Here is a 288,358-nt window from a genome sequence, read left to right as displayed (position 1 = left end):
TTCAAGACTGGTGTTTGGCTCTGTTTATCTTTCCTGAAAGGTGTGAGGCCTCTATGCCCTGCTTCATTGTTGTTACTGCTCCACTAAAAGAAGCTGACAGGAAGGTCTTTCAATATTCCCTTCCATTATCATGCACTCCAGAATGTTCAGGTTGTTTTCATTGTGATAGAAACGACATCACATTTGACCTGAGTTGTTCTCCCTATGGATCAATGAAAAACTACAAGCCCTAGACTGCTTCTTGTTCTCCTGGGTTGTACTTAATCACCATTAGGCTTATTAACTTATTAGAGGCCCAATGCACGAAATTCGAGTAAGAGTAGGCCTTCCTTCCCCCTGCTGCTGGCACCGGCTTCCCTCTGGCACCTGGACCTGGGCTTTCCTTGAAGCCCCGGTTTCATCCGGAAGGTCCGCGGAAGGACTACAGGTCTAATTAGCATATTACACTTTTATTATTATAGATTTTTAGGTCAGTAGTAAGCAACATGGCATAGAACAACCAACCCCATACCCTAAATATTTTTTGTTTTCAGGGAAAATCTTGAATTTTAAAAGATATTCAGTGGATTAAAAGAGGGAAAGAATTAAATCAAGCAAGAGAGGAAGGAAGGAAGGAAGGAAGGAAGGAAGGAAGGAAGGAAGGAAGGAAGGAAGGAAGGAAGGAAGGAAGGGAAGAGAAAGGAGAAGAGAGAAGAAAAGAAAGGAAGACAAAAACTCTAAGATTTTGATTTAAAAGCAATGTGTATTATAATTCCTCTTGATGAATTAGTTTTGTTTTTGTTTTGATCTTAAATATGTGATTAACAGAAGGTGACTTTAATAAATTTAGAAAAAAAATCCTATCCTTGACAAGTTTTTTTCTATGAATTCAGTTTCTTTCTTTCTTAATTATACAAGAAATACATGATCTATATAAAATGTTCAATATTCACACAAGTACCAAAACATGAAACTAATCTGCCACCTCCATCTCTCCTACTGTCAACAGTCCTTTCCCCTTGTTCTAATATAAACATATGACACGAATACATGGCAATGCGTGAATGATTAGACATTGCAGTCAAGTAGGCGTGGGTCCTGGCTCTTCCACCTGCCAGCTGTGTAATCTTGTGTGTATTAGAAAGCATTCATGACCTTAGTTTCCTCATCTGTGAAAAGAGATAATAATGATACCTTCTTGCAGGGTTACCAAAATAATTTAATTATCTAAGCCATTCAAATTCATGCAATAAATTAAGCTATTATTCTTTCCATTTTCTTCATTTTTTAAAATGTTCTTGATTTTTTACAATGAAATAATGCAATTAGTTAATATTTTCTATTTTTCATTTTAGTATTTATTTACTTAATTTTTAGTAGACTATTTTTTGGAGCAATTTTAAGTTCACAGCAAAATTGAGAGGAAGATCCAGAGATTTCCCATTTACCCTCACTCTTATCCATTATCAACATTGTCCACCTGAATGTTACATTTGTTATAATTGATGAACCTGCATTGACACATTATCATCACTCAAAGACCATAGTTTACATTAGGGGTCACTCTTGGTATTGTATATTTTATGGTTTGGACAAATTTATAATGGCAAGTATATACCATTTTATACATAGTGGTTTCACTATTTAAAAAATTTTGCTGCATACTAATATTCTAGAAATACATTTTATGTAAAAATAATATTTCTTGCTTATATTTACATTAATGCCAGCTGCAAAATTTTATGATATTCTGTTTTTTATTTACCAGTGTGTTTTGCTGACATAGGCCAACCTTCCTGTATATAAAGATATGGTCACTCTGCTAGAGTGTTCCAGTCCCAATATAGGCATATCAATCACACTCTTCTCATGAAAGAAATAGGGGAACATTACATAGAGTTGTGACAAAGTCTAACCATGGGACAAAAAAATGAGTACAAATAAATGTCAACAAAATATGCTCAATGCATATATTATAAATGGGCTGTAGAGACAGACCAAGTTGTTTCTGAATCCTAGCTTTGTCATTTTCACTGTAACTTTAGGCTATCATAACTATCTGCCTCAGTTTCCTTAACTATAAAATAAGATTTTAATACAAATCATTTTGGTTATTGAAACGGTAGGTGATGATATAGCATAAGCTCCTAATACAGTCTGTATATAGTAATTATAAATGTCTACTAGATTAATAGAGGAAATGTAGACAGAGGATATAAATACATATAATATTGCAGAGTGAGAAAGGTAACAGGAATACCTATGACACTAGAATAGTCTTCTCTTGGAATAGATTGCAACAAGATAGCCTTAATCATTTACATAATCTCTGACCTGGTGTGGATGAGGGCAATGAGAAGCTCATGGTCAAAATCATCCCTTTGGCTGCCTACCAAAATGCCTCATATGTCACCATTAGAATTATTATATTCATGTTCTTACTAAAATGCAATGCTCATGGAAGGGGATATATCATAAGTTATTGTCAGTCTGCCTTTAAGAAAAATGATTAAAGATAGTTTAGAGCATGGCGCTGTTGGTAAGGAAAATAGAAGGTGAGGGAACATGTGGTAGGGGAAATTATGTGAGTGTATGAGGGAGAGTGGAACTAAAAAGACTGATGAGGGAAATAATTATATCCAAGACTAAAGTGCAAACAGTACAAAAGGCAAATTCCCTCTCTTTTATTTAAGAAAACAACATACAGGCCCAGCTGGCATGGTTCAGTGGTTGAGCATCAACCTATGAACCAGGAGGTCACAGTTCAAGTCTGGTCAGGTCACATGCCCAGGTTGCAGACTCAATTCCCAGTGGAAGGCATGCAGGAGGCAGCCAATCAATGATTCTCTCTCATCATTGATGTTTTTATCTCTCTCTCTCCCTCTCCCTTCCTCTCTGAAATCAATAAAAATAGATTTCAAAAAAATAAAGAAGGGCCAACTATATACCTATTTCTAAAAAAAAAAAAAAAATTATATAAAGCCACCGTTATAAATACGCTATCCAGAACAGAATTATAACAACATCCATCACCCCATCATCAATGGTAAAAGGGGAAAAAAATCTTAGAGACTACAGAGTGAGGTAACCTTGCAAATACAGTGGTCCCCTCTCATCTGCAGTTTTGTTTTCTGTGGTTTCAGTTACCCACGGTCAACAGCAGTTAGAAAACATTAAATGAAAAGTTCCAGATATTTTGAGAGAGAGATATCACATTCATGTAACTTTTACTATAGTATCTATACTAATAAAAGCCTAGGTGGCCCTTGCACCCTCATGTCATCACAGATGGCTGCCCCATGTCATCACAAGATGGTCGCCCTATGTCATCACAAGATGGCCACCACAAGATGGCCAGTAGGGGAGGGCAGTTGGGGGCCATTAGGCCAGCAGGGGAGGGCAGTTGGGGGTGATCAGTCTGGCAGAGGAGCAGTTAGGGGGTGATCAGGCAGGCATGCAGAGGCGGTTAGGGGCAATCAGGCAGGCAAGCAGGCGAGTGGTTAGGAGCCAGCAGTCCCGGATTGTGAGAGGAATGTCTGACTGCCGGTTTAGGCCCGATCCCATATCAGGCCTAAACAGGCAGTCAGACATTCCCTGAGGTGTCCCAGATTGGAGAGGGTACAGGCTGGGCTGAGGGACACCCCCCCCCCCCAGTGCACGAATTTCGTGCACCGGGCCTCTAGTGTTCTTATAATTGTTCTTTTTTATTATTAGTTACTAGGGGCCCAATGCATGAAATTCATGCAAGGGGCTTGGCCCTCACAGCCCCAGCTTCCTCCGGACGGTCGTTCTGCTGTTCGGTCTAATTAGCATGTTAGCTCTTTATTATGTGGGATTGTTGTTCAACCCTTACTATGCCTAATTTATAAATTAAACTTCATCATAGGTATTTTTGTATAGAAAACAAACAAACAGTGTGTGTATAGGGCTCAGTACTATCCCCAGTTTCTAGCACTGGGAGTTTTGGAACATATCCACCATGGCTAAGGAAGGACTACTTATTGCCACAGCCACAGGCTCTCTGATTTATGGCAATGTAAAGAATTGGGGCTGTTTCCATTCTGAAGCACTGCAACATGCTATAAAAGTACACTCTGAATCACAGGACATAAAACAGCATGTTGAGGGAGAGATATTCCAAGTCAAAAATAGTGGCAATAAATCAGTGAATGTGACTATGTGGTTTTATTTTGTTAACTAAGTCTTGGCTACACTTTAGTGCACTCTGTGGAAACAAGAGCTGTGACAGTTATACGCAACTACATGGATTTCCCTTTCCAATAAGTATTTTCAAGGATAATACACTATGTTGCACTCCAATATTAGAGAAGCAAGTGAATATTTTTAAGGGATATATACATATTTCTGTGATAAACTAATAAGAATTCATTCTTTTTTTAAGTTACCTGTAGTTTACCTGCAAATATATTAAGATATAAATAAGCCCTATTTTAATCATTAATGCTTAGTGGGTCCTGTAAGTTTGTGTGTGTCTGTTTTAATTTTGAATCCTCAAAAAGAAAAGCACAAATGTATTACAGAAAGTTCAGGGTTCATTTAGTCATCAAATCAATTAGATATGAATGCTGCTGCTTTCCTGAAAGAACATTCTGTAATGTCTTTTTTTTTTTTTTTTTAATGCTCACCTGAGGATATTTTTTCTATTGATTTCCAGAGAGCGTGGAAGGAAAAGGGAGGAGGGGGAGAGAGAGAGAAACAGACATGAGAGAGGCACAACAATTGTGTGTTGTCTTCCACACGTGCCACCGCTGGGGCTGGGGAACCTGCAACCAAGGTACGTGCCCTTGACCGAGAATCGAACCCGTAACCCTTCGGTCTATGGGCCGATGCTCTAACCACTTAGCAAAGCCAGTCAGGGCACATTCTGTATATCTTGATTAGAACTCAATCTCAAAATTAAATAAAATATTTTGTATTTCAGAATAGTTCAATAGGTTCAGTCTTAAACTATAAAGTTTAAGAAATATTTTTAAATGAGGATTTAACTCTACAACTTACTATAAACAACAATTACTATAAACAATTATATACCTTTTCAAGATATTTTTAAACAACATTTGTTAAACAAAAATTCCTGGTTCAATGTGCTGAATTAAAACAATTTTTCTCCATGTAGTTAGTAAATACCTTGCTTTTCTTTCTATTCTATCTTAAAAAATTGACATTTCCCATCCTTTTAAGATAATAAAGGAAGAAAAACAAGATACATAACCAATGGACACAGACACCAGGGGAGTGAAGGCATGAGCAGGGGGAAGGGGACAATAGGAGGATAAGGACACATATGTATACCTTAATCAATTAAAAAAAAAAAACAAGATACAGATCACGCTTGCATGAACTCTCCATGATACAGGTCCATCAACATGAATCAATCAGGAATCAATAGGAGGTGATAGAGCAGCCGTGAGAGTCATGCACTTCGCTAAGTACTAGAATATGGAGCCATTCTAAGAATTAAGTCCAGAGATAAGCTAAAACTGTGTATTGTACATCCTAATCTGTATGCAGAATAACCTTTTAATACTAAATCAAAAGGAGGCTCTGAACTGAAAATACACCGACTAAGTAAGCGTTTGTTCTATATACTGTAAAAGAATATTAAGTAGACCTCTGCTAGTCAGATTGAAAAACAAAGATTACTAAAATGAGCAAGGTTTCAATGTCCTCTCTCCAATGACTCAAGGTGACATAAATTATTGCACAAGTACAAAAGCTTCTTTGATCACATTACTGTGACATATTATTTTGAAACCATTATAAGCAAGCAATTCATTAGTTTTTCAAAGCATGCCTTAGACTTTGAAGTTATATCTTAAATCCTTAATTACAATTTGTTAGTATGGTCCTACTATTCAACATGTTATTTATAATATTTTATTTCAATCTTTTATCTTATGCTGGTAATAAGACATCAGTTCAATAAGATAGGTTTATAAGTTAATAATTGGTTATTGTTGAAAATTACTTTACTAATAGCCTAACTCCTTAAAAGCATCAGTGATGGCCTAGGTACAATAACACTGGAATCATCACAAGGCAAATGAAAAAGAACAACTGGCTTAGGAAAACTATAAGATTTAAATTTATTTAAAACTATAAGATTTAAATTCTGAAACTTATTAGGAAGAGTGAATAGAGTAAATGAATTACTTATCAGTAACAATTGGGGGAGGTCAGTCCTAATTGAATTTGCAAGAATAAAAAATAAAGGTGCAAGAATTTTGTATATTGTTTGAAAGAAACTATGTAAGAGCATTTGGATATTCTTAGTAAAGTTTTATTACAAAAGATAAATTTTAATTGTGTAAAGTTAAGTCTTGACTTGAATTCTTGACTTAATATATGGCCACATGGAAGTAGGCTGCAGGACCTGTATTTCCCCCCTGAAATATAATTAGATTGTATTGTCAGTTAAAATATCAAAGTTTTGTTAATATGAAGAAGATAAGCTTGAATAATCACTTTTAATAGAAGTTATCAAATGTCATCTCTACCTATGAAAAACCAAAATATGGGTTATGTAACATTTGAACCCTTACTATCTTTCTTCCCCGACACAAAGAAGATAATGTCCATTCCCCCAGCCAAGACTGAGCTTTTCACAAGTGCCTATGTGTATTATTCTCTCCTACCTTCTGTAGGACTATCTTCATCAATTATTCTTTTCATTTCTGCATAATCCTTTCTTTTGTTTTTTACTGCCTCTACTCATTTGAATTAGAAAATTCAACATGTTCTAGTTTCTCCAATGTAATTTAAATTTTTTTTTCTATTTGCCCTCACCAGCTTGGCTTGGTTAGAGCATCAGCCTGAGGACTGAAGGGTCTCCGGTTCAATTCTGGTCAAGGACACATACCTTGGTTACAGGCTCCTCCCCAGCCCAGGCCCTGGTTGGGTTGTAGGCAGGAGGCAACCAATCAATGTGTTTCTCTCACATCAGTATTTCTCTCCCTCTCTCCCTCTTAAAAAAAAAAAAGAGAGAGAGAGAAAAAAAAGAAAAAAAGGAAAAATATCCTTGGGTGGGGATTAAAAAAAATTTTTCCCCTTCAGTTACAGTACCTTTTCACTCTCTTCTTTTTGTAGGCAGGTTTGAGTTTGGTGTTGAAAAAAAAAAAAATAAGGAACACATCCATCTAAAGATTTCTATTTTATTTATGAGTTCAGGAAGGAATGTCAGATTTTGAAAACAGTTGATAAGCTTGGAATAATCATCATAAAGACAAAAGATGAGCTTACTAGAGATACATATTGAGGTTCTCAAGCTATTAGAGGAACCATAGCTGATATCAACCTTCTCATTCTAAGTATATATGTTGAGAACTAGATGTCTTTGGTAAAGAAAAAAAATAAGATAAATGAAAACATTTCACTTAATAAAATTGTTAAATTTGACTATGAAAACTAACTCTTGAGCTTGTGATTTCAATAATTACCTTGAACCTGTTTTAATGTGTGCTTCCACATTGGAACATATTTAAATATAAACCAAACTTCTTTATCCAATCATCTATCAAAGGACACTATGAATGTTTCCTAATCTTGGCCACTATGAATAATGCTGCAATGAAACATAGAGATATATTTATCTTTACAAATAAATGTTTCCAAATTTGGGGGGTACATACTCAAAATAGGGGTTGCTGTGTTACATATATCCAATGAAATACTATTCAGCCATAAGAAAAGATGCAATAGTGCCATTGGCGACAACATGAATGCATCTTGAGAATGTCACGCTAAACAAAATAAGTCAGACAGAAAATGTCAAGAATCATATGATTTTACTCATATGTGGGATACAAAACTAAAAACAACAGATGAACAAACAAGAGAAACAAAAACTCATAGACACAGACAACAGTACTAGTATGGTGGTTGCCAGAGAGCAAGGGTGGTGGTGGTGTGGTAGTAAAGGGTAAAGGGGGTCAAGTATATGGTGATGGAAGGAGATTTGGCTTTGGGTGGTAAGCACAGATGATGTCTCATAGAATTGTACACCTGAAATCTATATAACTTTATTAATCAATGCCACCCCAACAAAGTCAACCAATTGGTCATTACTGATAAGCTTTTGAATTTCTGAATTTTAGTTCCATGTGAACATTTTAAATGTAAATTTTACTCTTGTGTAATTATGCATTTTAAATGTGTGACTTTATATTCAAAAAACAACAATACATTTTCTGGGTTGAGATGTGGTCTCACTTAAAGAGTGTTCATGGAAAAAAAACACACAAAGAACGCAACAGTGGTAGACTGAGATTCAATGTAGAGGTACGAGAAAGATACAGAATGATTTGTTGAATCTACATTGAACTACAATTCCCGATTTGGGTCTATTCCTAATATGAATTCAAGCCTTTATTTAGAGCCCATAAAATTCTTACAGAATGCCTCATTTTTAGATAAGCTTACTGACATTTTTCCAGTTGGTTATAGTGCAAAATTTCCAGCTAAATCATCTGCAGAGACAAGATTTTCAGAGGAGTTGTTTCTGTAAGCCATCTCTACTTACTCACTTCCCATCACTCAAAGGACTACAGTCTACCTTCCACCTATACTATTTAAGCAACGTAAAGACCAAATGGAGCATCTTTTACTTTACTCCATCAGTGATTCAAAATCATGTCACATTTTTTCAGTTTCCTTCATTAATGGACCCTAATACTCTTGCATAGGCTTGTGTTTTACTTGGACTTGCTCCTCACACTGGGCTTTCTTCTGTCCCTAAAACTTGCCAATGTTTCTTTCTGAGGTTCCTCATTTACCCCCATGGACATAGAAGCACACAGGCACTGTTGTCTTGCTCTGGTCAATACCCGTTCACCCTAAAGTTCCCAATTTTAATGTCACTTCTACAGGGAGACCTTCTCTTACTCCACCGACATAAATCAAGTGTCCTTGTTTTATTCTCAGAGCACGCGATACTTCTTTATAGAAATGATCACAATTTACAGTTGTGCTATAATTGTTTAATATCTATCTGAAATCCTACCCATCAACATCCTTTAGAAAACTGTAGACCCCTGCAGATAGATGGTATATCCATTTTATTTAACACTACCATGTATACTCTGTGCTTTTCCCATAGTTCATGCCTAATAAATGGCAATACTTCCTGTCTACTTAAAAAATAGATTGGTGTTTATTGAGCCAAGGTTTTTTTAATATTCATATGACTCTTTGGTTACTGGTATAAGGTAAGTATTCTGGGGCTATTATTTCTTTCAAATGTGTAATTCCCAAAGCCTGAATGAGAAACAGTTTTCTTCTTGTGTGTCAATGTTCACTAACTAATGCTGGCTCTCTATAATGCTGTCTTGAGACAGACTCTGCAGCTAAATTCAGCAGGAAAGAGTAATTCGACAGATAAATTATCTCTGCTAGAGACAAAGGAGAAGTTGGTAGAGTATAACTCTTGATTTTCACGTTTGATGTCCTTAGCCTACAAAAATTATATCACCCAGGGTATTAACTACATACCTAAGCTGAGTAATTATCTTATTTGAATTACTGTTCAGACTGAGTTCTAAGATCATCTAATTATTTTACTAGATTGAAAGAAAAATAGGCATAAAATTTAACTAACAAGTTAGTCCAAACTCTTTTGTAGCCTGAATCCATTCAAAATGTCTCTTTGAAGAAATCAGTGGATGGACCCTACTTTGAATATCATATTACTAAATCAAGGCTCAGAAGATTTTAATGCCCTTTCTGGCTCTAGCTCTTAAGTATCCTAAACTCACAAGTTTAATTTGTCCATATGGAAAATGAAGATTATTCAACTTTACATAAGTAACTATTAAATGAAACTATATAATATTTTAAAAGTTATACTTATTCAGATTTTTGTGAAAACAAATATTTATTTCTTAACAATGGCTTTCATCTTGGTGTGATGAAATAGTGAGTGGCAAAACATCAAAAGATGGTAACTTAGGTCAATTTCTAAAAATAACTACTTTGATGTAAAGCAGTAATGCATGTCAGGAACAAAAAAAGGATCCAACTTTGGATATAATTCCAGAAAAAAAAAATGTAATAGTCTTATTTAGAATTAATACCACTTGACTCTTAGGAATTAGAACTCAGCAATTCAGGTTTCATTATGTAAACACCTTTGGCATTTCATTTACTTTCTGAGCACAAACAGCTGGCAAGACAACAGAAGTACAAGATTATTTGAAAATTAGTTCTTGAGTTAATTCTTGAAATGGCTCTAGGACAGAGCAAATGTTCCAATTCATTGTGTGTTACTTGAAATTAGTATTTTTCTTCCTCATAAAAAAATATAACAATTTTTAAGGTAAAATCTGTTTGGAGCCCAGTAAATAAACAACATCAAGAAAAACAAACACAAATATTATAGTTCATCTTACTCCCAGGTTATAATGCAGATGTTGTCATTAATAATATTTATGTCCCTTCCTTAATCTTACCTTCAATCAAGCATCCCACTTTCTGTTTCTAAGACTCTTTAATACTACAATTTCAATGACATTTTAAAATACCCTCTGTGACCTACAATAAATTGATTATACAAGTTTCCATCACTCCCATTGCATTCATTATCCAGATTACATTCCATGCTTCTTCATTAAAATCCCTTGTATAAACTTAAAGGCTTTTATTGTACCAAGCTAAATCTCAATTCTGGTCAAGTTCAGTTTACTGTCTACTCCATGCAGCGATGTGACCCTTAAATTTATGACCACAAACCTCAGGTGAGCCCTAGTGCAGTAATGAATGTATTACTACTTCCTATTTTCTCTTCTCAAACCTCTCCTACCTCTTCCATAATCCTCACTTCAGATCATGCCTTGCTTCCAGTTTTACTGAAACACACAAGCAACAAGAAGGGCCTACCTAAGCATTAACCATTCCTTATTGATGCAAGAGCTGCATCTCTCTGCTTATACTCACTTCTCATTGCAAGAACCATTTGTGCTCCTATCCTAAAACTAACCTACTATGCACTCGATCACATCCCTTTTGCCAGAGGAATGCCATCTCATTGCTTTTGGCAACTTTCCTCATTTTTCCCCAACATTTCTTTTTCGACTACATTTTTCTTATTCACAAACATTATGCTTAGCATCTTAAAACAAAAGCAAAACAAAAATGCTTGACCCCCATATTCTTATCTAACTACAGCCCTTTATCTCTGCGCACTTTTACGGCAAAACTTCTTAAAATATTTAACCGTCTTTGCTGCCTTCTTCAATTCTCTCTTGAATTTACTCCAATCAAGCTTTCACCTTACCACTCTACCAACAGCAATCTTCACAATGTCACCAAAGACTCATGCTGCTGAATTCAATAATCAATTTTCAGTCCTCTTATTACTTGATATATCAGCAAAACTTGATATAACTGATGTCAGTAGCTACACTTCAGTCTTCTCTGCTGGCCCTCTCCAGCTCCCTAACATCTAAGCACTGGAGTATGTATGAACTCAAGCCTATAAATCCACTCCCTACCTAATCTAGCATTGCATTTTTTAAAATATATTTTTATTAATTTCAGAGAGGAAGGGAAAGGGAGAGAGAGATAGAAACATCAATGATGAGAGAGATTGGCTGCCTCCTGCACGGCCCCCACTGGGGATGGAGCCTGCAATCCAGGCATGTGCTCTTGACTGGAATCAAACCTAAGACCCTTGAGCCAAATCAGCTAGGGCTAGCATTGCATTTTTAAATTCCATCTCTAAATTAATTTTTGAATGTTTAACTTCATTAGATAGCTCTACCTTGAACCCTAGACCTGTAGTTACAATTATCTGTTTGAAGATCTAATAAGCATCTCAAATTTTATAGGTCCAAAACCAAATTCCCAGTATTCTCCCCAAAATTTGCTTCTCCTAACATTCTTCTACTTTTCTGTAGTAGCAACTCCAGTCATCTGGTTGGTCAGAACAAAAACCTAGAATCATGTTTGAATCATTTTTTTCTTTCACATCAAATCAATCTATTAACTAATCCTACTAGATTTTCATTTAAAACACCCCTTAATCTGCACACTTCTCATGACCTCCACTCCTGCCATGGTCAAGGCATTACCACCTCTGGCCTAAGCTAGTGGAAAAGCCATCAATATTGTTTCTCTGTCTTCTGTTACTATCCCCTTGCTCACTGTGCTCCAGACACACTAGCTTCCTTTAAGACGTTGAAACAGGACAGCCATGCTCCTGCTCAGTCTTTGCCCTTGCTGTTCCCTCTGCCCAGATTGTTCTTCCTCCAATTATCCATTTGCCTCATTTCTACTTACTCCTTCATATATTTTTTCAAATACCCCTTTTTGGTAAGGCCTTCCTTACTTAATACTATATCCCATCCCATCTCACTACATATCTTTAGTAGAAACTATATAATAATGACACATATGATATATATTTGATATATGAATTACTGTATTCTATATGGTAGGTCAGAGGTAAGCATTGTTTTTTAAAGTAGGATACATTAACTATTCAAAGCATCAGTCATTAATATAGTTCATTACACTCCTTTGGCATCCTTTAATTTTCTTGTTGACCTGACAACCTAACTACATAGAAAAAAAATTTCTACTTTGTAAATATAATGAATATATTAATATATGATTAATAGAAAGATTGCATTAGCTTTAGAAGAAAAACAATAGGCCTAAGATGATTATAAAATCTGTTAATTTCCTTAAGTGTTTAATCACAGTCTAATTCACGTCACTCATCTTAAAATGAATATAAGCTTTAAAAGGAAAGCAATGATTTGTTTCTAAAATTTCTTATAATGGTGCATTATTTTGAGCAAATTAATATGAAATTTGTACCAAGTTAAAGGTCTTAGTAGCAACAACACTATTTTTCAAAATGCCAGTGATGATTTCTAAAAGCAAATAAAAAAAATCATTAAATGTACAAAAAATGCAAGGGTTCACTTGATTGAAGCCTTTAAGGCAACATTTGCAAGCCTAATCAGTAGTCTAAACTGGTACTCTCCAATTTTATCATTCATTACAACTACCTGAAGGGCTGGCTAAAGTGTAGATCTGAATCTCATCCCCAAGCTTTCGACTTAGTAAATCTGGGATGAGGCCTGATGATTTGCATTTTTATCAATTCTCCAAGTGATGTTAATTTAGAAAACACACTTTAAAAACAATTGGATTAAACTGTCATGCAGATTTACTGAAAGATAAACTCTTTTCAGATAAAATTGCCACTCTTTCTCCAGGCTTCAAGAAGGGAGAGGGTATTCATTTTTGTTGTTGGTTGATGTTAGAATTTCCTTTTGTCCAGTATGGGATTCAGATCACCCTTCACTCCACCAAAACACCACCACCAAAACAAAGCAATTTCGGGGCCACATGGCTTTAGACCATCCTATATAATAAAGAGGTAACATGCAAATTGACCATCACGCCCTCACACAAGATGGCCACCCCCATGTGGTCACAAGATGGCCGGCAGGGGAGGGCAGTTGGGGACAACCAGGCCTGCAAGGGAGGGCAGTTGGGGGCAACCAGGCCTGCAGGGGAGGGCAGTTAGGGGGGACCAGGCCTGCAGGGGAGGGCAGTTGGGGGCGAACAGGCCTGCAAGGGAGGGCAGTTGGGAGTGACCAGGCTGGCAGGGAAGGGCAGTTGGGGTGACTGGGCCGGCAGGGGAGGGCAGTTGGGGGCTACCGGGCCAGCAGGGAAAGGCAGTTGGGGGCGATTGGGCTGGCAGGGGAGGGCAGTTGGAGGCAATCAGGCCAGCAGGGGAGCAGTTAGGCATCGATCAGGCTGGCAGGGGAGTGGTTAGGGGGTGATCAGGCTGGCAGGCAGAAGCAGTTAAGGGCAATCAGGCAGGCAGGCAGGCAAGCAGTTGGGAGCCAGCAGTCCCAGATTATGAGAGGGATGTCCAACTGCCAGTTTAGGCCCAATCCCCCGAGGGGTCCCAGATTGGAGAGTGTGCCAGCTGGATACACGAGAGGCCCAGTGCACAAAATTTGTTCACTGGACACCCCTCCCCCCCAGTGCACAAATTTCATGCACTGGGCCTCTCATGTATCCAATAATATTGTGATGCATGAAGCTACAGCTATATTCTATGGTCTTATATATATGACTCTCTACTATGTTATTTTGGGAAAAGGAAATCCAGAATAAAATGGACAGTGGTCCCTAACCTTTCAGACCTCATGGACCACCAGTTGGCAACCTCTGCTCTAGAGTATCACAGATGATTATGTCAGAACCAAAGCAATAGCACTTCAGAGAACACGATTCTGTGGTTTTATTCTTGACTAGAGGCCTGGTACATGAAATTCATGCACTCAGGGCAGCTGGGGGGTCCCTCAGCCTGAGCCCTCTTGCAGTCTGGGACCCCTTGGGAGATGTCCACCTGCTGGTAGGTGGACATCCCTCTCACAGTTCGGGGCTCTCACAGTCCAGAACCACTCGCTCCTTACTGCCCTGCCCGCCTGCAGTGGAGGCGGGAGAGGCCCCCACCATTGCCACTGCACTCGCCAGCTGTGAGCCCAGCCTCTGGCTGAGCTGCGCTCCCCCTGTGGGAGTGCACTGACCACCAGGGGCAGCTCCTGTGTTGAGCACCTGCCCCTTGGTGGCCAGTGGTCATTCTGCCATTTGGTCAATTTGCATATTAGGGTTTTATTATATAGGATTTACTAAGTAGATATGCAGATGAATCTTAAAATACAATTGCCAACAGAAAGAAAAAAAAACCTTAACTTTTCACCATCACCTATAATTTTCATTGACATGTTGCTATTAAAATATCTTCTGATTTAATATAGATCATTGTAAAACCATCTTTTCTCTTCAAACCTTTTTCAAGATTAAAGGGTTATGGCCCTAGCTGGTGTGGCTCAGTGGTTGAGCATTGACCTATGAACCAGGAGGTCACAGTTTGATTCCTGATCAGGGCACATGCCCAGATTGCGGGCTCGGTCCCCGGAGGGGATGTGCAGGAGGCAGTGGATTAATGATTCTCTCTCATCATTGATGTTCCTATCTCTCTCTCCCTCTCATTTCCTCTCTGAAATCAATAAAAATATATTTAAAAAAAAAGATTAAAGGGCTATGAACTGAAATTTCATTTTAATTAGACTATGATGTATACTTTTGGCTGGAAAGCAGTTAATATGTTTGGTTCACTGTAAAGTACGGCCTGATTGAGAAAAATGAGATTCTGGCACACCCAAGGTTTCTCTCTTTCTTTTATTTACTGTCCTTGATAAGCAGGTAACTGAGAAGACAACCCCTCACATGAGCACAGTACATCACAGATAGTTATCATGACCAAGCCTGCTGAAAAGGCAACATTTGTTTCCTCTATTGCTCTTAAGACTCCTAGTTTCAGCCGCTTCCTTTGCAGAGCTCCCATTCCCTTCAGTCTGTTAGTAGGTAATGCAACACGCACTAGTATTTCATTCCGCTACATTTGAATTTTAAAGGGAATGAACTCTAAGGCATTTTTATTTAAAATACTGATATCACTCATCTATAAATTTCACACACTAAAGTACCTTGCACAAACATGTACATATTAAGGTTTTCGAAAATATGCAGTACTTTTTCATTGAAAATGTTGACACCAAATAGGAATATTAAAGCCACTGCAATACAGGCCCCTGAGATAGAGTGGCACACAATTATAAAGATGAAAGCCTTCATCTGGGCTCACAAAATTTTGGCAGATATATGTCTTCTATAATGGTTTAATTAATGAATTTAATTCTGAATCTATTTTTTTAATTAATGTCTTGGAGTGTTGTAGATTTTAGTGATTAAAGTCAAACTAAAAAAAATATAATAAAAGCTCAGAACCAGAATTTGCGTGGAAATAAAAGACTGGATGCAGTCTAAGTTTTTTCTAACCATACAGAATTGCTTAGCATAGGATGTGCCAGAAGAACATCTACAGTTTTAAAAACTCAAAAGCTACCATGACTTTTCGTTATAAAAGAAAGGCTAACCTATATGAAAAAATTAAAAGTATTGATTTAACAACGCTGCCAAGGTAATCATGAGTTTGGCACACTTTATGTCTCTATGGCATGACATTAGAAATAAAATCCAAGGACCTAAATGAAGCATTTCAATGTGTGAAAGGTAATGAAAATTAAGATACTGAAATAGAGAATAAAATTGTATTTGATTTATATGAAAAGAAAAAGCTCTTGATCATTAGTTACTATCTAATAGTCTTCTCAGTTCCTCACTAATAAGTGAAAAATTAATTGCCCTAGGCAGTGTGCTCAATGGTTAGAACATCGGCCTGGGCAAGGAAGGGTCTCAGGTTCCATTCCTAGTCAAGGGCTCATACCTGGGTTCTGGGTTTCCTCCCTGCTCTCGGTAGGGGCATGTGCAGGAGGCCATCAGTCTATGTGTCTCTTTCACATCAATGTTTCTCTCTTCCTCTCTCTCTCCCTCCCTCCCTTCCACTCGCTGAGAAAAATATCCGCAGGTGAGGATTCACAAACAAACAAAAAAGTAAAAAAATCTATGAACCTTGTGATAAATACCAATAATAAAATATGAGATGATTTAAAATAAAAACAGACTAGGATTCTAATTGTATTTCATTTCTTTCACTGTTAAGGAATGAAATACAATTTCAAAAAATAAAAACCCTCTTTTTCTCACAAGAAGAAAATAGTTTACCTATCAGTGATTTCCCATTAATACTAGAAACTAAAATCTCTGCCATAATCTAATTGTACTTGTAAGACCCAACATGGCTGCTAATGAGATTCAGCAGCAGAAAGCAATAAGTCAAATGATTACTGGGGCTTCATTTATCCCTTTGTATTTGTACCTTTTTCATATTCTACTTTATTTTTTAAATTATTAACGATACTTTCATAATTATAGTATAACAAGATAACAGATGAGAAAATAAATACAATGATAAGTAAAGATCAGAAATAACATGAAGTAGGATTAAATATGTAGGTATAGATGATGATATAGATCAGCAACTTTTAACTGTTGTACCACAAGAGGCACACTGGTGTACCACAAAATTTTTTTTTAAAACATGGAATACCTGACTATTTCATCAGGGGCACTGACCTCTTTCCCCTTATACTGTCAGATAAAAAAATGACAACAGCCAACACAACAATAACCATCTGATGTGAATGAAGCAAAATTATACCTATTTTTTTTGTCAGATTATCAGAAAATATAATACATTTTTGGTGTCCTGCAGAATTGTAGTAATTAATTTATGTGTGCCATGAGATGAAAAAAGTTAAAAATTACTGATATAGATAATGGTAGATATCCTATATAATAGAAGGGTAATATGCAAATAGACCAAACGGCAGAACTTAACAACCAAAGTGTAATATGCTAATGATATGCAAAGGCTGCTCAACCGCTCGCTATGATGTGCACTGACCACCTGGGGGCAGACAGTCAACTAGTCAACCAGTCGCTATGATGTGCACTGACCACCAGGGGGCAGATGCTCCAACCAGTAGGTTAGCTTGCTGCTGGGGTCCAGCTGATCGGGACTGAGCAAGATGGGCTGGACACTCCCTGGAGCCCTCCTGCAGTCCCTCCCTCACCCGCTCGTGCACCAGTAGGGTCCCTTAGCCTGGCCTGTGCCTTCTCACAATCCGGGACCCCTCGGGGGATGTTGAAGAGTTGGTTTCAGCTCGATCCCACAGGCCACTCCCTTTGGGAGGGCATCAGATGCAGGGCAGCAAGCCTCTCCCAATCAGGACTGATGGAGCGTGAGCCCGTGGCAGGCACAGTGGGGCTGGGATGAGTGGGAGCGGCAGGTAGGAGCTGCAGGCAGCATTGGACTGTGGGTTTTGGCCCAATCCCTGTAGGCCACCCAGAGGGACCCCACCTGTGCATGAATTCATGCACCAGGCCTCTAGTATAGATATAATAGAGATACAAATATAGATATTGATTATATATACCATAAACTTCTATGGTTACTATAAATTTGCCTCCAGGCTTAAATTTTTTAACTCAGGAAAGTCATATTTTCTAAAATTTTTAATCTTATAAAACCAATAATTATCAAATGTAAATTAAGATAGTTGAATTATAATAATTTCTCATTTGTTTCTAATATTCTTCATATTTCTCTATAGTCCTCCCCTAAAAAATTTCTAGACTTTATATTTTGCAACTGGAAAACAAAGACTGAATTTTAACTCCTCTTATGTGCTATTAACATTGATTTGCATGGTAAAAATTACTTATATTTGACATATATAAAGAATTCTAATACATTATTTTCTGCATTTCTCTTATATCATCACCATTCATCTGCATTTCAAGTTATCATTACTCCTGTGAGGAAATCACACACACACAAAAACTCTCCGTTTTGCATTATTAATAAGAACAATAAGCGTAAGATTAAGCATTTGCTGCTAATGGGGTCAGGAGTCATTGACTAGCAGAATAGCACTACTGCCTTTTCAGCTTTTATCTAAAGTACATGCTGGGCGCCTTTAACCAACCATTTAATCGCTTAAACTTTTAAATCTCATTTCTTCTTTTAAATCCTCTTTTCTTGTTTTGTTTGGTCGCCTAACCCTTGAAGTTCTCTTAGATAAGCTCTAAATTCAGTAGAAATAATCCCTATTGATTCTTGTGTGTCTCATAAAACTTAAGAGCAAGAAAACATTCTCAGATCAAAAGCTGAAATAAATGTCACTGAACTAATAAAAACAATGAATGCATTTAATATTTAAGCCAACAGTAGATATTTAAGGCAGAAAGCATACATTCAATAATAGCAAACACTTCACACACTTTCTAAATACTCAGTTATTCCTTATTTAGCCCTACATGGTGATTGCTGTTATTATTCCCATTTTACAGGAATAATAACATTATTATTATAATAATAATAATAATAATAATAATAATGAGGGAACTCACGAGATGCACATTAAATAGTGTGTCCAAAGTCACACAGCTAGTGAGAAATGGAGGTGCCATTCTAACTCTAGCAGTCTGCTTCACTTTGTGCTTGAACCTGTAAATTGCATAACCTTTTGCTCACACCCTTTCCTAGCAATTTAACATTACAAATAAAGTATAATCTAGTTTAACTTGTCCTTCCAATGTGTAGTATATATTTAATACATCATTCTATTTCTTGTATTTATAAAGAAAAGCCAAAAGAGAGAAATAGCAGATGAGTTATTTAACAGAGATGGCCCAGCCAGAGTGTGGTTCAGTGGTTGAGCATTGACCTATGAATCAGGAAGTCAGAGTTCAATTCCTAGTCAGGGTACATGCCTGGGTTGTGGGCTGGATCCCCCATGGGGGGCATACAGGAGGCAGCCAATCAATGATTCTCTCTCATCATTGATGTTTCTATCTTTCTCTCCCTCTCCCTTCCTCTTTGAAATCAATAAAAATATATTTAAAAACAGAGATGATTAACCCCTAAATCAGTGATGGGGAACCTATGACACGCGTGTCAGCACTGACACGCGTAGCCATTTCTGATGACACGCGGCCGCATGCCGAGGATGAAACATTTGCTGCTCCTGAGGATGAAACATTTGCGACTAGAGTCTTGGAGTTAGTTTTTTCCTCAAAGTGACACACTACCCAAGTTACGCTCAGTTTTTTGGTGAAGTTTGACACACCAAGCTCAAAAGGTTGCCCATCACTGCCCTAAATAGATACACTCTTAAATCCCCAAGCTAGTTTGATAATCACCTGTTTGTGTAATTTTCTAGGTTCCCAAATATTTGTGACTTTTAGACATTTTGAAAATCAAGCTGTTAAATTTACCTTAACATCTAATAAATGTTGGCTAAATATTCTAATATACCTAAATGTCAAATCATAAATTTCAGTGCACTTGACAAGAATACTATCTATTGCTTATTGCTTCTATGATTATGACTCAAATGATGGACAAAATGCATAGTGAATACTTTCAAACTGTAATAGTGCAAAGAAACAATGGGTTAGAATAAATAAAAAGTATAAAGTTGTTTCTATTCTTTCAATTTTGCCTATGAATAGGTGAGGATCCTGAGTTTGCATTTCTGGGTTCAGGCCAATACAATAAACTTTTATTGAGCACCTATTGTCTTTAAAACTCTGAGCTAGGTCCTGGGGAACAGGGAACCATCTGCTTTCATGAAATTTAAAATCAACTAGAATGAATCAAATATGTACAGAATACAATGCAAACTGCTAAGAAAAGAAAAGAATAAAATGCTATTAAAATTTACATACATATAAAAATTGAGTTTAAACTTTATTCAGAACTGGGTCCTGATAATTAAATAGGGTTTTTTTTACTGTTGTTGTTTGTTTTTCATTTATTTCAGAGAGGAAGGGAGAGGGAGAGAGACATAGAAACATCAATGATGAGAGAGAGTCATTGATGGCTGCCTCCTGCACATCCCACACTGGGGATCGAGACCATAACCTGAGCATGTGCCCTGACCAGGAATCAAACAGTGACCTCTTGATTCATAGGTCAATGCTCAACCACTGAGCCATGCCAGCTGGGCTGATAATTAAATAGATTTTATAGGTAGAAATGGGAGGAAGATTACTACTAATGGAAAAAAAAAACATTAAGAGCAAGGACAAAGTGCCATAGAAGATCAATGCAAGCTCTGAGAGTAGCAGCTACTGAGCAGTATGCAATGGCCCAAGAAGTAGAAGTGAAATAGCCACTTGGATTCAGATGATGTGTAGCCAAGATGGCCGCCCACATGAACCTCATCCCAGTAGCAAGTGCAGGGGTTTGTGTTCAGAGCATTTGGGTAAGGTCCCACAGCACAGGGGTGGAGGGAGGGGTCCCAGGTCTTTTGCAATATCATGCGATGGGCTAATAGTCCTATCTAATAAAAGAGTGTTATGCAAATTAACCATCACTCCACTACACCCACCAGCCAATCAGAAGCAAGTATGCAAATTAACCCAACCAAGATGGCTGCGGCCACGGAGAGAGCAGGAGGGAGGCTTGGGTTTCCCCAGCGATGGAGGAAGCCAAGCTTTCTGCACACCCTGGCTGGCCCAGGCCTCTGCTTAAGGCTACAAAGTTTCAATTATAGAAGATAAATAAATCCCAACAAAAGTGGCTGCCACCATGGAGCGAGCAGAAGGCTTAGCTCCACTCCAGGCTACAAAGTTTCAATTGTAGAAGATAAATAAATCTCAGATACCAGGGCCTCCGCTTGGGTAGCTGGGGGGCGTGGTCAGCCTGCAAACCACCACAGGCCCCTCGCCCAGAGGAACACTCACCCTGATCTGGGACACCCTTCAGGGCAAACCAGCTGACCCCACCCATGCACCAGGCTTCTATGCTATCTAATAAAAGAGTATATGCAGATTGAGCATCACTCCAACACACAAGATGGCTGCCCCCATGTGGTCAAAGATCCTCCCCCCATGTGGACACAAGATGGTCACCACAAGAGGGCCAGCAGGGGAGGGTAGTTGGGAGGGACCAGGCCTGCAAGGGAGGGCAGTTGGGGGCGATCAAGCCTGCAGGGGGGGGCAGTTAGGCATGACCAGGCTGGCAGAGGAGGGAAGTTGGGGGCAAACAGGCTGGCAGGGGAGCAGTTAGACATCAATCAGGCTGGCAGGGGAGTGGTTAGGGGGTGATCAGGCTGGCAGGCAGAAGTGGTTAGGGGCAATCAGGAAAGCAGACAGGCAAGCAGTTGGGAGCCAGCAGTCCTGGATTGTGAGAGGGATGATTGGAGAGGGTACAGGCTGGGCTGAGGGACACCCCCCGTGCACGAATTTTGTGCACCAGGCCTCTAGTCCTACCTAATAAAAAGGAAGTATGCAAATAACCATCACTCCACTACGCCCACGAATGGGCTGGCGGCAGGCTGGGGCGGGACTTGGAGTGGCCAATTGGGCTGACAGGATGAACAGGGGGGCGTGGACTCATGAGTCCCCATCCCCGCCCCGTTCCTCCCGCAGGCCCCAATGGCCGGCACTGTGGGAGGACCAATGGAGCCGGTGGAAGGCGCCGGTGGTGGAACTTGGGGTGGCCAATTGCATGGCTGCCAGCACCAGTTTTCTGCCAGCAGCAGTTTTCCTCTGGCCACCGGCCGATCGGATTGCCTCCCGATCGGAGTTCCTCTCGGGGTGGCCGATCACGCTGGCGGGAGGCGCTCCGATCGGTGGGTGGCCAGAGGAAAACTGCTGCTGGCGGAAAACTGGTGCTGGCAGCCAGGTGAAGGAAGGTCTATTGCACGAAACTTCGTGCAACGGGCTTCTAGTAATATAATAAGATGGGATTTAAGAAACCTTCTTTTGCAGCAGTGAGCAAAACTGGAAGAGCTAAAGGCCAGAGACATGGGAAGGCCAATTAGGAAGTTATTGCACTTGTCCAAACTGTTGGAAATGAGGTTGTGGGTCCGGTCACTGATAATGTTTACAGAAAGGAGGAGATGGATGTAAGAGAAACTACAGAAGTAGCATAAACTTTTCTTGGCAATTTCTTAGACTTGGTTTCTGAGATAGAGAAAGGAAAACTAATTCTAAAATGCCATGTCTAGTCGAATATAAATATATATATATGAAGCCCCTATTAAACACAGCAAAAAATCATGGAGATGTTAAGACAAGTTTGATTGTAAGCATGATCAATGTGAGATAGTTGGGTAAAATCTATGTAACATACCTATCAAGCTTTTATTAATTTTGAGTATGGTATTCAACGGAGAGCTATTGAGGGGATAGATGTATATTTGAGAGTTGTCTGAATATAAATGATAGTGAAATTATGGCAATAAATGACATGGCAGAGAAAAAGAAAAATAATAATAATAATATAGAAGAGGAAACCTGAGAATAGATTCTTGGAGATTATATATTCAGAAATAATAGGAAAGGAGAGTTAGGAAGGAAATGTCAAAAGGTTAGCACAGAACAATTACACAGAAGCCAAAGAATAAATTTTCATAAAAAATGATAATACAGTAGAAAAGAGTGAGAAATGAGAAGAAGCTATTTGATTTTATAACTAGGTGACCTTTTCTATAGAAACGTGAGAAGAGTGATAGGGATAAAAGCTGTGTTTCCAGGTAGTGAACAGGCAGTGAGAAAGTGCAGATATGGAGTACAGATTTACAGAAGTAAAAGCACAGAGTAGGTTTTCAAGTTATTAAATGGCAACACATACTGTTGAATTTGTTATATTTTTTACTTTAATTTACTTTAATTACTTTGGTAGCCCAGCATGGGAACCCTAGCCTATGTTTGTGGATGTCCCATTGTATAAATTTTGATGTGTGACATTAAAAGCTAGAAAGACAAGACACTCCCTCAGCTACATCTATCAGCTGGAGCAAGAACACAGAACTAGGGCTTATCCCTGCACACACTTTTGTCCACACCTTTGATTCTGGAGCAATTTGATTCTGCACACACTTTTGTCCACACCTTTGATTCACAGAGACAAGTGGGGAGAATGGGCAATTTCTTTCAGGATCAGCACTAGAAACATCTTATTTCTAGAAGCAGCAGAACTAAGTGCCAGCAACACAGCTGTTGACGGCGGTGGTGATAATGGCACCTCTCAAGCCATATCTGAAATATGATTTTAGCTGTAGACCTGGCTTCACAATGCACCTTGGTTTTCTTCCATTGCTGAGCTTGTTTCTCGAGGCTTCCAGACAATATAGAGAGCTACTCAATATGCTTTAAATGCATGGTTCACCTGTTTAAATCAACTGGAATTAACTTCTGTTTGTTTGTTTTCTACAGCTAAGAATCCTGATTGACACAGGGGTATGACAAGAGATCAAGCTAACTAGAATTTTAGGCCTCTGGCTTGACAATATTTGAAATGTCTGACCACGGTAAGAAAGCAAGTGAAAAGAGTAAAGGGTTAATTTTATGGAGTAATGAAAGGTCAATGTGGACTTGAAAACTTGATGACAATAAAGAATGGGTTCATAGGAACAAGAGTGAGAGAGGTTACAGGAGCATTTAACAGTTCAATATAGCAGAAGTCAACAGGTGATATGGCTCCATGCTTTCCAGACAACTACATGGAATCAATTTGATCTTGCTACTAACTACACACTCTTAAGGAGTGGCTGCCATACTAACAGGAAACAGAGAGTCCATATTTGGGCATTAATTGATGCCACTGACTTTCATCTAAGTCTTCAAACAGTTTCCTTAGTCTCTTCATTCCAGCACATCCTGTGGTTCTCCCTGGCTGACTTGATATCACCTTATTTACTTTAAATTCCTTTTAAATATTTATATCCAAGTTATACTTGCATACGGTAAAAACTGAAAAGGAAAATAAAAGCATATAAAGAAAAACAACAGTTTCTGGCTCTAACTCTTCCCAGCTTAGTCTTGTTCCCCAGAGATAAAGAGTACAAAATGACTGGGAAGGGAAATCTTCAAAAATACATACAAAATAGAATTACTATAAGTTTATATAACTCTGGAAACTTCAGAAAGTGTCAAAACAGGACTCCTGTGTTGGATGTGCTTGTTTGTGTGTGCATGCGCATTTGCGTATTTGTCTACTTATTTTTTGCATTTATTTGGTTTGGGAGTTTGTCTCTTTGACATAGACTGAATTCCTGGGCTTAGAGATAGAGACTGAAGAGTGGAAATAGCGGTATTGTAAGTAATCAAGGTGAAGCACAAATCAAAGTGTACAGTTACTCATATTTTATTTGCCTAAGTATCTAAGTGTTTTTAATTATAAGTGATGGGTCAATTTAAAAAAAAAATAGTTATCTTCCCCAAAGAAAAACTTACGTTTAGTTGCAATGTATGCAAATTAAGACTGCATCTAAATAATACTTTAGAATTTGAAAACCACAAACCACACAGTATGGCTCAGTGGTTGAGCGTAGACCTATGAATCAGGAGGTCACAGTTTGACTCCTGGTCAAGGCACATGCCTGGATTGCAGGCTTGATCTCCAGTGTGGGGCGCGCACGAGGCAGCAGATCAATGATTCTCTCTCATCATTGATGTTTCTATCTCTCTTTCCCTCTCCCTTCCTCTCTGAAATCAATAAAAAACATATAATTTTTAAAATCACAAACCCAGCTAACTTTAACTACCTAGATTAGATAAAAATTTATTATCAGAATATTTGAAAATTTTAATAATGCATCTTAGGGTTAGGGCTGTAAAATACTATAAAAAATATCTAGTTTATCAACCTTCCCAATGGAGAAACTTCTTTGAAATATTTCTAATTCAGGGCATCTAAATATTGGAAAATTCTAATTATTAAAAAGATCTACCTTATTTTCAGCTGATTTTCTTTCATAATGTTTTCTCTTTTGTCAAAGTTATCTTGTCTGCAATAACACAGCTTAAATAGCCTTCATTTTCCAAAACCTTAAACTATTGAATAAAACAATTATTTCTCCTAGGTAATATTCTCAGAAACTTTAATTACTTTTCATCTGAAGCCCAAAAACTGTCAGTCTCTCTTAAAATGTGGTGACCTGAATTGAACACAATATTCCAGGCCGTATATCATTGGTACAAACAGCTCACAGGCTCAGAATGTTCCGTTTCTAGCAATGCAGCCTCAGAAGGAAGCAACTTTCTCTGACAAATGTAGTGTCATACTGACCCTGTGGTGTCCACCGTCCTAAGTGTTTTTCCTATGGACTGCTCTCAAGCTGGGTCTCCCTTTATACCACCCCATTTGCATGAATTCTGTATGTATGACTTAAAGCGGGAAGTGGTGTTTTCACTGAGCATTCCCATTTAACAATGTTTTCAGCCATCATTCACTTGCTCATGCACAGCACAATCCAACAAATTATTTCAAAAACCACAGAATATGTTATAGGCTTGCTTTAGGCTTGACATAATGAAGCTGCCAACAATTTTTCACTCAAGTGAAATAAATAGCTCTAACTAATAATTATGTATTTATTTAGTGTTATTATTCCTCAAGGCATTTTTCAATTATTGATTTACAACAGATCATGCGATACAGACAAAAAGAAGTTTTTGTTATGCTAGTACGTCCCACATGTGAAAATATACTAGCCTTACATTCATACAAAATCTTGAAAATCCTTCTAGGGAAAGCTGCTCCCCCCTGGGGAGCAGGCGCAGATAACTGCTTTTGTGGTAGTTCTCCAGTCTGAGTTCTTCATACTTCCTACATTTATCTTTTCATTCTAAATGTTTTATCAACAACAAAATTCTTTCTGCCAGGATCTTTCTTTGAATGGTCATCATTTCTCCTCATGCTTTCAGGATTTCCTTTGGGGAAATAACCAGGGCAGTTATAGGAATGACCGTTGGGTATAAGAAAATTTTAGCTTCTTTGACTTAGCTTCAAAAGACAAGGGAAACAAGATTATGCTGAGCAAAATAAGCCGGTCAGAGAAAGAGAAGTATCACATTATCTCGCTCATATGTGGAATTTAATGAACCAAATAACTAATGATCAAAAATAGTCCCAGAGACATACATAGAAACATGAACAGACTGTTGAGCCTCAGAGGGAAGGCAGGGGAGGGTGGGTGGGAAGAGATCAACCAATGAACTTGTATGCATATATGCATAGCCCATGGACAGACAGTGGGGTGGTGAGGGTCTGGGGGGCGGGGCACAGGAGCGGGCTGGAAGAGGTTAATGGAGGGGAAAAGGAGGACCTATGTAATACTTTCAACAATAAAGATTTAAAAAAAAAAAAAAGACAAGGGAAACAAATAATTATTGAGCCTCCTCCACTAGACTGAGATATTCCACACATATTGCATTTCAGTCTTTTAAGGTCTTATAAAAGCCATATTATTTTTGCTTTATAAATTTAAAAAATTAGCAGAAATGGAAAGCAGGGGTTAAGTATTATATTTAGTACAATATCTGAATGTAATTCAGCTAAGATTCAAAAGCAGATTTTTCTAATTCTATATTCATTCTCTCTCCTCTAAAAGAGTTTAGGTTAATGAGATTCATTATGCTTTTTAGGGAATTCAGAATTCTTTTAAGCACCCAAAAAATTTTGGCTCTCGACATAGAGAGATTCTGCAGGAACATTAGAACCCCAGTTCCATATATAGTAGAGCTTTAAATTCGAACACTATTTTAAGGAGCTTCTAGGTAAAGAAACAGACTGATTAGATTATTTCCTTGTCTATAGTAAAGTTGGACAATATTCACAAATTCAGTTCCATAGCCCACTAGTGAGAGTTTACGGACAATTGAGAGACCCCAGAAGACTTCACAGAATTCAGATGCAGTGGGATAGCGGAGTTGCATAAGGCATCTGCTGCACTGCCATCACTCGCTTATGAATGCGATTATCTCATTCCACCCACTTCTTCCAATTTCAAGATGAACATGTTACCCATCCTACTCATCCTTTCATCTCCCAACTGTTTGAATTCCTTTGCAAAGATGAAGTAATACGGTGATAAATTTTATGTTGTCTTTTGCCTTTCCTGGATTCAAAAACAGCTCAGTCTGTTCAAAATTTCCATATCTTGAAAGAATGCATAACAAGGCTTTTGTGCGTCAATGGTATTCTTTTTTACAGATGGCTGGCTTGCTTACCAGCTGTAGTTTGATAGTTATTGCAGTTAGTTTACTTAGAAAATGAAAGCTTCACTCTGTAGCACAAGAGTATTTGACACATAGCTTCCAAATCCAATGCCCTTCTAATTGCACTGGCATACTCGGACGACCGTGCCTGACCTTGCTCATAAATACCTGATTCAGAAGTGTAGGCACTAGCCTGGGTTTAAAATCCCCTTCAGAGCTCACGGTAATCAACAGACAAGTTAAGAATTCTACTTCTTCACAACTATAAGTGAGAGAGGGAGAGGACCATTTCATCATTGGAATGGAGATCAGAACACCAAACCCTGATCATTATCAGGAAGAGAAGAATATTTAATCTACCTTGTCGTTAATATACTTAGCTTGCATGCAAGGAGTACCAAGACCTTGGCTTCAAGAAGCCTCTAGTTACCAGGAACATGGTGAGAGGCAACTCGGTTGTTCTTTTATATTACATTGCTCAATTTTTGTTTCTGTCATTACTATGATAACAATAGAAATATGTATAATGTGTTGTCAGGACTGCTAATGACAGTGATGAAAAAAAATTGTCTAAAGTGAATGTTTGGAGGAATACCAAGAAAACCCCATGACTCAAAACCATTTTTCCAACCAGATGCTACACACTTAGAATGTCATTAATTTTGTGTTTCTTTCTTTGACCTGTATTTGTTTTCTTAGAATTAACCACGTTTAACATAAAGACTTTTCAGATTGCCTTTCTCTGAATAGGAGAAACCTAGAATGAACAATTTTATGTAATACTAACATGGAAATAAGTTTTTGTATAATTATTAAGTGAAAAAAGATAAGTTACATGTATATGTACATGTATGTATCTATATATTATGATCACAACTATTTAAGATAAAAAACATAGAAGAATACTAGAAAGAAATACAACAAAATAGTAACAATCAGTTTTACTAGGAGTGTGAATTCTTATACTAGTATTTACTGGTTTTGTATTTTCTAAATTTATATATATACTAGAAGCCTGATGCACAAAATCCGTGCAAGGGGCTCGGCCCTCGCAGCCCCAGCTTCATCTGGAAGGTCGTCCAGAAGGACATCCGGAAGGTTGTTTGGCTGTCTGGTCTAATTAGCATATTACACTTTTATTATTATAGATATGTGTGTGTGTGTGTGTGTGTGTGTGTGTGTGTGTGTGTGTGTGTAGTAGTAGTAGTATTAGTAGTAGTAGTAGTAGTAGTAGTAGTAATCCTCACCCAAGGATATTTTTTCAATCAATTTTCTCGAGAGAGAGTGGAAGGGAGGGAGGGAGAGGAGGGAAAAAGAGAGAGAGAAACATCCCTGTGAGAGAGAGACATCAATTGGTTGCCCTCTGCACACACCCCGACAGCCGGGATCAAACCTAGGTTTAGGTACACACCCTTGACCAGGAATTGAACCTGCCACCCTTCAGTTCCCAGGCCAACGCTCCAACCACTGAACACACTGGCCAGGGCTTATGTATATTTTTTAATTGATTTTTATTTTTTAAATATATTTTTATTAATTTCAGAGAGAAAGGAAGTGGGAGAGAGATAGAAACATCAATGATGAAAGAGAATCATCAACTGGCTGCCCACTGTATGCCCCATACTGGGGATTGAGCCTGCAACCCGGTCATGTGCCTTGACTGGGAAGTGAACCGTGACCTCCTGGTTCATAGGTTGATATTCAACCACTGAGCCACGCCAGCTGGGCTTAACTAGATTTTTTAAATGACAGTAAGCTCTGGAAAAAAAAGTTTAGTATGCATTTCACATTGCTCGAAAGGGTACAGAGAAAGACTGGCACTAAAAGCTGACTCCTCTGCACTCTCACTGCTCCTCCTCCTGTAAATTGCCTGTCTGCCTCTCCAGCAGTTGTTAGCATCTAGGATGCCCTTCCACTTCACTTACAATTTAGTCTTCGATGTGTCGCCCTGACCTTGGTCAGTTCTCATGCTCTACATTCAGAGTTGTTTAGGGACTTCTCTGTAACTATCCCTATGTCTGCAAGTGCTTACTTTCTACATATCACTTTCACATCCCTCCCTATTCAGTTTTTGTCCTATCTGTATCTCCCTTTAATTCCTTTAAGAAGTCGCCTTTGCCCAGAAAAGGTATTTGAAATATCTTTGCACATACATCAATGCACTCTTCTTTGAAAGATTTCTCTTCTGTGGGATGTTATGTTCCCCATCCTGGACATTGATTTGTTCCCAGGTGGGATAGATGGGCAAGCACCTTCCCACATCACTCACATCTTCCTGGGCATGTGTCTACATTACCTTTGTCCAGTCCCTTCCCACAGCGATCAGCAGGAACAGACTAGGAGAAGGTTAAATGCAGCTTTTTGACAAAGCTGTATAAATGGTCTGCTTATATTAATTAGTCTTCCCTTTTTTTCTTTCCTGTTAAATAATAGCCAGGTTATTACAATGGCATCAATATGATGGTGAGACTGGGGGAAGATGCAGCTGGAGGGAGAAAACTTGGTTCCTTACTGTCCTTTGGAAACATAAAAAAATCTTTTGAAAGCTTCTTACTTTTTTAAAAACATATATTTTTTTATTGATTTCAGAGAGAAGGGGAGAGAGAGAGAGATGGAAACACCAATGATGAGAGAGAATCATTGATCGACTGCCTCCTGCACGCTCCACACGGGGGATCAAGCCCACAACCTGGGCATGTGACGGGGAAACAAACCGTGACCTCCTGGTTCATAGGTCAATGCTCATCCACTGATCCGCGCCGGCTGAGCAAGCTTCTTACTTTTTGGGTCACAACTATAAAATTTCTTATGTTTCTGCTGGACAGTAGGCTCAGGCTTAATTCATGTTATCCAGGAATTTCAGTGAACCTGGGAGACATACATAACAGATGCCACCTGCTCTTTAACATTAATGTGATTTGGAGGTTTAAAAAAAAAACGGAAAGAGAGATAGACTCCATGTAGCTCCACACACTATTTACATATTAGGTGAATAGTGAAACCAGAGGAAAACTGTGGCGGTACAAGAAACACAAGGCTTTTCAGCAAGCTATGCTGAATTGGGTAGTTTAAAGCAGGAAAACTTCATATAACCAAAGGGGAAATAATATTAAAATACTTCCTTTATCTCCTTTAAAATGGAAGAGACAAAACAAATATCACACTTGTCTGTTCCTGAGAACAAGTACGATCTGTCAGGCTTCATGTATCAAAAGGAAATAATACAGAATCTACATTTAAGACAGGAGCCTCTTTCAAAGTACAACATGGTCATTTTGGTCTGTAATTTACATAAAGTAGTTTCATCTTGTAGTAGGTATATTTGTTAATGTTAAAGTCATACTTTCAAAATATTTTTAAACTTAACATTTTTATCCATGAATAGAAATTATTATAAAGTGGAAATGGAAGTAGTTTACTTCTGAAAGTCAGCAAAATAGTTCCAGCCATCGGTTACAATAAATATGACACTTAATAGTTCCTGAAATAGGTTAATGGACAGAGAAAGACATAAGAGAATAAAATGAAGTGGAGAATTATTCTGTTTTCTCTTAACTTTCCTATGTTCACTTGCAAATTCATCATTCAGCTTAGAAAGGCAATAACGTGATGTGAAAGCAGTGGATCGACTTTGCCCAGAAGAGTTAAAGGAGCTCTCAGCTTCCCTGAACCAGCATCCTCAATAAAGCAGAGTGCTGCATGGCGCGGCCCCAGCTAACCTCACTGTCCTGCTACATCTGAGACCAACACAAATCAGATGAGAAATTGAGATGCTGACCCCAAACTCCAGATGACAATGTCCGCTTTCAAATTCACAGTCTTTCTTAATACAACTCACCCTTGCTCTCCTAATTTTAATGAAATCTTAAAAGAAATATATATTATTCTGAAAATAAGATTTCTGGTTGCATTTGGCACTTTACACCCTTAAGGTTTCTGAAAATTGCTAAATAGATCAGCTGCTTTATGAGCTTTCAGGAGAGACGTGAGAAATCTTAAACCATGCCCAATATTTCTTTTGAATCATAACCATAGATTTTTCTTTCCTTTCTATTAACTCGAACTCTAGTAGTCCCTTGACTTAAACACCTGATTTAATGCCGAACAATGACTTCTTAAGAGGGCATGGTATCTGGAAATTTTATTGGTATTCTATCATTAACAGACTAATTTGATTCGTACTTTAAGGGTTTTAAGAAGTTTGTCTTACTTATAATATGACCTCACTTTAAAAATATTTATTTATATTGATGTATAAGTGATGTGCAATATTATATTATTTTCAAAATGTACAATATAATGATTTGACATTTGTATACATTGTGAAATAGTCACAATAGGTTCTCTTACTATCTGTCACTATACGAAGCTTGCACAATATTTTTGCCTATATTCCCCATGATTACATACCAATGAGTTATTTATTTTATAACTGGAGGTTTGTACGAACTTCTTAACCCTCCTCCCCCGCCCCCCCCCCCCAAACCCCTCCTCTCTGACAACTGCAAATCTGTTCACTGTATCTGAGTCTGGTTTTGTGTTGTTTTGCTTTTTTTTGTTGTTGTTGTTGTTAATCCTCATCAGAGGATATTTTTTATTTTTCATTGATTTTTAGGGAGAGTGGAAGAGAGAAACATTGATGTGAGAGGAACACATCAATTGGTTGCCTCCTTCACGAGTCCTGACAAACAGCAGTTCTCAGCCTGTGGGTGGTGACCCCCAAGTTGAGAACCACTAGCAGGGTCGCCTAAGACCATCGGAAAACACAGATATTTACATTACTATTCATTAACAGTAGCGAAATTACAGTTATGAAGTAGCAACAAAAATAATTTTATGGTTGGGGGTCACCACAACATGAGGAACTGTAATAAAGGGTCACGGCATTAGAAAGGTTGAGAACCACTGCTCTATCCACTGAGAAAAATGTCTGGCTGTTAGTTTTGCTTTTAAGATTCCACATGTAAGTGAAATCATACAATATTTGTCTTTCTATATCTGACTTATTTCACTCAGTATGATACTCTCAAGTTTCACCTATGTCATCACAAATGTCAAGATTTCATCTATCTCTATGTTTATATATATAAACATCTTTTGTATCCATTCATCCATCAATGGATACCTGGGTTGTTTCCATATATTATCAATTGCAAATAATGCAGCAGTGAACATGGGCATGTGCATATGTATTTTTGAATTAGTGTTTTCATTTTCCTTGGATAAATACCCAGAAGTAAAACTCCGGGATCATATGGTAATTTTTTAATTTCTAAGTAACCATCACACTGTTTTTCATAATGGCTGAACCAATTTACACTCCTACCAACAGTGTACACATGCTCCCTTTTCTCCACACCCTCACAGCACTTATTTTTGTCTTTTTGCTAGTAGTATTTTGACAGGTGTGAGATGATATGTCATGATGGTTTTGATTTGCATTTCCCTGATGATTAGTGATGTTAAGTGTCTTTTTATGTGCCTGCTGGCCATATGCCTTTCTTCCTTGAAGAAAAAGAAAAAAAAAAGTCTATTCAGATCCTCTGCCCGTTTTTTTAGTTGGATTTTTTGTTATTGAGTTGTACGCATTCCTTATAGATTTTGGATACTAACCTCTTGTCAGATGTACTAATATAATTTTCAAATATCTTTTCCCATTCCTTAGGCTGCCTGTCTATTCACTTTGCAGAAGCTGTTTAGTTTGATGTAGTCCCATTGGCTTTTGTTGACTTTGCTTTTGGAGTCATATCCCCCACAATTTTTCCAAGACCATGGAAGGAGCTTACTGCCAATGTTTCTTCTAGCAGTCTTATGGTTTCAGGCTTTACAATCAAGTCTTTAACAGATTTTGAATTAATTTTTTGTATATAGTGTAAAACTGTAGTCTGGTTTTATTTTTTTGCATGTTTCTGTTCAGTTTTCCCAATATCGACATTATTTATTGACAAGACTCTTTACCCCATTGTATGTTCTTTCCTTCTTTGTCAAATATTAATTGACTATAGAGGCATGGGTTTATTTCTGGGACTCTTGTTCAGGGAGCTGCATTCCCCTGTGTCCATGTGCCTCACGGCCATGTGGGCCTCCACAATGGACGAATGGACTTTAACTGCCTTGGAGGTTGAACCACACCCACTGCAACATGGAATGGAAGCTCTGGACCTCTGGACACTGGCCTTGCTTTTGGCTTTACTGGTACCCCAGCTGCACCTTTTTCAGGACTGGCTTAAGGGGTATGAGGCATTGGAACCCGAAGAATGTAACTTCCTGTAAATAAAGCCCTTTTCCACATTCTCCCATGGGGCATCTAAAAATTCTTATTTCAATGGTACCCCAAGGCCCTCAATCCCATTCCCACAAGCAAATTAGGAATTTGATTCTCTGGTAACAATACCATAAACACCCATATCCATGGTCAAGTAGGGGAAAATTGAAGGAAACAATATCAGGTGGGAAGGAAATGATTCACTAGACTTGCATTCTATACTTTCCCTACATGGGAGTGGGGCAGCAACCCCCAAAAAGAAGAAGGAAGTGAGCTTGCAGACTCCTTTGTTAAGTATGCTAATGATAGGTTTCTAGGCAAGTACTCTAGTGCTATTTCCTAGAAAGGCTTTATGGATAAAATGCTTGTAGCACCATGTACCTGTTCTGTCTAGGATTGCCTGTGGAAAAATACAATTAAACAACTAATTATTTAAAAAAAAAATAAAACCAGAGTCTATGAATCAAGAGAAATAACATGTAAGCTATGTAATTATCATCCTATATAATAAAAGGCCAGGACCATAAGCGTAACGACCAGAACATCTACTTGATCAGTCGCCATGAGGTGCATTGACCACCTCTAGGTCCCTCCCCTTGGCCCTGCAGGCTCTGAATGGGGAACCACAGCGAATGGGGGGTTGGTGATGGGTGGGACTGGGGACTGTTGAGCACAGCGGGTGGCGGGTGGCAAGTGGCAGTGAGCGTCCAGTGGCGAGCAGCAGCACACATCATGGGGCGGCGGCGGCAAACGTTGTGGAGCATCACGGGGCGGGGAGCATTGTGGGGCATAGCGGAGTGTTGGACATGGCCCTGATTGCAGGCTAGGCCTAGGGACCCTACTTGCGCACGATTTTATGCACTGGGCCTCTAGTTATATATAAAATAGAGAGGTGTTATGATTGGAACAGTACCATTTGTGTATGTGATTTAGTGACACACATCACTTTGAGAGGCCATATGTTAAATCATAACCAGAGCGTTTAATGAAAAAGGACCTGGGGAGTGACATTGGCTTTGTCAGACCTTACCAGGCTTCACTATTCCTTGAAATTGCTTGTATCCTTGCAGTTATGAGTAAAGCTGATATAAGGTAAAATCTTTGACTCTCCTAAGTGTGATTTAATAATCAGATCTGTGTGTTATCTCATCAAGGGAAATAAGTCATCGCTGCCCTTTTTTTTAATATATATCTATTGACTTCAGAGAGGAAGGGAGATAGAGAGAGAGTTAGAAACATCAGTAAGAGAGAATCACTGATCGGCTACCTCCAGCATGCCCCCTACTGGGGATTGAGCTTGCAACCAGGCATGTGCCAATGACCAGCATCAAACCCAGGACCCTTCAGTCTGCAGGCCAATGCTCTCTCCACTGAGCCAAACCAGCTAGGGTATGGCTGCCCTTTTGGTCCTAAGACATTTCTGATCCTCTGTTATACATGTGAGTTGTTGACATGTTATGATCCTCAACATTCATCCAAAAGCTCTGAGATATCTGGACTTCAGCAGACCTTCGGTACCCTATTTCAAAAATCAAAATTCCCAATATCTTAATCTTCATGAACTAAAGCCTGAAAACATATATCCTTGCACTTTAACATCAATCCTACATTTGTTGAGGATTCTGGTTAAGCCAAGTTATTAAATTATGTTTGTTTTAAGCAGATATTCTAATTCAATTACTATAATAAAGCTGGTAATAGGCATTCAAAACCTTTCTGCCTTTGTCAGTACCCTTCCAATGAAAGGACAGTTTTCTTCCCCTAGTATTTCTAACTTTATTTTAATATCAGACTTCTGTGCATTAATAACATTCTAACCGATAATTTCATATAATATTGTAAGCTTAGTAAATCGACATTAGTCATTTTGAATGTTACTAGTATACTGATACATGCAAATTTAGATAATTACTCATAAAGCATTTCTTTTATTCCTAGACACGGTACTATGCTAAAACCTAGAATAAATATAAAAATACAATCATGATTCTTTCTTGAGAGAGTGTCTAATATGCATAGAAAGTAAATCAGGTAACCAGATAATTAAAGTGAAATGTGACCAATGTTAGATTAAGTGTTGAGTGCTATGGAAACACAGAGAAAGAATTGATGAGCTGGAAGGAGGAGTCAATAGATTCCTCTGAATACGTGACTATTGGTCTGAGTCCTGAAGACTCCATAGGAAGCCAGGCCATTATGTGCAGGAGGATGGAAAGGATATTTTGCTTAGAGGAAAGAGCAGGCATGCCAGCAATGCATGAAGGATGATTGCTCAGAGACAGATAAGAGAGTGTATGGAATGACTGGAAGGCAAAAGATGTGCTGGCGTGCAATCAAACAGTCTCTGGTAAAATACCATTTTAGAAGCTATTGCTGTAGCTCTGACTTGAGATTTTGATGGGCTCAATTAAGCAGTGGCAAAGAATTTTATTAAAACATGATAAAAATAGGGGAGATTCAGTAGGTGTACTGAGTTGATATGAGTGAAAAATAAAGGGATAAAGAAGGAGGATTTGCAGGAGTAGGAGGCCTATGGGCCTTTGGGTTGAACCATTGGGGTGATGAGATTACAGGTGGAAAAGCAGGTGTGTTGAGAGGCAGGCAGAGACCATAATTTCAACCCACTGAACTACTCCCAATTATCTGAGCAAACTATAACTTATATTCCGAATAGTTCACAGAGGTGTAAGCACTTTACTGTTTATTTGTCTTTATTATATACCTTCCTCACATACCATCACCATTATTTCTTAGGCTTTCTTATTCCTCTAAGCTTTAAGGTCCTCCAGGGCAGAAGCAATGCTCATTCCTTTAAACCAGTGGTCAGCAAACTCATTAGTCAACAGAGCCAAATATCAACAGTACAACGATTGAAATTTCTTTTGAGAGCCAAATTTTTTAAACTTAAACTTCTTCTAATGCCATTTCTTCAAAATAGACTTGCCCAGGCCGTGGTATTTTGTGGAAAAGCCACACTCAAGGGGCCAAAGAGCCGCATGTGGTTCGCGAGCCAGTTTGCCGACCGCACCTTTAAACTATCACAAAATAAACATATGAGCATTAATATTTTCTGTTTTTAGTATTTTTATGCCTTTTATAAATATTAGTAGTACCAAATTTGATTACCATCAAATTAAGTTGAGTATCAATAGAAAAACCTGCATACATCTTAAGAATCAGATATAGGCATGGTTATTCACCATTGCCTGTAGACATTGTCAAATGTTTTCTTGTGTGTAAGCATACAGTTCAGTATACATGTGTGTACATTGAATAGCCAAGATGAGAAATAACAGCAGTAGTAGTAATCCTTTGGATGGTTCTTGGAGCACTCAAAACATTTGATAAGACAATTAGTTATCATTGTTGTTGGCAAATGATGTCTGATTTTTTATAATTCTCATCAGCCAGTGAGTCAAGAATCAATGAATTTGTAACTTTCTTCTAGTTGGTTGCTTTTTTGCTTTATTATTCCACCAGTGTAAAAATGTGTGTCCCTTTAGTTGGTTACCTTTCTTAGTTATCTCTCTAGGAGCATGCCCTTTTTCTTTACTAGGCAGTTTCTTTCAACTACTTTCCAAATTTCCCAATGAAGTATAAAAACCCCATAGTGTGAGAAGACTTTGCCATTTCCACTGAGTTCATTTCAATAAACTCAAATTTTAAGATCAGTACCAAGGCCCACATGATACATCTTTTAGAACAAACTAATAAGTCTAAAAAATATATCAACAGCTCACACATCACAAGCCTGGAGAATTATGAATGGGGCACTTTTCCTGAAATACTTATCCTTTGAATATGAGCTCTAATAACTGTGTTTGATTAATTTTCAACAGAAATGTCTACCGAAGCTGGAGTATTTTCCTACTACTATTTTCTCAGAAAGATTTCTGTGTTTTGAAACAATATACCCATTAACATTCATAGCTGCTGCTTCTTGTTGCTTTGTTTTTCTAGAAAAGAACTACTTTGGTGTTTGGTATTTAGACATTTTGTCAAAAGGATTATTCAGAAATTAAGTCAATGGATTCCGTATGCCGCTGCTCCCAACTCTCATCTGAGAGCTAACAGGGAGTCTGAGCAGGCTTCACTCACTCACAAGCGCCATTATTACTGGGTACATTAAACTATATCACCCTTTAAGTTCATTTTCAATCCAAAAAAAAACCAAACAAACCCTGGATTTTAATGTGTGGCATACACTTAATACCAGAGAATTTTCTGTTTTAAAAAATCACTCAAAACGTCAAAATTATAAATTGCTACAAGTTGCTTCATCCATGCTGTTTTGAAGCAACCAAGGACTCCAGGGCATACAAATGCTGGAAATTTCCATTATGAAGTCTGATGTGGTTTAAGCAGTTCCCCAGTGAAGCAGGATACTCAGGGTACTTAGAGGATTTTAATATGATGTGATTTCCTGAGGAACTTCCAGATAATTAGAATTAACCCCAAGCCAAATGCAAATTCCCCAAGGCAGTTCTGTTTCATGGTGGGTCTCCCAGATTTGGACCTATCCAATCAGGGTACCAGTCTGGATGGTTGAAGGCCAGTGCCCATCAAGGATATCACTGTGATAAAATCAGGCTTCCCTCATTAATGGGTGACTCAAGGATGCTCTGAGAATGGAAAATCATGTTCTTGAAAAGCCTCTGCTTTTCCTCCTAGCAATGCCAGTCAGTGAGCATTAACTCACGGTTAGATAAGAAACCAGTAAATGGACAGATGATTTTCCTTATCTAGGATTAAGAAGGAAAATAACATTTAAGAGCCTATAATATACTGGAAACCACGTAAAACACTTTATTCAATGTTTCCAAGAATCCTAAAAGGAAGTTACCATTATTTCTATTCTTCATAGGAGGATTCCTAATCATAAAAGACAATATCCTAAATATATTAGCTGCTTTATTTATATTTTTTTTCTAGTTTTGTGTTCATTTTTAAAATACTCTAAACAAAGAGAAATCCTTCAAAGGATTTGTTCATGTCACTCATCTACTTATGATAGTTCACTGGTTTTCATAAAAGGATGAAGACTACATCTTTAATATAATCATGAGGCTCTCTGTACCATCTCTCCAGTCTCTCAATGGGCCACATTCCTTTCTTCCCTCTAATGTTCCAGATAAACATCTTTTCTCTAATGTTCCTTCTGCTTCCAGTTTTCTCAATATGATGATCCCTTCCTACCCTAGGGAGCATATGCTGTCCTATCCATTCAAGGAGATTTCTCCAATCCTCTCCACTCTCAATTCATCAAGCTACCTTCTATTAATCCTATATAATAAAACCCTAATATGCAAATTGACAGAATGGCAGAATGACCTGTCGCTATGACACGCACTGACCACTAGGGGGAAGATGCTCAATGTAGGAGCTGCCCCTGGTGGTCAGTGTGCTCCCACAGGGGGAGTGCCACTTAGCCAGAAGCTGGGCTCATGACTGGCGAGCGCAGCGGCGGTGGTGGGAGCCTTTCCCACCTCCACTACAGGTGGGTGGTAAGGAGCAATGGGTCCCGGACTGCAAGAGTGTGCAAAACAGGCTGAGGGACTCCCCCAAGTGCACAAATTTTGTGCACTGGGCCTCTAATTCTTTAATAAATAGCATTTCCTTGGGGTAACTATATTCCTGTAAGACTACCGAAATATATATTTTGGTACTATGAGGGCACACATTAAATATTGTTATGTTATATACAAGGTACCCTCTTTATATTCCTTCAAAGTATCCTCTATTTAATCTCTAGAGTATGTATTACCATTTCAATTACTTAACTATTCTTAACCATCTACTTTTCATATCACCTATAAATGCAAGACCTAAAAGGCTATGAGGATACCCGCTTCTTTTACTGCTATACCCCCTTGACCTAGAACCGTACTTAACACATAGTAGGTGCTCCGTGAATTATTTGCTGAATGAATGAGCGAACCACTATTCTGCACAATGAGCTTCCTTATTTCACTTCAAAAAATCTTAGGTGAGTTTACTCTGAGTTAACATTTTCAAGGATTATTTTTTCAGTTTTATTCTTGCTCTTAAAAGTACATGGCTACCTTTCTATGAAATATGTGAATTCACAGGTTGTAACATGTTAAAACATCAAATAAGATAAATGACTGTTGTTTTCACTCTTGAAGCCAAGGACTACATTTGCATCTGTATAGTTTATTATTATGTGATTTAACCTACACTCAACAAAACAACATTTTGTTTCTTGACACTCTCATTTAAAGTACTTTTGTTGGTTCTGATAAATGTGTACTTTGGAGAGCTTTAAAGGAAATTTATAATTGAGTAAAAAGAAATCCATCTACCAAAAACATAGCCTGACATTCATTATACTACTAATACTTCATTAAATGTAAACACAAATGAAATAACACTTATTTGGCTATCTGTATAAAAGAAGAATAGTACGCGCTTAGTTTTGCAACTATCTTGTGTGACCCCTTTGCAGCCTGAAACACTGTTGACTGGTCCTTTCTTGAATTGCTCCTCTGGGTTTCTATGACACCAAGATTTTCCTTCTAATTGTCCTCCTTTCTCTCCTATTGTTCACCACCACTCCCTTTTCTAGTTTCTCTTGAACTATGTGTTCCCTAGATAAGTATCTATTGAAAGGTCACTGTGCTCTGGTGCTGACCTGCAATGATGCTGAAAACACAACGATAAGGAAGACAAATACCGTCTTTATCCTCAAGAGGCACAAACTTCCAGTTATAAGATAAACAAGTCATGAAGATGTAATGTACAGCATAAGTAATATAGATAATAATATTGTATCAACTTTGTATAGAACCGTGGTCAGCAAACTGCGGCTCGCGAGCCACATGCGGCTCTTTGGCCCCTCGAGTGTGGCTCTTCCACAAAATACCACGGCCTGGTCGAGTCTATTTTGAAAAAATGGCTTTAGAAGAAGCTTAAGTTTAAAAAATTTGGCTCTCAAAAGAAATTTCAATCATTGTACTGTTGATATTTGGCTTTGTTGGCTAATGAGTTTGCCGACCACTGGTATAGAAGTAAATGATAACTAGATTTACTGTGGTGATCATTTTGACATGCATATAAATGTCAAATCACTATGTTTTAGCCTGAAAAATCCTATATAATAAAACCCTAATATGCAAATCGACCAAACGAAGGAATGACCAGTTTCTATGATGCACACTGACCACCAGGGGGCAGATGCTCAATGCAGGAGCTGCCCCCTGGTGGTCAGGGGGAGTGTCGCTCAGCCAGAAGCTGGGCTCACGGCTGGCGAGCACAGAGGCGGTGGTTGGAGAGGGCCTAAGCCAGCAGGCGGACATCCCCTGAGGGATCCCGAGCTGTGAGAGGGCACATGCTGGGCTGAGGGATCCCCCCCCCCCCCCCAGTGCACAAATGTTGTGCACCGGGCCTATAGTAATATAATATTTGTCAATTCTACCACAATAACAAAACAAACTGTTTTATTATATAAATCCATACTAAGTCAACCTTACTATAGCACAGGATGGGGCAAAAGTAAGTTTATACTTATTCATGTGGAAAATAATAGAATAATTAAATAATAATACAAGAATAAACTCAGGTCCTCACAACTGTAAACCTCCTTTTGCCCCACCCTGTATAAAATCAAATCATTCTAATATAAATTCACAGTTTTAAAAATAATTATCAAAGGAAGTTACTATGCATTTAGGGAGGATCCAAGTTTTGTATAAATCTGATGAAATTTTACAACTTTAAATTGCCTGAGTTTATTAAGAAAACACTTGAAATCTTCTCTGTAATTCTGCTGTCATTTCTCCAGATCCCCTAAGAGCTGTCAGGTGCATCCTTGGAACTGTATTGCTTTTGTTTTCATCAGTTCACATATTCTTGACATTTCCCTATTGCTTGTCAAAATAATTAATATCTGGCATGGAAGAAATAGGTAGGCTGCATTTTAATATACACTTTTTGAGAGAAACATGGTTAAAGGAGTAGTCCATGAAAAGTGAGCTTTCTGTCTTTGACCTTCGTTGCATTGCAACACCTTTATGATCTGCTTTACAAATGATGGTCACAGCTGTCATCTCCAAACAGTTAACAGAGTTCATTTTCAAGAGAATATCTTGCCAAAGTTTTGAAAAAGTTTGGATATTAATCAATTTAGGGTCCACTTCACAGTCATTGAAATAAATATAACACATATATTCTATGGGATAAGGCTGAAAGCTTATGAGAACTTGAAGAGCCTACCACTTTGAGTACTGTATTTTCTGGCGTATAAGATGACTTTTTAACCCAGGAAAATCTTCTATACGCCCAGTCATCTTATACGCCGGAAAATACGGTATATAATTTTTGCCTGTATATCAATAAACATATGTAAGCCAAATGTATATTCTTGCCAGCTATGAATAAGCCATTGACCACATTTCTGTGTGACCCTGGAGTGAAAAGCCCTGGTAAGCTAGCAGATAGAATTCTTCTCACAATCTACTCTAAAATATGCTGACTCACTTCCACAGGGTCTGACCACTACCTGGCATCTTGCAGCCTCCCCTCTGGATGCAGAGCATGTTTAGTATTACATTATTCTCCACAGAACACACCGGGCGTTCTTTAGGCCCTACTGCCTTTGCTTTTAGTCCAGGGCAGTGATTTGCAATCTCTTTCCTCTTGTGGTACACATAAACTAATGACTAAAATTCCGTGGCACACCAAAAAAAATTTTTTTGCTGATCTGAAAGTAGGTATAATTTTGATTCTTTCACACCCAATGGCTATTGTTGTATTGGCTGTTATAATTTTTTTATTTGACAATCTCAGGGATAAGAGGTCAGTGCCCCTGACTAAATAGTCAGGTATTTCAGGTTTTAAAAATTCTTGTGACACACCAACTGATAATTACTGGTCTTATGGCTACAAACTTTTGTTCCTTAAGTCACTCTCTGGAGTTACTTAAATCAATGCGAAGTACACAGTCCCTTAAAGTGGGCAAATGTATCATTAATATACTAGAGGCCTGATGCACGAAGATTCGTGCAAGAACGGGCCTTCCTTCCCCTGGCTGCCGGCACCGCCTTCGCTCCAGCCGGAGCCACCTTTCCTCCGGCCCAGAGCTGCCTTTCCTCCTGCCTGGAGCTGTCTTTCTGCCTTCCCATGCTGCCCAGAGGCCCAGAGCTGCTGGGGTGGTGCAGAGTATGCAAATTAACCCACCATCTTTGTTGGGTTAATTTGCATACTCACTCCTGATTGGCTGGTGGGCATCACGAAGGTATGGTCAATTTGCATCTTTCTCTTTTATTAGTGTAGATTATTCCAGGAACCAGACTTCAAAAGTACTAATGAAATCACAAATATTTTGAAAAAAGAAAATATAGTTTTCCTCCCAATATGCTACTTTTCTTAAATTCAATTTTTTTTACAAACTGAAAGTAATTAATCAAAAGGGTTGCAAAAAATCACACATGTTCTTAGAGCATTTCATAACAAATACATTTCTCTATTGGAAGACTCAATGACATAAGGGCAATAAAGGTGTTTAATGGCTTTGAAAGGCTCCAAAATGTATGCAATCTATAAGACTTTTGCTTCAGAATTTCAGATAACCATAAAAAATGTATTTTTAAATACCTTGGTTTCCAAAATCCTTAAAAATATATTTTTTAAAAGAAGTAATTAGGTAGTACTCATGGCAGTCCAGATCTGTCTCATGCTTCAACAGTGTTTGGACGGAACAGGCCCAGGGACGCCCCTTCTTCCAGCCTCCGGCCACTCTCCTGCATCTTATCCAGTCACCGCCTTCAGAACCACCTCTGGGACCAGCCAACACACTGGTTGCTTTTCTGCCTTAATTTCTTATTGCTGAACAACCATGAGCTCCCAGATTCGTCAGAATTATTCCACCGAGGAGGAGGCTACGGTCAACAGCCTGGCCATCCTGCATTTGTGGGCCTCCCACACCTACCTCTCTCTGGGCTTCTATTCCACTGTGATGATGTGGCTCTCGAGGGCGTGGGCCACTGATTCCGTGAGTTAACGGAGAAGAAGCCGAGGGTGCTGAGAGTCTCTTAAACTTGCAAAACCAGCGAGGTGGCCTCATTCTCTCCAGGACATGCTGAAGCCTCCCCAAGAGGAGTGGGCAAAACTCAGGGCACCATGGAAGTCATCCTGGCCTTGGAGAGGAACCTGAACCAGGCCTTTGTGGAGCTGCAGGCCCTGAATTCTATCCACACAGACCCTCAGCTCTGGGACTTCCTGCAGAACCACTTCCAGGGTGAGGAGGTGAAACTCATCAAGAAGATGGGCGACACCTGACTCACCTCCACAGGCTGCAGGCCCCCAGGCTGGGCTGGATGAGGATCTCTTCAAAAGGCTCACCCTCAAGCGTGACTAGGAGCCTGTGGAGCCCAGAGGCCTTTGAGGGGCCCCTCTGCATCCCCCTGGTGCCTGGCTTTTGCCTGAACCTCTCCCTGAAACTACTGGCCATTCTTTTAACCACCCTGAAGCCCTCTCACATGCATTGGACCAAATGAAACAATAAAGCTTTTTGAAGAAAAAAAAAAAGAAAGAAAAGAAAAGAAGTAATTATTAGAGCTAAAAAATAAGTTTTGTGTAAGTGTCTATGAGAGTGTCTGGCACAGAGCAGGCTCAGGAAAATCAACATTCTCTTTCCTCATCCTTCTCTTACCAAAAGAATGTGGATAAAATTTTGTAATACACAAGCTTAGAGACTTTTCAGAGATGCTAAAATAGCCTCTTCTAACAGCAGTTTTCATATCCTGGATATTTATTTGATTTTATTTTTACTTATTACTGTTCTTTAAAATCCTTAATTGATATTATAAAAGCAATAGCATCAAAGCAGACAGTTTTATATGCTTTTATGAAAGTTTAAGGTAAACCAATGTAGAACTGAAATTACTTTTCTTTTGGAACTATTTGATTTCAAAATACTACACAATATCCCAAATAATAAACTTCCTCCCTGTTGATGCCTAAAAATCTTTTAACAGAAGGCAACTCTTTTATTCCACATTTATAGATTAGGCTTAAATATGCAAATGTAATTTGAAAAGAGTATTAATTTAACTTTAACTCACCTTGTTGTGTCGTAAATCAATGAGCGAGATACAAGACGCCTTAATGACCCAATTAATTAGGAGTCGTTTATTTATTTTATTTACTTTATTTTTATTTTATTTTTTTTAAAATATATTTTATTGATTTTTTACAGAGAGGAAGAGAGAGGGATAGAGAGTTAGAAACATCGATGAGAGAGAAACATCGATCAGCTGCCTCTTGCACACCCCCTACTGGGGATTTGCCCACAACCAAGGTACGTGCCCTTGACCGGAATCGAACCTGGGACCCTTGAGTCTGCAGGCCGACACTCTGTCCACTGAGCCAAACCGGTTTCCGGCAGGAGTCGTTTATTGCGCGTGGCCCAGAGGGAGGTGTCTCTTCCAAATCTCTGAGCCCCGTCACACAGGAAGTTTCTTATATTTATACCTTTTGAGCTTCTTTGCACATTTCACAAGGATCTCTGTGTGAATTATTGTTATAGACAGTTGTAACCTTGAATACATAATGAGTTAGTACTTGGCATAAGGATATGGGAATTATTATCAGTATTAGTCTATATTCATCTATTACATTGGATGGCTAGCTTGTAAGGTCAGACAGTCAAGTTTATCTTTTTCTATTATTTAAACTAAAAACAAAGTCACTTTATAGAATAAGAGACTGTTTTAAAGTGATAGTTTACAATGACAGAGTTTACAGGACTAGGGATTATCTAACAATAGCAGAGACTTTCAAACAGCAGTTTTTTATACAAGATGGAAGTTACTATGCTTCAACCTCAAAGTTAAAAAGGCTGATTTGTAAGCCCTTTTGCAAACCAGTTTTTGATGAAAGAAGAGAAAAGATTGCTAGTAATCCCACTTCTGAGAATATATCCTAAGAATCCAGAAACACTAATTTGAAAGAATATATGCACCCCCATGTTCACTGCAGCGTTATTTACAATAGCCAAGACCTGAAAACAGCCCAAGTGTCCATCAGGAGATGAGTGGATAAAAAAAAAAAACTGGGCTACATTTACACAATGGAATACTACCCAGGGTAAAAAGGTCACCTTTTGCTACAGCATGGCTGAACCTGGAGATCATTATGCTAAGTGAAATAAGCAGTCAGAGGAAAACAAATACCGTATGATCTCACTTATATTTGGAATCTAGTGAACAAAATAAACTGAGGAACAAAATGGAAGCAGAGGCATGGATTCATGGAACAGATTGACAGCTGTCAAAGGGTATGGGAGGAGGGGAGACCGGATGAAATAAGATGAAGGAATTAGCCAAAAAACATATGTACATAGTACCTAGATACAGACAAGTATGGTGATAGCCAGAGAAAAAGGAGGTGGGGTTGAGGGGGAGGTGGGCAAAGTGGGGCGGGGGGGTTGGAATAGAGAAAGAAAGAGACTTTGCTGCCATGGGCGCACAAGGCAGTGTGCAGATGGTGTTTTATTGAGTCATATACTACAGACCTGTATGGTTTTGCGAACCAATGTCTCCCCAATTAATTCGATTAAAATCTAAATAAATAATGAAGTAAATAAAACTAAAAACAAAGAGTGCTATAGGGTGAGGTGAGAAGGAAGGCGAGGAGCTGAAAGGGAAATGAAATATCAAGGGCAAACTTTGCCTTTTACCAGCAGACTCCTCTGCTGCCTTTGTTTTCCTGTTTCTTTCTTTCCCTCTGTCTGTGTCAAGCACTCCTTTCCTTGGGAGGGTGCCAGCTGTGTGCGTATTTCCAGGATGGTGAAGGTCGAGAGGAACCAAGCTAGACATGCCCCCATGCAATTTTTCTAGGTGTTCTTCATTCAAGAATTGATCTAGTGGTGGGACTTAAAAGGTTAAAAGAAAAAGATCCATTTTCATTTCCATTGTGTTGTTTTCCTAGCAGTAAAATGATAGAAAATGATTCCTCCCATCCTTTTTAAAAGAAGCCTTGCTACTATGGTAACATGTTAACATCTAGTCGTAATATATACAAGTCATGAAAAACTGAATTTATGGAGATTTTTCAGGGCTATAGTATACATTTTTTTTCAAACTTAAAAGTCAGTTGCTTTATATAATCCTCATTCACTCCCTTCCCCTTTAAAAGAAGACAAAAAAATTAAATCTATTTCTGTGATTTAGAAGGCATAGTTACTACTTTATTTTCTCTTTGAATTCTCTTGCCCTTCTAACCTTCTTGAGGTTTGCTGAAGGTCAAGCTATGTGGATATTTGCTTCCATTGATTAGAGTCCAATAACCAGTGGGTGGTAAAGCTGAGTGAAGTTCAGAAAATTGCAGGGCAGACACACAAGTCAGAGATGCAAGGTACAAGGGATTTGTGGAACAGCATGGGCCTGTGTAATTTAACATGACCTTTTTGGTTTTCTATGAGCGAGTGTACCATTCAGTGACAATTAGGGGAATTTAGTATGAACTGTGTGAGGTTTATTGAGTCTGAAATTTTATATTGAATGGCTTGGCCTGATTTCCTAGCAGCTACAAAGTTTGCTATCAAGAGATATTTGGATTTTTGTTCCTAAAAAAATTATCTAGAACCTAATCTCCTTCTCCTTTACTTTTTCTGCTCTTTTCCCCACTTCTAACACTTCTACCAGGGGAAGAGCCCACTTAAGAAATAATTTCCTGAAGATTAAAACTCCTTCAAAGACATCTTGGTATTTAACATTTATAATGAGAGAGTTCTTCCCTTTTGGTACAAGAAAGATCACAGCTAAAAATAACTAAATATCAAAGGCTGTTAGAAAAAAAGAAGAGAAATGCGTACACATTTAAATTTTTTTTCTTTTCTAAGAAGGTGGATCGTATATCTTGTTAATTTATGCCTGTAGGATGAAATTATTTATTATGAATCAAAATTTACCTTAACTATAATTAAAAGATCATTACCTTTTAGGGTTCTCTCTCTGTGAAGGGCCATTTTTCATTTGGCTAATGTCAACAGTCTTACTGTAGTTATTTTTTCTGTGTATATTCTCAAGCTCTTTGGTACTATAATTCTTGAGTTCAGGGGAAAATATCTTACCATTTGAACTTTGTGTATGCTCAAGCATTAATTGCCATCATTTCCTATACTTTTATTTTGAAAATAAATCAGGATTCCCTAGAGACTACTTATTCCTTTCCAAAAAGTGTAAGATTAGGTACACAGAGTAACTCAGAGAAGAAGTCATTTGGCCACATTTATCACAAATGTCTCTCTTTTCTATTGTGCAATCAGAAAAAGTATGAGGCCGTGGTGTTGAACCATTCAAAGAAATACTGTGTTTAATGTATTAAGAAGTTTTGAAAAGTGGGAAATCATTTTTCCTTTTATTGATGCTTTTGGAATTAAAACCAAGAGAACTACAGTTGTGATATAAATCATGTTGGAAATGAAATTCTGTAAAATAAATTAATCTTTCAAGGTGTTCAAATAATGTTATAATTTATTGACAGTATGAAGTTAGCATATGCTAAAGAATTAGATAGACTCTCCAGCAATAAATTAAATGAGAGTTTGAATTATAGATCAGGATTTCATTAATGTTAACTGATCTTTATTATATTTTTATTTCTTTTTTTAAAGTATATTTTATTGATTTTTTACAGAGAGGAAGGGAGAGGGAGAGAGAGAACATCAATGAGAGAGAAACATCAATCAGCTGCCTCCAACACACTCCCTACTGGGGATGTGCCCACAACCAAGGTACATGCCCTTGACCAGAATTGAACCTGGGACCCTTTAGTCTGCAGGCCGACCCTCTATCCACTGAGCCAAATGGTTTACACTATATTTTTATTTCTAATCCTACCTAATAAAAGGGAAGTATGCAAATAACCATCACTCTGCTACGCCCACAATTGGGCTGGTGGCAGGCTGGGGGCGGGACTCAGGGTGACCAATTGGGCTGGCAGGAGGAGCGGGGGGCGGGGAGTCCCCGCCCCCCCATTCCTCCCACCGGCCCCAACGGCCGGCACTGCGGGAGGACCGATGGAGCCGGCGGAAGGCGCCAGTGGCAGAACTCAGGGTGGCCGATTGCGTGGCTGCCAGCACCAGTTTTCCACCAGCAGCAGTTTTCCTCTGGCCACCCGCCGATCGGAGCGCCTCCCGATTGGAGTTCCTCTCAGGGTGGCCGATCACGCTGGTGGGAGGCACTCCGATCAGCGGGTGGCCAGAGGAAAACTGCTGCTGGCGGAAAACTGGTGCTGGCAGGCAGGTGAAGGAAGGTCAATTGCACAAAACTTCATGCAACGGGCTTCTAGTATTAAATAAAAGGATAGCAAAACACTTGGAATTCCAGTATTTTATTTTAGTTTAACCTTGCCATTAATAAATTAGGAACTAACCAGAATTTTGGATCTAGAAAAGTATAAAAAATTTTTCCCAGCAGAAACAAAAGTGTCCTTTTTCAAGGTCAAATTATTAGTATAGTCATTTCAATTGGTCACTCTAGTTACATTTTGTATGTTAAAATTTAAATGAAAAATATAATCTTGAGTTAGAAAACTCTAGTAATAATTTTACAGACTGTGTCTAAGTTTATACCTTTTTTAAAACCAATTTAAGTAAATCAAATGTAATTTTAAGTAACACAATGGAATACTACTCAGTTGTAAAAAATAAGGAAATCTTACCATTTGTGACACCATGGATGGACATGGAGAGTGTTAAGTGAAATAAGCCAGTCAGAGAAAGACAAATACCATATGATTTCACTCATATGTGGAAAAAGAAACTAACAAACAAAATAGAAACAGATTCACAGTTACAGAAAACAGACTGACAGCTGTCAGAGGGGAGTGGTAGGGGGCTGGGTAAAAAAGGTTAAGGGATTAAGCAAAAAAACAAACAAACAAAAAAAAACCACAAACAAAAAACAGCCTCATATGGTGATTACCAAAGGGAAAGGGGGATGGAGGTAGGTAGGAGATGGTAAAAGGAGGTGAATGGTGAGGAAGGAGACTTGACTCGGGGTGATGAGACTAATCAACGTGACTGGGCATTGCCTCCTACTTCATTCAGCTTCAGGAGGATGGAGGTGTCCATAGGGTACTACAGATATATGTAGACCATCCAGCTAATCCCAATAGTTAGAGGCAATGCATTTTAGCTTATAAAACGCCCAATCTGAGTCTAGAGAAATAGTAGAGGTAAGAAAAAGCAATGTTTTCAAAGGGAGGATGGAAACAGACAGAGACATTAAAAATACACAAAGGCAGCCCTAGCTGGCTTGGCTGGGTGGATAGAGCATCAGCCTGAGGACCGAAGGGACCCAGGTTCGATTCCAGCCGAGGGCACATGCCTGGGTTGCGGGCTTGATCCCCAGTGGGGGGTGTGCAGGAGGCAGCCCATCAATGATTCTCTCTCATCATTGATGTTTCTTTCGCTCTCTCCTTCTCCTTTCCTCTCTGAAATCAATAAAGAAATATATTTTTTAAAAAAATACACAAAGGCAGAAAGATGAGGAATGAGTTTTTAAGAAAGCACAGTAGTTTGATTTTGCTGAAATTTAAACGGTAAAGCATTGAATGGTAGCACATTCAGCTAGAAAGGGAGGCAGATCATGGAAAGCCTTTTAACAAAGTTTGGTTTTACCTTGTAGGCAATGAAAGGCTAATACATGGTTTTAAGCAAGGGAGTGAAAAAGTTTAGTTGTATAGTTTGGATACAATAAAATAAAACATATGTGAAGGTTTGAGGAAGGCATATGCAGAGTCAAGAAACCACAAAATGAATCATCTGAAGCAGTCCAGGCAAGAAAAAATGAGGGTCTGAACCACAGCAGTGAAAAGAGGCAAGAAATTAGAGATCAATTAAACAGATGCTTAGGAGGTAGAATTAGAAGAATTTAGCATGACAATCTAGTGGCTGTGGGAAACAAATATTGTAACTTTTGATTTTTTTATCTTATAACATAAGAAATAGGCTTTCCTTACATTTAATATGTGGATTGATAGTACATGTAAATAAAACCTAAATTACCCTTTCTGCCTTCACTTTCTCATCCCCAACTCATTCATTAATCCTCTATAGTCTACCTTATTCTCTCATCACTCTAATAAAATTACCATCGATAATGTCCTTTTCTCTGTTCACCTCATCCTGCTCAACTTCTCTGTGGTATTTGTATCTTCTCTCATTATAGACTCTCCTCTTGACTCATAATATGATTTCCTTTGGCTTTCCTCTTACTTACTAAGTTCTCTCAGTCCTATTTATTGCTTTATCTTTTAGCTAAAATATTGACCTCCCTGCCCTTCTCTCCCATTAATCCCTCCCCTACATACACCTCAATACAAACACTTTAAAGAGTTGATCACTGTCCTGAAGAATCCTATTAACCAGTTCATTGAACAATACTATACATAACACTGCCAACACATTTATAGAACTTGAAGTGACCAGATATAAATTACTATACAAAGCATTGTAGTACATCAAGAGTTTAAGAAAGCACATGATAGAAGATTCAGTTGTTAAGGTAATTCATTAAGGTAGAGCTATCAGAGGAGCTGTGTTGAAGCAGCTCTCTCTCTGATCTGTTAACTTGGAAAAGATGATCATTTTCTCTCATTCTCACAGTGCTAAAGAAAACAATTCAGCAAGCTGCTTCAGTAATCAATCCTGGGTGTTTAATGATCCTTCAGCTATTTTAATTCAGTCAACCATGAAATAATGAAAAATATATCTGGTTAAGTTCAAAGTCATAGGCTTTACCATCACTTTGTACATGATCCACATCATGACCAATTAAATAAAATTTGCTCAGCTTTTATCAAATGCTGGGGTAGATAGATTTGAAGATGGCTGAATATTCTTTTTATAAATGACTTCTTAATGTGCTCAAAAGTATCCTATGAGTGGTTTTGCTTCTTTGTCTTCTCCAGGCTCCACAGTCCTAGTGTCATAACCATCAAGAGTTGGTGTCACACAGAGTTGGTTCAAATCCCTACATGACCTTTGGTTAGCAGAGCAGCCTTCTGTTTATTACTTGATCTAAGACTTCATTTCCTCATAAGTATGTTACAAACAATTATATATACACACAATAATTAGGATATTGTTGTGAGAATCAATGAGATGATTCGTGTGAAAGAGCCCGACCTAAAGAGGGTACTCGCTAAATGTGACACCTTCCCTTTCTTTCATTTCCATTACAAATTGGGACTATTTTCTGTGTGTGTCTGTTTTACCTTTCATTTATACAGCAAATAAAAGTTAAAATCAGGTTGTTGTTTTTTATGTCCCCTGTTTTCCCCTCTTGCCCTACTCCACCCAGCCCTTGCCCTCACCTAGGCCTCCCACACTATTGTCTGTGTCCATGGATTATGCATATATGCATATAAATTCTTTGTCTAATCTCTTCCTGTCACTTTCACCCTCTTCCCTTCTGAGATCTGTCATTCTGTTCCATGCATCCATGCCTCTGGACCTATTTTGTCAGTTTATTTTGTTCATTAGATTCCACATATAAGTGATATCACATATTTGTCTTTCTCTAACTGGCTTCTTTCATTTAGCACAGTGGTCGGCAAACTGCGGCTCGCAAGCCACATGCGGCTCGCAAGCCGCGGTTTGCCGCTCTGTTGACTAATGAGTTTGCCGACCACTGACTTAGCATAATCTCCAGGTCCATCCATACTGTTGCAAAAGATAAGAGCTCTTACTTTTTTACAGCTAATAATATTCCACTGTGTAAATGTACTACCACTTTTTTTTTTTTTTTGCTTTTTTAAGAAAATATGTTTTTATTGATTTCAGAAAGAGGAAGGGAGAGGGAAAGGATAGAAACATCAATGATGAGAGAAAATCTTTGATCAACTGCCTCTTGCATGGCTGCCAGTGGGGATCCAGCCCACAATCCAGGCATGTGCCCTGACTGGGAATCGAATCATGATCTCTTGGTTCATGGGTTGACTCTCAATCACTGAGCCACCGGCCAGCCTACCAGGGCTTTTTTATCTACTCATCTATTGATGGGCACTTGAGCAGTTTCCAGATCTTAGCTATTGTAAATAATGCTGCTATAAACATAAGCGTGCATATAATCTTTCTGATTGGTGTTTCAAGATTCTTAGGATATAGTCCCAGAAGCGGAATCACTGGGTCAAATGGCAGTTTGATTTTTGATTTTTTGAGGAAACTCCATGCTGCTTTCCATAATGGTTGCACCAGTCTGCAGTCCCACCAGCAGTGTGCTAGGGGTCTCTTTTCTCCACATCCTCACCAGCACTTGTTGATATACTGATGCTAACCATTCTGGCAGGTATGAAGTGATATCTCATTGTAGTTTTAATTTGCATCTCTCTGATCACTAGTGACATTAAGCAGTTTTTCATAAATCTATTGGCCATCTGTATGTCCTCTTTGGAGAAATGTCTATACAGGTCCTTTGCCCATTTTTTATTGGATTTTCTTCCTGGTATTGAGTTGTATGAGTTCATTGTATATTTTGCAAATTAACCCCTCTTCAGATGTATCATTGGTGAATAAGTACTCCCATACAGTGGATTCCCTTTTCATTTTGTTGGTGGCTTCTTTTGCTGTGCAGAAGCTCTTTAGTTTGATATAGTCCAATTTGTTTATTTTTCTCCTTTGTTTCCCTTGCCCTAGGCAATATATTGGTGAAAATACTGTGTGAGATGTCTGAGATTTTACCGCCTATGTTTTCTTCTAGGATTTTTATTATTTCACGACTTACATTTAAATCTTTTATCCACTTTGAGTTTATTCTTGTGTATGGTGTAAGTTGGTGTACTTTCATTTTCTTTTTTTTTGCATGTACCTGTCCAATTTTCCCAGTACCAATTATTGAAGAGACTATCTTTACTCCATTGTATGCTCTGGCCTCCTTTGCCAAATATTAATTTATTATACTGGCATGCGTAGATTTCTGGGGTCTCTGTTTTGTTCCATTGGCCTATATGTCTGTTCTTATGCCAGTACCAGGCTGTTTTGATTATAATGACTTTGTATTATAGTTTGATATTTGGTATTGTGACCCCTCCAACTTCGTTCTTCTTTCTCGAGATTGCTGAGGGTATTTGGGGTCTTTTTTGGTTCCATATACATTTTTGGAATATTTGTTCTAGATCTGTGAAATATGCCATTGGCATTTTAATAGATTGTGTTGAATTTGTAGATTGCTTTTGTTAGTATGGATATGTTAATGATGTTAATACTTCCAATCCATGAACACAGTATATGCTTCCACTTATTTGTACCTTCCTCTATTTCCTTTTTCAATGTTCTATAGTTTTCTGAGAAAAGGTCTTTTACTTCCTTGGTTAAGGTTATTCCCTGCTATCTTTTTGTTCTTGTTGCAATGATAAATAGGATTTTTTAAATTTAATTTTTATTTTTTTAGTTTCTCTTCGTGAGAGTACATTAATGGTGTATAAAAATGCCATCATTTTCTGGATCTTAATTTTGTATCCTGCTACTTTGCCAAATTTATGTATTAAATCTAGCAGTTTTTGGTGGAGTCTTTAGGGTTTCTATGTACAATAGCATGTCATCTGCAAATAGTGACAGCTTTAATTTCTCCTTTCCAATTTGGATGCCTTTTATTTCTTCTTGTCTGATTGCTGTGGCAAGGACTTCCAGTACGATGTTGAATAAGACTGGTGAAAACAGCCCGGGCTGCTATGGCTCGTTTGGTTTCCTGCTGCTTATTCCCACATGCCTAAAGGTCGTTGGTTTGATTCCCATTCAGGGCACATGCCTGGGTTGCGGGCTCAATCCCCAGTAGAGTGTGTGCAGGAGGCAACCACTCAATGTTTTTCTTTCTCTCTCTCTCTCTCTCTCTCTCTCTCTCTCTCTCTCTCTCTTCCCGCTCTCTCTCTTTCTCTATATCTCTTCCTCTCTCTCTCAAATCAATAAAAACATATATTTTTTTAAAAAGAGTGGTGAAAGTGGACATCCCTGCCTTTTTCCTGGTCTTAAGAAAGACACTTTTAGTTATTCTCATTAAGTATGATGTTGGCTGTAGGTTTCTCATATATAGCCTTTATTATGTTGAGGTATGATCCCTCTATTCCCACTTTGCTGAGAATTTTTATCATAAATGGATGCTGTATTTTGTCAAATGCCTTTTCTGTGTCTATTGATATAATCATGTTATTTCTATCCTTTGTTTTGTTTATGTGATGTATCACATTTATTTATTTGAAAATATTGTGCCAGCCTTGCATCCCTGGAATAAATCCCATTTGGTCATGGTATATGATCTTTTTAATGTATTGCTGGATCCAATTTGCTAATATTATGTGGAGGATTCTAGCATATGTGTTCATGAGGAATATTGCCCTGTAATTTTCTTTCTTTGTAGTGTCTTTATCTGGTTTTGGAATTGTTTCCAAATTGTTGGCTTTATGAATGTACAGCAATATGCCTTACACCTCGCGTTAGCATACTGTGTTTGACATTCCCAAGAAAACTTAAATACATATATCTTCTGTTGAACACATTATATGCTATCACTTTAAGACTTATGATAGAAATAATTATAAAGCTATTGCCAATCTATCACTATGATGGCTCTGCACACTTTTCTGCTGCTTATTCTCTCCTATTTTATTTTTAAAGAATATTATATGGTTCTTTTTACTATAGAGAAGGTAAAGAAAATTAGAAATCCAGGTAGGAAAATGCACAAGAAAAATTATACAAATGGGAATTGGGTGGACATTAAAATTTGGGGGAGGGGGAAATGTTATGGCAGTCCACATAAAATATGGAAAAAACCTTCACAGATAAAATAGTTAAGTTACCAGAATATCTCTAACACCTAGTAAGAATAAGATGTTATGGGGAAGGCTTAAAATCAGTAGCCACTGAGGAGTTCTAAGGTAGACCAAGGTTAATTCAATGACAAAATATACTGCTTCTTGGGGAAATAAATTAATGTACTTTTTTGTTCACTAAAAAATGGCTATATAGAATTCACTACAGAAATGGAGATGTCCATTTTTCCTAGGAGGAGAGAAATAAATGGATTTGTAGGAGATCAATATTGCTTGAAGAGCAGAAGAAACATTAACTTATAAAACCTAGTTCACTTGGGATTCTTTCTAAAGGTGAAGAGAGTGGCAAATGTTAGGGGAAATCTCTATAGGCTATATTTCACATCTCCCTGTAAATTAGGATGGGACCTAATCTAAAAAAAATTATATTAAAAATTATATAAAAAAGAACTTTAAAAATCATAATGAAGATAGTGTTACTTTTATTTGCAGAGTCTTCCAGAAATGTGCTAGAATTTATTTTCCCTCTGACTCATTTTATCTCACAGTTTTCAGTTATTGGCTCTAACTGGTATGGCTCCTTCAGCAATTTCTAAATTTTTAAAGTTAGGATTGCTTTGCATTTAAGATGCTTTGGCAAGGATTGTAATGAGAATTTTAAATCCATGCGAAATATCTTGAAGTTTTAAACGAGGCCATCAAAGAGAACATACACCAGATGGAACCAGTGATTGATCCAAAGCCTGGAGTCTTGCTTTTAATTTTTTGTTTCCCAGTGAGGAGAAATTTTGCAAAATATCCTCTCTTCCTAAAGACTTAAAATAAAATGCATAGTTAAAAGAGAGGCGCTATACTTTAGGTATGTGACAGAATGGAAAGGAGAAACTCTTGTGCCACATCCTGATCAAGAAACAGGGAGGCCACTCTAAAGAGAATGTGGAGGTGTCCAGTTGGGGTTCCTGTTTTGCTCTAGTGCTAGGTTCATTTTTCACTACTATGTTTCAGCTCTACGCACTGATGACTAAAACCACATAAAAACACTGTTACAGATTGAATTGTGTGCCCCAAAAGTCATATGTTGAAGCCCATTTAATCTCCACGGTGATTATATCTGGAGACCAGTCCTTAAAGAAAGTAATTCAGGTTAAGTGAGTTCTTAATGTGGGGCCCTAATCCAATTGGACTTGTCTCCTGGTAAGAAGAGAAAGAGACACCAGAAGAGACACCAGAGATCACTCTCTCTTCACAGGCACCCAGAGGAAAGGCCAGGTGAGGACACAGTGAGAAGTCAGCTATCTGCAAGCCAGGAAGAGGGGCATCACAGCAAACAAGCCTGCTGGCACCCTCTTGGGCTTCCTGCTATGATGGTCTGAGCATACTCACACAGAGCCTTTCAGCCAAAACCACACAGCCAAGCCTTCCCCAAATTCTTGATCCACAAGGATTGTGACCCTCGTTTGAAGTAAATAAACTTGGTGTGATTTGTTACACAACAATAGATTATTAGGAACTGGCCTTGAGGCACTGTACCAGGGTGTATGCATAACTAATTATAAAACAAAGTGCTATATTGGTTATGTATCAAATTCTATGAGCTAGGAAGTAAGCAAAAGGAGGGCTGAAGGTTTTTGAACTGGAAATTTTAAAATATTAAGGAGCCCTCGCTGGTTTGGCTCATGGATAGAGTGTTGGCCCACAGACTGAAGGGTCCTGGGTTCAATTCTGGGCAAGGGCACATACCTTGTTTGCAGGCTCAATCGCCAGCTTTGGTCAGGGCCCTTCCAGGAGGCAACCAATTGATGTGTCTCTCTCACATCGATGCTTCTCTCTCTCTCTCTGTCTCTCCCCCTCCCTTCCTCTCTCTCTAAAAATCAATGAAAAAAGTATCCTCGGTGAGCAATAACCACCACAACAAAAAAATTTCAATAATTGACAAATGGACACCTAGACTGACAAAAGCCTAGATGGGTTCAAACTAGGAGAAATTTGTCCTCCAAATTTCACAGGTTGAAGCCCTGATCTCCCATGTGACTCTATTAGCGACAGAGCCATTAAAAACGTGAGTAAGGTTAAATGAGGTCATAAAGGTGGAGCCCTGATCCACTAGAACTGATGCCATTATAGGAAGTAGAAGAGAAACCAGAGCACTGTCTCTGCCGAGGGAGGAGATGCTGAGAAGGCATTTGTCTGCAGGCCAGGAAGAGGACCCTCCATAGCATCTGCCCAAGCTGGCACCCGATCTCAGACTTACAGCTTCCAGAACTGTGAGAAAATACATTTCTTTCCTTGAAACCACCCATTCTATGGCATTTTATTATGGCAAACTGAGCTTACTAATACAGGTGACTTCACACTTTTTCAGGACTTAATTAGAATGGTAGATGTGGAGAAAAACAAAATTTGTGCAATTGTCTGAGCCACACATTAGTGTATGAGCAACCTTGAGGCAGGAGTTCTGTTCACTGCAGATCCCCAGCACATGGACCATGGCCTTTTTCTAAGCCATACTAACTACTACAGGAAGAGTGAAAGGAAGGCAAGAGGGGTTAAAAAACTGAACATTTTCAGTGATATGAAAACTCATGCCCTCTAGTAGGATCTCTAAGAGAGCCCAGAGATAGGAACCTTCCAGAAAGAAAAGGTAGAAAAATGAGATTAAGTAATAAAATACTGCCAAAATGGAGAAAGCCTCTGTGAATTATGGAGTTAATCAAGTGTCAGTAGTATCCAAAAGGCCGGTTTGATTTTTTGCACGTGCTTTCGGCCACTCATTCTCAAACCTTCGTTCCTACTCAGTATTTCTTCCTAATTATTCAGTGCTGGTATTGCTTCCCAGTCTCCAACAGCTCTTTCTCTGCTGACTTCAGAGTTACTCCATAGGCTTCCCTGCAGTCACTGTTCAATTCCTAAATGTTAATCCACGTCTAGTCTTGGACACTTTGAATGCAAAGAGTGTAAATAAATGCACCTCACGGAAGTCATTTTAAGAGTTTAAAACTTTTTAAAGGCCAACCACCTCCAAAATAATCATTAATAAGAAAAAAGCCATTAATTGTACATCAAAGAATTCAAAAGGCAATGCAAAGCAGGACGTGAGGAATCCGGGTGAGGCTGGGTCCCAGGCCCGGGTGTGACCACGCGCCCCTTGGGTAAGGGTGAGGCCACGTGCCCCTTAGTCTGGGTGACGCCGTGCCCCTGGGTTCGGCCGAGACCAAACCAGAGGGAGTCGGACCTCCATACCACCATTTGTCCACATCCAGAGCTGAGGGGTCAGTACATTTTCCTTTGTCTTTGCAATTGTAAGCATTCATCTGTAATAAATGGATTCTTTGGTGAACTTACTATACACCCAGTTTTCACCTGGCCTTTTTACTGTGATCAAATACCAAGGTGGGGAGATAGGTCAGGCCAACTCTGATGCCCATGGCTCTGCTCCTCTAATGCTATAATTCTAGGCCAGATTTGGACTTGCTAGTTTGAGTCTATAGGGTTTTATCGGGGGATAGGGGGGAGGGAATTGAACTGAAACTTCAATTTCCTTACAACTGAATATTATTCTGTAGTGGTTTCCTATTTTAATCTTATGCATAACTTGAGCAGTCATATTCCACAGTTTCCCCCAAAGGGAATTCCTTTTTTATTGAGATGGGACTATATTTCCAATTTTACTTTTTATAAAATATTTCCTACTGGATCTGTTATTAGATCTCTGCAGCAGTGGAACCTCTTGGAATGTGGATTATGTGTGAGGGACGCATACTTACTTGCAATTATGACCCAATTTTAAATGTGTGGTAAGAATTGAGTTGAGCTCTGCTTGCAGAATAAACTGGCATATTGCAGTGTCTTAACCAGAAGCCACATAATGCTGTGGTAGAGACAAACCCTAAGAGAAACTAGGATTGAATCATGGGTAATGAGAGGTGAAGACATTATTTTCTAGCGAGAAGGCAAAATGCCTGTGTTAAGAGAGGTGACATCTATCTTACTGCCCTCCTTGACTACTTGTAGAGATAGGAGGACAGACCATCTGACAACTCATGCTCAAAACCAACGTCAAATACAACTGAACAGCCCAGGCTATAAATATTGACTGATTGGAATGAATGAAAGAGGTGTGTAATTGGATCAAGTGAAAAGATTTTTTTTCTTGCACAATTGGACTAGATGTACCTATCAAATAATTTTCCACAAATCACCCACTGAAATCAATACATTGCTTAGCAAGTTGCATGCTGTATCAACTGATTCAGATGTAGCATTTAGGGTTTTCTAATACAGAGAATGAAATACAGTATCACCTGATAGACGGAATGATGATCAATTCAACGTTTAGTCTCTGACAAATATTTAACATGGAACCTACTCATGTTCTTGGGGATTTTGAAAATAGAGTTGTCTTGAACTTTTGTTTACATCTCTAATGCAGCCATATTTTAGTTTCTGGAAGGAAATAGTTTCTAATGACTCCACATTGATTTAGTTTGTCTCTACAGTACTGACACGCTAATTTGACAGTGAGTGATTCCTTTGGGAGTTAACGGCCCCAGACTTTGGTTAGCCTGGCTTCAACTGGACTTCTTACATTGCATTCAGTGTGTAGGTAATTCCCGTATTTCTCTGCACCTGACAGGGCAATGCTGCTCACTCACACTACATCTTCACTCCTCATCCCCTATTCTCTGACAACCTGTGAATAATGAGTGAGTCTTCACTGGGTGATTGCTTTGTAAAGAGAAATGAATAATTTATCTGATAATCATGCTCATCTATCAGACTATGCATTTTTCCCTAATAAGTGATTTTGCTATGTTTGCTTAAACCTTATGCTGAATTTTTCATGAGTTGGATGAGTGCTTTCCAGCATCTGTTTATAAAGTCAACTAACTTTTTTTTTTTTCTTATGAAATGAAATCTTGGGAGATGAGTGCAGGATAACTGGGTTTTTAGAAAGATATGTTACCTTTCAGAATGGGGACTCTGCCTGAGTGATTTCACTGTTTTCAAATGTTTTGTGTAAATGATCACATGCTGTTCAACATATTGTGCATCATTTGCACACTTCTTGAAAAACCAATTTGTACTTAGTGCTTTGAAAGATGGGAATGTTGGGAGCTGAGTACTTATATTCAAGAGGGTACTCATTTAAAAAATCAAGTATTTTCAATGAGTAACATCTGAAGGTCTGAACACTAAAATCCCCTACTTAAAAGTCAAGCTTCAAACCTTAAGAAACAAGCTAATATGTCTGAGAATGTTAAAGGCATGAAAGCATATTTTATTCTCTGAGTGATCACTACTGAGGAAATGGACGATTAAATAGAAAATACAGGAGACAGAAATTTTAAATAATTATTTATAAAATAAGACACAACTTATACATTTCTAAGAAAGTATTAATATTGTAAAAAAATCATCTGCATAGTAATTTGCAGTGTCAAAATACCTTTAAATTATTATAATGTTTAATGTATTTTTAAATAATTGGAAGTTTATAATTTTAACCTATTTAAAAAACATATTCAACCTAAAGTACATTTAACTTTCAGAAACTTAGTAGAAACAAAAAAAGATAAATGCATTTAGTTCTACAGTTCATATGTAATTGAGAATTATATTTGGCAAATGTGTTTTGCTTTTGATGTATAATAATCATTTTGACTTCTTTCATTTAAAAAAATATAGGCTCTTTGGTACTCAAGTAATTTTATTACAATTGAGTTTTTGACTAAAATGTGAAGATATAAAGAGAAGAGATCATATCTTATTTAAGTTTATATCACCAGTGCCCAGCAAAGTGTTTGGCACATATTAGGCATGTAACTAACTGTTGTATGCATGTTTGTCAATGGAAAATACATAGAAATCTATTTTTCCACTACCAAGAAAATAGTAAAAATGCTCACTTAAGAACTAGGTTGTAGCAAGGCTTAGTCCAAAATAGATGGGATTTAAGGAAAATGTGGGTCAAACTTAATGCAAATATTAGTGGTCAGAACTTAAAATTAGACCCTTGCTCTTAGTAAAAACATTAGAGTTTAGCTTAGAAAATAATAACATATGAAATTTGTATAGTGTTGTATAATTTAGTAAACAAGTTCATAGTATCTTATTTGCCCCTCCTTCCCGGGATTTAGATATTAATATTTAATTTTATTTACTCTATTTAATTGAAGGATAGCAGAGATACAGGAAAGTGCATAAAGAACTCTCATCTTAAGTGTACAACATAATTTTTTACATATATATGGGCCTGAGTAAATCACACCAACATGAAGATATAAAACATTTCCATAATCCTATAAGCTTTCCACTATTCTTCATCTATTATCATATATCAGTTCTGCCTGTTATTGTACTTTATACAGCTAGAATCATAAAATAAATGTCTTTGTGTATGACTACTATGTGTCAGTATAACATCTATAAATTTCATCCATGTTATAACATGTACCAGAGTTGGCAATTTTGCAACACTGCATAGAGTCCATTACATAAATATACCAATGGAATATTTAGCTTTTCTCCTGTTGATGCTGTTTGCAGTTTTGTGTTATTTTTTATAAAACTGTGAAAATTTTGTATATATCTATTTGTTGACATATGAACTCATTTGTCTTTTATTGTAACTGGAAGTAACATTACTTGGCCATAGAAGATGCAAAACAGTTTTTTTAAGTGGTTATTCAATTTTATACTCCTATCAGCAACAACATGTTTCATATCCTCCAGATTCTTGCCACTCTTCATAATGTCCTTTTAAATTTTAACCATCAGGTGAATATATAGTAAAATTTTATTGTAGATTATTCTCATTTTTAAAATGAGAAAACTAAATTTAGAGCAATTACATGGCTTTCTCATAATTTCATATATAGTAGAAGTTATGACCCCTATCTTGGTCTCATGGGTCTATATTTATTTCTTTACTTTTTCTATTACACAATGCTAATGTTTTTCCTTTCTTCTCCCCTTTCCTTCTGTCTTTTCTTGTCTTTGTAATTTTGATTACAAACATGCAGAAAAGTAGAGAGGCATATAAGAAATATCCATATGGGGAGAGGAACCAAGATGGCGGCAAAGTTAAACAACTAATCTGCTGCCTTGCACAACAATTTCAAAAATACAACTAAAAGACAAAACGTCTACCACCCAGAACCACAGGAAAGCTGGCTGAGTGGTAGATTTACAACTAAGAAGAGAAGGGAGCACAAACGCTGAAAAGCTGAGGTACGGAGGCGCGCAAATCGGGCTGGCAGTGCGGCTTTTCTTCAACCCGCAGGGAGACAAGCTCCCGATCACTCTGAAATCCAGTTTCTGGGGACACGCGGGGGACCCAGACACCTACGGGGAGAAGCTGGACTCTCGGCCATTGGGTCGGAAAGTGAGAGTGACTTTTTTGCAGAGGTGCACCCAGCAATCATTGTTTTACTGCGCTGGAGTGCAGGGCGCAGGGACTTGGAAACGCGGAGAGGCAGGACGGCTGACGGCCGCCATCGCCGTTTGCCACGCCCTAGCCTAGTGATGCCCTGAGACCCCGCCCAGCCCTGAGGCTCCGCCCCGCACATTCTACAAACCCGCCCAGGCTCCACACAGAGGCTTTTGCATTTAAATGGCCTGTTCTGTGACAGCTTAACCAAATAAACTGCAGCTCCAGTCAGACTGCTCCAAAACCGCCCAAGCAAAGGAGGAGAAAACTAGTTCTTGCTGTAGCTCCTGCTGGGGGACACACAGTACACAAGGGTACACCAAGAGTGTCCACCTCAAGTAACTGGGAGGCTGACCCATTGAACCAATAGGACATCTAGTACACAAAGCTACCCTACCAACTCAGGGAAGCAGCAAAAATGAGGAGGCAAGGAAACAGATCACAAACCAAAGAAATGGAGGAGAATAAGCGACTGGACATAGAGTTCAAAACCACGGTTATAAGGTTTTTCAAGAATTTCATGGAAAAGGCCGATAAATTCAATGAGACCCTCGAGGATATGAAAAAGGATCAACTAGAAATTAAACATACACTGACTGAGATAAAAAAAAATATTATACAGAGACCCAACAGCAGACTAGAGGATCACAAGAATCAACTCAAAGATTTGGAATACAAAGAGGCCAAGGACACTCCTCCAGAGAAGCAAGAAGAGAAGAGAATTCAGAAAGTTGAAGATAGTGTAAGAAGCCTCTGGGACAACTTCAAGCGAACCAACATCAGAATTATGGGGGTACCAGAAGAAGAGAGAGAGCGAGATGCTGAAAACCTATTTGAAGAAATAATGAACGAAAACTTCCCCCACCTGATGAAAGAAATAGACTTACAAGTCCAGGAAGCACACAGAACCCCAAACAAAAGGAATCCAAAGAGGACCACACCAAGACACACCATAATTAAAATGCCAAGGGCAAAAGACAAAGAGAGAATCTTACAAGCAGCAAGAGAAAAACAGTTAGTTACCTACAAGGGAGCACCCATACGATTATCAGCTAATTTCTCAACAGAAACCATGCAGGCCAGACGGTAGTGGCAAGAAATATTCAAAGTGATGAATAGCAAGAACCTACAACCAAGACTACTCTACCCAGCAAAGTTATCATTCAGAATTGAAGGGCAGATAAAGAGCTTCATAGATAAGAAAAAGCTAAAGGAGTTCATCACCACCAAACCAGTATTATATGAAATGCTGAAAGGTATTCTTTAAAAAGAGGAAAAAGAAGAAGAAAGGTAAAAATTATGAACAACAAATACATATCTATCAACAAGTGAATCTAAAAGTCAAGTGAATTGAAAATCTGAGGAACAGAATAAACTGGTGAACTTAATAGAATCAGAGGCATAGAATGGGAGTGGATTGATAATTCTCAGGGGGAAAGGGGTGTCTGTGTGGGGAATACGGAAAGAGACGACAAAAATCATACACCTATGGATAAGGACAGTGTGGGGGAGGTAAGGACAGAGGGAGGGTGGGAACTGGGTGGTGGGGAGATATGGGGGGGAAAAGGAGAAACAATTGTAATCTGAACAATAAAGATTCATTAAAAATATATTTAAAAAAATAAATATCCATATGCCCATAATTTAGATTTAACAATTATTTACACTTTGCCATATTTATGTCGTTTTGCTAAAAATTTAAAAATATATTGTATTCACTATGACATTTCACCCTTAACTATTTCATTATGCACTTCTAAAATTGGTGCCAATTACATGCCATCATTAAACAAAAGAACCAGGAATACCTGTGTTTTTTTTTTAAAGTCTAAATATTATAGAACATGGCATAAACATTTCTTTATGTATGTATTTAACATTTATTAAAACTCTACAATGTGTTTAGACACTAGGTACAGTGCAAGATAGTGGATATACACCGAAATACCAAAAACGTTATCTTAAAAAATAAAAATACCCACAGAGGAAGTGCTCAACTAAGTGTGTGTGTGTGTGTGTGTGTGTGTGTGTGTGTGTATGAAAAATGCAAGTGATATTGAGGGGGGAAAGTAAATTAAAGAACGTGTCTTGGTCTTTGGATTACTATTAACTATACAGTCTTTTTCTCACATATAATTTCCATTCTCAGTAGAAATTGATTAACCTTTTATTTCTACTATGATTACTAATGGGTGGAACACCAGATGAAAGGAGTCTGCATTCATTCTGAGTAGAAAGTCAAATGAAGCACACACACTCAGAGTAAAACTGCATGAGATTGTTCTTGTTGCTCCAATTAATATTTGAGTTTGTTTAAATATTCATGACATGAGTAGAGCAAATATGTGCAATAGAAGTTTCTTTTGGGATGGGAATGGGGGGGGTTGATGACAAATATGTGATACCTTAATCAATAAAGTAATTTAAAAAAAAGTTTCTTGCATTTTCTTGGTATCTATTTCCCATAAAAGTTTGGGCCACTAAGTGTGTGGGCCCAGTACTACCAATATAGCACAGAGATGACAGCTGGTTTGAAATTGCTGCCATTTTTAAACCCCCATGAGTCTTGAAACTATTGACTACCACTTATTACTGCTCAATGACTTTTGGGTTATTTAGAGTCGCCCAATAATTACCTTAAAAAGGGAAATAAAATCCAAGATTCCTACCTGCTGGAAAGGTTTCTTCTGAACAGAAGAGGAGAATGAAAATGATTTCCTCTTGAGAAGGAATTGCTCATGGCCATTTGGACCTTCTCTTGATTACACATCTGCCAGCCAGCTCTGTAAAATATCACCATCTCACTTCCCTCAACATTTGCTCTAGAGGCTGTCCCAGGTGCAGAACAAGGTCCAGCTTGCCAACCAGAGGAAGTGAGCGCTCAGCGGAAGGCCATGAAGAGAGTGGGCCCTTATGTGAGTTCACGTAATGCCAGTCAGATCCATGTTGGAAATTATTTCCAGAGCTGGAGAAAAGTCCAGAAAGCAATCATTTTGCTTACAAGAGTCACTGATTGTCTTTTGTGTTCAGTATGTTGGTGAAAATTATGGCTCTCTTGTTGGATCGGTTGGGGGGCGGGGAGGGGAGAGAGGACAGGGTGTCAGAATATGATCTTCAGTGGAAATAAAAACAAACAAAAGTTTAGAAGTACAACTTCTACATCATAAGTAAAATCCAAACAGTTAAAACACACCACTTTAGTTTGGCTGGTGTGGCTCAGTGGTAGTAGAACAGACGGACTAAATCAACTTCCTCAAAAGCAGAACCTGAGATGAGGATTCCCGTGCAAATGATTCTTAGAAAAAGCTGTTAAAAAAAAAAAAAAAAAGCTGGAGAAGTAACAAGGGTGTGGTATCAGGCAAAGTGTAGATTACAGATAGCTTCAGTCTGATCACTTAAAAGTTAAAAGTTACCACACCTGCTCAGCCAGCATGGCTCAGTGGTTGAGCACCAACCTTTGAACCAGGAGGTCATGGTTCAATTCCTGGTCAGGGCACTTGCCCGGGTTGTGGGCTCCATCCCCAGTAGGGAGTGTGCAGGAGGCAGCCAATCAGTGATTCTCTCTCATCATTGATGTTTCTATCTCTATCTCCCTCTTCCTCTCTGAAATCAATAAAAATATATTTAAAAAATAAAATATAAATATAAAAGTTACCACACCTCACAAAATAGGACTAGAGGCATGGATACAAGGAACAGACTGATAGATCTCAGAGTGCAGGGTGATGGGGGGCGGGGGGGATTGGAAGAGATTAGCCAAAGAACATATATGCATATATGCATGACCCATGGACACAGACAACAATCTGGTGAAGGCAGGGAGAGGGGAGGGGGCACAACTATAATAGTGTCAACATTGCGGGGGGGGGGGGGAGATAAAAAGTTACCATACCTCCGAGTTCTCCTGACTTGAAAAAAGGTAGCAGAAGCTTAATAATCACAACATTTACCGGGAAGAAGAGAGAGGAAAGACACAATTTGTAGCTCTTCTGGCCCCCCACAGCCAATGGCCTCCAGTATCTAACAGCAGTCCTCTGAAAAAGAGCTGTGGGCACTTGCTGTTGGAAAAGAAAACCCACCAAATATGAGGGACTCTGAGTGGAACACTGACATTATTCACTTAAATCCACCTCTTGTACCATTCAGATTCACTTGCATCTCACATTAAATTTACTTCATCCTGTTATGGATTAAATTATTTGTGATCAACCACTTAGTAATTTCCATAGAGTAAGATAAAGAATTGTTATTATAATAGGGAATTAGGGTAGCAAAGGAATAGCTAGTAGAAAACAAATAAAATTCTAAGTAATATAAGAATGCCAAAAAGAAAGCAAAACCACTACCCTCAAGGCTGAGATAGAGCACCAAGGAAAAATCCTACTTAATGTAAATCCATGAGTATTTGGGAAAAGATAAGGGAGAATTAGACACATTTAGAAAATGTTAAAGTTATTGTTTTGTTAAATGAAATATAAGTATTAATTTTTAAATAGGTGAGAAAGTAGAAAAACAAACAGGAAGACAAATTAAAATATGAGATTTAAAAATTGCAAGCATAATAATTATAAATTTACATTGATTTAAAGTTGTAAAGCTCGGTTGTCAAACTGTATTTAAAAAATCTGGCTACATGCTCATCACAAAAAATACATTTAAAACATAGAATATGCAAAGCTTGAAAGTTAAGGGATGGAAAAGTGTATATCAAACCAAATGATGTTGCTCTGCTGACATCAGATAAAACACTTTAAGTCTAAAAACTTCATTAGAGTCTCTAAATAACTGTAAAATATTTAATTCATCAAGAAGAGATGAAACTATTCTAGACATACAAGCATAAAATAAAATAAAATGCTACCAAGATATACAAAGCAAAGCCCGGCCAGTGTGGCTCAGCCTATGAACCAGGAGGTCAAGGTTGGATTCCCCGTCAAGGCATATGCCCAGGTTGGGGCTTGATCCCCAGTGTGGGACATGCAGGAGGCAGCCAATCAGTGGTTCTCTCTCATCATTGATGTTTCTCTCTCTCTCTCCCTTCATCTCTGAAATCAATACAAATATATTTAAAATATATATATACAAAGCAAAATTAAATTATAGAAAGAAACTAACAAATCTAAGTGATTTCAATATCGGTCTAAATCACTGCTATGTCATCGAAGCTATATGAGGCAATTAAAAATAATTTATAAACTACTAACAAGCATAATTTTAGGTGTACCAGTTAATAATGCGGATTTTGTAATCAAAGAAAACATGATAATTTCAAGAGAAACATCAAAAGTGCTTTATTCAAAGTAACGTCCATCGCTAGCTACACATTTCCCCCATCTTTCAGGTAATCTGTAAATACCATCCCAATAGAACTTTTCTTGTTTTGAGACAAACCATTCAGAGACCCAATTTCCCACTTCTTCGTACATTTTGAAGTGCTGCTCAGAAAGTGCGTGTGCCATAGATCAGAACAAGTGGTCATCTGAAGGAGCAAGGTCTGGTGAATATGGCAGATGGGTTATTGCTTCCCAGGCAAGATCTTTTAATGTGCCTTTAACTGGTTTTGAAGTGTGTGATGGTGCATCATCATGAAGCAAAATTACTTTGCCGTGTCTTCTGGCTCATTCTGGTCATTTTATGATCAAAGCGTGGTTCAGATTGACCTGGATGTTCTTTGTCTTTCACATCAAAATCATCACTTTTAAAGCATTTAAACCAGCGTTCACAAGTATCTTGAGATGGAGCATGTTCACCATAAGCTTCCTGAAGTATACATTAACTTTCAGCAGCACTTTTCTTCAAAATAAAGTAATGAATTAAGACTTCCCGCAAATGCTCTTTTTTAGGCACGAAATTCGACATTTTTAAGCGTACAAATATCTATGATGTTAACACCTTCAGCAATTTTAACCTATGAAGTTTTGAAGCTTATTGTCAATACAACAAAATAGCATATATTTCAACATATGTGTAACTCCATCTATTGAAAGAAAATTCGCATTAGTAACCGGTACACAGTATACACAAACAATCGTGCAGATTACATTCCTTAATGACAATTGAAATGAAAGTTAATAACAAAAAAGATAATTTTTAAAAAATCTTCATATACTTTAAAGATTATAAACACTTTTAAAGAACTAAGTAATCAAACTATCATAAATGTAAACTTTAAAATCCATAGAAGTAGCCCAACTGGTTTGGTTCAGGGGACAGAGCATCAGCCTGTGGACTGAAGAGTAGCAGTTCAATCCCATCAAAGGCATTTACCTTGGTTGCAGGCTCGATCCCCAACCCGAGTCGGGCACTTGCGGGAGGCAACCAATTGATGTGTCTCTCTCACATAGATGTTTCTTTCTCACTGTCTCTCCTCAGGTGAAGATTACAAAAACAAACAAACAAACACACAAAAACATTTAAAAATAAATAAATACAAATCCATAGAGGTAAATGATAGTGAAATACTAACATAACAAATATTTAAAGATGCAGTGACAGCAGACCTGCAAGGAAAAATTTTAGCCATTTCATTTTAAATAAGATATTCTTAAAATTAATAAATTAAGTTCTTCACTTAGAGCTTAATAAAATAAAAATAGAATAAATTTGAATAAAAAAGGAAAGAAATAATACAGCTAAAAGCAATTTTTAAAGAATAAAGACACAATGGGGATAATCAACAAAGTCAAAATTCAGTTCTTTAGAAAGAGTAATATATACTAGACAACTTCTGGTAAATCTCATGAAAAAAGAGGAAAGAAGGCACAGACAAATAGTATTTGAATGCAAAAGAAGACATAACTATGGAAACAAGAAAAAAACTAACTTTATGCCAATATAATTAAATACTTAATAAAATGGATATATTTTTTCTTTTTTTAATATATTTTTTCATTGATTTTAAAGAGGAAGAGAGAGAGAGAGAAACATCAATGACGAGAGGGAATCATTACTTGCCCGCCTCCTGCACGTTGGACTGAGCCCGCAACCCAGGCATTTGCTCTTGACCGGAATCGAACCTGGGACCCTTTGGTCCGCAGGCCAATGCTCTAGCCACTGAGCCAGGGCAAAATAGATATATTTCTTAAAAATGTAACTTACCAACTTAGAAAAGAAATAATAGCCTAAAAAGTTCCATAAATGTTTTTTAAATTAAAAGTGTAGTTACAGTGGACTGACCAGTTGGATAAACTCCCACCCCCACCTCCCCAAAAAATTTAAAGTAAAATAGCAAAGAAAAAAAAAATCCAAACAAAGCTACAACTAAATGGCATGCTAACACCACAAACTCCAAAATAAAATAAGACATGTGATATCAGTGTGCCCAACAAGAAGCAAAGGTAAAGCAAAAGAACTTTGAGAAGCCCAGAAATTGAATTGTCAGCAGGCATTCACCCCTAAAGCAGAGTCCTACTCAGTAGGCCGATCTGAGATATCTGTGACAGAGCTCATGGGTAAGAGGGAGGGGGACACAACAGTCAGGTGTTGCTGGGGCAATATGGGCCATAGGAACTTTTGAAACTAGCCAACCAAAGCTCTCTTTCAGGAAAAAGCCCTACCAGAGAGGAGATTTTACACTGAATCTAAATTGAGCAAGACAAGGACAAAGTGGCTAAGAAAAGGGATGGTACAGATAAAAATTGGAAGGAAACTGCATTGCAGAAAGGTCATATTTTTGACACTTCCGAACATGCACAGAAGAGGGAGCCCTAGAGCCATGAAGCTAGAAGTTTCTCCAGCCCACACTTTGCTACTGAGTTCAAGAAAATCAATTGTACTTCTCCTTGAGTAACAGAAAAGGCAGTCCAATTCTGAACAAAGTTATCTAACAAAGCTATGTAAAATTCTCCTTTTGAAGACTAGAAAAATATTTATTGAACCAGGTATTTATTAAGTAGTAACAATTTATTGTAGTATAAGGTCAAATGACACATGACAAACTGAGATGACATGTTGTGTGGAGCTTATTAGTATCCACTGTTCTCAAGTCTTGGCAAAAATAAACACACACATATATATATAGATATGTACATATATATAAAATCTATAATACATATTATAGATTATATACATAGAGATTATATATATGTGTATATGCTACCATAATATACATAAAACTCAGAGATGTGGAATTTTTGCTTCGTGTTGTCTTATAGTTAAAATAAATTGCTGGGTTATTAAAATATCTTGAACCATTTAAGGACATTTTTAGTAATAGTAGAGAAGATCGAAGATGTTTGCACAGTGATGAATGACAACATAAACCCAGCTCTATTAAATTCAGGAGTTTGCTTCATTAATGTCAGTAATTATTTCAAGCATTGACTTCCCAGAGGAAAAGTGGTCTGTTTCACTACACTATAGTGTGGGTCAAGAACCAGCAGGACCAAAGTTTGTAAACATTTTTTTCAACCAGAGGAACATGAAGAGTTTGAGCAAGCTCTTTCTGAGTACAGATATAAGCTCAAACATAAAATAACAAGGACAAGAGAAATAGTGTTTTTTTTTCTAAACTTACATCACACTTTGCAGATTCACTGGCAGATAAGCTTCCCTAATTACTGACTTAGGGGCCAAGAACCTACACTAAATATGCTGCATCTACTCCTGTTCAAAATGGCCTCCTCGCACCTGATAACTTTCTACATCCTTGGCTAAATAGATCAGGAACTTAATCTAACCTTATCCTATCTGCATGCATATTTTAGTCTTCCTGCTAATCCTGAGCCCAACTGAAAAGCCCTTCTATTTGCACACTCCAGTGCCTTTTCTGATCCCCGTTACAATTTTCCAGTGCACAGTGGTTTTACATTCATTGAAGACAATCAAACTTGGGAATATTTTTTCAATGTACAAATGATTCTAAGTATCAAAAGGAAGAAAGTAGAATTAGGTTACATTTGCTAAAAATTATCATATAGGATAATGTTTAAAATACATAACTGTGATCAAATTTAAGTTCGCTGATGTGATTGCTACCCTAATGGCTCTCTTTAGATGTCCTAGCCTTCATCTACAGAATCAAGACTTCCTCGATAGTACACATATCTGCTACTTAATTGATATTGTTGTAAACCACCCGGGTTATTAATTATCAGGGAAGGAGCAAAGGGAAAGCAAATATTATAGGCAAGTCTGGGTGACACAGGAAAGGTATTTTGCTGTCAGTTACACCTGGGAACAGGACATTGCAAAGAGTAGGCATGACAGCGGCAAACCAGGAAGATTTGAGATACATAAGCGCCTAAACAAAGGAGTTCTCCCTCTAGGTTCTCGCTCCAGGCTGCAGGACTCTTACGCTCTGTATTCACCCACACGGCCCACAGCCATGTGGACTCCACACAACGGACTGATGGACTGGAACTAGCCTGATGCTGTGCTGGACCCAACTCCACCATGGCACGGAAACTCTGGACACTGGCTTTGCTTCTAGCTCTGCTGAACCCCTAGCTGCTTCCAGGACTGGTTTGAGGGAAATGGGACTTCAGAAATGCAGGGATGTCATTCCATGCAAATAAAGATCTCTCATCCTCCCATATGAATCTTAGAAAATTATTTTTCTCAAGATATTATGAGGAACCAACCCCTCAATACTCAGTGGGAAAAGGGATCCCCCACTTCCACCAGGGGATCCCCCACTTCCACCAATAGCAAAATGTTATCTATTACCATTTTGCTCGTTGGTAAAGATATCAATGAAGGATACAAAGAAACTTTAATTGTAATTACTAGACAATATGCTTAGATTCTCAATAGGAAATCTAATAAAACACTATGAAATTAAGAACATGCCCATCTGCACACATCAAAAATTATTAAAAAGAGGGACAGGAATGGGGAAACTCCAAGAAGCAAACAGGGTATTCAATACCGTCCATACTAATAAAGAGCTAACATGCTAATGGTCGATACGCCGTAACGGGTAATGACCAAGTCATTAGCATATTAGCTGGGGTGTTGCTCCAGAGACAGGGTGGAAGCGGGGAGGCGCCCGGAGGAGGTGGGACCATCCTGTGCTGGGGAGGGCAGGGGTGAGAGTCCCTCAGCCATCCTTTGCCACCCACCACTCGCACTCTGAGTGCCCCGCGGCCCACCTGCCAGGGGAAGGAGCACAGCGCAGCAGGCAGGAGGCTTCCACGCTCCCCTCCGGTGCCATGACGGGGCAGAGCTGCCGCGTTGCTCTGGAGACAGGGCAGAAGCGGGGAAGCGGGACCAGCCCAAGGTGACTGGAGTGACTGAGGGCGGGGCTTGAAGCGGCCAGAGAAGGCCAGAGGGTTTGGGGGTGGGGCCAGGCACCCTGGAGCTCTGTGTGGACAGGTTCGGGTGTCAAGGCAGGGCTGCAGGTGGGTGGGCGGGGCCACGCGATTTCGCGCATTGGGCTCCTAGTATACAATAATCAACAACCATATTATTTCAATCACTTAATGCAAATTGATTTCTTCCTCAGTTCACAGTCCAATGTGGGTTGGCAGGAGATTTTGCTCTTCACAAATTCAAGCATCCAGGCTCCAGGGGCACCAAGAAAGAGAAAACTCATAGAGAAAGCACACCTGCTATTTATGCTTTGGTTTGCTCATTAACACTGGTTAAGCTGATCAAACACCCTGCAGTATACTTAGCCCAGGAAGAGGAAACTGACCCGCGAACATCACCAATCTCTGCCATACCCATCATCCATTCCAATGAATACATTTTTCAAGTCAAAATAATTTCATGACATTAAACAAAATATTAATTTGAAATTTTTGCTTTGAGGGCAACTAAAAGAAAAATGTAGAGTTATGGACACAATATGAAGCATTTTGTTTTCCATTTTCTGGTGATTTCCAATAAAGCTATAGTTAATTATATTGGATGTTGTAAAAGAAAAGATTATATTTTAGAGGTGCTCTATAAGAAATGAATTTTAGCATTTTTAAAAAAGGTTAAATAAAAATGTGCTATTCAATAAAAAATAGCAGATATATATCCTGATAACAGCAGTTCAACATTTAAATCCTGGATTAGATGATCAAACTTGAACAGCCAACATTTTAATAACTGTCTCTCCCAATGTATCTCAAATGCACTCTATTAGCAAACACGACAGTTCAATTATTTCCATGGTGCTTAGCATTTCATGATGGCCTATTGCCAATAGAAGATTATGGGGTGGGAAACATGCCAAAGAAGTTAAATGATTTTAAAGGCTAAAATATTGCTAGTGCTGAAAATTTAGGTTTATATGAAGCTAACGACCTTGACCCTGTTTAAACTCATCAGATAAGTAAATATATTGGCACTGGCTTAAGTAATAACTCTCTTACTATCCTGCTAAAGAAAAGCAGATGTTAATTTTGCTACAAAGAACATTAGTAAAATTCTATGTCACATAAAAGGAAATATTAATTTATCACTTGAAAATAGAAAACAATTTAAAAATGCACTCATAGCCCATGGTACATCAATCTGGTCTACATCACTAAATCTAGAATATGAAAAATTAATCCATTAAAACAGAAAGAAAAATGGAGAAACTACAAAAATATGTCTAACATTGGATTGTTCAGGACTTTTATTTCTTTTCTGTCATATTTAACTAGTAAGGAAAACATGAGAAAAATATAATCTGTTACTCCCACAAAAATCTGAATGAGAGAATAGAACCATAGGTAACCAAGTGCCTTATCACAGTAGGAATTTAATTAAGGCATATTGAGTGACTAAACGAATAAATAAATAATACAGTTGAAAGAGGATTGAATTTAAAGGTTCCAGACCATGCTAACACCAACTAGCCACACAATGGCAAATAGGTATAATTGATTGAATGCTTAGAAGAGCAAATTAGAGCACCCCATAATTTAATTATCATAAATTCAAGTAGAATTCTGTTGGGAAGTTAACATGAATTTATAAGTCTTACTCTACCTTCCCATATTCTTTGGCATGAAAAGGCATAACTATAAAGATTAAATTTTTGAAAACAGATATTCCAAGTTTTACATATGTGCACTTAAATTTTCATAAATTTATATACATTGTATCATAAAAAAGTTTATTACAATTATGTACAATGTATGAGGTCCCTTCACAAATTAAAAATAAATTTGTCCTATATAAATTTATAATATAAATTAGACTTATCCTATATAATAAATAGGTAATATGCAAATTAAGCATCACACCATCACAAGATGGCTGCACTCACAGAGGCGGCAGGGATCCCGTAACACAAGATGGCTGTGCCCACAGCAGAGGCCGGGTTCCATAAGGAGCCTTAACGAGCAATCAGCAGAGACCTGAGGCTGCGTGATGCTGGGCCGGGGCAGGGGGCCTGAGGATGTGCCCCCTGCCCCGGCACCGGGCCAGGGGACCTCAGGCTATGCCCCCCCACCTGGTGGGGATTGATGGGGGACCTCAGGCCACACCCCCACCCAGTGGGGCTTGAAGGGGGACCTCAGGCTGCATCCCCTGCCCAGCAGGGCTTGACAGAGGACCTCAAGGTGCACTCCCCACCCTGGTGCTGGGCCTGGGGACCTCAGGCCACGCCCCCTGTCCCAGCGCTGGGCCAGGGGACCTCAGGCTGCGCCCCCCACCCCCGCCCGACTGGAGGGGCTTGACAGGGGACCTGAGGCTGTACCCCCACACACACACTTGGCAGGGCTTGACAGGGGACCTGAGGCTGCGCCCCCTGCCCGGCAGAGCTTGATGGGTCTGGATCTTGCCCAATGGGGGTGGAACCAGCCGGATCTGGGTCTTGTGCGATTTCGATGCATGCGCAGTTGGGCGGGGATTTGACTCTGGGTCCCACAGTGCACCTCAGACTCTGACAGGAGGAAGATTTTCATATACATTTTACTAATTTTCTTTCATCTCTGACACTTCTATTATAAAGGGCAAATAGCAATATTAAAATATTTCCTCTAATTAATTCCCTTTTAATGTGCATGAATTTTGTGCACCGGGCCACTAGTACTTTAAATAATTGAAAACAAAACTGAGAGGCAAGAGAGGACTATATTTATTTCTATTCTAAAGCATATTCTTAAAATAAAAATAGGTGCAAAAATAATTCACAGTGTTGGCAATACAATAGCTAACATGTTAATAGCATAGCTATCATTGGTATTTATTCACCAAATTGCTCATTGTTTATGTCACTGTTCATAAGATATTTATCAAATGAAAATCAAAGCTTTCTGGCTCCAGCTGAAGTCACTTTTCCAAAATGTAATTGTTATTATCTAGATCTTACTTCAGTTTCCAGTCAAAATCACCAATGTATATTACAAAATTAAGGTATAGTTTCTTCTCCACTCGCATTTCTAATTACCATGTAAGAAATTTTAAAAAGAAATAAAGCTGTAGGTTTCTTAGGACCAATAACAATACTCGGGAACAGAATGGAAGGGAATGGACCCATAAACTTGTATCACAGGTTCTGTGGAACAGCTTTTCAAAATTAAGTTTGAAGTACACTACTAGTAAGCTTGGTGTTTTGGGTCACCTAGGACTCTCTTACTTATATCAGCCAGAGATGAAGTGAGCAATATGTCAAATTAACTTGCTCAATGTTCTTTTCTCTACTTTTTCAATGCCCTTTAGGAACACCATTACTGAGAAGCTACTGTTGGCATTTACAACATAAGACCTGGTTTTGGAAGGTTGATATTGCAATAGCTTAAATACCACAAAATTGAAAACTGTACAGTACCAGATGTTTCAACATCCTAAAAGGAAATTGAGTTTGTGGGTGAGCCATTTTGGGTTGAAAAGGTGGGGGGGGGAGCTTCAGAATGGTTTTAATGGTTGACTTAAAAACTTGTTGAAATGGCTGACTGAAAAATTAACAATTTAATATTTTTATATATTATCTTTCATATATTAAATGTGACAGTTATAATGTAAGAAAATAGACCCTAACATATTATATTAATCTCATTGAAACAGAGACTTCTATTTAAATAAGACATATTGTTGATAATTTAAAATAATTTAGAAATCTATTCTCCTTAATGTTTTCAATTCAGTACAAATCAAATCTATCACCAAGGAAAATGCATAACTAATGAGAGTGAAATGCTTATCAGTATGAAATAACTAATCTATCTTTTAAATGAACCATGTAGAGACTCCATTTCATATGGAAAATTATAAATTGATATAGGTATCAAAAGCAATTCCTAGAAAAACAATTATGTCTGGAGATGACATTTTTCCTACAACTTGCCATGGTAAATATCATTTGTTCCTCCACATGTCAAATAAGCAGTTGTGGTTTTGTCTATTTTCCTTAAATGTGCAGACAAAAAAAATAATAAAGAAAACAATTGTCTTTTCCTTGACTCTCTGGACTCTTTCTGGCTAGTAAAGCAATCATTTACAATATTGCTGTTTCTTTCCAAACTCGTTAAGAAAATATTTTAAACATCTGGTGAAACAGGGTATGTAGGCAGGAAATACCTATGAAACATGAAGGGCCTTAGGTTAGCTAGATCTGATTCTATAACAACCATACAAAAAAGCAATCTTATAAAAATGAATTCATTTCATATCAAAAATTGAGCAAATGCCTACTGGAATACATTACTATATTAATAAACTCTCAGTATTGATTTATAATATGTATATTCACAAAGCATATGTTGTTATGAATACAGATAGGAAACAATAGTGTCCCTTCATTTCCTTTTAAAATAAATAAAACATAAAATTAAATTGTGTGTTTCATGATCTATGTGCTCTGCACTCTAATGTTCCGCATGTCTCTCAGCAACACTGGTCGGTAGTTTTGTTCCAAAATTTCCATGTACTCAAAGTAATCACTCACTCGAAACCCATGCAGTGCTTCTTCCTGTCAAAAAATGTAAAGGGAACAGTTCATTAGTTCAGATAAAGAGACACAATTCTGTTTATAAACTTTAAATAGTTGATGTATCACTTTTTTCAGCTACAAACAAGGAATTTCATGTTGTTAGTAAATGTGTACTGTTTTTTATTTAGTAGGCTGTATATGTATATGATAGCAAGAAATCATGTACCTATAAAATAACGTTGTCTGTTTTCAAACCAAAACATGCTATACAGCTAACAAAAAATAAAACAGACTCTTAGATAATGAAATCTTCCTAAGAGATAATGAAATCTTCCTAAGAAGACATACAAATGGCCAACAGATATATGGAAAGATGCTCGACTTCACTATTAGGAAAATGCAAATCAAAGCTACAATGAGATAACATCTCACAACTGTTAGAATGGCTATTATCAACAAGTCAAGTAATAGCAATTCAAGTGGTTGTGGAAAAAAAGAATTCTCATTCACTGCTGATGGGAATGTAAACTGGTACAGCCACTATGGAAAACAGTAAGGATCCTCCTCAAAAAATTAAGAATAGAGCTACCATATGACCCAGCCATCCTTCTTCCGGGTATCCATCAGAAAAACTTGAAAACATTTATCCACAAAGATATATGCACCCCTATGTTCATTGCAGCACTATTCAAAGTGGCCAAGACACGGAATTTACTCTACACTGAGATCACTTAACCAACGTGTCCTTCGATGGTTGAATGGATAAAGACGATGTGGTGCATACATACTATGGAATACTATTCAACCATAAGAAAAGATGAAATACTGCCATTTGTGACAACATGGATGGACCTTTAGAATTTTATGCTGAGCCAAATAAGTCAGTCAGAAAAAAGCTAAGAACCATATATCACTGATAAGTGGAATATAAAACTGAAACTCCTGGATACAGTATGGAGGTTACCAGAGGGAAGGGGAGGTGCGGTGTAGTAAAGAGTAAAGGGAGCCAAATACATGGTGATGGAAGATGATTTGACTTTGAGTGGTGGGCATACAATGCAATATACAGACCATGTATAATAGAAATATATACTTGAAACCTATATAATCTTATTAACCAATGTCACCACTAAAAAGAAAAAAAGTAAGGTAAGTCACTTTGAGTGGGTTAAATAGGAATAAAGAGTTGATTTTTAATCACCAGGAAGTGATATAAAAGTTTACCACAAAAGGTGTAGAATTGACTCTACACTGAGATCACTTAACAAAGAGTTTGCAATAATATCAAATTTCACATAAGAAGCAACAAATGATATAGTAACAGTCATGTAAGAGAAGGGGTTTTGTGAACACAGCTCTGCTCTTTACCCTTGGTAGACATGACTCTTTGTATGCTGTGTCTGACCTATAGTATGAAAAATAACCTTACCAGGTCAAAGGGGTAGAAACACAAACAACCTACAAGTTATGTTTCTTCTGGTGGGTCCCTCCTGGGATACTTGGTAAAATTAAAAATGCCTGGATATCAACCCAGCTGGTTTGGTTCAGTGGATAGAGCATCGGCCTGCGGACTGAAGGGTCCCGGGTTCAATTGCAGCCAAGGCCACATGCCAGAGTTATGGGCTCGATCTCCAGTGGGAGGCATGTGGGAGGCAGCCGATCAATGATTCTCTCTCTCATTGATGTTTCTATCTCTCTCTCCCTCTCCATTCCTCTCTGAAATCAATAAAAACATATTTCAAAAACAATGCCTGGATATCATATTTCAAAAAGTTTTGAATCCTGATTTTGGCATTCTGGATTCAAGCTCCAAAGTTGACATTTTTACAGTTTAAAAATTTCGAGCTACTTGAGAATTTGTACTGAAATCTAACAACTGAGGCCTCTTGTCATGAAAACTGTGTTTTAAAACGTCTGGGAGTGTCTAGATATCTGAGCTTTGATAAGCCCCCTAGTGATTCTTAGCATCAAGGAAGTTTAAATAGTGTGGTTTTGGATAGAATATGAGGTTCTTAAACATTTAGAATAGAGTATGTGGCTCTTAAAGATTTTTAATTCAGCTGAAAGGCATATGCAATGACTAGAGAGATGGTTCCATTTTGGCTGGGTACATGAAGAAACAGACCTTGATCAGATGCAATGTACATGAATGTTCCTGAGGTAGAACTGAAGTCTATGTCAATGCCAGGTATTGCTATGATATGTTATACTAAGACCTCTTGGGGCTAGAGGGAAGAAATGGGAACAAAAGTATATAGTCTAGCTTTTAACTCAGTAGAAACCCCAGTTTCTTTTGCTGTATTCTCTACACATCTCTTTCTTAAACGAGAACAAGAGAGGGATGGGAGAGGCATGGAACAGGAATGTAGAAACTCAAGTTATTTTTAAGAACCTGTAATGTGCCAGATAATGTTTAAAAGTACTTTTATACAGATATCATCTCATTTCATTCCTCAAAAACCTTATGTAATAGGTATTATTCCACATTCAATTATACAGATGAAGAAACTGAAGCATAGAAAAGTAAAGCAACATGCCCCGGGTTACACAGTTAGCAACAGAGCCAGAATTTTAATTCAGGTGACCTCAAGTGATATAAGGACGGTGCAGAAAACATCTGTAAACCACAGTTTACAAGATACTGAAGATGTTTTATCTATCCCCTCAGATAGTGAATGATTTGTAATATGTATACTTTTGTCTCTTAAAGCTTAGCCCTCCATTGGTTTTTCTCAGTCTGATCTCCCTATCTTAGCCTGCCAACATGTCCTAGAGCTACAGCTGCAATAGCAACACACAAAGAAAATCCCGCTTGACAACTAACTGATTGGAATGAAATTAATCTGATTTTTTCATAATTTTAAATTGATTTTGCCATAATATGCAAGATTTACTTGAAGCATTTTAATTAAGAATTTTGAGCCTTCACAGTCTAATATTCACTGCAAGGCAATCTTTTCTTGGCCTGGCATTTCAGTGACATTTGTCCCCAGGTTGAATTCACAAACTAAAATAAAAATCACTGCCAACCTACTGGCATGCTGAGAGGAATGCAATAAGGCCAGTCTGTATGTGTGTCTTCTGTGTGTGCATGTGTGAGAGAGAGAGACAGAGAGAGGGAGGTACTGCATTAACAACAACAACAACACAAACTTTAGATATTCAAGCTGGCTGAGGTATTTGAGAATACTTATTTTGTTGGAATGTATTTTTGTCTGGACTCTAGAATTTCTAAACCATCATCTGTCACAGATAAAAATGTTCAGGACCCCATGTCCAAGAACTACGTTCTTTTTTAAAAAATATATCTTCTATTAATTTCAGAGAGGGAGAGGGAGGAGGTTGGGAGACGAAGAGGGTGGGGGAGAGAGAGAGAGAGAGAGAGAGAAACATCAATGATGAGAGAGAATCATTGCTTGGCTGCCTCCTGCATGCCCCACACTGGGGATGGAGCCTGCAACCTGGGGATGTGCCCTGACCGGGAATCGAACCGTGACCTCCTGGTTCATAAGTCGATGCTCACCTGCTGAGCAACACCAGCCAGGCAGGGCTATGTTCTTTAGCATGCCTTCAGAAGCTGTCATGTAGCTCAGCATTGACCTATTAATCACCATAGTGTGGGAATAATGCACTTAGCTGATGTATTATCCAACCCACATTTTTGTTGTCTACAACAATATTGTGAAAAAGACAATACTTTCCTGATATCAATTTATATTCATGGTATTTATATAATCTAATATTTAGTGGTTTAATCAAAAGAGAAAAATAATTTTTTGTTTACTTTTTGCTGTTGTTTTATTTTTTAATAAACTTGGGCTGCCTATGAGTGTTCAGCAGCTTCTGGTATAAGAAATTCCAAGAAGTATTTGAAATATATTGACTGATCGTGAAGAACTATTCAGTAGGCTAGTAAATATGCAGGCATTGCATCTAGACTCTCGATTACCTGGTATAAAATCTTGAACTGAAACCCAAATTAACACAAATAGGTTGATGTTTTCTTTATACTTCTAACATGTCACTTTCTGTCTATACATGAAACTTAAACCAGGAAAAGAAATTGCATAATTTCAATCTTCTGGAACCATTTCATTATCTGAAAACTAGAGGCCCAGCGTGCTCGAAATCGTGCGCAAGTAGCTCGCTTCTGCTTGCCTCAGCTGGCCGCCCCACCCATTGCTGCTTGCAGCTCGCTGCCCCGCCCTCTGCCGCTCATAGCTCTCTGCCGCTAGTAGCTCGCACCCTGCCCCACTCGCCGCCCGCGAGAGCCGCTGCTCATTTGGTCGTTTCTCATTACAGCATCACGGCCACAGGCCTTTTATTAGTATAGATTATCAGAATAGCTGATAATAGTGAAAAACATGTTTGTGTTTGTCAATATTTTGGAAATTAATTCAATTGGGCCTGATTATTTGAACTTATTTACAACAGTCAGATATTTGTTTTATCTACTTCATTTAATGACTAGAGGCCTGATGCTCGAAATTCACGCAAGGGGCTCATCCCTTGCAGCCCCGGCTGCCTTGACTGGCCCTCGCAGCCCTGGCCGGCCCTCGCAGCCCCTCATAGCCTCAGCTGGCCCTCGCAGCCTCGGCTTCATCTGGAAGGTCATCCGGAGGGACATCCAGAAGGTTGATCGGCTGTTCGGTCTAATTAGCATATTAGCTCTTTATTACATAGGATTCCATTTCCTTTTAAAAATTAGTTTATTATAAAAGTAGTATTGAGAGGACAGGTGAGGGGTGGAGGAGGTCAATGGGAGGAAAATAGGGAGACATCTGTAATACTTTCAACAATAAAGGTTAATATAAAAAATTTTACAAGAAATGTATGAGCCCATTCTTTAAAAATAAAAAGTCCACGTAAATACATACAAATATATATATAACAAGTAAAAGTCTCCTATTATACTTCAGTTTCTTTCCTCTCAGAAGCAAGTATTACTAAATATGTAGAGTCAAAAAACAACATGTAATTTAAAAGAATATTAGCATGGCTATGACAAGTACTAATGGAGAATTGTTAAGGTTTTTTGTTTTTTCTCCCTTAGTAATAGGCTGAGATTTTAGATCAGAAAGTGTAAAGCATAATTTCCAAGGTTTAATCCCTATGACTATAGTTAAAGGAGGAATTTTTGAATCATATAGCTATTCCTGACTTAAGGGATCTCCCAAGGGATATATAAAAAAATCACTTCATTAATCAAAATTTCATTATTGGTTAATATGTCAGTAAGTGAAAAATGGTGTACATAAGTTTATGTACTTTGCAAACAAGAAGGCAGGACTTAAAAGAGTAGTTAAAGGGGTAGTAAATGCATATTTAAAGAAACTACACTGGGATTTATCTCACAAGAAAAATAACTGCCCACCAAAGAGATCAGTGAAGCTGAGACCTACCTGCTTGGAAAAAAAAAAAAAGTAAAATCAATATCCGACAGGCATTTTTTCTAATCCCTTAGATGACTGCAAACAGCAGGAGTAAGAAATAGGTTTGTTCCAGGACAAGTACTAACGATTAATTCTTTGCCAGTGTGTCCTTAATTTGGATTTAAACCAATTCAATTAAATTTTTTGTAATTTAAATATGACTTAGTTAGCAAAGATAATTTTCTCCTCTCATCTAAAAATTCTTTCATTTTAAATTGATAGCACTATGCGCAGAGAACAACAGAGTTTGGGGACTCATTTAATGAGGTCACCGTTTGCAAACTCTATTACAATTTTCCCGGCAGTAGTCAAGAAAGAGATAAAACTGCAATAATCACCATTAATCAGATTTAGAGATGATAAAATATAAAGACACACTTGTGGCAGGAAGGAAGATAAGTGACAATCCTTTGAAAAATTTAGTAATGTTTGTTATTCAATGTGACTAAAACTAAGTTCATTCATCTTTCCCTTTATATTTATTTATATTTTTGTTTATTCTATCAACAAGTATTTATTGAGCACCCACTATGTATTAGGTACTGTTCCAGACATTGAAAATACATTAGTAAACAATATAGACAAAATCAAAGTTCTTGTGGAGCTTACTCATTTTACTGGGGATTGACAAAAATATATATAAAATAATTTCAGCTAGTTACAAACACTGTAGAAAAAATTAAAGTAGGATAAGAGGATAGAAAATTAGGGAATATACAAATATGAGTTCGGGAAATTTTCACACTCTGAAGCCCCTATAACTGACTATGTAGCTGATGAAAATACTTCTTACTGAAAAGAAATTCACATTTGATCCTCATCATAATTTCCTTTTGTTTAACCACCCCTGTACTCCAATTACCTCTTGCAGGTCCTTTTTTTCATTTTCTACCTTAGTTTTCCTCCTATATGTACAACCATTGTCTTCGGATACTTTTTCATTAAGAATGTTTCTAAGATCATAATTCTAGTGATATATGATAATTTGAGACCTTTTTAATTTAGTACTTATGAAATAAACATACTTGATAGTTTGGCAATCGAATGATCAATGACAATTATTTACCGAAAATCATCATTAAATGGAAAAGAGCTCAGACAAATATGTAATGGTAAAGAATAAAAATAAAATTAATTTGCATAGACATTAGTCACTGACCTAGAAAAATCCTAGCAAATGATATATAGTGGTTTTGGAGTATGTATGTCAATGTGTGTCTGTGGGATGATAAAGGTAATAGATGGAGGGAAACATACTTTAAATTCAAGGAAAGATTTTAACTTAAAACAGAGTTGGACTGCCATCAAAAACTGCACACAGGAAATACATGATATTTACATATGTATTTCCTAAAGCCCAGAGCTTCAAAAGTCACATTATTGTGAATGAGAAAGTAAGCAACTATGTCTTATTCTAAAATATCAACTTATACATGAAAATGACTTTTTTAAAAAAATATATATTTTATTGATTTTTCATAGAGAAGAAGAGAGAGGGATAGAGAGTTAGAAACATCGATGATAAAGAAACATCGATCAGCTGCCTCTTGCACAACCCCTACTGGGGATGTGCCCGCAACCAAGGTACATGCCCTTGACCGGAATCGAACCTGGGACCTTTCAGTCGGCAGGCCAACGCTCTATCCACTGAGCCAAACCGGTTTCGGCGAAAATGACTTTTTAAAAGAGTGTTATAAAACCTTTTATAAAAAATAGCTGGAAGTTTAGAAAAATATAGAATATGAAGGTATAAGAAATTATATCAAATGTTTTTTAAATAAGCATTAAACCTCTGTATTAACAAAGCAACTTGAACTTGAATTGACTAAGATATAGAAATATAAAACCAACATGCATTTTGGCATAGCACACTAGTTATGAAAGCAACATTTTGGATCCAGACAGCTTAACTTCACATCCCAGGTCCATCACCACCTGTATAATTTGGGGCAATTTACTTAATTTGGTTCTTCAGTTTCCTCATTTCTAAAATGAGGATGATAACAGTACCTACCTCAAAAGGCTGTTTTTAGGATTATATGAGAGTCTAGAAAAGTATCTGACATTGAGCATCCCATAAAAATTAGCTATTAACTCTTAACTATTTGCCCTTCAGATAGAAAGCCACTTACTTTTAGGAAGACCTGCAGATCTTGAGTCTGAGTGTGCTGTAGAATGTCTTGTTGTAGATGTTTGAAGATAGCTATACAGATATACACTTGATAATCAGGACCCAGGAAAATACAAGTAGCAATATAATGGCAGATTTCTATCCAATCTAAATAATTCCAAAAACACTGAGTTATCCATTGCAGACAAATCTGGAAAAAAAGAAAGCAGCTCTTTAGAAAGTTTGTATGACCATATTTGACTTTCAAAAAGCAATAACCAATAACACACATAAAACCAATGAAGAGCTTAGCATTTAATCAAAATAGAAAGACATTCTGCACATAAGCCTACAAGTATGTTTCACCTATTCGCTCAGTGCATGAGAAAACTTTCATGGCCTTGGGACTCGGGACTTGGGGGCAACTGATGGTGTTCACACTGTACAAATGCCTATTGCTAAATGCCCTCTTTACTCATCTTGTCTCTTCTTATCCATAACACCAGTCTGCTCTCTACAGATAACAAATGCTGAGAGACTATATTAATTCAGAGGTGGAATTAATTTTTCAACCCTACCTATAATCACAGATGTATAATTATGCAGATAACAGATTGCTAAATGTTACATTAATGCAAATGGACTCTCGCTGAATCAGAAAACAATTTAAACCAAACAGAATTATATAACATAAAAACTGAAAGCTAATGAAGAGAATAATTAAAAAATGAGTCTTTCTAAAAAATCATTTCTCTTACTTTTTGAATAATATTTGTTCTGATTATAAAAGAGATACATGTTTGTTGTGGACAAACAGAAAAGTTTAAGAAAAAATAATCACACAGAGATCAACATTGCTAACGTTTTGGTACATTAATGTTATGGATGGAATTGTGTGTTCCCTTAAAAAGTATGTCAAAGTCCTAACCCCACTACCTGTGAATGTGACATTATTTGGAATCAGGGTCTTAAAGAAGTAATCAAGATAAAATGAGGTCATAGGGTAAACCCTATTTCAATGTGACTGGCAACCATATAAAAAAAGGGAAATTTGGACAAAGGGACATACACAGGGGGAAGACACTGGAAAGCCACACACAGAAAATGTCAGACTAGAAGACAAATGAATGAATGACGTATCTGGAAGCCAAGAAACATCTAAGGCGACCAGGAGCTAGGAAGGAAGCACCAAACAGTCTTCCCCTGGTGTGTGCGGAGGGAACACAGCCTTGCCAGGACTTTGATTGTGATTTCCAGTCTCCGGATCTCTGGGACAGTACATTCCTGTTGTTCTCAGCAGCCCAGTTTATAATACTTTGATACTGCAGTCTTGGGAAATTAAGACAACTGATTATTTTCCAATATTTTAGTTTTCCCAATGATCAACAAATTACCACTGAGGAAAGAACCCAACTTCTCCTATAGTTTTATGTCTTAGGGAGAAGGGAGGGAGAAATGGGAACAGATAGGGTGGCGTATCTCAATTTATCGTAGATACAAAAGATACAGAGACATAAATTTTCTTTTGCTCTATCACTTTGTCCCTTTAAAAATAGTTTCTAAAATTTGTTTTATACCTCTGATTCTAATTTTTGATACACTGATTCCGTCTTTAACTGCCCTTACCTGTTATAATAGTTTCCTAGGGCTGCCATGACAAAGTACCGGAGACTGGGTGATTTACACAACAGAAAATTATCTTCTTACAATTCTGGAGAAGTCCAAAATCAAGGTGTTGGCAGGGTTGGTCTCTTGAGGCCAATCTCTTTTGTTTTATAGATGGCAGCTTTCTTTCAGGTCTTCCCTCTGTACATGTCTGCATCCAAATCTGCTATTCCTTTAAGGACACCACTCATACTGGGTAAGGGTGTACCCTAATGACCTCATTATAGTGTAATTACCAGTTTTAAAGACCTTATCTCTAAATAGTCACATGCTAAGGTACTGCGGGTTAAAACTTCAACGTATGAATTTGGGGGGATACAATTCAGCCCATACCAGATGGTATCAATGAATTTTTGCTTTCCATACATTATTACTCATGTCAGCCATTAAACTCCAAATTTCAGCCATTATGGGCATATCTTTTCATCTCATCTTCTGGTCATATTTTCTATTTTGTTATTTATAATGCCAACTATATATGATCAAATATTTCTTTCTGTTTTTTATCGTAATTCTGTTCTCAGGTATAAAATTTTCCTTTATAAATATTAAGTTCCCTTCTATTATGCTCTAAAATCTTTTCATTGAGCTTACGAGTTAACTCAATATTGAATTAGAATATGTCTATAAATGTCTAATATTTGTCAATAGGCAGAATATAGTTAATTTTCTTTGGTCCCAACTTCACTGTCCACTTGACATTAATAGGATTCTTCTCCCAGACCTCGGCCAGGAGGGTAAGTTGGCATGCAGAGCTCATTACCAACTTTCACTGCCCACCAAATACCCACATAATGTGGCTCTACTGGACTGGGAAGAAAATACCTCCTGCTCCTACCTGACTACATAGGTTAAAGCATTCAATGATTCTTTGACTAGAAGAGATACTTTCAATTCATTTAAAGCACTGTTGCCAGGGTTCTCTCTGTGTTCTTTGCTACAGTTACTAATGCCAATCAACTTATGAGTAGGCTTTGTTAATAAAAATGAGAATCTCTGGATGAAGGAAGGAGAAATAGCTGAAGAGTGGAAATTAATACAATAATCCCTGTAGCCAGAGAAAGCAGGTCTCATTCAGCTGTAATTAAGTTTCAGGGATAACTTAACAAGGAGACAAAGACGAAAAAGGTCACAGGTTTTGTCCATCTTTCTAGTTGGCCTTACTCTTCTACAGGCTGAATGGTGTGAAACTGCTGATCACTAACTGTCTAACCTTTAAACCTACCAGCTTTATATGTTCCAACAATAGATCCGAAGTTAAAATGTATGTAGAGAGGTATTTATCCATCTTCCTTTATCCAAATTGGTTAAAAGAAAGTCACCCTAGAATCTGCAATTAGTTCTTTATTATATAGTTTCTAATGCCATTGCAATTTTCTGGCATTTACATACATTCAAGCATTGTTTTATAGTAAACCAATGTTCTTTACACCTAATTACACTTTAAACATTTAAATAGCTTTTAGGTTCATAAGGAAGAAAAATCACTTGCAAAATATGTATAGAAATGTACCATATTTGGACAGAAATGCACCATATTTGGACAGACATTCAAGGATAAGAACCTGACAAGTAAAGATGGGGCACAGGGAGCAAGTACCAGCATTAGCACATGAGGAGAGGCGAAGCCTGGAACACATTTTTAAGTAGGACTCTGAGCAAGGGGCATTCCCAGTCTTGACATTCTGCTTTTCATTTGTATAATTTTACATTTTTAAAAAGCACTGTCATGAAATATGAATTATAAAATAGTTTTCTATAATTCTTCTTTCATGGTGGTGGTGGTGGTGGCAGAGATCCAGCAAAAGAGAAAAACCCAGAGGTTTTTCTAGAGTGTATCCTGAGGATTATCCATGTTAGCCCACTTGCTGACACAGCACAGTGCAATAATCAGTGATACGCCAAGTGACGTTCCAAAGGAATTACAAGAGATAAATCACTAAATATATGTTCTACTTAAGCCAGGAAAGTTAAAAAAATTCAATGAGGACAGTTTTTAACAAAAGTAAAACTGGTCAAAAAGTTAATTAGAACATGTGATTTTCTGTTCATTTAAAAGGAAAGAATATATATTTTAATTTTTATTTCCTTTCCAACCTCAGTTACTTTTAAAAGAAACTCTTCAATAAATATATAATTCTAACTATATTTTTTATTCTAGTTGAGATTATTTTTACTCTACAGAACTATTATTTTATTTAGCAACCTACCTACAAATCTTTCATTAATCAAGCAATCCCAACCCATTAGTTGTCTATAAATTAACAACTTGAAAAAGCACTGCTTCTAGTTAGATCAAAATGAATAAGCTTTTAAATACAAAATTAATACCCAAATAATTACTTAACCACATACACCCACTTAGTTACTTAAAAGTAGTTTTCATGTTCTATATTAGCAATAAAATGGCAAATACTTCAATAAAACAATGGCATATACCTTAAACATAAACTTATTAAAGTGGCTCACAAAGGGAACCATTAAAAAGGCATTTTTAAATTAGATAACTTAAGAAACATAATATTACTGCTGAGAAATAAGGCTGTGGTTTGTATTAGATAAATCTGCTGGTTACATGTAAGCAGTTTCAAATTAATAAAAATGTATCAAATTGATAAAGAGATGTCAAATTGATAAACAGAATCCAAAATGACAGATACCAACCTGATACAGTGGGGCCTGAGGTATTGCAAATTTTTCCCACAGTCTTTGGTAGTCTATTTTTAAATTATAGGATATATGTTAGGAACCAGTGAATGATTGGAGGTATTAGACAATATGCATTGTATTAATCCAGATAAGCATGGCAAAAATAAATTCTCAAGAACCTGTTGCTCCCTGACTTGGATTTTTAGAAGAATTGAAAGAATTGATTATTGAGCTTATAGTAAATATTTAAGTAGCTACTTTCAACCAGAATTAAACATTTTGTGATTCAAAATTCGCACAAGTGTGTTAGGTACAGACACAGTTAAGAGCTAGAATTGGCAGAGGGAGAGTGTCGCTTTCCACTATATGCAATTCCTTGCTATATTTAGACTTCTCATTAATTTCAGGAAATTGAAAACTCAGCAGTTCTAGTAACCGGATAAAAGTAAATGTAAAAAAAATGACATAAGGGCTCTTCAAAATAAGTATAAAAGCACATGTCATTTTAAGAAGACTACCATCTAACTAAGAGGAAAGTGTTCCCAGTAGGACAAGTACAGGGGATGGAGGATAGTTTACTATTAAGAAATCTATCCAGTATGTCACATAAACAGGTCAAATAAGCTCCAAGATCAAGATATTCTTGCCCTAACCGGTTTGGCGCAGTGGATAGAACGTTGGCCTGAGGACTGAAGGGCCCCAGGTTGGATTCCGGTCAAGGGCATGTATCTTGGTTGCAGGCACATCCCCAGTAGGGGGTCTGCAGGAGGCAGCTGGTTGATGTTTCTAACTCTATCCCTCTCCCTTCCTCTCTATAAAAAAATCAATAAAATATATATATTTTAAAGATATTCTTAACCATAAACATCTGCGGCTACTGTCATGTGACCACATGTACAATTCCAGGCCCTAGAAAAGGCATTAAAACCTTTCTGATCCCAACAGCAGACACACAGCTCTAGGCTTTCTTGTTAGATAAGACACAATATCTCACATAACAGATACTCAGTGCTGATACCAATTATTGCCCTTAGTTACTTAATCCATAAATTAGCCTTCTGAAGAAGATATTGTTTCCATTAAAAAGCCTGCATGTCATAGACTTTCAGAATGCCTATACCTTTGAATAGCTGAACTTGAACTCGAATTCTGTGAATGGCTGGTACCTCCTATAAAGTAAACCTATCTGTTATAATAGGTCCAAGGAGAAAAAGCCAGTTTGGGGATTTCAACACAAAGGCATAAATACTTACAAAAATAGTTTTATCAATTTAAATATATTTCCTATATCTGATGAGAATGTAATTTTCTTTAAAGACACTGAAATCTAGGAATTGAAGAAATGCTACTCCCTTATGGATTACCTGTGATGGTGCAAAACCAGACATGTGAAAAGCTGAAAACACAAGTGGCACCTCTGTCTTCAGCAGCATTTCAATATAGTGAGTGCTGCAAAAATATATGGGATGGATGCCAGATTCTATAGTGTCAACAGGTAGGTACCTCTGCATAAAAAAAGAGAAATTGAGAATGAATGAGTATGCAGCCAATTTAAAATAATCAAACACCTAAATCTTTGCCTCTGAATTGCTACTTCAAAATTAATGTGGTAGCATAACAAATAATGCAAATATTATAGTTACATAAATTTAAAAGTCAGAATGTTAAACTCTGTAGAAAGCATAAATCTCAATAAAGACAATATGATATACTTTCTGAGACACAGGAATGAAGTTGACACTTTGTAATTTTGGCAACTTCAATCCTTTGTGGAATGATGAAGGCAAGTGTTGTATGAAAGAATAAATAAGTAATGAGTTCAGGAGTAATAAATGCTTTACTTTTTTAATACCTAGGATGTTTCAATATACTTACTCTCCTTGGCTTTGGCCAATGATTCCATAATGCTAAAAAGTTTTTGTTTGTCAGCTCTTAGAGGTATTTGCCTAATCCCCTTTTTCTAAGCTAATGTTAACCCAAATACAAACTTGTGTTACTAATAACTGAAATTGGGTACTCCATAAGAAATTTGTCTCTAAAACGGGGGGGTGGAGGAGAAATATATAATGCATTCACATCAAAGTTCTCAGAGCAAGTATTTTATAAATATGTTTTATACATATATTTATATGTATATTTGTATTTATTTATATGTCCATATACTATATATGTGTAGATACATAAACACAAATATTTACAAACTTGTATTTTTTAGCAATATCTTCATAAAGCTGGTTATTTTTTAAATTTAGCTGTTAGATACAATTTATTATCATGAATGTTCATAATGTTTTAATGTGTTAGTATAAATCCAACATTTAACCACAACATCTTCTTTTAAAAACAAAGAATAAACTTGAAGAAAAATTCTTAGACCAGCAATTATATCTTATAGACTTATAATAAAAATTGATACTCAAATTAGATCTGAAGAATACATAATTAAGAAAGTTTCAGAAAGACATTTTATGTTCTTGCCTTTACTATGCAACTCTTATTTTTAAACCTTTTTAATGAAAGAATGTTAATACTTTTAAATTAAAACGAACCAAACTCACATAAAACAATTACATAAGAAGTCAAATAATTTATTAGTGGTTTTCCAGTTTTATCATTCATCATCATAAATGGTGATTTACCATTTCACGTGCAGAAATATATATTTGTAGGAAAATATATTTTGTAGAAAAATATATTTTATGATAGGCTCTCAGGAAGATACCTCACAGTACACACACACACACACACACACACACAAAGAACATTAACTCTCTATACTGATGACAAGACATACATAGCATATTAAATGGACTTCTTGTAGTCAATTGCAGATTAATGTCAAAAACTAACCTTTCTATTGAGTAAATAAAAATCATATGAACTACACAATGTGTTTCACTAATGAGTATTTACAGAGTAAAATTAATGAATATAATAAACATATATAAAAGCAAAAGTCAACTTATACATACATAACATTTTAATTTTCAATACAAACTTAGATAATACTTTTCTGAATATATGTATAACGAATTCGTGCATGGGTGGGGTCCCTCTGGTGGCCTGCAGGGATCGGGCCGAAACCTGCAGTCCAACGCCACCTGCAGCTCCTACCTGCCACTCCCGCTCATTCCAGCCCCACTGTGCCTGCCACAGGCTCGCATCCAATCAGTCCACATTGTGAGAGGCTCACACTGCTACAGCAGTGCTTGCCAGCCATGAGCCCTGCATCTGGCGCACTCCCAAGGGGAGTGGCCTGTGCGACCGGGCTGAAACCGGCTCCCTGACATCGCCCGAGGGGTCCCAGATTGGGTCCCAGATTGTGAGAGGGCACAGGCCAGGCTGAGGGACCCCACCGGTGCACCATCAGGCAGGACACTGACCGTGAGAGGGCTCCAGGGCGTGTCTGGCCCATCTCGCTAGGTCCCAATCGGCAGGACCCCAGCAGCAAGCTAACCTACCGGTCAGAGCATCTGCCCCCTCGTGGCCAGTGCATGTCATAGCGAGCAGTTGAGCAACCTTAGCATATCATTAACATATTACACTTTGGTTGTTCAGTTGTTCTGATGTTTGGTCTATTTGCATATTACCCTTTTATTATATAGGATTATTATATAGGATTGGAAGAAATTATGCCATACTTTTGGGTAACCAAAACAAGCTCCTAGCACCAAACCTTGCATAGAGTAGCTTCGCAACAAATTATTGCTTGAATGACAAGAAAATATTCTAATAATTGCACACAATCACAATAACTTAACTTATATTAATTTTATTAATTGCTCTATTAATTTCCATTTCATAACTTTAATTTATAGTAAATGGTGTTCATAAACCCAGATCAATGACAGCTCTGAGCCACACGGATACAACAAAGAGTACTCTGAATCATCAAATTATAAATTATGTTTGTTATCATTTAGTGTTTTGATGTGTTTTGCTTAGTCACAATTCTAGTCTAGAAGGATGGTAACTTTTTTTTTCCTCCATTTTTTTATTAAGGTATTATATGTGTACATATAGACCATATGTTTGATTTCTTTGGATTGTTTTTATTGTAGTTGATTTCCAGTTTTATGCCACTGTGATCTGAGAAGATGCTTAATATGATTTCTACTATGTCCCAACATATGGTCTATCTTTGAAAATGACCCATGTGCACTTGAGAAGAATGTATATTCTGTGGCTTTGGGGTGAAATGTTCTGAAGATGTCAATTAATTCCATCTGGTCTAGTGAGTCATTTAGGATTGATGTTTCTTTGCTGATTTTTTGTTTAGAGGATTTGTCCAATGGTGATAGTGGGGTATTAAAGTCTCCTACTATGATTGTATTGCTATTAATCTCTCCCTTGATATCCTCCAGGAGTTTTTTTATGTGTTTGGGTGCTCTTGTATTGGGTGCGTATATGTTTACCAGAGTTATTTCTTCTTGTTGGATTGCTCCCTTTAGTATTATGAAGTGGCCTTCCTTATCTCTTGTTATGTCCTTCACTTTGAGATCTAATTTGTCAGATATAAGTATTGCTACCCCAGCTTTTTTTTTTTTTTTTTCATTTCCATTCTCCTGGAAAACCTTTTTTCATCCCTTCACCCTCAGTCTGTGTGCGTCTTTTTTTGAGGTGGGTTTCTTGTAGACAGCAGATATATGGGTCTTGTTTTCTTATCTAATTCGTTACCCTATGTCTTTTGATTGGGACATTTAATCCATTTACATTTAAAGTTATTATTGATAGGTACTTATTTGTCACCATTTTTATTCTTTACCCCTGTGTTCCTTCTTCGCTTCCTATTTCTTTTTGTTTTACAGCAGACCCTTTAGCATTTCTTGCATTGCTGGTTTGGTAGTAATAAATTCCCTTAGTCCTTTTTTGTCTGTGAAGCTCCTGATTTCACCTTCAATTTTGATTAATAGCCTTGCTGGGTACAGTATTCTTGGATTCAGACCCTTCCTTTGCATGACTTTGTATATTTCATTCCATTCCCTTCTGGCCTGATGAGTTTCTGTTGAGAAATCAGTTGCTAGCCTGATGGGGGTTCCTTTGTATGTAACTTTCTGTCTCTCTCTGGCTGCTTTTAAGATTCTTACTTTGTTGTTGGTGTTTGCCAATTTAATTATAATGTGCCTTGGCGTCGGTCTTTTGGGGTTCATTTTGCTTGGCACTCTGTGAGCTTCTTGGATTTGTGTGGGTTTTTTCTTCCCTATATCAGGGAAGTTCTCTGTCATTATTTCTTCAAACAGGTTTTCTATTCCTTGCTCAGTTTCCTCTCCTTCTGGAACCCCTATTATGCGGATATTGTTTTGTTTCGTGTTGTCCCAAAGTTCCCTTAGGCTCTCCTCCTGTTTTTTAACTTTTTTTCTAGAAGCTGCTCTACTTGGATATTTTTTCCCACCTTGTCTTCTAGCTCACTGATGCGGTCCTCTGCTTCTTCTAGTCTACTCTTGATGCTTTCTATTGAGTTCTTTACAGCAGCGATGTCATTTTTCATTTCTTCTTGGTTCTTCTTCATTTCCTCTAGATTCTTACTCATATTGTCAAATTTGTCTTCCATTCTTTTCAGCCACCTTATGACCATTTCTCTGAATTCTTTCTCTGATAGGTTGCTGGCCTCTAATTCGTTTACTTCCTTTTCTGGTGATGTCTGCTTTTCTTTCATATGCGGGCTCTTTCTTTGTCTCCCCATGGTCTCTCCGGATGTCTGGTTATGTAGTTCTCTCTCTCTAGTCTGATTCTAGTTTTTCTTCCTCCAGGCTGGCAGTTCTGTTTCCAAGGGATGCAAGCTTGGCAGAGGCGCAACACAATTTATCTGAATCATGGGAGGCCTCCTCTTCCCTGGGCCCACAGCCTCAGGTCAGCAGTCAGCGGGTCAGGTCCTCTGACCCTGCTCCTCCAGCACTCCCCTTTTCCCAGCCTGCCCCAGCAGGCTTTCAGCCTCAATCGACTTCTGCTGTTCTCTCTGAAGGATGGTAACTTTTATTAAAGGTAACTCAAAATAAAATCCAGAACGTCAGGTTAAGCAGAAGACATGTAGGATAACAATAGTATTTACTATATCATCTAAGCAACATATAAACTGACATACTCACTATGCTAAAATAGTGAAAAAATTATTGGTAAAACTTTTGGCTTGAAATATACTAGAAAGTGGCATAATAAGAAACAAGGACTTTATAAAATAATTAACAATCAATATTTTACTTTATTGATTAAATATAGAAGGTATGTGCTTAAAAACAAAAAAGAAACATAGTAAGCAGTTTCTTAGTTGTTTTTTTCTTCCAGTATAGGTAGCTCTGATGAGTCATTTTATTCCTGACACTAAAGAAAAATCTAGTTCTGCCTGACCCGTGACACATGAGAAAATGGAATCTTCAAATATAAATACTATTTACAGTTACATGTAAACAGGGAAGGTGCTTTGACATTGGTTTTCTTTCCTACAAATGATTGGTCACATGACTTACTATTGCTAATGACCTGCAAATGCGTTACAAGTATTCCATGACGTATAATTTGCTGTAAAATTTAAATCTAAATATATAGGGGACAAAAGCAACAAAACTTTGGAAACTGGAAAGCAGAAAGACTATAGGCCTGAAAAAGCTGAATCCTAAGTTAACAGTAGAGAAAGCTGAGAACCAACCCAATTTACCCTGGAGAATCCTCAAAAGCCTCAAAAAGGGATGGCCAGGAATCTCTGGAAGTGGGGATAAGGAGGAAGGGGCTAAAATGAGAAGGACTGGATGAACCTTTGAGCCATATGACCTCATGTTACCTGAACAGAAGTCTAAAATGTTATTTTCTGGAGAGGATAAAACAGACTGGCTATCTGGCTGAAAGGACACAAGACATGGTTAAGGACAGTGATACCATACCAAAAGGACAGGAATTGTACAAAAAAAAATTTAAAAACAATATATAAATGTGTATTTAAATTCTATTAGAATTTTTAACTCTAAACATCCTGTGTTGAATAAATATTATTTTGTGAGGAGTAACAGAGAACTGTGTGTGTGTGTGTGTGTGTGTGTATTACCATCCCTTGACCTTCCTGTTGAACAACACTAGTTCATTCGAGTATTACTTTAGCCTGATTTTTCATCAATGGAGTTTTGTGTTTATAGGAATATGAAATTCTTTAATTTATTATCCCTTTCATGTTTTTACTAGCAGAGAAGGCATATATGAATGTTACTTTTGTTATAATTATTATTTGGGATTAGGTATTCCTATAGAAAAAAACGAACTTCAACTTAATATTTTCTTATGCTGTAATTTCACTAAGAAATTCTTTCTCACAAAATAAAAAAAAAATTCATTCAATAGTTTTCTTTTTATATATAAAATTCTATAATTTACTGACAAGTTTAATATTTAACAATACATCTATTACCATTAATCATTTATTCAGATACCAGTAGGTAAGACACCAAATATTTAAGAAAATGTCAAATCTGTATCTTCAAAGAGAATCAGTCAAAAGCATTCACACAAAAAAATGAATATAAATTAATACAGAGTTCTCTACAAAGAAAATAAGATCCCAATTAATTTAAATAGGATTTGCCTTAAAATTTAAAATGCTTCTTTAAAAACAGGCTAAAAAGTCTTACAGAAACTTGCAGTCTTGGCAACCAAAGGAAAGCAGAGGTCAGAAGCCTGGAGAACTGCTGAAGAAACTGGAATGTTTTCTCTTTGTCCCCCAACATTATCATGAACAAAGACGATACAAACCAGTCATGGCCAGCATAACTCCCCTGCAGGCAGATTACAAAGCAGAGTTAAGGAACTGTTATAATAGTTTATGTTACAAAATGAAATATAACAACTCCATAAATACTCATTTCCAGGATCTCTATAAGGAAAGATATATTAATGATACTTAGTCCTCATTTTGTCTTGAATCAATTTATAAGATATTGATGTAAACTTAAATTTTATTAATAAAAATTACACATTAACTATTATAATGTACTCTTTTCTTTAATGTCCTATGGAGGCCAATGGCACTAGCAACTGGAAGAAAAACCTTCTGCTTTGTAGAAAGACACTTCTTGAAGTGATGAACACAAGAGTACCATCTTTCTCTAGTTCAGGTTGTCTGCTAAATTACTAGCACAATCAAGTATCTTTAAAATCACACATTTTTAGATTCAGACATGCAAATAGTTTGCATATATTTTTTCTTCAAGTCAAATCCTATTTCTGCAATAAAACCAATGCAAATAGAATATTATTTTTCTAGATTGCAATCTAATTTTAAATCTTTCTTATATATGTCTGAAAATTATTCAGTTGCAGATTCAATGATAAGAATGAACTTAATCACTATTCAATTTAATAAAATACACATCTAAAATACAGAATAAAATGCTATGAAGATATATCAGAACAAATAAATCACTAATATAGGTTAAAGTATTATTTTACTATAAAACATATCCCATCAAAAACTTAAGAAAAGTGTATGAATAAAGTTGAACTGTGAATCCACTCAAAAAGGATATGAAGAGAAGATTTCACATGAGCTTGCTGCTGTGTCAGGAATCTCTCACAGTTCTTTAACACCCACGTAAGATCACTTTCTGCACTATCTTTTAACAGGTTGAGGAACTTGCCATACCTACATTAAAAATCCACAAAACATACAAAAGGATAAAGGTCAGGCCCTGTATGGTAAATTCATTTATAGAAATCTATCAAAGTGGAGTCCTTTTAAAATCTTAAGGTTTTTTAAGTTTTCAAATTTCTACTTGTGGCATAGCTACTTAAGGAAAAAAATGACAATATACTAGTATGGTACCAATAATTATGATATATTTGGATTAGCAGTATTCATCTGGTAAATACTGGTAACTTTAAAGGAAAATAAAACAATAATGAGAGAAAACATACATACCATAGATTTACAAGTAGAATATCAGTACTTTTTACCTGAACTTAATCTAAAACACAGAATATTAACAGAGTCGAATGTTAAATCTAAGAAGCAATTTTTGAGTTCATCTGTTCCAATGATTTTAAATGGGAGTGGCACTTCTCAGGGGACCACTCTGGAAACTTATGGGGGCATTTTTTATTGTCATAGTGACTGGGGCACCAATGGTAGTCGGTGAGTGAGGGCCAGGAGGTTAGACATGGGACAGCATGAAAACAACGTGCAAATGCCCCGCCTGTTATTTTGCATGGATTAAAAAGATACTTATAATGCTCTGAAACTAATTGTTTTATATAAAATGTTTTCCTATATTTTTTACATATTCTGAATGTAACCGTGTGCAAATCAGGGAAAGCTAGTACTTTATTTGAAGCCTTTCTCAGCATTGTTCACCATTTTGGAGAGTCATTTTGCCAGTGGCAACTCTCTTGCAGGATTTGAAGCCCCAAAATAAAGCCTCTATTTGTAGCTGCCAGTCATGAAGATGAGTGAGTGCCAGCTATGTCTTATACTGTAGTTTTATACAAACATTTCATTATAAATCATTTTTCATTTATTTCTTACCAATAAGACGTTATAATAAATTTTAAAAATATGTGACTTATATTATCTATGGATTCCATTTCACAACAGAAATAGGGTATTTAAAATAAAAACAAGGTTGCAAAACTTAATCAATGTGTTATATGCCTTATGTAATAAAGGTGGGTGAGCTAGTATTAGTACCATAGTTTTCATTCTAAGGCTATGAATTTATAAAAAAAACACTCATTCTTTTTAACATCTTTCACGTGTATCTTTCTAAAACTTGATTGTGATTCTGATCCTTCTGAACTAGACTATCAAGATTCCCATTTAAAAGCAAGAATGAGGGTGAAGGTGGTCAAAGACTCAGCCCTTAACTCCCAGACTGCTGTTTAGCTTGTCCATCTCCTTTGAAAATTACAATTTGAGTACAAAACGTCAAACTACTCTAATTGGTTTATTCATTTTAACTTCTGCATCTATCCTTAAGATACTTTTGTACTCAGCACCATAGCTTGATAAGCTAATCATATTTTAGAAATGGTATAATTGTGCTGCCAGTGTTCTGATTTTTACGATGTTATTTCTGGAAAAAAAACCTGATAGTCATAGAGGCTTAAATACACTGAAATTAAACTCTGAAATAATAATGAATCATAACTGATTTACCTATAGAGGTAATTTCCAATATCCTAAGTGCCAATATCCTGAAAATAAAATTATCTTCTGAATGATAAATTCTTCATTTAAAATATACCAAAATAAAATATACTAAACAGTTGGTTGTTAAATTAAATACTATTGAACACATATCAGGTAGATAAAAAAATTCTAGATATACACAAGGGAAGTATATTTCCCTGTAATATACCTGACAGTCACTTTTAAAAATATCTTTATTGTTGAAAATATTATAGACTAGAGGCCCAGTAGATGATTGAATCATGCACGTGTAGGGTCCCCTACACGCTTTCACTTTCGATCGCGGGGGAGCTGGGTGCCTGTCCGCTGGTGCACAGGCCTTTCAGAAGCCTCCAGCGTGGCAGAGGCTTCTAAAAGGCCTAGTGCCTGAGCAGACAGGCACCCAGCTCCCCCGCTTTTGATGGTCCGCAGTTGGACGTGAGCTCGCTGCCCCAGAGGCCCCTTCTGTGCCGCAGCACAGCCATGAGCTCAGCGTCCCGCCGGCCCAATCGGCCACCCCGGCCACCCCGAGTCCCGCCCCCCCGCACCTCCTGGCCAATCGCGGGCATAGCGAAGGTACGGTCAATTTGCATATTTGTCTATTATTAGGTAGTATGTACCCTTTTTTCTCACATTGACCCTTCACAGCCCACCCCTGCCCCCCACCCCAGGCCTTCACCTCCCTAGTGTTTGTGTCCATGGGTTATGCAGACAGGCAAACAAGTTCTTTGGCTGATCTCTAACCACCCACCCACCTGACAGTCATTTTAATGCCAAGCTGCTGCACCAATGAAAGACTTTCGTTCTTCACATTTGCATCAGTAGCTAAAAACAATAGAAAATTGGGTTATAAAATTGTATAAAAGTATGCATAATAATCACATTTTAATTGAAAATTGATGAAAGCAATATTTTTACATATTTTACTGTGAATTTTGAAAACACTGATGAATTTGTTGTTTTAAGAACTGTTAATTATATTTTCAAAGGAATTAACAGGAAAATTTTTACAAATAACTTTTCTCCTATAAAAGCATTTTTAAAAGCATATTAAATACAAAACAATCATAGTTTTGAATCAATCTATTTTCACTTGGTTCTCAGAACACAAAAGCTATTAACCCCAAAACAGCCTAGAGTATTTCACTTTCATTAAGCAAACTATATATAACATTTTAAATTACAAATATATATATACACACATGTGTATATATGTATACATGTGTGTATATATATATGTGTGTATATATGTATATACATATACATGTGTATATATCCATTTACTTCTTAAATATTTAGGCATGAGTGTCAGGAAGGAATAATCAGTATTCTACTTATAATGTACAACAATGTATGAGGGTGGAGTGAACTAGTTTCTTCTTGCAGGCGAATTCTCTGTGAGGTAGGAATTGTGATCTTCTACCAAAAGTGAAGAAGGGGTTCCCTTTTCTCCACATTCTCACCAACACTTCTTGTTTCCTGATTTATGATGATAGGTGAAATAATCCAGTCAGAGAAAGACAAATACCATATGATTTCACTTATATGTGGAATGTAATTAACAAAATAAACTAACAAACAAAATAGAAACAGACTCATACAGAGAATAGACTGTCAGAGGGGAGGGAGGAGAGGAGCTGGGTGAAAAAGGTAAAGAGATTAAGAAAAAAACTCCACAAAACTCATAGATAACAGTATGGTGATTATCAGAGGAAAAGGGGGGTGGGGGTAGAAGAGGGTAAAATGGGGATAAATGGTGATGAAAGGAGACTTGACTTGGGTGGTGAACACACAATACAATATACAGATGTTGTATTATGAAACTGTATCCCTGAAACCTATGTAATTTTATTAATGTCACCCCAATAAATTCAATTAAAAAAGAAAAAAAAAGCACCTGGAAAGATTTACCTATTAATAAAAGTACAAAGACATTTTAAAACGTGAAGGAGGGGTTGTTCAGATGGAGAACCATAAGAGAGATTGAAAGTTTAGATTAGTCCTTGAGAACATTGGATGGCCAAGCTAACAATGAACACTAAAAAGCATCACTAGATAGCACTGAAGGTCTAGTTGAAACTTTCATTTTGGGCTGAAGAAATGGTAGTGTGCATATACACAAATATAAAAGATTAAGGAAATTGTCCAAAATCACATATTATCTAGTGGTAGAGCAGACCAAAGGCTACGTTTTCCAAATCTCATATCACAAATTTTCTTTCCCTCCCATTACATATTGGTGCATCGCATACTATCAATATAATCTGCTTAACTCATGGACTCATTCATTCCTTGTAATAGACCTTTCTGATAAAGTAGGTGTAGCACACCAGGCTAGAAGCTATGGAGGATAAAAGATAAATAATACATCATGTTCTAAAGGAACTTTCCATGTAGTGTCAGAGATAAAATTTGTATATAGATAGCTCTAATTTTTTAGTGCTAAGAGGAATAAGAGTGGTACAGATAAAATGTTATGTGAATTCAGAAGAGGGAGAGATTAGGAAGGCAAGGCATTTAAATTGAACCTTAAAATATGGGTAGACTTGAAATCTATAGAGATAGGGAAGAACAAATCAAGCATCACTGTTATCAAACATCTACTCTTTGTACCAGCAATAATTCATCTGTTAGCACTCTTAGAGTTAAGGTAACCTACTTCTCCTAGTTTACCTAGGACTTTTCATGGTTTTAACACTGAAAGTCTCATGCCCAGGAATTCCTCACAGGACCAGGCAAACTAAACTAGTTGGTCATCTATCTACCTAGAGTGTTTTTTTCTTTCTTTGTTTTTTTCATTTCTTTTTTTTTATTATTGTTTAAAGTATTACATATGTCTTCTTTTTCCCCCCGATTGACACCCCACCCCCCGCGCCACTCCCGCCCCCCAGGACAAGCCCCCACTGCCTCAGTGTCAGTGGCCATTAGTTATGCTAATATGTATGCATCCCAGTCCTTTGGTTGATCTCTTATCCCCTCACCCCCCATCTTCTCGCTGAGGTTGGATGGTCTGATCAGGGTTTCTAAGTCTCTGGATCTATTTTTGTTCATCAGTTTATGTTGTTCATTATATCCCACATATGAGTGAGGGCATGTGATATTTATCTTTCTCCGACTGATTTATTTCACTTAGCCTAATGCTCTCCAGGTCCATCCATGCTGTTGCAAATGGTAAAAGTTCCTTCTTTTTTATAGCAGTGTAGTATTCCATTGTATAGATGTACCACAGTTTTTTAATCCACTCATCTACTGATAGGCACTTAGGCTGTTTCCAAATCTTAGCTATTATAAATTGTGCTGCTATGAACATAGGGGTACATATGTTCTTTCTGAATGGTATTTCTGGTTTCTTGGGATATATTCCCAGAAGTGGGATTACTGGGTTGAATGGGAGTTCCATTTTTAACTTTTTTGCAGAATCTCCATACTGTTTTCCAAAGTGGCTGTACCAGTCTGCATTCCCATAGAGCAGGGGTCCTCAAACTTTTTAAACAGGGGGCCAGTTCACTGTCCCTCAGACGTTGGAGGGCCGGACTATAGTTTAAAAAAAAAAAAACTATGAACAAATTCCTATGCACACTGCTAAGTCGGCTGCTGAGCAGGACAGGCAGCGGCGGCAAAAACACCCGGCGGGCCAGATAAATATCCTTGGCAGGCCGCATGTGGCCCGCGGGCTGTAGTTTGAGGACCCCTGCCATAGAGTATTTTTTTTTCTTAAAGAATAGATAGATAGATAGATAGATAGATAGATAGATAGATAGACAGATAGATGATAGTCAATTTCTAGATAAACTACATTTAAATTTTACTTATTTAGATCTGAACACAATCTTAGCAATATTGATAAACCTTGCCTATAATGACAATAGTTAAGCTATATTGTATTTAGCTTAGAATTCCTTGCTATTTATAACTCTTACTGTGCTAACAGATGTACCTTCTATGTCTAGGGGAGAATGATACCAGTTTTTCACTTCTAGCAACAGGTTAAGCAAGGGAGACTACCCAATATCTTCTCTTCAGATCTTTCAGACTGGATTGAAGTAGGGATTTCTCTTCTTATTAATCACAGGGCTATGAGGTGCCCTGGGTCTCCGGTAAGGGGAATAAATGCAACATACAAGGAGAGGGAGAGACAGAGGAAGGAGAATGACTGCTGAGGACACCTTTACCTCATTTATAGGAAACAATAATTCTGCCTCATTTTCTGCTTAGACAAAAAAAGTTTGATTTTATTTTCCATCACTTGGTACCAAAACCATATATATCACAAATTATTTTCACTTTCACAAAATAAGGACCAATTTTTAAAACTATTAATCATTATTCATATGTTCACCATAATTTCAAATTCTTAGTCTTAACAACTGCATTTTTAAAATTCAGTGTAATTTAAACACAGCTTTTGCCAATGTCCACTACAATCCAATCAGGTGAAATTCATTTGGGTAATGATTAGGAAGTTCTTTTTGTTTCAGTACCTGAATCTGTTCCTGGTGATCCTATATTCTATAATTATATTTTAATTTCCCAAGTTTAAACAAATAAAACTTTAGTGCTATAGTGTTGGTGAAATCGACTGATTTTGAAAAATTTAAATAGTTTCAATAAGATACACATGCCAACTTTATATATTCCTATAGTCATGGTATATTCCTACCTCCTATCAACTATCATAATGTGATACAGTAATATTCATTTCTATAAACTATTGCCAATACAGTTTTAAGTTAAATTAGATAACAGAATTCTAATACATATAAAATTGTATTTTTAAGCATGAAAAATATTTATCTTGATTAATATGCAGATCTGTGTGCTTGTAATAATACTAATGCTGAGTAGATGAATGAATAAATGAATGAAGAGACATCCAGTAAACAACAAAATAAATGGTGTTTTATATATCTAACTAGAAGCAAGGTGGAGATAGAAATAGATGATTTAGACTTAAAAATATATTCTGCCCTAACCGGTTTGGCTCAGTGGATAGAGCGTCAGCCTGTGGACTGAAAGGTCCCAGGTTCGATTCCGGTCAAGGGCATGTACCTTGGTTGCGGTCACATCCCAAGTAGGAGGTGTTCAGGAGGCAGCTGATCAATGTTTCTCTCTCATTGATGTTTCTAACACTCTATCCCTCTCCCTTCCTCTCTGTAAAAAATCAACAAAATATATTTAAATATATATATATATATGTGTGTGTGTGTGTGTGTGTGTGTGTGTGTATGTGTGTGTGTGTGTGTGTGTATATATATATATATATATATATATATATATTCTGTATATTGAAATTAATTAACAAGTGGATAATATGACTCCCTAATCCCTGGAATCTATAAAAAGCTTAATGAAATAAGTTGTTGAAAAAATTCAACCAAAGAATGACACCTATAGTGCCCTACTTACCCTACTTAGCAATGTGTAATTCAATCTCAGCATTAATATTCAAGCAACTATTTGAAATAACCAGTCATTTTAATTATAAATATCATAGTCTCAGAACAAAAGGAGTTGAAAAAATTTTACTTAATATTCACTGATATCACTCACTCTGGCCATGCATTCTGTTCTATTTTTTGGTTTGCAGAGCCAGAACAAAGAGTAGTGGTAGAAGAAATCAAATCTATTTTGCCTGGCACTTGGCTAATGGTATGGAAAAAAATAAATTTCAGAAGAGTAAAGACTTTCTCGAAGATGAATTCATGGTTGAAGAAGCAGTGACTGCTTGACTGTTTACTGACTCTCCTGAAGCCCTGCTGTATCGGTTATAAAGTGAGAAACTCTCAATCACTCAAAGATATTAACCGGTCAGTATACTTCCTCCTAGATCCTTCCTTCCCCAAAGCAAGTCTGAAGATTCTGTTGCTTCTTTTTCAACATGTGGTTGTATCTATCTATTTTATTCAATTTGTAATGACTTAAAATCTAATTCCTGGTGACAAAGCTACTACTAATATAAGAGTCTGTCTCCTAACTGGCACTTCTCTTTCCATGTCTTTAATTATGCAATTACCTTGGCCCCATAAGTCTTCTCCTCTCCTATCTCTTTCATCTGTAATAGGAGTACTAGTGCCATCCATCCTGCTCTATTATCACATCCTCCTCTTATCTTCCAGTATAGTCAACAATGATCATCCTTTCCATTAAACACTATGGCACTCACAACAAAACCCTTAAATTTGAAACAAAGTAGCCAGCTAAAAAATGATCAGTTTTCCCTCATTTCTTCATTTTCTATCTTACCATATGCTTCCATTTACTTAATTCATCATTTTAGATGCATGCTCTATCTTCCTTCCTTGAGGAGAGGGATATTTATATTATATACCTACTTGCAATATTAGAGCATACAAACATGCTCCATAAATGTAATAGAAAAGAGCATATTTGTTGAATGCCCAAAGAAAGTATAAAGGTCTTTAACTATATATATTAAGTTTCAAAATATTTTAGTAGTCAAAAGACAGAACTGCAACTTTTTAAATACTTTTTCAGTCTTTTGATTAACAACATAAAGAGAAAAGTAGTAACATTAAAATATTTACTACCTTAAAAGGACTACTTAATTTATCATCTCAAAGAAGCAATTATAGTAGCAGAAAATCCCCAACTTGTTCCAGGGAACTGAGCCAGCAAAACGTTAATGTCTGTTAAGATTTGGAAAGATACCTGTATGGATTTACAACCTGCAAATGTGCAGAACTTTCTCTGTTTGTTCTTTCCTCTTTGTTCAAGGGGATAAACAGCCAAACTAATTTGATTTTTTTCAGATCTTCAAATTTTATAATAGATTGAAATCCCGAGGGAGCTAACAGATGGATGACTGTGTTATTCTAATTTCAGCTACCTTAGGGTTTAGCAAACTGTCATTTTTTAAAAGACAATCAATTTCTCATTTCCAGAAACACGAAAAAGCATTGAATATATCTATCCAGCATTTGCTTTGAAATATCCTTATATCAAAACAGTTTTTTTATTTAAAGTAAATAAAGTGAAATTTCATAATAGCAAACCATTGTTCCACCAGCCAAAAAACAAATGATAAAGGATGAGGATAGCTAAGGACATGGGAAGAAAACAATACTACCATCAAAATTATCATATCATAATAAACACTCAACAGTTAACCAATAGGAAGCCACTTTCTTTTTTACTGTACTCTAAAATTCCAGTGGATAGTTGTTCAACTGGAGCCTTTAAAGAAATTTAAATTCACATTCAGGGTTTGTCTGCCTAGATACTACATTAAAAAAAGACTACATGTGAGATCTCCCTCAGCATAATTTAGAAGTACAACAGAGGGCAGTAAATACATGTATACTGAGCAATCAGGATGAATATTTGGATAGCACATACAACATAATGTTAATTTTAGATAATAAAGAAAATATAATCCAAGAGAACAATGTGCCAAGTAAAGCTGTAAAAATTGGAGATTATTATGCTGCAGACTGGAGATCCCCACTCTTGACCATGCAAATCTCCATGATTACTACTGCTTACTGATTTCCTCTCTTACTCATAGACTTGGCCATTATTCCCTGTATTCTTGTCATGTACATTATTAGGTTCATTTATAAAGTTATAATTCTTTTCACAAATGCTTTTGTTCACAATTGTCTTCACAATTTCTGTTTTCTTTCCTATTTACCTCAATTTCCTGATTTTAAATGGAATGATTATGCCTACTTCATTCTTTTCTCAATATAGCAACCACAGTGATCTTTTAACAATGTAAATCAGAGCATGCCAATCCTATGTTTAAGACCCTGCAATAACTTTCAAAATCTCTCCTCTATGACTTCCACACAAACAATTCTTCCCTCTTATTTCTTTTTAGCCATACTAGTCCTCTGGTGTCACTTGCTGAAATTCTCTTTGCCTGAAAATACCCATATATCTTGCACCCACTTCTGCTGGTCTGAACACTATTTAATATTGTAATCCTCACCCTCAACTAGCACGCCCCAGCTCCCTGTCCTGCTGAAAAATTCTCATCTACCACCATACCATCTGACATACTGAATCTTTTACTTATTCATCATCTGTCTTCCTACCAGAAGGTCAATTCTATTAGGGCAAGATTTGTTTCTCTCTTTTGTTCAATGCTGTGTCTGAATGCTTAGAGAAGTTCTATCACATAGCAAAGGACAATATCTATTTGTTGAATAAATGAATGTGTGTGTGGTGAGGGAGAGAAGAGGAAGTTGGCAGCTTAGTATTCCTGAAAAATAAATGTGAGGCATGGAGAGAAAGAGATAATACTAGAGAGGAACAAAGGGAAAGCCTAATTTGAGGCCTCTGGTATCATGGTAAGAGTCTTATACTTTATGCAGTGGTCAATGGTGAGCTTCTATGGCAGAGAGAATGAGTGGATCAGATCTGGACTTCAAATATCATTCTGAAAGCAGCATAAAGAATACCTTTGAAAGAAAATCAGACTCCCAATTAGAGACCCCAGGTGAAGAGGCTGTTGTAATACCCTAAACAGAAGTAATAGTGGCCTAAACTAAGATAAAATATAAGAGTAGAAATCAATATAAGTAGATGGAGTGGTGAGGGCCTGGGAGGGGGTGGGAGAGGACGGGAGCAGGCTGGAAGGGGTTAATGGGGGAAAAAGGAGCACCTATGTAATAATTTCAACAATAACGATTTAAATGAGTGTGTGTGTGTGTGTGTGTGTGTGTGTGTGTGTGTGTGTGTGTAGATAAATTTGGGATAGATTAAGAACACAGATCTAAAATAGTTTGGTAATTGGGAGGAAAATATGGGCATAAGAGAGTTCATCATTCCTTGGTTTCTGGTTTAGATGGACAGTAGATGACTATAATACCAACCAAAATAGACAAGGTAAGAAGAGGATGTATATCAAAAGGTACGATGAGGCAAAGTCCCTTTTGGACATTTAGAATTTGAGGGTCTCTGTAGCACATCCAGGTTTACCTATTAAGCAGTTGGAAATATGAAAATAAAGCTTACAGTAGGTCTGTAATATATATATATATATTTTTTTAAGTTAGAAAGTTATAAGAAAACTCAGACATTTATACAGAAGAGATTAAAAGATATATAGAATGTATATGAGAGATTTTTAGGATGAGAAACCTTGTGCATATCTGTAATCTAATTACACATCTCTATGAAATATCTATTGGCACACTAAATACTTTTCAAAATTCAAAATGTTTAATATGTACCTGTATATACTACGGAGGGGAAATAGCATTCTGATGGGCTTTCAGAGAGATGAAGCACGAATTTTTCAAGTAATTCTACTAAAGCTGTAATAAACAAGAGAATAATTAGAATATTAAAGAACACGAATAATACATGATAATGCATCTTTAAATAACAGACTGGTACATAAAAGTCATCTGAACATCTTTAGTTACGCCCTTAAGGGGGTCCAATTCAAAACACACAGCATTTTAATATTCTTAACAATGCGTCTGATATAAATTAAATTTTAATAGCTTCACTGAGAACCTATGAATGTAAAACTGGAAAAGAATCATCTGTTATCTTTAGATCCTCTAAGGATTACTTCAGAATGCTAAATGATTTCAATACAGCAAGAAAATTATCACTAATTAGACTACAATATCTTATCGTAATTATTCACGCACACAGAAAAAAATTATGTGAAGTCCAAGTCCAAGATCAATGAATAGCTCACGTCCCTTTCAAAACCCGTGCATATTATTTGTTTTATATACTTTGCAACAGATGGTACATGTTCAAGGCAACCGAACCAAAAATAAGCTTGCCAGGGTAGGCAGCGCACAGGGTTTGTAGCGCAGTGAAGCTCTTCAATTCCCTGAGATTCAAGAAAATTAATTTATGTCATGAAACCCTTCTTAACTTTAAAAACAAACTAACTCTAGGATATTACTATCCAAAGCAGTATGTTATGTGCTGGTGAAAGTAAGTAAAACCAGGCAAAACCTGGGCAAAGATAAAACAGTGTTTAAGTTTTGCTTACCAAGACCTCTTAGACAGTTTTCTAAAAAAGTTTAGTAATCTCAGACTTTAATTTTAGTTCTCCAGGGTCACAAGTTTTCAGAAATCAATGGACTTCTGGAATTAGTATTATGTATTCTAGACAGGCTGGCACTAATCTTCAGGAAACAAAGCTTCTGTTAATATCATTTTCATACCAAAAAAACAACAAAAATAAAAAACAACAAAAATTAGTGCACTTACCACCTCCACTGATTATATCAGGTTTGGCCTTCATCATTTTGCAAAATTGTCTTCGGCAGTTTTCTATCCACTCAGTTTGTTTATCAGACATCTTGAAGTGTAATAAAATTTTGCCAAGATCATTGTCTAATAAGAAAGATAACATGTACTGGTATTATTATTATAAGACACGCTAGATACATTGAAAAATAAGTATTAATGTTAAGCATATAAAGATACAAATTCTATTTTTAAAACACAGAATATATATGGCTTTCAAAGGAAAACATTTTTCTGTAATCACATACTATCAATTACTATTTACATTTATTAAAAACTCATAAAATGGATTATTGATATATTCAAAGCTCATAAAATTGATTGACTTATAACCATAATTCCTGAATATTCTTAGTTTTTATACAACATGACACATTACTGAGTATTTGATTTAGTTAACAGTGTGGACCTTAAGATTTTACTAAACTGCCGAAACCGGTTTGGCTCAGTGGATAGAGCGTCGGCCTGCGGACTCAAGGGTCCCAGGTTCGATTCCGGTCAAGGGCATGTACCTTGGTTGCGGGCACAACCCCAGTAGGGGGTGTGCAGGAGGCAGCTGATCGATGTTTCTCTCTCATCGATGTTCCTAACTCTCTATCCCTCTCTCTTCCTCTCTGTAAAAAATCAATAAAATATATATTAAAAAAAAAATTTCACTAAACTGACATGAACATTATACTCAAACTATTAAATATAGAATTACCATATAATTCATTTATTCCACTTCTAGGCATATACCATACTCTAGATCAATGAAAACATGCAGAAACTTGTACAGGACTGTCTATAGCAGCACTATTTATAATAGCTAAAAGGTGGAAACAGCCCAATTGTCCATCAGTAGACCAATGTGTAAACAAATTATATGATAGCACAACAGAATATTATTTGACCAAAAAAGGCAAGTACTTATGCATGCTACAACATGGATGAACCTTGAAAACATTATGCCAAGGCAAATAAGCCAGTCACAAAGGATCACCTATTATATCATTCCATTCCTACAAAAGTCCAGACTAGAAAAATCTCTCGAGACAGAATGTAGATTAGTGGTTGCTCAGGGCTGGGTGAGGAAAGGAGGGAAAAGAGGGTACTGGGTTTCTTTTTGAGGTGATAAAATGTTTTAACATTGTCTGTGGTGATAGCTGCACCTATCTGTGGATATACCAAAAACCATAAAACTACACACTTTAAATTGGTGATGTGTATGGTATGTTAATTGTGTGTCAATAAAGCTGTTTTTAAAAAGTACAAATTAAGACCCACATGGTTGATACAGAATATGTAGGATAACTACTACAGAAACAGAAAAAACACGAGATGAAGTAAATGGCAAGGGAAGTGAAATAATGGGGAAGTAATACGTTTGTTTATATACGTGGCTCACATTAGCTGTCACTCTGTTTACTTCTTAGAAATCCCGAAGGAGGTAAACTTTCAAGAAGGGCCTCTGGAGGAATGTACGGGTGAAGAGTGACTCCTAAGGAGTTCTTAGCAGCATTAGGAGTTACTAATACGTTTGAGGCTTTCGATGAGCAGCCATTTGAATTTCTAAGATCAAAGAAAGGCAATCAACACCAAGCAGCCTGACCTCCAGAGACTGTGAGCCAGTGCTACGCTTCTGCTATTCTGCTGGGCCCGTTAAGAGTAATAGAAACATACAGGCAATGACACGCACGACATAAATTACTCTCCACTTTGAAGATAAAGCCCCAGCTGAGTAAATATAAATCCAAATGGTTTCTAGATACAGACAGTACCGTTGGCCCTCCGTCTCCACATATGTGGAGCTCACAGATATGAGAGCAGACTTGAGCATCTGCACATTTTGGTATCCCGGGGGTCACAGAACCACTTCCCCACAGATAACCAAAAACATCTGCGGTGAATTATAGAGGATACAGGGGTAACCTAAATTACAGATTATTTTATTTTATTTATTTTTTTATATTTTATTGATTTTTCAAACAGAGAGGAAGGGAGAGGGATAGAGAGCTAGAAACATCGATGAGAGAGAGACATCGACCAGCTGCCTCCTGCACAACCCCCCCCGGGGGATGTGCCCGCAACCAATGTACATGCCCTTGACCAGAATCGAACCTGGGACCTTCCAGTCCGCAGACCGACGCTCTATCCACTGAGCCAAACCGGTTTCGGCTACAGATTATTTTATAATTCAGCCTGCGTACACATTATAAAGGTAATAAATAAAGTGGATGTAGGATGACAGAAAGGGAAGTAAAACGGGCAAATGTCTCCTATTATTGAGATAAGTCACCAATAACCAGAGCATGCTATCCAACCCCTCGAGCCATTTTTATTTCTCAGGATGGAAGCCTTGGATTTCTCTTCCTCCTGAGAGAAAGAAATCCCCACCTGAACACATCCAAATGGAATGCAGTGGAGCAGACTCGCCGATTAGGGTAGGGGTGTAACAACTCCTAGGAGAGCTAAGTTTAGCTTAGGAACACAAAAATGAAACAAAAAAGACGGCTACCCATCTCACACTCTTCCTGTTTCAAAGAGGAAAGGCGTTATGAGCCAATCTTCAGTAGCTCACTTTAACACATGCTGACATGCCACCAATACTTGCTTAAACCATTGTACAACCCTCCTTTCTGCAGTCACCTTGCCTTTCTTCTGCACAGGTAACAATGTTACTGCACTAACACATTTCCTCTTATGTATCTAAACGCTCACTTAACAGAGAGATGGTACTCTGACAAGTTATTTCGACCATATGAAAAAAGAAATGTTTCATAGGTATAGGATGATTTTCATATGTTCACATGTTACATCATAGGCATATACATGTATATATACATGTGTGTAGTTACACATGCATACACATATATGTACAAGTGTACATACAAAATATTAATCAGTAGCTTTCAAAGGATTTTACATTTTAATGCGGTGACCCTAAAATGTACACAAAGAAAAATAACAACCAGATGATACCTCAAGATTCTTATTTACAGATGAAGATAAATCATCGAATAGCTAACACTGATGCCGATGAACTAACAAGAAGCAATTTAACAGATGAGGAGATGCTAACTGTAGGAAGGAGGGAAAATCTAGGAGCGGGGAGACAAATGAGAAAGATGTCACCAAAAATCACAACTGGAGTGATCTTTTTCCACAACAATGAAATGATATTGCAAATGACAACAAAAATAACACCTAACAGAATCAGTGAGTCATTAACTTCCAAATAAAAAAGCAAAATGAAATGTATATGAATACATGCCTTTAAAACAGCAATTTGTGTCTTAAAATACTACTAGCCTAACCGTAATTTTTTAAAGTACACAATGTTTAACTTACTGCACTGTATTTAACCAGAGACATTACTTTCAAATTAGTTTTATACCTGTTATAAATGCATTTGGCCCCACTTTTCTCATTTAGTTCATACAGACATCATCACTGTATTCTCTTAGGTACAATGAAAAGCCAGACATGATTCTGATTTCCTCTCCTTTTCTGCCATCCTACTATGAGTACAGGATCAGTGACACATCAGCAACATCAGAATGACATATGTTTTATTAATATTTAATTCAAAATGTTATATCTCTTCCTGAGGTGCCTCCTGGGTGGTCGACTGGGGCCTAGATCATTCTCTCCTGCTTAACAATAATCACAGTAGACGCAGGACCACTATTATTATGAGGAATTATTAGGTACTGCTGCTAAATTGAGGAGAAAAAAATGTCTCATGCAAACGTGTTTTAAGGACAAACAGAAAGACAATAGAAGTTACTGTCCAATACACTGGGGAAACATGGAATTAAAGAGGCTTCTAATTGACATAAAACAGAGCATATGACAGAAGAAAGTCACAAATTTGTTGACCATTATAGGCTACAGGGAAGCCATCGGAGGGTTTCAATTTGAGGAGCAACATGATCCAAAACACATCTCAACAGCATTACACTGGCTGCGGTGCTGAGAACACACTGAACACTTAGCAGGTTACTACAAGGGAGAGATGACTGGCAGAGGATGGGTGAAAGTGGCTTATTTCAGATGAGTAGAGTCAAGAGCAAATGCTGACAGATTAGACGTAAGGTCTGAAGGCAGAGAAGAGTCAAAGAATGCCTTCAGGTTTATGGCCTAAAGAACCTGAAACACAAAGGTGCCATTCTGAAATGAGCAAGCACACCAAAGGAATATAGCTGGAGGGAGCATCAGTTTATCCCAGACTTAAGTTTGCTATGCTTATTGATACCTAGCAGAGGTATCAAGGAGACAGTTAGATATGAGTACAAGGCTCAGGGTAGAGATAGGGGTTAGAAATACAAACCTGAGAGCAATCAGCATGGTGGACAGTATTTTAGTCATATGACTAGATGCGATCCTCCCAAGAGTAAAGTACTGCTTGAAAAAAAGACAACTGAGAAATGAGGCCTGGAGTACTCCGAAGTTTAGAGAGGTGAAAGTTTAGAGGTGAAAGATCCAACAAAGGAGGAAGCAGAATTTGCAAAAAATGCAGGAGGAAAATTACATAATGTATGTTCCTGAAAGCCAAGGAAAGAAAGTGTTTCAAAAAAGAGGGAGGCACCACAAGTGTTCAGTGACAATGCTAGGTCTAGTAGAACAAGGACTGAGGTCTGACCAGGAGATTTGATCATGGTGGAGTGATTGGCTGAGAGCCTGATTAGTTTTCAAGTGGCTTCAAGACAGAATGGAAAGAGAGTAGCTGGAGTACCAAGATTAGACAATTTCTGCAAGGAATTTTGCAGTAAAGGGACAGAAATGGGACTGTAGTGTGGGGGGAAATAGGTTCAAATTAAGATATTTGAAATATGGAAGCATTAACCCCATTCTTATTGGCTTATGAAGAAGCTACAGTGAAGATTCTCCCTGGCTCTCTAAAGAATAATAATAATAAAAAGAGAGAACTGATAGGCGCAGTATTTTTGAGAAGAGAAAGGAATGCAGTGCACACAGGGAGAAGCCGGCTTCTGTACATAACGTAAGGAGTACATGAATAGTAATAAAAACCAAAATGGGCACAGATGCCGCTGAGTTCATATGTATCAGGAGCATGTGGAAACTTTTTTTGACTGTTTCTTTTTCATCAGTAAAATAGCAAACAAAGTTATCATCTGACAGCACAGACGGGGAAGTGGTGAAGAAGGTTTGATGACAGATGTGAAATAGTCCTCCAGGAGACGAGGTGAGTAAATGGACCTGGGCACATGGCATGACTGCCTGGGTGAACAACCATTCTGCAGCTCTATTCTACCCCCGCCAGAGAAGTTGTTATTACTCCCTTTTCTAAATCACGTATAAGAGTTGAGCAGGGAGTAAAATTATACTCCTCTGAGCACTGATTTCCAGGAACTGATGACATGTTTTCCTATTCTAGGTAAGTGTCCATTTACTCTTGCTTTTTTATTTCTGTCTGGCTTGTTCAATTTAAAATAAGTCAATTATTTTTTTACCAAACTTTTGGGGAAAAAAATTATCAAATGTGGTAGTCACTCAATAAACCTAATCATGAATTTATTGTTAAAACAAAACTGATAAGTAACTATTTGTTCCCAAGAGAAACTTAGCAGAGATCACCATGTTATATCAGAATAAGGAAAAGAGATCAGGAGAGGAGTTGAGGCATTGAGAATGGACCAAGTCCCACACATCATCTTATCTTCAACGTCTAGGGAAGCATCTGATAATCAACGCTCCTAAAACATGTCAAATAAAAGGAGTGAGTGGAAGAATGACTGATGAAACCTAAAACAAGATGACAAAATATAAGGACTTATTAAAAAGACTAAAAGCAAGATTGAAAAACGAGAGTAACATTGAGAACAGTTTGGGTTCAGGAAAGATATGAGCCAAGTAGGAAAAGAGTTCAAATGATACTCTCTCAAGAGTCTCTTCTTGAAAAATACTTAATATCACTCCCACACCTCTGAAAGCAATAGATTAGGTCACACAAGAGGAAAACACAAGGACAAAATTTGTAAAGTGAGCTATAAAGACAAACATTAAAAACTTTGAAAGCTCCCTCATGTTCTTTCCCTAACCTCTAAGTAAATAGAAAAAAATAGAATTTTTGTTTCTATGTAATTGTGAAATATATAATGTATATCTCAAATTCTGGATAGAAATAAAAATAATGTATATTGATTTATGGCTTCTATTAATTCTTTTAAAGCAAATAAATGTAGGGAAAGGAAAATGGCATATAAAGTCTCACAAGGAAGAAAAAAATCCTTATTTTTCAACAATCACGCCATAGACTCTAACCTATGTGAAATCAATCTTATATTATTTCTTTCCAATGTACGTTTGATGGCATTATAAAGGAATTCATGTTATTTAAGATTAAACTTCTCAAATTGATGAACAGTTTGTATATGTTTATATTTTATCTTATAATTCTCTAGTCTAAAAACTGTCTGAATTTTCATTGCTCTTATGAAAAAGTCCAAGCACCTGAACTTGAGCTACACTGGCCTATGTCTGAGCTTAGCTTACCTGTCTCGTCTTATCTCTGGTGACTCTTACCCTCACATTACAAATCTCAGTAATTGACCTACTCCTAGTTCTTTGAATTTGCTCCTTTGAACCTCTCTGTCATTTTTTCTGTCAAAAATTATCTTCTATAAACCAGAAAACACATATTTATACTTTATTCCTTGCTTTAAACATAATTTTCTTATTGTCTATTTAACTCCCATCACACTATATTACCATCCAATTACCTGATTACTTGAATATAGTCTCTAAAAATTCATGAACTACTCTAAAGTGGTTATATGAGTTTTTATTTTATTACATTTATACAATTTATATACTTATATTTTAAGTCTTGATCACACAGATACTAAAAAATATTACTCTGTTGAATAAAGTTCTATATAAATAGAATGAATTAATAAAAAATCACTAGTTACTTTTTTTAACAAAAAAAATGTTCTGATAAAAATTATTTGGCATCATACAAATGTTAATTTCATAAGAAACTTGAAAAAATGAAAATGTACAAAGAAATAGGTATCTATATCCACATTCACAAACAGAAGGAAAATAGTTTTAATCTCCCTTCTCAATATTTTTCTTTTTTGAAATTATAACAAAAGCACTAAAATAACATGGCATTTGATAGCAAATATTTTACCTTGTTTTTGATCAGTATTTCTTGTACCTTCTGACAGATAGCAGTTTGGTAAAGGATATGATGAAAACATTGGCCAAGGATATGGATCATCACCCTAAAAATGAAGCAAGACAGATCACTTTCGAAAACAGTTTAAGATAGCATTGAATTTTAAGATTTTCTGAAATATTATTCATAGAAATTGGCTTTGTTTCATAAAAATTTTAGAGTTGTGGTCCAACTAATCAAAAGGTAATTGACATTACAATTCTATGCCCTAATGAATAATGACTAAAATGAAATATCATAGAAACAACAAGCAATGAAGACAAATATATGGTAACTTGTCCTAGCAAGCAGGACTGAGAATGATGGCTTCAGTATTTCTGTCATGAAAGGGAAATTATGGTCTTCAAAAGAAACCTGCATTTCCTGTGTTGCTCACAAAACTGTTTCTTTTGTACTGTCAATCGTTTCCACCTCATGTGTCCCAGAGTGAGAGCCAAAGTAAAATGTACTTAATTAACAATAACAATAAAAAATCCAGCCCTTGCCCTAGCCAGGTAGCTCAGATGGTTAGAGTGCCATCCCAGTATGCCAAGGTTGTAAATTTAATTCTGTTCAGGGCACATATAATAATCAACCAATGATTGCATAAATAAGTGGAACAACAAAAATTGATCCCTCCCTCCTCTTTCTCTCCCTCCTTCTTTCCCTCCCTCTCTTCCCCTCCCTCTCTCAAATAAATAAATGAAAATTTTTTAAAAACTTCAAGAGAAAACCAAACTATTAATATTGATAGAAAGAGAGGTACACATTATTGCCAATTAAATACAAAAGAATATAGACATTTAACAAAAATTAAGTGTTATGAAAGGGAAAGAAATCACAACTAAAAAATTCAAGACACAAAAGGAAGATGACAACTTTTTAATAGCATAATACCTTACTCTGCAACACAAACTAGTACTCTTGACTCTTTGCCATGAAAAGTAGTACTTTTGTTTTAAAGTATTGTCTTTCATCCTAAAGTTTTTCTAGTAATAAAAGTTCACCTCTGTGATGTAGACATTTGATAGTTGCTGTTTAGTGTCATCTTAGTTGTCCATGTTGCTTCAAAATATGTCATGTTGAAGCAAACATTTCCCCTTCCTCTTACCCACTCACCTTCTGTAGTATCCTCGGAGGCAAAATTCGTTCCATTGGCCCACCAATAAGGTTTATTCTAACAAGAACATGATTTCTCTCTACTGATAAGCCATCGATTATAAAATCTCTGAAAAATAAACATAGCAATTTTATAATCTAATGGAATATAATTTTGTTTTTCAATCAAGTCACTAGAATGTAAAGAAAAAAGGCAGATAAAATTCTATAGAAAAGTCTGAAAAATAGATTATTTTTACTTAGAAATAAAGATGGGCAAAAGTGGGTTATACTTGTGAGTACACAAAACACAGCTTATATTTGTATTATTATTTATTACTATATTATTTTCCATATGAACTGAAAAACTACTTTTGATCCACCCTATATATTCACTTTCTTTTTTTTTCTTCCTTTTTTTTCTGAGAATCATAGTTTGCTGTTTTTCACATTGATGGCAGCCATGATATCCTTTCTCAAGTTCTTCATCTGCCTTAGTAGTATTTGTCCTATTTTGACTGCCCTTGGCTGACCTTCAAAACTCATTTGTGGCTACAAATTTTGATGCTATGCTATCCTTACACTCCCACTCAATCCTTGAGGTTACTTCTAGGATGAGAAAGGGGAAATATTAACTTACACTACCATATTTAAACTAGAAGTCTAAGTATTGCTTTGTTTGGGTTCCATTTCACTGTATCTAGCAAAATAAACTAAGTCTGGAACATTTCTCCAAATTGATGACAGTAGATTTTCTTTGAATTTTATATGTATTTGGCTATTTTTGTCGGGTTCTGGGGAATGATATTGAATTGGTATTTTTGACTCTTAAAAGCATCCACCAAAATTTTTCTCTCTATTTATGAAAGCTATTAAGTAGCTAAAACATGCAACTGCACAAAAATTCAAAAATCATAAAAGATATACAGTGAGAAGTATGTTTTCTTCCAGTCTCTCAGATTCTCCAACCCCTACAGAGCTAACAATTCTTACAGTTTCTTTTTTGTCCTTGGAGGGTCTGTATAAAGACAAATATGTGTTTATGTATATATCCAAACATTTTTTTATATTTATTCAAATAAAACCACTGTATACAATGTTGGTGCCTTTCCTTTTTCACTTAACTTTATCTTGGAGATAATTCTTTATCAAAACATATATAGCTGCTCTGTTCTAGTATCTGCATAGTATACAACTGTCCAAATGTGCCCTAAACATTTAAACTCCCTGCTATGGATGGACATTAAAAAAATTTTTGTATGCTTTCATGACTATTCCAGAGTAAGTATCTTTGTACGTAGGCCATGTGCTTGTTTGAATATATCTCTAAGATTATCGATGTATCCCTTTAAAAAAGCTAAACTCACTCTTTATCTTCTAGCTTTCTCTGCTAGAAAGCAAAGAATTGAGGGGGATATAATTGATATCAGGAAAGAAATGAGATTAATAAAAGAAAATTTCCTTACAAATATTACTGCATTTAAAGAAATAGGATTAAAATATGTTATTTTCACAATGATTTTATTACATTTTTAGTCAAGGTTTCTGTAAGTTCTAGATCCAGGGCCTTAAATTCACAATCTGAATGTTGCTTTTAAGCAGCCTCCACACTTCCTGCAGCTGTCAATACTATCCTATGTCAAACCTAGAGTACCCAGGAATGTGCCTGGTCTTCTATAATTTTCTAAGAACTAGGTAGGATGGAGGCACACTTTTTTTGAAAATTACAGACCCAAAAATAATGCCAACTATTGAATGTGCATTCAATAAATGTCAGCTAAATTGAGGTAATGGCAAGTATGATATATTAATAGAAAAATATACCAAGGCTCTAGCTGGTTTGGCTCAGTGGACAGAGCATCGATTCCAGTCAAGAGCATGTACCTTGGTTACAGGCTCAAACGCTGGCTCTAGTCAGGGTGTGTGCAGGAGGCAACCAATAAATGTGCCTCTCTCACATCAATGTTTCTCTCCCCCTCCCTTCCACTCTCTCTAAAAATCAATGGAAAAATATCCTCGGGTGAGGATTAACAATAACAAAAAAAATCAGGATATGATCATAACCTCATTTTGTAATAATCAGTATTCATTGACTATGAACTAACATAACTAAGAGAATGGAGAAAAGAGTTCCTCTACAAGGGGCACAAAATAAAATGTCTTGTTGAATGGGTCATCTTCCACATGCAAATTGAATTTAAAAGTGATACAACTTCATGGAACCATTAAAAAAGTTAGCACTCATGGGGGGGGAGGGGCGGTGGTTAGAGAGCAACCAAAGGACGTGTATGCATGCATGTTAGCATAACCATGAATACGTGCCTCCACGTATTCATGGTTATGCTAATAACCATGGGGCAGTAGGGGCTTGCCCGAGGTGGGAATGGCTGTTTGGGGGCGGGGGGGGGGATGGGGGGGGGCGGGGGGCGGGAAGGGGGGTAAATCAGGGAAAAAGAAGACATATGTAAAACTTTAGACAATAAAAATAATAAAATAAAAGATTTGCAACAATAAAATGTTAGCACTTAACTAATTTACAAACAAAAACCTAAGTTAAATAAAAACTCAGAAAGTAGTACTCTGCAAGCCACCTCCAAGAATATCTATCCCAATCTTTCTAGCTGTGACATTTATGCTTTAATTGCTTTATTACTGTTATTTAAATCTGTTGAATTCAGATAGTCCAGAAACATTAAACAAACTATACAGAAAATCACTCTCATAACAGAGCATCTGTAAAGAAAACTGTTGTTATTATCATGTCATAACAGACTTTATTTCCTTTTATTTTACCTGTGGCTCTCAGAGGTCTCTGAGATATTTTCTTCTTGAGCATTTAGTAAGATTTCAGACACTTTATACTGAGCCTCTAATAGAAGAAGGGTGTCTAGATTACAGCATACCACACTTAATAACCTATGTAAAGAGAAACAATAAAAAGTAGATTTTATAAAATATATCCTAAAGATTTAGACTTTCTTGGTGTTTTAAATATCTACTCATAAAATTACAAATTTTAAGGATCAAATAGTTATTTCAGATATATTTTAATTAATTTGAATAGCAATTGACTTCAAAAGTTTTTCTTATGAAAGTATTATTTAAAAACCATAGCTGAAACCGGTTTGGCTCAGTGGATAGAGCGTCGGCCTGCAGACTCAAGGGTGCCAGGTTCGATTCCGGTCAAGGGCATGTACCTTGGTTGCGGGCACATCCCCAGTAGGGGGTGTGCAAGAGGCAGCTAATCAATGTTTCTCTCTCATCGATGTTTCTAACTCTCTATCCCTCTCTCTTCCTCTCTGTAAAAAATCAATAAAATATATTAAAAAAAATAAATAAATAAATAAAAATAAAAACCATGGGTAACTTCTTCTCAAGTTTTTTTAAAAATTTAAATCTGGAAATAGTAAGGTTTTTTTTTCTCAATTGCTAGTTAATTTAAAAGTTAATTAGCAAACATCAGCAAATTCATAAAAACAGCAAATTGCCACCACTTCTTTCCCCACAATTAGTTATAAAAGAAATAACAGAATCATTTTGCTACCAATCCCGGAACTGTTTATTAGGTGAAATGTCAATGGATAACTTTATAATTTTCAGGTCAATCTGAGAACACCTAAATACACTGCTCTACCTTAACATTAAATAAAAGAGAGGTAAACAGAAATCATGTGGCTCCTATTGCCATACAAGAAGATGCGCCGGCACCATCCATGAAATACTCTTGCCAAGAAAACTGAACCTGAAACTAATCAATCCTAGGAGGATACTCAGATGGAAAACCTACCCCTCTTTTGCACCAGTGGAAATACAGCACAGCAGCAGGCAGATCCCCAGTTCTACTATAGTTCTTAGTAGTAGAAGGAATAAGGCAGAACAAGTAGTTACAGACAAACCAATTATTAATTACTGGTTATTGGCTATAGAGACGATTATTAATAAATAAAATTGATTTCCTCCATGGTAAGGTCAGCGGGGACAAACACACACAAATAAACTTGGGGTATATTGAAAAATGTCAGCTAACCGATAACACCCTAACTTCTCTTCAACATGAAGGTTTAGGGAGAACCTAGCGACCTTTCTGTTTTCCTTTTTTTAAAAGATGTTTTTCCTTATTTCAGAGAGAGGAATGGAGAGGGAGAGAGGGATAGAAACAACAGCGATGAGAGAGAATCATTGATTGGCTGCCTTCTGCATGCCTCCTACTGGGGATCAAGCCCGCAATCCAGGCATGTGCCCTGAGACTAGGAATTGAAACATGACCTCCTGGTTCATGGGTCAATGCTCAACCACTGAGCCATGCCAGCTAGGTCCTTGCTCTTTTCTTTAGGCTACTAATTTAGTGAACATGTAATGAAAATGACCCGCAATGTCCTCTAGCTTACGATTTGAAAGAAGGCGTCTATAGGCAACAAGCATGTCAAATTAAAAGGCTAACATGGGCCAAATAAATGAGGCATGTGGCCCTCAGGCCACGAGTTTGACATGCTTGATCTAGAAGGACAATGAGATGATTCAAGATGATCTGGGAGAAATTCAGAAAGCAAAAAAATATCTGAGCTGAATTTTCCTCATTATAGAAGGAGTAAATCAAAACTTCAACAAATGATGTTAACACTTTTAAGATCTTACAAGTACTGGAAATAATGTAAAGCTTAGCAAATTTGATCCAGCAGTAAATTAAAAGAATAGCATATTGCAACCAAGTACAGTTCATTCCAGGAAGGAGAGAATAGTTTAATATGAAAACGTTTCTTAATGTAATTCATGGCATCAATATGTAATAGAAAAGAACCACATAGTCATCTGACCACAGATGCTTAAAAGCTACTTGATTTAAGATTCAACATCCACTCTCTAGTCTCTGTCCTCCAAAAAATCCTAAGTAAATTAAAGAAAGGTTACTTCTCTGATTTACAAATCCATCTCAAGGCAAGAGCTAAAAGCATAAACAGGAAAAGCATTCCCACTAAGGTCATGAAGAAGGCAAACTCGTCCATTATTACTTAACAGTGTGTTCTAAAAGTTTAAGCCAATGCAAAGAACATGAGAGAAAAACAATAGAAAGGCATGCTTTCTGAAAGGAGATAATGATATCCATTACTAGAGGATGATAAAACTGTTTATTTGGAAACTACTTTGTCCATGACATAAAATTAAATTTACTTAATTTTAAGAAATATTGGCTAAATACCTACTAAGTATCTACCACTGTTTTAAGTACATCACTGAACACACATGCACAAAAACCCAAGTCTGTATGGAATGCAAATACTAGAGGAGGGGCACAGACAATGAACAAAATAAAAAGTGAAAGCTAAAACAAAAACTAGAAAAGTGAATATAAAGTTCTAACAAGGGGGCAGTGTGGATGAATACCTGCATGCAGTTTTAAATAGGAGGGTTAGGAAAGTCCTCACCAAGGTGGCACTTCAGTGATGCCCTAAAGGGAATGAGGAAGCAAACCAGGAAGTGATCTGGGGAAAAAGAGTTCCAGGCACAGCAAGTAACCTGAGCAAAGGACCTAAGGGGAGAGTACATCTGGCATGTGTTAAGAACAGTAAGGGGGGCCACGTAGCTGAAGGGGAATAAATAACAAAGAAGTATGAGGAGGTGAGGCCAAAGTAATGTTAGGGGTCCAGATCACCCGGGACTCTGTAAGGCCACCGTCAAGCTTTTCTTTGATGGCGTGAGAAACAGTGGAGTATGGCTTTATTCTATGAAATGAGTACAGGATTGAGATGATCTGATTTGCATTTTACTAGGTTCACTCTGGCTGGGACAGAGGTAGAGAAACCAGTTTAAAACAAACAAACAAAAAGCGATAGCAATAATTTAGATGACATAGTGGTTTAACACCAGGTATTGTCAGTAGACGATCTGTTAATTAAAAGAATGGCTCTGTGGTGGAACCCCCACACTCCTGGTACTCATGCCCTTGTGAGGCTCCCTCCTCTTGAGAATATGCAGGACTTGTGACTTTCCTCTGGTCACAGTATGTTAAGGTGACAGGATGATGTGATCACACCTTCTGCTGGCTTTGAAGAAGCAAGCAGCCATGTTAAGAAAACGACACGGAAAGGACAACAGGTGGCTCCTAGGAGTTGAGGGCAGCCTTCGACTGACAACTGACAAGGACTTCTTAGCTCTGGGCAGCAAGAAAACGAGACCCTTAGTCCTAAATCCATGAGGAAGTAATTCCAACAATCTGTGAGTTTGGAATCAGATCCTTCCCTAATTATATATATGAATGAGAATTATGTAGGGTGACCAGTAACAAAAAATAATTTATTTATATCAGTAATAACCAATTAAAATATTACCATGGAGAAATATATTAAAACTAGAGGCCCGGTGCACGAAATTCATGCACGGGGGTGGGGGGGGTGTCCCTCAGCCCAGCCTGCACCCTCTCCAATCTGGGATCCCTCTCACAATCCAGGACTGCTGGCTCCAAATTGCTCACCTGCCTGCCTTCCTCATTGTCCCTAACTGCTTCTGCCTGCCAGCCTGATCACCCCCTAACCACTCCCCTGCCAGCCTGATTGATGTCTAACTGCTCCCCTGCCAGCCTGTTTGGCCCCAACTTCCCTCCTCTGCCGGCCTGGTCACCCCTAACTGCCCTTCCCTGCAGGGTTGATTGCCTCCAACGGCCCTCCCTTGCAGGCCTGGTCCCTCTCAACTGCCCTCCCTTGCAGGCCTGGTGCCTCCCAACTGCCGTCCTCTGCTGGCCATCTTGTGTCCACATAGGGACAGGATCTTTGACCACATGGGGGCAACCATATTGTGTGTTGGAGTGATGGTCAATCTGCATATTACTCTTTTATTAGATAAGATAGAGGCCTGGTGCACAGGTGGGGGCCAGCTGGTTTGCTCTGAAGGGTGTCCCGGATCAGGGTGGGGGTTCCCTTGGGGTGTGGGGTGGCCTGAGCAAGGGGCCTGTGGTGGTTTGCAGGCCAGCCACGCCCCCTGGTGACCCAAGCAGAGGCTCTGGTATCTGGAATTTATTTACCTTCTACAATTGAAACTTTGTAGCCTGGAGCAGAGCCAAGCCTCCTGCTCGCTCCGTGGCCGGCAGCCATTTCTTTAGGGGTTTATGTATCTTCTATAATTGAAACTTTGTAGCCTGGAGTGGAGGCCTGGGCTGGCCAGGGTGTGCAGAAAGCTTTGCTTCTTCAATTGCCAGGGGCAACCCTAGCCTCCTGCTCTTTCCAGCTCCGTGGATGCTGCCATTTCTGTTTGGATTTGTTTACCGTCTATAATTGAAACTTTGTAGCCTTGAGTGGAGGCTTAGGCCGGCAAGGGCAGGTGGAAAGCTTGGCTTCCTCCATTGCCTGGGAAACCCAAGCCTCCCTCCTGCTCTCTGTAGCTGTAGCCATCTTGGTTGGGTTTATTTGCATACTTGCTCTGATTGGCTAGTGGGCATGGCTGGTGGGCGTAGCTTGTGGGTGTAGCGGAGTGGTGGTTAATTTGCATATTACTCTTTTATTAGGTAGGATAGCAAAAAAGATAAAAGATAATAAGAAATTCACAGGACCTATATAAAGAGAGCTACAATTTATCATTGGAGAATGTAAAAAAATTCAATAGAAAGACAGCACCTACCAGGATGAGAATATTAAATATTATAAAGATATACATTATTTTCCAATTCAGTTATGAATTAAATGCACATTGTGTAATAACTTAAAAATGTAAGGTTTTTATAGAGATCAACAAAATACCTCCACTAATAACCTAAAATAAATCTTTAAAAGAGAATAATAAAATTAATAAAGATAGTGCCCTCCATGGTCCCGGATCTGTCTCTTGCTTCATCAGTATTTGGATGGAATAGAGACGATCCTTCTTCCAACCTCCAACTACCCTCCAGCGTCTTATTCAGTCACCACCTTCAGAACCACCTCCGGGACCAGCCAACACACCGTTGTTGTTTTTTCTACCTTAACTCCTTCTTGCTTAACAACCATGAGCTCCCAAATTCATCAATTATTCCACCGAGGTAGAGGCTGCAGTAAACCACCTGGCCAACCTGCATCTGCGGGCCTCCCACACCTGCCTCTCTCTGGGCTTCTATTTCCACCTCCACGATGTGGCTCTCAAGGGCATGGGCCACCTATTCCAAGAGTTGGCAGGGAAGCACTAGGGCTCTGAGCATCTCTTAAAGATGCAAAATATTTAGTCTCACAATAGCTCTGTGGGAAAGGTAGAGTCACACTCCATTTCATATATGAGAAAACAGAGGGCTGGAGAGGTTAAGAATCTTGCCTAACATCACTCTGGCAGTGTGGTTTCAGAATCCATGCTCTTAACCACTGGGTGATGCTGCCACATACAGTAGGTCCTCGGGTGATGTCAGAGACCCGTCCCTATGGCAAGACGTAACGCGATTTTCGCCGTAGTGGGAACCCACCTACATAAGCCCCTATGTCACTCACATGGAGCACAGACACAGCAGCAATGAAGTGAAACAGTAAAAAAAATTAAAAGAAAGATAACAACTCCTGACCTTTACTTGTGGTAAATAATAATAAAAAACAAAAGCACATCTGTACATACATCGAAATGATGGGACTTTTTTTATATATAAATAAATGGGAGATGGCGACGTAACCACTAAAGGACATATGTCGAGTCTGACATAACCCGAGGACTGCCTGTACTGGGGAATGTAACATACAGCTACAAAAGACATAAGACCTCTATGGAAAGAAAAACATTTTAATGGCAGTAATTAAAGAACACAACTTAAATGGAGACATTTGCCATGTTTACAGATTGGAAAGCTCAGTATTATAAAGATGTCAATTCATTCACTATTGTTATATAAATTCAATCCAAGTTAATTGAAATCCCAGTGGGCTAGTTTGTGTGAGAAGCTGATCCTAAAATTTATGTGGAAAGAAAAGGACTAAAAGTAGCCAAGATATTTTTGAAAACAAAGGGAAATAGAATTTCTCCCTCAGTTATTATAAATTATTACAGAGCTGTAGTAATTAAAATAATGTGATATTTATACAAGGATATATAGAAAACAGAATATTCAGATTTTTGTAACACACTAAAGAATCATATATGTATGTATGCAAAGAGATATGTAGCTAAGCTAATGTTCTATGTGTAGCAGAGTTGTTTATAATAGCCAAAACTGGCCCTAGTCGGTTTGGCTCAGTGGATAGAGCATTGGCCTCCAGACTGAATGGTCCCAGGTTCGATTCTGGTCAAGGACATGTACCTTGGTTGCGGGCACATCCCCAGTAGGGGGCATGCAGGAGGCAGCTGATCGATGTTTCTCTCTCATAGATGTTTCTAACTCTCTGTCCCTCTCCCTTCCTCTCTGTACAAAAATCAATAAAATATTTAATAGCCAAAACTGGAAAACCGGACATAACTCAAATGTATTATTAATAGCATAATACATAAACAAAACACAGTATATTTATACCATGAAATATTATACAGCAATAAAAATAAATTCATTGAAATGTATGCAACATTAATCTTAGAAAACATACGGCTACAGAGAAAAGGTCAAACATGACAGGATATATAGTCAATTGTACCAATAATATAAAGTTGAAAAAAACAAAATTAAAATATATTGTTCAGGAATACATAACTAGGTAATAAAAATATAAAGTAAATAAAAAAATATAATGTAAATACCACAAAAGTCAAAATTGTGGTTATCACTGGGGACAAGGGAGGGAGTCATGATCAAACAAATGCATAGTGCTAGTTCTCTTTATTTACTTGGTTGGGATTAAGTGGACATTTATTTTACAACAAATTGTTAAGCTGTATGTTTATATTTTATGCAAGATTTACATTTTTAATATTTCATTTAAAAAATTAAGTGTTATACTAGGGTAGGTAATGGGGAAAGACATATCACTATACCCATAAGAAGTATACATGTGTATTAAACCAATGAACAAATTCAGAATACTAATAAAACAATGCATACTTGAATATTAGATTATGCATAAAGATTCTTGTAAGACCTGATAACAACTAATGCCATTTAACATTAAATTATGCAATTGTATAATAAACAGATCTTAATGACTCATTAATTATACCAGCATATTTGTATAAGCTAGCAGCTAGTGTAAACATGAAAAGAAAAGTAACTTTAAGATAATTTTATTTCTTTAGCCTAACCATAATATTAAGGCTAGGTTTACAAAGTGAACAGATTATTTTACATACACTAATCTAAAAAAAATGATGTCTCAAAATTTACATATTACTGAGGCTTATAAGCAATAAATTGTAAAGTTCAATTTTTTTAGTTCCAAACCAAATTTCCCCAAGTTATGAAAAAAGATTCTGCTCCTTACTTCTCACATAAAGCAAGCTGTTTATATCAAGAAGTATTCCAAAGAAAGTAAACAATTATCTAAGGTGAATCCAAATTCATGGATAAACTAAATTTTAATGGTACATTTTTGTTCTTTTATGAACAGAGACAAAGTATTAAAAATAATTTAAACTACATTTATGTAAAGATATCAGCAGTTACACAGGCAAATTTCAGAAGTATTTGTGTGTGTGTGTGTGTGTGTGTGTGTGTCTTTCTCAGGATACCGTTAAAAATAGATTAACTTTGCCCTGGGCGGCATTGCTCAGTGGTTAGAGCATCGGCCCAAGAACTGAAGGGTCCCAAATCTATTCTGGTCAAGGCCATGTACATGGCTGCAGGTTCCCCACCCCAGTTGGGGTGCATGCAGGAGGCAACCGATTGATGTGACTCTCTCACATCGATGTTTCTCTCTCTCATCTCTCCTCTTACCCTCTCCCTCCCCCCTCTCTAAAATCAATAGAAGAAATACCCTCCAGTGAGGATTAATAAAAAAAGTAGATTAACTTTATCCCTGGCTGGATAGCTCAATTCATTAGCGCATCTTCCGGATGTGCCAAGGTTGCAGGATTTTGTGCTAAACATTAAGACTCAAATTGCTCTTAAAAGATAATATATACATATTAAGAATATAACATTAATATTAACTTAAACTGACCCTACAAATTTTATGAGATAGTTTTATGTTTTGTAAATATTATCAAATATATATATACTAATTAAGAGCTTCTTATGTGCTACAAAAATGTTCCTAAGATGTTTCATTGTATGACCCCAAATAATTTACAAACATCCAATTTATCACTGTAGCACTACAGTCATCTGCATAAATTGTTGATGCTTCCCAGCAGACATCAATGTATCTTTGAATATGCACCAATAAGCATAACTAGCATAATCTAGAACAGTCCTGGGCTAGATTGTTCTATTATCAATTGGTCAGGATGTGAGGTGCACCAGCTCACACCAGCCATGTTGTGAGCCCTCTGTAGGTTCCCTGTCACTGCTGCCTGGAGGAGAGTCCACCGTGCCCTAAGTGAGCCATCATGCCAAGAGTTCTGCAGTTGAGCCTGAGGCCCTGATATTAACAGGAAGATACAGACCTTGTTCTGCCTCAGATGCAAAGGGCGCCTCCCAATCTAGTCTGGAAATGGGCATTTTATATCACTGCAAAGCTAGATTTTGAAATACAACACACTGTATAATTTATCTATCTTTCCCCTCCCCCTCTTTCCAACTCCTTACCCCTAGGTGATTTAAAAACTGCAAAGTCATGATGTAAAGGTCGATAATTCCTTATCTTTAAACCTTAGGACAAAGAATTTAGAATTTTTCAGCAACAAAATATAGTACGTGTGGACTCTGGATCAATACCTCAGAATCAAGCACATTAATATTTCTTTGGGAAAAGATGTTTATATTCAAATCTGTCAGGTTAAATAGACACTATAAAGTTTTACATAATTTCAGATAAGATTAGGTACAGATAGAAAAATACATTATAAAAAAAATTAGTTTTTTAAAACTTTTTTCTGAACTTCAGAATTTCAAATCAGAGATTGTGGCACTTGAACCAGATAATGCCAGTAGGCAGTCTGACTCCACAGTCCTCATTACTACTATAATGCATGACTCAACTACTGGTATATGTATCAACAATGGAATGGCAAACTTTCTAGTGTAGGATAGCTTGACTCCATTTGGATATTATGAGAAAGCGCCCACTATGAAAATTAATGTATTTTATTCCCAGGAGCATTTCACCTCTTGGATTGCTTAGTACATGACTTAAAATCCTATTGTTAGATTTTTTGCCAGAAGAATGATAAAAATACTATTCTATAAAAAAATGCAGAAAAGGAAAGAAATTCATTCAATATATCAATAGCAAGAGGCCAAAATCTATGTTCTATCATTACAAAACTCAGACACATACTTGTTATGCAAATGGAGGTTCTACTGAATGGATTTTTACTAATATTCCTCATCACAGGTTGCTATATGATGTATCTGATGTCCTACACAGAAAGTTAAAATTTAATGTGAAATTCATTTAGAGATAAAGTGCACATGATCCAATGAATTATAACAGCTGCAGATTTTTTCCTATCTTCTTTGAACTATTAATGAATGGTTAAATGAAGCGCAGCTATTAATGAAAAGTTTCAGTACAAGATCTATAATATATATGTTTCAGTACAAGATCTATAATATATACTACTACCAGAGAATTCTCATTTTAGAAAAGTAATTGCTTTATTTCTTAGATAGAGCATTCTCCCTGACCCACTCCCTCATGCCCCAAAAATTTATTTTGCTAGTAGAAAGAAGAAAAAAATCACAAACCTAGGAAAATTTCTTTAATTCAGCTGCTTTTCAAGGTAGTAATTGGTAGATAAGGAAGCAAGTTATATGTCTAAATATGACCAAAAGATTAAGAATTTATGCATCTCTATAGTCCAAACAAACACTTCTACTTCCCCCCTTATCCCAGCCATTTGAACATGCTAAATAACATCTTAAGAAACATACACTCAACCAGAAAGATTTAAAACTTGGGAAACTGAAATTACTAGTAAATAATATGATTAACAGAAAAGAGCGGAATGTGGGCCTCAAGATAAATCAGGTTTTTCTGAGCCTCTTTCAATACTGTATTATGGCAGGAGTCCAATCTAATACCAACCCAGGAAGCCCCAGTTGACTCCTGAGTAAACTGAATAGTCTGCAAAATGTCTCTAGTAAATCTAACAAAAATGGAAGACATTGTAATAATATAGAACCTAAATGTGGACAATGGCCTTAATATAAAAACCTAATGACTATAATTTACTTCATGTGTAATATTACAGGAAGATAAATTACCTTTAGATATGCTTTAAAGTAGTGTATTTTAAATATTTTTGGAAGTATATAGAGCATACTTTTTGCATGCTTTTGCAACACTGAAATATTTCTCAAGTAAAACTTAGCACCTTACCTCAGGCCAAAGATATGTGATTGTTCATAGTTGAATAAAGAACGGATCTTAGCTTCAGAATTCAAAATTATAAGTCTATCAATAATATCCTGAAAAAGAAAGCCTTTGAGTAAGACTGTGCTTGACTGAAACCATTTAAAGAAAATCAAATCAACAAATATTTATTTAGGTTTGTGGTTCTCAAATTTGGCTTTACATTTTAATCACCTAGGGAGCTGTTAAAAAAAAAAAAATGCCCAAGTCTCATTCCTAAAGATTCTGAATTAACTGGTTTAGGTATAATATGGACATTAAGATTTGTGAAAGTTCCTGAAATAAATTATCTAATGTTTAACCAAAGTGAAGAAATACTAATTTATATTCCACTAGAGGTCCAATGCACAAAATTTGTGCAAGAGTAGGACTTCCTTCCCCCAGCTGCTGGCACTGGCTTCCCTCTTGTACCTGGGACCCGGGCTTCCCTCGCAGCCCCGGCTTTGTCTGGAAGGTTGTCCGGAAGGATGTCCAGTCTAATTAGCATATTACACTTTTATTGTTATGGATTCCAGCTTATGAAACCAGTTAAATACTGATTAAACTGCTACATATGTAAATTACTTTGAAAAACAAATATGAAATCTTCAAATGCGAAGCATGAACAGATTTGAATAGTTTTATCTAGTAATGATTTGAGATTTTCTTGATATATAATCTGTCTATGTAAATCAGTGGTTTCCAACACTGTTTAAACATTGCAATCACCTAGGGAACCAGATGATTGATAGATAGATAGATAGATAGATAGATAGATAGATAGATAGATAGATAGATGATAGATAGATAGATAGATATCCAGGCTCTATCTTAGAACAACTAAGTTATTATTAGTTGGGGTATGATTTTGGCATTAAAATTATATATTTTAATTATATATTTGGCATTATAATTCTTTTAAAAGCTCCCCAAGTTGTTGCAATGGGTAGCCAGGCATAAACATCACTGATGCACATGTAGGGAAAACCTGATGACCTTCGTGCCACCAGTTGTCCCAAACATTGCCAATTTCAGCCTACCACACAATTGTGAGCACTCTATAAAAGCCTTTCTTCCTATAATGCCCTCCTTTTGTATATATCTTTGGGTTCAGGCCTAACAAATTTATTCATAAACAAACACTTGTTTCTCAAATTGCTCATTTTCCTAACCAAGAAACTTGCTTCCCTCCAGTGTGTTTAAAATCAAGATAATTATGTGACCAATAGGGCAAAGAAGGAAGGTTTTGCTAGGGAGTAAAGTCACATAATATATACTGATGTCTATGTGAGTGATAGAACAAATGTTATCAAATAAACCATAGTGAGTTTGTTAGGAGGATGTAATAGATAGTTCAAAATCACATTTAAAAAATACTGATCAAAACATAGTAAAAACCAGATTGTATGTAAACTTACCTAGTAAAAGTTTACACCTAACACTTAGGAATGCATTTACCATTCTACAGTTATCTTGTAAAAAAGGTGTAAGTAATATTAGCACAAGAACTTACAATCATCAAATATTAAATAAACTGCCTTAATAATCAAGAATAAAAAGATTGAGATCTTAAAATAATGTGTCATTACTGTCTGCTGCTTTAGCTGGACATTCCTTGTTTCAAACATTGTGAAAGAATACAATTCATTCATATCCCCAGCTTCATATTTATAGTCTCATTACTTTCCCCACTGCTTTCTCCCTCTCTTGACTAACTTCCCCACTCAGACAGCCCTGATTTAGCTCTGGTGACAGAGCCACAGAGCTCTCCTTGACTTTGCCCAGGCACCTGGATGCTATCAAGTAAGTAGTTGTTGCAGTAGACACATGGAAAAACTTGTATGCTATGTAGTTCTTCAAACAGTATTTATTCAAATAGGTACAGACTTTTAGTGCTTAATATTATAAAATTTAAGAAACGATCTACTATCACTTTTTTCCATCAAGTTCACAGAGTGATCTGGAATCGATCATGTATCACTAGCTTTCTTTTGCCTAAGAGGAGGGAGACTGCCAATGAGTTCTGTGCATAGCAGTTTCTGAAAGGAATATTATAGATTTCTCTTTATTCACAGGGTACTGGTACAAGTGACTGAAACTGGAATAGTCATCTCATTACTAAATTCAGACTATTTAATAGCTAATGATACCTAGTGACTCCAAAGTTCTAGCTCTGGATCTAAGTACTAGATACTGTAAGAATAAAGAAATACAGTATGTATTACCAACAAGCTAATGGAAGAATAGATTACAGCCATCTATCAGTGACAATGCATTTTCAGAAAACAAATGCTACAGTAAATAATTTCTTCTTCAAAGGGGACTGCATTGATGGATCACCACTTAGGGAACAGAACGCAACTCCCGGGAAGCCTGCCTTATGGAGAACTTCAGTTTCTAAGCACTGCAGCGCGTGTCAGGGAGGCAGTCACCTCAATCAGCAGCTTCCCAGCAACAAGCTAGTACAAGAAAGGCTTGGGATTCACAAAAATAGTCTGCAACTCTGTCTTTTTTAAAGGATATTATCCAGCTTGAGAATATATTCAATAAGCCTTAGGCTGAAATGAGACCAAGACTAGAAAAACGAAGAGGAATATATCTTCTATGTAAATAATACATTTGAGTGCCTACCCTGTGTACACTTGTCTCAATGACCATGTGTGTACTATCTGTCCCCTTTCACTTAAGAAAGGGCCAAGTGAAGGGTGAGAGTGGTCAATCATAATGCCAATATCCCTGCACCTGCACTATCAGGAGTGGCTTGTGACTGGTTAATCCCTGAACATCCGTAAACAAACTTGGTCTGTTAAGGAAGGTGCTTCCTTGGAATTATTCAAAGCGGGGAGTTTCTCTGTCCACTCTGGCTGTTATAACAGAATCCCACAGACTGCGTACCTTATAAACAACAGAAATCTTATTTCTCACAGTTCTGGAGACAGGGAAGTCTAAGATCAAGGTGCCAGAAGATTCTGTGTCTGATGAGAGCCTACTTTCTGGTTCATAGACAGTTATGTTTCCACATGGCAGAAGGGGCCTAACGCAGAAGTGAGCATGACTGTGCATAAAGGAACCCAGTTTTAGCAAACAAAACTGTAAATAATTATGAAGAAAAAAAAGAATGGGCAAGGGATTCCTCTGGGGCCTCTTTTTATAAAGCACTAATCACCTTCTAAAGGCCCCCCCTCAAATAGCATCACATGGAGAGTTAGGTTTCAACGCAAGAATTGAATATTCGGTCTACAGCAGAGCGGTGGAGGAAAATGCCCCTTTTCTGTTTGGAGGGATAGTGAGTTAAATCCTGACATTGTTCCCACCCCAAAAAAGATGTCAATGTCCTAATTCCCAGAACCTATAATTGTTACCCTATTTGGAAAAAGGGTCTTTGCAGGGTAAGTAAAGTAAATTAAGACCATCCTGGGTTATACAAGAAAGACAAAGAGAGATTTAAGGCAGAAGAGGAGAAGGCCTTGTGAAAATAGAGGCGGAAAGTAGAGTTATGCAGCAACAAGCCACAAAATGCTACAACACCCAGAAGCTGGAAGAGGCAAGGAAGGCGTCTCCCCTGGAGCCTTTGGAGGGAATGTGGCCCTGCTGACCTCTTGCTTTCGGACTTCTGGCATCCAGAACTGTGAGAGAATAAACTTCTGTTGTTCTAAGCCACCCGGTTTATGGTAATTTGTTATGAAATCTCTAGGAAATTAATACAAGGGGAGACGGTGAAGATGTCAATATGGAGTAACAGGTAGTCCCATGTCCTCTCCCATTGAGAATGCCATCTGGAGAAGAAGAGCTTCCTAATGATAATTACAGCAAACAATTATTTAGCAGTTATCTGCCAGGCAGTGATTTAACATTTTATGTTTCACTTAATTCATTTAATTGTCATAACAAATAGGAATGTTATTGCTCACTTTTACCAGGAAAAAACCAAGGTCTAACTTGTCCAAGGTCACACAGCTTTTAAGGGGGCAGAGCCAGAAATCTAATCCAAGCAGTCTGTCTTCAGAAAACAAACTTGTAACAACTACACTATGTGATGCCTTCCAATAAAGCCACAATGGAGAACACAAGACAGAGGGGAAGGGAAGTCCAGGAAAGGAGAGCACGCAGGAGAGACCAGAGGAGCCTGAAGGGAACCAGAAGCAGTACCACAATCACAGAGGAGAGGACAATAAGGACTGGATCAACCGTGCCACATGCCGCAAGGTGGTAAATTAAGTTCAAGGAAAGACGGGCACATAAGTGGCTAATTATAAAACTACTTTAGAAACACAATGATGCAAGTAAGCACAAGTCAAAATTGACACACTTCAAGGAACAGAGAATATAAAATAAAAGTTGAATGAAAGAGTACCTATTTTTATATTCTATTCATATAAATTATCAAAAATTTCCCAAAGTAGAGCAAGTTTAAAAAAATTAAAATGTTTAGAGTTAACAAGAATTAAAAGTATTTAAAAGAGCAAAACTGTGTAAAAATACACCACCACACAGGACAAGTGACCAGAAAAATAAAAAGTAAAGATTAATAATGGAATTTCAGTATTAACCAAATAATTCTTTACTAATGCATATATACATATTTATGTGTGTTAATCCAAAAACTTACCCTAAGATGATGAACTAAATATCTCTGGATGATTAAAACAAGCCCATCTGGGAGCAAGATTATGAAATAAATCTCAAATTAAATAAATATGTATATACTGCCCTCATGGGGCAGTTAATATGTAGTTCATTAAAATATAAGGAGAAAACATATTGCACTCCTCGAATACAGCTTATTCCTAATTATCCTAGCCAATAAGAGAGCAGCACTGGTGTGACTAATAACATGATAAGTCACCTAAAAATCATTCATACACACATGTTATTTGTGCCAAATCTCTTTCCTTGGGGAGTGTTAACGTTGTATTTACTCCGATAGGTGTTGCAACTGTTAGGTGGCCTGGATCAAAGATTCCATTGGCAGATAATTCAGAAACTGATACTCCATGAGTAAGTAAATCAGTATTTAAATGTGTTCCTTTTTTCCTGTCATTTTTTTTCTGTCAAATTGCTTTTTCACTACAAATTTCCAAAAGTATCATCTATAAAAGGGAAACGTTAAAAGAAGATTACTTACAATAATACATGTGGGAACTTCACGAAGAGAATATTCTGCTTTATTAGGAAGATCTTGATTGCCGACCAGCTCATAAATAGCAGGGTAAGATAACAAGGTCACCAACCCTAGAAAAGACTGGGGGAAGGGGGGGAAGAAGAAAAAGTCATTAAATGGCTCATTTTCTTCAACCACATCCACAGAAGAATCATTAGTGTAAAGTTTTATAGCAGTATGACTGCAAGAATTTTTTAAATAAGCTAAATTAATCCACATAAGTGTGAAAGACATACATGTATGATAAGAACAAAATAGTTAACATTAACAATAATCTGTGTTGACAATGCGTAAGAACGATTCTAATAGAACAACCTTGAGAGTTGGAAAATACTTTAAAATATCATGTAACTCTTGAAAAGTGTGGTTCTGAGAAAAAAATATTAAATGATCCATATTTCTCATTCTTTGCATTTGTTATATCTGATGTGTAAGAAAATACCAGAGAATAATACTTAGGATCTCTGGAGCAAGAAAATAAATTCTATGTATTCTTCACTTAGGTCACAAAGCCATCTTTATCCTTTAACTACATTCACTGGAAATCCAACTACCCTAATTGTAATTAATTTTTTAAAGCCATGGCTTTTCCCATCAAAATCAGCTCATTTTCTGGTGCAATCTTCCCAAGTTAATCTCTCCATGACGTTTTTAAGCTCCCAATCTCATTTTGCCTTATTCAAGACAACCTGAATACTTTTTCTCAGGCACATTTCATTCTTTGGATCCTCTGTGCAAAAGCATGCAGTGGTTGCCCATCACTAAACATCAAATCTAAACTCCTTTCCATGACTTTCAAGGCACTTTACTAATTGACCCTCTCTTCTCTCAGTTTTAAAAGCCCATTATTCCTCAGCATGAAGTCACCACTTCAGTCAATCGAATCTGCCTGTGGTCTTTTTCTTTTTTAATATATTTTTATTGATTTCAGAGAGGAAGGGAGAGGGAGAAAGAGATAGAAACATCAATGGTGAGAGAGAATCATTGATTGGCTGCCTCCTGCACGTACCCCACTGGGGATAGAGTCCGCAACTGGAATCGAACCCGGGACCCTTCAGTCTGCAGGCCAAAGCTCTTTCCACTGAGCCAAACCAGCTAGGGCCCTGTGGTCTTTTTCAACTGACTGCCATGTAAACAAACTTTTATTACCCAGGAACATGCTCCTCTTACCCTCCCACATACTCATTATTGCACTTCATGAGCTTTCACATCCTTTTTTTCTAGAAGGCTTTCCAATTAACTCTATCCACCTCTAGAAGCCCTATATTTTGCCAATACTTACATGTTAGTTTGTATTGTATTAATTGCACTAATTTGTAACTATTAAATTTCCTGCTTGTCATTTTTAAAATTTTTTACAAATTGAGTAAACAAATTTTAGATATAATATTTTACCATGAAAAGCTAAAGATTTATGTTTTTCAAAGATAGCATTATCAGATTGAGGATTGAATCTGATGAGTTTTATAAATGGGTATTAAATTTTCTCAAATGCTGTTTCTACTTCTATTGAATCATTGGATGAGATTTCTCTTTATTCTGTTAATATGGTGAATTAGAGTTTCATTTTAGAATGCTAACCATTTTGAATGGCTGGGATAAACACCACTTGATCATAATGAATGATCATTTTACATATTGCTATATACAACTTGATAATATTTTGTTAAGTATTTTTAAGTCTATATTCATCAGAAATATTAGTCTGTGATTTTCTTTTTTGGTAACATTTGTCTCATTTCCATGTCAGGGTTATGCTGGCCTCATAACACAAGTTAGAAACTGATTTCTCTATCTTTGTTTTCTGAAAGAATATGTGTGTGATTGGTACTTTTTCTTCTATAAAGTTTCATAGTATTCACTGGTGAAACTATCTGCTTTTCTTAGCCAGAGGTTTTTGATAACAAATTCAATTTCTTCAACTAAATATGTAGCAATTTAGATTTTCTGTTTTATATTAAGTCCATTTTGGCAAGCATATTTTTAAGAAGTCTGCCATTTTTATCTTAGTTGAATTCATAACATAAAGCTAATCATACTATTCCATTATTGTTCTTTAATATCTGTCCAATCTTCAGTGGAGCACAAACTGATACCTGTCCTTGGGCAAATATAAGTGTTAAATCTAGAATCTCAAGCAGTACGATTCTCTTCAACTGTATTGACTCCCCTCCATTTCTTCTCTGTTTATTGCCATTCCAAAAAAAATCAACTTATTTTTAAGTTATTTTTCCTGAGTTTGATTTTTAATTTATTTTTCCCAAGTTGTGTTTTCTACTGGAGGGGACTAGTCCACCAATACAGAAAGCAGAATTTCTATTTTTTGTTTTAATTTTGATAATTTTATGATACCATTTCAATGAAAATTTCCCAGGGTATCACAAAGTCAAAGTCAGGAATCATCATTTCATTTTAGTAAAACTATGAGAACATGTTAGATATGTAGAAGTCATCCTAATATATAAAAGCCAGGGGCCATCATGACCAAAACAACCATACAGACGACCGAACAACAGGCTGTGTGGGGCAACAAGGGCGGCAGGGTGGGTTAGTGAGGGACGACCAAATGACTGAACAGCAGGCTGTGTGAGGTGACCAGGCAGGCAGGGGGGCAGGTTGGGGGCGACCAGGCCGGCAGTGGGGCAGTAAAGGGTGACCAGGCCAGCAGGGGGAGGGGGGGGGTAGTTAGGGGCGACCAGGCTGGCAGAGGGGGCAGTAAGGGGCGACCAGGCCAGCGGTGGGGGTGATCAGGCAGGCAGGCAGACGAGCAGTTGGGATCCAGTAGTCCTGGATTGTGAGAGGGATGTCCCAGATTGGAGAGGGTGCAGGCTGGGCTGAGGGATCCTTTGGTCCACAGGCCAATACTCTATCCACTGAGCCAAACCAGATAGGGCACTGACAATTTTCTATTAGATTTGAGTTTAACAGCAAAAACCTTTCTTACTGCTTTTATTTTGATTGGTTGGTTTTTGTGTCAGGGGTTTTGTGTATTTGCTTGTTTTGTAACATGCTCTGGTGTTTATTACTCTTTATTATGGAAGAAAATGTATAATAAAAATATTATGAAAAATATCCTTCCAAAAATAATTCCCAGAGAACAGTAGTATTTCTACCATTCACGAAATTTACTGTGAATTTTTTTTAATTTAGAAATGAATAAAAGGAAGGAAAAAAAATTAGGAAAAGCTGCTGATTGTAATTGAATAAAGTCTGGATAAATTAATTTCTGAGAGAAACACTTAAAATCTGTACATTATTAAATAAATCGAATCATCTCTTACCTTTTGACAGCTTTGGTCAATAGGATCCACTGGAGTGGCTCTGGGATGGGTTACTCTAACATCATCTTTTCCACATTCCAGATTGCTCCATAATTCAGTTATAAGTGCATTAATGAACCCTAAAAAGAATTGTTTTACATCATATTTATAGTATGCTATTTCTTTGGATTATGGAGGAAAGATACAATTATCCCTCTAACTAGATTGGTTCACATTGACAAAAGATACATACTAGGTGTCCTGGTTAATAATGGTGGATTTTTTAATCAAAGAAAACACGATAATTTCAAGAGAAACATCAAAAGTGCTTTATTCAAAGTAATGTCCATCACTAGCTACACATTTCCCTCATCTTTCAGGTAATTTGTGGATACCGTCCGAATAGAACTTTTCTTGTTTTGAGGAAAACCATTCAGAGACCCAATTTTCCACTTCTTTGTATGTTTTGAAGTGCTGCTCAGAAAGTGCATGTGCCATCGATGGGAACAAGTGGTAATCTGAAGGAGCAAGGTCTGGTGAATACAGTGGGTGGGTTAATACTTCCCAGACAAGATCTTTTAATGTGTCTTTAACTGGTTTTGAAGTGTGTGATGGTGCATCATCATGAAGCAAAATTACTTTGCCGTGTCTTCTAGAATATTCTGGTTGTTTCATTATCAAAGTGTGGTTCAAATTGATTATTTGTTGTCGGTAGAGATCAGTATTAATGGTTTCACCTGGTTTTAGAAGCACATAATACACCACACCTTCCTGATCCCACCAAACACAGAGAGCATTGTCTTCTTTCTGAAGCGATTTGGCCTTGCAGTCAATGTTGATGGTTGACCTGGATCAATCCATGATTTTGTGTGTTTGGGATTCTCAAAATAAATCCACTTTTCATCGCCAGTCACAATTCGTTGCAAAAAAGACTTTCGTGCCATTGAAGCAACATTTTACTGATGACTTTTCGGTTTTCCATTTGTCTTTCATTCAGTTGATGTGGCACCTATTTTCCTTCCTTTAAAATCTTTCCCATTGCTTGTAAATGATCGAAAATTGTTTGCTGAGCAATGTTTATCTTTCTGCAAGTTGTTTTTTAGTTTGATACGCATCTTCATCCAATAATGCTTGTAATTGTCGGTCTTCAAACTTTTTCGGTTGACCTGGACATTCTTTGTCTTTCACGTTGAAATCATCACTTTTAAAGCATTTAAACCAGCATTCACAAGTATCTTGAGATGGATCATGTTCACCATAAGCTTCCCGAAGTATTCAGCAGCCCTTTTCTTCAAAATAAAGTAATGAATTATAACTTCCCACAAATGCTTTTTTTGGCACGAAATTTGACATTTTTAAGTGTAAAAATATCAATGATGTTAACACCTTCAGAAAATTTGACATATGAAGTTTTGAAGCTTGTTGTCAATACAATAAAATAGCATACATATTGAATCGCATATATATCAACATATGTGTAACTCCATCTATTGAAAAAAATTCACATTATTAACCAGTACACCTAGTAACCTCTAACCTTGGTAGAAATTATATTTGCTATTGTTAATTACCTTTATACCTCATTAACATTAAACTATAATGTTTAAATTCTGAAAGATTATTTTTCTATAGAACTGAATCATATAGAAATATGTAAAACAGAACATCGAATCATCAAATCAGTAATTTTATAGGAACGGCATTCAAGAAGAAAGTGTCCACTCAGTATAAAAAAAATATACAGGCTCTGAAACTGAGGATTATCAGGGTTAAACTACAAAGCTGACAGCTTATCGGTGCATATCTTTAGAAAAATCCAAGTGTTGCCATGAAGTATTAATGGGATCATTTCTAAGAGTTCCTAATATAGTACCTAGGACATCTTAGGAACTCAATCTGTAGGTCTTCCTTCCTTTGTCCTGTGAAAATTTGCATTTAACCCTCTCATGAAAAGTTTGATATTGTGAGGCTCAGAAGTTTAATTACTTAACCAATAGAGAAATCTGAGATAAATCTAGTCTTCAAATGATTTCATTAATGTGCCCTGAGGACTTAATAAATTGGATTTTATTATAAATAGAAGAATAAGTGGTTCAGCTTAGCACAACTTTTCCCAGGAAACATTTGTCATAATAAAAGAAGTTCAAAACAGTTCAGTCAAAAAACATTTAAAATATGCTATAAAAAAATATTTTCATTTAATAAGAGAATCAACAGTGATCACTGATGTTATGATCCAACTCTAAGCCTTGAAAAATATAATCATAGCATCTCTAGTAGAGATTACATCTTGTCTCCAGTTCAGAGTTCAGATAATCTTAAGATACAACATCTTAAATTCCCAATATTTGAACTTTTTAGAAATCTAATCCACAGTGGATAATACCTGCCGACTGCAAACTGCAAAGACAGTGGTGAAAGTTAAGTGGTGACAGGAAAGTTTTCAAGAGGGAAGAGGAAAAAGGGAGTGTGGAAATGATATCTATATATATCTATATATACCGGTATAAAAGCCTACTATGCAAATTGTCCCTGATGGAGATGACCAAGAGACCGAGCACTTGCGATGATGTGCGCTGACCACCAGGGGGAGGCGCGGAACAAAGAAAGGCCCCAGCCAGCAACTGGCAGCAGGGGAAGGGAGGCCCCGGCCAGCAGCTGGCAGAAGATGAGGACAACTTCTTAAAGCATCAAATATTTTTCAGTTTAGTTTATGATGTGCCATTGTTCTGAGGAAAGAGAACAAGTATGTATATAATTCACAGGAAAAGAAAATCCTAGTAGGATTTCCTTTTCCTAAACCTTGTTCATGGATTGGTAGAATCAACATCATTAAAATGTCCATACTACCCAAAGCAATCTATAGATTCAATGCAATCTCCATTAAAATACCAACAGTATATTTCAAAGACCTAGAACAAAATCTCCAAAAAGTCATCTGGAATAAAAAAAAGACCCCAAATAGCTGCAGCAATCTTGAAAAAGAAGAACAAAGTTGGAGGGATCACAATACCAGTATCAAGCTATATTACAAAGCCACTGTTCTCAAAACTGCCCAGTACTGGCTCAAGAACAGACATATAGACCAATGGATAAGAACAGAGAACCCAGAAATTGATCCAAGCCATTAGGCTCAATTAATATTTGACAAAGGAGGCAAGAGCATACAATGGAGTCAAGACAGTCTCTTCAATAAATGGTGTTAGGAAAATTGGACAGATACATGCAAAAAAATGAAACCAGACTTACATCATACACCAACTTACATCATACACAAAAATAAACTCAAAATGGATAAAGAACTTAAACATAAGATGGGAAACCATAAAAATCTTAGAGAAATCCACAGGGAGCAAAATAGCAGATATATATTGTAGTAATATCTTCACCGATACAGCTCCGAGGGCAATGGAAACTAAAGAGAATATAAACAACTGGGACTACATCAAAATAAAAAGCTCCTGCACAGCAAAAGAAACCATCAACAAAACAACAAGAAAGCCCACTGCATTGGAGAACATATTTGCCAATGTTATCTTTGATAGGGTTTAATCTCCAAAATTTATAGGAAACTCATACAACTTAACAAAGGAAGATAAACAATCCAATCAAAAGATGGGCAAAGGACATAAATAGACACTTTTCAAAAGAGGACATACAGAAGGCCAAGAGACATATGAAAACATGCTCTAAGTCACTAATCATCTGAGAGATGCAAATCAAAACACAATGAGGTACCATCTCACAGCTTCAGAATAGCTATCATCAACAAATCAACAAACGACATTTGCTGAAGGGGATGTGGAGCAAAAGGAACCCTTGTGCACAGACTGGTGCAGCCACTGTGAAAAACAGTATGGCGTTTCCTCAAAAAATTAAAAATGGAACTGCCATTTGACCCACTTCTAGGAATATATTCCAAGAAAACAGAAACACCAATCAGAAAGGATATATGCACCCCTAGTTCATAGCAGCACAATTCACCATAGCTAACATTTGGAAACAGTCTAAGTGCCCATCAGCTGACGAGTGGGATTAGAAAACTATGGTACATCTACACAATGGAATACTATGCTGCTGTAAAAAAAGAAAGAATTCTTACCATTTGCAACAGCATGGATGGAACTGGAGAGCATTATGCTAAGCAAAATAAGCCAGTCAGAGAAAGATAAATATCACATGATCTTACTCATTTGTGGAATATAATGAACAACATAAACTGATGAACAAAAACAGAATCAGAGACACAGAAGCATAGAACAGACTGTCCAACCTATGAGGGAAGGCAAGGGGTGAGGGGGTAAGAGATCAACCAAAAGGTTTGTATGCATGCATATGAGCATAACCAATGAACACAGACAGTAGCGGGGGGTGAGGGCATGTGCTGGGGGTGGGGGTGGCCAGGGAGAGGTCAATGGTGAGAAAAGGAGACTCATGTAATACTTTAAACAATAAAGAATTTAAATTTTTTAAAAAAGGAAACCCTATAACTTTTTTTGACCTAAGGCCTAATGTGGGAAAAATAACTTCAGAGTAGTATCCTGATACTTGACCATGCCAGTTAAATTTTCCATTGGCTTACTCATTATATTTAAATTATTATAATTTTTACTAGAGGACCAATGCATGAAATTCATGCAAGGGGCTTGGCCCTCATAGCCCCAGCCACCTCAGCCCTTGCAGCCCCAGCTGCCTCATGGCCCTGGCTGCCTCGTGCCCTCACACCCCTGCCCCCCACCCACTGGTCATTCCAGAAGGTTGTTCCACTGTCCAGTCTAATTAGCATATTAGCTCTTTATTATCTAGGATTAAAAGAAAAAACATACCTGAACTTTGTAGTGCTATTGTACCTGCTGCTGTTGATGCCACTTGGGTAACCAAAACTCCATAGTCAAACTTTTTATGCCTGCTGATCTAAACAACATAAATAAGGAACAACCATGAGAAGCAGGAAAACATAGCATGTTAATATTTACTTACATGTTACATGTAGAGTTACTAATTTTTTATATTAAGATACCAGACCAGAGAAACCAAGATGGCGGCATAAGGTAAACACCTAATTGTTGCCTACCACAATAATTTTGAAACTACAACTGGAAAACAGAGCGCGCACCGTCCAGAACCACCGGAAAGCTGGCAGAGTGGAAAACCTACAACTAGAGAAAAAAAGAGAGGGGGACACTGAGCCTCAGGAGCTGTGGAGGTGTGGAGATCCGTGAGCGCGGAAAGGGCGGGCGGCTGAATACACGGCAGGCTTGCTCGCAGCGCACGGCGAGGGAGGGCAGCAGATGCTGCGTGGCTAGCTTTCTCGTTTGGGAGAAAAAACCTCCCGACTGCACGGAAATCCAGCTGTGGTCGGGGAGAAACTGGTCTATTTGGCAGCGGGCGAGGCTCGAAAGCTGCCTTCTCTCAGAGGCGCGCAGCCATTGATTAGGGCACGGAGAAACCGGCCCTCTTAGGGCAGCGCGGACGGAAACCAAGTTTGTCTGCGCCATTCTGAGACTCCGCCCCATCCAAGCTGAGCACAGCCCTCCCAGTGACTGGATTTCTCTTTTGGGAGAAAAACAAAACCTCCGGTCTGCACTGAAATCCAGCCCCAGCTGGGGAGAAACTGGTCTGTTAGGCAGCGGGAGAGGCTCGAAAGCTGCCTTCTCTCAGAGGCGTGCAGCCATTAATTTGGGCACGGAGAAACCGCCCCTCTTAGGGTGGAGCAGACGGGAAACCAAAGCTTGTATGCATCACCCTGAGACTCCGCCCCATCCAAGCTGAGCACAGAAGCTCTCCCAGCGGAGACACTGCTGATCCTCACAGCCAACTGGCTTGGAGATCAACTCCCGCCCATGATACCAACAATCTCAACCACTCTGAACTCCAGTTTTTGGGGACACGCGGGGGACCCAGATGCCTACGGGACTCTCGGCCATCGGTCGGAGAGTGAGAGTGACTTTTCTGTCAGTGTGGATGACACCAGATTTCAACCACTCTCATAAGGGACACATTCAAGAGGCAGACTCAGTGAGCACCAAAGCCCTACTGTGTCTCCAGCACAGCAATTCTTCCATTATAGACACAGCAGGCCCTCACAACCAATTGGACCGGAGGTCAATTCCTCCCAGTGTACCAACAGCAATCAAGGCTTTTAACTACACCAAGACTTTCCACTCAGCCCACAAAGGGGAGTACCAAGAGCGACCACCGAGGGTGATTGGGGAAGCTGAGCTACCGGCCCCTATAGGTCACCAACCACACAAAGCCACTCCATCAACACAGGGAGGCAGCCAAAATGTGGAGACATCGAAATATGTCACAAGTAGGAGAGACAGATGAAAGCAAACTAATGGACGACACAGTGTTCAGAACCATATTTATAAGGTTACTCAAGAATCTTCTAATAACCGCTGAGAAACTTGAAGAGACCTTCAAGGACCTAAATGAGAATACCAAAAAAATGGAAAAGGACCAGTCAGAAATTATGCATACACTGTCTGAAATAAAGAATATACAGAGTAGACCACTGCACCCGAAGAGTCAAACCAAAGATCTGGAATATGAGGAAGAAAAAAACACCCAACCAGAGAGGCGGAAAGAAACAAGAATCCAAAAGTGTGAGGATAGCATAAGGAGCCTCCGGGATGGCTTTAAGCGTACCAATATCCGAATTTTTGGGGTGCCAGAAGAGAGAGAGCAAGATACTGAAAACCTATTTGAAGAAATAATGACAGAAAACTTCCCCCACCTGGTGAAAGAAATAAACTTACAAGTTCAGGAAGCGCACAGAACCCCAAACAAGAGGAATCCAAAGAGGACCACACCAAGACACATCATAATTAAAATGCCGAGGGCAAAAGACAAAGAGAGAATCTTACAAGCAGCAAGAGAAAAACAGTTAGTTACCTACAAGGGAGCACCCATATGACTGTCAGCTGATTTCTCAACAGAAACTATGCGGGCAGACAGGAATGGCAAGAAATATTCAAAGTGATGAATAGCAAGAACCTACAACCAAGACTACTCTACCCAGCAAAGTTATCATTCAGAATTGAAGGGCAGATAAAGAGCTTCACAGATAAGAAAAAGCTAAAGGAGTTCATCACCACCAAGCCAGTATTATATGAAATGCTGAAAGGTATTCTTTAAAAAGAGGAAAAAGAAGAAAAAAGTAAAGATAAAAATTATGAACAACAAATACATATCAACAAGTGATTCTAAAAATCAAGTGAATTAAAAATCTGAGGAACAGAATAAACTGGTGAACATAATAGAATCAGAGGCATAGAATGGGAGTGGATTGATAATTCTCAGGGGTAAAGGAGTATCTGTGTGGGGGGTATGGGAAGAGACTGGACAAAAATCATATACCTATGGATAAGGACAACAGGGGGGAGGGAACCAGGTGATGGGGAGATATGGGGGGAAAAAAGGAGAAACAATTGTAATAATCTGAACAATAACGATTTATTTAAAAAAATAAAAAAATAAATTAAAAAAAAGATACCAGACCGAAAAAAAAACAAAAAAAAAAAACCCAGACATTATTTTAAGTAAAGATAAGAGTGGCAAAAACAAACTCAGAAACTATCATAATTGAGTTAATATTAATGTAGTATTTTTGACAATTTAATTTCAGATCTAGGTTCTTATCCCAGCCAGGTAACTAAGTAGCTTTTTGACCTTGAACAAGTCACTTCTCTCTTTTCTAGGACTAACTCTCTTCATACATAAAATAAGGGTCTTTGACAAGACCCTTTAAAGTCAGATTCCTTCCAACTCCAAATTGTATTAGCTGATTATTTAATTTTTTAGATTGGTTCTTCAATGATAAATTTCCTCATCAATAAATCTGTATTGACTGCAAGTTTTTTAACAGGGCTTTTAAGTAATCAAACAACTTTAAAAAGTACAATGGTATCTTCTTAAAAATTATAATTACTTTTAAAGGCAATATGATTTTTTCCCCTAAGGAAGGGAATCCTATATAATAAAGAGGTAATATGCAAATTAACCCTCACGCCCTCACAAGATGGCTGCCTACGACCAGGCCAGCAGGGGGGTTAGTGAGGGATGACCAAACGACTGAACAAGCAGGCTGTGTAGGGCAACCAGGCTGGCAGAGGGTTAGTGAGGGACGACCAAACGACTGAACAGCAGGCTGCATGGGGTGACCAGGTCAGTGGGGGGGGCTGTGAGGGGTGACCAGGCCGGTTGGGGGGGGCAGTTAGGGGCGACCAGGCTGGCGGGGGGGGGCAGTTGGGGGAAACTAGGCTGGCAGGGAGGGCAGTGAGGGGTGACTAGGCTGGCAGGGGGGCAGTTGGGGGCGACCAGGCCAGCTGGGGGGGCAATAAGGGGCGACCAGGCTGGCGGGGTGGGCAGTTAGGAGCAACCAGGCTGGCAGGCAAGGGCAGTTGGGGGCGAACAGACCAGCAGGGGAGGGGAGTTGGGGGAGACCGGGATAGCAGGGGAGGGCAGTTGGGGGCGATCAGGCCGGCAGGGGAGCAGTTAGGCATTGATCGGGCCAGCAGGGGAGTGGTTAGGGGGCAATCAGGCTGGCAGGCAGGTGAGTGGTTAGAAGCCATAAGTCCCAGATCGGGCCTAAACCGGCAGTCGGATATCCCCCGAGGGGTCCCAGATTGGAGAGGGTGCAGGCTGGGCTGAGGGACACCCCCCCACCCCCCAGTGCACGAATTTCGTGCACCGGGCCTCTAGTCTATATCCAACTGTTCGACTGTTCGACCATTCGCCTGGTAGCTATGATGAGCAATGACCACCAGGGGGCAGACACTCCGACCAGCAGAGGAGGAGCCCGATTTCTCACAGAATCGGCTGTGGGTTAGGTTACTGCTGGGGCACTGCCGGCCCCAAATCTGCTTCACCCACACCCCGGATCCAGAGAGGAAGGAGGAGGGAGCCAGTGGGCATCCAGGTCCTGGGGGCTGGGTCTACAGGAGGGGTCTCACAATCCAGGACCCCTTGAGGGATGTTGGAGAGCCAGTTTTGGGCCAATTCCCACAGGCCAGGCTGACGGACCCCACCAGTGCACGAATCCATACACCAGGCCGGTTTTGGCTTGATCCCCACAGGCCAGGCCAAGGGACCCCACCAGTGCACAAATCCATGCACCAGACCTCTAGTTTTACATATAAAATACTCTCCAGCAAAGAATGTTCAGCATTAATGTACAGATTTCTAAAGAGTGTTGTAGAAAACCTTAAACAATATTTTTTCACAGAGAATATTATACATATATTCATGCTAAAGTACAAAAATGAGTATCGCTCTTAGCAGAAATCAGAATAAGGAAATAACAAAGACATTATATAATGTTCTTCCGTCTCAGACTTTGGCTAAGATCAGATTGGCTTATAAAATGTTTGACTTCTAAACAAAGGTAACCACTTAGAAATTTATATTTTTTCACAATAAAATTTTAAAAATATAAGATGTACAGTCAGTTTTAAGGGCAAAAACACTAAAGGACCATGCAAGTTAGGTTAATTTCTTCAATTTTCTGCTATTTGTGTCTTTATCATTTGCCTTCCTTTTTCTCTTTTTATTACTCATATTTCTCTTTTTCTTAATTTGCTATCCAATAGTTCTGCGATTAGATGACATAGAAGTAAGATAAATGTCTATCCTTTTCCCAGTTGCCTTACTCCATAACAACTGAAAAAACACCTTACTCAATCACCCCCACCGATCCTGCTGATCCAAACATTAGAAACCTTGGGCTTCCCAGATTCACACTAAGTACTGAAAGGAAGGAGCAGAAGAAAACCACAGAGAAGTTAGAGATGCTTTGCTAACAAGACCCAGATTCCGTGGACACTGTGAAAGACAAATCTGAGTTCTAGTCTTACTTCTTCTGTCAGTTACTAGAGCATAAGCAGAACATTTAACCAGCCTAGGTCTCCACTTTCTCCTCAGCACAATTAAGGAAATAGCCTAATGGCTTTCTTACCAGGTAAGTGAGGATCTAAATTTTCAAAAAGTGTTGTGAATAACAGAGAGCACCATTTGAGTACTGTAATAACTTCTAAGATTATAAGTTACTGAGATCTGGGAAACAATTACTTCTATTATAACCACCAGTGTGGTACAAAGGAAGACAAGATTGTCTTAAAATTTGTGAATGTGAAAAATGGTATCTAGTCATAGGTGTATTATCATAAGAGTAAAAGTGGTTGCATGGTTCCATGTATCTCAATGATTTAAAAAAATGTATTTGAATGGCTTGAATATTTTCAAAAATGTAAAAACAAAAATGAAAACCCAAATGGTCAACTAGTACTCAAAGAGATTCAAATTCACCATCAGATAAATTCCAATTAGAACAACACAATTTCATTTATGTAAACTATATTTGATATAGTCTGAATGTACGTCCTCAAATAATTCATGTTAAAATCCTAACCCCCCAAAGGTAATAGCAGTAAATGGGGCCTTTAGGAGATGATTAGGTCATGAAAGAGGAGTGGCCTTATGAATGGGATTAGTGCTCTTATAAAAAAGGATCATTGAGCCCTAACCGGTTTGGCTCAGTGGACAGAGTGTCGCCCTGCGGACTGAAGGGTCCCAGATTCAATTCCCGTCAAGGGCATGTACCTTGGTTGCGGGCACATCCCCAGTGGGGAGTGTGCAGGAGGCAACTGATTGATGTTTCTCTCTCATCAATGTTTCTAACTCTCTATCCCTCTCCCTTCCTCTCTGTAAAAAATCAATAAAATATATAAAAAGAAAAAAAGATCACTGAGAGCTCCCTAGCTCCTGCCATGTGAGGGCCTTCACCTGACCATGCTAGCATCCAGATCTTGGACTTCCAGCCTCTGGAACTGTGAGCAATAAACCTACTTACAAGCCACCCAGACTGTAGTATTTTGTAATAGCAGCCTGAATAGACTAAGATAATATTATACAAGAAGTATGCACATTCAAAATATTACACATAGCACACTGATATGAAGCCTGGAGTAGGGGGATACATGCAGAGTAAATCAGGACTGATAGGAGAATAAAATTAATCAAGAGAGAAATCTTGCATGGACAGATGGGAACATTATGCCATGAAATGAAACATGTAAACAACTAAATTCTCTATACTTGAGGTCCATTTAAACAAATAAAAACACATCTGCACATACCAACCTAGTATAATAAACAGATGTTCATATGTTTTATTTATAAAGAGATATTCTGGCCCCTCCCTCAGGAACTACTTAATCTACATTGGCAAAAGCAATCCTAAAAAGTTAACTATTTGTTTTTTATAGCTTAAACAAAAGCAGGAAATTACAATGACAACTAAGGAAGAATAAATACAATATAGATAAAAGCCTAAGCAACGGTACGACCAAACAACCAGAATGACCAGAACAACCAGTCAACCAGTCGCTATTACATGCACTGGCCACCAGGGGTCAGACGCTCAATGCAGGAGCTGCCCCCTGGTGGTCAGTGCACTGCTCAGCCAGAAGCCGGGCTCACAGCTGGCTAGCACAGCTGTGGCAGCGGGAGCCTCTCCTGATTCCACAGCAGCGCTACTGCGGGATGAGCACAAGCAGCACGGCTCCCGGCCCTGGCTCGGGCTCCTCCCTGGCCGCCTGCCACTTGGCGCACTGCTACATCCCTTGGGGAATGTCTGACTGCCGGTTTAGGTCCGATCCCCACATAAATCTGTGCACGAATCCATGCACCGGGCCTCTACTGATATTTATAAGCAGGCAACCTAATAACATCAAAAAACAACAGCTGCCAGAGACAGAGAATAAAGGCATACTATCTATGATCCTAAAAAGCTCCGAGGTCTAGGGATATTCACCGTGACAGCAAAAACTGAATATACCTCTATGACCTCTATCTGAGAAAAGGCTGTATTATATTATAAATTTTATTTAACAGTAGCAATAATAAAATCCTTCTTCAAATGTTTGTTTCTTTTCAAATGTGAGGCCTACATTGCCATAGACACGTACATTTAAACCCAATAGGTTTTTCTCCTGAGGTTCCACCCAGTTTTAGTATATCCAGATGTTTGATAGCACCTTTATAAAACACCTGGATAATTAACTGAATTTTTCAATTGCATAGGCTTGTTTGCCATCCTGTAACTACAGCCATAGATACCAACATCAACTCTCTAATGCTTTCCTAAAAAACAAAATCAAGGTAAACATTACAGTGCTGTATGGTTTTTTAACTCAGGTTTAATAACCTCTTCAAGCACAGAAAACAGGATAATGTTCTTAATGGCTTTTAAAGCAACAAAAATTCCTTTTGCCTGTGGCAGATGGTAATTCGTACCTGTAATTTTTTTGCATATCGGTTGAACATAAATGTCACACATTCACTGATGGCACCTGTTTTTTGAAGAAGTAGTAGTCCTTTAGGGGTGGCAGCAAAATTTAGTAAACCATCTAACAAATTCTCTTCCCAAGCCATACTGAAACAGATAAAGAAAAGGTATAAGTTTCTTTCTTTATACTCAAATGGAATAGGAAATATTTTAGCTTAATACTACTGATAATTAAATTTACAGAGTACATATTGGTTGCAAAGTATTCAATAAATGTTTAAAAATATGATAAAAAGCATAGTTTCCTTAATAGTGAACTCTTTTAATACTTTTATTGATTTTTAGAGAGAGGAAGGGAGAGTGGGAGAGAAACATCAATGTGAGAGCGAAACATCCAGGGATCAAGTCCACAACCCAGGCATGTGTCCTCACTGGAAATCGATCCAACAACCTTTCAGTGTATGGTATGAGCCACACCAGTCAGGCAATAGGATATTTTTCCATTGATTTTTAGAGAGAGTGAAAGAGAGAGAGGAGAGAGAGAGAGAGGCAGGAGAGAGAGAAACATCAATGTGAGAGACACACATCAATTGGTTGCCTCCCAAACACCACCTGACCAGGGCCAGGAATCAAGCCTGCAACCAAGGTATGTATCCTTGACTGGAATTGAACCCACAACCCTTCGGTCTGTGGGCCAACGTACTAGCTGCTGAGCAAAACTGGCTAGGGCAATAATTATTTTATTCTTACATCTTCCATCCCAATAATTTTCCTTCACTGAATGAATCAAATATTCACTGCACATGTCATCATTTTTATTATATCTAGATTCTCTTACCCATGCTTAAATTGCCTTCCTATTATAATTCTGCTGTGCCTGGATTTCCCGAGCCCAAACTCTCCATTATTTTGAAATTTACTTCCTTTTCATTATAGAATATCTGCTTTCTGACTTTCTAAAGCATCCCAGGCATATTATATTTATTTTCCTAAGTTTTTATTATACTTTTAAAGAATGAATTTTTTTCTCTCAGAACAGTTCTAAAATGAAAGCTAGTAACATTCTCCAGAGAAAAAAACTGAAACAGTCACAAGGCATACTGTTAATAGAAGAGTGAAAGATAGAAATCTAGAAATACAGACGGGGATATGAGAATTTCATTCAGAAATACCAGAATTAAGAGACAATAAACTACCTACTGGATATTCCTAATTGTCTGGAAAGAAACTGTAGATATTAAAATAGTTAACTCCCAGTGTACCTTGCATGACCCTTATCATATAAAGTGAACATACCATATTGCTATACTGTATGTATTCATTTGTTTTCTACACTACTAAATAAGCTCTCTAAAGTATATAGTTATCCTCAGAACTCAGCAAAAAAATTAGTCCAATAAATATCTGAATGAATGAGTACAAAATGAATGAAAATAGACTTCTAAAAATACAGATCTAAAATTTACCTCAAAAATGAATTGCAGAAATGTTTTTTACTCCTTCACCAAAGAAAAAAATGCCAGTTGATTTAAGTTTATGACAACTATACCATAAAAAGTTAGTTCTCTAAAAACTAGCTATAATTGTTTTTTAAACTATTACACTGTTTAAAAAATGCAAAAGGCTTTTTGATTAACTGGTTGGTTTGCTTTGAACTACCCAAAAACAAATGTTAATTTTTGGATTTCTCTTCAGAGTATCCTTCAAGATTCTTCTCTAATTATGATCTGTTTATACTATGCCAGCACTCAAGAAGAGAATCCAGGAACATATGTCAGCACATCTTAATTTAAAAAAAATATATATATATATATACATACATATATACATGTATATATGTATATACATATATGTATATATGTATATATGTATATATGTATGTATTTCGGTTCATCTGTCAACTTCTTGAGACAATGAACCCAACAGCTCACACTCCTGTCTCATCTTTGGGGCTCATCCAGGATCGCCAGAGGGACAATCAGCCTTTGCTGTTGGACTGAAGTGGTCCATTTACCTGTGCACATCAAAGCCCATTAAGACACCAACAGAAGTTTGCAGCCAAGAAACTCCAGGCTGAGATAAGCAACAAACCAGCCATGGCTGACGTCAGGACCAGCTGACCTCCTGCCCTGGTGCCGCCTATCAATCAGTGGAGACCACAACCCTGAGAGGACACACCTGGAAGGCTACTGAATATTCTACTGAGATCTTTCCCTGGGACCTCCCTGAAAGTCTCCACCCTTAAAACCCTTAGGATGGAGGACCCAGTGCACTCTTCATCCCGGGAGTAGCCCGTGGCCTTTCCTTCTTCCTTCTCTCCCCCATCATTCCTTTCTCAGGCACGTTACCATTGGCTTCCTCACTCCCAGGCTCCAGGGGCCCTTCCTTTACCTCCATCACTCATTTCCTCAGCCCATTTCTTCTAGGAATTACTTCTTCTACCTCTGTCATTTACCCAGTAAATATTCTCTTATAAAAATAAGTAAATAAATAATGCATATTTCCCCCATTCATCTGACTTATTGATATCTATGAAGAAACAAAGAGACTTCTAAATTTAAAATGAGTATAAATACTGATGTAAATTATTTCTCCTTCCAAAGTCTTATTAAAACACATTCTCACATATTTTGAAAACTCATAATTTAAATATACATGGACTTCATTGGCATTTGAAAATACTTTCCTTCTACTGAACTCCCTAGTTAGGTTTCCAATGTTAGTATTTGGTAATTCTCCAAATTTTCTGGAAACAACTCCACATGTCACGTTTCCTAACCCAAAATGTAAATACAGAATGAAGCAAGTATAATAAATATTGCTAGATTTTTTAAAGTTATAAACCTGATCTCTAAACTTCCAGGTATAATTTTCCTTGGTCCTATATATAATTTACCTCCCCATAAAATGTTTTTGCTACAGTAGTCTGTTACATTCTCATTTTTAAAAATATTTCAGCAATTATGTTTTTAATTTATTTAATCAATTATACTTACAGGTTTTGGGATTCCTGGCTTTCCAAAGAGACAGAATCTGAACCCTCTACTGGAGTAGGAATTCTTTCTGATACCAAATTCGTCTAAAACATAACAGATTAATTTGCACTCTTTTTTCACTGATAGCATTACTCACATTCCTCATGCTACACTTTTTTAAAATTACCTTCAAAAGTTAAATTTGGTTCTTAATTAAATATCATTTAAAGTATTTCCATATATGTATATACACATAACCCATGGACACAGACAATAGTGCAGTGAAGGGCTGGGGAGGGCATGGGAGTGGGATGGAGAAGGTTAATGGGGGGTGGGGGGTTGGGACATCTGTAATTCTTCATTAATTAAGATAAATTTTTAAAGTACTTCATAAATAAAGCATATGAATGTGGAAAAAAGACAGTCTATTGATATATATTATAATTGACTATTGCTACATTATAATCTACAGTGTCCATAACAAAAATTCAGCGTCTATAAAAACTGCACAGAAATAATTTCCAAAGAGGAATGTCAGTCTATGCAAAGATAATTTATCTAAGCTTCTCCTGCGAGAAGAAAAAACTTTGTAGTACCGTTAGGTCCTAGAACCGTGTTCTAGAGAGAGGAAATACTAAAGTCATCCTGTGCCAAATTAGAAAGCATTACGCCCTCCAGAGAACTATGATGCTAAAGAAGTCACATTTGCCCTGTCATATTAACTGCAATATGACACTACAATAGTAATTATATTTGAAATAAAGATTTGGAGGAGAAACCAAGATGGCGGCATAGGTTAAACATCTAACCTGCAGCCGGGCACAACAATTTCAAAAATACAACTAGAGGTCAGAACGGACATCGTCCAGAACCACAGAAAAGTTGGTGGACTGAAATGCCCACAGCTGGGGGGAAGGAGAAGGCCACGGGGACAGTCGGGGAAGCCGTAAAAGCCTGAGGTATGGAGAAACGGGCGGAGACACGAGCACACGCGCCTGCGGGGAGGATGGAACCGGAGAGGAGGGGGCGGCTGATGACCTGGCCGGAGTTCACTGGCAGGAAGGAGATAAAGGCTCCGGAGTGCGCTGAGCGCCGGCTCCGATTGCACTGAACCCCATTCCGGGCGAAACCCTGGGAAACTCACTCACTTTCGCAACTCCGCCGCCCCCGCAGGCCGCCCGGCCCGGGACGCTGGGGACGCCGCCGCAGCGGCGGCGCCCGGAGCCCGGCGGCCTCCCAGCACCCGTCCCCGCCGCGCAGCCCCCGCGCGCCTGGTCCCGCGGGCCGCGCGCCCCACACACCGGACGGAGGCCCGGGCGCCCTCTCCGTGCACCTCCCGGAGGAGCTAGACTTCAGTAGAGTTGACTGAATTCAAGGGATTAAAAAGTATAAATTGGGGGGACGCCGCGGCGGCGACGTCCGGAACACGGTGATGGCGGTGCCTGGAGCTCGGCAGCCGCCCAGCGCCCGTCCCAGCCGCGCAGCCCTCGCGCGCCTGGTTCCGCGGGACGCGCGCACCGCGCACCGGACGGAGGCCCGGGCGCCCTTTCCGTGCACCTCCCGGCGGCGCTAGACTTCAGTAGAGTTGACTGAATTCAAGGGATTAAGAAGTATAAATTGGGGGGACGCCGCGGCGGCGACGTCCGGAACACGGTGATGGCGGTGCCTGGAGCTCGGAGGCCGCCCAGCGCCCGTCCCAGCCGCGCAGCCCTCGCGCGCCTGGTTCCGCGGGACGCGCGCACCGCGCACCGGACGGAGGCCCGGGCGCCCTTTCCGTGCACCTCCCGGCGGCGCTAGACTTCAGTAGAGTTGACTGAATTCAAGGGATTAAAAAGTATAAATTGGGGGGACGCCGCGGCGGCGACGTCCGGAACACGGTGATGGCGGTGCCTGGAGCTCGGAGGCCGCCCAGCGCCCGTCCCAGCCGCGCAGCCCTCGCGCGCCTGGTTCCGCGGGACGCGCGCACCGCGCACCGGACGGAGGCCCGGGCACCCTTTCCGTGCACCTCCCGGCGGCGCTAGACTTCAGTAGAGTTGACTGAAATGAAGGGATTAAGAAGTACAAATTGAGAAGTTTGAAAAAGATGGCGGCGGAGGTTAAAGGCTGTTCTGTTGCCTCGCACCCAGCGAAATCGGAGGGGATGAGGTGTGGAGGTGCGTGGGTCTGGCTAGTGGCGGGGGAAAGGGGCTTTTGTTCCAAACCTAAGGGAGATTAGCTCTCCATCACCCTGAAACCCATCTTCTGGCGAAACCCGGGAGACCCAGATGCCTGCGGGGAGAGGCGGGACTCTTGCGGAGGTGCGCCCAGCAATCAGTGTTTGCTGCGCTGGAGTGCGGAACGAAGGGACTTAGATACATGGAAGGCAGAAGGACCAGACTCACAGCCATCGAGGCTCGCCGCACCATGGCCTGTTGGCGCCCTGAGACCCCGCCCCGCCCCGCCCTGGGACCCGCCCCGCATGTTTTGAAGACCTGCCCCGCAAGTCTTGCAGGCACACCTGCGCCCCAAGCAACGGCTTATGTATGTGGGTGGCCTGCCCTCTGGCAGCGGACCAGATGATCTGCTGTTCTAGTCGGACTGCTCCAGGGCCACTCAGACAGGAGGAAGAAACTACAGTTTTTGCTGTAATCCTTGCTGAGTGCCTAAGGCAGTAGCTGATCTACACCCCATTGGAGACCCAGAAACGAGGGCATCTAGTGGTCTGTGGGAGATGACACCAGATTTCAACCACGTGCATAAGGGACACATTCAACGGGAATATTCAGTGAGCGCCAAAGCTTTGCTGCACCAAGACCCGGCCCATAAACGTGTCTCCTGCACAGCAACTCTTCCTTTATAGACAAAGAGAGCCCCCCCAGTGACACCAACAACAATCAAGACTTAACTATACAAAGGAGGACCAAGATGGAGGCATAGGGCGGAAGCCTGATTGTTGCCTACCACAACAACTTTGAGACTACGACAAGAGAGCAGAGCAGACACCATCCAAGACCACCATAGGGCTGGCTGAGTAGATGCTCTACAACTAGAATAAAAGAGGGGTATGTGGGATGATGCTGATGCCGGCGACCCAAAGACCACACTTTAAGAACTACAGCTCAGGCGACACAAAAGAACTATGGCTCAGGCGATACAACAGCGGCCTGGAACGTGCTCGGCGCAGTTCCCCCGGCGGTCTCCGGCTGAGGGGACGGCTCCACTGGCAGCCAAGCACGGACAGACGAGCCCCTATGAGACATGGGGTGGGAGACTCCGCGCTTGCTGACCTCTGAGTCCGTCAAGAATCTCAACGCCCCGGAAGCGGCCAGGTGCGCATGCTCGGCGACCGGCCACCGATGCAGACCCAAGGGCCGACGCAGCGACGCCAGACTGGCCCACCGCCATGCACCAGGTGCACCGGAGCTTCGCCGAGCCGCCGACCGACGAGTTCTGCAGCAGCCATACTGGAGCTCTGGAAGGATGGCCAGGGGAATTGCTGAGGGGGGATTGACCGGCAGGAATTGGGATCGGGAAGACGGGGCCCCGCTGAGACCCGGGTGCGGGCGGGGTTGCGCGCCTCTGGACTCGGGTGTGGTCACACGCCTCTGGGTATAAGTGAGGCCTCACGTCCCTGGGTCTAGGTGAGGCCACATGCCCCTGGGTCCAGGTGAGGCCAGACTCCGGGTCCGGGTGAGGCCAAGTGCCCCTGGACCCGGATGACGCTGGATCCCGTGCCCGGGCGAGGCCAAGCGCCCCTGGGTCTGGGAGAGCGCACACACCCCTGGGTCCAGGCGAGACCATGTGTCCCTGGATCCGGGTGAGGCTGCGTGCACATAGGCCCGGGTGAGCCCAAGTGGCCCTGGGTCTGGGAGAGGCCAAGCGTCCCTGGGTCCGGGTGAGACCATGTGTCCCTGGATCCGGGTGATGCCTTGTGCACCTAGGCCCGGGTGAGCCCAAGTGGCCCTGGGTCTGGGAGAGGCCAAGCGTCCCTGGGTCCGGGCGAGACCATGTGTCCCTGGATCCGGATGAGGCCTCGTGCACCTAGACCCGGGTGAGCCCAAGTGGCCCTGGGTCGGGGAGAGGCCAAGCGTCCCTGGGTCCGGGTGAGACCATGTGTCCCAGGATCTGGGTGAGGCCTCGTGCACCTAGGCCCGGGTGAGCCCAAGTGGCCCTGGGTCGGGGAGAGGCCAAGCGTCCCTGGGTCCGGGTGAGACCATGTGTCCCTGGATCTGGGTGAGGCCTCGTGCACCTAGGCCCGGGTGAGCCCAAGTGGCCCTGGGTCGGGGAGAGGCCAAGCGTCCCTGGGTCCGGGTGAGACCATGTGTCCCAGGATCCGGGTGAGCCCTCGTGCACCTAGGCCCGGGTGAGCCCAAGTGGCCCTGGGTCTGGGAGAGGCCAAGCATCCCTGGGTCCGGGTGAGACCATGTGTCCCTGGATCCGGGTGAGGCATCGTGCACCTAGGCCCGGGTGAGCCCAAGTGGCCCTGGGTCGGGGAGAGGCCAAGCGTCCCTGGGTCCGGGTGAGACCATGTGTCCCTGGATCCGGGTGAGGCCTCGTTCACCTAGGCCCGGGTGAGCCCAAGTGGCCCGGGGTCTGGGAGAGGCCAAGCAACCCTGGGTCCGGGTGAGACCATGTGTCCCAGGATCCGGGTGAGGCCTCGTGCACCTAGGCCCGGGTGAGCCCAAGTGGCCCTGGGTCTGGGAGAGGCCAAGCGTCCCTGGGTCCGGGTGAGACCATGCGTCCCTGGATCTGGGTGAGGCCTCGTGCACCTAGGCCCGGGTGAGCCCAAGTGGCCCTGGGTCTGGGAGTGGCCAAACGATCCTGGGTCTGGGTGAGACCATGTGTCCCTGGATCCGGGTGAGGCCTCGTGCACCTAGGCCCGGGTGAGCCCAAGTGGCCCTGGGTCTGGGAGAGGCCAAGCGTCCCTGGGTCCGGGTGAGACCATGCGTCCCTGGATCTGGGTGAGGCCTCGTGCACCTAGGCCCGGGTGAGCCCAAGTGGCCCTGGGTCTGGGAGTGGCCAATCGTTCCTGGGTCTGGGTGAGACCATGTGTCCCTGGATCCGGGTGAGGCCTCGTGCACCTAGGCCCGGGTGAGCCCAAGTGGCCCTGGGTCTGGGAGAGGCCAAGCGTCCCTGGGTCCGGGTGAGACCATGTGTCCCTGGATCCGGGTGAGGCCTCGTGCACCTAGGCCCGGGTGAGCCAAGTGGCCCTGGGTCTAGGAGAGGCCAAGCGTCCCTGGGTCCGGGTGAGACCATGTGTCCCTGGATCCGGGTGAGGCCTCGTGCCCCTAGGCCCGGGTGAGCCCAAGTGGCCCTGGGTCTGGGAGTGGCCGAACGTTCCTGGGTCTGGGTGAGACCATGTGTCCCTGGATCTGGGTGAGGCCTCGTGCACCTAGGCCCGGGTGAGCCCAAGTGGCCCTGGGTCTGGGAGAGGCCAAACGTCCCTGGGTCCGGGTGAGACCATGTGTCCCTGGATCCGGGTGAGGCCTCGTGCACCTAGGCCCGGGTGAGCCCAAGTGGCCCTGGGTCTGGGAGAGGCCAAGCGTCCCTGGGTCCGGGTGAGACCATGCGTCCCTGGATCTGGGTGAGGCCTCGTGCACCTAGGCCCGGGTGAGCCCAAGTGGCCCTGGGTCTGGGAGTGGCCAAACGTTCCTGGGTCTGGGTGAGACCATGTGTCCCTGGATCCGGGTGAGGCCTCGTGCACCTAGGCCCGGGTGAGCCCAAGTGGCCCTGGGTCTGGGAGAGGCCAAGCGTCCCTGGGTCCGGGTGAGACCATGTGTCCCTGGATCCGGGTGAGGCCTCGTGCACCTAGGCCCGGGTGAGCCCAAGTGGCCCTGGGTCTGGGAGAGGCCAAGCGTCCCTGGGTCCGGGTGAGACCATGCGTCCCTGGATCAGGATGAGGCCTCGTGCACCTAGGCCCGGGTGAGCCCAAGTGGCCCTGGGTCTGGGAGTGGCCAAACGTTCCTGGGTCTGGGTGAGACCATGTGTCCCTGGATCCGAGTGAGGCCTCGTGAACCCAGGCCCGGGTGAGGCCACGTGCCCCTGGGTCTGGGAGAGGCCAAGCGTCCCTGGGTCCTGGTGAGACCATGCGTCCCTGGATCCGGATGAGGCCTCGTGCACCTAGGCCCGGGTGAGCCCAAGTGGCCCTGGGTCTGGGAGAGGCCAAGCGTCCCTGGGTCCGGGAGAGACCATGTGTCCCTGGATCCAGGTGAGGCCTTGTGCAACTAAGCCCGGGTGAGGCCACGTGCCCCTGGGTCTGGGAGAGGCCAAGCGTCCTTGGGTACGGGTGAAGCCAGATCCTGGGTCCGGGTGAGGCCGTGCGCCCCTGGATCCATCCGGGTGAGGCTGGGTCCCAGGTCCGGGTGAGACCACGCGCCCCTTGGGTATGGGTGAGGCCACGTGCCCCTTAGTCCAGGTGACGCCGTGCTCCTGGGATCGGCCGAGACCAAACCAGAGGGAGTCAGACCTCCATTACCACCATTTGTCCACCATCCAGAGCTGAGGGGTCAGTGCTGACATGTACACATAAGGAACTACTGGACATCGAAATTGGGTCTCAAAAGAACTGTTGGTCCAGGGGGAAGCTCGCTACAGATTGATTCATTTGCCTGTCAGCATAAATATTATTGCTCGTCTCACATTCAGTTCTTATTAGTATATATCTAGTGACATTTGATCTCGTTCATCTAGAGGAAATGAGGAACAACATAGACTGAGGAACAAGAACAGAACCAGAAGCAAGGAGGCATCGATCGGACTATCGGGCCTCAGAGGGAGGATAGGGGAGGGTAGGGGGAGGGTGGGGGGGAGGGGGAGAGTTCAACCAAAGGACCTGTATGCATGCATATAAGCCTATCCAACGGTTAAGTTCAACAGGGGATTGGGGCATGCGTGGGGAGAGGGGTGGGATGGGAATGGGGGGATGAGGACAAATATGTGACACCTTAATCAATAAAGAAATTAAAAATAAATAAATTAATAAATTAAAAAAAAAAAAAAAAAAAAGAAATAAAGATTTGCAGGGAAGGAGAAAAAACTTGAAAATACTTACCTTCTTCCATGCATTTGCTATAGATTCATGCAGACCATAAGGAATTAACACTTGCAAGCCTTCACATGTACCATATATTTGGCAACATGTGGAAATAAAAGCTCCTTTCACCATGGGCAACATTTCCGATCCAGAAAAAATAGAAATATCTTCATCAAGAAGTTTTTTCAAAAACTGGGCTATTTTATGAGCACCTGTAGAACTAACAGAAGATACCTAAAGGTGATTCCAAGATTATAAGTCATGAATTTATAAATCACTACCAAAGGCTAGCTTTATCACAAATTCCTCATCTGCTTGGCTTGCTTTTAGTCCTCCTCTAACCTTTTCTCTGACATATCAATATTCTTGTTCCCACCCATGTGCAGATGTCTAATAATGAGAGCATTTTCAGTAGAACAGAGGGAAAATGTAATAGAAAAAGCATGTGGTTTAATCTGTCATGAGTAATCAGCTATCCTGGTCATCTGTTTTTTGCTTAATGGCTGTGGTATATCTTTCCAAATCTCTCTAAGCCCAGTAGTCAGCTATTGTCATCTATTCCCAGAATTCTCTTCTTTCCTCTGCATAGTCCATACTCCTGGTTACTCCTTCAACTTTCTGATGATCTAATATGTTATTAGTGGCTGGTGAGGAAACTAACTACCATATTTTCTGGCGTATAAGACGACTTTTTAACCCAGGAAAATCTTATACGCCCAGTCGTCTTATACGCCGGAAAATACGGTACATAGTATATTATTCAGTTTATATGATGTTGTAGAACAAGCAAAGCTATTACGTTATACCTAAAATAGTTATCTGTATTTTCATTAACATATAGCATGGCATCTTGGAAATTTTGAGTCAGATTTACAAAATATGCTAATAATTCCACAAATTATTTAAAACACAGACATATACCTTTTTTCTTCAGAAGAGTTCATATTTTCTCCATAAAGAAGTAAGGTAAGCCCTTCTTCTACAGATGCAATTCTTGCCAAAATATCAGCTATATAAATTAAAGCTGCTTCAGAGCAATGTGGAGCAGCCTGTACATTAAAAAGAGAACAGAGTCACATAATTTGATGACATGCTAACATATCACAGACTAAAATTCAAGGGCAGTAGTGTAATCTAATAAAGTTATATTGCCACAACAAAAAGAAAGTTATGGTTCTTTGGCTGTGAAATAATATGTCTGAATTAAAAGTAACATTAGATTAGAGTCTCTTACCAGCACAGTTGATGAGGAAAATTTATACAGACTTTTTACGCAAATCAGTTATTGTTTATTAAGACAATTGAGAGAACTGCTGCTGTTACAATTTTATATGTAATTCTCGTGGGCAAATGCAATAGCTTCTCTATTTTCATTTTTCCCTTTACTTCCCACTCACTGGGTTCCTGTACAGCCATACCTGAAGACATTTAGGTTCAGTCCCGACCATGGTGGGTAATCTTTTGGCTGGTGGAGGGTCTTGCCTCCAATTTGTAAAAAACGTAACATCTGTAAAGTGCAATAAATCTAAGCAGAATAAAATAAGGTTTACCTGTATATCCAGTCTAATTTTATTATACAGAGTCTTTAACACACTACCATCCTTTTTAAGGGATAGCATCCTTTCCTACAACTAACTAGTCATAAGTTGTAGGTCTAAGAACAGCCAATTCATGGGCTGGCCAATAGCCAATGATGTCCCCTAATGAGAAAACATAGGCTGGACCAATCATATTTCCTCATTTTTTATTTTAAATGAATGTATTAAAAATATTTGCCAGTGTATAGCAAATTAGTACAAAGCAAATACTAAAAACTAGAGTCATGTTTGTGCTCGAACCCATCAAGGTGCCAAAGTCTACTAAAGTTCCTATTCTTTCTGGGACCTACTTATTTACCTGTACCTGCATGGATGCCAATATTCATATTCTCTATAGTAAACCTGAATAGACATTGCAACTAATACATTTCAATTCCAATAAATTCAGTGGTTTAACTTAACTAATGAGTCAAGTATATTCACCTGAAGAATTCCTAATTATATCAGACACTAGAGGCCTGATGCACGAAAATTTGTGCAAGAGTAGGCCTTCCTTCCCCCAGCTGCCGGCACCGGCTTCCCTCTGGCACCTGGGACCCAGGCTTCGCTCCGCCGGCTGCCAGCAGGCACCCGGGACCTGGGCTGGCTTCCCTCTGGCTGCCCGCAGGCACCCAGGAACCAGGCTGGCTTCCTTCTGGCCCCTGCTTCGTCAGGAAGGATGTCTGGAAGACATCTGGTCTAATTAGTATATTACCCTTTTATTATTATATATGTTAGTCTACTTCATACTAGATATCTTTCTTAGAGCAACTTCTCTGCCTAAAATACTTTCCTTCTCTCATAGAAACACAAAGTTTGTGGGGACAACCAATCGATGTGTCAAAAGAAAATAAGAAGTTAAAGATGTATAAAAGCAAAGACACAAACAATTTTTATGGTTTAAGATCCAAGAACACATTTCTCAGGTCTGGTATATAGTTTATATTTACAACACTATATTATGGCATTTTATTAAATTAAGCTGTATTAGGTATTATATTTGTTTCTTCTCTATTTTGTTTTCCGAAGTTTGACTGTAAGACCATCAAAATAATTTATCATTATATCCTCTTAGTTTCCCAGATTTCCATACTGTGTACCGCATTCACATAAATGCTTAATCTTTTCTGAATGAGCAGTGAATAATGAATACATGGATGGGTGAGCAATTGCCCAGTCCATTGAGAGAGATGAAACCAATAAAAACACTACATAACACAGACATGGAAGGACAAAAACATTTAGCTTAATTTTTTTCTTTTTTGGGGGGCGGGAAGGGGATTTGTTTGTTTTTTTGTTTGTTTGTTTGTTTTTAGAGAGAGAGACAGAGAGCACACACTCTATGGTGTCTCTTCTTTTTAAGTATGTTTTTTTATTGATTTTTATAGAGAAAGGGAGAGACACAGAAACATCAATGAGAGAGAAACATCGATGAGCTGTCTTCTGCACAGCCCCTACTGGGGATCAAGCCTACAACCCAGGTATGTGCCCTGATCAGGAATCAAAGTGGTGATCTCTTGTTCATGGGTCAATGCTCAACCGCTGAGCCACACTGACCAGGCAACTTTTAACTTATTGATAAACTCATTGACAAACTCTGAGTCATTCCCCAGAATCTGAAGTCACAGAAGTGGAGGAATATATTACAGACAGCAGTACTAGTAGTGGTACCAGTTCTGCCACCTGTTAAATATCTGACCTTGAACAAGTCACTCCTTTGAGCCTTAGTTGTGAGGATTACATTACATAATGTGAAGAAATATACTGTACAAATTGTAGAGAGACATACAAGTGTCAGGAACCAGGATGTTTAAAAGCTTTTTTCCTCAAGTAACATTAGTTCTTAATATAAAACAGAGCTGGCTCTTTAGAAAAACAATCACATTTCCAAAGGCTATAAAATTGCCATTAAAACAAATAATAAAACATTCACAAGATTTATTAGATTTAAAACACAAATAGCTTTTTAATAGAATAACTTTTCTTAGTCCTTACAACCATCAGCTCTAAGCCTAACTAGAAAAAAAGAATTTTAAAATGCTATATGTATTTTTCTCCCATATTGACATAACTAATAAATCAACTGACTGCATAAACTATAATTTAACAATAAATAAACATCTGTTGGCATAAAATACATTCATATGTGGAAAAATTGTGTAATAAAATAATTTTTAAATATATCAAAATTAGAAATAAAACCCCATTGAATAGTCACTAAAACCCAACTAAGAGACTTTTTCTCTTTAGTAAATAATACCAACCTTAGTTCCTTTCATTAAATGATGAATAGGCTGAAGAAGTGCCTCAACCACAGGTTTGTTACATAAGCATTCGATTGCACATTCTTTTTGATCACAGAGTATCTGTAGAACTTCAGTCACCATACCTGCAGGAGAGTAATTCTCTGTAATGGAAGAAGTATTTTTTTTAATTAAACCTTTAGACATTTAAGTGCTTAATATATCTGTTAGTTATGGGTTAGCTATTACTGTTCCAAAACAAAGTTCAACATCAAGATTAAACAGTTTGAAAAATCACACAACTCAATGCCCAAAGGATGATGTAATACCAAATTGTAACCTAAAACTTAAGGAGATATCATCTAGCTTAACATATCTTCAAGTTAATAAAAAGTGAATAAATAACAAAATACGAATGACAAAAGACAACAATATAAGATCACTCACTGTTTGATATTAAATCATTGCTTGACAGCGAGGATGGGGTTAGAAGCAAATTTAGAGATTTGCTCCTCCTGGCAAATACTTACTTTCTCTTTTATCCTATCTAATAAAAGAGTAATATGCAAATTGACCGTACCTCTGCTACAGCCACAAGCCATGCCCACCAGCCAATCAGGAGCGAGTGTGCAAATTAACCCAACCAAGATGGCTACAGCCACGGAGCAAACAGGAGGCTTGGTTTTCCCTGGCAATGGAGGAAGCCAAGCTTCCTGCACACCCTGGCCGGCCCAGGCCTCCGCTCAAGGCTACAAAGTTTCAATTATAGAAGATAAATAAATCCCAACAAAAATGGCTGTGGCCACGGAGTGAACAGGAGGCTTGGGTTTCCCCAGCAATGGAGGAAGCCAAGCTTCCTGCACACCCTGGCCAGCCCAGGCCTCCACTCAAGGCTACTAAGTTTCAATTATAGAAGATAAATAAATCCCAGATACCAGGGCCTCTGCTTGGGTCGCCGGGGGGCGTGGCCAGCCTGCAAACCAACACAGGACCCTCACCCAGGCTGCCCCACACCCCAAGGGAACCCCCACCCTGATCTGGGACACCCTTCAGGGCAAACCAGCTGGCCCCAACCCGTGCACCAGGCCTCTATATTCCTATCTAATAAAAGAGTAATATGCAAATTGACCATCACTCCAACACACAAGATGGCTGCCCCCATGTGGACACAAGATGGCTGCCCCCATGTGGACACAAGATGGCTGCCACAAGATGGCCAGCAGGGGAGGGCAGTTGGGAGGGATCAGGCCTGCAAAGGAGGGTAGTTGGAAGCGATCAAGCCTGCAGGGGAGGGCAGTTAGGGGTGACCAGGCCGGCAGAGGAGGGAAGTTGGGTGTGACTGGGCCTGCAGGGAAGGGCAGTTGGGGGGGACCCAGGCCTGCAGGGGAGAGCAGTTGGGGGGGACCAGGCCTGCAGGGGAGGGCAGTTAGGGGTGACCAGGCCTGCAGGGGAGGGGCAGTTAGGGGTGACTAGGCCTGCAGGGGAGGGCAGTTAGGGGACAATCAGGCTGGCAGGGGAGCAGTTAGGCATCAATCAGGCTAGCAGGGGAGTGGTTAGGGGTTGATCAGGCTGGCAGGCAGGCGAGCAGAGCCAATGATCAGAGGGAGCTGTGGGGCCCCTGCCCAAGCCCCAAGGCTTTAGACCTGGGCAGGGGCGGAGCCAGCAATCAGAGGGGGCAGGGGCCAAGCTGGTGATTGGAGGGAGATGGGGGTCCCTGCCCAGACCTAAAGCCTCAACCAGAGGCTTTAGGCCTGGGCAGGGGCCGAGCCAGCGATTGGTGTGAACTACAGAGGAAACACCTTTTCTGACCACTCATTGGCTAAGCTCCCTGTATACCACTGGTAATATTCTTAGTAACTTGGGTAATAAGAATCCAAAAAGGTGATCTAGGGTTTTTCCTCCACACTCCTGGAGAAAAAAACGAAGGTCTGCTGCTAGAGGGCTAAGAAATGTCATATCCTGCCCTAGCCGGTTTGGCTCAGTGGATAATGCCTCAGCCTGACAACCGCAGGGTCCTTCTGATCAAGGGCATGTACCTAGGTTGCAGGCTCCTCCCTGGCTGAGGCCCAGGTCAGGGCTCATGCAGGAGGCAACCAATCAAAGTGTTCCTCTCACTTTGATATTTCTCTCTGTCTTTCCCTTTCTCTTTCACATTCTCTAAAAATCGATGGAAACATATCCTCAGGTGAGGATAAAAAAAAAAATAAAGCAAGAAATGTCATATCCTATGAAAGACACATCTTGAAAATGCCTAAAGAAGGTTGTCATTTTTTTCATGGTGAAGGGACTGGAATCCGTGTTGATGAAAACACCTTGGTGGCTGCGGTGACTGGCGCTTGGCTGTGGTGACTGGCAGTGGCTGCAGCAGCAGGGTGATGGGGCTGGTGCCTTCCCCTGATCAGCCTGGTCACCTCCTACAAAGGGAGGCCAGACTGCGGCTTAGGCCCGCTCCCCCTGGGGTAAGTAGGACATCCCCTGAGGTCTCCCAGTATGTGAGAGGGTGCAGGCAGGGCTGAGGGGACCCCCCCCCAGTGCACAAATTTTGTGCACCGGGCCCCTAGTCCTATATAATAAAACCCTAATATGCAAATAGACCAAACAGTGAAACGACTAGTCGCTATGACATGCACTGACCACCAGTGGGCAGACACTCAACGCAGGAGCTGCCCCCAGGTGGTCAGCGTGTTCCCACAGGGGGAGCGCCGCTCACACAGAAGCTGGGCTCACGGCTGGTGAGTGCAGCAGCGGTGGAGAGAGCCTTTCCCACCTCCGCGGAGCACTAAGGACCCGTGGGGAGTGGGCCTAACGGGCAGGCGGACATCCCCCTGAGGGGTCCCAACTGTGAGAGTGCATAGGTCGGGCTGAGGGACCCCATACCCCAGTGCACAAATGTTGTGCATCGGGCCTCTAGTATTAAAATAATACCAATGTTCTAAATTTGTTATAATATTCAATACTCCATGAACACACTAAGACTTCAAGTTAATACTTAACAAAAAGAAAGTGGAAAAGGAAAGTGAAGTAATTTTTTTCAACCATCTCCAGATGAGAAACGCTGTTTGCAATGAGAGTGATTATTGATGAGCATATAGCCATCATTCATCCATCCAATTATCTATTATTTTTTAGTGTCTACTGTATGCCAGACACTATGTTAAACACTGTAGGCAGGAGTAAATAAGATTAAAAACAGTTCAAAATGCCCTGGCCAGTGTGGCTCAGTTGGTGGAGCATTGTCCCATGCACCGAGAGGTCACAGGTGCAGTTCCCAGTCAGGGCACATGCCCGGGTTACAACTTGATTCCCAGGCCTGCAGGAGGCAGCCCATTGATGATTCTCTCTCATCACTGGTGTTTTTCTCTCTCTCTCTCTCTCTCTCTCTCTCTCTCTCTCTCTCAAAAGAAAGAAAAATATTTTGTAAAAGTCAACTAGATGGTAAACCAAGACATTAACAACTGTTATAACAAAGAAGAAAATTTTTATCATAAAGGAAGCACAGTATGTTGTAGGAGCATAGAGCAGGGGAAACTAGCCTAGTACTTTATAGATGTAAATGCTGTAAAGGCAGAAAGAAGTCTGAGAGCCATTGTTAGGACTAACAAGCTGTTATAACTGCACACATATACTACATCAATCAATTACTACATCTATCAATTATATATGGCCCAAACCATTTTTTCTATGATTCAGTTGAGTTCCTCTCAGAATTTGTGCCAGCATTTCTAGAGTAACTTCCAGGTTTAAGACACTATGGGCCTATGGATTATGAGGGTGTTCAGATAAAGTATTGGAAACTTTCATTGATATTAAAAGAAAAATTATGTTATTTTTTAAAGGTTAATATTTAAAATACTTTTTAAAAATTAAACACTAATAGGCATTGTACTAAAAAACATAAAGGTGTGATGTTGGGGTTTTTTGGTTTTATTCTTTAGTAAGAAGAAAAGATCCTGAAGTTTTGGGTGTGAGCTGAAACAAGCAAGATAATCAAAACACCCAGGAATATATAAAAAATAAAAAATTTTAAATAAATAAATAAATAAAATATACATATATGTATCAGTACTTATCAATGGATCGTCCCTTAATAGCATTTCTTAAGAACATCTTAATCTTAATATACAACAATATTAAAATCCCCTGCAAAATTGGTTTTAAATAAAAAGGCAGATTAGAAACAACTTAAAACATCAATGAAAACATTTTAATTTCATGCTTTACTTCCAGGACCAATGTAATTTATTATGATAATACTGCATCTTAGGAAACCTCTCAACTTAACTAGGTCAATCACTCAAAACATCTAGACAATAGAATATTTACGTATTTCTTGGATGTAAATATTTAAAATATTTAAATATTTTAAAATAGAAGCACAGTTACCTAAATGTGCAGCTGATGTCATCTTTGGACAACTTGGTGAATAATAGATAAGTTGGATAAACAGAACCAGAAGATCTGTAAGGAACACTGAATCTTCAAAAAGAAACAGAAAATAATTATTTTCTAGCACAGACTTACAACTTAAAAAAAAAAAAGTTTAACTGAGCTTCCTATTCTGAGTTTTCACAGAGACTGTGGTATAATCAGGATGAAGGGGGCTATAATCAGAAGAAAGAAGACTCCAGAAAAACAAATTAAACATAGTAAATTAAAAGACGGCAAGTAATGCAGTAGTTTCTTTAGTGATAGTGAAGTTTTGCTATTTATGTTGGACAAATCAGTTAATATAAACCTACCATAGGAAGATCTACCAATCTGATCAGGACTGTTTTATTTTATTCAATTAGGAGCAATACAATTCAGCTTAATGTGTTGGTCCAGCTAACTTATCTAAATAACACTGTAGAACTGAGGTCAGAAAACAAATTTTGAACCAGATAGTAACTATTTTAGACTTTGTGGTCAAATAGTACCTCTCATAAATAATTCTGATCTTGACAATATGCAAGTGAACAATTGTGGCCATTTTCCAATAAGACTTTATGTATACCAAATTTGGTATTTACATATTTTTCACATGTCACAAAATATTCTTTGTTTACTTTTTGCAATAATTTAAGAACACAGAAACCATTCTTGGCTCACAAGCCATATAAAACGATGTACCAGTTTTGGCCCAATTGCTATAGTTTACCAACCTCTACTACAGAATCTTCACCTAAAAAAATTCTGGTGAAATTACATGTGAAACTTAAAAGTAAATGGTGACCTATGCTAATACAGTAAAATAGATTTCTCAAAACTGAGTTTATAGAAGACCTATGATACCTGATAGGCCAAAATGTAGATGTTAAAAGTCAATAAAGTGCTAAATAAATAACAGGTGATAGACATAAACTTCAGTTAAATATCTGCAATAACATCACAAGTATATACTAATCTTTCTATTTTTATAGTCTAACAATATCCTATTAAATGGCAGCTCTTCTCTTCAAAGTCAGTTCTCTACTGAGTGCCCTTATGCCTAGAATTATACTACCACAGGAAATAAGAGAAATATGTAAAAAAAAAAAAAAAAAAAACCCTGTTTTTTCAAGGAGCTCACAATCAGCCTAACAAAGATTTAGGTAAGTAAAACAAGAAAACAGTACAAAAATGTGTTCAAAATGAAGATACACTAACAGGATTGGCAAACTCTAACCACTATGGTCTAGTAATTTTCTCACAAGTTAGAAGTGGTTTTTTGTGGGGTTTGTTTTTTTAATTTTTAAAGATATGGCCAGATTAAATAATTTTCTGGGGGAGTCACAAGATTCAAAATATAGTTGTATTCCTAGCTATGATTTTTTACAACAAAAGGATACAAAGCAAAATCAAAAGAGAAAACGAGCATAAGGTGAGTCTGAAACAAACCAGGTGCAAGGGTCGAAGGGTCCTCTCCCAGTGAAATCCACAGAGTACACTCCATTCTTGACAACACACATAAAATGCTGTCTACCAGGGCAGCTTATTAGAGACTCGGTGCCCAAGGTGTTTCTTGTGAGTTAATCACACAGCACCCTCTGCCTAGCACATACCAGGACTCCAGACACCCAGAAGGAAGGCAGATATTCGGCATAAACCACACTGTGTACACAAACAGTGAACCAGTTCTTGGAATAGTGAGATATCCAAGTTCCCAGCTGCCAGCCAAGGTCCAACCTTGCAAGAGGTCTTTCTAAGGATAGCAGTCTCGAGCCAGCTATGTGTACACACACACATACACACACACACACACACACACACACACACACACACAGAATACGCAACACAGACAATATGTGGCCCACAAAACCTAAAATATTTACTATCTGGCATGTTACAGAAAAAGTTTGCTGATCTTTATACTATATTCCTAGTATAGACTTAAAGTTTTAAGGGAGGTAAAGAAGATAATGAATAGCACGTGCTGAAGTTTGATGGGGAAAACGTTAAATGGGAATTAGGGTAACAATAACATAGCAAAATATCAAATGATGCAAGGCTTTGCAGTTTATAAAACAGTGCTCTCAAACCTCACGTTTGTTATCGTCACAAAAATTCTGTGAGCCCAGCCACACTGACATCATTATTCCATTATTCCCAATAAAGAAAATGAAACTACACGTAAGTGATTAGCCCAAAAGATCACCACCAGTTTATAGGGAACCAGAACTTAAAATGATAACATAGACTAGTTCTAAATCCAGAACTGGACAGCGCACTTAGTATATGTAGGATTTTGAAAGGCAGGGAGAAATAAGGTAAGCATGAAAGGCTAGATGAATAGAAGAAGAAAAAAAAACTACACATGAAAGAAAAAGCACATACTGGAAAAGAACAAAAATGTAAAAGGTATGTTGCTAAGTACCATAGAAGAGACCATATGACATCTCCAAGTTCTAATAATCCATAGAACATTAATCTTACCATATATGGGCATACTCATTTATCCTGATGGTACATACCTTTTCTATTCCTCAGCTTTATGGGAAACAGCTTTCTGCCTTGTGTATAGATCAATAATCTTCCCAAAAGGCACAATGAGTGGATGAAATAAATATATTGTAATTCTTGCCCTGAGTAGTAGAAAGTTTTCTGTTTGTTCCCTTAGGAGAGAAGCAAACAATTACATTTATTTTAATGCCATTATGTTTTATAGTACCTGTCATCATTCCCTTCTAAACATTAAACAAGTTTGCGGTCTATAATGTAGACACTTGGTATAAATTTTTAAAAATCATTTTCTTTTTTTTCTTAAATTCTTTATTGTTAAAAGTATTACATATGTCTCTTTTTTCCCCCATTGACCGCTCCCACCCCCCAACTCCCCAGCACATGCCCTCGCCCCCCTACTGTCTGTATCCATTGGTTATGCTTATCTGCATGCATACAAGTCCTTTGGTTGTAAAAAATCATTTTCTTACTGTTTCCTAAGATCCCTTGACACCTAACTCTCTGGAGAAAAGCATTCCTATAAAACTTAACTCAGAAAAGTGCAATATACATAGAGCGTTCATTCTAAAACAAAACAACAACAAAAAAACCTAAGTTTGTCAGAGTTATCTGTCATCAAGAAAGACTTCAAGAATAAGTTAAAGAAGGGAGGAAATCAATAGAAAACATCAGTTAGTGTTTAATTCTACCAATTAAGTCAATGCTACAAAAGTTTCTATTATAACCTTGTTAGCAAATGAAACGAGTCTCTGAAATACAGAAACCCTCCAATAAATTTATTATTCACTCACCCATACATTCAAGATCTACTGAGTACCTGTTTTATCCAAGATGTTGAACTATTTGCTGGTGTCAAAAACCATTAAGAAGCATTAAATTGGGCTTCCAATTCAGAGTACAGCAAAGAGTGAAATAGCCAGAGAATAAGGAGGACAAGTGGGAAAGACAAAAGAGTGGCGGGTATCAGGGCAAAGCACAGAAGATTTAACGACAGAAGCAACATAGGCCTTATCGAGAGGCAATTGGGATGATACAAAAGGGTTTTAAGCAGAAAAGTAACTATCAAATATGCATGTAAAAAACTGACTCTGATGGCAACATAAAAGGTGAATGGAAGAAGGTCAAGGCTTGAAATAAGATTCATCCAAAAAAATCATGAACAAAAGCATCAGCAAAAAGAATGGAGAAGAGCAGGTAGATAAAAATAAATGTTTAAGAAAAGAAAATCAATATGCCTTAGAGAGGACTGTATGTGAAATATTAAAGAATAAAAAAATTTTCAAGTTCCTAACTCAAATATCTGTGTATGTAGTGAATTTGTCTTCTATTTGAGTAATTCTAAAGGGGGGAAATAAAAACAGGTCTAAAAAGAGAAAAAAGTTATTTCAGTCCTCAATATTTTAATATTGAAAGCCCATGGAGCATCCAGATAGTTACAATATACATACAAATATAGAATATTTGAAGCCACGAGAGTGAATGGCTCTCCCAAAAGAGAACAGGGAGACTAAGGTGAGAAAAGAACAAAGGACAAAACTTTTGTGAGTACAAACATATAAAGAAAAGAAAAGAGCCTTTCAAGTGACTAAGAATTTGTTGGACAAGAATGAGGAAATCCAAAACAGAATGGTACCAGGAAGAGAAGGGAAAGGGTCAACAGAGACCAATGCTGTAAAACGAGGATAAGAAAAAGGGGGAATGATAATGGGAAGGTCATGGGGTGGCAGAAATAGAAGCCTCATTTTTGTGGCTAAAAAGTGAATAAGGAAAAAAAAGGTGAATAAGAGGTAAAGAAATGTGGCCTGGGTATATAACAAATAATTCGAAGAGTTTTCTCTGAAGCAGAGATAAGGTACATTGAACTTGCTCAGTTTTTTATATGAAAGACCTACAAGGAGGTCTAGAGGATGCAGGGGAAGGAACCAAGACAAAGGGAGACACAGTAACAAGGAAAGCAATGTTCTGGTTTTGAAACAAAAACAAAGAATACCAAACAGGAACAAAATCAAGAACAGACGGAGACCAATCTGGAACAGAAGGATACCCCTCCACTGTGGCCCAGAGAAAGGAGATATCAATAAAGGCATACAAACATGTGTTTGCATGCATAGAAGCAGGATACCTGGGGAATTCATATCTGCAAAGTTCCATTTTTCTTAGTGAAGTAGGATGCAAGGTCTCTCGAGAGAAAAGAGGGCAGGAGCAAGGCACGGGGCTTGACGAGACTGGTGAAGGCTTGCAATAGCTATCATGAAACAACAAAGAAAGAACATCTAAGAGGATCCCAAAGTAACACAAAGAGAGCAGCTGTGGTTAGAAAAAGATATGTGCACTGTCAATTTACAACACAACTGCTCTCTGCTCAATTTCCTAAGGACCAGAGAAGATGGAAGCTTGGACTGATCTAAAGTTGGGAAACTGGAGGCAGGAAACTCTGAAAGAAAATAAAGAGCAAAAATTTTGAAAGAAATGGCAGAAGAAAGCAGTGAAGCAGCCTGAGAAAAAAGGAAAGAAAGAAAAGTCACTAAGGGCTGGTAGAATGGGGGAGGAGGGGAGGTAAAAGCACTGGATAAAAATATTTTAATATCAAGAAATTAGAAAAATCTATAACTTTATAAATGAGATATTTACATAAACTTATCTACCCTTTTCTTTTTTATCTTTTTATTCCTCTTGAAGAATAAACTCTGGCTTCTGTATTTTCTCCTCCACTAGGAAACACTGGCTTTTGAAGCCCATTAATTATTGGTGTTTAACCATTTTTCTTGCTTGAGTTAGATGAAAAATTTACCCAGGGATTAAAAAAAAAAATAAGGTATCTTCATATAATCAAAGAACTTACTCTTTACTTAGAGAAGTGACAAAATAACAGAATGAGAAATTCACATGGCAGGTTGTGTGATGTAAGCAAAAGAGCAATAAAAATCCAAAACAGGAAGATAATCTTTTGAGAACATTTTAAAATAAAGTTTATTCTTTCACAATAAATTATATATTAGTGTAAAGGATGTGGATACGGGCAGTAGGAGTAGGAATGACAAAGATATATAAGCATTGATATGCAGAAGAATCTGACTGTACCCCTAGCCGGTATGGCTCAGTGGATAGAGCGTCAGCCTGCGGACCAAAGGTTTTGATTCCAGTGAAGGGCATGTACCTTGCTTGCAGGCTCCTTCCTGGCCTGGGCCCTGGTCAGGGTTTGTGCAGGAGGCAACCAATTGATGTTTTCCTCACATCAATGTTTCTCTTCCACTCTCCCTACAAATCAATGGAAAATATCCTCTGGTGAGGATTAACAAAATAAAATAAAATAAAAAAGAATCTGACTGTAAAAGAAGATTCATTTTAATCACTAATTAGAGATAAAATTTAGATAGAGAAAGAGAGATTAGGGCCAGATTATAAATCATCTAGGCTATAATAGCTCAGACTGAGGATAATCAGAGAAGAATCACAGGGTGGGGTGAGTTGTCTAATAATAAAATAGTATTTTATAGAATTTTCTTCCTACTAAAATCTGTAAGTGACAATTAAATGACTGATACACTAGAGAAAAAATGAGCAGTATAACATATTAGGACATAAACTCTAGTATAAATTAAAGAACTGCCTTTGGTAAGAAACAGTATGATGATACATTAATTTCAAATGTAGATAGGTTATAAAAAGCTATCATTATGGTATATATTTTAAATTTGTGAAAATATTTTACATTAGCAAAAGTGATCTAATTTTACCATGCTACTAACAACTGTTAAAAAAATAAGAGTTACTACTAAGCTGTACCCTTTTTTAAAGTACAGAACAAAGAAAACTATACTTACCACAATGCTTTGAATGTCCCACAACCTCATCGGTTTTCATAGTCTCACATAACTCAAAGTACTGAACACACTGCTGAACTGCTGCAGTTATCTAATAAAATAATAACTTATTAATTCTAGAAATTTGCAGCCTACAAGTCCTGGTATGTGCTAGGCAGAGGGTGCCTACATAACCAACCCCCAGTTTTAAAAAATGGGCAGAGTCTTTAATGAGTTTCTTTGGTAGACAACATTTCATACGAGCTGTCACATTTGATACTGGGAAAAAGACGTGGAAGCTTGTGCATGGTATCCTCCAAGCTTTACCAAATGAGCCTTTTCCCTATGCCAATTCTGCTTCGTATCCTCTTTCTGTTATAAATCATAGCCTTTTCCCTATGCCAATTCTGCTTCGTATCCTCTTTCTGTTATAAATCATAGCCTTTTCCCTATGCCAATTCTGCTTCGTACCCTCTTTCTGTTATAAATCATAGCTGGGATTATGATTATATGCTGAGTACTAAGAGTCTTCCAGAAAATCATCAAATCTGGGGGTGGTCATGGGATCCCTTCCCATATTTATCTATCTCCTCTAAATCCAACTTTAGAGATTCAGATCAATAATATAAAACTGCCCTCCTAAAAATCTAAATTTCAAATTAGGTATAATCAAATCTAAAAACTTTCCAACTCCCCTATTTTTCTCTTATTTTGTTACTTATCTCCATGAATGACATTAGTCACTCAATTAAGTCTTCATTCACCCCCCATTCAAAAAGCCAAGTCCTTTAAATCCTACATTCTAAATATGGTACTCCTGAGTCCATCCATTCATCCCAATTCACTCTGTTAAGAGCCCTAATTCATGTTTCTATTATTTTTTGCTTGGATTACTGAGAAGACTCTTCTCAATCTTTTTGCTTCAATACTTCTACCCTATCTCCACCTAGCACCTTAAACCCATTTTCCAAATATTCAAAAGCCTTACTATGATGTTACTTCAATACTTAAAAACCTACCAGTGGCTCACCACACCTCCTGAATAAATGCCAATATCCTAAAGTTGACATTATACGAAAACTCTTTATGATCTGACAGTCTTATACCTCTGATCCTCCAGGTATCTCCCTGTCCTAATCACTCGCTTGCACAAACAAATACAGAAGTACATCTACCTATGTAAAAATCAGTCCCCAATAGCCAACTCAACATGGAACCAAATAACTAATTCATCAAAAGCAAATTCACTGGGAAATTTCACCAATCAAAACACGCCAATTAGATTTGAAACACACTCCAACCTGACGTTTACATTAAATCAACACTGTCATGTGCAAAAGGGAAGGAGCTGAAGATTTGCTTGAACAATGTCTTTTCTATTTTTATGGAATTATGCTCTGCCCTACACATGTGTGAAACAAACTGAAGTTAATTGACACATACCCAATTTAAAGCACCCAAGAATGTTTTAAACACCTTTACCCACTTAATATTAGCTTTCAGAGAACTGATTTTCAAGAAATTTTCCTAATACCAATTCACATTTATCTTAGCAATGTATGTCCAGTCATATAAAATATGTGCAGTTTCCATACGTACTATGTGTTTTCCAAATCTTAAGCCTTTAAACATGCTATTATATTGCCCTGAAACATTTTCCTACCACTACCAAAAGCACCCCCCTCACTTTTCCAGGATAGTACCTATTCATTAAGAATAAAAAATTCCCCACCATCCTCAGAAAAGTGTAATTTGTTTTATAGATGACTTCAATCTACTTAATAAATCAATGATAAAGCTATATAACTATGGTAACAGGTATCCAACAGAACAAGTTTAAAATTTTGTAAATCAATATATGTCAAAAGATCTCAATGAACATACTTCTGAAAGCCGAGCAATTAGTGTTAGCCGCTTGCTTCTGAAAATCAGCCAATAACAGACACACTCCAGGAAGCACATTTGAAAAAGCCAGTTAGTCAGCAACAATCTCACCTGAGATCTCTTCTACAATTGGCTGAACTCATTCTCCTCTCTGAAAGCCCATCACTCCCTGAATTCCAAGCTTTTCCCCAAACCCTATCTGATGAAGATTCTGCTTTGCTTAACTTAAGCAATACATTCAGTTTTATGCACTGTTTCAGATTGAATGATGGTCTTAATCCTGGAACTACCATTAAAATTACCTTAAAGACCCTGACGTGGCAACATTTAGTGGGAACTTCAAAGAGTTGTTCACTGAGCCCCCTCGAGTCCCAAACTCTCATAGCCCTTCAGATCTGCCATCTTGTGAGTCTGTGTCAACAATAACCTGAGCTCCAACTTGCTTCATGGGCGTTCATTGCAAAATTTGTTATCCTATGATTTGCAATGAAATTTGTACAAAGTAACTTTTTGTTCTGGAGAGGCACCATTGGGTAAAAATTTGTGCTACTAACCTGCTTATTCTTCACTTGTTTTGCTTGCTATTTGTACAGTCTTAACTCCTGTTTTATTCCAGTTTGTCCTGCATCTACTGAGTATCCCATAGTGAACAGGAGGCATAGTCCAATCCAATCAATGCAAGCCAACTCTGAGATTACCAGCTAACAGCAAAAACATAGTGCAAAGCAACTGGTCAAGCTGCCTTGAACTCCTACAAAAATTTTATGAGGACATTCCCTGGGTTGTCAATTCATGAAAGAGGGCAGTCAATGATTGTCATATCAATGACCATATCACCCCTTTCTAGCTTCTGCTTGGTCAGAACCTGAGGAAACATTTATAAGCACACACTATTGCCCAAAAAACATTCAGTGATCTGTTTATGTTTGTCATGAGTTTCTCTAAGTCAAAGCTGAAACCTTCTCCTGATAGAACTCCCTCTTTCTAGATAAACTTGCTCCTGCAAGCCTACTTCTTAGTCAACTTGTTGTTGGTAAAAAGCAACAACAAATATGGCTTAGAATGACAAGTGCCATTATGGAAAAATAAATACACTTAACAGAAGTCCTAAAGAATAAGGACACAAAAGAGCAAAGAATAGTCAGCTTCCTTAACTGTGAACTTGAAACACTATCTCCAAAATAATCTCTCAAAGACTCTTTCATCCATTTCCATTCAAACCTTCAGAAACCCAACTCCTCACACCCATCTCTACCCAGCTTTACCTTTAAAACCCACTTACACCCACTTCTGTTCCTACTACTCCTTTCCTTACTTCTTAAATGTGCCACATTTTATTTGAGAAAAGGTAACAATCACAGGAAAAGGTACAATCTCAGCAAAGAAACAATCACATCATATAATATCCCATTAAACAGTAAATTTAAAACTAGTCTCCAGAGTCCAGTTAAAAGTATAAAGAATTATTTTCCTAAACCTCAGGAAAATAGATATTTGCTGTAAAATTCAGGACCTAATTTGATACTCATTCTACTGCACAATCAATATATACCAAGATGAGAGGAGGGTGTGTGTTAAAAATATACTATGGTAGGAAAAACCTATGATAGGAAAAACAAAGAGAATTTAAATAACCTAGTTGTTAATAGTTTTTAATGACTTTGAGAGGACAAGAAAAATAGGAAATGCACTAAATAAAGCCATTTCAGAAGTCGTTCACTTAAGGGTGGGTGGGCAAAGATTCAAGTTGTCAAAAATAAAAGGTTAAATGTTTATGCTGATAGCCAAATGCTTTCCAAGTATTTCATAACTTTACAATGGAAATAAAGCCCTAAATTTCCTCAGATATCTCTTTTTAAAAATGACAACACAGCCCAGCCAGCATGATCAGTGGTTGAACATGGACCTGTGTATGAAACAGGAGGTTACCTTTGGATTCCCGGTCAGGGCACATGCCTGGTTGCGGGCTCAATCCCCAGTGTGGGGTGAGCAGGAGGCAGCAGATCAATTATTTTCTCTCACCATTGATGTTTCTATCTCTCTCTCTTTCCCCCTTCCTCTCTAAAATCAATAAAAATATATATTTTTTAAAATGACAGCATATACACACAAATTATTTCTTGTCTAATGCTACCTACTGAAAATGTCATAAATGTCATAACTGTAACAAATAGAATCACACAGAGTAGCCACAAACCAGATATTAGTTATAAAATGAAATTAAAGAAAATTAAAAACTCAGTTTCTCAGTTTCCTAGCTAGTGGCTCCCCTATTAGACAATGAGACATTCCATTTTTGCAGAAAATGTTATCAGATAGCACTGAAGAGAAGCCAAAAGAAATGCTATAGCAGGTAACCAGGCTAAATAGGCTGCTATGACTAAAGTCCTTATGACAGGAACTCTTATAGAACAAAAGATAAATCCATGGAGTGGTCCAAAGTTTCCACTGTAGATGCACAAAATCTGATCAATTCTGAAAGGAAAATGGGAACAAACAGATCTTGCATCCATTTTTCCCAATGTTTTTTACAAAAGTTGGGCCAAGTTCTCTTTAATATATATATACATACATATATACATACACATATATATATATATACAAAACTAGAGGCCCGGTGCATGAAAATTCATGCACTGGAGGGGGGTCCCTCAGCCCAGCCTGCCCCTTTTCACAGTCTGAAAGCCCTCAGGGACAGGAGGCGACCTAGCAATCAGGGGAAGGCGATGCCCCATCACACCTCTGTTGCTGCCACTGCCAGCAGCGCAAGCCTTGGCCGGCCCTGGTTATCTGAGCCTTGGGCAGCCCTGGGTGGCTGGGTAGCCACCATCCAAGGCTTGCCTATGCCTCAGGCATTGGCTGGGCAGCCGCCATCCGAGGACTGCCTGTGCCTTGGGCCGGCCCTGGGCAGCTGGGAAGCCACCATCCGAGGCTTGCCTGCACCTCAGGCTGGCCCTGGGCGGCTGGGGGGCTGAGAGGACTGGAAACTCTGGAGGCAGGCGTGCTGAATGGTCAGGCCCGCCCCCAGGCCTTGCCGTGCACCTGCCGCCTGGCAGGGCTGAGGGGACTGGGCGCCACCATCTTGTGGCTGGGGGTGCCACCATATTTGAGGGTGTGGCAGTCAATTAGCATATTCCCTCATTATTGGCTGTGGGCATCGCCATCTTTGAGACAGTGTGAGGGTCAATTAACATATTCCCTCTTTATTAGATAGAATACTTTTATATTTTATAAATTTAGGAAAGCTTTTAAAAGAGAAATGAAGTTTAAGTTGAAATCTCATGCAAGTTTGACCCATTATGTACAGGAAATAAAATATTTGACCAAGTCAATAAAATAGTAAATTTGTTTATAATAATGTAACTATTTGCAGGCTAAAAATTGGTGATGGCATAATTAACTTTTCAAGCAACAAACAGACTTAATACTTAATCTATAAAAAACATATTTGAAATACTCCCATCAGGGCCTCTGTATTAGCAACAGTGAGTTATTTGTATGCCAAACCATAGGGGTAAAATAATCATTCCATTCTTTGTTTTTTTTCTCCTTTCTCTATTCTAACAAGATCAGTCCATGATCGTATGGTAACAACAAATTTTCACTTAAAATGGGAATGGGAGAGAAATGAGATGTGGAAAGACTTTATTTCAATTCAGTTTGTCTAAAGATTTTGAAGCACCTATTACCTCTACAAATAAATTCCATTCCTTTTATTCAATATCCCTCTTCTCATTTCTGAAGCTCAATTCTTTTGATTCTCAAACACAAAACAATTATTGTTCTCTTTCTTTCATTTTATGCTCTACTACCTTCACCCAAAAATTCACAATTCCATGAATCTTTCCCTTCACCTGACTTCTAAACTCAAGATTCTAACTACATAAACAATACTTATCATCTCAAAGTCACATTAGCATAATTTATTATATTTTAATAAATTTTTCATGTTTGTCACAATTATCTGAATTGCTGACCTCTTTTCAATTTCTTTCACTGCCCTTACATATATTTCTACTAAGCAGCAATAAATATTAAACATTTCTGCTTAAATAATTTTATAGTATCCTATCTAATAAGAGTAATATGCAAATTAACCATCGCTCCGCTACACCCACAAGCCACTCCCACCAGCCAATCAGGATCAGGTATGCAAATTAACCCAACCAAGATGGCTGCAGCCATGCAGTGAGCAGGAGGCTTGGGTTTCTCCAGCAATGGAGGAAGCCAAGCTTTCTACACATCCTGGCGGGCCCTGAACTCCACTCAAGGCTACAAAGTTTCAATTATAGAAGATAAATAAATCCCAACAAAAATGGCAACAGCCACAGAGCTGGAGAGAGCAGAAGGCTTGGGTTGCCCCCGGTGATGGAGGAAGCCAAGCTTCCACAGCCCTGGCCTGCCTTGGTCTCCACTTAAGGCTACAAAGTTTCAATTATAGAAGATAAATAAATCCCAACAAAAATGGCTGCGGGCAAGGAGCAAACAGGAGGCTTGGCTCCGCTCAAGGCTACGAAGTTTCAATTATAGAAGATAAATAAATCCCAGATACCAGAGCCTCTGCTTGGGTCGCCGGGGGGCGTGGCAGGCCTGCAAACCACCACAGGACCCTCGCCCAGGCAGCCTCACGCCCCAAGGGAACCCCCACCCTGATCCAAGAGACCCTTCAGGGCAAACCAGCCAACCCCCACCCATGCACCAGGCCTCTATCCTATCTAATAAAAGAGTAATATGCAAATTGACAATCACTCCAACACACAAGATGGCTGCCCCTATGTGGTCAAAGATGGCTGCCCCCATGTGGACACAAGATGGCCGCCACAAGATGGCCAGCAGGGGAGGGCAGTTGGGAGGGACCTGGCCTGCAAGGGAGGGCATTTGGGGGCGATCAAGCCTGCAGGGGAGGGCAGATAGAGGTGACCAGGCTGGCAGAGGAGGGAAGTTGGGGGCAACCGGGCCTGCAGGGAAGGGGCAGTTGGGGGGGACCCATGCCTGCAGGGGAGAGCAGTTGAGGGGGACCAGGCCTGCAGGAGGGCAGTTGGGGGTGACCAGACCTGTAGGGGAGGGCAGTTGGGGATGACCAGGCCTGCAGGGGAGGGCAGGTAGGGGCAATCATGCTGGCAGGGGAGCAGTTAGGCATCAATCAGGCTGGCAGCAGAGTGGTTAGGGGGTGATCAGGCTGGCAGGCAGAAGTAGTTAGGGGCAATCAGGAAGGCAGGCAGGCGAGTAGTTGGGAGCCAGCAGTCCTGGATTGTGAGAGGGATGTCCGACTGCCCATTTAGGTCTGATCCTACCAGGCAGTCGGACATCCCTCAAGGGGCCCCATATTGGAGAGGGTGCACGCTGGGCTGAGGGACACACCCCCTGTGCACGAATTTCATGCACTGGGCCTCTAGTTAGTTTATATTTGGTGTTAACTTGGATCAATTTTTGCAAAAGCATACATCATTCTGACGTTTTTCATTCAACTTTTAGTCAAAACCACGGATATACTTTATAGAACTCACTCCCTTATAAGTACCTGATATGAATTAAATTACATAATACTTTCAAAAAATGGCTTATATCTCAAACTAGCTTGTTTAGCAACCAAACTACTATGCAGTTATGTACTTCCTAATTGTTATTTTGACTGTATTTTAAGTCTCTACTTTTATCCTTTTATGTTTTGTGCAATGGTAGTTTAAAAGTCGCATGAAAGGGGGACTCCTTCATTATTCAATACGGATTATTTCTCAACTTTGCACATTCAAGTTATTACATCATACATTTTTTGTGGATAATATGTCTCAACATAAAAACAGAAATATAGACATACCAGAGATTTATATTTCTTTTCAAGAAGTCTTAGTACGACAGTTCTGCTACAATATCCATGCTAAAATTAGGAGAGGAAAAAATCATATTTAATTTAATATTCAAGCTACACCATTCAAAATGTATTTTTCTTACATAATTTCCAATAATATCATATATTACATCATAACTTAGTTTCAAGTTATTATAATCAGTGCCAAACAGGTTTTTCTATGTATAATAGATTATGAGCACAGCAATCACAAGAATCTAAATTATATCAAAAACTATGGGTTTACTGACAGACCAGTAGAAAAACTTTCTAACCCTCAATTGTGACCAGTCTCCATACTAAGCTATATTAAATATGTTTTTATTAATTTAGGAGAGAGGAAGGGAGAGGGAGAGATAAAAACATCAATGATGAGAAATAATCATTGATCAGCTGCCTCCTGCATGCCCCCTACTGGGGATCGAGCCTGCAACCCAGGCCTGTGCCCTGAGACTGGGAATTGAACCATGACCTCCTGATTCACAGGTTGATGCTCAACCACTGAGCAACACTGCCCAGGCCATACTAAGCTATTTTAAAACCACTACCACCAAAAAACAAATCTGACTACCAGTGTATGACACAGCCTAAAGGAAAAATACAAAAGTGGGCATGGGGGTTGAAAATCACAACCCTTACACTATAGAAGATACTGTACTATCTACATATGCAGAAATTTGAAAACGATGAAATGCTCTGAAGGGACAGTATCTTAATCATGCTTTGCCAATCATATTTTTTAAAAGATTCAAAGTGCCAAAAGATCTTTCATTCTCTCCTTAGAGCTAAATATGGATGTGATTAAAACATGCTTCATTTGCATTGTACAAAGCAAGGGGAAAATACACATGAATATTATTTCCCTAAATTATATTAGATATCATTAGTGTTCAATGTGGTTTCTTCATTTTACTTGAGAATAAAAATTAGTAAATAATACTATTAAGTAAAATATATCAGAATTCTGGGGAATAGAGTTTAATTAAATGGGGGGTTAGTTAATTGAGGATTAATCAAATCCTGTGTGTTTTAAACTCATAGCTGAAAATGTTTTCAAAACCATTAATCCTTTTCAGGTTTAATAAGAGAAATATGTTGACCTACAATCAAGCTGTTGTGCTGAGTAATAAATGAATATATTGCTGTTTTGCATGGCAAGTCCTGGGGCCAGCCCTTCCCTTCCCCACAAATATACGATGTTCAGTAGACAGGTTGAAAGGGACAAATATCTGAGAACATAAGCCAACACTGCTTCTACTATTGCCAGACACAGACCTCTCTTATTCAACAGCAGATGAGAGAGGTAACAGTATAAGGATCTCTTTACTCTTAATATTAGTTCCAGTTCCAGGACAATGGTAAGCTCCATAGGAAATCACCATCATTTAGGCTTTAAACACATTTCCCAACTACAGGTTCAGGAAGAGGCAAATTAAGGAATATTTTCAGACATATCACCTAAGTCAGAGAAAAGTGAGCATAGAATCTTTATGTTCTACCATACCTGCTTTAAAAATTTGATGTTTTTAATCTAAAGATGACCAGATTTGGATAGGTCATTCAGCTTAATAAGTTCAAATGAATTCAAAACCCTATTCTGGCCTGGCCAGTGTGGCTCAGTTGGTTGAGCGTCATTCCATGCACCAGAAGGTCACCAGATTGATTCCAGATCAGGGCACATGCCCAGGTTACAGGCTCCAGTAGGAACATGCAGGAAGCAGTCAATTGAGGTCTCTTCCCGATGTTTCTATCTCCCTGTCCCTTCCTCTCTCTGAAATCAATAAAAATATATTTTAAAAAAACAAAACTATTCTAGCTTTGTTGCTTACAAGATAAACAACTTTTACTAGATAACAAGCTTGAACAAGTCATTTAACTTCTCTGTATCTCAGTTGCTGCATCTGTAAAATGGAGTAATAATACTACGGTACCTATCTCATATATTGTTATAAAAAGTAAATAAGTTAACACATATAAAAGTTAACAATTATAACTTTTAGTACACAACCAACATCAAACATTACCTATTCTTTGAAATATAGCTATGCACTGAAAGGTATAAAAACTTATTTCATTTTTTCTCACCATCCACTTTTTGAACCACACAGCCTTGGCATCAACCAATACAAGAAAGTAGATGGGATGTAAAATCTTTTGTGAGGCAAGATGACTTTGATCACGTTTAACTGATAATAAGGACAAAGTACTCTCCACAATTTCTTCCATGTACCTTAAAGATTGGGAAAGAAAAAACAAATGTTACTATAGATATACATACAAATACACATCTATAATAATAAAAACGTAATATGCTAATTAGACCGGATGTCCTCCGGACGAAGCTAGGGAAGCCTGGGTCCCCGGTGCTGGCAGCTGGGGGAAAGAAGACCTACTCGTGCATGAATTTCATGCACCAGGCCTCTAGTATATATATATATATGTAAAAACTGGTGATACACTTTATATTTATGAAACGGTGTTAAGTAACCTTTAGAAACAACTATTTTTTATATTTCAGTAAGTGGCTTTTTTGCTTTAGAAACTTATATTCTTTCTATTTCAACACTGTCTCTCCAAATTTAACTTTTCAAGACTCCCAGTTGCTCTTATAGCCATATTAAAAAATGTTTAAATTAAAAGGAAGATATATGCCGAAAAAATGGCGACGGAATAGAGTCGGGTTTGGAGTCTGTTCCTGGGGCGGAGAGTCGGAGCAGCAGAGGCTCGCAGAGGGAGTGTATGTGGGCAAGCCAAGGGACAGCTAAACTCCAGGAGAAGGCGGGGGAGTGCTGGGCAGTGTTCCTCTGACCGCGCAGCACCCACAGGGGCTGGGTCCCCTCCTGGAGCTGCGGGCTCGCTGGGCGCCTCGCCATCTTGCAAGGAAAGGAGGATTTTAGTGGAAACCTGACTTTCCGCGACAACTGCAAACACTGAACTGCTGGGAGCACCAGACCACCGGCCCCCTATCAGCGCAAACATTGGATTCAAAGAAACTCTTCACTGCACCACGGAAAGGTCAGATTTTGTCTGAAATAAGCTGCGGTTTCTAATCCCCGCGGTGGGTGAGGGAAGCGCTGGGTGAGGGAAGTGCGGCAGCCGCAGGACCGGCAGGAGCCGGGAGGTCTGTGCCTAGAAAAATCAGCGGCAGTTGGAACTGCCGTGATCCGTGAATGAGGAGGGGGGTCTTCTGAGCTGCTAACAGAAGTGACCTCTTGAAAGCAACTCATTTTAATCTGATGAGGAGGGTCAGACTAAGAATTTTCAAAGGAGTGCAGGCTCCTTAGTCTGGGGCACAGACCCACGGTCCGCACACCTGGGCTCTTTCCGACTCTGATTGCTAAGCCCAATACATAGAAAAACCCAGGTGGAAACCCTGAAAGACTGCAGGGGGAAGGTGTTTTTTCGGAACCTGGGGCCAGAGCTGCGTGTGACCATCAGAGAGGCAGCTCTGAGGCGCACACCTCCACAAACCGGTAGTGAGTGCCATAGAGGGGAAAAAAAAAAAAAAAAGAGCTAGAGAGGCCCGGAGGTCAATTCAGAAACACTGCCACCCAGGGGCTGAAACGCTAATTGTCTCTGGTGTAATCAAAAATAAATACGAGAAATTAAGACAGGGCTGGCTTAAAAAGCAGGACTGGCTTCCAACACTGAGGAGCCCTGGAATGAAGCTGAACTGAAATACCGCCCAGACTGGGAAAAAGGCGTACCAAACAGAATAATAGAGGAAGTGAATGACAGCCGCTACTGCACATTTTAGTCTTCCTATTTTTTAATTTTCAATTCTTTTTTCAATTTTTTATTCTCATATTTTTTTATTTTCATTTTTTGCATCTTTTACTTAAGAAACTAATATTTTTTTCTTTTTCCTCACTTGATTTTCACCTTTTTAATTATTACATTTTTATTTTCAATCAGCACTATTATTACTATTATTTTACTTTTTTTTTTTTTTTTTTTAATGTCATTTGATTTTCTCTTTCTTTTATTTTTGGATTAGTGTCCTACATTCGATTTGCATCTTTCCCTTACAATCGCTTTACCCTATCTCAAAGCTAACATTATGCCATCACTCTCCTCCTAACCTTTCCCCTTTTGGTCCCCAGTTTATCTTAACCCTTTCTGGCTTTAGATTTTCCCTACTTTTTCAGTTTACTCCCTGCTAAAACTTCACCCTACTTATATATCTAATTCCCAACCCCCTGCTCCAAATCCATACAAACCTCTCTCTACGCTACCTTAAAAAAATTATTTTTCTCTCGGGCCTTTTGTTGTTGTTTGCTTGAATGTTGATTAGATTGAATTTTTATGCTTTTTTATGAGATTGTTTTGATTATTCTTTTTGTTGGTTTGGTTGGTTCTTTTGTTTGCTTTGTTTTTGTTTGTTTTTTACTTTTGTTTTACCTTGCCTCACTTGATATTAGCTGCTGTTGCAGTTTGTATTAATCTCCAGGCTCGTGTTGCTGGAATTTGCTGGGAATAGTGGTTGTTCTAGTGGAGTTTACTCCCCATATATATAGTTTGTTCCCCTTTTCTCTCTTAGTATCATTCTTGTCTCTCTTACTTTTTTTTTTCTTTTCTTTTTCTTTTCTGTTATTTCTTTTCTTTCTTTCTGCTCTTTTCCCAAGTTCAGATTCACACTCTTTGTTGTTGTTTTTTTTTTCTTCGTTGTTGTTCTTTCTTTTTACTCTCCCTCTTCCACTCCTATTCTCTAATTTGTCTTTCTCTGGTGGTTACCTTTATTGGAGGTTATTAATATCGTGAATACAATTCTGTTCAGTGCCTTGTCTGTTGTGCCTGGTTGTGTTGTATTTTATACCTTTAAATCAACGCCAGAGAGAGAAATCTATATAACCAGACATCCGGAGAAGAGAGACCATGGGGAGACAAAAAAACAGCCCCCACAGGAAAGAGAAGCAGGCATCACCAGAAAAGGAAGTAAACGATTTAGAGGCAAACAACCTATCAGAGAAAGAATTCAGAGAAATGGTCATAAAGTGGCTGAAAAGGATGGAAGACAAATTCGACAATATGAGTAAGAACCAAGAAGAAATGAAGAAGAACCAAGAAGAAATGAAAAATGACATCGCTGCTGTAAAGAACTCAATAGAAAGCATCAAGAGTAGACTAGATGAAGCAGAGGACCGCATAAGTGAGCTAGAAGACAAGATGGAAAAAAATACCCAATTACAACAGCTTCTAGAAACAAAAATTAGAAAGATTGAGGAGAGCGTAAGGGAACTTTGGGACAATGCAAAACAAAACAACATCAGGATAATAGGGGTGCCAGAAGGAAAGGAAACTGAGCAAGGAATAGAAAACCTGTTTGAAGAAATAATAACAGAAAACTTCCCTGATATAGGGAAGAAAAAACCCACACAAATCCAAGAAGCTCACAGAGTTCCAAGCAAAATGAACCCCAAAAGACCGACGCCAAGGCACATTATAGTTAAGTTGGCAAACACCAACGACAAAGTAAGAATCTTACAAGCGGCCAGAGAGAGACAGACAGTTACATACAAAGGAACCCCCATCAGACTAGCAACTGATTTCTCAACAGAAACTCATCAGGCCAGAAGGGAATGGAATGAAATATACCAAGTCATGCAAAGGAAGGGTCTAAATCCAAGAATACTGTACCCAGCAAAGCTATCAATCAAAATTGAAGGTGAAATCAGGAGCTTCAGAGACAAAAAAGGACTAAGGGAGTTTATCACCACCAAACCAGCAATGAAAGAAATGCTAAAGGGTCTGCTGTAAAAAAAAAAAAAAAGAAAGAAAGAAATAGGAAGCAAAGAAGGTACACAGGGGTATAGAATAAAAATGGCGTCAAATAAGTACCTATCAATAATAACTTTAAATGTAAATGGACTGAATGCCCCAATCAAAAGACACAGGGTAACAGACTGGATAAGAAAACAAAACACAGATATCTGCTGTCTACAGGAAACCCACCTCAAAAAAAAGGATGCATACAGACTGAGAGTAAAGGGATGGAAAAAGGTTTTCCAGGCAAATGGAAATGAAAAAAAAGCTGGGGTTGCAATACTTATATCTGACAAATTAGATCTCAAAGTGAAGGACATAACAAGAGATAATGAAGGCCACTTCATAATACTAAAGGGAGAAATCCAACAAGAAGAAATAACTCTGGTAAACATATATGCACCCAATACAGGAGCACCAAGATACATTAAAAAACTCCTGGAAGATATCAAAGGAGAGATTGACAGTAATACAATCATAGTAGGAGACTTCAATACCCCACTATCACCATTGGACAAATCCTCTAAACAAAAAATCAGCAAAGAAACATCAATCCTAAATGACTCACTAGAACAGATGGAATTAATCGACATCTTCAGAACATTTCACCCCAAAGCCACAGAATATACATTCTTCTCAAGTGCACATGGGTCATTTTCAAAGATAGACCATATGTTAGGACATAGGCAAAGTCTCTCCAAATTCAAGAAGATAGAAATCATATCAAGTATCTTCTCAGATCACAGTGGCATAAAACTGGAAATCAACTACAATAAAAACAACCCAAAGAAATCAAACACTTGGAGATTAAACAGCATGTTATTAAACCATGACTGGGTTACCAAAGACATCAAGGAAGAAATAAAAAACATCATGGCAACAAACGACAATGAAAACACAACAATCCAAAATCTATGGGACACAATGAAAGCAGTCCTGAGAGGGAAGTTCATAGCTCTACAAGCCTACTTCAAAAAACAAGAAACAATGGTAATAAATTACCTAACCCAACAACTCAAAGAGTTAGAGAGAGAGCAACAAGATAAGCCCAGTGTAAGCAGGAGGAAAGAAATAATAAAGATCAGAGCGGAGATGAACGACATAGAGACCAAAGAAACAATACAAAAGATCAACAAAACCAAGAGCTGGTTCTTTGAAAGGATAAACAAGATTGATGGACCTCTAGCCAGGCTCACCAAGAAGCAAAGAGAGAGGACCCAAATAAACAAAATCAGAAATGAAAGAGGTGAAATAACAACAGACCCCGACGAAATACAAAGGATTGTTACAAAATACTACAAACAACTCTATTCCAACAAACTGGACAACCTAGAGGAAATCGACATATTCCTAGAAAAATACAACCTTCCAAAACTCAATCAGGAAGATTCTAAACAGCTCAACATGCCAGTAACTATGGAAGAAATTGAAGCAGTCATCAAAAAGCTTCCGGCAAACAAAAGCCCGGGGCCAGATGGCTTCACAGGAGAGTTTTATCAAACTTTCAAGGAAGAACTAAAACCTATCCTCCTCAGACTATTCCAAAAAATTCAAGAGGAAGGAACACTTCCAGGCTCCTTCTATGAAGCCAGCATCACCCTAATACCAAAACCAGATAAAGACAACTCAATGAAAGAGAATTACAGGCCAATATCCCTCATGAACATTGATGCCAAAATCCTCAACAAAATTCTAGCAAATCGGCTCCAGCAGTACATCAGAAAGATCATACACCATGACCAAGTAGGATTTATCCCAGGAATGCAAGGATGGTACAATATCCGCAAATCAATAAACGTGATACATCACATAAACAAATTGAGAGATAAAAATCACATAGTCATATCAATAGATGCAGAAAAAGCATTTGATAAAATCCAACACCCTTTCTTGATAAAAACTCTCAACAAGGTGGGAATAGAAGGCTCATACCTCAACATAATAAAAGCTATTTATGATAAACCCACAGCAAACATCATACTCAATGGGCAAAAACTAAAACCATTTCCCCTAAGAACAGGAACAAGACAGGGATGCCCACTCTCACCACTCCTGTTTGACATAGTACTGGAAATATTAGCTATCGCAATTAGGCAAGAAGAAGAAATAAGAGGCATCCAAATTGGAAAAGAAGAAGTGAAGCTGTCCTTATTTGCAGATGACATGATATTGTACATAAAAAACCCAAAAGATTCCATCAAAAAACTAATAGACTTAATAAATGAATTCGGCAATGTAGCGGGATACAAAATTAACGCCAAGAAATCTATGGCTTTTCTATACACCAATAATGAACTTATAGAAAGAGAGACTAAAAAAGCAATCCCATTTACCATCGCACCAAAAAAATTAAGATACCTAGGAATAAACTTAACTAAGGAGGTAAAAGACCTATACGCAGAAAACTACAGGACACTGAAAAAAGAGATAGAGGAAGACGTAAACAGATGGAAGAACATACCATGTTCCTGGATTGGTAGAATAAACATCATTAAAATGTCCATACTACCCAAAGCAATCTACAGATTCAATGCACTCCCCATCAAAATACCAACAGCATATTTCACAGACCTAGAAAGAACTCTCCAAAAATTCATCTGGAATAAAAAAAGACCCCGACTAGCCTCAGCAATCCTCAGAAAGAAGAATAAAGTAGGTGGGATCTCAATACCAGATTTCAAGCTGTATTACAAAGCCACTGTTCTCAAAACAGCCTGGTACTGGCACAAGAACAGACATATTGATCAATGGAACAGAATAGAGAACCCAGATATCAACCCAAACCACTATGCTCAATTAATATTTGACAAAGGAGGCATGAACATACAATGGAGTCAAGACAGTCTCTTCAATAAATGGTGTTGGGAAAACTGGACAGATACATGCAAAAAAATGAAACTAGATCACCAACTTACACCATACACAAAAATAAACTCAAAATGGATACAGGACTTAAACATAAGACGGGAAACCATAAAAATACTAGAGGAATCCACAGGCAACAAAATCTCAGACATATGCCACAAGAACTTCTTCAATGACACTGCCCCTAGGGCAATGGAAGCCAAAGAGAAAATTAACAAATGGGACTACATCAAAATAAAAAGCTTTTTTACAGCAAAAGAAACCATCAACAAAACAACAAGAAAGCCCACTGCATGGGAAAACATATTTGCAAATGCTATCACTGATAAAGGTTTAATCTCCAACATCTACAGGCAGCTTATGCAACTCAATAAGAGGAAGATAAATGATCCAATAAAAAAATGGGCAACAGACCTAAACAGAATATTTTCAAAAGAAGACAGAAGGAAGGCCAAGAGACACATGAAAACATGTTCAAAGTCACTTATTATCCGAGAGATGCAAATCAAAACAACAATGAGGTACCATCTCACACCTGTCAGAATGGCTATCATCAACAAATCAACAAACGACAAGTGTTGGCGAGGATGCGGAGAAAAAGGAACCCTCGTGCACTGCTGGTGGGAATGCAGACTGGTGCAGCCACTGTGGAGAACAGTATGGAGTTTCCTCAAAAAACTGAAAATGGAACTCCCATTTGACCCAGTAATCCCACTCCTGGGAATATATCCGAAGAAACTAGAAACACCAATCAGAAAGGATATATGCACCACTATGTTCATAGCAGCACAATTTACAATAGCTAAGATTTGGAAACAGCCTAGGTGCCCATCAGCAGATGACTGGATCGGAAAACTGTGGTACATCTACACAATGGAATACTATGCTGCCATAAAAAAGAAGGAATTCTCATCATTTGCAGCAACCTGGATGGAATTGGAGAACATTATGCTAAGTGAAATAAGCCAGTCAATGAAAGAAAAATACCACATGATCTCACTCATTTAGGGATAGTAAAGAACATTATAAAGTGGTGAACAAAAAGATAGATACAGAGACAGTAAAGCATCAAACAGACTTTCAAAGTACAGGGGGAAAGTTTGGGAAAGGTGGGGGAGTTATGAAATCAAACGAAGGACTTGTATGCATGCATATAAGCATAAACAATGGACGCAAAACTCTGGGGGGGGAGGGCACGTGTGGGTGTGGGGTGGGGGGGTAATAGTAAGATATGTACACATATAATACCTCAATAAAAATATTAAAAAAAAAAAAAATTAAAAGGAAAAATTTAAAGAACACGTAAGGAACTTATCCAAAGTAGCAGAGACCAATAATGAAAGAACCAGAAACGACAACACCTCTTTTTACCTTGTGTAAAATGATGGAAAATGATACCTGCAGAGAGCCATTCACAAGGCTAAGTACAAAACATGAAAAGCCATGGGCAGACTGACAGACCTCGATATGGGGTTGGGGAAATGAGAAGAGATAAGCCAAAGAACTTACATACTTATAGGCATAGCCCATGGACACAGGAAATAGGATAGTGAAGACCTGGGGGGGTCAGTAGGGGCTGTGAGGAAGGGGTAAAGGGGGGGAAATGGGAAATATCTGTAACACTATCAACAATAAAAAATGTATTTAAAAAAAACAAAAAGCTAAAAAATAAAACCTTATGAACTCTTTCCTAATTACATAAATCAATTAAGACACTCTCTACTCTTTCTCTTTGAAATGTATGTGGGATAGTAACACTCCTATATCTTATGTGGGCATAAATTAGAGGACTTACTTCTTAGGGTGACGAATCCAGAAAGATGGAGCCTCTTTCTGATATTCATTTAGAAGACGAACCTATAAAGCAGTGTATGACAGTTCTCAAAAAATTAGAATTCTTAAATATAGAACTATTTAAATAGATAAAAGCATATTATAGCAAGTGAATACCTTTCTAAGTAAGCGGATCACATTAGGATTAGTTACATCTATGCCAGTTGAAACAGTAGGAATATGATTTTCTCTAGAAAGAAAGTATAACTCCAAATATTTAGCTGAAAAGAAAAAGTAAAAAATATATTTATGACTAGTATACCACTGAATTATAGTGCTTTCTGAAAAGAAAAGTTAGTTCTGATCCATTTTTCTTAAATACAAATAAAAGAAAAAAATATTTTTTAAGCGATGTAACAACATACCTAAGCTTGTATAAATTTCCTTGGTCATATGGAATGGCGAAAGTGTAAATGTCTGTGCATAGAATTTTAAAATCCGGTCCTATGGAAATAAAACAAAAGGTTTGCATCCAAAATTCTTACAGAAATAAATTAGAGATTAATCATTTTTCACACAGTAAAAAACTTAAAAAATAAATCATGCAGAAACTTGTGTAGGAATGTACCTATAAAAAAAGACACATTCTTGTGTTGGTCAGTAAAAAGTAAGACTGACTAAACTCATAGTAAATCTAAGGCAGCAGGATACTGTTGTAAAATCTGGTAATAGTAGATACAGTCATGGGCTGGGTGGTGAGGTTTGACAGAGGAAGGTACAATGTAATGTTGTCAAAGAAACAAAAAAAACACACCTGTTTCCGAGTCCAACATTTGTTGCCTTTTATTTAATTGCTGACATATGTAGGACTCTAATAATATTGCCTATTCCCAAGAAAAAGTATTATGTATTAATATATTTTCATAACTTTATATTATTAAAACTTAAAGTAGAAACTAGTACAAGGTAAATTGAGATAATAGGTATAGTTAGAACAGTACCTGGCACTAGTAGGTACTTAAAAATGATAGCATTACTATCATTTCAATTATACCAACTTTAACATAAGATCTGATTAACCCTGTTAGTGGAATTCAACTTCCAACTAAATGAAAACATAAAATTGCCTCAAATGTTCTACTCTGGGGGGCAAAATAATCACCTTACCTATATTAAATATTAGCATAATATGCTTACAGAAAATGGTTACCCAACTTACTAAAATATTTTCTAATAATTCCAAAAGATTCCTGCTAAACACAGGATATTAAGTTATTTGGGAAGTTTATTTTTATAGTTGAAGCAATTGATGGGTTACTGTCACACTTCAAGTACTATACACTTCAGTCAGTTACACCTTAAGAATCCTTTAGTGTAGGATATGAATAGAATCAAACTCAAAAATGAATTTGGATCAAGCATAAATTCCAAATGAAAAAATTACCATGCCTTGTTTTATACTCCAAAATGATTTGTTCTGCTACCATTTCCCCTCTTTAACAACTTCTCCCAATTTTATTAACTTACCTCTTGACACTGACTCTTACTAAGTAATCTATAATAATAAAAGTATAATACGCTAATTAGACCAGACGTCCTTCCAGACGACCTACCAGATGAAGCCAGGGCTGTGAGGGAAGCCCAGGTCCCAGGTGCCAGAGGGAAGCCAGTGCCGGCAGCCGGGGAAAGGAAGGCCTACTCTTGCACGAATTTCATGCATCGGACCCCTAGTGATCTATAATGGCCAAATAAAACCACTTATATTGACCCATTAGGATCCTTACTGTGTTTATAAAATTGTCATATAATTTTTTAATAATTATAAAAAACCTATCTTTTTTAAGTAAAAGAAAAACAGGAAAATTTACAATTGTATTTCCTGTTAGAGAGCCTTGAAATATTAAAGGTGACCCTAAAATATGTTTTTCCCTGTTGAAGTTCCTGGATCATTAAGTTTGGAGTTTTTTGTGTTTGTTTGTTTTTGTTTTACAGAAGTCTACATCACCTTCTGGTGTTAGTAAGGTTGAAATGTATTCAGGTATTAAGTAATTAAACACTTCTCCCGCTTATAAAAATAACAAACCAATTGTTTACAACCTACTTCTGTTTACAAATCTTATATAATAAAGATGTAATATGCAAATGGTCATTACACCGTGAAGCATAATGACCGACCACGTAACAACCGGATCACGGATCAGCAAGAGGGTGGGGCAGCGAGCTACAAGCAGGCGGTGGAGAGCTACAGGAGGGGGCAGGGCAGCAAGCTATGAGGGGGGGCGGAGGGGCGGAGGGGTGGAGGGAGCTACCAGAGGGTGGGACAGCTGGAGGAGAGCTACAGGAGGGCAGCAGCAAGCTACTGGCGAGCTACTGGTGCACAGATTTGTGCCCAGGGCTACTAGTATAATTATATCTTCATTGATGAAGAGTGCTTTTTTTAAATGTATTTTTATTGATTTCAGAGAGGAAGGGAGAGGGGGAGAGAGAGATAGAAACATCAATGATGAGTCAGAATCACTGATCCGCTGCCTCCTGCATGCCCCCTACTGGGGATCGAGCCCACAACCTGGGCATGTGCCCCTGACCAGAATTGAACCTGGGACCTTTCAGCCCGCAGACTGACACTCTATCCACTGAGCCAAAATGGCTAGGGCAATGGAAGAATGATTTTAAACACACAAATGTACTGAGATTTTTCTTATGTACTGTCTTCTCTACTAGAATGTAAGTTCTATGAAGTCAGACACAATGTGTTCCCAGCTTCTGAACTAAAATGATGTACACTGTAAGTATTCAACACATATTGATTAAACAGTTAAAAATATTTAACTCGGCACTAATGTCTCCAAAATTCTGTACAAACAGGCTGTATCAAATTTAAAGCCAAATTTTTCTTCACTGACATAAAATTATGAAGAAAAAGACTCTCTAAAAAGACCCAATTTGTATTCAAATGTGATGCTAGGATATAGTTAGGATTTTTATTTAATTCAAATACTAAATATAGCCAAGAATCACTGCACTTTTTAATATCATCTTATTTTTAATCAGACACTAAGTATTCCTGAGAATTTACATACAAATCATTTTTACAATCACTTATCTCTATGGACTTCATAGAATTGGGGAATTTTCTGTATTTGCATTATGATTCACCTCAATTATCTTCTAACTCTTAACTTTATGCTTTTCTAACTTATCTTTTTAAGTAGTTAAGCAATCTTTAAATAACACTTAAATGCATAAGTATCCTTATAAATCCTTTGGAATAAATCCTAAATAATCATTTTAGTTCAAATTTTAATAAACCACAAACTCTTTCAAAAACACTTTAAAATTCTTTTAAAATAATTTTCTTAATTCAAAAACAGTGATACATACTTGGATATCCCTTTACAAGATAAAACAAAATGGACCAGGTAAAACAGTTTACTATAATTTGTCAATGAAGGGTGATATTGACCATACTTTGAATCTAATCATGAAATAGTATGTTAATTCCTTTAAAAACTTTTAACAATTCAAAAGCTGGAACTGAAATTTCATGAACATTTGAGCTACTGTTAAAGAAAATTATCATATTCCATTTGCTTCTGGTAGGGAAAACAAGTTATTTTTAATATTTCTGTGAGCGTTTCCTTACACTAAACACAGGATCCGGATCTGAGAGAGACGCTGTCAGTTTCTCACAGAGAGTGGTCCAGTTCTCACAGTTCAGCACATCAGATGGCGGAGCTGAACACAGCATGTGCAAGGCTTCATATCTGACCTGTAATTTTTTAAAGGAGTTTTATTAATACTCAGCTGCTAGAATAAGACCAATTCTCCAAATGTTTAACAAACATTGAAAGGCAAAGTCTGGATGATTGTTTTAAAGAGGCTACTGAAAAGAATCAGATGTCCTTTTATAAAACAACTAGAGACCTGATGCATGAAATTCGTGCAAGAGTAGGCCTTCCTTCCCCCAGCTGCCAGCACCAGCTTCCCTCTGGCACCCGGGACCCGGGCTTCCCTGGCAGCCCTGGCTTCATCTGGAAGGTCGTCTGGAAGGATATCCGGTCTAATTAGCATATTACTCTTTTATTATTATAGAAGATTCTTAAGAACTCCTTTTTAAAACTACATGTTTTAAAACCAAGAAATAAATGGGTTATTTTATGTAAAGCGAAAATAAAAACACTAAGTGTGTTAGACCTGTGACCTGGAGTCTCCCAAGCGGGAGAGGAGGAAGGGTGGTGGCAGAACTGAATCACCAGGGCAGTTTTCCAGCGGCTGGTCCCACAGGCTGCCCCAAGGGAGTGGCTGGTCCTACAGTTTGAAGGCTTTCATGGTGAAGCATTCCCATTCCAGGAAATATGAAATTCTCCCAAAACAATCTATACTTGTTTTTGCTGCTACATCAGATTTTCTGACCTTCTAACCACTGAGGTAGAAAAAAAAAGTCATTCAGCAGCATGATGCAAAATTGAATTTCTGTATTTTCACAGAAAGCTTACTTCTTAATCATTTTTCTCAAAATCCAATCAGAATTCACTCAAAAGAGTGTGACCCAAGGGATAGCAGTGGAGAATAATAGCTCTACTCCAATTATGAAAGGTGGCAAAGCTTCTCCCCCACTCACTCTCTAAGTAGTGAGTATAACACACTGATTCCAGCCTGTCCCTCAAAACCTGGTTGTTTCCCGGCTGAAATAACCAATGCCTAGAGATTTAAAATAAAAATTAAAAAAAGTGAGAAATCAGAGACAAGAGCTGAGACCTCAGGAAACCAGGCACTGGGTGTCAGGTTTTAGGTAAAAAAGACAGAATACACATGTGTTTTATAAAGAAGAATTCCTCAATACAACTTTATTTGTGATATGGTTTAGGGAGGACTATGAAGAGTTTCCAAAAACATTTCTCTTTTTCAGCTAACTTTTAAGACAAAAATACCATTAAGAATTTCCTACTTGCACCCTGGCCAGTGTGACTCAGTTGGTTGGAGAGTCGTCCCAAGCACCCAAGGGTCACAGGTTTGAATCCTGGTGAGGGCATATACCCAGGTTCAGGTTCCAACTCAGGTTTCAGGTTCCAACCCAAGACAGAGCTCGTAAGGGAAGCAGCACATCGATGTCTCTCTTTCACACCTCTCTCTCTCTCTCTCTCTCTCTCTCCTCTCTCTCTCTCTCTCTCTCCCACCCTTCCTCCCTCCCTCTCTCTTCGAACTCTCTCTAAAATCAATAAAAATAAAAATAAAAAATTTCCCCGGGGCCAATTTTTCTCAGTGGTTAGTGATTTTTTTTTTTTTTCTTCAAAGAAATCACTAAAATATCATATACAAAGCAACAGTGAAGGAAATGTTTGGGGGGAAACTGCTCATAACTTCAGCCCTTCAAAATTAAAGCTAGGAATAAAAATTTCCTCTTCTAAACCATGACTACTCTCTAAGGAGAGTGTCCCTTACTCAGACCTTTCATTTCAACTAGGTAATTTCAAGACTGAGAAGTCTAGCAGGCCGATCAGTCTAGTATTGTCATAACAGTAAAGACAATCTTCAAAAAGAAACAGTCCAGCTGCTTCTGATTCTAATCCTATCTAATAAAGAGGGAATATGCTAATTGACCATCACTCCATCACAAAGATGGCTGCACCCACAGCTGAAGCCAAGTTCCCATAAGGAGCCTTAACGAGCAATCAGCAGGGACCTGAGGCTACGCCCTCCCCCTCCCCCATGGGGCTTGACAGGGGACCTCAGGCCACGCCCCCCACCCGGCAGGGCTTGAAAGGGGACCTCAGGCTGTGCCTCCCACCCAGCGGGGCTTGACAGGGGAACTCAGACTGCACCCCCCCGCCTGGCAGGGCTTGACGGGGGACCTCAGGCCGCCCCCCCGCCCCAGCACCGGGCCGGGGGACCTGAGGCTGTGCCCCCCTGCCTGGCTGGGCTTGACAGGGGACCTCAGACTGCAACCCCCCACCTAACGGGGCTTGACAGGGGCCTCAGGCCATGCCTCCAGCCTTGGCACCAGGCTGGGGGAACCTCAGGCCACGCCCCCTACCCAGCAGGGCTTGACAGGGACCTCAGGCCTCATCCCCCACCCCAGTGCCAGGCCAGGGGACCTGAAGCCATGCCCCCCACCTGGCGGGGCTTGATGGGGGACCTCAGGGTGCGCTTCCCGTCTTGGTGCTAGGCTCTGGGACCTCAGACCATGCCTCCCACCAGGTGGGGCTTGACATGGGACCTCAGTCCGTGCTCCCCACCCAGCAGGGCTTGATGGGGGACCTGAGGCTGCACCCCCCTGCCGCTGGGGCTTGATGGGGGACCTGAGGCTGTGCCCCCCTCCCGGTGCCAGGCCGGGGAACCTAAGGCTGCACCTCCCCACCTGGCGGGGATTGACGGGGGGCCTCAGGCCATGGCCCCCCACCCAGCAGGGCTTGACAGGGGATCTCAGGCCCTGTCCCCTACCTGGCAGGACTTGACAGGGGACCTCAAGGCACGCCCCCGCCCCGGTCTGGGCTGGGGGACCTCAGGCCATGCCCACCATCCTGGCGCCGGGCCAGGGGACCTGAGGCTACATCCCCTGCCCGGTGGGGATTGACAAGGGTGGGACTGGCAAAGTCTGGATCTAGCCCAATGGATAGGCGTGGCCAGGTCTGGGTCTCACGCGATTTTGAGGCACATGTGGGTGGGCGGGGACTTGACTCTGGGTCCCATGGTGTGCCCCAGACTCTGACAGGAGGAAGGTTTTCATATACATTTTACTAATTTTCTTTCATCTCTGACACTTCTATTATAGAGAAAGGGCAAATAGCAATATTAAATTATTCCCTCTAATTAATCCCCTTTTAATGTGCAGGAATTTCGTGCACCGGGCCACTAGTCATATATATAAACGCATACAGATGAACTTGACAGTTATCCTTTAAACGTACCTCTTTGGGTTGTCCTGGATCCAACTGGTCTAAAATCAATTGTAATTTTCCTTGACAAAATTTGTAACTCTGTAACACAATTGACAGAACAGCCATTTATTTAGTAGACTTTCAGAAGTACTGCTAAAAATGATTTTTAAATATAACTCCAAGCAAAAAAAAAAAAAAAGCATTCCGAACAAGAGAAAGGGGTGATCTATTTTGGTTTGGCAGCAAATATAGAATTTTTGTTTCCCAGGGCATTTAAATGGGAAGCTGAATGTCCCAGAACAGTGTACCTTCGTGCAAATGAAAACTATTATTATTTGCTGAGCAACTGCAGTGTGTAGAACATAATAAGACTCAAAAGACATAAAGCCAAAATGTTTTGTGCTCAGAAATGTGAGATGAATAATACTGAAAGATAAAACAACATAAACAAGAAGGCACTAATAGGACCCTGGGCATAACCACGATGCTGCTTGAACTTTCGGTCCTTTTCTTTCCTGAGCCTTTCTCCATGCCTCAGATGGGGTGCAATCACTCACTGAACATGTAATTCCAGAAGATGCTATTTCATGAGCTAAATCTTTACTATTAGATTTTATTGTTTCTTTTTCTTCTGAATCTTAAAACTAGAAAGCAGAAAAATAACCTGGCTAATAAAGCATGCACTGCAGCTCGTGGTTATTAAACACCATCTTAAGACATAAATACAAAACTAAACAACACACCTGATTGAATGACGAATCACTGTCAGAGCAATTGTCTGTGCAATAACTATTGCTTTTCTCCTTTTGGATTTTTTTCTGCCTCTCTCGACTTCGCATCTCATCTTCTTCAAATTTGTCAATCATAGATTCCACCACTACCATCATGCTGTTTTTCAGGGAATGCATCATTTCTTTGTATCTTAAATTCAAAGCAGTCTCAGTAAGAAAAAGACTATTAGCAGAAATTAAAATATTCAACTAAATTAAACTGACTACTTTTTCTGTAATATCCCTTTAAGAACACAATTCTAAAGAGAAAAAAATCTAAGTCAGTTTTTCTTAAAGAACTACTGGTACAACAGAATGTACATGACAGTAATAAAAATTAATAGGGACCCAAAAACAAGTATTTTGAAGGTTTTTTTCATCTGGTTACTTGGACAGAATCTAAGGCAAGACTGATTCCAGTAATTAGCAACTCATCTGTTAATATCACACTAACAAAACACAGCCTATTTATTCTATACTTGCATGCTTTATTTCTCTCTTTCTCTATCCTCCCTCTATTTTCTTTCCTTCCTTATCCCCTGCCTATTCTTTCTATCTATAAGTACCTGTAACCACAATTTAGACCTAAGTAAGAATTAAGCTGTCAGTGGCTCTTTTCAGTAGAGGTTAGAGAACCCACTGTCAGGGATGTTAGAAAAGGGATTCCTGACCTAGCTGGTTTGGCTCAGTGGATAGAGCATCAGCCTATAGACTGAAGGATCCCAGTTCGATTCCGGTCAAGGGCACATGCCCAGGTTGGGGGCTTGATCCCCAGTACAGGGCATGCAGTGACTCTCACCCATCATTGATGTTTCTATCTCTCCCTCCCTCTCCCTTCCTCTCTCTGAAATTAATAAAATATATTTAAAAAAGAGAGAGAGGGGGGGGGGGGGAGTTGCTGACAAACAGACAGGTCGTCTGTCCTACCTCAGCCACACATTTTCTCAGGGCTCCACCCCCAAGCATGATAGGTAGCTGACTTTGGCCAATGGTGGCACACTGCCATAGGAGCTCTAGCCAATTAGCGGTTGGGAGCCCAGAAAGGCGCAGGGCTGAGCTAGAAGTGGCTGACGGGGACAGGAGGGCGAGCGGCGCAGTATGGTGGCAGAGGTAAGATAGCGGTGGTGCTTACTTTACCTCTTTGCAGTTGCTGCCTTGCCGCTTCTGCCCCCTCCGAGCTGCTACTGCATCAGGGTCACTCTCCTCCTACAGGCTTCCTGGACCCAGATTCTCTGGTGGCCAGAACCTTAGCCGGGGGGAGGGACTAGCCAGAGGGAAGGGCTCAGGAGGTTGGCCGGCCACCAGCCCGCAGGAGGTTAGCTGTGGGAGTGCACTGACCACCCGGCCAGCCATGGGGGAGGGACTGCAGGTGGTTGGCCATGGGAGTGCACTGACCACCAGGGGGCAGCTCCTGAGTTGAGCATCTGCCCCTCGGTGGTCAGTGAGCATCATAGCGACCAGTCGTTCCAGTCATTCTGGACATTCAGTTGAAACGGTCGCTTAGGCTTTTATATATATATAGATATGTGATTTACATAATATGTAATTATAAATAAATTAATATAATACACATTATGTATGTATATATTTTTTAATCCCCAGCATTGTATGTGTTATATGTCATACTGGTACATCCAGACAATGGAATACTACTCAGTGCTAAAAAGAAATGAGTTATCAAACCATGAAAAGACATGGAAACTTAAATGAATATTATTAACCTTTTGCACTCGGATGTCGAGTGTGACTCGACACGGTTAGCATCGGTAGCAGGAATCGAGAAAAAAGCAAGCGAGTGCAAAGGGTTAAGTGAAAGAAGCCAAACGGAAAGGCCCCATACTGTATGGTTTCAACTATCTAAACTTGTGGAAAAGGCAAAAGTGTGGAGACTGTTAAAGGACCAGTGGGTGCCAGAGGTTGGGAGGTGGAGGGGGTATTAGGCAGAGTACAGAGGATCTTTAGAGCAGTGAAACTATTCTGTAAGATGCTCTCATGGTAGATATATATCATTATAAATTTTTCCAAACCCCATAGAATGCACAACACCAAGAGAAAATGCTAATGCAATCTACAAACTATGAGTAATAATGAGTAATATGAATAATAATGATACATCAATGTAGGTTCTCAATTAAAACAAACGTACCACTCCCGTGGGGAATACTGATAATGGGGAAGTCGCTGCATGTATAGGGGAAAGAAATATGTACCTTCTGCTCAATTTTGCTATGAAGCTAAAGCTACTCAAAAAAATAAAGTCTATTAAAGAAAAGTGAAGGAGTACATCACCCAAACAATTAGGAAAAGGGTGAATACAAATCCCTTTGCTTTCTTGAGAACAAGGCCAGTGTGGCTAGAGCCACGTCAGAGAAGATATGATAAGAAATGAGGTAGGAGAGGGAGCAGAAGGCTCACGGTCGGCCCTTGTAGGCTACAGAAGAAACTGGATTTTACTGTGAATGAGATGAGAACCCTTTGGAAAGTGTTATGTGGAAGAATGGCACCATCTGATTCACTGTTTCAAGGAATCTTCTGGCTGCCATGAGGGAAATAGACTGGGGGGAGGGGCATTGGTTAGAAGTGCTTTCAGGGAGCCCTGCTGAGAGAAAAATCACTATAAAATATTATTGTAGGCATACTCACTCTTTAGATTCCTGAGTTCTTTTAGTAACATGCTGCACAACTGTGTCATAGCCAGATTCCTCACCCTGATTCCGATCAGCTGTCCATTTCTCCATTTCATCTTCAATCATAGACCCTAAAGTGTTGCATATATGCTGTCTGAGGTATTTCACAAATTCATAGCTGAAACGAATATTTTAAAAGTAAGTGCAATGAATATGATGAACTCAGTAACCACATCCAGAAAAAGTATTAGCACAGAAAGATTTGTGACATATTCAAATTTCTTACTTTCAAGTAGAATTAAATTCCTCATCCCAAATCATTGAACAACAACACAGTGGGAGGTAAGGGGAGAGCAAATTTGGGGACCAACCCAACCCTTAGTGGGTTAGGAGTTTTTTCACACCTTTGAAATGCTCCCCCATCTTTAATGTGCAATGCACATTAAAGGAAAGGGAAAGCCGTTGTTAAAGATGTAAAGAGCTTCCTTTAAGCGAAAAGGTTTATATGAATAGGAAAAAACATAGTGTATCAATAGGGTTTGGTACCCTCCTAGGTTTCAGGAACCCACTGGGGGTCTTGAAATATATCCTCCTGGGATAAGGGGGGACTGCTGTAATACAAGCATCATTGAAATGCAAGTATTTCATGGCTGCATATCAGAATCACCTAGAGAGCTTTTCACAAACACCAAGGCCCAGCCTCTGCCACTCCTCTTCTGCCAGACCCCAGGATATTTTGATTCATCGGTATTTTTTTAAACAGACTTCAACTGATTAAAACCAGGACTGTCTGTTTTACAGGGGCCAGTCCAAGCATAAAAATTTACACAACACATGCGCACATGATGAAAGCAATGTTCTCTTCCCTACCTCTCTCCCCACCCACAGGCCTCAAATCCTTGCTGCCACTTTCAGAGAAAGGGGGGAAACTTGGACTTTTTAGAAAATGCCAAGAGTTTACAAAGAAAAATGGAAGAGGCTATGGAAGGCACAGGTAGTTTAGGGCAGTTGCCCTCTGGGGCAAATGACCAGACAGGGCTATCCTGTGGTTTCTCTCCAAATGACTACGTTTTCTCCCACTTTATTACACTACCTGAAATTCCATCACTTACAGACTCTTTTTTTTTTTTTCCCCAGAGAGGAAGGGAGAGGGAGAAACAAATAAAAATGTCAATGAAGAGCCCTAACCGGTTTGGCTCAGTGGATAGAGCGTGGGCCTGCAGACTCAAGGGTCCTGGGTTCGATTCCGGTCAAGGGCATGTACCTTGGCTGCAGACACATACCCAGTAGGGAGTGTGCAGGAGGCAACTGATTGATGTTTCTGTCTCATCGATGTTTCTAACTCTCTATCCCTCTCCTTTCCTCTCTGTAAAAAAATCAATAAAATATATATATTTTTTAAATGTCAAGGAAGAGAATCATTGATGGGCTGCTTCCTGCACGCCCCCTATTGGGGATCTAGCCCTAAACCGGGCATGTGCCCTGACCAGGAATCAAACCGTGACCTCTGGTTCATGGGTCAACGCTCAACCACTGGCTGGGCAGGATTCAATTATCTTAGCAATCATTTTCTTACAAAAAAAGCCAAAGCCTAGAGACACCAGCTTCCCCTGTAAGTCTGTTTAATAAGATTATTTTTCTTGCTAATACCATGACCACAGCAGGTGGATTTAAGAAAGCAATGTTCTGATAGTGGAAATGGGAGAACAGATATTCTGAAGTATGAAACACTTTGGGAAGCAATACATTGCTAAGTGACTCAAGAACATCTAATATTCAAAGAGTTATTAAATCAGTGAAGAAGAAGAAAAGACAAATGAAAGTATGAGCACCTGAACTAATCGACCTTTAGAATCTCTTCCAACTCTGAGACTGTAAGATTCTATGAAAATACCAAAGACAAGTATTGCCTCTCCCTATCATCTCCTACACAGAGATTCCTTCCTCCTAAGGCACAGATCTCAGGCTAGTGCAGATAACACATGCATTTTACCATCTATACTTTTAACACTACAAACTACTCAACTACTGTTAGGATTATAAATCTTACTTTTAATTTGAGTATGTCTAGATTAATTTAGGTAGGTCTCAAGTAAATATCTTTAGCAAATAGTAAACATTAACTATGCAAGTTAATCAGCAGGCATTTAATTATCTAATTGAATCTTGCTGAAGAAGAGTAAATTACATTATTATAACATTTGTTAGCCTGCTGAGAAGAACCACAATGATCCATCTTTAGCTTGAAAAAAGAAAGCATTTTAAAATTGACACAGCTAAAGCAATAATGATAGGCAATTGTGTAGCCTTAGATGCTTACATTTTTTTAAAAAAAGAAAGAAAAGCTGAAAATTAATGCGCTAAGCATTGATTACAAAAGTTTTAAAAGTTTATCTCAAAGAAAAAATACAAAGAGCAGAAATTAACATCCAATAACAGCTATTAGTAGTGAATTTAATGAAGAAATAAACAAGAAAATCATGGAAATACCAAAAAAAAGACAACCACATGTATAACCAGAAACACTAATGAAATTATAAACTCTACATTAACAAAAATTCTTTCCACGCTTTTAAAAACTCCTTTGAGAATCTGGTGAAAAAGTATATGCTTCCCCCATAAAACTGCAAGCAAACACAAACTGTTGCGTAAAATATTAAATAAAGGGCTCCAGGATCCCTGATGCCCATATATGAAATGAGTAGGAGTTTCAGAGAAGGATAAAACTAACTTCAGGACACCCAGGAAACAATTAAAATGTCATCTCTGTAAGGTCAAAATAAAATGCAAACACGAGAGTATAAATACCACTACTGCTGATAAATTGAGACACCAGCGGTATAGGATTCAATGGCTTAATTTAAATTATAGGATTCAAATCAAAAGAAAAACACAGGTGTCTAAAGAAGCATATCCAAATGGTACCTCTCTCCCTAAACTTCCTACCCCTACTTCTTCCCAACCCAAAGGACTCCGTACTTCTACACTTATATTCCTCACGTGCATAACAGATAGCTGGGCATGGGCTTTATCCCTTTATCTGTAAAGGGATAAAGCTATTGCACAGGAAATTAACCACCTCACTTCAGTATTCCCGCAGACTCAGCATGGGTAACTGGTGCCGCCGCTGAGACAGCAGATCAGCAAAGGAACAAGAATCTTTGGAACTCAATGTTTTTTGTTATCGTGACAGGAATACTTTGAAATAATAGAAATACTCCTAAAAGAACACGAATAATTTATAATTAATCACTGTGTTGCCGAGGAGAAAAATAATGGAGAATTAGGATATGTCGGTGCGGCAGTAAAAACAAAGCAAGCAGATGCTTTGGAAAATAAGGAAAGAATAAATAATCTCGGTATTTGGGTAAATGAAATAATGAACCTCCAACTTGGGTGCTATTTTAACAATCATCAAATGCACTTTTTTTTTTTTTTAATCCAACTACATTTTTACTTTTCTGGGTCAGCTGTTCTGTTTGCTTAAAGACAACAAAAGCAATTTTACTTGTGGAAATTCTCATCAGTTTCCTCCAGATGTAAGAGGATCTCCTCGGCGCACTCGAGGGAGGGAGCACCAGTGATTTTCTCCTTCACGCTCTGGAACAGCTGCCTCAGCATCACCTGTAGCGTCGCCTGGTCCTCTCCGGAGAAATGGGCCATCCTGTCGGAACCAAACGCCCATGACTCTGGGTCCGAGCAGACGCTGCGCACTGCGCACGCGCGCCCCCTCCAGCCCGGCCCGCGCGCTGCGCCGTTCCCATGGAGACCGCGAAACGCGTTGGGGTGGGCGCCTGGCTTGCCCGCGCGCCGCTCAGGGAAACCAGTCACCTCGCTTTGGGAAAGCAGCGGTCCGCGAGGCCCCGCCTTTGGTACTCGTTGCTGCTGGTCCTCAGTACCAACACAGCTAAGGTGCCCCGAACATAAGCCCCCTAAAAAAATCTCGGGAGGCGCTGACGGGTGGGCCTGACGGCGGGACGGCGGCGCTACGCGTGACGTCAGCACGCCAGCGTGGCCCCTGGGAGGGAGGGCGGGCGGGCGGGCTAGTGGTCGGCCTGCGGAGTTCCGGGAGGACTGGCCGCGCTCGCTTTCCTTACCTTGGGGATGGTCGGTGGGGGAGGGGAAAAAGTGCGAAGGAAAAGGGTCAATAAAAGAAAGACAACAGAAGTGAAAGTGGAAGTTGCCTGTAGAGTTTCAGCTGGAGAGAGAATGGTCTTGAGCCCGTGCAGTGCTGTTTTCCTGTAACAGCTAATCCCGTAAGGACTTGCTCAGGAGTATGAAGAGTCCGCCCTCAAAGTCTTACAGACACAGAAAGAAGTGAGAGCGCACAGCTCGGTGCAGTGGAGTGTTAGGCTGAGAAGTGTGCCAGTGCTGTGGAAACCCAGGATCACCTTTTCATCCAATAGCAGAGTTTAGGGAAAAAGGAAGAAAACACCTGGACATGTAGAGCATAGGGACCTGAGAAGGTGTAGCATATTCTGCTACTGAGGCCGTGAGGAGGCTAGAGAAGAAAATGGCCCACCTCAAAAAGAGTCGTATTTGGCAGGTTTAGGGGATTAAAGATGTATCTGAAGCATAGCAATCTCCATCTTGTATAAACAACTGCTATTTGAAACTCGCTGCTATTGTTAGATAGTCCCTAGCCCTATAAACTCTGTCATTATAAACTCTTGTCACTTTAAGACAGTCTGTTATTCTGTAAAATGACTTCGTTTTTATTTCAAATAATAGAAAAAGATAAACTTAACTCTCTGACCTTGCAAGCTAGCCATCCAATTTAATAGACTAAAATAGACTAATACTGATAACAATTCCCATATTGTTATGCCAAGTACAAACTCATTATGTATTCAGGGTTACAACTGTCTGTAACAATAACTCACACAGAGCCCTTTGTAATATCTGCAAACAAAGAGGCTCGAAAAATATAAATACAGTATTCTTTCCTGTATGTGGGGCTCAGAGATTTGGAAAGACACCTCCCTCTGGGCCGCGCGCAATAAATGACTCCTAATTAATTGGCTTGTTAAGGCGTCTTGTATCTCATTTGCTGATTTACAATACAACATCTTGCAAGCATTAGGGCACAATTGGATTTCAGAGTGACACCATAAGATTTTACATGTAAAGCTCACTGTGCAGGAAGCTTGGTGCATAATCACATTTCCTCACCCAGTTTTCAATCCAGATAAATCCCCAGACCATAGTCATGTCCAAGCTACAAGGAGCCAACGCAATCCCAAGCTACTGAAAAGTGGCTCAGTGTCAATAAATTCTCTTATCCAGTCTTATATTTTACTCCCCCTCCACCAGCATCTGGTAGACTCCACATGTTAGCCAGGATCAATGGACTCTGATGCCTATGCTAAATGTATGTCTTTGCCAGCCCTAGCAGCATGTTCTTGGTAAAAAAAAAAAAAAAAAAAAAAAAAAATCATGCTTAAAAAATCTGATTGGGTCAATTAGATATTATCCCATTATCCAATACCTGATGTTTCTAATAGGATGATATTGTTATGATGGCTTGAACTGCTGGTTTTCTTTATATCTGTTCTGTGCATGGTGGACTTTTGCCAACGTGCTGCTTTTTGTTTTAAACATATATGAACACAGAAGTATTAGTTGCTTAAAACATGGTGGTTGCTTTTTGTGTGTTTGCTTTAATCAGAAACAAAAACTAGGCTGTGGGCATAGATGCTTAGGACTCATGGATTTGCAATGAGATAGCACATTTACAAGGATAATAAAGGCCTTGAATTTGGGGAAAATGTTTTAAAATTATTGGATATGATTATCATATTTGCCCATTTCTATAACTTTGAATTGAATATTTTCACAGAACTTGCCCAGGTCTGACATATCCTATATAATAAAAGCCGAATATGCAAATCGACCAAACGGTGGAATGGCCAGTTGAACGACCTGTCGCTCTGATGTGCACTGACCACCAGGGGGCAGATGCTCAACACAGGAGCTGCCCACAGCCCGCAGGCCCCAGGCCAGCCAAGGCGGGTGCCAGTGGGCCTCCCCCTTATTGCCTCACCAGTCGCCCCACAGAGGGAGGCGACCTGCAGCGGTGGGGCGGTGGGGCCAGCAAACAGGCGATGCCAGGCCAGCCAAGGCGGGTGCCAGCGAGGACTCCCCCAATTGCCCCGCTGATCACCCCACAGGTCGGCCCTAACCACCGGCCAGGCCTAGAGACCCTACCCATGCACACTAGTATTCTAATAAGGGAGTAGAAATACTACTTGTAAGCCACCATAGAACTATAGCATGTGTGGCCACAAGGCAATAGCCAAATTCAGGAATAAAAGGCCTAAGTTGAAAGTCTCTATGATCAGCACAAATGCCCATAAAATCTCACAGAGCTGTTTATTGGGCACTGAAATATGGCTACCATCTCCATTGAAATTGTTTCAAACACATAGAAGCTGCAGAGAAGTGTATAGAATGCTTTCCAGAAAATGTCACATTTCAATGTCCATGTTTGCCAGCTCATACACAACCAAAAAAAGGCATAAAATATTACCTTCCAAAGTATGCAAGTGTATTTAATTTGCAAAACCTAATTCAGGTCCAGCATGAACACTAGCTGCAAGGGAGTCTAAAATTGTCATTGATAGTGCCACAACCTTTGCAGAACAGAAAGGCACAGTAGGAGTGTGGGTTTGGAGGTGAAAGAGTCAATCTGTAGTAATCACCACTGTGGCAAATAGCACCATAAAATCTAGAAAGAAAAAAAAAACCTTGATCATCCATGGACACAGCTGAGCAAGAATTCAATTTAACTCCCACAACTAACTGACTGACTGAATATTTTTGTATTCATTCAACTAGCGAAACTCTATATATAAGCCATAGCCTTTCACCTTTGACTTTGGTTTCCCATCTCTTGTATGTACCTATAACTAATTATTTTTAAATTGGTAAACACTCAGTAAATTATATAATTCATAGGTTACTCATAACATTACTTTGCTTTTATTTAGTTTTGGTGGTCAATATATAATTTCATATTTATAGACATGTTTAAAACCAAGAAATATTGAACCAATGGAATGAAAACAAGGTCAGCCAATTCTGCTGTAAAGATACAACTCTGGTAATAAAAGTATTTTTCTGAGATAAACATACAATCCTATGAGAAAGAAATAATAAAAACAAAACAAAATGCAACTTATTACTTCACAGCATTATTTATAGTTTTATATCCAGTAATTATGAAGTGCTGAGGTGCTTTTTAATATACTAAACATTATTTGAAATAATTTCAACACTTAGTTGGTGTATTTATGTAGTTTAACTGAAACTCAAACCAGAATAGTTACAAAACCATATCAGTTTGTGCCCAGCTTGACACTGGTAATAAATTTCAAAGCTCATGCATTCCCTGATTAGCCCAAGTACATTAGTGTTCGGTTAGGAAACAAGTTGAAAGAGTCTTTGTGTCACTGATTCTCAGAAACTTGGTCATCTAGATTATTAGATACCAAGATTACACATTGTAAGAGAGGAATAAAACTTTATCCTGCAGGCAGGGGCTCCATTATTTACCAAAGATTATGCAATCAATATTCTGCACCAGATCCTACCCTGTTGCAAGTTTTGGGGAAACATTGATTGTGTCTCTTATTTCTGGAGCCATGTTAGGAATATTCTCCCTCTCTCAACTCCGGGCCAGCAGGTACAAGCAAGTGACACAGCTTGAGTCAATCAGCTGTTACTGCTACCACATTTAACTTTCTTTGTTGGTAATCCAATGTAAGAGTCTTGCTATCTTCTCTGCTTACTTCTCCTAATCATAAACCACTACATGGATTTTTTTTTTAATCACACAAAACACACATATCACACACCACAGCAGTCAAATGGCAAAAAAGTAAATGGGATAAACCACAGGAAAGAAATAATAAGATTAAAACTTAATCATAAAGCATCAAATATATGAGTATAATGAACATTGCCACAGACCTTCTAATTTATAAAAACCATCTTACTTCAAGGTGACAGCAATATGTGCCCAGCTGGTGTGGCTCAGTGGTTGAGCGTCAGTCCTTGTACCCAGAGGTCCCCAGTTTGATTCCCCATCAGGGCACATGCCCAGGTTGCAGGCTCAATCCCCAGTAGGGGGTGTGTAGGAGGCAGCCAAACAATAATTCTCTCTCATCACTGATGTGTCTCTCTCTCCCTCTCCTTTCTTCTCTGAAATCAATAAAAATAATAATAAAAATAAATAAAACAAGGTAACTATTTTAACTGTACAAAATTAGCAAAGTTTTAGAGCATAACTATATTTAGGGTTGAATAATAGTTAATGAAATAATTACTCTTTTGTGGAGAACAGCTACAGCATTTGGACAGGTTCAAGCCTCAGACTGACTTGTGGCAAGGCCACATACAAAAGCTTGACCTTATAGTCCACCCTGCAGTCCTAGGTAGCTAAGGGATGTGGGCTACAGAGGTGGGGGCAGGGGAGGTGCAGCAAGTACTGCCTAAACAAAGCTTGGTAGAGTTCAGAGAATGGCAACAACAAGAAAGAAGCAGATTTTAAATTCACAAGAACATTGTAAACATCTTGCCCTTGTTTTGCTTTGTGTGATCTGACTATAAAATAATGCTTTGGCTAACAGGCTGTGTCACTGTGTCCTCATCCAGGCACAGTGATCTACCTGGCCCCAACTGTATTCTCTTATCTGTTTTCTTTAATCCTTCACTGCCCCTCTTCAGGTTCACCCCTGGCTGTGCTGGACGTGGTTCACTCTTTTACAGTGTTTTTAGGAGTACAAATAAGCAAAGTCTTCCTGGAAAGAAAATCAGCAATATATTATCAAGAACTTTTGGCTCAGTGATTCCATTCTAGGAATGTACTCCAAGGTTCAGAGATGCAGTTGATGGATTCATTATAAGAATGTTTACAGACAAGTTATTTGTAACTTTAAAAAATTGGAAAACCTCCTAAATATTTCATAATGTGTTGAAGGTTAAATAAATTATAGTGCAGCCATATGCTGTTAATGTCAGCCATTTTAAAAAATGTTTCCTGTGAATTTTTAACAGCATTCATAGGGGAAATGTTCACATTTTAAATAGAAAAATTTGAATGTAGATTATATAGATTCACTCAATATGTACTTATCAAATGTCTATAATGTGCAATGCATGACCATGTATTAGGCAATACACACACACACACACACACACACACACACACACACACACACAACACAGCTTTAAGTGAAAATTTCTTTTACCATAATTGCAATATTAGTATATATAATTCTGGACCTTAAAAAATCTTAGTGCAAGCATAGTCTAAGTACACTAAGCCCTCACTCACTATAAAAGAAAGCCAATGGATTACATCTAAAGTTGATAGATTGGTAAATAATGGCAGAGTTATAATATATTGACTTACTAAGAAAACTATCAAGAAAGTGAAAACAAACATCTGAATATGATTTCTTCTGAGAACTTGAAACTGCGATGGGGTTGGGGCATCAATGAGGCTCTTGCTTTTTGTAATATGCTCTACTACACTACTTGATTTTCATGAACATATATTTGTACTTTCATTTTATACACAATGCCCTTTTAAAAGCTGGTAGTTCATGGGAGACCAATAAATAGCACTCCTCTTTCTCACTCAAGGTCAGAAGTAACCGAGAGGTAAACAAAGAAGTCAGACAGCTGGAGATAAAATATCTACTTCATTAAAAGTTTAATTGAAGTATGTGACTTATGTATCTAGCACAACAGGCCTGCTAATATTTCACCACTAAATTAGCCTTTACCCACCCTATAGCATAGCTGTAAAACAGCAGGCTACCCACACAGTGGCAGGCGGAGAGCAGAATAGAATGAATGCATGCTGTACCACAAGGCTCAAGTTAAAACTCAAAAGGAAAGGAGTGGAAGCAGATGTATTCTGTTTCTTCTTCTAGAGTCACTGATCATCTCCACAAAATCTCTCTCTAGCCATCTACTAATCAAACATATATCAAACATATGTTATGTGCTAGACACTTTGCTACATGACACACTAGGCCCAGCGAACAATAAGATAGGTAAGACAAGGCTGCTGTCCTCAATAGCTCACAGTCTGGTGGGAGAAACATGTCACATGTAAAGTAGACATGCATACAAATAATTAGATAGGATGCTACATATCATTTTGAATGATTCCCTCTAGTTCTAAGAACTGTGCTAAGGAGATCTTTCATTTCATTAATTATATATCCATATAAAGATTTTTCTTTTACTTTTAATCTTGGCATATATGTTTATATTATCTAAGCAAAGTTGTAATCGTGTAACTTAAATTCTTCAGCTGCCCGTATCCCTATGTTACTTTTGAAATCTGTTTTTCAGGACAGTTCTTTCATATATAGATTTAAAATATCTTATGATATTCAATATTTTTAGTTGCAGTTTTCAAATGTATTGGTATTAAGTCTCACAACAGTAAAATGGAATATATTCTTTTCTTTTCCAGGTACTTATCCTGTTGGTACTAACCATGAACACTAGGATAATGCATTTTGAAGATAGAAAGGCACTAAAATACACTTTGAATTGGAAAAAGCAATATATTTAATAGAATTTGGTGACTAATCTTTTCTGTAAATTTTTTTCTAATACAGATAATAAAATTACTAACATAGCCCATTAATACCCAAAATATTCTAGTGAATTATAAAATTCTAGTAAAATGTCAGAAGTACTGTTAGACTACCAACCGTAAGATCTGAGTAATTTTTAAAGCACTTATCATTTCAAAAGACTTATTTTGCTATTAAGCAAGGTCACCTGTACAATATATTTTGTTATAACCAGAAACACACTACAAGAAGCATCTTATTGAATTCTTTTCACCCCTTTATTTTTTATCTGCACTTATCCCCCCTATACCTTCCTCCTCCTCCAGCACCCACCCTCTCCCCACCTCAATCACCATACTATTGTTTGTGTCTATGAGTTCTTTCTCCTTTTTTTTTTCTTTTTTGCTTAATCTCTTCAGCCCCCATCCCCCACCCTACCCAGCTGTCAGCCTGCTCTCTTATCTATGAGTCTGTCTGTATGTATTACTGGATTTTTATGATGTAAAATTTATTTAGCCTGTTAGATATGGCAACTTGAACATATGCATTTATTTCTACTCTGTACAGAAACTCCACTAAAATGATTTTTAAAAAATACAAAAGATATAAACCCACAAGGACAAAGAGAATGTTGAGAGGAGATAACAGAATTTGGTCTGTTCAAGTGTGGAGACTGTATGTGAGGGTTTACCTACTCAGACGTAGGCTGACAGCCAGCGCCCTCGCTGCTGTTTGTGGGCCTGGATCAGGCCCTGTCTTCTGTCACTGGCTGTACTGGTGTGCTCTCGCACTTACTCTCACCTCTCCTATTCAGCATCATGCTGGAAATCCTAGCCAGAGCAGCCAGGCAGGAAAAAAAAAAAGAAAGTATTCAAACTGGAAAGAAAGAAGTATTGCAGATTATATGATCTTATAAAGATAAAATCCTAGACTCCCCCCCCTCCAAAAAAAAACAACAACAACAAACCTGTTAATATTAATAAATGACTTTAGTAAAGTTGTGGGATACAAAATCAACATACAGAAATGTGTTTCTGTACATTAATGAAACACCTGCAAAAAACGTAAAGAAAACCCATTTACAATAAAATACTTAGGAATAAAGTTAACCAAGAAGATAAAAAAATCTGTACACTGAAAAATACACAGAGCCAGGAAAAAGATAAATAAAATGTTCAAGGTCACACAACCCAGCTGGTAGATAGTGGTACTGTATTCAAAACCAAATAGTCTGGCCCTAGCTGGTTTGGCTCAGGGGATAGATCATCAGCTGACTGAAGGGGCTCGAGTTTGATTCCAGTCAAGAGCACATGCCTGGGTTGCAGGCTCCATCCCCAGTGGGGGGCCTGCAGGAAGGGGATAATCAATGATTCTCTCTCATTATTCATGTTTCTATCTCTCTCCCCCTTCCTCTCTGAAAGCAATAAAAATATATGTTTTTAAATGTAAAACAATACATTTTTTAAAAAGAACAATACCAGACAGTCTGGTTTAGAAGGTGACTTCTTAACTTCTGCATTAAACTATCTCTTCAAACAAAGCTTATAACTAATTTATAAACTATAAAATATTTTATTACTGGTACTTGCCCAAATACAAAAAAATATTGGAATGTAAAGGCATTTCATAATTAGAAACAAAGCACATATAAGGAAATAAAATTTATTAATGTGAATTTCAAAACAGTCCTACTCTCAATGATACAAATAATATACTTTTAACTGCATTTCATTTACTCCAATTCATCTACTCACTTTGTTTTCCAGCTAGAGCTGCCATTGTTACCATTACTGAGTAATGCACACACAAATCTATTTGAGAAAAAATAGCAAGTCACTTTTTTTTCTGCATTTTTCTTCTTAAGTGAGGGGGGGCATGGTATGTCTATATTTGGCAAAACTAATAGATATAAAACCTATTGTTGAATGTGGGTTGCTTCCTGAGAAAGTTATATCAGATTTCTCCCTTGTTGCTTTAGGGGCATAATAGAGCTAATGGGTGTGAACCTGGGGACACAGATTTCAGTTAAAATTCATGGTCACTTTAGAGAGTAATGCATGTAACAGAAATGTGGAAATGGCCTTAGCAAAGCCCCAAAAGGGTCAATCTATGGACAAACATATCCAGTGATCACCATGGTAACAATCGTGATAGCTATGGAGTGACCTTTCCTTCACCATCTCAAAAGATAGTTCTCTGAGGATGAACTATTCTGAGGCTTTACCGATCACCTCTCTAGTTATTGAAATAAAATTGCCACTTTTATAGGGAATTGTCTAGAAAATGACTTTCTCGTGGAAGAACAGTACGTAAGGGACTATTTTGAGAATGGTGAGAGCATTAGTAACATTCTAAGAAGGATTCCCAGAATCACCTAGATTAGGCTGATTTCCAAACCATCCTATTGTGCTGTTCCATAGGACTCCCTAAATGTGGAATTTAAAAACCTAAAACCTTCTTAATTTGTAGATGCGTTCATCTGCAAAGCTGTTTAGTTGACTCTGAACATATTTTGTGCTGTTTTTGTGAGTGATCTTTCTATTGCGAAGAAATGAATACCCTAAGGGAGACCCTGAGGAAGATCTCATTTGGGAAACTTGACATTTCTGCCACACCATGTAATAATGATTTTTTCTCTACACGGGAATTAGGTGAGATTAACAGACTATAATTTTTGTCTGCGGTTCCTACTCAAAGAACTGTCAGGATCCATGGTTCTGTCCTAGAAAACAAGCTGCTATCTCTGCTGGAGAAGAGTTTCTTGCCGTGTGTAAACCCTCAGCTCAAAGCAATTGTGTTTAGGCATCAGTCTTGTTTTTTCTGTTTCTATGAAGGATAAGGAGACACTTGCCCTCAGTGCCCCAGATGAGGCCTGAGGATTATGAGTGGGTTTTACCAGGGGCCCACAGTTTCTTCCTTGAAGAGAGTAATAAAAGAGATTGGAACACTTTCATCCCTTCTGAGATTAACCCAGTCCTGTTGGTAGAAGCTCCACTGTATGTAGGTGTGGAACAAGCTCTCTGTCATTTACTCCCATCTCTGCAACTCCAAACCATTTGGAAAATTAAAGGATCCCACCTTCAAGCAGATTGCAGGAAGAGTGCAGGTAGCATCTGGACATTGCTTGTCACCCATGAGATCGAATAATGGGACAATGAAAGGGTTTTGGCTGATGTCTCTATCTTGAAGACTTATTATCTTTCTCTTTGTGATATAACAATTTCAACAAGTAGGCTAACCCCAAATGTGCCGTCTGTAAGACTAAAGCAAATGAAACTATACATAAGCACTATAGTGAATTAAGTTTTGTTCCACCGCGGTAGAGGTCAACAATTCCAATACTACTATCCAGGTATGTTGGAATTGATAAACCGAGTGAGTAGATGGTGGAGCCAGGTGTCTCACTGTTAGAGTGAGTGTTTGCAGATAAACAAGCAGAGAAGGCTAGAATGATTCATGTGGTTATGGATTAAAGTTGGAGACATCAGTATGGTTTCAGGTTTGGATTAATATAGATACAGATGGTTACACATAGGAATGTGTAAACTCAACCATACATGGGTGAGTATACACATACGTATTTTCTTGTTGTATCAGTGGAGAGGGCCTAAAAACAATGAAACCCCAAAAGTACAGAGCATACCGAGTATTCAAATCTGGCTTCTAAGATCATTCTCCAGTAAAAGGAACAAGGGATCCTTGGAGAAATGGCTAATTCTAGGACTGGCATAGGCAATATATGACATGCCTGGATCATCTTGTAGTGTCAGAAAGGAAGGAGGTGCTCAAAATTAAACAAAGACTTATAATGATGGGGGTATGTCAAAGGGACAAGGAAGTGAACTCAGATAGCTTCCAATGACTAAATATGTCACAATTTAAAGTAGTATTGAACTATAACCAAGCATAAAATTAATCCCCATGAGTTTGTACTAATATAAATTAATGACAAAATAAATAAATGAGGGAGAAGAGACAATCTATCACACAGAAGAATTCCAAATACAGAAGGTCCTTGACTTAATGATGGTTTTGCATAAGACTTTTCAAGTTATAACGATGAGAAAGCAATACACATTCAGTAGAAACCATATTTAGAATTTAGAATTTTGCTATTTTCCTGGGTTAGGGATATGTGGCAGGATACTCTCTAGTGATACAGAGCAGGGACAGCAAGCCTCAGCTCCCAGTCAGCCACATAATCATGAAGGTTAAGAACCAATACTCTACAGTATATTGTTACTTACAATATTTTCAACTTACGATTGGGTTTATCAGGACTTAATGCCAATCATAAATCAAGGAACATCTGTAATTTATGTAGACACTCAGCCCTTCAGTCGGAGCATAACTCCCACTCCTTACAGGTGAGCTAAGTGCAATGACTTCCTTCCAGAATTACCATATGGAAAGAAAGAAAGAAAAGAGTAATTTTACAGTGGAGAAACCTGGCAATCACTACCTCAGCCAGGTAACCAAGTTCAACATCAATAGTTTAAGTCATGTTGACAGCGTGTATCTTTGATACCATGGGATGAAAACAGCGTTTTACCTCTGAGTCTTCCTCTCAGAACTCACAAAGCCATTCTAACAGTGAGAAAAATATCAGGAAAACCATAGTTGAGGGACATTCTACAAAATACCTAACCAATACTCTTCAAAACTATCAGGGCCATCAAAAACAAGTCTGAGAATGTGTCACAGCCAAGAAAAGCTTAAGGAAATGTGACAATTAAATATAATGTGGTATCCTGAATGAGACCCTGGAATAATAGAAGGACATTTGGTAAAAAGAAAGAAAATGTAAATGAAGTCTTTATGTATTTGCATAGACTTTGGTTAATAGTAATGTATCAATATTGGTTCATTTAATAAATGTACCACATTTAAGTAAGATGTTAATAATAGGGGAAAATGGGGAATATCTGGTAATCCTCTATACAATTATTTCAATTTTTCTGTAACTCTAAAACTTTTCTAAAAAATAAAGTGTATTAGAAAAAAAGGACACATCTCACTGTGTGTCTAGTTGAATTTATGGTCTTTTTACAAACACAGGCAGCCTTCTCTGATTTAATGTATTTTTAAAGTGTTCTTACCAAAAGATCAATTTAAAATCGTAAGTAATCCTATGTAATAAAAGGCTAATATGTAAATTGTCCCCTTGGGAATTTGACTGGGAGACTGGAAGTTCGATCGCTTGCTATGACATTCGCTGACCACCAGGAGGGCGGTGCGGAACATGATGGGCAACCAGCGGTGGTAGCAGGGTGCTAAGGGAGCGAGGGAAGAAGGAAGCTGGGAGGATGGGAGGCAGGGAACCACGTGGTCTCAGTGCATGGGCGGTGAGGGAAGGAGGAGGTGGAGAGGTGGGGAAGTGGGGAGTCAGGGAACCTGATCGGCCCTGATCGCTGGCCAGGCCTAGGAACCCTACTTGTACATGAAGTTCATGCACCAGCCCTCTAGTGTTTAATATAATATATGAATCTTTTTAAAAATATATTTTTATTGATTTTAGAGAGGAAGGGAGGGAGAGAGATAGAAACATCAATGATGAGAGAGAATCATTGATCGGCTCCTTCTGCACTGGGGATTGAGCCCACAACCCAGGCATGTTCCCTGACCAGGAATCGAATCATGACCTCCTAGTTCACAGGTCAACACTCAACCCCTGAGCTACACCAGCCAGGCAATATATGAATCATTGACAAAAGAATTACATGTTCTAGGTAACTGGTGAACTAACACAGAGATATATAAATATAAAGTTATACCTTGCTCCTTTGTCCTGTATTATTAATAGTCAGGTATATGTCCTTCAGACTATTCATCATGTCACAAAAATATATATACACATATAGAGAGTTTTTCAATGAATTATAATATATACATTACTATGGATTTTAATTTATCACTTCATGTTGCATCACTCATGAACATCCTTTCAGAAAAAATATATTGTGTCAACTCTCTATATGACATCACAAAATTCCATATTATGAGAATACTAGAGTTTTATCTAACCATAACTTTATGGATCCTATTAAGGTTTCCAGATTTTAAGTTCTCTTTAATTTAGTAAATATCTCTTACAAATATCCTGCTGCACTTGTGCTTTTATTTCTATAAAGTAGATTCCTTGTAGTATATGAGCATTTTAATTTAAATAGGTTTTCCAAGTTTACTTTCCAAAAACTAGGAAATTAGCATTCTAATTAACAATGCATATCCTCACCAAACTAGATGTCTCTCTTTTAGAGTTTTACCAATTTGATGAATAAAAATGACATCTCATTATTGTTTTAATTTCCATTTCTTTGACTAATAGAATGAACATCTTTTCATATATTTATTTATCATTTGGATGTTCTTTCATTTGTTTTCCTCTTCAGTCTGTGTCCATTGCTTTCTTTTTCTATTGGATTGTCTGGTGTGTTTTTTTGGTTTTTGTTTTCTTAACAAGTTTGGAGATATTCTTAATTAGGAATATTATCCCACTATGCCATCTATAGCACAGAGTTAATAATATGACTACTGCAAATACTTATTGTGAGAATTAAATTATTTGATATATGTAAAGCACTTAGAATGGTGCCTGGTTCTTGGCAAGTGCTTCTTAAGTGATAGTTACTATTTTAATTATTTCTACTATTTCCCCCAAAAGCATTTACCTTTGGAACTCATTTGGGATATAGTAATTTGCTATAAAACATGTTTTTAACTATGAGTAGACAAATATGCCTACTTTTCCTTTGTATCTTATAAAGGTCCTAATAGTCATTTTATATATAAATTTTCTCCTATAATTTTGTCTAATATTTTTATTGTCTTGGTCTTAACATTTAGACCTTTAATCAATCTTGGGTTTGGTTTGATATATGGGATGAGAGGAAGGTTCTGTTTTTTGTTTTTGTTTTGTTTTTATCCTCATTGTGGATAACCATTAACACAATTTATTAAATACTAAATAACCCTTTATCCATTAATTGATATACCACTATTGTAATATATTTTTCCTAATTATTGAAATCTCTCTTCTAATTCAATTATAATTTGCCAGAATTCTTCCTGAAGTGTTTTTGTTAGACAGGATATATAATTGTTGTCCTTTCTGAATCCTTACAAACTCAAAATGTCCTTCATTTGCTCCCATGGGTAAAGGGCTATTCTGAAGAATGATTTCTTCTCTGACAACCCTTTTCTCTCAGTAGACTGTTGTCATTATTTTGCTGCATGCTTGTTTCTGATATTACAGATGAGAAGTCTGATACTGGTTGTTAATCTCTTTTTTCTTTCTGGAAAGAGCTTCCTTTATCCTTGCGTTGCAGAAATATTACCATGTCATCCTCTTTCTAATGAATCCTGTCTGAGACATAGTGAGCCTTGTAAATCTGTAGTCTTTGTCAGCAGAGGAAATTTTATTTTCTGTCTGTTACTTCTCTGTTTATTCTTTTTTCTCTTTCTAAAACTACAATTTTACTAGTTTCTGACTCCTGAAACTATCCTCTAAGTCTCTTCTCTTTTCCTCATAATTTCCAGATCTCTTGGTGTTTTGTTTTGTTTCTCTTTTAACTTTTTTCACTTAACTCTCCAAACTATTAATTTCTCAGAAGGGGTCTCTTTTTTCAGTTAATCTAATGAGATTTTTTTAAAAATCCTAATTCTGGAAAGTATTTTGTGCTAAAATTTTATCCCTCAAACTTTCATTGCTTTCTTTTTAAAGGTTAATTCTGCTTCTTCCACCATTTTTACTCCATTTAGCCATCAGGTTTTACCTTGGTCTTCTTTCTGGTTCCTGATTCTTCTCAAGTGATGAGCACTTCCTCTTTTTTGATCTCCCTCTGTTCAGTCAGTCTGTTAGGCTCCTTCAAACAGGGACAAGCGAGGAAGAGATAGAAGGTACAGCATTTGGTTGGTTTGTTATCTGTTCTGGTGAGCCAGGTTTTTGCTTTGTTTTGTTTTGACATTACCTTTCTTTTGAAGCAGAAGAAAGAGCATCTTTGCTCTCTGGTCTGAACAAATGCAAACAATATCCCTCTTCCAACCACAGAGACAATGAAAAAATCAGCCCACCAGTTCATTTGCTGGTTTCAGCTTGTTTGCTTCGTGATCCATAGGCCCTTGGAAAGTACAACCCTCTTTAAGAAGGAACTGACCAGACTGCCAGTAATCCTGTTAAGAAACCTCCCCAGCCCCTGCTGGTTTGGCTTCATGGATAGAGCTTCGGCCTGAGGACTGAAGGGTCCCAGGCGCATGCCCGGGTTGTGGGCTAGATCCCCAGTAGGGAGTGTGCAGGAAGCAGCTGACCAAAGATTCTCTCTCATCACTGATATTTCTATCTCTTTCTTGTTCTCCCTTCCTCTCTGAAATCAATAAAAATATATTTTAAAAAAGAAACCTCCCCACTCAAATCCACCAATAGTTCCATCCCAACCTCACAATGTCATTTACCTGAAAGACTCTTTGGATTCATCTGAACGCCTCTTGTTCTATAGCCTTGATCTGGAACTCTCTTCCCACCTCTCCTGCTTTTCTCAGGTTTTAATCAAATATGACCTCCCAGAGAGGCCTTCTCTATTCATTCTATGTAAAATAGCAAAACCCATTTCTGTGTCCTTTTAACCTCTTCGATTTTTCATCATAGCAATCACCTTCTTTTTCTTTTGCTTTTTTTGTTCCATAGGCAAAGTAGAGAATAAGAAAAAAATCCAGGATATGTGCTCAAGCCACTTTCTGTTTGAATACTCCCACCATGGACCACGTGAATTTTTCAGTCCAATTGCTTTTATTTTCAAATAGATAAATTTGTGGAACTCCCTGTCAAAGATGACACATTGGACACATGCATCTATTTTAGTTCCCTCTTGAAACCACACTAAATTGATAATAAAGGATTTTTAAGAACCTGAATTCACAAAAGGGAGAGCAGATGCAAAGATAACAGCTATAAAATTTTATAAGCTAGAAAGCAAATAGATAAGCAGGAAATGACTCAGCAGACCTGAGTAAAATTAATCTTAAAGTAGCAAAGGGGAAAGCTAAGAGCCAAGTGGGGGAACCTGATTTAACTAACAGAATTGCCTGAATACTCAGAAATAGAAATGATCCCAGGTACACGTTGGGGATAACTGGGGATATATTCTCTGAAGAAATAAACAGGGGTGGATGGGTGGCACCAACTCTGTTTTTTTGTTTGTTTGTTTGTTTGTTTTTGTTTTTTAGACCCAGGTCTCTGGGTTGTCTCATTATAAGAAGCTAGTAATAGTGCTTGCAACTCTGAGGATGGAAAACCATTTGGGGGTGAAAATAGATGAATGTGAGGAAGAGTTTTTCAGCATTTGATTGCTTCTAAATTTTGTACCACATATGTATTACCTATTTCAAAAACCAAAATAAAACACAGAGAGAGAGAGCTGAGAAAAAGAATGGTTTTAAACTTCTTTTGCCAGTGGAAGATAGAGGCAATGGAATAATGCCTTCAAAATTAAGAAAAACTATTACCATGTAATACTAGAGGCCTGGTGCACGAATTCATGCAAGGGTGGAGTCCTTCAGCCTGGCCAGCAATTGGGACCAATTGGCACCATCTTGCCCAGTCCTAATCAGGGCTGGCCAGCTGGGGAGAGGAACCATGGGAGGTTGGCCGGCCAGGGGAAGGGACTGCGGGAGGTTGGCCGGCTGAGGGAGGTTAATTGTGGGTCAGTGTGCATCATAGTGACCAGTCGAACAGTTGACCAGTTGACCGGTTGTAATGGTTGCTTAGGCTTTTATATATATAGATGGTAGATATGGAATTATTACCTAGAATTCCATGCATAGTTAAACTATCAATCAGGCATGAGAATAGAATAAAGATATTTAGATATTTCCACCATAAAAGGCTTCAAAATATAGGAACCATTTCTCAGGAAAGTACTGAGAAATATATTTCAACAGCAACACTGGAAAGACAAATATGCAGGTTATGGGAAAGAGAAAATGCAGCCCAGGAGAGAGAGACCAGGGGAATCCTCAGGTGGAGAGTGACTCCAGGATCCACGAGCCCGTGGATATTTAATCCAGGTAGAGCCGACCAGAGGCCTAAGAAACCTCCAGGGAGATTGCTTCTAAGAGGTGAAATGGAGCTCCTAGTGCACCTGAAAACCATGAGAGGAATTTTAGAAAAATGCTTTGTCATTCCTGGTCCCGCTTGCTCTTCTCTGCCAGTCTCCTCTGTGTTTCAGGAAGGATGGCCCCTGAAAACTGACTTTCCCAGGCTTCTAGTTAGCATATATCTTAGTCTGTTCAGCCTGCTGTAGCAAGATGCCACACCCTGGGTGGCTTATAAACAAAACAAAAAAAGTTTATGTCTCACAGTTCTAGAGGCTGAAAGTCCGAGGTCAGTGTGCCAGGCTGGTCGGGATGTGGGCCCTCTTCTGGTAACAGACTTCTTGCCATCCTCACACAGCAGTAGGGACAGGGAGCTCTCTCTGACCTCTTTTATAAGGGCATTCATCTCATTCATAAGGGCTCCACTCTCCAGACCTAATAACCTCTCAGAGACCCCACACCTCCTAATCCCATCACACGGGGCCTTCGGATTTCATCGTAGGATTGGTGGGGGGACAGAAACATTTGGACCATAGCAGCAAATTATGATTATCGCCACTGATGACAGTTTAGAGGAGAGAAAGGGAAGGGAAATCAGATTATTTATTTTCTTCCTTCCTTATCTTGAGCAGCTTCTTTAACAATATTGGCGTTTCCTTTTTGTCCTGCCAGCATAGCTCAGTGGTTGAGTGTTGACCTATGAACTAGGAGGTCACAGTTTGATTTCCCATCAGGGCACATGCTCAGGCTGCGGGCTCAATCCCCAGTGTGGGGCACGCAGGAGGCAGCTGATCAATGATTCTCTCCCTCTCCTTTCCTCTCTGAAATCAATAAAAAATATATATTTTTTTTATAAAGAACTAATTATTTAACCATTACTCTTTCTGTGTCTTTTAAAATAATTTGATTTCTATTCAGTGCAGGCCCTCAACAAGACTGTGGGGTCTTGCTATAATACTTGGCAGTTTATAACCCTCTGTCAGATATATTTTTTCCTGTCATTCTCAGAATACTCTGTGTGATAGATGATACAGGATGAGAAACTGTGGTTCAGAGAATTAAAGTGATTCTCCAAGGTCCTGCAACTGGAACATGAGGAGCTGGTATTCAAAACCAAGTCTTCCGATTGCAAATCCCTTTCCACATGAATTCCTTCTGATTTACAACAGGGCAATGACTCCCTAACCTTAAGCCTGCCCTAGCAAATTACTCATGGTTTTTCTTTATCGTCAAAAAGTAGTGTGTCAAAAATCACTGTCAAATATTCTTAATCTGGTCAACTGTATTGCCCGTCTAAATTCAACTCCATACCAAATTACACATAGACAGAGATTGCTTGGCCTGCAGGCCCAAGATTTTGAAATTTCTGTAGTGCCTGACAGAACTTTTTGATCCATCACATTTAGTCACATCAATCATATCACCTCAAAGAACACATTGTAAGGAAAATAATGTAACGTGATTGATGTGAACAGATGTGACATGGCACAATTAAGTTTCAGCTTAAGGACCCAAGAAGAAAAACACCTGATGCTCTATAAGGTTCACCACACAAAGACTCCATTGCTAACAGTATAAATATAATTTATAGGCCTTGTTTTCCCAAGTGGGAGAGAGAAGAAATACAATACGTGCAAACAGCATAATGTATGTTTATCTACCATTCATGGGCAGAAAATTTCCTCTGATTGTCTGAAACGCAATAGGTCCCATTGCATTTCAGAGCCAAGTCTAATTTTGCAATGCTAATCCACGGTGGAAAATGTGTTTTAGGAAATAAATTATTTATCATTATTATACATATGGATGAGAGCATTTCAAAATAATTCAAAACATATATTACTTTAAGAAAGATAAAGGATTTTATTAGACTTGAAATGTAAATATTTTATTGGGAATATTCTTAAAGCATGTTAGATGTTAAATTTTTAAAAGGCATTTACATTGTCACGGAGTGTTATGACTATTCTTTTTGTTGAGTTTTACTTCATAATTTAAGCCTATGTAAAACAAAGATCAAAATGCACATATATCCACATATGTGTTATAAAAATAATCAATGGAGCCACTTTGAAATGAAGTTGGAGCTGCCATCCCAGAGAAACTGCCTTGCAAGTTTTACTCCTCAAACCTTCGTAATAGTAAAACTGGGCAAAATAACCATTAGACTGGACCTAAAGCAGCATTGATTTCAAGACCTGCTTGCAAAGCTCCCAGGAAAGCAGACATTATGACTACCTGACTGAAAAGGTAAGACATTCTTTAGAATTAGCATCCCTGTGTTAGCTTATCTGCACCTATAGAAAATCCTTCCTTAGCTTATTAACACCCATAGAAATTCCTTCCTTCTATTCCTGTAATTATCCCCCTTCCCTTCCTCAGAAATACCCCTGGCCTTCACCTCCTAATCTGAACACTATTTTGGTCTCTGCCTAAAACTGTGCTTTCTGAATAGCTATGTTTTTGAATCTCAAAAAGCCTCTCACTTTGGCTTTTTTATTTTTAGGTTAACAGTGTGTATACACAAAATTTTAAACTACTAATGTTTTTCCATTATATATTGAGAGATGTAACACTTGTACATTTAAGTATCTCAGTGGAGAGAATAATTTATAATCAACCCAGTGCTTTTAAAGTGTATCTTTATTGCTCCTTTTTAATGTTCTCTATTATCTCTAGTACTCTATCTTGCCTTCCTCTCTTCCTTTTTTTTTCTCTCAATTATTTTCAAATGTTGTACTCCTGTCTAGCCCCATGTGTTCACAGTTAGTGTTTCCTGGGAAGACTGTTGCACACACAGAACTATCTAGGCAGGGAGTTTTGTGACCTTGGCCACATGACTGAATTCTTGTTCCTAAGGTTTCTTAACTTTATACTTGATATAATTATGACTATTTACTCCTGGAGTAACTTATGCAAATTAAATCAGTTAATTCTAAAATGCTTAACATATTTAGTAGATGCTCAATATATTAGTTTCTTTTCTTCATTCATTTAAGGTTGACAGTTTAATCTTTTTGTTGAAGCTACAGTTTTTTTTTTAATATATTTTTATTGATTTCAGAGAGGAAGGGAGAGGGGGAGAGAGAGAGAGAAACATTAATGTTGAGTGAGAATAATTGATTAGCTGCCTCCTGCATGCCCCAACTGGGGATCAAGCCTGCAATCCAGGCATGTCTCCAGACCAGGAATCGAACTGTGATCTCCTGGTTCATAGATCTGTTAGGATCGCCAAAGGAGGAATGCATGAGGCCAAAAGGGATAAAGAATTATAAATTTACTAGAGGCCTGATGCCTCTAGTAACGAAATTTGTGCAAGAGTAGGCCTTCCTTCCTCTGGCTGCCGGCACCGGCTTCCCTCCGGCACCCAGGACCCAGGCTTCCCTTGCAGTCCCGGCTTCGTCTGGAAGGTTGTCCCGAAGGATGTCCAGTCTAATTAGCATATTACCCTTTTATTATTATAGATTGTTACATCTGCTAGCAGAAGGGCTAAGGCCAAAATGGCATCATAAGGGCAGAGTAGGGGGAGCGAGATATTTAGGTCTCCTGTAAAGGTCAGTCAGAGTAACCAGTGGGACCAGGTGTAGGTGGGGGCCAGGTGTAGGCGGTCACTGGAAACTGGATGAGGCGGTTTACTGGAAGCCAAAGGCTATTAATCATGAAACCTACAATGAGAATAACAGGAAAATCACTGGGAGGAGCAAGAGCCCCGAGCAGGGCATAATGGAGTGCAAGAATGTACCTAACAAGGCTGCCACTCAACCACTGAGCATGGCCTGCTGGGCTGAAGCTACAGGTTTATCTCCCAATTTTGTATCTTACTTCTCTTCATTCGTGTCCAAGGAAGGAGATGAAGATAAAAACTGCAGGTTTTTCCTCCCCTTTCCCTTTTCTAATTTCAGTGCATGTTATGAAGCCTTTGGCATGGTGCTGCTATAGTAGGCAGTTAGATCTGAGCAGAGTAGGAACAATGGGCCAGGTACTGAAGGTTGGCATGCAGAAAGCCCTGGGTGCCTAGCGGACAATTGTAGGGTGGGACCTCGCCCCAGGGTGACCTTTCTTCTCCTAGCATATCGCTGGTCATGCAGTTTAAACCCCAGACCTTTCATACAGATGGTCATGTGGTTCGGACCCTCTCCTGACCTTTCCTCCCCAGGTATGTCCCCAGCCATGCAGTAGAGAAGGAACAAAGGGGGCTGAAGAATAGCCTTGTACAACCCCCATACTCACCCTTGCATTAAGTCCTAGAGATAATATCTAGGCCTCAGTTGTATTTCAGCTCCAGGTCTAGAAAAGCAGCAGGGCAGGGGGGAGTGACCCCATGGCTGACATCAGGATCAGCTGTGATAACGAATGATTCCCTTGCTCTGGGGCCCACCAATCATTAGAGGGAACATAGCTGGGTAGCTGATGAATATTCTATTGAGATCAACACCTGAGAACTCCAGATAAAAACCCTCAAGACCAAGTTCCTCCCTGGGTGAGATGGTTCCATACACTATTTTTTCTGAAAAGCGCTACTCTATCTACTAGGACCTGCTGCTGCTCTCCATGGTCTGATCTCTCCCTCTAGTGGTAAGCATTGCAAATGCAGCTGGGAGGACAGAATTCCCAGTTCCCTGGCATCAATAGAAGGAGGGTGGTATTGGGAATCGGAGTATTAACAGACTATCCTCTATCCTCCCAACTTCCAATAGCAAACATATTTTTGAAACATAACAGAACTTTAATGGTGTTTGGCATTCAGTAAATGGCAGACATAGTAATTTTTAAGTTATCTGGACACAGTAAGTTCTGGATTTAGACAGGCAACACCTGTCATCTTCTTGCTTTGCATTAGGTGTGGAGAGTCAGAAGTGTGCAGTGCCTCTCCTCTGGCCTTTTCAAAACTGCCACAGGGCATGGCAGCACAAAGCTGCCTGCTTTGTGACCCTCCATGGAAACAGTCTTCCACAGTTACTATTGGCAACCCCATCAGAAGCCAAATTAGTGGCCTATTCCACTGTGTAGTTCTGGCTCCCAACCAGGAGTTGACTGACCAGCTCTTTATCTCCAGTTTAGGAAGAGCTCATAACATACACCAATGATCTGGAAGGAACTATAAATGCTCCAGCAACTCCAAAGGTGCTTGATTTCACTGCGACCATACTCAACACAATCTACCTGTTACTGTCCCTTGCGAATGTCCCACGTCCCGTGTGGTTCAGGGTTCAGGTTCAAGGTTCTGGTTCTGGAGGAGGCCACAGGCAAATGAAAGAGACAAGACAAGAAATGCTAATTTGGGAATTGGGGGCCAGGCGGAAGCCCAAGAGAGGACTACGCCTTGCTCTGGCCTTGCCATCCCTTTTATTCAGGTTTGGGGTACACCCATAGCCCATAGGCAGGCAATTCCAGTCATAGCTCAGTGATAGCCTATCAGCAAGGATTTACATAAAACGAAAAGGTGGAAGTTGCTTCAGCTCCCTTTGTCTCAACTAGACAGTGGGTATATGGCTCTGACCCTTGCCAGAGCCTCAAGGTTGACCAGCCTTCCGAGTTCCTTGTCCACACCTCTCTGCTAGTGAAGACAATGGGTGGCTTCCCGCAGTCCCTCCTCTTCCCTTATCCAAGGGGATGGGGTCCAGGCACTTGTGGTCTAATTCAGAGACCACTGTGATACAAAAAGGGGTGGGGAAGGTGGATTTCTGTGTTTGTAGATGCAAATGTACTTGGTAAAACTATACAGAAAAGCAAGGAAATTAGTATCATAAAAACAGATTTTGGTTACTGTAAGGGAAAAAGGAGAGGGCATGATGGGCTTCTGGGGAGCTCATTATATTCTCTTAACATAAAGAATCATGAGAGTGATATATGATACAAAATCTAAAACAATTATTTCAATGAATCTAAAACAAAAATTCTAAGTCATAATAAAAAATGGGAGAATTATAATAAAAATGAAAGAAAATTTCTCAAGTGTCTGTTGGCTCTTTTTACCATCACCCAATCAATACCTGTGTATACTGGCTCAGTCAGCCTTATGTAGTCAAGACTACCGTCTCCAGCCTGGCTGGCATGGTTCAGTAGTTGAGCATCAACCTATGAACCTGGAGGTCACCAGTCCAATTCCAGGTCAATGTACATACCTGGGTTGCAGGCTCCATCCCCAGTGGGGGGGTGTGCAGGAGGCAGCCGATCAATGATTCTCGGCAATAATGTTTCTATCTCTCTCTCGCCCTTCCTCCTTGAAATTAATAAAAATATATTTTAAAAAAATTACAGCTCAGCCGGTGTGGCTCAGTGGTTGAGTGTAGACCTATGAACCATGAGCTCACAGTCCGATTCGCGACAGGGCACATGCCCAGGTTGCTGGCTCAATCCCCAGTAGGGGGCGTGCAAGAAGCAGCCAATCAATGATTCTCTCTCATTATTGATGTTTCTATCTTTCTCTCCCCCTCCTTTCCTCTCTGAAATCAATAAAAATTATTGTCTCACCCTACCTGGTTAGGCTCTGTGGATAGAGCATCGGCTTGCAGACTGAAGGGTCCCAGGTTCAATTTAGTCAAGGGCACATGCCCGGATTGTGGACTCAATCCCTAGTAGGGGGCGTGCAGGAGACAGCTGATCAATGATTCTCAACATTGATGTTTCTATCTCCCTCTCCCTTCCTCTCTGAAATCAATAAAAATATATTTTTTTAAAAATCACTGTCTCCTGATGGCCCTGAAGGCCATTTTTCCATCTCTACTAGCAGAATTTGACTTGGAAATCTCTACCTATATCTCTTTCTTGTGGAAGTTGTCTGAGACTGGAGGCATGACTTTCCCAAAGAATGTTCTCTGGGGAGCCGAGGTTGCAGGGGGCCACAAACTTGCCTGAAGATCCTTTGGCCTGAAAACTTTGTAATCTTTCACTCCACCTGATCAGCAGATGGAATGAAAATTACTATAAATGAAAATGTAGAAAATAAACTAACTCTGAATATATTAATGTTTAGATCATATATTTAACATTCATAACATATTTAAACATTAATAACAGGATACAATAATTCCAAAATGTCACAGAAAGACCATTTATGTAAATTATTTTTATGATTGCAACTGAATGCTACTGTACACGAGCAGAACCTCTTAATACACAATGGCTTTGACAAAATTGCCGATATTCATTTAGCTCTTCATTTACTTAAAGCAAAGAATAATTAACATATTCTAATTACTACAAAAACCTATTTATTGTCCCATGATAATTTAAAATCTTTCTTACCTTTCCAATTTCAGGAAATTCCCTTAAAGGTTAATTTTTTAACCCTTCAACAATTCATAGATGTTTGGATGAATGAACAAATGAATCACTCTGTCAACTCAACAGATTTTACATATGGCTCCTATAGAGAAACAATGCTCTCACGGAGTAAATAGAACTGATAACTGATTTCATAAGAGATACATTGAATAAGACAGTATAACTGAAAACACCTTAGAATGAAGTTTGGGACATGATAAGGATTTAACTTAAAACCTCAATCTAAATGCAACACTTCTCAGTTGCTTATTGTAACATATGCAAAAATATGAAAATTATAGAGACAATAATATTCAGAATGAAAAAATCTTACCAAAAATAAGCATTCCAAAAATATTTGTTTTATGAATAAATTCATTCCAATGGTTCTTGGAGCTAATTATTATTTTAATAGATTTTCCTGTTTCTTTCTGTGTGCTTTTTTTTACAGAGGTGAGGTCACACTGTATACAGTACCTTATATAGTCTGTCTTTATGGCTTTATATTATGAAGTGTTCTTTCCTCATAGGCACTAAAAACCATTCAAAAATATATTTTTAATGGGTCCCTAAAGCATTTTATATTCCTTAATTCACAATTCTCCTGTTGTTGGGCAATAGCATGGGTCAAAATTTTTTATTTTCTGTTTTTTAGCATTATAACTAAAGTTATTATGAACATTGATATACATATCTGCATCTATTATTTCTTTTTTAAAAATATATGTTTATTGATTTCAGAGAGGGAGAGAGAGATAGAAACAACAATGATGAGAGAAAACCATTGACTGGTTGCCTCCTGCATGCCCCCCACTGGGGATCAAGCCCGCAACCTCAGCATGTGCCCTTGACAGGAATCAAACCTGGGACCCTTTGGTCTGTAGGCTGATGCTCTATCTACTGAGCCAAACCAGCCAGGGCTGCATCTATTATTTCTTAACATTGATTCACAGGCCTGTTAAGAAGGTGAAATTGTATGGTAAATATTTATTAATTATGTCTGACTGTCCCTCATTTCCCCTTCTTTTGGTGAATGACAGCACATCCCTTTGGAGGATCGCCCTGTATCTCAGCAGGTTTGGGTAAACCCGACTCCATCTTTGCCTCCAAGGTGCATAACTGGGGATTTAGGACATTGGACCCTCCTGGCTGCAGTGACCGTTTCAGGACTGAGAGTGAGAGACAACTCAGGCACTTAGATTCAGTCCTGGGTTTTTTCTGCGAATTACAGTGGAAAAGTCCTTCCCTTTCACTAGGGATTGCTAACCTGCTATGATAGAAGCCCAATTTTCTAGTGGCCACTACAGAATGCCGGCCTTCGTATGAAGCTAACACAGAGGAAAGAAAGAAGCTAGAATTTATTTTTTTTTAAAGGCAAATTCCTAATAACATAATTTTAGTAGCAGATTCCATCCTGAAACTAGGATATAATAATTTCCTTTTTGACCTAAGCAAGTTGAGCAGAAGCAGAGTTTGCCTTGCCAAAATATGACTTTAGAGATATTGATTATTTTAAGCTGGTTATTTTTAAGAACCAAAGGGTTCCTAGAGAGCCTTTGACCTTTTCCCTGAGTAAAAGAATGTAGATAGAGGCCCAGCTCCTGGAAGGGAGCTATCATTGTGGATAACTGTAGTTTAATATCAACTAGGCGTGATAGGGAGGAACCTAGCAAGTCCCTTTGATCCAAGTCCTCTCCGTATCTTATTGTTAAAGATGGCCCAGCAAACATTTATTTACAAAAACATTTGCTCTTCTAACTCCCTGTGAATTACCTTCCTCCCCTTTGAAGTCCCAAACCACCCCCCCACCCCCCACCCCACCCTACCCCCGCTTCTCCTGACCTGAAGATGGCATGCATATAAGCCTTAACTAACTGATCTGTTGATCTGTCCTGGGGACCCCATATTCTTAAGGAACTCCATATGTTTATATATGTATATATATATATTAATTTGATTATTTTCTCCTGTTGATCAGTCTCATGTTATCTCTTGACTGGCTTTTTAAAAATCAGCCTTAGTGCCATTTCTAATCAAGTAAACTTTGATATTATGTATGTTCTGATCATCTAACCATTTCCCATCCTGCTGCCCAATTCCCCATACTCTTTCATAAGGAATTTATCAGAAGCAATTCTGGAAGTCTCAAGGAAGGATAGTTTAAATGCTGAAAAGGCTATTAACACCAATTTTATTAAGTCTTTAAATTATAGCAACTAAGATTATAAAACCTCTTCTAAAAGTCAAAGACAGCAACTGCCATCAGACTGTGGGGAGCTTAATTGGATTCTTTTAGCTCATTTTATCTAAAATATTCTTACAGCAGCTAGTTTTCCAAAAATGCAAATTTGTCTAATATGTGTATGTCACACGACTCAAAAAGAGAGATGAAGCTATCTAATGGAAATTATTATCGTGTTTGTGGAAGTAGATGAAATGGCTTTTCCCCACACACTCGTGGCCTTCTTTAGAAACACAGCAGCTTGATGCTTGACTATAATGTCTTTTGAAAGGTGGATATAAATTCTATGATGATGCCAATATGACACTGCAAATGGTGGGAGGGAGCCATTATTTCTCTCCCTTGCTGAGTATTTGAGTGTGAACAATGCCCTGTGTGTTTCATTACAGAAGAACGAGATCCCAGAAGTGCCCCGTAGCATTGTCAGTTTACTTTCTTACTGAGGTGATTGTACTTCAAAGGGAAAAACTGTATGAATATTAAGTTGGGTTTTTTGTTTGTTTATTCATTTGTTTGGTCTTTATCTTCCACTGGGAAGTACGGCTCTTGAGCTCAGAGACCCACAGCACTCAGCACTGAATCCTCAGTGCAGTGCAGTGCCTAGAACCCGGCAGGACACGATGGTTACCCTATTATAATAAATGGAGGGGTAAATGAGCAAATAAATAAGGCCAGCTCTTTCTCGATTTTGTACGGGGAAACAGTATGTATATTATACTGAATTATAGTTCTATGTCTTGTTGGTATCAGTACTAATAAACATTATGATAAAATATAATCAATTAACCTTTACTGAGTTTTTCTTACGTGCTAGGCACCATATTAAACACTTTATCTGCATGATCTTAATTCTTACACTAATTCTGAGGTGGATACTATTATTCTCATTTTACAGATGAGAAAACAAAAGAAATAGAGAAAAGCAGATACTTTCGATAGGAGCCCTTCCTCCCTGTTTTAACTTTTGGTATTTGTTTGTTTTATTTTGCTTAAGTGACTTGCCCAGGGCCACACTGCAATGTAACAAGAAAGCCGGTATTAGAACACAGTTTTCCAGAGTGTCAGATGAAAACGATTTCCTTATTACCAGAGGGACTTCGGTGTGTTTCAGAAACAGCGAGGGGATCTTTTTAAAAATATAGGTCCCTAACTGCTCCCACCCCAAGAATCAGATTTAGTATGCCGCTGGTGGATCCCAGTCATTCAGATTTAAAATAAGTTCACCAATTAAATATCATATTCTGCAAATTTGGCATCACTATTCCACAGCCTCCTAGAGGGGTTCCAATGATTTAAGTAAAAGCCTTTGTGAATACTCTTTGGACAATATTTTATTTATTTATTTTTAAATATATGCTTATTGATTTCAGAGAGGAAGGGAGAGGGAGATATTGATTATTATAGAGGGAGAGAGAGATAGAAACATCAATGATGAGAGAGAATCATTGATTGCCTGCCTCCTGCACGCCCCCACACTGGAGATCGAGCCTGCAACCTGGGTGTGTACCCTGACTGGGTTTCGAACCATGACCTCCTAATTCATAGGTCAACACTCAACCACTGAGCCACACCGGCTGGGCTAAACAACATTTTAATGGTAAAAATGTTTTTTATTGTGCCGCATAGTCTGCCATCCCATCATCATCTGTGCCTACAGATGGAGGGCTTAGCATATACACACAAATAAAACTAGGCTTGAAGTCTTCTGCCCGTATACAGATTTGATTTTTAGAAAGAATCAATGTTAAGTATTAGACCTTACACCTTAGAAACATAAAGGGCAAATACATTAGAATGACACCTACTGTGGCAGTATTTTTCTTCTTAAATACATGACTGTTAACTTTCTGAAATGTTTTACTATCAGTCTCAAAGCTTTGGAAACTAGAATGATAACCAATTACACACCTGAAAATTTCAGTAAATATAAAGGTTAGGCAAATTAGGGAAAGCAGGTGTAAAGTGAACCAACTATTTCCACCCACTGACATTGGTTTGCTAAATGATAGCCTGCCAAATTGTGTGTTATCTGGGTTAAAATGTAGTTTTTTAACACAGGTTGTTCTGCAATTTGATTTCATGTTTGTGAACTTAAAGGAAATAATTTTCTAGCTTATAAACCTAATTCATCATGTGGGAAATGATTTAGAGAAAGACTGGAACAAAATCCACTCAGAGACCCATATCTTTCTATAAACACGAGCCTCTTAAAAAAAGACTTACTTCTAAGTGCTAAATTGAGAAGAGATCTGGGCCCTAGCCATAGATATGTTTACTAGGCCTCTCTAGATGTGGAGAGTGGGACAGAAAAAAATTAGAGAATCTCAAAGATATTTTAAGAGTAAGGGTTGGCAAATTTTTTTCTATAAAAATTAGAAACTGAACATTAAGTTTGGGGGCCATATTGTATTGGCTACAACTACTCACCTTTGCCATTGTAGCACAAAAGCAGTCATTGACAATACATCCACAATGGTCATGACTGCATTCCAAGATAAAGTGAAATAAACCTTTATTTACAGATGTAATTCAGCAATAAACAAGCTAGTCTCGGGTCCCTCCAGGGGAGTTTTAAACTTAAAACAGCTTATTGTAAATCATTAGTTAGCTGACTGACCTTTCCTTGGCCAAGATTAGGTCCCAGACTTCTGGGTGTCCCTGGAGATAATCATAGAGCTGTCCTAATCCAAAATAACGTTATCCTACACAAATTCCAAGGAAACAATCGGCTGCTAAAACAAAAGAAATAGCACACATCAGGGGAAAATAACAGAATCTCAAGGACTTAACATTTACAATTTCTAGGACACAATTAAAAAGTGCCAGATATATGAAAAACCAGATAAATGGAATGCACTGCCAATAGAAAAGAAAATTAACTAAGAGCAAGCCAGATCTGACCCAAGTTTAGGTATTAGAAGTTAAAGGTTTTAAAGTGGCTATATTAACCTCAATGAAGTAAAACAAAATATGTTTATAACTGGAAAAAAGATATAAAAACCTCAGTAGAGAAATAAAAATAATAAAAAGAAAACCAAATAGAAATTCCAGAACCAAAAAAAATATATAATATGTTTTAAAAAAATCAATGGGTGCTGAGGTTCAGGGAGATAGGTGATGGTTAAAGGGGGGATAAATGGTGATGGAAGGAAATTTGACATGAGAATGAGAATGTAATAGAAAAACATGTTTTTAATTGAAGATATAATGACCAAAATTTCCCAAATTTGATGAAAGACACAAATTTTAGTTACAATAGTTGCAATATTAAAAACCAAAGATAAAAAGCATATCTTGGGAGCAGCAACAGAAAAATGACACCTAACATTTAAGAGGATAAAAATTAACAGCTCACCTCTCAGAAATTATGGTGCCAGAAAAGAGTAAAGCATTAAGCAAGAAAGTGCTTAAAGAAAAAAATCTGTTAAGCCCCAATTCTATATTTAGTGGAAATATTCTTCAAAACAAAGCAAAATAAAGAATCAAAATCTATAGAGTCATCCTAATGCCATCATAATAAAAATCCAAACAGGTTGTTTTTCTTATTTATTTTCTACTTTGTATGTGTGTGAAAATTGAGAAAATAATTTTTAAAAATTATATAGAAATGGATGTCCAATAAAATATATACTTAAAACACAATCTGAAGAAAAACAAAGCTGGGGTACTTATACTATCCTATATTAAGATGGATCATAAAAGTATCATAATTAAGAGAATATGTTATTGGTGCAAAGATAGACAAACTGACCAATAGAACAGAAAAGAGAGTTCAGAAATAGACCATGACATATGTGGTCACATGATTAACACCCAAGATAACACTATGGTATAATGGGAAAAGGATGGTCTTTTTAATAAATGATACTGAATCAACTGAATTTTTATATTGACAAAATGTATTTTGTCCTCTATTTTATACCTTACACAAAATCAATTTCATGGGTATTGCAGTTATAAATGTGAAAGGTAGAAGGAAACATGGGAGAATATCTTCTTGATTTTGGTTGAATTAGGCAAATATTTCTTTAAAAGATTATAAAAAGTGCCAATTAAAAACTCGAGGCCCGGTGCATGAAATTTGTGCATGTGGGGGGGGGGCAGGAGGGGAGTTGTCCCTCAACCCGGCCTGCACCCTCTATAATCTGGGACCCCTTGGGGGATGTCTGACTGCTGGTTTAGTCAGCAGTTGGACATCCCTCTCACAATTCAAGACTGGTGGCTCCTAACCGCTCGCCTGCCTGCCTGCCTGATTGACCCTAACCACTTCTGCCTGCCAGCCTGATCACCCCCTAACTGCTCCCCTACCAGCCCAATCGCCCCCAACTGCCCTCCCCTACCATGATCCGCTTCCCCTGCCTGGACCCGCCTCCTCCGTGTGAGGAAGCGGAGACACTGGGACTGGCCTCTTCTGCGCCGCACGGAGCTACGGGACCCCCAGGCCTCACCATGCGGAGCGGCCCTGCCTCTGCTGTGTGTGTGGCCATCTTGTGGAGGCATCTTGTGGTGGCCATCTTGTGACGACATTGCGTGAGGGCGTCGCACAACGCCACCTAGCCTTTTATTATATAGGATGATAATTTAGATTGTATTAAATCTACCAATTTCTTTATCAAAAGGAATGATTAAGAAAGTAAAAATCAACCCAGAGGGGAAAAACAATATTCGAAATATACTCATCAGACAAAGGAGTCATAGACAGAATAAAGTACTCCTACAAATCAACAAATAAGTGTCAGAAAACTAAAAAGATCTGTACTAGAATGTTCAGAGAATTTTTAATTCCCCAAAATGGAAATTACCCCAAATGGGTAAAATCCCCAAAATGGAAATTACCCAAAAGTCCATTAATAGGAGGAAAGATAAAGTGTGGTATATTTATACAAGGATATATTTATTACATATCGATAATATAATGAATGATCTATGACTGCCTACAACAAATAATATGGATGAAAGTAAAAACAGCTAGATACAAAAAAAAGTACATTTTTAAAGATTCCATTTAATTAAAAAGAGGGAAAAAATAGGAAAGACTAGATAGTAATAATCCTTGTGGGAGAAGTAATATAAGGAAGGGGCTTCAAGGAAAGCTACTGGATGCCATTGATGTGATTTCTCATTTCTTGATAAGCTATGAAGTGAGAAAAGGTGTACTTGATTTGCAAAAATTTTCTTCAAACTACACATTTATGAAATGTCCTCTCTCTGCAGATGTGTTACACTTCAAACGTTGGTATAAGAGAAAAAAAAGACAGAGAGGGAATTAACCAAAGCAAAAGTGACTACTAGCCAGTCATTGGTTAAGGCAGAGCTGCAACTTGTAGCCTGGAATGCAGATCTTCTCATAGAAAGGCCACTCTCAGAAGGACCATTTGGCCTGGGCCTTCTATTCATGAAGGGCCTCAAATGTGGAGGTTTGATATAATTTCCAAGTAAGATTACACATATAATTAGGAGATAAACTAACAATTTGAAAAGAAGAATATGTTCATCAAAAACCTTTAACATTAAGGACCTCATTCTGCCTCATGATGAATTATTAGGCAATTTTATGTAACAAGTCTTTTAACATGATATATGAGTAGCAAACTTATATAGCTTTCTGGGGGATTTCATTAAAATAGTTAACTAGTTAATTTAAATATTCAAGTATACCATGCATTTTATAATCGGGCTTTGCCATGTCTTCATTTTTAAGGATATTGGAATCTCCTCCAAATGAATCTGACATCAAAATTGCCTGCACAATAAAGCCATAGAAATGCTAAAGAAATAATAGGCTTTCCATAACTGTTTCTTGAATCTGAATCCAAAATTGCAGTTTTCATTGCCTCATTAAGGTCTAAAATAAAGATTGATTTTATGTCCTATCTGGTTTACTGGTCAATTCATTTAAAATGTCTGTTAAAGCTGGCTATATTTTAGAATTTAATCTAAACACACAATATGCTGTCTGTTTATGGATGGGTGTAATCAAGAGGTCTGATTCACAATTCTGTAGTTTTTTTTCCCCACTTGGTAAGTAAGCTATTTTATAAAAAGCCAAGCAAGTTACTAAAACTCTTTACATAGAAACCCATGAAATAAGAATGATATCACTGACTCTGTTAATGCTTTAAAAAATTTTAAATACTGTATTGCCTATAATGATCATAATATTTTAATATTTAAAATACATTAGTATTTTATTCAAGAATGTAAATAACTACTAATATTACTGACGGGAGAATGGGTAACTAGAATGAATCCCACTCAATGCCACATGACTCTCTAGTAGATTTAAAAGTCAACTGAACTTTCCAAACATATCAAGTCTGCTATTTTGGCTGGGAATTTTATAAAACAGAATTGTCAGGAGAATATCAAATACCAGTTCTCTCTTCTGTTTGCAAGATCAGAAGTCAAGTAATGACAACCTTCCTACCACTATTGCAACATGAGTGACCCAGGGCCAGGAAAACGGCAGGCGTGTGAGGTGGAGGGTGGGCTAGAGGAGGTCGAAGTGAAACAAAGGAAAGCCCATTGAATGTGACTAAATCTGAGCTTCACATGATGTAGGACTCAAGCTATGAAGTAAATCATGTATGAATTAAATTAAGTATTATGAAGTATTAAGAGCACATTAATTTTAAACTAAAAGCACTTACAATATTCATGCTTTATTTTAGGGGTAAATACATAACTTCTTAAGATGGGGTCATTCACATGCAAAATAGTTTAAATATTCCAATGTATTATTATCCTCTCAATCTTCTGATATCTCTTTTCAACTCATGGCTTTCACTTTCACCCTTACCCCAGGAATCCAGAAGCTAATTCAGCTTTCTAATGTACTAAATTGTGGTATATAAAGCTGTGATGACCCATGTCCCGCGTGGTTCAGGGTTCAGGCTCTGAAGAAGGGCCGCACACAAATGACAGAGACGAGACAAAAAATAATAATTTGGAAATTGGGGGGCCAGGAGGGAGCCCAGCACAAGAGGAAGGACTCTGCTTGTGCTCAGGCCTTGCCATCCTTTTATTCAGTTTGGGATACACCTATAGCCCTTAGGCAGGCAATTTCCAGTAACAGACAATCTTATCAGTAAGTATTTACATGACTATCTGGTCGGGAAGTCGCTTCAGCTACCATTGTCTCAACTAAACAGTCGGTGCCTAGCTCTGACCTTTGCCAGGGTTCAAGGGTCACCAGCATTCCAGGCTCCTTGTCCACACCTCTCTGCTAGTGAAGACAATAGGTGGCTTCCCACATAAAGCAGTGCATAATTATCCTGTTTCATGATGTCTATAATTTACTTTTAAACATTTTAACAAAGATACCATACTGTAAATGTGTGTGTTGGTTTGCAGAAGTTACACAAGGAGTCTAAATACTTAAGAATTCATGGTCTAGGGCTGGGTGGCAAATATACATCAGAAAGGCCACCTCAAAGATGACTACAAGTGCTTCTGCATCCAAGTCTTTGAAACACACCAGACATTTTGCTAATTAACATCCTGAATGTCCCATATGGATTTTCACTGGTTATGTTGCTGCTTTGCTGATAAGCAGGATGAATGTTAGAAAGGGCTCTCCTTGGTGAAATTAGTGGTATTCAACATATGTAGATTCAAATACTAGTGACTTGACCTAAAAATGGTCCTGTGTCCCATCATTGGTTTGGAGGATATCTGGTGGCTGAGTCTTTCTATTACAATACTAGTGGCCTGGTGCACGAAATTCGTGCATGGGGGGCGGGGGGGGGGGTCCCCTCAGTCCAGCCTGAACCCTCTCCATTCGGAGACCCCTTGGAGAATGTCTGACTGCCGGTTTAGGCCCGATCCTGATCTAAACCAGGCAGTCAGACATCCCTCTCCCAATCTGGGACCGCTGGCTCCTAACCGCTCACCTGCCTGCCTGCCTGATCACCCCTAACTGTCTCTGACTGCCTGCCTGATTGTCCCTGACCTCTCTACCTGCCTGCCTGATCACCCCTAACTGCCCTCCCCTGCTGGCCTGATCTCACCCCCAACGACCCTCCCCTGCCGGCCTGATCTCGCCCCAACTGCCCTCTCTGCCTTGGCCCCCACCACCATGGATTTATCCGGAAGGAAGTTGGACGTCCGGAAGATGGCCAGTAGACCTGGTCTAATTAGCATATTACCTTTTTATTAGTATAGATCAGTGGTCGGCAAACTCATTAGTCAACAGAGCCAAATATCAACAGTACAATGATTGAAATTTCTTTTGAGAGCCAAATTTTTTAAATTTAAACTTCTTCTAAAGCCACTTCTTCGCCTATGCCCTAACTAGTTTGGCTCAGTGAATAGAGCGTCGGCCTTCGGACTGATGGGTCCCAGGTTTGATTCCGGTCAAGGGCATGTACCTTGGTTTCGGGCACATGCCCAGTAGGGAGTGTGCAGGAGGCAGCTGATCGATGTTTCTCTCTCATCGACGTTTCTAACTCTCTCTCCCTCTCCCTTCCTCTCTGTAAAAAATCAATAAAATATATTTTAAAAAAAGAAAAAAAAATAGACTTGCCCAGGCCATGGTATTTTGTGGAAGAGCCACACTCAAGGGGCCAAAGAGCCGCATGGGGCTTGTGAGCCGCAGTTTGCCAACCACGGGTATAGATGATGGTGTTTCTGGAATATCGTCACTTCTGCCTTAAAAGAACTTTTCATGCAAGATGGTTGTCGCTGTGCCGAAAGAGAACTGAGAGTTGGGGCTTTGCATAGAATATAAAACACGTTGTATGAAATGTTTAGTGCCTGCTTTCTCTCTCTTTTTTAAAAAATATGTTTTTATTGATTTTTAGAGAGAGAGGAAGGGAGAAGGATAGAGGGATATAAACATCAATAAGAGAGAAGTGGGTAGCAATGGTAAAATATGTACACATATAATACCTTAATAAAAAAAATTGGAAAAAAAAAAATAAATAAGAGAGAAGTATTATCGATTGGCTGCCTCCTGGAGTCTGCAACCTGAGCACATGCCTGACCGGGAATTGAACCATGACCTCCTGGTTCTTGGGTCACCACTAAGCCACTAGTACCTGCTTTCTAAGAAGTGCTTATTGAATCAGTATCTAAATGTGAAGTCAAACTTGGTTCTAAGGCTTGTTTTACTTAAACTGGTATTAATGTAATGGGGAAAGAGCCTTAATACACCTCAATCTTTTGTGATGGCCATTAATAGATGCAGGGGAAAAAACACCTAAAAATTGTGCACAACCAAATTAACTTAGGTTAGTTCACAAACCCCTTGATTTATTTCTGTTTATTTCCGTAAATATTTTTATATCCAGCCTTTTAAAGCTCTTTTTGAAAGTCACAATGGTAAACTCATTTTGGTAATATTGTTTTACATTTACCAAGAATATACTTTCCATTTTTGCCTTCTTTTTAAAAAAATATATTTTATTGATTTTTTACAGAGAGGAAGGGAGAGGGATAGAGAGTTAAAAACATCAATGAGAGAGAAACATCAACCAGTTGCCTCCAGCACACTTCCTACTGGGGATGTGCCTGCAACCAAGGTACATGCCCTTGAACGGAATCAAACCTGGGACCTTTCAGTCCACAGGCGGACGCTCTATCCACTGAGCCAAACTGGTTAGGGCCATTTTTGCCTTCTTAAAGACACCAATGTCTTAATCCAAAGGTGGAACTTTCATGGTGGAAAATCTCGCCTCCATGTGAGAACAAGTAGTGAGATGGTTTTGGATTGAAAAGGCTTTGGCTGTCCTTAAAGCTATCTTTCATTGGGTGATAGTGTTCTAACTTTATACTTGGCTGGCCATGGGCACTAGTGTTTTGTTACAGATGACCACATGAATTTCCAATAGTTTAAAACACAACTAAATCTTCCAAAGATAATGAAGTCTACTTCAGCAGTTTCAGATGTTGTTTTTATATCACAACAACCTGACACTAAAGTACTATTCATTTCTAGTAGTAAATGAATAATAAGAAAACTGGAGGCTCTCTTAAAAGTCTAATGGGAGTTTTTAATTTTGTCATTTGTAGAACCATGAAGGCTGTAATATTTTAAATGCATATAGAATGTAAAGTTACTAGGATGCATGATTTCTTGGAGATAATTGTTTTCACGCTATCCTAAATGAAAGCTCTATTAAATTAGGAGTGTCCATAAAGGACATGTACTGTATATAGCTGTCCATAGGTACCCGGCCCTGTGCACCAAAGCAGACTTAGACATACAACAGAAAGGCATTTTAACGACTTTAGTAAGTGGTGCTATAACTAAGCATATAAATATTTCATTTGGGAATTTTTATCTCTACTGACTTCTGAAGCAATGCTAAGTCTTTTCTTTTTCTTTGGCATCAGTCCAACAAACATGTAAATAATTGTGTTTATGTATTTGCTACTATAACTATGTTTGTTCATGTTCTTAACTGTTTGCAAATATTTTTGCACATAAAGGAATCAATGTACTTATAAAATGTTTTCTATGTTCTCCAAATTTCTGCTGCCAAACACAAAATGATGGTAAATTATTATACTGACAAGACAACTACTTTGCTGAATAATTTTTGAGTAATTTTCATTATTTTGTCCTAAAATATATTTTCTCATTTCTTAGCTGATGTTCAGCTGACTTAAATTGTTAAAGCAAACAGCTGTCAATCTGTACAAATGCCTTATTTTCTCTCCTTATAGGTGCAAAATAAAGAGTTTCAGATCCAAAATGTTTAGCTTTGGGGGTATAGTTTAGGGGTAGAGCATTTGACTGAAAAATTTCTATCTTTGCTTCTGACAATTTTTTTTAAGTGGGCACACCATTAATAGGATGTTTAAAAATAGAAATCTCCTGTGGAATTATAGAGAACATGTTCCTTAAAAAACAAAACAAAACAAAACTAGTATTATTTTTCTTACCATTATTTGCTTACTTTTTCAAAATTCAGTTTAAAAAACTCAAAGCCCAAAGCTAAATAAAGTACAACCAGATACTATTTTGTCTTCACAGGATGACTAAAAAATTCTCAGTAGCATAGTTCCTGAGACGCAATAAATATTTGCTGAATTAATCAATGTAAATATTCACAGATGATCAGAAAAATCAATCAAGCTTAATAACAAAGGTGACATTTTTAAGAGGAAGTATTAAATGGATTACCAGTTACTTCCTTATGATGTTAATTTTCACTCTGTACAGAAGGTGGTGCCAAAGACATATGTATCCACTGACTGGAATTCTTTCCCATTAAACAAAACAAAAATTCTTCCCTAGACAAGAAAACTTCTTTTGTGTGTAGGCTTACAGTAAGAGTAATTGGGAATAGATGTGGGCTACAGATAAAGTTCAGATATTACTTAGGTTGAGACAAACTTTGATCCTTAAATCTCTCTCAAGGATGATAGAATGCTAAATAAAAGAGAAAGAAGTTTCAGTTTAAGGGGATACTTCGGAGTTATAAAATAAATTGTCAGATCCCAGAAATATATCTATTGAAAAAGGATTCTAGCACAAGTCAGTAATATGATGGGAAATCTTCAACTGCCATGTTAAGAACCCATTCTGTCTGGTTTTACCAAAGTGGGTGGAGTATTTCTAAACCTGCATACTACTGAGGTCCCAATGACCTTTCTCTCCTTCCTCACTGTGTATCATTAGATAAAATGGAAATTTGGTGCATAGAAAGGAATATACTGATGCTAATGAAAGGCACTCCATAAGACAATGCAATCTTATTCCATTACAAAATAATTTTAGACCCTGCCAGTCTTGGATAATCCATTAATTCTATTGCCTTTGGATTCCCCCAGAGGTATTGCAAACTTTCAAACTCTGCTCAGCTTGCTCTGACCTCAGTCAGCTGAGAACCCACCTTCTTCGAGAGGCCGCCTTTCATCCTAGCTTCCTAATGTCCATACTCTCCACCTCCAAACCATTTTTTTCCCTTTTTAGTCTGCATTTACTCTTGTTTCAAAGGAATAACTGTCATTTTTTTCAAAGTTGAAACTCCTCACAGTGCCCAGTGGATATTTTCCTAACAGCAAGCCCACCTGTAGCCATTTTAAATGCCCTTCCCTTTTCCAGAGTCTACTTTGCCTCTTTTTTTCTTTTTCTTTTTCCCTTGCATTAAATGAGGGAATCCACCGAGCTGTGCACTGTGGGGGTTTTTTTTGTGTGTGTTTTTTGCATACTGCTTCAGCCTCTCTCTTAGTAATCTATTCTGTACCTGTGGTTTCAAATATCAATTCTATGAGCATAATCCCAAATCTTATAACAATTTTAATCTAAACCCCACAGTCCTTTTTTACGTTTTCAGTCAGCTATCTTTACCTAGCTATTTCAGTTCTTCAGACCAAAATATTCCAAATTGAAATCGTTAAATCTCAGCCAATCAGTTCTTCCTCTGGACTTCCTCTTTGGTGTTAGTAACTTTTTCCTAATCAAAATTCCAAGATCAGCTTCCACATCCCCCCTCCCCTGTCCTCCTCACTCAATTGGCCATCAGTTTCTGATAATTCTACCTTCCTCTCCTTTCTTACTCCTAGTACCCCAGTTCTGGTTCTTATAACTCACTTCTCTACCATGGCGGTGTAAGAAACATCCAAATCTATAGAGAATTTTAACAAGAGTTTATCTAAGCCAAACTGATGACTTATCCTGGGAACAAGATCTCAAATGCTCCAGAGAATAATAGTTTTGTTTTGTTTTTTAAGTTTTCTTGATAGTTGTTTAATTTTTTTTAATTACAGTTTACATTCAAAATTGTTTCGTATTCATTTCAGTTGTGTAGCATAGTGGTCAGACGATCATATACTTCACAAAGTGCTTCCCCTGATATTTCCAGTACCCACCTGACACCATACATAGTATTACAGCATAATTTTTTTCTTTTTTTTTTTTTATTACAATATTATTGACTGTATTTTCTATGCTGTAATTTACAACCCCATGACTATTTTGCAACTACTAAATTGTACTTCTTAATCCCTTCACCTTTTCACCCAGTCTCTTAACCACCCTAACAGTTTTACAGTTTCTTTTATGAATTTGAAATTAAGGAAGAGACATAAGAAAGATTATGTGGAGGTGGGAGATAGGAAGATGGGGGTTGGATTACAGGATAGTTAAGGTGATTTTCTCTTTTGAGGGTAATTACATCTTAGTAGGAAGAGTCCGATAGGGTGATTAAAGAGGTGTAATAATCTAGATGCACAGAAACAATGGACAGGCTTAAGGAAAAGATAAACCTTTTACTAAAGTTATATGAGTGCCCAGTTAGAAATTTATGAATTATTACAGCACCCCTTTTTCATCCACAGTCATTACAATATTCTCCTTAATAAGCTCCAATCTATAGCCCCCTAATATTTTTGAATATTTATGCTACTCATCAAAGTGAGAGTGATTCGCCAGAATTTGGGTGAGATAGGCATTTAAAGTCTTTAAAAATTAATCCATTCATCTCTTACAATTCCAGAAATTGATATTAGGAAACACAGGTAAAAATTCAAAAATCAGTTGGTTCTCAGATTAAGAAATATTTTTCACAACTCTGAAATAGAGCCTACTCTCCACTGTGCCAACAATGCGCATTCCTCAAGGCACGCAGCAACATGAATAAAAGAGTCCAAGGCCTGGCCAGGGTCACGATCATGAAACCCTGCTGATGACGAACTATAAGTGACTGTCTCTCATCCCCCTTGAGCAGTGTTGCCTGACTAGCAAATCAGGCTGCATCCATTTCTTCTGCGGAGACAGGCTTGCCAATCGGAGATGATACAGTTTGGGGAAGTCGGTGTTGATGGTAACGAAATGGCATTGATGCTAGAGTATGAGGTCTAATCGGAGTTACTGCTCGGCATTTGGAGAAGCTGCTAACTGTCCACGAGAGAAAACTGTGCTGTTACTATTCCAACAGGGAGGCCATCCTGTAACCCAACCCCCATCTTCCTATCGCCCACCTCCACACAATCTTTCTTAAGTCTCTTCCTTAATTTCAAATTTGTAAAAGAAAGCCATTCCTGTTTCTCTTGAGCATTATTATTCACTGGGTCACATTTTGGTGCCATTTTCACAAAAGGAGAGAAAATCACTTGAATGTCTTCACCTTTTATGAAAGATCACAGGAAAGTCATTTTAGAAATGAAAGATATAGCAAGTACATCGTACATGTTAAGAGAACTATGCAATTAGTGGCTCGTGCTATGACTTAGCTGAGGAAATGGTTCAGGTGATATCCATGAGTCACTTAATTTGGTATAAAGAAGTTCTTAGGTTTTATTTCCAATTTGTCACACAAGCAATAGACTAAAAAGAAATCCTTAGATATCAAAGTCCTTTTATAGACCTAACAAAACATAATTGGAAATAAACAAATTTTTTGCTTTAATGACTCTGTTATAAAATAGTCAATTGCAACTTTTTCTTTCGTGCAACTAATTCTGAATTCATATTTTAGGAAACCTTTTTTAATAAAATCGATAACTTCAGTAATATTTGCACTTGAATAATTTTACAAAAGTAAACCAAGTAATTATGTAAATTAAATGAAGCATGGAGTTCTTTTTAAAAAAAGAAAGGGAGAAGCAAGTTTTCTTATCATAAAAAGAATAAATCATATTTTCATGAATGAATTCTGAATCAAATGAAATAATTTTTAGTTAGGACAAAACATTTGAATGTAAACTATATAAATACAAGACCAAAATGAACTCGAAAGTCAGGTTACAATTTCTACTTCTTTTTTTCTTCCCTAACTTAAAGAAAAAATTATAATCTTGAAAACAGTATAGCCAACACAGGAGAGAGCAAACTCATGTATTAAAACTATAACATTCCAAAAGGTGTTTCATTCATCATTTTAGTGAAATTATATCTAGAGAAAGGTCTCTCCCAGAAAATATTTGCCCTGCTCCTTTTTTCTGATATTTGTATCAGCGAGAAAAGGATAAGGAATAGTCAGCCTGGGTGAATTTGCTTTCTTTCCAAGAATAATAGCCAGAGATTTCCCTGCCCATCCTGGGGAGCATCACCGAAGCCTGTTTATGGGGAGTTGTCCTAAGACTGCCCTTGGGTGTGGTGTCTGGGGAGTCCTCAGAGGGGCTGCCCACTCTAAGAAAGAGGCCACATGACTCAGGACACCCCAACACAGGTGCTGACCAGGAAGAGACACGGAAACGGTGGAAAGGGCTAAAGATGATCTGCTCAGCTCCAGGCACTGGGCGGAGCGCTCTCCAGCAGGCTCTAGAGGAGATGGTCTCAAGGTTTGATGGTTCTGAGACCCACTTAATGCCAACTTATCACATCAGTATTTCATCAAAACTATCCTGACCTTTCACTCCAAAGCAGATTCCGTGTCTAGTGCATTGGCCTGAGTGGGGCTGAGATATAAACTTTCAGTTCCCTGGAGATCCGACGGAGGTATAGCAGATCAAAATCTATTCTGTATAAAGTTATAAACATAAGGAAAGAGTAAAAAAAAAAAAATTCCCTGCAGCCCAGGGGCTGGAAGGTGGCTTTGGGGCGGGAACACCACCACCTGTGTCCATTTCCTCTCTCCTTTCTCTCTCCCATCCCCTCCATTTCCTTTGTTAATTGTCCCCGATTAAAATAAAAGGACTTAGATCATCAAATAACTCACACCTACCTTTAACGTCACACACCTTGGCCAATGTGAAACAAATCTGTCCTGCTATATTCTTTTCCTTCGTTTTTCTTTAATTTATATATTTTACTTTAGAAAAGTTTGCAGTATTATAAAATATACAACTTTTTATTATCCCTGGACTGTTGGGAAAACAAGCACAAACTACAACCAGTAATGGTTATCTGGAAAGAGTAGCAACAAGTAGCAGCACTCACGTCGCTCACGCCTTCATACCTCTCATCAGCAAGTTTAAACTACGACTTTATCATCTCCACCTCGCTGCTCCTCTCCGCCTCTGCACCCCCCCTCCCCACCCCGCCCCGCACGTTCCCTGGCCTGCTCTCCTCTCTTCTCCCCGCCTTTCCTCTTCCCCGCCCCTCCCCACTAGCCCCTCCTCCTGGTTGAGTCAGTGGCTTGAAACTTTTAAAAGCTCTGTGCTCCAAGTTAGAAAAAAGCTTTTACGAGGTACCAGCACTTTTCTTTCATTCGGGGGAAGGAGTGAGGAAAGGACCAAACAGCAGCAGACTTTTAAACTTGAAGTCCAGGCAGGTCTGGGTGCCTGGACTTGCCTTTTCCTTTTCCTTCACCCTCTAAGGAGTTCAATCAGTTGGCGTGCCTACTTCACTTCTTTTAAGAGAAAGAGTAAGTTTTTTTTTTTTATTTTTATTTCTACCTACTCGTTTCTTTTTCTACAAGTAAAACTCTTTAGTGTTTAAGTGTCTTATATCAATGTACCTTTGTCATTGATACTGTAATTGCAATGATGAACTTGAAAGTGTTTCTGGAGTTTGAAAGTTTAAAAGGAACGCTGGGTGTTTATTTTTGGGGGGCTGTTAAAAAAAAAGTCTTTATTAACAATGCAACAGGTAAAATTAGGTTCAGATCTTTCTGATTAGAAGAAAGCACTGCTTTCCTGGATAACTGGGTCTTCATTTTTAGAATATACTTTTACTTTTCCCGTACTCTGTAACAGTCTAGCTGCTTTGTAACTGGGGTGGAGGTGGGGGGATTAGCTGGGGGCCTGGGGTGGGGATTTGACTGACAATGTCACAAGAATCAAAGTGCAAATTTGCTCGGCGCGCTCGCTCTAGAATTCTGCCCTCCTTGCCTTTTTCAAATGGACATCCTGAGTGCTGGTCTCTATAGCCTGGCAAAGTGAGCTTCTTAAAGTGCTTTGTTAGGACCTTGCGGTTCCTTGACTTCCACGTGGTCCCTTCCTAGGATTTCCCCCGGTAAACAAAAAGGTAGAAGAGTCAGTGTTGAAATATTGAGGTTTTTAAAGCAACAGTTACTTGGTTTTCCCAGCCACCGCGGAAAACTTGGAGACCCTCAGGAGAGCCACTTTTTGTACCAGACCAGGTTGGCAAATCCAGGAGATGAAATCCCTTGCCTGGGTGGCGGGTGGTTACTTCCAAAGCCAGGGAGGGGTGGGGGTGGGGGGGGGAGGGCAGCGGGACAGATGCTCGGGAAAGAGTGTGTCCCAGGGTGCTTTTCCACCACCGTCCCCTAAAACCAGAGCTCCTAGAAAGAAGATGAATCGAACTTTCTTAAACAGCGCCTTAGAGGGAGCTAACCCCCCCCCCCCCCCCCACCCGCCGCCTGGGCGAACCTGGAGCCGACCTCAGAGAGCTGGGCAACCCTTAGGAGTGGGAGCTGGCGGGGGGGCGAAGGTGAATGTGCTGGTTTGTCATTAAAAGGGGTTCCATCTCTTGAAAGCTCTCTGGGCAGCACGCTGGGTCAGCGTGCTCGCTGGGGGATTTTGTCTTAACCCCACAAGCCAAGATGGTTCGGTGTGACCTCGCACTTGGAACCACCACTTGCACCGCGAATGCTGAAAAGCCCTAGAAATGAAGGCCGAGCGGAGGCCGGAGGCCAGGGCACGTCCCGTCCCGCTGCCCCGGGATGGGGAGAGGATGGGTGAGCCATCGCCCTCGGATCCTTCCTTACACGTCAAACCCCGCGCGGGTCCGAGTTCCGCCACCGAAGAGGAAGCAGGGGGGGGGCGGGGGGGGGAGATCCGGGGGGTCCGGGATGGACCTGCGGGCCGAGTTGTGAAGGAAGAGCAAGTGATCCGCGTAACGGAGCGAGTCCATCTCACCTCTGTCCCCCATCCGCCGCGGATGTGGGTTTTTGTTTTCCCTCCTGTGAACTCCTACCGTCTACGCGTCGTCGGTCAGGAAATCTGAGCACCTTGGGAAGCACCGTGCTTCAAGGCACTTGGAACTCCTGGAAGTTCTCAAAGCTTCCCAGGAATGTCGGGTAGGGCACGGGCGGGAGATAATGAAATTAGGTGAGAGGTAATGACGTGTCCAAACACCGATCGGTACCGGGTCCGGGAAGGCAAACCTGGAGTTCCGAGCAGCGGAGCGCCCAGCCCGTGCGCCTAGTTGGCCATCCAAGTGTTTACGGAGCATCTCCGACCAAGTCATCCCTGCACCCGCCTTCGCCAGCCTCCTTCCCACGCTGGCTGCGGCAGGCAGAGAAGGGGAGGCCAGAGGGAGCTAGACGCTTGGCCCTACCGACGGATGGCTTTATTTGGAGGTGGGTTTTCTCTTCTCTGGCTTCCCAAACCAGGTGAGTCCCGAGAAGATGCTGAATTTCACCTTCTGGAAAAGCGGGCACACTTGAACTCCATCAAAAGTGGCCCCCCTGGCAATTTAAAAAATAGATTATGAGATTTTTAAATTTTTTTTTTTAGAGAAGCCTAATCTTGACTTTTGTATAAGGATTACTGAAGATCAAAGCCCGTCCTTGTGCGGGGAATCTCATTAAATGAACTCCATCCCCCAAGGAAAGAAGCCGGTGAAGATAGGACACGCCTCAGGGGAGAGGGGTGAATTCTCTGGGTAGGCCTAAGTCCTACCCAGAAATGACACCCATGGCAGGAAGTGTCTTCTGTCCGGGCAGTGTGTGGAGTCCTGTACTCCTGGAGCATGTTCAGTCCTGTACCACGGAGGCATGTTCCTCCAACATGAGATGCTGTGTCGTTCCCAAAGTCGGGGTGCATTTGTCACCTGGCCTTTGCCTGGAAAAGGCAGCCAGCGGTCGTGTGTTGCTCTGGCTTCCCTCCCTGGGTAAACACTCCACGTTTTCCCAGTGCCTTCCGAAGCTGATCAGCTCAGACCTCCACACACTCGGCCCCTCGCCCTTCCCCATGTGGTGCCCACGTAGCTGGCTCTCCCTGGGAAACCGGGTTCCAAAGATACTGGGCAGCAAGGATCTGAAAGGGTGTGTTTTCAAGATACGGACAGTTGCCTTGTTACTGAAATGGTTCCAATTCCTGCATAGAGAAGGATGGAAAGCTCGGGATAACAGTGCATTATCCCTCGGTTTCACTGATATTATCCAGAGGTGTCCCGAGGTGTGAGCCTTAGAGACTTTCTATGTGTTACATGTGTTACCGGGGGAAAGGAAATAATAGGAAAGGGACCAGTGATTAATACCTTCTACTCCGCCTTTCCTGTTGTTCCGACTTCCCCTCAAGATTCTCAGCTGTTTGAATAGATTGCTGAAGCTTGTCCACGCTTACCAATTCAGCTCTGGAAAGAACAGCGGTTATCTTGTGTTATTATGTCAATATTCAATATAGATAAGTCATGTTAAAAACAATTCTCCAGAGCTTCTCCTCCGTGGGAGGTTAAGCTAAACGACGTTAGCTTTAAAAAGTTCCATACTCTAAATTGGAATTTCCCTACCTTTCTAAGTAATTTCTAAAAGATAAATGTTTTATGGAGTACTTAAATATCTACAGTAATGTAAAAAATAGTATTCTTTTTACCAACTTCTGTGGGCCAGATACATTCTTTAAGATATGGCTTTTTTTATGATTTGGGCGGAGATGTCCCCAAATAGAAACACAAGGGCCCTAGCCAGTTTGGCTCAGTGGATAGAATATTGGCCTGTGGACTAAAGGGTCCTGGGTTCGATTCCTATCAAGGGCACATGGCCCTGTTGCAGGCTTGATCCCCAGTAGGGGGTGTGCAAGAGGCAGCTGATCAATGATTCTCTCTCTTCATTGATGTTTCTATCTTTCCTTCTCCCTTCCTTTCTGAAATCAATAAAAATATATTTTAAAAAAAAAAATAAAGAAAGAAAGAAACAGAAGGAAGGTAGATACTCTTCATGGCCTTTCTCCCAATTGATAAAGAGCAAATTCTCATAAAAGGATTGCTAAAATAGCAATACTAAACTCATTACAAGAGCAACTTGAAAACTAGTTAATCTTGATTACCATTAGGAAAATGTTAATCATTTCTTTGATATTTTGTTAAAGAAAAGATGCTAAATTAGAAAACAAATGAGCTGTATTTACATCTAAAGATCTGTTAACGAGTAATAGCTTAACTCGACTGAATTCTTAAGAGCTTCATGTGCATGAGGTATCTCATTCAGTGTTCATTGAAGAAAATAGACGGGTCTTAATACACTGTAAGGGTCTTAGTGGGGTATGTTTATATGAAGACAAAATAATCATGCTTTTCAGTAAAAATTTGGAGGTGAGGGTGGGGGGAAAACATGAAGAGCTGAGAAAAAAGTGTTTTTAAATTTGACGCTATAATAGAAGAACACGGCCTTGAACCTGTCCAGCACCCCTGACGTGGGAGAGAAACTTGTGTGAATGGGGGAGTTGGGTGATAACTGTTGCAGGGGGTTGAATTGTCCCTGTTTGGCAGCCATCATCCGCCCTTTGGATGGAGTTCCTCACCCCGTAAGCCCCATCTTATTGTTCTGTGGAGGCCCATGTAGGTTGACTATGTGGTGAAGAGGGGTGAGAACCAAGGAAAGAAACTCTTGTTGGTACGTTTTTCACCCCCCACAAAAAATGTTATGCAGTTCAAAGCCATGCACAAATACCTGTGGAAATGTAACAAAGAAAATTTAAGGAGCGTCAGGGGGCCAGAGGCAGGATTTTTAATTGAATGAATGTTTACTGCTACATGGAATTTGATACACTACAAAGTTAGGCTCACTGTCCAGATAGAAGGAAGCAAAGGTTGTGTATTTTCTGATAAACGGAGTATTTTCCATGGCATCTGATAAATTAGGCAGCCTCCTGCATAGACTGAGACTATGTAGTGATATTATATTCACAAGGGTGGACATCAGGTCTTGCTCCTCTTTCCTCTTCCAACCCCAACCTTCAGCCAAGATTTGTCATCCTTGAAATCAACACAAGTGTACACAGGCCATTTCTTCTTGCAGTCGAGTTCTCAGTGACAATAAAATCATGTGGTACAACCAGACTTAGGATACTACGGAAGTGGGCGGACAGCAGCATGGTTTTGTTGTTATTTTTAGATCTTAACCTGTAACCAACGGCGAAACTGAATAAACATCTGGGATACACGTTGCAGTTCTGCAGGCATCCCAGGTCACACGGCCCTGGCTCAGTCCTATGGCCTGCTCACGAAGCATTTGAAAACATGTTGTTTCAACAGACAGTTCTGTTTCAGCAATTGGCACTTGGAAATTTAATAGTCTGCCTAAAATGAGATGCTTACAATACTTTTTTTTTTTTTTTTTTTTACTGTGAAAGTTCCCTTTTTGAAACTTCAGAAGTTTGGGACACGTACAATTAAGAAAATCCAAAGGATATAATAAAATAAAAAACAAACCTGGTGAGACCTGTTTTTTGGGGGGGGTCAGGGTGTTTTTTTGTTTGTTTGTTTTTTGGATACAGGCCCCATTTAATTCATTCAATGGATATTTATTTATCTATTACTCTTATTCTTTTAAGCACTGGATATACTAGACGAAACAAACTCCCTCATGGAGCTCATATTGTAGTTGAGAAAAGCAGATAGTAAAACCTTGTAATGGAGGGACACAAACAAGGAACAGGTGAATACATAATAGGTCAAATAGAGCTAAAGGCCGTTAAGAAAAAAAGCTGGACAAGGGGACTAGGAAGTGACAGGGCTGGATTGATGGCTGCTGAGGTGTAACCGGAGCCGAGACCTCAGGTGAGGGTGGGAGCCATGCAGATGGGGCAGAGCTGATGGAGGCAGATCCACTCCTTTGTTTATTTTTTCAGGATTGACTGTTTGAGGAGAGCAAGTTGGCAAGTTGACCAGGCGAAGAGCAGGAGTGGTGGTGACACTCCTGGTGTGGGTTTTGGTGGGGAAGATAAATCTGTGGTATTTGCTGATGGGTTGAAAATGGGTAATGGTGATTATGTGTGGGTATGAATATGACCAAACGAACATCTGGATGTTGTAACTGTAGAGGAATGGTCAAAACTGAGCCCACTCAGACATTTACTGCAAAGGGCAGGGGTTCTTATAAATGTTGCAGGCGTTGGGAGGGCTTGCATTTTAGCTTTGGGGCTTGAAATTTTTTGGTGTTTCAGTGCATTAAAAACACACACGTGCCATCTCTCCCCCCACACCTCCCCCACCCCAAGAAATCCATTAAATGATTTTGCCAGGAACTTCCATAGACATTTCCTTATGCATTTTTAGATTTCATGATTTTATTCTTTCAAATATTAATGGCCTTCATCTCCCCTAAGTGTTTATTTTCGATCATAAAAAGGTGAGATAGGTATCAAGTCTCACTTTAGTTTTCAGCCATCCTACTCACCTTTCTTTTAAGTCCCCACGCTCAATTCACTGCAGTTGTCTCTTCTTCGGGAAAATCTTTAAGATTGAAAGCAAAATATTTTCTAATTCTAGTAATTATTCGGACATCAGTGAGATGGAGTGACGTGACTGCAGCCTTGGCACAGTGATTTGTTCTTAAGGTCTGGCAGACGAGATAGTCGAAAGTAATTTAAATTGAAGCTTTAATTTCATTTTTAATAACGTACTCAGTCCTTGTGCTCTTGGGGAGCAGCAGATGTCAGTGGTGACACTGATGTGGAGGTGGAGGTGGAGGCAGTAAAGGGTGCATGAGCTCAGTTCCCAGGTATCCAGAGAACCCCTGCTCCTCATGCGGTGCCCCTACCCCACCCCCCAACCTTTGTAGACACTCTATCCCTCTGCTCTCCTGGATATTTTCAACCATTACATGTTTCCTAGCCTCAAACCTTACTTCAGAATCACCTAGTGTTTATTTTTATTTTATATTATTTTATTTTATTTTTTAAAAATATATTTTATTGATTTTTTACAGAGAGGAAGAGAGAGGGATAGAGAGTTAGAAACATCGATGAGAGAGAAACATCGATCTGCTGCCTCTTGCACACCCCCTACTGGGGATGTGCCCACAACCAAGGTACATGCCCTTGACCGGAATCGAACCTGGGACCCTTGAGTCTGCAGGCCGACGCTCTATCCACTGAGCCAAACCGGTTTCGGCTATTTTTTTTTTTTTAAGAAAAGAAACAAAAGCCCAGCCAGCGTCGACCTATGAATCAGGAGGTCATGGTTCTATTCCTGGTCACAGGGCACATGTCCGGTTTCGGGTTCGATGCTCCAGTGTTGGGCCTGCAGGAGGCAGGCAATCAATGATTCTCTCGTCATTGATGTTTCTATCTCTCTCCCTTCATCTCTGAAATCAATAAAAAAAATTTTATTTTTTTTTTAAAGAAAAGAAACAAAAAGCTGATTTCCTAGTCCCTCGCACCTCCCAACAATCAGATTCTTTCAGACTGGTGAGCGCCAGGAATATATGCTTTTCACAAATGCTGCCAAGGGAGTGTAACGTAGTACAAAAAGCACACTGTAAAGGGACCAGCAGGTCCTTGGGCAGTTCGCACCTGGGTGCCTGTGACTTTGGCCTGTAGTCTAGATCACATAAGGAATGTGCTCTAACATGGTACGAAGAAAGCACAAGAAGCGGGGAAGGCTGGTCCTGCTGCTGGCAAGCATGGGCTCCCAATGAGAACTTTGCACAACTCCTTAACCTAGACCAGTGATGGGCAACCTTTTGAGCTTGGTGTGTCAAACTTCGCCAAAAAACTGAGCATTACTCGGGTAGTGTGTCACTTTGAGGAAAAAACTAACTCGAAGACTCTAGTCGCAAATGTTTCATCCTCAGGAGCAGCAAATGTTTCATCCTCGGCATGCGGCCGCGTGTCGTCAGAAATGGCTACGCGTGTCAGTGCTGACACGCGTGTCATAGGTTCGCCATCACTGTCCTAGACCTTCATCTACATACGAAGTTCCAACTTTGGAACCTGGAGGTGAAGGCGTAAACACACATCGTATTGGTTTAGCCGCTGAGGTTTTCCCACTTGTCAAACAAGAAATATACCTGTATCTTGGTAAATATGAATGAGGCATATAGTCTATAAATCAATGGCAGGGATTCTATACACGTAATTATGCCCTCATAAAAGTACATTAATTTTTCAACTAAAACTTGAAAGAAATGAAAATATTAATGGGGGGAGGCAACCCTTGGACAGAACTTTTGATTCACAACAAAGTGAGCAACTACCAAAAAAGGTTCCTACTATTTTTGTTACCTCTCCTTGAGAATCACTAACATGAGCCATCACATTAAACATAATCTGAAGATCTCTATGATAGTGGTAATGACAGGCATCTACGTGTTACAGGATACTAGGTGTCCAATTGGATAATAACTCTTATTCAGATGAAAGAGTATATAACTCATTAATGCAAATGAAAACTGCGTGGGTGCTTAAAGGAAAGATAACTTTGCAATTAAGTTGTTGGTGTATTAATGAAGGACTACCCCCTAGAGATTTGCCCAATGACCTAATTCACATACTATGGGAGGATGGGGTATTTCTGTGGCATCTCAAAATCACACGAAAGTCAAGTTTTATTTTGAATAGACTGTAAAAAAATATAGTAGTTTATTGCCACAAGCATCTATACAATCCTATTTTACTTTGAATAATGATCAAACATTGACCGAAATGACTACTTCTCAATGTGCCTGGTCACATTTCTAAATTTGCTAAGTTTGTCATGAACTTTGTGTAAATGTGATATGTATGCAAACAATTTACCATTTTACACTTGTTTCTGTAGTTCCCCACTTCCACCCCTCACCACAATTGGGATATCTGAGCAAAAGCAGATGGCACTGGCAAAATACTGTAATTCTCTACAAACAGAATTAGGGCCAATTTACACATCATCACATAGAAACTGTCTATTGATATAGCTCCAAAAATTCTGTTGTTTGTTTGACCCTCGTGGGCTGTTCTTCTTCATTCTCCGTGTAGTATTTTCTGCTACATTGTAGGTTATTTTTTTCCTTTTACGTTCTCTCACCTTCCAACTGTTCATCAAAGCTAAATTACTCTCTCACACTTCAAGCCTTCCCGGGGTGATTTAACCCTCTTTGTCAACCCTACAATCCCTTGTTCTTGTTTGACTGCTCTTTTCACACATCAATTTCACTGTCCAACTTGTGACCACAGAATCTAAAGTGGTCCTTCCTAAAAGTAAAAGGGATGCTCCCTTTTTTATGGCCACTGGGAGAGCATTATTTCTGTGACCTGCCCAGTCACCTCCCACGCTCACCCCAGCATTCTTTGGCACCAGTTTCGAGGCTGTCCTCCAAGATACCCATCATCTGTTAATTTAGATAGCTGGTGCTTAGTTTCACTTTATGGATCAGCCATGTCTTCACTTCATTCAGGAAATTACAGGAAAGATTTCCATTTCATTTTTTTTCTGGCGCCATAGCCAGGAAGTGCAAACATTAACAGGAACATAATGTTGCATAGTGGGGAAGAAGACTCCCTGGCTTTCATTTACGTCTCCCAAGGAGGAACGGCTCGTAGTTCAATACCAGATGAGAAAACTCTTTATATTCAAAGCATAATTCTAAGAAGCCTGTATAATCCTGCTTTTAGTTACACTATTTAAAATTTATTACTAAGCTCCTGGAAAGTCTTTGCTTCACTTGTTTTTAATTATTAAATAATCTTTGACTACTTCATCCTTTTCTAAATCCTCCCATTACTATTCTCTGCCGAAAATTAGACTATATTCTCTATGCCTGCCACATGTGATGTTACTTATTTCTTCCCAACTTTTGGCCCTCACCAAGACTGTATATATCAAAGCATGGAAACATTTCTAGCCGTAAGCCAGCTTTACTATAATTTTATAACCAGTGTGATACATTGGAAAGCCTTGGACATGGGATCATAACTCTTTTTCTGACTCTACTGATAGCTAAATATTTCCTGTACCCTTAAGACCTCAATTTTTCATCAGTTTAATGAGTTATTGGTAATTAGACATATAAAGTGAAATAAACAACTTTTGGGATATCTGCCATGTCTACAGACTTGGGCCTTTTTCTCATCAATAATGGGGAAATTCTAGGCTTAGAGGCCTAAAACCCAGTAAGGAAACTTGAAGTATAGAGTAATAAAAAAAAAAAAATAAATAAAAACCGATTGTTTTTGCTAGAGGTAAACTTGAAAGTGGTCTCTTATTTTCCAGGGTACAATTAGAAAGGAGACAGATTGAACTTTTATTTGAAATGTAATGGGCATTTACTTTTTGTTTTTGAAAGTAGGTTCCTGCATATAATGACACATTGTGTCAAAATGGTGCATTTCAGTACAACATATTTTATTTGGGCAGAAGAAAGAATTCTGAACCACATAATTCACTGCTTAGGATGAAACAGAAATATAAATGACCATATTCTACAGAATGCACAGATTGCACTTGAAACACCAAAGAGAAACATTTCCCGTACCTGTGTGTGTATGTGTGTTCATGGGTGTCCTCACCTCAATTCTTCGAGACCAGGCCATACATATTGATTTCAGAGAGGAAAGAAGAGGGAAGAGATAGAAACATCAATGATGAGAGAGAATCATTGATGGGCTGTCTCCTACACGCCCCCCCACTGGGGATCAAGCCCGCCACCTGGGCATATGCCCTGACCCGGAATCGAACAGTGACCTCCTGGTTCATAGGTCAATGCTCAATCACTGAGCCACACCAGCTAGGTGATACCAGGCTGTTTGAATAACACACATCAGCATTTCTCTTAGGCAGGCATCCAGATACAGGCCTAGCAGGCCAGAACTGTCCTTTATCAGAGGGATAAAATAAGAGGCACTTAGCAGACAGATGGCTCCCGAAGTCACGTGCAGAGGCAGTGGTTGAGCAAGAGCAACTGCTACAGCTTCACAGGTTAAGGTTGCTGTTTAACTGGCACCTAGGCCCTGTTGCTTCCGTGTCTGACCGCATCCAGAAAACGATAACACCTTTTTACAGGGGTGGGGGCAGTGGCAAGGGAATGGGGCAGGAAGAGTTTACTTTTGGTGGGTTTTCTTTTTGTAAGATTGCTAGAAAGATCTGAGACCTTTTGCAATACTTTGCTGAAAGAAACTGTGTATTAAGCTAACTAGAGGCCCAGTGCACAAAATTTGTGCACTGGAGGGGTGGGTTCCTCAGCCCAGCCTGTGCCCTCTCACAGTCCAGGAGCCCTCAGGGGTGTCAGGCAGTCAGACATCCTTAGAGCTGCTATGGAGGCGGGAGAGGCTCCTGCCACCGCTGCTGCGCTCGCCAGTCGTGAGCCCGACTTCTGGCTGAGCGGTGCTCCCCCTGTGGAGCGTCTGCCCCCTGGTTGTCAGTGTGCATCATAGCAACCCGTCATTCCGCCATTGGGCTGAAACCAGCTCTCCGAAATCCCCCGAGGGGTCCCGGATTGCGAGAGGGCGTAGGCCAGGCCAAGGGACCCCACCGGTGCCGGGGAGGGACACAGGAGGTTGGCCAGCTGGGGAGGGACTGCGGGAGGGCTCCAGGGCATGTCCGGCCCATCTTGCTCAGTCTCAGTCAGCTGGACCCCAGTAGCAAGCTAACCTACCGGTCAGAGCATCTGCCCCCTGGTGGTCAGTGCACATCATAGCGAGCCGTTGAGTGGCCTTAGCATATTACGCTTTGATTGGTTGAATAGCCGACCGAACACTTAGCATATTAGGCTTTTATTATATAGGATAATCTGCAGGCTATGGTCATTCAGTTGTCTTTCTGTTTCCTTCCAGGGGGCGCGCGGGCAACATGGGTGACTGGAGTGCCTTAGGCAAACTCCTGGACAAGGTGCAAGCCTATTCCACCGCCGGAGGGAAGGTGTGGCTGTCGGTGCTCTTCATCTTCCGAATCCTGCTGCTGGGGACGGCGGTGGAGTCGGCCTGGGGTGACGAGCAGTCCGCCTTCCGCTGTAACACCCAGCAGCCCGGCTGTGAGAACGTCTGCTACGACAAGTCCTTCCCCATCTCCCACGTGCGCTTCTGGGTCCTGCAGATCATCTTCGTGTCTGTGCCCACCCTCCTGTACCTGGCCCACGTGTTCTACGTGATGCGAAAGGAAGAGAAGCTCAACAAGAGGGAGGAGGAGCTCAAAGTGGCCCAGACCGAGGGGATGAACGTGGAGATGAACCTCAAGCAGATCGAAATAAAGAAGTTCAAGTACGGCATCGAGGAGCACGGCAAGGTGAAGATGCGCGGCGGCTTGCTGCGAACCTACATCATCAGCATCCTCTTCAAGTCCGTCTTCGAGGTGGCCTTCCTGCTGATCCAGTGGTACATCTACGGGTTCACCCTGAGCGCCGTCTACACCTGCAAAAGAGACCCCTGCCCGCACCAGGTGGACTGCTTCCTGTCGCGCCCCACGGAGAAGACCATCTTCATCATCTTCATGCTGGTCGTGTCCTTGGTGTCCCTTGCCTTGAACATCATCGAGCTCTTCTACGTCTTCTTCAAGGGCGTGAAGGATCGCGTGAAGGGGAAGAGCGACCCTTACCACGCCAACACCGGCCCACTAAGCCCCTCCAAAGAGTGCGGCTCTCCGAAATATACTTATTTCAATGGCTGCTCCTCGCCCACGGCTCCCCTCTCGCCCATGTCCCCTCCCGGCTACAAGCTGGTGACCGGAGACAGAAACAACTCCTCCTGTCGCAACTACAACAAGCAAGCGAGCGAGCAAAACTGGGCGAACTACAGCGCAGAGCAAAATCGGATGGGGCAGGCGGGAAGCACCATCTCCAACTCGCACGCACAGCCTTTTGACTTCCCCGACGACAACCAGAATTCCAAAAAGCTCGCTGCCGGACACGAACTACAGCCCCTGGCCCTTGTGGACCCGCGGCCTGCCAGCAGAGCCAGCAGCCGCGCCAGCAGCCGGCCTCGGCCCGACGACCTGGAGATCTAGATCCGGGCTTGGCGAGCGTCAAGCCTCCACTGAGTTGTGGAGGAGAGAAAGGTGCTGTAAGTGTACCTTAGGTGTTCATTTTGTTCCAGTGAAGGTGGTACTCAACAGCCTTCGTCCTGAGGCTTAGGAAACACAAAGATGTTAGGATGCCTGGGTTCATTGGGGGTGCTTGGGATAGGCGGGTGGCGAGGGCGGGGGTAAGGGAGGTACATGTTGGTATTTAATGTAGTTGATTCAGAGGACTTCAGTTCTAATAAAAGTTGCATTAGGTGATACATAGGTAAGGGCTTTTTCTCTCCCCCATCCCCCTAAGGATAGTTCTGTGTATGTGAAAGAGTGGGTGACATTTTGGCTAAAGACATTTTGTTTTACCAAGAAACGGAAATAACTGTGTCCAGGAAAAAAAAAATACTTTCTGAACATCTTATTTCTTTTTTTTATCCAGAAAAAGACAGAGGGTTGTCCTTCTAATCCCTGCTAAAACATTCCATTGTTAAAATTTGCACTTTGAAGGTAAGCTTTCTAGGCCTGACCCTCCAGGTGTCCGTGGACTTGAGTTACTCTATGTTTTATTGGTATTAAGTTCAGACAAGGCCCACAGGAAAAGACTCCCCATGCATTTGCAAATCTCAGCCGAGTTCTATGTACATTCTTTCTTACATCCACTCACATTGAATTGCCATCACTTTTTCATCATTCCTCAACTACTATTCACATTCATTTAATGATTTCTGTAAACATTTTTTTTAAAAACAGTTGGTATGTCACTTAACATTTTTTGAGTTGAGTCAGGGAAGCAAGCCATGCTCAATATTTAACAATCACTTGTATGTGTATGTGTGTGAAAGAGTGTGTTTTATTTGTCATGTATTGGTACAAACAGATACAGAATAAACTCATAAACAGAATTGAAAATAATGTACCCACAGTGTTCAAATTGGAACCTTTCTCATGGATTTTGTGATGTGGGCCAATAACGGTGTTTACATTATAATTCCTGCTGTGCAAGTAAAGCACACTTTTTTCCCTAAAATGTTTTTCCCTGTGTATCCTATTGTGGATACTGGTTTTGTTAACTATGATTCTTTTTTTTTTCTTTTTTTTTTTTTTTTTTTTTAGAATATAGCAATAATGCTATTGCTTGAAAGAATGATTTTTTTTTTCTGAAATGTAATCATTGATGCTTGAATGATAGAATTTTAGTACTGTAAACAGGCTTTAGTAATTAATGTGAGAGACTTAGAAGAAATGCTTAGAATGGACTATTAAGTGTGCCTAAATGAATTTTGCAGTAACTGGCATTTTTGGTTTTGTCCTACTTAATGCACATTAATTCAGAACTTGTATTCTGTTAATGAGTTTGACAGTCTTTTGGAGTGACCAGCAACTTTGATGTTTGCACTAAGATTTTATTTGGTATGCAAGAGAGATTGAAGGCAGTTCAGTAGTACACCTGTAACTAATTTATTTGAAATATATGTTAAAGAAATCTTCCAGTTTCTTCAGATGCCTTTTTGAAACTCATCACAGATGATTAGTGAAAATGCAGAGTATCATACCTTTCTTCTTGCATGCCATCTACATAAAACAGTTTTGTACAATGAGAAATACTAATTTGTTTGACATTCCACGTTAAACTACTGTCAAGTTCAACTTCATTGCATGTAACGTAGGCCTAGTCCATCGGATCATGTGTTCTGGAGAGTGTTCTTTATTCAATAAAGTTTTAATTTAGTTTAATAATGGCCTCTACATCCTGTGTGATTTCTAAAACTTATTGTATCCACAATCATCAAAGACATTTCCATTGGTTATGAGGATTTGGGCAAATAAGGATCACAAGATTCAGAAATTTTTGAAAGGATAATACTTATCATAGGCTGGATTTACTAGTAGTGCAACAGTGTTAACATTTTTGGATATTCAACTGAGAAGAAAAAAGTATAGAAGTTAAATTTGGAATATGTCCAAGTGATGAGATTGCTGTATCAAAAAAATGAAATATATCTATGATTTTATTTAATATACAGAACATAAGATTTTGAAAATTCTTTTAAAAAATTTATCTTTATTGCTGATGTCCCATTTGTTTATTTGTTTGTTTTCCCATTGACCCCCTCTAATCCTCCCAGGCCTTCACCACTCTATTGTCTGTCCATAGATAATATGCATATAGGTTCCCTGGTCCCCACCTGCCCCCTAACCCCCACCTTTCCTCTGAAAATTCATCAATCTGTTTCATGCTTCTATGTCTCTGGATCTATCTTGTTACCAATTTATTGTGTTGATTAGATTACACATATGAGTGAGATCATGTGATACTTATCTCTGACTAGCTTATTTCGCTTAGCATAATACTCTCCAGGTCCATCCATGCTAAAAAAAAAATTCTTAATGCCCAAAGAAAACCAAATTGTTTAGAGGAAGTGGAATAATTCTGAGCAATTGATAATAAGTATACTAACATTTTTAGTCACATTTCCAGAAAGTTTTTTAACTTATTAAAATTGTTTATACAAGTATTAGCATAAAGCTAACTTAGATTACTGGAACATAAAAATACTAATTTTGAAATAATTTAGTCCATTTCAGTTGCTTTTTTTTCTATTTTGATTAACAAAAGTTATGAGATTTTTCCTAAACTCAAAGGATTATTTAATATACAGCTTCCCAGTGAATTAACATAATAGTGGCAGCAATTCAAGTATTATCATTGGCTGGCTGAGAATCCAATGGGAGAGGCAGGTTTTCTCTGCCTACTGTGTTCATTTAATACGGGGAATAAAGAACCTGAAGATTTGAATGAATGTGTTTGTGTATCCTACACAAGCAGGGTCACTGTGTGGATGGACAAGTGGTTCATACTACAGAATGTTCGAGTAGTAAGGTGGAATTAAAAATGGGGCTCTGGTGGTATGAGGTGGTAGGGCAAGCTACATCTTTGAGAAGTAGTGACAGTACATCCTAAACATTTCCCAACTTTAATGATTTTCACTGTTCATAAAAGCATTTAAACATATTATAAATATGCAGTTTTAAACTACAAAAGTATGTGAAATAGGAAGTCAAACCTCTCACCTCTCCACATTCTCCACCATACACATCAGAGAAGTTCTAATTCCCAAAAGGAATTAAAAGTTGCAGACACCACCCTAAGTAGTGGCGGTTCTTAGAATAACCTCACAGACGCTGCCCCATGAAGCTTAGGATGTGAAGACTTCCATAAGTTTTAAAAATGCTGTTTCACTCATCTCAATTGGCCGCCTGCTTTCCACGACTAAAAATGATGAGAAAATTATGCAGTCTCATTCTACAACTAGTTATTATTTTTTGCATAAAATTTTGTTTAAAAGTCAGAAAATTTTGAATCTTCTAGAACTAGTAGAACTTTCTGTGGTGGTGATGTTTTATGCTGTACACTATGGTAGCCACTAGTCGCACACGGCTACTGAGCACTTGAAATGTGACCAATGAGTCTGAAAAAGATGAATTAATTTCATTTTATTTAAATAGCCACATGTGGCTAGTGGCTATGGTATTGGGCAGTGAAGTTCTAGAGCCTGTTGGAGTGGGGCGGGGGGGGGGGGAGTTTAATATTTGGTGGAAATTGAAGAGAGGATAGTCATGTTAGAAATGAGAATAGAGAAGATAAAGGTCCTTTTTATAATCATAACAGTATTTCTTACTCTGTAAACAATAGCAGACTCTTACTTTATGTAAAGCTTCTGCTTTAATATGAAATCCCCCTAGTCTTTGGTTAGATAATCACGTGTTTTATATTGCCACTGTTTCACTTCAGAATTTTATACACCAACTTCGCTGCCTATGTTTGAAAGTGGTAGGATTGTCTGCAAGCTTCTGACATACCTTGACAACTTTAAACGTTTTTCATATTGGTGCCATAAAAACAATGCCGTGTATTCTGGAGATTAGAATTTCTTCTTATAGGTGTGCTCTTTTTAAATTACCTCCTACCTACCTTGTTACAGAAAGCATCCCTTCTTCTTTGTGTTTTATGTAGTTTTAATTGTACTCAGAAAGTTGCAAAGTGCCCTGATACAGGACATCATATTGAAACCTCATTTTAAAGAATTTAAGTTGGTGTAGCATGATTTTTTTTCCAAATAAAACCTCTTGTCCAGAAAAAAAAGAAAAAAAAGTGGTAGGATTGTCTAATGTCTTCAAATATTGGGAAGAAGTCCAGTGCCTGTATTTGGTTCAGTGTACTAACATCCCAGGCCCTGTGGGTCTTCGTGAAGCTCCCGTGCCATATGCTGTTCTTTTACCTTATTTTGAGAAAACTGCTGAACCTCAATGTGCCCAGGGTGCTAGTTCCCTGCCCACACACGGCCTCTCCTAAAAATTCCAAACTTCAAATACCAACATGCCAAAACATCTGTGTGCTTTATACTTGGAGGGAGAGCAAAATAATGAACTTTGGGGGCTTATTAAAGTCTTAAAGTGAGTTCTTTTTATAAACAGCACACCAATGGTGTAGAAACATGTTTATAATCTACTGGCTCCAGGATTCTGTTTTTACCTTTTCTTGGTCGGGCAAATATAGCTGAGCCCTTGGCATGTCAGAATTTGCAGCTGGCAATTTTCAGAACTCAAGAGCAGACGTGGAACAACACCACAGAAACAATGCTTCAAGAAGACTAGAATAAGAAGAGTATCCTGTAAGGAAGAAAGCCATTTTGGAAGGGGGGGGGGATTTTACATTTGTTTCTTCATCTTCAAAAATGTTGAAATTTTAAGTCAGATTATTTCTTCTGGTTTCTGGATGTTTCTTTCAAACAACCAACTGCTTATTTGGGCTATGACGTGTAGAGTAATTTCAGTGCCCACACACTTTTCTGTTAATTATAAAAACTGTCTCAAGAGGCACCTACTTTAGAAAGCAAACCCTGGGCCCAAGCTTAGTTACTGCAATGAGCCATCTGCCCCTGTGCAATATGGAATGAAATGGAGCTGGCATTTGTGCTAGAATTTTTTGGCAGTCAGTTGCTCTTTACAAAGCCATGCATCAGAATTAGTATAGACACTGGGAGGAAGGGGGGGAAGGAGGGAAAATGGGAGATATCTGTAATACTATCATCAATAAAAAATTTATTAAAAAAAAGAATTAGTATAGATAGTTTTCAGTTGCTTTGTTAGCAGAAACCAAGAGGGTGAATTTATTTGAACAGCAAACAGAGAAGTGTAGGATTGCTTTCTGCTTCAAAAAACTTGATTCAGAGTTAGATGTTTCATATATGCAGGTGCATTTATTAATTCTGAACACAGTTGCCTAATTTAGAAACCCCTCCCTCTGAAAATTGAAACTAACCACAGGATGAAACTCTGAGAAATGACACAATTGAACTGAATGCAAATAATTCTAAAGGATAAACGGTAAAATGCTGAGATTGGTTAAAACAGGGAAGGAAACCTCAACTGCTGGACGAGTCCCAGAGTGTGAATTGACTATTGCCTTTGAAGATTTAATGTGAGTGTGGCTGGAGCAAGTGGCATTGAATTGACCTTTATAGTTTTCTAGCATATGAATTTCTAATCATCGAAGCTACTCACTATATTCAAAGACAGACTCAAGTGGGGAACTAGTTGAAGAAAATGTTAATTCTGATACAGCTTTACATATTGTGGCCAAGCTTGTTAATAACTGCCTTTTTGTGGGCAGGTAATTTTTAAATATTTGGAGGAACCACTTTACATTCAAATTTCAGTGAGACTGAAGCAATCTGGGAATCAAATGTAACTACATCCAGCTTCTTGTCATCTATAATTCAATGTAAGTTAGAATTATAACAGAGATTTGTCTGCTATATTATTTTCTGCACATATATATGTATATATATATGTATATATATGTGTGTGTGTGTCAATCAATGCTTTTATTGATTTTTAGAGAGAGAGGAAGAGAGAAAGAGGGATAGAGATATAGAAACACTGAGAGAAACATCATTGATTGTCTGCCTCCTGCACACCTCCTACTGGGGATCGAGCCTGAAAGCCAGGCATGTGCACTGACCGGGAATCAAGCCAGTGACATCTTGGTTCCTGAGTCAAAACTTAACCACTGGGCCACTCCAGTCATGCTACTTTCTGTATATTTAAAGTATCTTGTAATTTATAATTTTATAATTCATAATTTAAAAATAAAAATGACAGCAGATACAATCCTATCTAATAATAGACAAATATGCAAATTGACCATACCTCCAACACATTCACAAGCCATGCCCACCATCCAATCAGAGCGAGTATGCAAATTAACCCAAACCAAGATGGCTACAGCCACAGAGAGTAAGGTTTCCTAGGTAACAGAGGAAGCCAAACTTTCTGCCAGCTGTTGCAGGCCTAAGCCTCCACTCAAGCTACAAAGTTTCAATTATAGAAGGTAAACAAATTCAAACAAATGGCGGCAGAATGGAGCTTGAGAGAGCAGGCCAGGGTTGCCGCCGGCAACAGGGGAAGCAAAGCTTTCCGCACACCCTGGCCGGGCCCACCCGCTTAAGGCAACAAAGTTTCAATTATAACCCCAACACAAATGGCTGCCAGCCTCGGAGGGAGCCCCAGACTTGGCTCTGCTCCAGGCTACAAAGTTTCAATTGTAGAAGGAAAATAAATTCCAGATACCAGGGCCTCTGCTTGTGTTTCCAGGGGGCGTGGCCCGCCTGTAAACCACCACAGGCCCCTCGCTCAGGCCACCCCATGCCCCAATGGAACCCCACCCTGATCAGGGACACCTTTCAGGGCAAACCAGCTGGCCCCCACCCCTGTACCAGGCCTCTATCCTATCTAATAAAAGAGTACTATGCAGATTGATCATCACTGCAACACACAATATAGCTGCCCCCATGTGGTCAAAGATCCTGCCCCCATGTGGACACAAGATGGCCACCACAAGATGGCCAGCAGGAGAGGGCAGTTGGGAGGCACCAGGCCTGCAAGGGAGGGCAGTTGAGAAGGACCAGGCCTGCAAGGGAGGGCAGTTGGAGGTGATCAACCCTGCAGGAGAGGGCAGTTAGGGGTAACCAGGCCGGCAGAGGAGGGAAGTTGGGGGCAAACAGGCTGGCAGCAGAGTGTTAGGGGGTGATCAGGCTGGCAGGCAGAAGCGGTTAGGGGCAATCAGGAAGGCAGGCAGGCAAGCAGTTGGGAGCCAGCAGTCCTGGATTGTGAGAGGGATGTCCGACTGCCCGTTTAGGCCCGATCCCAGGGATCGGGCCTAAACAGGCAGTCGGACATCCCTTGAAGGGTCCCAGATTGGAGAGAGTACAGGCTGGGCTGAGGGACAACCCCCCTCCGTGCATGAATTTCGTGCACCGGGCCTCTAGTAAATTATAATGTGATTAAGGTTAACTTCAAATCATATTTCTTCTCCATTTTCACATTTTTAGTTTCTCCAGTCTAACCTCTCACCAGAATTTTCTGATATGTGATAGCTATAAATATATATCCATATCCCTATACCATATATATGGGTGTTTTTTTTTCAAGTTTTGTTCTCAGCTGAACTTTCAATTCTGTGATTTGTTTCCTACTCTGAATCTGTAGTTCAAATTCAAATGGATTAAATGATAGAAAACTTCCATCAAATCCTCCTTTTTTTTTTTTTTTACACACACACGAACAGTTTTATTGCTAGATTTTGTGTATTAGTTTGTAGTACCAAACACTTCTTTTTGTCATATCACTTATACCTGGCTCCCCTGAATATTTACTTTTAACTAATAATAGCCAAGTTAAACATTTCAAGAATGACTCTGGAATAATCTAGCAGATGTTTAACATTTATAATCAGTGGAAACCATCAAAAAATTCATTTACTTTTCATCTTTACTCTGGTCCTCACTTGTCCGGAGGACTTGCTGTGCTGGGTAATTAAAGGTAACGAGAACTGTAGGTGCTGGTTATCTAAGACTCCAGAGGTGGCACATGTGGGAACCAAGGTGCCAATTGGCATGTGACCATGTTTAGTCAGCATTATCATCAGTAATAATGCTGCCTTTAAACTGATGATTTTACATGAAAATTAGCTATTATGTGTGACGGGAAAAAAAAAAAAAGAAAAAGCTAAAGAAGCACTAATGTATTACAGGTTACATTAAGTAAGAGAAAATTTTCAGTGTGGGGATCTGTTCATGTAAAAGTACTCTAACCTTGTAAGAAAAAAAAAAAGAGTAGTTATGATAGGAAAAAGTATAATCATCTGGTCAACAAAGGAATTTACAGGTTTTTGTTTGTGTACCGGCAACACCATAGCTTTGGAAATAAATTATTAAAACAACAACAACAGCAAAAAAAAAAAAAAAAAATCCACTTTTTAAATTTGCCATGAATCGGTCTAACACAGGGCTGAGCCCAGAGGTGATGGTAACAAAGATAACCTGATCATTAGTTCAGGATTTAGACAAGATTTTCTTTTTTATTTAAAAAATATTTTTTAACAACTCAATTTGTGGCTAAATGCAGGATGACCTTTAAAAACCAGGCAATGTTTTTAAAAGCCACATTACACTAAAGCTGCAAATGTTTTCAAGAATTAGAAACATGAATGTCTTAAGATTTTCCAAAAATCCCAGGACTTCTGGGGAATTTCCAATATTTGTTGAACAGAAACTCTGTTGCCTCTTGAAAAGTGTTCAGAAAATATGAATAATCAATGCACATGTGCTATGTGGTAAAATTCTATGTCAAGCAAAAAATTATGTAATTGGAATTTGATGAGAAATTTGCATAAAAAGGGTGTCTGAAAAAATTCTTGCCACATTAAATAAGACTTGGTCTTGTGTTCATCCTTATACACTACACATTTTTAAAAGATGGTGCTTTAACAAGTCTTGTGTCCTTTCTTGTTATTTTTAGTATCTTCCTGAACCATAAATAAAACCATATGTCAGGGCAAAGCTGTATTGATGGTTTGAACACGGTGTACTTACTTTTACTTCTACCATTCATTTCCACGTATAGCAAGTAACATGTATTTTTTTTTCATCAATAATCAGATTTTGCATATTCTCAGTTATTTGTGGGCTAGAAGTTTGAGGAATAGAATACTTTTCCTCTCACGCTTTTCAATACCAATAATTTCAAACATAATTTTTTTGCATCCTTCTAGGAATATTTTTATTTTTTCCCCAAATTTATGGTTCTAGGAATTTTTGGAGCTGGTAGAAATATAGCTAAGCTGAAGCTGACTACTTTGGGTTGTGTCTGTCATGTATTAACCCTCAGCAGGATACTCAGGTATCCCCTGCTTTTGAAAGTTTCGCTTTCACAAAAGATTTATACTAGTAGCTGTTTTCACTAACTGGGAGAAATACAAAGAGGATTTTTGCTTTGATTAAAAAAAAATAAAAGCTGAAAATAGTGTTCAGCCTTTATGTTGCAGTGACCTGTTATCAAGTCAGTGCACATCCTGAGCAGAAAGTGACCCACCCAGCTCATTCCCGGGGAGCTACAGTCAGCATCTGGGCATCAGGCTGCCATAGCTTTGAACTGTGTCTGTGAGCATCTGTGTTTTATCTCCATTTATTTTGTGCGTTCGTTAGCAAGATGTGTCTTATGGTAATTGCTTCTTGGCTTTTACGTCATTTTGACTTAGGAATGCCCTACTTTCAAATAGCAGGGGAAACCTGTATAACCTCTGAGCCTCAGTCTCCCAACTATAAACAAAAATGGAAATTCATTCCTGCAAGGTTATTGTGATGGTTAAAGAAGATATGAGCAAAGTGCATAGGCTATGTTCTAACTCCTTGGGAAATAGGAGGTATTAACCGATGGTTGCAATTTCTCTCAAGAAAAATTAACAAAGGAAAAGTTAGGCCTGCTAAGGGGGCAAAAGAAATCCAGTATGGTCAAATTCTGAGTACCAAAACATTACCTGTAATTCTATAAATATTGTAATAAGTAAAACAATGATATGTCAATTTCTATAATCACCAGGCCATTGAACAACAAACCTTAGTTCCTTACATCACATTCACTGTTGTGAGGACTAGAAAACAAGAATAGTACAAATAGGAAAAGAAAAGGTGTAAAAGCACTTTAAATAAATTCAATTTCTACAGTAGATAGGCACACATAGTAAATGAGCTTCAGAACTGAGAATTTGATGAATAAATATCAACTTATATTAATAAGGGTCAAAATGAGCCCCCACCATAAAGCTGTTAGAAGAAGGAATATTATTAACATATCAAGGAAAACAATAGAGGAGGGAGACTGAATACATTTCCAATTTAGAAATCTTTTTTAAAAATATATTTTTATTGATTTCAGAGAGAAAGGGAGAGGGAGAGAGATTGAAACATCGATGAGGAGAGAGAATCATTGATCAGCTGCCTCCTGCAGGTCCCCTACTAGGAATTGAGCACACAACCCAGGCTTGTGCCCTGACCAGAAATTGGACAATGACCTGGAGGGCATAGGTCAATGCACAACCACTGAGGCAGGGCTAGCTTAGAAATCTTTAATGGCTCCCTTTATCTTTATGGAAATAATGACTACAGTCTCTCAGCATGCCTCTAAGATAACGCATCAGCTGGATCTGGGCTCTTGCAATCTCACTGCTCTTCATAGCTCTCCGAGCCATACTAGTTCTAGACTCTAACTCCAAAGCTCTCAGTTTCTTCCCATCCATATGTTCCTTGCAGGAACAATTTCCCCTGTTTGGGTCACATTCTTTCTTCTCTTTCACCTGGCTCACTCCTACTCATCCTTTAATCCTTAGCTGAAACCTTGCTTCCTTCTGGAACCTTTCTCTGACTTTCTAGAGCTGCCCATGCTATACTCCCACAACACTTTCTCTCTTCTTATCCCAACAGGGACTGAATGGTTCTGTGTCTGACTTCCTTAATCTACGTACTTATTGTGAAAACAGGAGCCTTTGCTGTCTTTTTCTCTGCTGTATTGCCTAGCATAGTAATAACAAAATTACTAACAATATTTGACCGCTAATTAATGAGTGCAATTGTAGCAGGTATTACTCTCTGCTTCTATGTCACCTATATTCCCATGAGGCAAATAGGTATGTAAACTAGTCTTTCATATCAAATTTCTCCCCATTTTCCTGTGTTAATCAAATTACCTTCTCAGTATATTAATATGTCCTTTTCTGCACAACAAACCTGAGAAATAATTGTTAGTGTCTTTGGTGTTGGCAGCAGGAACCGCACCAGGTGTCTGACAGGTGGAGTCAGATCAAACCTGGGTTCAGCAACCTCGGTACTTGGGTTCTGGCTAGGAAAGAATTCAGGGCCAAGACCCAAACTGTAAGAGAACATTTATTTATAAAATCACGGAGGTAGAAGTAATTCCTAGAAGAAATGGGCTTAGGAAACAAGTTATAGAGGTAAAGCGTGGGCCCTTGGAGCTTGGGAATGAGGAAGTTAATGGTTATGTGCCTGGGGCAGGGAGGCGGAGAGGGAAAGGGGCAGGAAGGGAAAGGATAAGGCAAGGGCGTGTTCTGGGGAGGAAGAGTGCTGAGTCCTCTGTCCTAAGGGTTTTAAGGGTGGAGATTTTAGGGGTGGTACCAGGGGAAGATCTTTTTTTTTAAACTATAAGAGAAAATTTATTTAGAAAGTCACAGAGGTAGAAGAAGTGAGTGATAGAAGAAGTAGACCCAGGAAACAAGTTACAGAGGCAAAAGAAAAGGAAAGTTCTTAACAGAATATTCAGCAGCTTTCCACGTGTATCCTTTCAGGGTTCTGGTCTCCACCTATTAATTGGCGAACACCAGGGCAGGGGGTCATTATTCAATGCAGCTGGTCCCGACTCAGCCATGCCTGATTTTGTTGCTTATCTGGGCCCGGAGCTGAAATACAACTGAGACCTAGATGTTATCTCTAGAAAGAAAAGGTGTGAGGGTCCAAACCAATTGACCAGCGATATGCTAGGGGAGGAAAAGTTCCATTGTTGGGCACCCAGGGCTCTCCACCCGGGTGACCTTCTGTACCTGGCCCATCATTCTGGCTCTGCTCTCGTCTGCCTGCCTATCATATCCTCACTTTACAGATTAGTAAACCGTGGTTAAGTAACTTGACAAAAGTCAGTGCTGTACTGTAAGTGGCCCAGTCAAGATCTGAAACCATGTTTGCATTCTCTTAACTACTCTGCTCTCCCAAATGGCCTTGATGGAGAGGGGACTAAACTCATCAGAGAATGTGAGCCTCCGGTCCAATATTTATTGCTGCTTCTAACCTTAAATGTATGCAGTGGTTCCCTAGTTTGTTTGTTTTTAATCTGCATCATATTTGGAGACAACATTAGGCCTACTTAATAGGCAGATCAGAAATAAATCAGCTCTTGGCAAACCAACATTTGAGGTGCAAAAATTTAGAACCATACTCTGGCCTACTTTGATTTTACTAACACCCTTTCTGGATAGTCAAGGCCAACTCGAGAGAATGGCCCTATGTCCATTTGATGGCAGCAGCTACAAATTCCACCCCCCCCCCCTTCTTTTTATCCTTGCTCTATTGCTCTGGTGGTACTGTTACTATTGATTCTTTCTTCTCTTCCTCCTCTTTTTATTTTCCTTCTCTTCCTCCTTTAGCAGTAAAAGCAACATCTTTTCCCCAGCTGGTGTGGCTCAGTGGTTGAGCATGGACCCATGAACCAGGATGTCACAGTTTGATTCTGATTCCTGGTCAGGGCACATGCCCAGGTTGTGGGCTCAATCCCCAGTGGGGGGCATGCAGGAGGCAGCCGATCAATGATTCTCTCTCATCACTGATGATTCTATCAATGATTCTCTGTCATCATTGATATTGCTACCTCTCTTTTCCTCTCTGAAATCAATAAAAATATATTTAAAAAGAAAGCAACATCTTCTCATCACAAAAATGCAAACAAAGACAGAAAAATATGTAAAAAAGTGAAGGCCCCTTCTAACCCACTCCCTAACGGTCACCAAATTATACATTGGTAAACACACAGTTTGTGAATTATTTGATTTATTTTTTTAATTTAAATTCTTTATTGTTTAAAGAATTACATGAGTCTCCTTTTATTTGATTTATTCTTAACAATAAATTTTCATGTCAAAATATATGGATCTACCTCATTTTAATTGCTATATAATACTTCACAGAAAGAATATTCTGTACTATATTTAATTATTCTTCTTTTATTGGGCATTTCAGTCCCCTCCCCCAAATATGTCATTATAACAAATAGTCCTGCAATACTTTTATACATATCTTAGCAGTGTATTTAAACTTAAAAGAAAAAAATTCAGTCAGTAGAATGCCCTTTTTCCCCTAAATGACATATATCAAGTATTTTATAATGCTCCTTAATCAGCACATGGTTCTTAATATGATTGACAGTGTGTTTGGCTCATGGTAGAAAAAGCATTGGTTCAGAATAATATGAGGCATTATCCTTCATAATCTCTGAGAATTTTGCTAAGGGAAGTTCGAGACCTCCTGTTTCATCTGCACTCAGCAATTCCTTTTCACTTTCTACTTACCTAGCTGCGTGACACCAAGGCCTGTAATTAAAGGACAAATAAATTTCACTATGACATAGTGTATCACTCTGAAGATCAGGGAGTGACTCAGATTGCTTCACTTCTATTCCATTCTTTCCCAAGAAACACTAATTATAAACACTGTGAGGGAAATGCATATATTTCCAGACAATAGTTAACAAAATTATAAAAGTAATGACTATTTATTAGAGAAAATTTGAAAATAATTTAAAAATTAGCCAAAATCCAAGGGTGCTTCAAGAAAGCCTTGCTATCTTAGGGAGTTGAATCACATGCAGCAGTTTTTGAATTTGTTCCACAGACACTTTTCCGGGGCTCTCCCGGGAAAGGGTAAAGAAGTAGGAGGAGCTTGCAGCCTTCTCCTCTTTCTTTCTCCAAAAAAATGCTCTGCCTGTTTTCTCCTGTTCCATGTGAGATTTCATTTGAATAAATGATTGCTGGTTTAAAAAAAAAAATCCTATCTAATAAAAGAGTAATATGCAAATTGACCATACCTCCGCTACACCACAAGCCATGCCCTCCAGCCAATCAGGAGCGAGTATGCAAATTAACCCAACAAAGATGGCTGCGGCCACGGAGCAAGCAGGAAGCCTAGGTTTCCCCGGAAATGGAGGAAGCCAAGCTTCCTGCACATCCTGGCTGGCCCAGGCCTCCGCTCAAGGCTACAAAGTTTCAATTATAGAAGATAAATAAATCCCAACATAAATGGCTGCGGCCACGGAGCGAGCAGGAGGCTTGGATTTCCCTGGTGATGGAGGAAGCCAAACTTCCTGGCCGACCCTGGCCTCTGCTCAAGGTTACAAAGTTTCAATTATAAAAGATAAATAAATCCCAGATTCCAGGGCCTCTGCTTGGGTCGCCAGGGGGTGTGGCCAGCCTGCAAACCACCACAGGCTCCTCGCCCAGGCCGCCCCATGCCCCAAGTGAACCCCCTCACTGATCCAGAACACCCTTCAGGGCAAACCAGCTGGCCCCCACCCGTGCACCAGGTCTCTATCCTATCTAATAAAAGAGTAATATGCAAACTGACTGTCACTCCAACACACAAGATGGTTGCCCCCATGTGATCAAAGATGGCTGCCCCCATGGGGACACAAGATGGCCGCCACAAGATGGCCAGCAGGGGAGGGCAGTTGGGAGGGATCAGGCCTGCAGGGGAGGGCAGTTGGGAGGGACCAGGCCTGCAAGGGAGGGCAGTTGGGGGCAATCAGGCTGGCAGGGGAGCAGTTAGGCATCAATCAGGCTGGCAGGCAGGCAGAAGCGGTTTGGGGCAATCAGGAAGGTAGGCAGGCGAGCAGTTGGGAGCCAGCAGTCTTGGATTGTGAGGGGGATATCTGGCTGCCCGTTTAGGCCTGATCCCGGTAGGATCAGGCTTAAATGGACAGCCGGACATCCCTTGAGGGGTTCCAGATTGGAGAGGGTGCAGGCTGGGCTGAGGGACACCCCCCCCCCATGCATGAATTTTGTGCACCGGGCCTCATATTACCTTTACTATGACATTGAAGTTTTTGGTCAATGCAGTTTTTTGAATTCCCAATCTGTTCCTCATTGATTTGTTGATGCTTACTATATTATATTATAATTTACATAATATAAAGTCAGTTCTGGTCCATCAAATCTGTGTCTACTTTATGTTATAATGTCCTCATAAAAGTTAATTTTTTATTTCAGAATAGATTTTATTACCTAGAAGGGTGGTTTAGAGCTCAGTCTACTATTCTGAAATCTATTTTATTAAATGTTCTAATCTATCTATTTTTCCAGATGCTATTTTAGACCCTTTTAACTCTCTAAAGGTGTTTTTAAATCCAAAGGTTTGAGGAACAGGCTCTCACCAGACATAAAAGACTTACATAAACCAATAATTTCTGCAGTAATGTATTATTTTCAATTCGTCTGCACATCAAATTTTTCTGAAAACAAATGTAGAAACCAAATCTACACAATACCTTCATTTAGTTTAAAAGTTAATTTGAGAAAATAAATTATTTTTCAGTAAACAACCTGGTCATAATGCAAAGGAAAGAAATGCCATGAAAGAGGAGTGGGCTGGTTGTGGTTTGAGCAACAGGTGAGAATATTTTTCTCTGCTTATTGTGAATTGCATCCAGGGGAAAAGTGAGAAGATGGGAAGCTAGAGATAATAAGGTTATGAAATCACGGTAAAAGGTCAAAAACACTTTATTCAGTTAGTAATCTTGATCAAGAAGGAGCAGAAGAGGAAGGACAGGGAAGGAGTTAAGCTTATGTATTTTTGTTCATGCTCTGAAATATTCTTTCCTTTGTAATCCAGGGCATGTCAGAGAGAACTTTATTTTATTTATTTATTTATTTATTTATTTATTTATTTATTTATTTTATTTTTAATAATTCTTTATTGTTGAAAGTATTACATATGTCCCCCCTTTTCCCCCATTGATCCCCTCCAACCCTCCTCCTGCCCCAGACCCTCACCATCCCATGTATGAATGGTCTCATCTGTGACCACGGGCCATGCATATATGCATACTAGAGCCTGGTGCACAAAATTTGTGCATGGGTGGGGTCCCTAGGCCTGGCTGGTGATCAGGGCTGATTTGGGCCGTCTCGCCCAGTCCTGATCAGGGCTGGGCCAATTGGGGCCTGCCAGCTGCTGGCTGGGTCCTGCTGGCACTGCCAGCTGGGGCCTGCCGGATTGGGGGAGGTTTGGGGGGAGGGACCAGCCATGGGGAAGGGACCAGGGAAGTTGGCTGGCTGTGGGAGGTTGGCTGCGGGAATGCACTGAGCGTCTTCCCTGTGGTGGTCAGTGCACGTCATAATGACTGGTTGACCAGTCGTTCTGGTCGTTCAGGTCATAACAGTCACTTAGGCTTTTATATAGATAAGGTCCCTGCTTGATTACCTCCCACTTACCCACCCTTCCCTCTGAGATTCCGCACTTTGTTCCATGCTTCCATGTCTCTGGATCCACTCCGTTCATCAGTTTATTTTGTTACTTAGATTCCACATATGAGTGAGATCATGAGGTACATATCTTTCTCTGACTGACTTATTGCACTTAGCATGATACTCTCAGAGAGAACTTTAGATGACTAATTATTTTAGTTTTATGCTCTACCTAACATACTAAGTTCACAATTTATTGCTAGTGTACATATTGTGAGAATGACATTTCAAGCTTTGCAGTTTGCTTAACTTGTTTGTAATATGAAGTCTAATATTTTTTTAGTATTTTTATTAAATTTATTTGTTAATAAAATGACATAGGTTTCAGATGTATAATTCTGTAATACATCATCTGTATATTGTATTGTGTGTTCACCACTCCAAGTCAAGTCTCCTTCCATCACCCCTTGACCCTCTTCTATCTCACTCCACCCCATTTTCTTTCTGGTAATCACCATACTATTGTCTGTGCCTATGAGTTTTTTTTCTTTGCTTAAGCTCTTCACCTTTTTCACTAACAACCCTCCTCCCCTCTGGCAGCTGTCAGTTTTTTCTCTATATCTATAAGTCAGTTTCTATTTTGTTTGTTAGTTTATTTTATTCATTAGATTTCACAAATAAGTGAAATCATATGGTATTTGTCTTTCTCTGAGTATTATTTAACTTAGCATAATACTCTCCAGGGCCATCTATGCTGTCGAAAAAGGTAAGATTTCCTTCCTTTTTTATTATGTAAGTGTACCACTCATCTACTGATGGGCACTTGGGCTACTTCCAGATGTTGGCTATTATAAATAATGCTTCAGTGAACATAGGGGTGCATATATTCTTTTGAATTAGTGTTTTGGGTTTCTTTCTTCTTACATATTCCCAGAAGTGGAATCACTGGGCCATAGGACAGTTCCATTTTTAATATTTTGAGGTAACTCTATACTGCTTTCCACAGTGGCTACACCAGTCTGCATTCCCAACAGTGAGTGCATCAGGGTTCCCTTTTCTCCACATCCTCGCTAACACTTGTTGTTTGTTAATTTATTGATTGACACCTAAGGCTGCTTAGGGATAATTGGTTGATTTCTTAACTCCAGGTAGTATACTGTGTACTAAGGTGAAAAGAAAATTAAAGACAAATTAGCTAGAATGGAAGCATGGAACAAAGTGCGGAATCTCAGATGGAAGGCAGGAGGGTGGGAGGTATTCAACCAAAGACCTTGCATGCATATATGCATGGCCCATGGACACAGACAATAGGGTGGTGAAGGCTTTGGTCACGGGGGCAGGGGCAGGCTGGAGGAAGTCAATGGGGGGTGGGGTGGGGGGAGAAGGGGACCTATGTGATACTTTCAAAATAAAGATTAAAAACAAGCAAACAAATTAGCTAGATTTTCTGTGGATACTGAAATGTGAAACCTCAATGTATGGGCTTCAAAAATATAACTACCTTTCCTCTTACTGGCAAACATCCTACATGGTAGGGAAGTCGAATGACCATGACTAGTACAGGGCATCAGCTCGTCAGATAATTTCTGGAGTTGTTTTTGCAGCAAATGATGAGAAGGCCCTGGTTCGGGTCATATTAAGAAAGCTAGCATCTGCCATTTTAGTCAGTGGCTGGCAAGGGCTTGCGTTTTCTCATAGTTTTACCAGCCTGGTATTGGCACCTCTCAGGTCACAAATATGCTAGTGCAAATATCTTCGGTATGCCATGGCTGGGAGGACACCACCTCCCCTGCCCATTTGTTGGCCCAGAACTAAGGAACACATGAAATGTGATATCTCCTGCCATCTCAGGAGGGGCGTGGAGTTAGATGTTGTCTCTCTTCTTTCTCCTTATTTTACCTCTCCTAGTCTCTTCTCCTTTTAACGTGCAAAGCACATGTTTACTGAGACATGATTCCACTTTGCACTTTAACGCTAGCCCTTGATTTAAGAAATGCCCCTGGACATCTGGTGGATTGAGGTGCAGGGCCAGACAGTACTTTTCACATTATATAAAGAACCAAGGACTGAGGAGACTTGTGGAGGAGAAATGATCCTGAGAGTGCTATCAGAGCCCTGAAAATGCCGGGCTCTCGCTCCGTGTTTCTGTGTATGTTGTTTACATGGTCTGAAACATTGTTTGCAACATATTCCTTCACCTAGCTAACTGTTTCCCACCTTCCAAAACATATCCTTGCCGTGATATTGTTTGTAGATAGTCCTCCTGTCTGGGTTAAGTACTTCTATATTTACATTCTTTTCTCTGTCATAGCACTTTTAGACTATATTCTAATCATCTATTTTTGTTCTCTACTTTTTCTATTAGAATATGAACTTATTTGAGGTTTAGGAACTGAGTTCTAGTCACTCTTAGTCACCAGTGCCTCCCACCATATAATACCTCCTTAGAATAAGTGAATACAGTTTGATTTAAGAACATTATCTCAGGAAGAGAAGGAACGAACAGTGATTCTGAGTAAAATGATGTGGCAGCCGTTCAGACAATTGTTTGGCCCAGTTTACGTGTATTCATGATTTAGTCCCAGAGAAAAGGACTGAGGAATGAACCTGAGAGGAGTGTTTCACTGAAACTTCTAGAAGATACATGGAACTCATGGCAGCACCGCTATAAGGTTTATAACTGAATACGGTAGTCCCCCCTTATCTGCAGGGGATACATTCTATGACACACACACACACACACACACACACACACACACACACACACACACCAGTGGATGTTTGAAACTACAGATACTACCAAATCCTATGGGGTTTTCCTATACACATGCCTTTTCACTGAAAGGAAGCACTTTGCAGCCTTCTCTTTGGCGTATTCAAATTGCCAGCGTCGAACCTCTTGAGCTATAGGGTCACTTTGAAGGGTTACTTGAACACACGCACTGCAATGCCACGACGGTCAATCTGACAACCCAGCTGGCTACTAAGTGACTAAGCATATGCGGCGTGGATAGGCTGCACAAAGGGATGATTCACGTCCAGGGTGGGACAGACCGGGATGGTGTCAGATTGCATCCCACTACTCAGAATGGCATGCAATTTAAAACTTATGAAAAAATTCTTTATTTCTAGAATTTTCCCTTTAATATTTTCAGACTGCGGTTGGCCATGGATAACTGAAATCATGGAAAGCGAAGCCATGAATAAGGGGGGACTGCTGTGTAAAACATTCCGTCCACTCTTCTGATCAGCAACATCAGCAGGGATGGCTTCTAAGTACCAGAACCCGTGCCAGCTGGTGGGCAAAGTGATCCAAACAGAAGAGATGGCAATTGTCACCATCGCAGTAGCAGACAGTTCTGTTTCTGAGCACATTGGAGATAAATATCTACCAAATTTGTAACTGTTTTCTATTCGTGGCCTTGTTCTTTCATTCTTTTATGTGTTTTACTCTTTTTGCTGCCTTCTCTGGTATTAGGTAAGCATTTCATATGATTCCACTGTATTTCTTCTCTTGGCATATCCATCATACTTCTTAAAAGCTAAGGATGGTTAATAATAGGCAAAGCTGATGACTGTAAATGAAATCTTAAAAAAAAATCTGTCTAGAGTCAGAAACACTACTGACTTTCTAAAGTTTTTCACATAGAATTAACACTTTCTTTTTAAACTTTTTGCCTGATTTCTTTTTCCCAAGTTACAATTTGATTTGGAGTTGTTCTTTACATCTGTTCCTTTTAAAAAAATATAATATATATTTTATTGATTTTTTATAGGGAGGAAGGGAGAGGGACAGAGAGCTAGAAACATCGATGAGAGAGAAACATGGATCAGCTGCCTCCTGCACACCCCCTACTGGGGATGTGCCCACAACCAAAGTACATGCCCTTGACTGGAATCGAACCTGGGACCCTTCAGTCTGCAGGCTGATGCTCTATCCACTGAGCCAAACCAGTTTTGGCTAAATCTGTTCCTTTTAAGAATTCTTAGTCCCGCCAGTGTGGTTCTGTGGTTGAGTGTGGACCCATGAACCAGGAGGTCACAGTTTGATTCCAGGTCAGGGCACATGCCTGGGTTTCAGGCTAGATCCCCAATAGGGGGTGAGCAGGAGGCAGCTGGTCAATGATTCTCTTTTATTGTTGATGTTTCTATCTCTCTCTCCCTCCCCCTTCCTCTCTGAAATCAATAAAAATATATATATTTTTGAAAAGAATTTTCATATTTTTGGGTCCCAGCTTTAAATATGGGTAGCTGTTCTTTAGAAAATTGAAGATATGAAGTCAAAGGTTTTTTTGTTTTTGTTTGGGGGGGGGGGGGCGGGGGGACTACCCAAGGTGGATGAGGTATCTCAGTACATAGAGCAAACTGAGAGGAAAGTGCAGTGGACTGCCACAGCCAGTGAAGGGTTCTGCTGCTGACTCCCTGGGCACTCGGCGGACCCCACATGCCCTCAGAAGCACCATGGCACCTGCTATGACCGGCTCCTAGCACAAAAAAACAACCCCAACTGTAACCGGGACACTTCCAGCCTACCTGCCACCCTTCTAAGTTTATTACTCTCGTCACTCAGTTTTTAAAAAATATATTTTTATTGATTTATTGATTGCAGAAAGGAAGGGAGAGGGAGAGAGAGATAGAAGCATCAGTGATGAGAGCGAATCATTGATAGGCTGCCTCCTGCACACCCGCTACTGGGGATTGAGTCTGCAACCTGAGCATGTGCCCTTGACTGGAATTGAACCCAGGACCCTTCAGTCTGAAAGCCGACAATCTATCCACTGAGCCAAACCAGCTAGGGCATGACTTTTTTTTTTTTTTTAATATTTGGATAATGCCTAAAATAACATCAGTTTGCTTAATCTCTATGCAAATATTTGTAATGTTAATATTGTAAGATACCGTATGCAGTATCTTCTAACCTCTTATTTTGTTTGGGTTTTCATTCAGCATTTAAACATGCCCAAGTCTCTCCCATAAAAACACAAAGCAAACAAAGTAACCTTTCTCACCTCAGGCTCTGTCTAGCAACAACCTGGTTCTTTTTCCTTCTCTTCACAGCCAAACTTCTTGAAATAATCTGCTCTATACTCTGTTTAAACATGTCTCATATACCTTCCCACCCACTGAAATCTTGTTTCTGCTTCATGTTCAAGATAACTCATTCTCATATAATCATCAATGACATAAATTGTCATAACCAAGGCATAGTTGTCTATCCTTTCTTTCCTTTTAAAAACATGTTTTTATTGATTTTTAGAGAAAGAGAAGAAGGGAAAGGGAAAGAGAGAAAACATCAATCAGCTGCCTCCTACATTCTTCCTACTGGGGATGGAGCCTGCAACCTCAGCATATGCCCTGACCAGGAATCCAACTTGCGACCTCTTGGTGCATGGGAAGACACTCAACCAACTGAACCACACTGGCCAGGACTCTATCCTTTCTTTATCCTTGAAATGCATAGGTCACTATTAACTGTCTTCTGGAAAAACACTCAAAGGAATACAAACATAACTCGTTCAAGATAAAATTAATCAGGCTTTCCTCAAATCTGCTTTGGAGCTGGCATTCTGTAGGTATGATTAGTACAACTATCTATTTCATGGATGGATATAATTGAATTTTAGTCATTAATATTTATATTCTTACTATTTCACAATATGTAGGTATATTGGTTTTGGGGATATAAAGATATATTACAGAGTGGAATGCAAAAAATAGCATACTTTTATTAACTAAAAGAGAAAAATCTTATATTACACCCCCCCATTTCACTTGAGAGGTTGCTATATGACCAAAAATAAAGTTTGTAAGCCAAACCTGAAAAGAAGGTGTATTATTCCAAGCACTTGCAAATTATTGAAAGAAGATGGCTTCTGAGAGTTAAACTAGTAAAATCCACAGCTCTTCAGTATGATCAGTTACCTGCGGGAATATCCAGAAAGATGGTTGAAATTTCTAACTAAAGACCTTAGAAACACCCAAAACTCTAACAAAGCATGCTGGGTAAAATATCACTTCAGCAACTTAAGTCTAACTAAATGTAAAATGTATAAAAAAGCTCAAACTGAAAAGAAATATTTCGCTAGGAAACATAAAACAAAATCGCAATGAGCCACAAATTGACATGTATATAATAAAAGTTTTGAGGTAGGTATCTCATCCCTTTGGTACCTAGTGCCATTAAATATTCAATCACACAACTGATTCCTCTTTCCTGCTCAACTATCCAATCACAAATTGACTTTCCATGGGGACAAGCCTACATGAAAGGAATATAGCTATGTGGTTCCAAAATATCAGAATATACTTCGTGGTTCCAAAATATCAGTAAATATACAAATACATTGGCTTTGCAATTATACCCTAGTCTTTTTTGGGTTAGATAACCCAAACCCAGTCATCTATGACTTTTCAATTTCAAATTTATTCATGAATTCTAGAGTCATAATCTATAGTATGAAGGTCTCATTAAAGTAATGCTACCTCCTTGCAGGGAGAACAGTTTTACTTGGGAAATTCTTATATGTTTGTGCAATTGATCATATTTTGACCAGTGTTTCACTGCTTAAACTCTAGAAACAAATATATTTAGTGAACTGTTACTTAATTGACTTTCCCTTTGCATTTCTGTAACTGTACCTTTCATGTGTAATATATTAGTTTTAAACTTTAAAATTTTCTTACTATATTACAGACTGGTAATTATAGTCACACACTTAGCATTTATTACTCATAAGGGCACTTTGCCAGTTGTCCCCCTCCAATGAACCATTGTGAATTACCAAGATGATCTCATTCTATTCCACCACTCAACATGAATTACAGGGTGAGAATGAAGCCTAAACATACCTTTTCAGTACACATCCTTTGGTCTAATTGTAATCGCTTGACTTTTTTGGACATTGCATCTTGTATTTCTCATCACTGATTTTCCAAAGTAAGAAAATCGAGATTAAAATTATTCTTTTAAAACATATTAACCTTAAATAAACATTACTGTCAACACCACTCTTCTTTTTATATTATCAACTCTCAACATACCCTTTAGATTGAATTTATATATCCTTTCCTATTTTTTCTCTCTAGTTTTAATTCAATTTTTTCTAAATATTTTTCCTTTTGTCTTTTCTTTCAAGTGATCTCCAATACTCAAGTGAAAAATGTTACCCTGGTTGTTGAATATGATATTTTTGTGCTGCTCTTTGGCATGCAAAGATAGTTTTGCTCTCCATAAATTAAGGGATTGAGTTGAGGACAAACACTGTGTGTATCTTTGCATTTTCAGTGCCTTGCACGTTATTTAAAACAAAGTGGGACCCAGTAGTAAATATTTTTTCAGTCATGAACAAAAGCCTTCATGTATTATATAAAAAGCCTGTGGTTGCCCTAACCAGTTTGGCTCGGTGGACAGAGCGTCAGCCTGCGGACTCAAGGGTCCCAGGTTCGATTCCGGTCAAGGGCATGTACCTTGGTTGCAGGCACATACCCAGTAGGGATTGTGTAGGAGGCAGTTGATCAATATTTCTCTCTCATCAATATTTCTAACTCTCTATCCCTCTCCCTTTCTCTCTGTAAAAAATCAATAAAATATATATTAAAAAAAAAAGCCTGTGGTCATCACGCCATCACGCCTAACGACCGATCACAGGAGGCTGCACGCTCGGGGTGGGCAGGGACTTGACTCTGGAGGACCGGGTGGGTTTCTGGGTCCTGCCTCCCACCGTGGTTTCGGCGGTGGCGGCAGCAGCCACAGGACTCTGGGTCCTGGGTCTCGCGCTTTTGCGCGCTGG

General features: G+C 39.0%; 2 protein-coding genes across 5 annotated transcripts; one reads left to right on the top strand and one right to left on the bottom strand.

Moving 5' to 3' along the window:
• Positions 1-77,650: 77,650 nt before the first annotated feature.
• On the bottom strand, positions 77,651-208,995 carry TBC1D32 (TBC1 domain family member 32). Of its 2 annotated transcripts, XM_054722529.1 has the most exons (33): positions 208,805-208,995; positions 205,313-205,474; positions 202,643-202,820; positions 201,930-201,998; positions 198,665-198,790; positions 195,447-195,525; positions 195,199-195,302; positions 195,044-195,105; positions 186,706-186,850; positions 184,591-184,650; positions 176,910-177,000; positions 173,097-173,237; positions 170,551-170,643; positions 166,189-166,331; positions 163,269-163,396; positions 162,366-162,567; positions 155,357-155,439; positions 152,369-152,507; positions 144,898-144,985; positions 140,093-140,211; positions 136,776-136,892; positions 131,639-131,727; positions 121,086-121,208; positions 118,314-118,422; positions 117,168-117,261; positions 109,988-110,113; positions 108,982-109,065; positions 100,540-100,609; positions 98,148-98,263; positions 97,254-97,408; positions 91,005-91,145; positions 85,349-85,537; positions 77,651-77,823 (listed from the first exon to the last, which is right to left on the bottom strand). In XM_054722529.1, the coding sequence occupies exons 1-33, from the start codon at positions 208,957-208,959 to the stop codon at positions 77,704-77,706; spliced, it is 3,900 nt and encodes a 1,299-aa protein (XP_054578504.1). In that variant the 5' UTR covers positions 208,960-208,995; the 3' UTR covers positions 77,651-77,703. The 2 variants fall into 2 exon arrangements, with proteins under 2 accessions (XP_054578504.1, XP_054578505.1); XM_054722530.1 differs by lacking the exon at positions 121,086-121,208.
• Positions 208,996-251,551: 42,556 nt separating this feature from the next.
• GJA1 (gap junction protein alpha 1) lies at positions 251,552-265,957 on the top strand. Of its 3 annotated transcripts, none has more exons than XR_008557180.1 (3): positions 251,552-251,747; positions 263,041-264,256; positions 264,651-265,957. XR_008557180.1 is itself a non-coding variant. In XM_008138771.3 (2 exons), exon 2 carries the CDS (start codon positions 263,057-263,059, stop codon positions 264,203-264,205), a length of 1,149 nt encoding a protein of 382 aa, XP_008136993.1. In that variant the 5' UTR covers positions 251,552-251,747; positions 263,041-263,056; the 3' UTR covers positions 264,206-265,957. The 3 variants fall into 3 exon arrangements, 1 of the variants encoding a protein (XP_008136993.1); XR_008557179.1 differs by having other exon boundaries at positions 263,041-264,261; XM_008138771.3 differs by having other exon boundaries at positions 263,041-265,957.
• Positions 265,958-288,358: the final 22,401 nt, after the last annotated feature.

The sequence above is a fragment of the Eptesicus fuscus genome, chromosome 10 (genome assembly GCF_027574615.1).
Source record: "Eptesicus fuscus isolate TK198812 chromosome 10, DD_ASM_mEF_20220401, whole genome shotgun sequence".
Lineage (NCBI taxonomy): Eukaryota > Metazoa > Chordata > Mammalia > Chiroptera > Vespertilionidae > Eptesicus > Eptesicus fuscus.
This window is presented reverse-complemented; position numbering and strand designations above follow the sequence as displayed.

What these genes read in the sequence shown, in the direction of transcription:
- GJA1 (XM_008138771.3), top strand. Translation starts at nt 263,057, where the DNA reads ATGGGTGACTGGAGTGCCTTAGGCAAACTCCTGGACAAGGTGCAAGCC.
- TBC1D32 (XM_054722529.1), bottom strand. Translation starts at nt 208,959, where the DNA reads ATGGCCCATTTCTCCGGAGAGGACCAGGCGACGCTACAGGTGATGCTG. An exon ending in AAAAGAAATATAAATCTCTG is followed by an intron (nt 177,001 to 184,590) that starts GTATGTCTATAT and finishes TTATTTTATTAG; the next exon opens with ATAACTGCAGCAGTTCAGCA. An exon ending in TCATGTGAAATCTTCTCTTC is followed by an intron (nt 97,409 to 98,147) that starts ATATCCTTTTTG and finishes TCTGCTTTGTAA; the next exon opens with TCTGCCTGCAGGGGAGTTAT.